Here is a 235,729-nt window from a genome sequence, read left to right on the forward strand (position 1 = left end):
AGAGAGGAGATGTATGTTGGTGCAGCTTTGTTGATGGCCTTGTAGGTTAGTAAAAGTATTTTACATTGGATTCGGTAGAAAATAGGCGGCCAGTGTAGAGACATACAGAGTGATTCAACAGGCATGTGTTTTTATAATGTCAAGTATCCTCACCAGGGATGAAGTTATTAGGTCATTTCATCTTTAATTTACAGCATACTTGACAATGATTGCAATATAATTTCAGGGCAATTGCAAGTAACACATAGGCACTGTGTGCAAAATAATAAAAAATATATATAAAAGAATAATGAAAAATTACTAATACAAGGCTTGCGCCTACTCGCTTGAGTCACAAGGATTCTAATTCTTGCCGTTCCCTAATATATGCCTAGTACATATCGGCTAGTATTGTGCTAATCCAGACTCGCACATGCCCAATGTTGCATTATCATGTCAGTGACACTGTAATGACGTTAGCAAGCCAGCAGTTGGGAGGGGAAGTGGGGATCCTTTAAATCAGCCTACCTTCCCAGTAGTTTCCCAGACATTCCAGGAGAGAATGCAACTATGTCCTTATCAGACTTTCACCAAGCACTGCTGCTTTCTTCAGAACCCATTACCCCATTTCTACCAGATAGCAGCCTCGGACTGGCCTGCCGGCCAGCCGGGCTATAGACCGGTAGGCCCGGGCGCGATTAAGCCCCGCCCCCTCCGACATTGGGGCGGAGCTTGCAGGGAGCACCTCGTAGACGGTCGTCTGCGGTGGCAGTGTAAGAAACACACTACCGCGCAGGCGCAGAGAGCCGTGTCTGGGATCTCTGCCCAGACACGGCTCTCTGCGCCTGCGCGGTAGTGTGTTGTGAACTTCAGCAGGGGAGGAGGAGCTGTCAGTACCTGCGGCCGCACAGACGAGCATCGCCATTATGTAAGTTTTATGATGCCAGCCCATGATTGTTTGCTATCCTTACTGGGGTTTTCTTTTTAAAAAAAAACAAAAAAACTTTAAGTCCTGTCTGTGTTATTTGTGTGTTTTATGTGACTGGTGTTATAGTTAGTTTTATCTTTTTTTTGTGTTGGAATGAGGCTATAGAGAGAGGAAGGAGTGTGGGGGCTAGGACTAGTTGGGGGAGTCAGAGTGCTCCCGGTGAGAGTGTGGAGAACCAAAGAAAGGAAAGTAGAAGAGGATGTCGTAGAGAAGGTGCTGGAGGAAGCAGGGTGATAACAATGGCCAGGTTATAATAAAGTCTGGCTGCGATATTCATTTCTCCCATGATGAGACTTGTGCTCTCATAAATAGTATAGTAGCCTGTTATACACAGATTTTTGGTAGTGACGCAGCAGACACCGCTCAGTCACAAACACCAGTAGTGGAATGGTGTCCGCAATGCTGTAATGCAGTAGGCCCATTATATCAGAATAATGTTTATTGCACTGTGCTTTAAACAGGTGACTGAAAGGAAAATATCTGATGGAAAAAAAGGTTTGCTGCAGCAACAGGAGGGGGCCCTCCCCTGATTTTGGAACTGTTATTGTTTCCATGCATCCTTATTAGCAGTGTCGGACTGGCCCAGCGGACTACCGGTTAAACCACCAAATACCGTACGGCCACACCCCCTTTTACCAGTGGACGGACCCGGCATCCCCGCTGCTCAATTGCGATCGCAGCTGCGATCATGTGACCCGCCCCCTCCCCCTCCCCCTGTCAGCTGATCTTCCCGCTGTATGAAGAAGGGAGAAGGAGCAGAGCCTGCCCTGCAGCAATATCTACATATAGGTAAGTTCAGTATATTTTTTAACCATTTATTCATACTATAGTGCGTGTGTGTGTGTGTGTGTGTGTGTGTGTGTGTGTGTGTATTGTGGTCACTTACGTGGCATAACATTTGGGGCACTACTGGGTGGCATAACTTTGGGGCATTACTGTGTGGCATAACATTGTTTTGGGGGCACTACTATGTGGTATAGGGGGGGCTGCCTATCTATACTAAACTATAGGGGGGCTGACTATACTAAACTATAGTGAGGGGGGCTGCACAGAGAACACTATAGGGAGGGGGTGATGGGACCTTTAATGCTGAGGTGGTTTGGGTCTATAATTGAATGTGGGTGCTGTTGATTTAATGGCAGGGTTGGTTGGCGTTTCTAAATGTACCCATTATTTTTTCCAAGTAGGGCCCTCAACATTCCTGGATCCAGACAAGCCGCAACTAAAGAAACCAGCAGCCACAGGTGGTAAAAGTGACAACAACAGGTAGGACAGTCTGTCAAATGTTCTGAGTCTAGTGCAGGCTTGGCTAACTTGTGGTACTCCAGGTGTTGTGAAACTACAAGTCCCAGCATACCCTTACAGCAATAAGCTGCTATATATTGGCAAAGCATGCTGGGGCTTGTAGTTTCACAACACCTGGAGTACCACAGGTTAGCCAAGCCTGGTCTAGTGGGACAATCCTGCTTTTTGGTGACTGTTCTGCCCAATCTAAGGGGCAGGTCAAGACTATATTCTTTATACACACACTGTATGCTTTATATACTACACTAAGGTGCTAGCTGTCCTTCGTGGACTGACCATTCCCCCTCTAGTGTCAGGTCCCGCCTCTATGATGGCTAACCACACCCCCTCTGGTGGGCCCCTAGTGTTGCAGTCCCCCGGTGGGCCCTTCATGCCCCAGCCCGACACTGCCAGATAGTGTCCGCTTTCAGAATACCTTACCTCACCTCCACTAGACAATCCCCCTTACAGAACTCCCTGGCCACTTTACAGAACTTTCACCAGTTACATTCCTCCTAAAAAAACTCAACTCGATTTTTACCAGTCACAGCTCCCCACCCTTACAAATTATTATTATTATTATTATTATTATTATTACCATTTAATTATATAGCACCACCACTAATTCCACAGCACTGTACAGAGAACTCACATCAGTCCCTGGCCCATTGGGGCTCAATTTGTTAGCAGCCAATTAACCTACCAGTATGTTTTTGGAGTGTGGCAGGAAACCGGAGCACCTGGAGGAAACCCACACAAACACGGGGAGAACATACAAACTCCTCACAGATATGGCCATGGTCAGGAATTGAACTCATGACCCCAGTGCTGTAAAGCAGAAGTGCTAACCACTTAGCCACCGTGCTGCCCCAGATCTCCGCTACAGCACTTCATATCCTCCCTGAACTCCACCTGTCATTTTCTCTTCAGCCCACATACATTACTCATCCAGCCACATACACAATCGGAGGATCCTCTGCCTGTCTTTTTGCCGTTGTCCGGACATTCGCATACCTACCAACATTTAAAATGACCAAAGGAGAGGCACATATCTCAGCTGAGCAGAGGGAACTGTCTCATGCAGCAGATTTCAGAGTGCAGCTAAACTTAGTTCAGAAACTTCAGTGTGAGCATATCATGTACGACTCCCCTATTATGTAATTTATAGTAAATTATAATTTCATTTGAAATACTGTTGTTCAATAAACATTAACATATAAAGCCTAGAGGGTAAAAATAATCATCAGTATTTGACTCTTCCTCTCCCTCGATGCCACCAAAACATTAATTCACTCTCATCACCTTTCACCTTGATTACAACCATCTCCTATCCGCGTCCCCCTCCCCTTGTCAATTTCTGCTTAACCCCCCTGCCAATCCCGCTACTGGCACTCCATTCCCCATAGAACCCTCACCATCACCTACAAAGCTTATAGCCGTTCCTCTCCCCCCCTACATCTCCCTCCACATTCCCTCCTATCCATTTGGCTCAGCCTATAACAATCACCTCTCCCCTCTTCAGATGATCAATCCTCACTCCCACCGCCAAGACTTTCTCCACGCTGCTCCCAATCTCTGGATCATACTTCCTGGCTCTGGCAGACTCTACCCCAAGCCTCCAATGCTTCAAACACTCCCTAAAAACTCAGCTGTTCACCAAAGCCTACCAGACCGCGGCTTAACCCCTCACTACCGCCCCCTCGTCCTTCCACTCCAACCCTTCCCCTTCAGAATGTAAGTTCTCATCACCATGAGCCTGCTTCTTGTTTTCTCCCTTCCCTCTTCTCCACTTGCTTCCTATCCCTCTTGTCACCTTCAGCTACATTGCCATTTCTAATATGACTTGATTTAAGTTACCCGTCTTGTATTACAAATACGCGCTTAAAATTTTTATTGGTGCTATGTACATTTTTGTAAACGTTTGCTTATGTAACCTACATCACCCTTGTTTGTACTACTTTCATGTACGGCTCTGCAGAACATTTGTGGTGCCTTAAAAATAATCGCTAATAATAATAATAGTCATCATCATATAATGGGAGGATTGGGGGCCTTGTCAATTGTTAATTATGTGGGTAACACTTGAAATAGAGGAACTTTGATATTATCTCTGCTTGCCAGGAATTCGTGTATCCAGGTATTAAGCGTGAAGGGAGGCCAGGTGTGCAGCCAACAACTGGCATTGTTGACACTGCCTGCCAGCTGTTTAAGGGCATCATGGTGATGAAGAGATGGGCATTGAACAGGCTGAGGGACTGGTTTAAAGATACATTTGTCTGCAAGAAATAAAAATACCAGAAAACAGTAGAAGACACCAAGCAGAATCCTGCACAACTCTTTCTCTGAGTCAAGTGGCGCTCTTATAATTAACCAGTGCATTTCTTTAGGACTCTGGAGTAGGCATGAGTGCTCCTACTTTTGTACCCGAATACCAAAGGAACATTTTGCTGGGTTAGATTGTTGAAATGAGATAGTGGAAACAGCGTCCCTTTCTCCCCACAAAATGATTTTTTCCACCACCTCTGACATAGTGAAAAGTGGATCTAGTCCTTTACTTTTAATGGGATGCCTTTTGCACCTTCCAATTGCTGAAAAGCGCAATTCTAGGGGCACTAAAACAAATATATTAAAGCAATTGAAACATACAAAACATAGTCATGATTTCCCCTCAATCTCATAATTAATTTAAGACATAAATAAGGCTAAAGCAATATCTTTGGAGAAAAACTTAAATGATTACATTAACAAAGAGGGTGGTCCTAAAGTGTTAGTGAGTTGGTCTTTAATATGTCGTTTCACTCTACCATGCACAGAGCCGTAACAAGGCAGGTGCGCGGCGGTGCCGTCGCCCAGGGCGCAGCAGCTGCCCTCTACCTGACTCTGTATCTACAGCCTTTTACTTTCGCAGTGGAATGCGTTCCACTGACAAGAAGTTCGCATTTGGAACGCAAACTTGCATTCCAAATGCCAAACTTCCTGTTAGTGGAACGCACATGCGTTCCATGCGGAAGTAAAAGGCTGAAGAATCTATCTCTCTCTCTCACTCTCTCTCTGTCTCTCTCTCTCTCTCTCCCCTAATTTGGGACTTATAACACTATTCAGACTCTTATCGATTGGTTGTCATATTTTTCCTGATTGCTCTTCTCTTCCTACTGACAGGCAAATATGTAAGTAATATTTTTACTGAAAGCTGGTACATTTACTGAAGGTTGGCAACTCGGAGTCCCATTTCTTGGGTCATGACCCAGACTGGTTTGAAATATCACCTTGCCTAATCTAGTATAACCCTTAATTTGTGATGAAACTCATAAGTGGATGTTACTGTATTTGCAGGTGAATGACCCACGGCCTGGAGTTTAACCCTCCTGTTACATTCATCCTGACATCTGGGTCTGGCCCAGTGTATATCTCAGGACACCATATAACCTGTCAGTGTTACCTATCTACTTATGTCATAGACACTGCTGCAGACACCATCCATAATTAGGTTGGGGTACCTTTTAATGATTACCGGATCCCTGACAACGGATACCCCGACATACTGGTAATACTGACACGTTCAAACACTGACCTGAAACACTGCCGACAATTGAAGAACCTGGCAGGTAGCGATGACGTTACTTTCAAGCTCCACACTATGTTTGCGGCTGTTAACCTGTTTCTTTAAGGAGGCGCCGCCTGTATAATCTATTAGACTTTGTAAAGAACATTGTACAGGCGGCGCCTCCTTAAAAACCAGGTTAACAGCTGCAAACATAGTGTGGAGCTTGAAAGTGAAACAATCACCTCTCTGCAGCGTCGGCACCTGCTCCGCCCGCACTGAATGTCAGGCATGACGTCAGTGAGGAGCGAAGCAGACAGGAGTTGGCGACAAGAACGGATGAAAAGAGAAGAAAGAACCTGATAGAAAAGGTAAGTGAATTAACGGAGCAAGGGGCAGCAAAGGAGGCAGAATGCCAGAGTGTTCTGAGGGGCTTTACTCTGGCATAATATGAACTGGGGGTATTACTGTGCCATAATATGAATATAATATTAAATAACAGATTTTTGTCAAGTAAGGTATTCTTTAATATGTTTTCTTTAACATTTTAAAACTCTTTCTTACAACAATCTAGTTTTGTGCATCTCTTACTATTCTTATTTGAGTATTAAGTGCATGAAATATTAGAATACCTTTCGGTATATATTTTTGCATACTTTAAATTGTCATTAGGGCAGAGAACCGGTTGTTAATTAATTTGAATCCCACCACTGTATATATATATATATATATATATATATATATATATATATATATATATACATATGTGTGTGAAAGAGATCATGCATTTGCAAATATGTGTAACAGAATTCTTTCAGTAAAGTGCTAGCCACACCCCCACATTCGGTTGGCCACACCCACTTGGCAAATGTCACTCCCACTTAGATGGAGGGCGCCGGTGCCCTGTCTCGCCCAGGGCACTAAAATGTCTAGTTATGGCACTGACCATGCACATTTCTGCAAAATCAGATGCAGATTAAATTGTTCCTAAAGTGTTAGTAGGTGCAAAAGTGCAACATTTCTTTGTTGCACATCAGCCTCCATTCTTGAAAGGTGCGGGCATTTGATTTAACTGCATTTCAGTGTTGTTTAGAGTATAGATATTAGTTTAGTATTGCAAACATGAGGACCATTGGCAATAGGTTTCAAGCTTAAATGATTTGTTCAAACTATTAACTAATACACAATACTTTAATTCTGGCAGATATAGTCACAATCTGGTCTTCCAGAGACTACATCTCATAGGCTGCTCAGTAGGTTAAAGAAAGAAATAGCTTCTAGCGACTAACTCCATGAGCGCACTCAGTAGGGATTCTTGCTTTTTATCTCTCCAACTGCCCCTGACTAGTATTGATCACTACCCTTTAACTAGGGGCCTTTTGCATTGCAGCTTTGTGAGGGCATTTTCTGATCTGATAAAAGCTCTTTTAAGTTCATGCCTAGTCCCAGCTGCTGAAGAATTCAGACCTGTAGGTGGTCATCGTCCCCTCCTTATATAAAAGGAGCGCAATCGTAGATAGAGCTGCAATCGCTGCTTATACTTAGCCAATCCTGAGCATTTCCTGCAGCAGTGCCCATAGCTGAAAACCCAAGGAATCCTGCAGGGGACTCGATAGCCTGTGATTTTCCAGAAAGAAAATTACCCTGGATCCTGCTCCAGAGAGGATTCAGTCTCTCCAATCAGATTTAGAGGCGGTTCCATCTTTTACTCCGGTTCTTGAGAGGGTGCCACAATATACATCTATTCCAGTCTCTGACTCCTGTTTGGAGGCTCCGGTCATTGACTCCAGACGCTCCGGTCGCTGACTCCTGTTCGGAGGTTCCGGTCACTTGCTCCTGTTCAGAGGCTCCTGCAACATATGCAGGATCAAGTCCAACCTTACTCCTATAGAACAAAAAGCTTTGACAGTACCAAAAGCGGCTCTATCTGCATTAGACCTGCAGAGAAGTAAGGTATAATTTTAGTGCAGGTTCCTACAAACATTGTAGATCAAAGCATTGACTTTGCAGTCACTTGTCCCTGAATTTCTGCGACATTGTCAGAATTCATGAAAATCAATTTTCCTGTATATCCAGTGATCTACACACTGCTGAAATTCATAAGATCTTTGAACCACCTCTACGCAGATCAAACATCTCTGCTACAACCACTATCACTGTTTATGAACTTCCACTTACAGACAATATTTCAAACCATACCAAGCTTCACCCAGGGTTCATTCTCACTGCTTAAAGAATTATCTACCCTTAACATAGATTTGGATGAATGCTTATTGTTCATGATGGACGTGAAGAGTCTGTATACAGTCATACCCCATCAGGCAAGGATTGATGTAATTCATAATTCCTTTATAGAACACAAGTGTGTCTAGGATGTCCCTATGGAATATATCATTGACTTGTTACACCTTGTGTAACTTTTTTGTATCTTGTGTGATATCTATGAATATTATTGAAAGAGGACAGAGGGAATTATTTTAAGATACAAACCTAAATTAGAGCAGTATTGTATTTATTGTAAGTGTATAAGAAATAGGATATTAAGGCATTTTGTTGGGGGAACAAGACTGTGCACCATTTTGCACTATTTTGATATACACATTACCAATCTTTAGGTCTGTAAATGCTTTTATAAAGGGTTGAGTGTGTTACCTAGGTGTTGGAATTCTCCACATACCTTTTATTCCCCTGATTGTTTAGTATGTCTCAAAAATAATACAACTTACTCTATTATATTATTTTTCTCTCTGTTTTTTTTATTTTTTCTCCATATGTGGCTTCAATTCCCACTTAGGGATTAATCTAAAGAACAAACACAATCTTTGAGTATTTGAAAAAACTGTATGGTTCAATATATAATTTAACTAAGATCCCCTTTTATTATTCCCATGTGGTTTTGTGATTGTATAGCGCCAGTATTTGCTTACCTATTTTATATTGTTACACAGTGTGCTGGAGTGCAACAATTTTAAATTTGAAAGGCAATATTTTCAAAAAGTGGCTGGTACTGCCATGGGTTTAACCCTTGCAAACATTTTCGTACCACTATGAGCAAGAACATATTCTCAGTAAGTTTGTAAAACGGATTGCCTTCTGTTAGGATACTTGGTTTATCTGGCCAAATTCTACCCACTTCACACTGGCTGGCCACCCAGGGTTGTCTTACTATGTCTGGGAAGCCTACCCAGTACCTTCTAAGGTTCCTGTAGTCACGCAGGCAAACGCAGTTAGAATGTAAAACAATACATTTATTGTAATAAAAACAATCACTATAATATTATATACACACAGTAAATAAATGCTGGGCAGGTTTACCACATCATCTGTCCCTAACCCCAGTAGATTAAGGAGCTACATCACCAGGATATCTTGACTTCAAGACACATGGAGTTCTTCTCAGCTGCAGATGTAGTCCACTGATAGATAACGAAAAATCAACCCTGCACCTTCCAGCAAAATCCCCAGAATCAACCACCCCCCCTTCCCCAGAGGTGCTCCTTATATCTAGGATCAAATTTCCAGTGTTTTCCCCTTCCTGGGTAAACCCTTGGCTCTCTCCTTCTTAAACATTGGTGAGTGCTGGACTGAGGGGTTGAAGGGGGATTGGAGATGAGCTGTCATTCCACAGTGGCTCACCTGCGGTTTCCCAGACAGAAAGTCTCAGGCATTCCTGTGGAAGACAATGGATAATAATTGGCCCTTCCCATCTCCAGAACTAAGATGTCACTCAGCCCCTCCTGAAATTAACCCTTTACACTACTTTGTGATTTCACAGGGTCATCAGTTGTTGCATGCTTCCTGTCGAGATAGGAGGGTGAGAATGAATTTAGCTACAGCCCCCTCTCCTGTATCCTGGAACCTGATCCTTACCCATAACCCACCTGGCTTCACTTTAAGGACAATGAAGAACAGCTTCACTGCAATATCAACAAGATACAATAAACAATAAACACATTTACAATAGGTAACATATAGCGAAAAGGTACAATGTCCCCTTATCCACATGTAATTAGACAAGGAGTTGTGCTGAGCTGGGGAACAAGAAACAGGGCTATAAAAAGTACATGTTTTAATGCTCCACATTTTGTGAGAAACGAGAAATCTATCTCTCTCATTATATATATGTGCCCCCCTCTTTATCTTTCTGTGCCCCCATCCATATCTCTCTCTCTGTGCCTCCTTCATATCGCTCACTCTCTCTTTCTCTCTCTGTGCCCTCCCTCCATCTCTCTCTCTGTGCCCCTCCATCTCTCTCTCTCTATTTCTCTCTGTGCCCCTTCCATATCTCTTTTTGCCCCCCTCCATATCGCACTCTCTCTGTGCCCCCATCCATATCTATCTCTCTCTCTCTGTACCCCCCCTTATTGTCTCTCTCTCCCTCTCTTTCTCTCTCTATGCTCTCCTCCATATCTCTCTCTCTCTATGTGCCCCCCATATCTCTCTCTCTCTCTCTGTGCTCCCCTCCATATCTTTCTCTCTGTGCCCCCTCCATTTTTCTCTCTCTGTGCCCCTCCTTAATATCTCTCTCTCTCTGTCCCCCTCCATATCTCTCTCTTTCTTTCTGTGCCCCCCTCCATATCTCTCTCTCTCTGTGCCCCCCCTCCATATCTCTCTCTCTCTCTCTCTGCCACCCCTCCATAACTCTCTCTCTTTCTCTGTGTGTCCCCCATCCATCTCTCTCTGTCTCTCTGTGCCCCCCTCCATCTCTCTCTCTCTCTCTCTCTTTCTCTCTCTCTCTGTGCCCCCCTCCATATCTCTCTCTGTGCCCCCTCCATATCTCTCTCACTATCTCTCTGCCCTCATTAATCACTCTGTTCCATTCTTACCTTTTTATGACCTTTTTTCTTCTGTCGTCTTCTTCTCCATTTCTTCTCTGCCTTGTGTGTTATTTTCTTCTGTGCTGCATCCGGCTGCTCTTCTTGCTCTACTCTGCTGCCTCGGACTGTTTGGCGTGACGTCATCATGTCACAGCAGTCGAAATAGAGCAGAGACCAGAAGAGCCGCCGGATGCAGCACAAATGAGGAAGACAGGCAGAGCGGAGCGTCTCTCAGACATGGCGCTACCCCCACCTTCCCTACCCTACTTACCACTGGCAAGGCTGAAGAAGTGGGGTGGAGAAGTGCCGCTATGACATATCAGCACATACCGCCCCACTTCGAGCACTGGTATAAACCTATTACTCTTAAAGAAGTCCTGTGAGAGAAATCTACAAACTTAAGTATCTATCTTGAGATATATTTATTAAAAGATGTAGTAGACTTCTCAAGGCAAGAGAAAGTCAAGGAGAGGGTTTAATACTTCTTCCTACACAAATAACAGTCTTTAATAAGCAAGTTAAATATCGCCTGGCCTAGTCTGTTGATATCAATATTTTGCATAGTTGTTGGCAAACACAGTAAGAGACATACTTTCCTCCTACTTCCATAGAGGTCAAGTGTGATTTATATGAAGCAGTAATGAAAGGAATGCTGCTTCAGAGCTTTCCTCTTTATTCACTATATACAGCTTTTTAAGATATGAACTGTATATTGATTCTATTTCTGGACAAAGAGAATGCCTTCAACAGAATTTACTGCAGTCCTAGGCATTGCTCGCTTCATGCCCAGGGCTTACGCACATGTATGCTAAATTGCTTACACGCCTACAATAATATATCTAGCAAAAAGTTAAAATCAATAGCCTACTGTCAGCACCAATGGATGTCAGAAACGGGATAATGCTTTCTTGCCTATAGTCACCCCTATTTTTATCTTGTTCTTGGAAGTCCTGGCTATATGACATCATCACCGGACTGCCCTGCCTATCAATGACCTCACTGAGTATAGTAGCAAGGTGTGTGACACTCTCTTAAAAACTCTGCCACAGAAACTGGTGTAGGAGAAGGGCACTACAAGAGAAGGGCATGGTAGTGTGAACTGGATAACGGGAGGATGGTGGGGGAAAGGAGTTACACTATATATGCGCATGTTATGGTTAATGTCAGAATTTGTCCATGCTCCTCTTACATTAGCCGCATAGTACCATAATATACACACATATATAGGGACGCTTAGCACCTAAAGTTTCACAAACTCTGGCCTAGTATATATCTTTGCTCCTTGCTCAACAGGATTTAATATATTTCCATATTTTTAGATCAATTCAGGAGAGTTTGAGGCATTGAATATATCCCTTCCATCTGCCGAGGCATCATGTCTAGGTGACCTCTATGTCTTTAGATGGAATGCAAAGCACATCAAATACTTATGTACATGCCTCTCCGGAAATACATACTTCCTGAATTTAAATTCTCTACTGTCTAATATTCTAAGCCAAGAATCTGGAGATATGGGACCAAGCTCACTTTCCTGTGCCTAGGCAAGATGCAAGTTTTAAAAGCAGGTTTTAAATTGCTTCAGTAAAAATGTAAAACTCCAGGCCTGAGATCAATCCACAAAGACTTGTGAAAAATGCAAATAGGAACCAATGCAATGGATGGATTCCTTAATTTATATATATATATATATATATATATATATATATATATATATATATATATATATATACACAAGTTAACCCTTGCATGATACTCATGCATTCTAGTCAAATCAAGCTACTTAAGGTGTTAAAAAGGTTCTTGTCATGCATTTAGGGCTAGGCCAGGCCTTCTCAGGGGAAGAGTGTTACTTCCCGACGCAAGCGCCCTTTTTTAACGTGGTTTTGTCCACATGTCACCACCTCATCATTCTTCTCCATCACCTCATCCTTCATCTTTATCGCCACATCTATCCAGATGTCTATCCAGACACAGGGATCTCTCTCAGCGGTCCTGAGTATCACACTCCTCTCGCTCTGTCACCCCCGGCAACCACCAACCACTGCCAACTGCCCCCCCCCGGCAACCACCAACCACTCCCAACTGTCACCCCCGGCAACCACCAACCACTCCCCACTGACACCCCCGGAAACCACCAACCACTCCCCACTGTCACCCCCGGCAACCACCAACCACTCCCAACTGTCACTTCTCCTTCAAGAAATATATATATATTTTTTTAAAATCTTTATAAACACTTTTAACAATTAACAAATTAAATTAACAAATTAAAAACATCTTAGTATACCAAATTTCAGCCCTTTCTGAGTTTTTTTTCCACACACACTAAGAATTTAGTAGGTCAGTGTATAACTCCGCCCAGCAGGTGGCGCTGCAGCTTGATTATTTTTTTTCCCACACACAGACACACGCCACTAGGCTTTTTTTATTATAGATATATATATATACATACACAAGTTAACCCGTGCATGATACTCATGCATTTTTTGGTTAAATAATGTCAGTATACCAAATTTCAGGTCATTCGGATGAGCCCTTTCTGAGAAAATAGTTTTTTCCACAGACACACACACACTAACACACGCCGCTACACATGCAGGGGCGGATCTAGAAAATGTTTGTTCCCCGGGGGGATGTTAGGCCGGGGCGATTTAGGTCCGACTTCTGAGGCTGCCGGGGGCTGCACAGTATGTGCAGGTCCGCTCGGCAGTGACAGGCAGGGACAGTGTGCTGCCCGGCTGCTCTGATTGTGTTTAAAACACAATCAGAGTAGCCGGGCAGCACACTGTCACTGCCAAACGGACCTGCACATACTGTGCAAACCCCTGCTAGGGGGGGGGGGCGATTGCCCCGATCGCACCCCCCTGGATCCGCCACTGTACACATGTGTGTTCATGAGGTAAAATTACCTCACGAAAATTAGTTTGACCCCTCAACTCGTCAATAATGTCAGTATACCAAATTTCAGCCCTTTTTGAGGGTTGTTTTCCACACACACTAAGAATTTAGTAGGTCAGTTAACCCGTGCATGATACTCATGCATTCTAGTCAAATCCAGCTACTTAAGGTGTTAAAAACTCCCCACTGTCACCCCCGCCAACCACCAACCACTCCCAACTGTCACTTCTCCTTCAAGAAATATATAGGTCAGTGTATAACTCTGCCCAGCAGGTGGCGCTGCAGCTTGTTTTTTTTTTTTCACACACAGACAGACTAACACACGCCACTAGACATTTATATTATAGATATATGTTGACAATCTCCTTTCCTGATGGATGTCATGTTTTTTTCCACTAGTCTGCAAAAATGCAAAATAAACCAAATGAAAAGTAAAAAAAACAAACAAATGCAGTGCCTCAGTTACATGACACAGTAGATATAATTTTCCTTTATCCTTTTCATTTCCTGAACACTATATATGTGACTGATTTCTTCCAATTTCAGCCACATCACATTCAGTCATTATGCAAATAACCAAGTACAGCAAATTAGCGACAGTGTAAGAAAATGTGTCTGTTGTAAGACCAGCCTTTCAGACACAGGAGTTCTTTAGTACACACTACAGAATTTTCTACCAACTTTTTATGCCGAGCGATTTTACATGCGATTGATGGTCCGACCGTTCGGTCCATGGACTGCATACACACTAGCCTTTTAGCGTCTTTTTACAGCCATCTTGTCGTGAGCAATAATTTCGTACACACTGAAGCATCATTTGCGGGGGATGTAACGATATACCAAAGACATTAGCCTAAAGGGGCAGAGCTTTCACTATAGTTAACACCCAAAGCCGCATAAAAAGAGAAGGCAACACTGTCTCTTCATTCATTCATATAAAATAGAAGTTTAGTAACATACATAAAATTTAGAAAAACATTTAACTGCTAAAGTGCAATGCAATGAATATTCCCTAATAAAAAAAATCCCTTTGTATGTAATGGAATGCTCCATTCTCAGCGTGCATCATCGCTAATTGTTCCACAGCAGACACTAACGCCCATGTCTGTGTGTATAAAATGACAGAGGAACCTGTTTGGCGCAGAGGAGCGTGAGAAGATGGCGAGTGAGAAAGTGTCAGTGGGTGTTAAGGTTAAGGAGAAGGTGTCAGTGGGGGTTGCGGGTGAGGAGAAGGTGTCAGTGGAGGTTGCAGCTATGGAGACGGAGACAGAGTCAGAGATGGTGCTGGAAGGGCCAAAAAATGTCGAAAAAGTTAAGGTGGGGGATGGAGATACTCAAGAAGAGCAAAGAGCAAATCCAATGAGCCCAAGAGAGGTGGAGATGATGGTCAAAGTACTGGACCAGGATGACAACAACATCAAAAAAAGGTCAGTAGCACATGTAATGTACCTGCTTGAAGGACTTTATTTAATTCTAGTGTCACATAAAGCAATGTAAACTCCTAATTTGTAACATCATTACCGGAATTAACAGTGAGAAGGCCTGTTTAGATACCACTGATACAACTAATGTTACACCTGTTATCAAACAAGAAAAAATTGAAAAAGAAAAATATATAAAAGAAGTGCGACACGAAGGTATTTCAGTGAAGTTGTGTAGACAGCTAAATGCTTTGGGCACATACCTGTACCGTTATAATAACCAAAATGGCGCCTGTTTTCCAGAATATATGGAGGTTAAGCCCGCTATTACTGCAATTGCGCCACAGGGACCAAAACATAAACTGATCTCGAGCAGTGTGCAAGGTGAGAAAATGAGAGTATTTATGTCGTTTAATATAAATTACAGATATGGAAGTTAAATGGTAAACATTTTTTATTTCCTTGTTTCGTAGGTAAAGTAATCAAAGGGAATAGAAACCCAAGCGACATCAAGACCTGTTCTGCCACAAACCAGTAGCACCTTTAAAAATACTATTTTTTTCACTTGTCGTATTGCAAAAGTTTTTGTACTTTTTTTTCCTGCAATAAAAATGTTGTATGAACACTGTGTGGTTTATTCTGGGTATTTCACAAATATTAGTTAATAAATGTTAATATGACTTTATAACTTTAATAGTTTATAAAGGTTATAGTTTATAAAGGGTAAATATGAATACATTGCCAACATAGACGCAAAGGGTAATAACACACGTGCTTTATACAAGTGTAATGGTCTGCAGCCAGACAGGTGCAATATACATCTATACAAAACACAAGCCTGTGATGTGCGGATACTGCACCACGTGGGACTGGGACAGACATCAAAAATTTACATACACTCGCCCCCCAGGTCGAGGAAGTAACGGAGGATTGTCGTCGATCGGACGGAAGTTTATACACACTAGACAACGTAAACGAGATTGGAACGAAAATATTAAACGGTACGACCAACCAAATGAGGCGACAATCGTCCATTTGGGCAGACGAAATTTCGACCATCGTGTCCTACACACACTGACCCGACTTTGGAACAAGCGGTCGTATGTCGGCTGATTGAGCCGATTATTGGACGAAAACCGTGTAGTGTGTACCTAGCTTAAGTAATGTTTTATACTTGTTCAAATGCAATACCCAAAGCTGTGTAGTACTCTGCATACAAGGAAGCATATTATTTGTCATAAAGTAAAAGAAAATCTTGTAAAGACTGTTATAAAATAGTGTGTGCCACTGAGCTGAGTAATATACATTATATAACTGCAGTGCTTATACCAGCATCATTATCATTGTGTGTTTGTAAGGTGCCACAAAACTATGAGTAAAGTACTACATGCCATTGATCAATACACAAAGACTGCTATGAAATGTCCAATTTGGCCACACATGTGTTTAGTCCAATCGGACAGACCACGTCATCCAGCACACGGCATAATGACAGACCCCATGGTGCACAACTAGTGGGGCCATACAGGTAGTCAGATCACAGTAATTCTATTGTATTTTTCACAAGCTTTGAACGACATCTGAATATCCCCGATCAGATGTGGCCAGTTCAGTATTAATAGTCTATCATTTGCCTGATTCGCTTCCTTTCCTCACACAACCTATTGGACCATCTTTAATCAAACTAGTCCTTCAGTATAACTTTCTCTGAATCAACCTTCTCTCCATTTCCTCTATCAGTTGAAGTACCATAAGTTTCAAGCCCTAGGCCCTCTGCTTTTCTATATCTATTTCACCTCTATTGGGGTAGTAATAGGCTCCTTTGGATTTCAGTATCACTTTCTCTTTGGATCTTTCACCATCTGTGTTAGCCTATGTTACTTAATGTCTTTCTGCCATTTACTCTTGGATGTCCTCTTTCACTGAAGCTTTCGAAAACTGAACTTATATAGCTTGATTCATTAAGGGACGTAAATGCCAGTACGTGTCGTATTTTGCATAAAATCAATCTGCACATGCCCACGACTAGACCATACGCCAGTGAACACAGCAATGTCCAAATCATCTTCAAGTGCAAAGAACCCTTACAGCCTACTATGGACGGAACGGTGATGATTCAACGTCCAGTACAACCTTTGGGCACCTCAAAGGTACATGTTTTTCTGTCGTATCAGTGCCCCAGCTACAGGTCTGGGGTAAGTGCCAATTAGTAGTGATGACAGTTGCGTATGCAAGCTAACCCATGTGTTTGCAATCAGGAGAAACGTTAAAAATGCATTTTATGTTCATAACATTATCATAAATGTATTTTATGGAACAAAGTACAATACTATATTATTAACAGGTGACATTATTTGAATAGTTTTTCTTTTGCTTTGTGCACTCTTTTGGAACTTTATATTCCACATATATATATTGGACGTATCCAGAAGTCTTTTGTCTGTTAGAGCAGACAAGTCGTATCTTCAGATCTGCTCCTTATGCCCGATATCTGTGCGTTTAAAAAAAACGCACAATCCGTTCATTTTGCGTTCCTTGATGAATCAGGCCCACTATCTGTATCTAAATCCTGTTATATACATCTAAGAAACATTTTCAGAATATGCACATTTCTCACACAATACACTGCACAAACCTAAGTTCATGCACTTCTGACAGACCATGACTTTGCCTGATGGCAGACTCCATGGTGCAAAGTTAGTTTGGCTAAACATATAGTAATTCTACTTCCATTGAAATTACCCAGTTCTACCCTTTAGCTTGTGTTTAAATGCAATTCTTCAATGATGTTGTTTATGACATCATTGTTTATTTTATGCAAGCACAGGTTTGTAGGATTTCTAAAGGTTCTTTGTGACACCCAAAATTAACATCTGTAAAATGTCTCTGTTGTTGTGAAGGAGCAGATGGTATTCCTTTGTTTGGAAGAATGTTATTTTTGCTTTTCCCAGGCTTACTGTTAGAGTTCTGTTAGTCAGAAAACCTGCCCCAAAGCTTACACATGAGAACAGTAATTCTAACAAAAGGCTATCTGTGTCAAGCTGACCTCAAATATTGTGAAAAGGCATAAAAAGTGAGTTATTTTCAACATTTGCAAAGCAAATTGAGAACAAATGACATGGCAAAATATAGACATGAGTCCAATTATCACATTCTCCTGTATGAAAATAAGGATTGCAATTTAAAAGGAGAAAAACTTTGATATTGCAATGCAGTGAAAAAGTAGACAAAGGTATGATCACTTACTAAAGGCAGAAAAGAACACTTTTATTTATATGGACCTATTTTGACCCACCTACAACTCAAATATGACTTATCATAAAGTTTAGTCATACATATAGCATATAAAAGTAATCTCCCTTTTATCTAAAGCTGTCTCATGCTAAGTAATATTAATTTCATACTTGTCTACTCTCCCAGAATTTCCGGGAGGCTCCCAAATTTCAGGGAGTCCTACCGGACTCCAGGAAGAGAAGGCAAACCTTCCAGACCCTGTAAAATGCAGAATTTCATGGCATTGAATAGTTGGGGAGGGGGCTTTATCGCACCATTAAGCCCCGACGCCCCCCTAAAATTCAATACCTTGAATTTCAGTATTTTATGGTAGGGGCGTGGCTATAGTGACGTGATGACGTCGTCACACCCCCTCCTACCTGCTGTCACATGATCTGTACTTTGATCTCCCAGAGTACAGATTTTAAAAGTAGGAAACTACGATTAATTTATGTTGCTGTAGGGAAAACAAGTGCACTACAAGTTATCCATAGCATGCTCTGTTGAAGCACCATAGAGAGCTTGATCTCAGCTTCAGGTAACAGGTGGATTTTAGTAAAATTGGATTAGTAAAATTGGAAACTCACTTTTTATCCAACTTGCAGTCCCCCCAGATACCTCTTGCCAATGTGAAAACTCAGAACGCTCTAGAAATGAGCCCACCTTTATTAAATATATTTCAGTACCAGTCCACTGCTTATCTTTAATGCAGTGACATCTGCAACACTAGATTTATTATTATTATTATTTTTGATTTATAAGGCGCCACAAAGGGTCCGCAGCGCCGTACATTACATATACAGAAAACAGAACCAAGACACAACATGATACAAAAATAAATACAAACACAGGTGACAGGGTAAAGCAAATCAGATTATATCTGACAGATAGTGAAAGGGATGGTAGAAATCAGCGAGAAGAAGGCCAAAGCTTAAGAAAACACGGCTAGCGAAGCAGGCCGAGAGGTACAGAGAGTGAAGGAACAGTAGAACTAGCACACAAAGAAAGAGGGCCCTGCTCATGAGAGCTTACAACCTAAAGGGAAGGGACACAAAAAGGGTGGTACTAATTGGGGGAGAGATCCAGGACAAGGAAGTTAGGAGGAGATATCTAGTGATTTGGAGCTATCCAAGGAATTTCCTGTCTCCAATGGTCGCTGAAACACAAATTCCAATAGAACCTCTGCTTAAATAAATTTACCCCACATGGGTGGGTGGATTAAACACGTAAGGCACACTTTCATCACACCTTTTCCTAAGGGAATACCTGGTTGTTGGCATCAGCAGACAAGTCAGAACAACGCAGTGTGTGCTTTCTGCAAGCTTGCTGACTGTGCAGAAAAGTCAACACTTGCAAATTTGCACTTTCATTACCTTTGCTTAAACACAAATTGGATTTGCACAGCAAGCATAAAGCTTGACATCAATTATTAAATCAGTTATTTTATTGGAGATTTCTGAGCTGGACCACATATGAAGTTAATGAAGGGTATAGTTCTGATGATGCACTGATATATATTTATCAATAAAACTCACTGCTACAATGGAACAAGAAGTGCAAAAAAATGGACCCAAAACACAACATAAATTAAACACATATAAAAAACTGTAATGGATGTGGTTCCATTGGAAAAAAATGTGTTTTATTTGCACATCTGTTTACATGCTTTTTACTGACATTAAAAATATTGGTAAGACCAGTGGCGCTTAGCAATGCAGGAGCAGTTTATACAGGTAACTCATATGTTTAATGTGTCATGGTTGAGATTTGCATCAATAAAGACCATAAACAGGACAAGAGCTGCTTTGTCTAAGGCTGAAGTAAGTGTGTTGTTGTAGAAAGAGGCAAGACACGGTAGTTATAGGTTATAGAAGTAAATTTAGATGTGTGTGTGTAATTGCAGTGTGTGAGCATGAGATGAAGGGGGTTAAGGTTGCAGAGAGGGAAGGGCAAGTTGGACAGAACAGAGATGGAACTGAATTGGGAGAAAAGAAGATTAAGGGAGTGTCCAATGCAACAAGACAGGGGTTATCAATGGGATTGTTGAAATCATCTAACATGAGATCAGGTAGATCAAAGGATAGTAATTAAGTGAAAGAGGTAAAAAGGTTGTCAAGCACTTGGGAAAGTGGAACTGGGGGTTGTGTGAGTATATAACTTGGAATAGGCATGATGGAGATGCCTACTGGTCTGTTTCCATGTCTGCAAGTATGTGTGTGGGAGAGTGCCCCATAGGAGAGAACTACATGAGACAGTGTCAAGTGACGGAGATGTAGTTGAAAAGTCGCGAGTGAAAATGTCTACACCAAAATGTTTACAGTCATAAGGTTAGCACAGTTATAAGGTTGACAGTCTTAATGTCTATGGGCATGAGTCATTAAAGAGGGCAAGGCAAAAAACGTTTGAAAAAGTGGAGATGTTGCCTATAGCAACCAATCAGATTCTAGCTGTCATTTTGTAGAATGTACTAATGAAATGATAACGATAATCTGATTGGTTGCTGTAATCAACATCTCCACTTTTTCAAACCCGCAGCTTGATACATTTACCCCCTAGTCTCTGTCATGAGACTAATCTGCTCAGTTGTACAGGGGCAGTGAAACAGTGAAGCATTCATTTTAATTTCATGCCAGGCCTCACTTGACGAATACTGGGTCTTACAGCAGGGCTGGGGGCTGTGAGTCCCATCCCACCAAGCCACATTGAGAACTAGTACAATGTGGGACTGATACAGGGTCTCCCAGGATGCTAGGACAAAACTATTGCAGTACTATTTCTGACTCAGCATCATGGTTCTCTCCCAGTATCTGTTCTGCTTTCTGCAGGCTGCAAAACAATTACCTTCTGGCACCACTGATTTATAGCTTGTAGTTCAGGTGTTAGGGAAGAGTTGTGGGACACATATGACTTTAAGGACAGATAAGTTCCACATGGGAATGTCAGATGTGCTGTATATGGGCCATTATGTGGGGGAAGGAGTTTTATGCCAGATCCAGGAACCGTAGAGGCAATCTGAGACGTGCCTCAGTCCATGACCCAGAGATAGCTGCTAGCATTCTTGGGTTCTGCAGGGTATTCCCGATTGTTTGCCCCATCTTTAGCAGCATAGCCAAGCTCCTCACAGACGTCAGTAGAAAACGACTCCCTACTGTGGTGGACTTGACACTCGCTTGTGAGCCATCATTCTTTTCAGTGTAAAAGGCCAAATTATAGCAAGTTTTATTGTACAAACTGATGTAGACTTGAAGCAGTACCCCAATGATACAAGCCAAAGTAAATCAAGCTCCCAGGCAAAAGTTTATCCCAATGTACCAACATATTGGTAAAGACTGTATAATTAGAACACTAAATTAAACACCACCAACTATTCCAGTTTACAAAGCTTCAGCCTATTTGTATGTGTTTTATTGTGGTGACTGACCACAACCTTTTCAAATCGCTGCAACACACTTCGGGGGTTGGTGGGCAGACTGTTGCAGTGGAGCCTAGAGGTTCATATTTATGACTTCCATTATCATCCACCAGCAAGGAACTGATGAAAGGCCCACAAGGCAACACAGTGTCTGATGTCCTGGGTAAACCACGGTAAGCCTAAAGACTGCAGGACCAAGAGCCACATTGTAGGGATATGGCCTGTATGGACAAGGGGGTGAAGGGGGAGTGTGTCAGGCCTCTCCTTCTCCCAACCCGCACATGCGGCAGGAAATGTTTTAGCTACTAGCAAAATATGTTGGCGCAGTTTGCCTGTTTATTAATATACAAATGTATAATATCTTTTTACAGTGTTTTAATGTTCAAAATACAAGAATATATACCCTCACCCTGGTGGCCTAGCATATCGGCAGTTGCTGGCGGTGTTTGGGCTATCTTAATTGATCCCGAGTGCTGGGAATACGAGAGGGCAGCACTGGGACCCAAACAGTGTGTGAGAGATGGCCAGTGTTATTGAGGCTGCTGCAACACATCTTCTCATGCTGGGATCGGAGGGTAGCTCCAAAAGGATTTTAATAATTCCTGATAAGGCCCTAAACCCCAGAAAAAACTCACAGCCGAGGGATCTGGCTTCCAGTTCCTAGAGCCAAATTCAGCTTGAAGGTGGCACTTGGCACTGCTGGCAGAGTCCTGAAGATTTCGTGGGAGATGAAAAAGTTAGTTGAGCGAGTGAGTAGAGGGGGCTGAGCTCTCCCCTGCCCCCACTATGAGAGGACAAAGCGGAGAACACACCTGCCACTGAGAGTAATGTTAAAAGTAAAAGCAAGGTCCAGGCTGATTCCTCATGATAGATAAGGAAATCAACCCTGCAAACAGGCTGTATTAAAGCTGTAAAAAGAAGGGGATTACAGCCCAGAAAGGGTATAATATTGTAACTATCTTTAAGAACTGGTGTGTGCAAATTAGAGATGGGCGGGTCCGGTTCTCCGAGAACCGAACCCACCCGAACTTTGGGTATCCGAGTACCGAGCTGAGCAGCTCGGTACTCTCCCGCCCATTCCGAATCCAAATCGAGGCCGAACGTCATTGTGACGTCGTCGGATCTCGGGGCTCGGTTCTCGCGATACTTCAACTTTATAAATACACGCCTCCACAGCAATCCATCGCCATTTGACAGAGGGAGAGAGCAGGGTGTAGTCATAGGCTAATTAGAGCAGGGACAGAGAATACAATATTGTTCTTGCAATTGCTCTAACCAAAATCGCTAGTGCAGAGAGGAGGATAGAGGTTTATTATTTTTTCTTCATATTTGGCACTCCCCAGCGCTTTTGGGGTGTCCCCCATAATTGTGCATAAATATTTCTGGCTGTCAAAAGTCATATCTGTCAGCAGTATCTACTAAATAATTTTTAGCACTCCTCAGTGCTTTTGGGGTGTCCTCCCTAATTGTGCATTAATATTTCTGGCTGTCAAAAGTCATATCTGTCAGCAGTATCTACTAAATAATTTTTAGCACTCCTCAGTGCTTTTGGGGTGTCCTCCCTAATTGTGCATTAATATTTCTGGCTGTCAAAAGTCATATCTGTCAGCAGTATCTACTAAATAATTTTAAGCACTCCTCAGTGCTTTTGGGGTGTCCTCCCTAATTGTGCATTAATATTTCTGGCTGTCAAAAGTCATATCTGTCAGCAGTATCTACTAAATAATTTTTTGCACTCCTCAGTGCTTTTGGGGTGTCCTCCCTAATTGTGCATTAATATTTCTGGCTGTCAAAAGTCATAACTGTCAGCAGTATCTACTAAATAATTTTTAGCACTCCTTAGTGCTTTTGGGGTGTCCTCCCTAATTGTGCATTAATATTTCTGGCTGTCAAAAGTCATATCTGTCAGCAGTATCTACTAAATAATTTTTAGCACTCCTCAGTGCTTTTGGGGTGTCCTCCCTAATTGTGCATTAATATTTCTGGCTGTCAAAAGTCATAACTGTCAGCAGTATCTACTAAATAATTTTTAGCACTCCTTAGTGCTTTTGGGGTGTCCTCCTAAATTGTGCATTAATATTTCTGGCTGTCAAAAGTCATATCTGTCAGCAGTATCTACTAAATAATTTTTAGCACTCCTCAGTGCTTTTGGGGTGTCCTCCCTAATTGTGCATTAATATTTCTGGCTGTCAAAAGTCATATCTGTCAGCAGTATCTACTAAATAATTTTTAGCACTCCTCAGTGCTTTTGGGGTGTCCTCCCTAATTGTGCATTAATATTTCTGGCTGTCAAAAGTCATATCTGTCAGCAGTATCTACTAAATAATTTTTAGCACTCCCCAGTGGTTTGCGCTCAGAATGGATTCAAAGCAGTCCACATATGATCTGAATGAGCAACCAGGTTCTGTCACCAGTCCTGATGTTAGTGTTCCCAGTACGTCATCTGGCCAAGGCGATGTCAAACAACAGAGTGTTTTCAAATTAGTGCAAAAAACAAAAAACAAAAAAAATTTTACTGTATTGAAGCGAAAAAGAAGTGTAACTGAGCAAAAGTTAAGTGACGATAAAAAAAAAATTGCAAGCATGCCATTCTACACACGCAGTGGCAAAGAGAGAATGAGGCCTTCACCTTTGGCTATTAGTGGCAGATCCCAAAAAGTTACCCAGCCTACAATTGGTGCACAACTACTGTTACGCGTCAAAGCCGAGCTGCAAGATAACAGTGAGGCATTACAGGAGAATATTTGCTCTGATTCACAAATGACAACAATCCCTGTGGAGAGTCCATCCAACAGTGGGATGTCTAATCGTGAGCATTCTGCTGATGTGTGCCTTAATAGCCCGAGTGTAGCCGGTGATACCCAAATTGAGGATGCCACTTTGGAATTAGAAGAGGATGAGGGGGAGATTTGTGTAGGCGACGAGGGCGCTAATGATGATGTTGATGATTATGATGCAGACAGATACCAAATTGCCTTTCTCAATTTCTATTTATATTCTAGATTATATAACGGCTGAATAGTTTTCTATTTTACTCCTAGTGGAGAGAGGATCTGATGCAGACAGATACCAAACTGCCTTTGTCCATGTCAATTAATATTGTACAGTCTATAACGGCTGGATTTTTTTGTATTTTATACAAGTGGAGGGGGGCCTAGAGAGACAGAAACCAAACTGTCTTTCTCCATGTCAATTAATATTGTACAGTCTATAATGGCTGAATTTTTTAGTATTTTATACAAGTGGAGGGGGGCCTAGAGAGACAGAAACCAAACTGGCTTTCTCCATGTCAATTAATATTGTACAGTCTATAATGGCTGAATTTTTTGGTATTTTATACAAGTGGAGGGGGGCCTTGAGAGACAGAAACCAAACTGGCTTTTTCCATTTCTTTACATATTTAACTATAAGTGTAGGGTGTAATATACATTCAAAGACGATGGCTGCATTGCCAATATGCATAGATGGAGAGGAAGACAATCTGTTTTGTGTGTAGAATAGGCCTACCAACGAAGAATTAAACTGTTTTTTTGGATGATTTATTACCTCAACAATTAGATTACTTGTCTCTAAAACAGTTGTAGCACTAAATTGGGTTAATTTAGGCCCAAAAACATGGATTTTCCAAAAAAATAGCAAAACAAAACCAAACAAAACCAAAACCAAAACCAAAACACGCAATGGCAGTTTTGCAAAACCAAAACCAAAACCAAAACACGACGGTAATCCAGATCCAAAACCGAATCCAAAACCAAAACACGGGGGTCAGTGACCATCTCTAGTGCAAATGTAAAAGTTATTCTTAGAAAACATCACTACTATTAAAAATCAACGCTACTACTACCCAACAGTCCTAAAACAAAGTAAATTAAGGATTCATTCAGAGTAGCTAGCAAAGATGGACTGTAGCAGTTACACATCTCACCTAGAAGAAAACTGGTCCAGGTTCTGGTGATGGAGTCTAGTTGTAGTTGCGACTACTCTCATACTACTGGGGGAGGAGGGCTCCATATTGGCCAAATTACAGCAGTGAGAGTGGTCAGTAATGGCACGTTAACAATAGTAAGCGAAACCACAAACAATCTGTAAATCCCTGACAAGGAGGCAAATAAGGCCCCTCCTGTTGCAATCATCAACTAATTGTTGGAAGTATCGTTAAGTACTTTCTCTTCCCATCTTTTTCAGGAGTTCACCTGCTGCCGTCTGTAAAACTCCCCAAGCTTATGATGTAGACATTATGGGGCATATTCAATTAGAATTCCGGTCTTCGGTAACATACACAGTATTGCCGGTAATACGGTACCGCAATAACGCGTATACCCTATGGGGTGCGAAAGAAAATCCACGTTATTGCGGTACCGTGGATTAACTTTGCGGCCCGTTCCGGCGCGATCCCGTGGACCGGAAATGTAATTGAATATGCCCCTATGACTGTCAACCTTATGATGTAGACATTGTGAATGTCGATATGTTAACTGTTGACATGTCATACCCAACCCGCCTTATGTACTATGTAGTTAGCAAAAAAATAAACAGATTTCCCATAACCCCATTCACCTGGTAAATAGCATTTTATTCAGCATGCTATTCTTTCCCTGGGCATGCTTTGTCCATACTGCACCTCAATAGGGCCGTAATTTGTAATGGAAGCTGGCTTTGGAGTGTGCACTCAGTATTTCACTCTCCCACTCTGTTGTTTGGCCTCAAGTAGACAATGTACCCGTGTTTGCGTGGGTTTCCTCCGGGTGCTCCGGTTTCCTCCCACACTCCAAAAACATACTAGTAGGTTAATTGGCTGCTATTAAATTGCCCTTAGTCTCTCTCGGTCTGTGTGTCTTTGTATGTATTTAGATTGTAAGATCCAATGGGGCAGGGACTGATGTGAATGAGTTCTCTGTACAGCACCGCGGAATTAGTGGCGCTATATAAATAAATAGATGATGATGATGATTATGATTGAAATAGTTAGTATCATTGTATTTTGATATTTCTTTTGTCATCCTTTACTTAGATGGCCAATGCCACAACTAAACCATCTAGGTGTAGCTTGTCCCCATAAAATCTTGGAGGAATCCAATTCTTCATAATGAGAATGTGAGGATTATCTTATTGATGATCAGTAGTTCCCTGGAAAGAGAAAGCTACATTAGCATATGAATTATGAACCTTAATATTTTTGAAGCTACAAGACCATAGATGCTCTTCACAAGTTCTCCGAAATATGGTTTATGTTTATAGAGTGGAGACACTTTTGTGTTTTTATTCCAGTAGTATTCCCAATTTTGTGTGTTAGATGATAAAATAGCCTTCATGTAACATGTGTGATTAGCTGCACTAAAGCTAAAACATATTGAGGAAAACTGTTTATCCCAGAGGATTTTGTGTCTAGTCTGATAACTCATAAAACAAAAATCCAAATGATTCCACCAACAGTATCATTAACATTACCTAACTATAAATTTGTTTAACAAGTGCACCTTGCTTGTCATGGTATTTTAACAGATTAAGGGATTTAGATTTCTTTTGTAGATAATGGCTGCTGTGTGGATTTATGTAAGATTATCTTGGTTTGCATAGCAAATATGTAAATGTCATAGATTTAGACAAGGTTAACAAGGAACTTCCACCCTTCCGATATAAAGCCCAATCACTGGATTTCCTTTGGATTGGACTTCAAGAGGCTTGCCATCTTGCAGGGAAGGTTGCACATAAATGGCTAGTCTTTGTTTCATTCATGTGCCACTTAACACCAAGGGCTAGATTTACTAAGCTGCGGGTTTGAAAAAGTGGGGATGTTGCCTATAGCAACCAATCAGATTCTAGCTTTCATGTATTTAGTACTTTCTACAAAATGACAGCTAGAATCTGATTGGCTGCCTTAGGCAACATCCCCACTTTTTCAAACCCGCAGCTTAGTAAATCTAGCCCCAAGACATAACCTGTCTCTTTTAAATCCAGGAGGGAGAAGAGTCTTTGCATCATTTTGATTAAAAGTAAATGTGAATTGAAGACACTATTGACATGTGTTCTTAAGTGAATAATATACATGAACTACATGTGTCCACCATGCATTCTCATGCATCTGCAGCAGGTTAGCATTTTTTTTTAATAAACATTTTTATTGAGTTTTACAAAAGCATATAGAGCATAACAGGATATATAATACGAAAGGTTAAGCAAGCTTACATATAAGAGATACCACTTGAAAAACAGGACATATAAAATATATATTTATATGCAAGGCCTCAAGAGAGACATACCACATAATTGTTAATTAATATTGCAAATTGAAGGAAAGTAAGTTAAGGAGAAAAAAGAGGAAAAAGAAGTAGAGGAAAAGAGAAGGAATGAGGGGGGTAAGACACTGACCATAATAGAATGTAATGGTGTAGGTAAGTATTATGAGATGAAAATTGACTAAGCAAAGGATTAAGAAATTTAAAAATGCCAAGGGTGGGGGAGAGCCATGGTATTCAGTCCATGGGCACCAGACTCCATATGATAGACTTGCCAGATGCATTTGATAATGGAAGGAAGGGCCGGGGGTCTTGATCTTGCCAAAATAATGCAAGCTGACATTTCACGGCACTGAGTAATACGTTTTTGAGTATGTTTAGGAACATCGAGCAAGGGACGAGGCAGTAAGGGGTAGGACAGAGAAACAGGGAGAGAGATTTGAGTAATATTAGAAATGAGGTGGGGTGATGGATCCCAGAAGGGGTTTCATTTTGGACATTGCCACCAAATGTGGGACAGGGTACTCACCTGACCAAACAAGTGCCAGCACATTGGGGAGGCGCCCCGAATAAATAGTGTATAATCTATGGGGGACCAGGTAACATTGATAATATACTTTCCGAGTGTTTGTGCTCATTTTAACACAGATCGAGGTTTTAGCTATATTTATCTGTATTTTGTCACAGTCCTCCTGAGTGAGCATTTCCCCCATGTCCTCCTCCCATTTGAGTTTGAGTGGTTCTTTGAAGAGGTGTTTATGTTGCAAAATAAGGCGATAGAATGTGGCAATGAGCGGAGGGAGCAGAGGGACGCTAGAATAGAAGTCTGGTGGGTATCTGTCACTGGGCATCTCATGGTGTTGAAGCTGTAGATATTGGTAAAAACAGAATGAGGGAATACGGTATTATGTTTGCAGGTCGACAAATGTGGGAAATAGTTGAAAGGGGGCTACGTCCTTAAAATTATTTATGTTGTGCCGAGTCCAGAAAAGGAATGGAGTCGGATGAGTGCCTGGGGGGGAGATAAAGTTATTCCACATAGGAGTCATGTGCCAAGCATTTGGGGCCAGTTCGTAGGACATCACAGTGTGGGACCAGCTTGAAAGCGAGAACGCTAGGGAGGGGGGGAGGTGCTGAAGAGGGGGGGGGGGGGGGGCGGTGTTGATCTTTAAGCCACAGGAGTAAGGCAGGAGAGTAAGTATTAGAAAGAAAGGCTTCAATGTCGACCCAGACTCTGTAGCCAGGATGCAAATAAAGGAGGACGCATTGGGTAAGATGAGTAGCCGATAATATTTGTGAAAATGGGGGACTCCCAGGCCTCCATCCTGTGAAGACTTATGAAGGATGTTCATGCAGATTCGTGGTTTTCTAGCCGACCAGATAAATTTATTAGCTAGATGTTGAAGGAGTTTAAAGGAGCTTACAGGGACTTTAAGAGGAAGAGTTTGGAATAAATACAGTAGCCGCAGGAGGACATTCATTTTAAATGAGTTTATGCGGCCCATCCAGGAGATTGTGAGAATGTCAGCTTTGATTGCCGCTAAGAGAGGTGGAAAATTCTCTGCAAATAGTAGGTCATAAGTATGAGTCAAATAGACCCCTAGGTATTTCAGTTTAGTGTATTGTCAGAAAAAGTCGAAGCTGAACTTAAGGCCTTGGAGTTGCGTCGGGGAATATTGATATCTAAGATTTCGGATTTAGAGGGATTGATCTTATAATTGGAGAAGTTGCTGAAAAGGGTGAGGTTATTAAGTAGGTTAGTGAGAGAGATGAGGGAATTGGTGAGGATGAGAAGTATCTTGTCTGCTTATAGTAGTGAGAGCTTAAATACAGAGGGGCCGATATGTCTGGATTGAGCCTAATTTTGGGGGCAAGATGTTCGATCATAAGGGCAAATATAAGAAGGGAAATGGACATCCCTGGCGAGTGCCTTTATAAGTTACGAAGGAGGAGGATTTGAAGCCATTAGAAAAGACAGAGGCAGTGGGGTTGAAATACAGGGACGCTACAGCTCGCAAGAAGGGACCTTGCATGCCCAGGGCCATCCTACCCTGTCAAATGCCTTTTTCTACTTCCAGAGCTAGAAGCAGGGTGTGAGTGCCGCACTGGTTGTAAACATAAATCAGGTCGATGGCGCAACATGTATTATCCGAAGCCTGACATCCGGGTACAAATCCCACCAGGTCCATCCAGCCCTGGGCCCTGATGGCTTCACTGCAATCTATTATAAAACTTTTGCGAGCCCCCTCCTGCCCATGCTGCTAGAGCTTTTTAAATCTATGCTTGTAGGTTCCAACTTCGACCTGGCTACTACCCGGGCGGATATTGTGGTGATCCCCAAGCCTGGACGAGACCCTCAATCTTGTAGCAATTATAGGCCCATATCACTTTCAAACGTGGATCTTAAAATGTTCGCAAAAATCCTCGCTAACCGCCTGAACTGTGTTATCATCTCACTGATCCATCCAGACTGGGGACATTTCAAGCAGGGACTTTGGATTTACAAATTCTTTTTGGACATTTCAAGCTGGACTTTCGGATACAAATTCTTTTTGGACATTTCAAGTCGGACTTTGGGAATTGCAAATTTATTTTGGACTTGTGCAAGCAAGACTGTTGGATACAAATTTATTTGGGACTTAGTTTACAACCATTTTCGGATTAAAAGCTGCTGACAACAGATGAAAACATCAGTGGTGAGTATATGAGGATTTATTATTTTTAATAAAAATATGTGGTATAAATGAGGGTGTTTAGTGTCTTTATTGGGATTTTATTATTTTTATTAAATGTATGTGGTTTTAATGAGGTTGTAGTGGTTTATTTAACATTTTCTTTTGTGGAACTACAGGTCCCAGTCAGCCGTGGGTGTCAGGGCATGTTGGCACTTGTGGTTCTCCTAGTGCCAACATGCCCTGGTTGCCATAGTTATGCTGGTGCTTGTAGTTATACAAGTATCAGCATGCCCACACTGTTTATGGCACCCTGGCTGGCTGGGACTTGTAGTTCCACAAAACAAAATAGCGTTTGTTTATTTTTTAAAACTTATATCACCGTTTATTATCCTACACCCATCACCCAGGGGTGTAGGAAAAGTCCTAATGCTTTCAGCACTGGGCTGATTGTCCCTAGAGGTTGGGCCCACTCGTTTTTTTCATCTGACCCCACTCCCTAGGGAATCCATCCCAGCGCTGAACAGCCTGGGGTTGGTTTATCATTATGACATGGGAACCCCTGCCGCGTGTCCCTCTGGTTTGCCTAGTGCTGGCTATGTGAAATTCGGGGGGACCCCATGCAAAATATTTCCCCCGATTTTCATGTAACCAGCAGTAGGCTGGCAGCAATAGTGAATAGAGGGAGAACCCCACGCTTTTTTTTTTTTTTTTACTTTTATTTATTTTTATCAGTTTTGACAGCTGCCGAGACCTCCGGCTCTATAGCAGGGCAGTGTAACAGTGATGTGTTTACTGAACACGCTGTTACAATGCAGCGTGTTGTATCTAGCGTATTTTAAAACAAACTCAGGAGAGTTTGCTTAATCGCAGCTTTATACATTTTATACTTGTATAGCTAGAGTCGCAAACAGTCGGGAGTTTGATCTCTATCGATTTGGGAAATAGCGATTTTGACAGAAGCACAACTCTGTCGATTTTACATGAAATCTCAGGTTCATACATCTGCGAGTTTCAACTCTCCCGAGAAAATCACTGGATTTGCAAAATCGCACCTTGATACATTTACACCAGGTCTTAACTAGTAAGTAGTAATTCTGATTTTATTTCCTATTTTCTTTTCTGAAACTTATTTGTGCAAATTTATTGTATGTCTTGTTTTTAACTTTTTGTTGTAATTAATCCTTGGAAACATTTCTCAGATTAAATAAATTTAATATAGCATGTTCTCTGTGATTCTTTGTGATCTTACTAAGCCCAAGGAGGCTCATGCTACATGTGTATGTGATTTAAGTGTGAAACATTAATAAGTGGTTTTGGTGAAAGTAAAGACACCACAACAAATCCTTGTGGTGGCAGAAAAGGTGTATTCATTGCTAAGTGACTAAGGTGATGCCAGTCACGTCCAGCTGTTCAGATTGCTGTATCTGGGACAGGCTGGGCATTCATGACAAACTGGTTGGCAGCGGTAGGATTGATAATAATTAAATTTTTTATCATAAGAACTTAAGTGAATTAGTGGTGTGTGATTCTAGAGAGAGTCAGCATCCTAATTGACCGGAGATTACACTCAAGGCTTACAAAATTTTAAAAGACATACTGCGCAAATAGTTTCTGTTCCCTCCCTTCTTGTTTTATTTCTATTTTTTATTTGGTGGAAGTGTGAGTTCCAGGATGGCCCCTGACTATAAGCAGATGAAAAAGGATGAGCTTTTGTCTTTGTGTGTCGAAAGAGGAATTGCTATCGTTCCCGGCAGGAACCGAGAGCAACTGATTCAAGTGCTTGTGGAGGCTGATTAGGAACCAACAGTCTGAGGAGACAGTGGAGAAAATCTCTCTGCTTCAGGAGAGCAGTCAGCACTGGACAATACCACAAATACCTCTGTTCAATCAAGTGAGGAGTCTATCCTAGACAGTTACCTTCATACTGCTCTCAAACAGCTGAAGGATGCCAACCCTACAACCTAGCTGCAGCTGATCCAGCAACTCCAAGAGGCTGCCGAACGCCGAGCTGCTGCAGCCCGTGGGCAACTGCCAAATGCTGCAAAGACCAGGAAGCTGCAGAGAAACTAGCCGCTGCAGACAGGGAAGCTGCAGAGAGAGAAGCCACTGCAGACTGGGAGGTGGCAGAGCGACAAGCTGAACGTGACCACCAGCTGGAACTCCGTAGCCTCAATAGCCCGTTGTCGGACCAAGGTTCGGGTAGGAAAAAACCCAGGCACGACCAATTCCCTGTGTTGGAAAAAGATGGCGACCTTGATACGTTCCTGAGGGGATATGCAGACAGTTTGAACTGGACCCCAGTGAGTGGACCAGCTATTTAACCCCTGGACTGAGAGGGAAAGCTTTGGAAGCGTTTGCAGACCTTCCCCAGGAACTGGACTGCGATTATGTCTCAATTAAGAAAGCCTTGTTACTTGGTTTCAACATAACACCTGAGGCTTACAGGCGGAAGTTCCGAGACTCAAGGCGCAGTCCCTCTGATAACTATGCCGGACTAGTAGCACAATTATCATCCATGATGCATCAATGGATTGAAGGATTGCAGGTACTGGACTATGATAAGCTAAAGGATCTTATTCTCCAGGAGCAGTTCCTCACACTGTGCCCAGCTGAGGTGAGGGAATGGGTTGTGGATCATGACCCTAAGACAGCGCAAGCGGCTGCAAGACTGGCCAACAAGTACACAGTTACTGGTAAAGAAGAAGAGTTGGGGAGCGCCAGGGAAAACTAAGTGGAAACAGAAGAAACCAGAAGGATCACCCCTGAGTTTACCATCAACCAAAGCAGCTTTTGCTGCCCCTTTTGGTGGGGCGGGGGGAAAACTTGTTTTGGCAACTAGTCACAGGTGATTTACATGTGATGAAGTGGGGCACATCAATGTCATTTGCCCCAAAAAGAAGAAAGCAACTCCTTCTCCTGTGGGGGTCCGGCACTTTCAGTGCCGGCCGTCATGTGTGCAGGAGGAGCCCAAAAACACCCCAGAGATAATCTACAAGCGGTTACGGTAGGACGCCAAGTCGCACTTGGATTGTTAGACTCGGGCACAGACCTGACTCTTGTACATCCAGCTCTAGTGAGCTCAGAGAACATTATTCTCAGGAAGACTATTGCTGTACGAGGAGTGGGGGGCCTACATTCTGCAGTACCCCTAGCCAGGGTGTACCTGGATTGGGGATCTGGCAGAGGAATATGAGACATTGGGGTACTATATAATCTGTCTGCCATGGTACTGTTGGGGTCTGCTTTGGGAAGGATGCACGCTGCTTATATAAATGAAAGTGATGTAATTTCTGATGCACTGGTGCAAACTAACTCTATTCTTCCTCTGGTGAATTCTGCTGAACAGCATAAAATAAGTGCAAAAATATGCAATGAAATGTCATGTGCTGCTGAGAATACTCATGCAGATTTGCAGGTACCTTTGATGCAGTGGGAGGGCTTATGTGCCAATGTGTTTCATAATAATGGTCTTGTTGGAGAGACTAACACTAACATTAATAAGTGGTTTTGGTGAACGTAAGGACACCATATTAAATCCTTTGTGCCGGCAGAAAAGGTGTATTTATTGCTAAGTGATTAAGGTGACGGCAGTCAAGGCCAACTGTTCAGATTGCTGTATCTGGAACAGGCTGGGCGTTTGTGACACCACCGAAGGATTTTTGCTGCCTTTTTGGAAAAGAGTTGTTGGAGTTGTCCATGCAGGGAAATTAATTTTGCGTTTTGGGAACCGTTGATGCAGTGCTGTGAGTAAGAGGATTTGCGTCTCCAATTCAGTAATACGATCAGATTCGGCCTTACGTCTAGCAGGTGACAGGCCAAAGTGTGCCATGTATGGTGGCCTTATGGCCTCCCAAAGGAGGGCAGGGGAGATGTCTGAGGAGGAATTGGTAGAAACGAATTCCTTGATTGAATTTGAGATGGTGGATAGCAGGTTAGCATTTGGGAAGGAAGTGCTCCTCTAATTAAACAAGCACACAGAGTTTGACAGCTTAGTAGATTTGATTTGAAGAAATGTAGTTTGGATTAGTTGTTTCATACACAGGGACAGTGATGTCACAACTTTTCAGTCTCAGCTTTTTGACCTGTATTAATTCTCATCAGGACAATGTCCAAAAATATATGGGCGTAACTCCAGCTGTCTGTAATGGAGTGAGGAGGTTATGTCTCACCTGAAATCAGTGTGCCAGACTTCCCAACAGTCTCGATTTAAGCAAGACATTCCCAATTCTGGGTGGGGGGTCTAACCATTTGTTCCAACTGCTAGTGTGTTTGCCCTGACTGGCAGCAATGAGTCGTGCCACACGCACTACTGCATGGATATTTTTAGGGGAGAGAATGGGGCAGCATAGCACTTCAGAGGCACTAGGCAACCCCTGTCTCAACTACAGGTACAGAAAAGGAACATTTGATGTATTGTAATATTGTAAACATATGAGTTAATTGCTGGAACATTTTGTAGAATGTGACGTCGGAACACTTGTTCCAATACATGTTTCATCAACAGGGTATGGCATTGTAAAAACACAATGCTTAAATAGAAATACCGCCAATGTCCCAAATCAGAACTACTGTATTGTGGCACCTCCTCTCATAACTATTGAGACAGACCTGTCATGTGACAATCAGGGAAGATCTGAAAGTGCAGACTAAAAGTAACAGATCAGAATGTACTAATTGTAGCAGAGGTATGACTACCCAAAAGAAAAAGAACATTGTAATAATACCTGTAATATTTTGCAACAATGTGCCTAAAAAGTCCGTCCTGTGCAAATCAAAGTGCGTGCCTACTCTCTGGAGATGCTGCCGCAAACTAGGGCGCTTTTGTGTGCAGATAAGTGCAAAAATCTAAAGAGGTGTTATATATAAATATCACATCAAACGATCAACTTCTTACCACAATTAATAATCAGGACTCCCTCCAGCCCTAACATTAAAGTAATCATATTCACATTTGATAAACAGATCTATTTCCCTCCAACCAGCCCTCACATTAAATTAATAGTACTCCCATTTAATAAATAAACCTATTTTCCCTTCCTCCAAACAGTACCAGCAATAAATTAAAAACATTTACGTTTAAAAAATATAATCATTTCCCACAACCATCCCTGGAATTAAATAATTCATATTCACATTTAATAAATACATTTGATCTATTGCCGATCGGTCTCTTTTTATATACAGTATGTTCAGAGCCCTCTATGTTTAGTGTATATGTATGCAGCTTACCAGCATCCTGGTGACAAAGATAAGAAAATCATCTGGGGTTCCATCTTTCTTAGAAGTTACTGCGGTTCATTTTTCTGTTGGACTTTCAATCTCATTGTCCTTTTAACACACACACACACACACACACACATATATATATATATATATATATATATATATATATATATTGCTTTTGGTTTTGGTTTGGTGCTGGAGTTCCATTCCATTTTTCTTAGTTCCTCTCTATTCAAGTGTTTGTGAGATGTTTATTTTGTTTTGGAGTTTACTGTAGTTTTGTCCTTATCAGAGGATGCAAACCTTATTCAAGAAATTTGTGGTATTGCCTAACATGTTTCGCTTTCTTAAGATACAGCATTTCAGTTACAGGACTGGTGTTAATTATTTTTTCATTTGTCTACTTTGAAGAGGAGCCATGCATAGCACCTACTGCAATTATTGCCTTAGAGAAAATATCCCTAAATTTAAGAGGTGGTGACATTAAAAAAGAACTTTTTAAAAAAAGAAGAGAGTGAATATATATTCTTACTTAACACAATTAGCTCGCACGGACTGAATGAGAACAATAATTTTATTGTATTCGTATAAAGACTCTTCTTTATGATATAATGCGAAATAATCATTACACTTGGATTCCACTTTTTTATTTTTTATTTTATATTTTGGATTTTAATCACTATTTAAGTATCACCATATTATTAATCACTATTAACTTTGCACCAAGTATTTCTTTTGACACTTCACTCTATCCAACAAATAAAAACACATAAAAATAAAACACATATAACAAGTAATATCAGATGCACTTTTTTACATAAGTAACACTTTAATGATTATACACTATTTATCACAATTAATCACTTTCATAATGATCATTATGATTTAATGAAATCAATTATACCAGTAAAATACAGTTCATGCTAATAAGCTATACAGAAAATATACATATAAGAGCCATTTTGAGGTTTAAAATAAAGTAATTTGAATTGGAATGTTGCATGGAAAGATACAATTTATAAACAGATATTGCTAAGTTAAAAGTATTTATAATATCTCGCTACATCATGGATGTTTTACACAATTCTATTTATTAATATAGGAATGTCTACCCTGACAGATGCAACAACATAGCACATCTAGCCAAATAGAATAATATTAATTTTGTACAACAGAGATATATATGCAAATGGCTGTGTAGAACTAAATATGTGAGTTCATAATATGTTTTATTGGTCATCTACTATATAAATGCCTAGTGGCGTGTGTGAAAAAAAAAAAAACAAGTTGCAGCGCCACCTGCTGGGCAGAGTTATACACTGACCTATATATTTCTTGAAGGAGAAGTGACAGTTGGGAGTGGTTGGTGGTTGCCGGGGGTGACAGTGGGGAGTTCTTAACACCTTAAGTAGCTTGATGAAGGATGTGCCGATGAAGATGAAGGATGAGGTGATGGAGAAAAATGATGAGGTGGTGACATGTGGACAAAACCACGTTAAAAAAGGGCGCTTGCGTCGGGAAGTAACGTTCTTCCCCTGAGATGGCCTGGGCTAGGCCCAAATGCATGACAAGAACCTTTTTAACACCTTAAGTAGCTTGATGAAGGATGTGGGGATAAAGATGAAGGATGAGGTGATGGAGAAAAATGATGAGGTGGTGACATGTGGACAAAACCACGTTAAAAAAGGGCGCTTGCGTCGGGAAGTAACGTTCTTCCCCTGAGATGGCCTGGGCTAGGCCCAAATGCATGACAAGAACCTTTTTAACACTTTAAGTAGCTTGATTTGACTAGAATGCATGAGTATCATGCATGGGTTAACTTGTAAGATATATTTGTCTATGTGAGTTCATAATATGTTTTATTGGTCACTAGATATATTTGTCTATGTGAGTTCATAATATGTTTTATTGGTCACTAGATATATTTGTCTATGCAGTCCTTTTAAAGGAAGGATTAATATTCCATTACAAGTATAAATCTGAATATAATGGTACAGACAGTTGTCATTGTTAAATATATATAAGCAGTTGCTTGTTGGCATTTTCTGCTGTGCAAGACAAATCTTTTACATGGGATAAATTTATGACAAATGATACTGCCCAACCCCAAGTAATAATTATTCATTCATGTGTTTTTAACTAACTAACCTACCAAGAGGTACCTGGAAAGCGTCCAAATGGAAATAGAGGACCAGCACTCCCCATCAGCTGCTCATAGCAGAACGTGCCTCTCAAACAACAATACAGAAATGGATGTTGCTGAAGGCAACTTCCCGCACTTTAACTCTCGCATTTTAACACATATACTATCAATCATGATGGCATCATAGTAAGTTTGGACAAAAGCAAGGGAAGGCAAACAGTGAGTGGTAGTAGAGGAGCAGTCCATTAATGATCCCAAAAATGTTTTAGCATGGTTTTCCAGAGTGCCAGCATTTCACCATCCAATAATTAGTCCTACATGGACACAGTAGATCAAACCGTCAAGAACAAAATCATATCTCTTCAAAAATCTCTCCTTTAACATCTCTGTTTGTCGCACTTCTTCTCCATCCTGGGCTCTGATTGTCTCTGATAACTCCCAGGAACAGAGTGGGGCAGTGGCTGGCGAGGGGTACCCGAAGGGTTAGGTACTTGCTTTTAGGGGTGAGTAGAAGAGAGGTGTTCCCCTGATTTTACAACCCTTTGGTGTTGGCTGTTAACCTGACGCTTCTGCCAGTGTGGCCTTACTGCCACATACTGATCCTCCAGCTGGCCGGCTGCTTCCAGGGTGCCTGGCTTCCTGTCCAACACTGATTCTTTCACATCTGGTGCACGCCGGCGGTGAAACTGTTCTTGGCAGATTAAGTTTATTACCTGCGCCACGGTCTGGGCACCTGCTCCATGCACCCACTTCCTGGCAGGCTCCCACAGCAGGTTGGAAACTTCTCATGGGTGGCGTGGAAGTTCTTGGTAAGTTCCTGGAACTTTAGATGATAGGTCTCTGGGGTAATAGTGTACTGTTTAAGGAGTGCCCTTTTCATTATATCATAGTCCATACAGTCCTCTGAGGATACCACATGGTAGGCCTCCACTACGCATCCTTGCAGTGTGGGCACCAGAGGCTTAACCCACTCCTATCTGGGTACAGCGTGTAGCCTGCAGGTCCTTTCAAATACCTGCAGGTGCTCATCAATATTCACAACACAGTCCTCAAATTTAGGGCAAGGTAGAGATGACAGTCCTGAACCCCTAGGGGGCACCTCCTCCAAGGCTGCATGGCTGGCGCGCTTCCCTCTTGGTGCCATGCCTTGATGACCTGTGCCCACTCAGCTGCAGTTGCATTGTCCCCTAAGGAGTCTTTTACATGTACTAATTTTATTTACGATGTGGTTTCTCATATTAGTGGTTTTTGAAAAATCTTGCCCTCCTTATCCATATATTACTATATATTTGATAGGCATTAATTAATCCAGTGGAATGATTGCTACTATTAATCTTTGAGATTATTCATCTCCTCGAGTTTCGAATACCCCGTTCTTTGTTTATACTTGTTACTATGACAATGCTTCTTATTTCCAAGGCCCAATGAACAGGCTAAAGGAGGAGTCTTAGATACTCACGTCCTCCAGCATTGGCTAACATCCGCGCCTACCTTCGTGCCTCTCTCCCGTTGCTTGTTACTATGACAATGCCTTTCATCTTTGAGGCCCAATGAACAGGTTTGAGGATGAGACCTGGATACGTCATCTCAGTTATCCCACACTGACAGTATTTAAGAGCTGTCAGTACACGGCTTGTCAAGACTAAGCACACTCAGCGAAACGTGCGTCGGCGTCTTGCTGGATGCTTCAGCCACTTTGCTTTCTATAGAAGGGGTTACTTTTGCATGGACAGATTTGCTCAATCAAATCCAGAGTTAGTGGAGCTATATTTAGATAGTTAGCAATACACCTCCCATAATTTGCTTTAGCCTTGGGCTATATCGTGTTGCAGCGATTAGCATGGTTCCTTTCTCCGCTGCTCTACATTAGCTGCTGGCATATAGCAGCTATTATTGAGGCTATTAATTTGGATGAATTTGAGGAGTTTCCTTTACTCCACACTAGTTATTTTGATCCATCTTGTCTATCTATGCTATTTTCCTATTATACATATATATGGCAATGAGTGCATCCAGCTAGTTTTAATTACACACTGTTTTTATAAATGATATTGTAGTATATCTCGCTGCTTTTAGTGACCAATAAAAGTTATATTTTAATTTTATTTGATTCCACATTAATCATTACAAGGTCTTTCAGTGAGCTCCTGTGCAGACATTCTTTCAGGAAACTCACTTAACATATGTAGATCACAGCTATGCATTCCGTCTGATCATTCATACCTTTTTTTTTTTTTTTTTTTTTAAATCCAGTATTTTTATTGAAATTTTTTAAGATATAAACATACTAAACAACAAAAAGAAAAGAAAAACAATCGCATACATATCGGAATTAAATGACAGAATTTACAAGATTACATTAAAGCATAATAATCATAAATGTGCTATATTCATTCAGGATCATACATCGTAAATGCTTATACATAAGTATGTTACACATGCAGGGTTTATTACATGGACTCAGATACTTATTATAAGAACTGCGGTAGCCATACATTTAAGTAGATAGAGTATCTGTACTAGATGACACAGGATAGAATGGAGACTCTAACCATCTGTACCATATATTCTCAAATTTCTTCAGAGCCTGTCTGCTAGTATAAACAAATCTCTCGTGCCTTATGGTGGTATTGACCAGTGCTTTCCAATTTTTAACCATGGGACTCGTCGGGGCCAACCACAGCCTTGCTATACAGACCTTAGCCAACATCAATAACTGTGAAATGTACATTTTTGTCAGTTTATTAACTTTCCCCTTCAAGCGGAGCCCAAAGAGACAAGTGGCCGGTGAACTAAGAGACACTTCAATTCCAGTAACCTGAATACATCTCCTGATCCTTCGCCAGAAGATTTGTATACATGAACACTCCCATAGAAGGTGCCAAAAGTTAGCATTGATCGAATTGCATTTCGGACAGTTAGGGGTAGCATCCGGGCGAAATTTTGCCAATCTAATAGGGGTAAAGTAGGCCCTGTGTAAGATAAACACCTGTATTTGTTGAAATTTTAATGATGAAGTATAACCTTTAGTACTGTCTGTAACCATTTCCCACTCCTTGTCTGATAAAGGGCCAATATCTATTTCCCACTGATTCCTCAAACCATCCAAATCATCTGCAGTGGATTCATACAGAAGACATGAATACATTCGAGAGATCAGACCTCTATAACCCAAGGCCTGTAATTGTTTCCTCAGTGGATCCACCCCAAACACCAAAGTCTCCCCTTTAAATTTTGTGTTTAGGGCGTGTCGTAACTGAAGGTAAGAATAAAACAATGTTCTGGGTACAGAGAATTCCCCAACCAACTGTTCGAAGGATTTAAGTACATTTGTATTTGTATTTGTATACATTCATACCTTTTACTACTTAAAGTAGGCTGTCTAATTAAGGTATTGTAAAACAAGTATACCACTAGGTGTACATTAGAGAGAGCCATATGATAGGCTGCCTGAGAATCTTTTAGGCCAATACAAGATTTATTAACTTCAAAGAATATGTCTTCATATTTCATATTGTGGGAAATCAGTGTGCCACTCTGTGCTTAGGGGCATAAACTGCACAAGGGTTATGAAGTATAGAAATAAAACAAATTTACAGGAAAACCACATTAGTCACATATCTTTCATAATTATATTTGATCCATCATATTTTATAGGTAAATGTGCGGGAGGTTATGTCTAGTTTATTGAGCTATGTCTCTGGGATGTGTTCGAGAAAAGTTATGGAAGTTCAAAACTTATGGACTATTTTTGAACAAACTATAATTGACACCCAGGGGACATTTCCTCCCCCACATTAGCATATACACTGCCCCTCCGAACGCTTCCTGCTAAAACCTGCATTAATACCCTGTGTGTTAGAAGGCAGATGATCAGTTCTTGGGACTCAATCTAATTGAAGTACTGTCCATTTCATTCTGCTGTGTCCAAAGTATACATAATGTGATATGTAAGTTTTATTCTCTGTAATTTCATCCCATTTGTTTTTACAACTGTATTGCATTTTTTTGCTTGTCATTTATTATATGTTCTTTTTTTTATATCCAAATGCACTGTACCTTTGTATGATACATCTAAAATAGAAAGTTTTGTTCTTGGTACACTATTGAATCCATTAGCCTTTTATGAAGAATATTGCTTGACAATGTTAACCCTTTGAATGCTGGTGTGTGAATTGTTAATTCACTTGACTATCAAGCCCAGTGTATGCCAACTTGTACATTTATGTATCACAGTTTAGATGTGCTAAGCCTTTGATTGTGTGTGCATATAGTATTGCTAACCCGTGTGCAGCAAGGAGCATAAGTGTATGCCAGCCAGTACGTTTGTGTGACAGTATCTTGGGTTTCTATTGCCCTAATTCAGTAGGTGGTGGCAGGTCTAAGTGTGTAAGGGTGTAAGAGCACTGTTTAGGGGTGATTCAGCAAATGTATAACCTGTGTCATAGGTGAGTGAAAGACTGAGTGCTGGAATCGTGTGTAACCCCATACAGTAAACATACCAAGTCAGTGACACTGGCAGCACGTTCCTGACAATACTCTTAAAGTATTTTTTTTCTAGAAATTGCTCTTTCATTTATTTTCTCTATTGCATATAATCCTCAATAAGGTTACAATTGCATATGGGTACAAATTCTGAATTTGAATTGTCCTAGAGGGATATTGTTAAGCCAGTTGTGTACATAGTATATTATCTACCAAGCCTCTTCACACAATATTGGAGCAGTTTTGAACACCTCAAATACATCCAGAGTCTTTGAACCAGGATTCATGTACCAATCCATTTCCGCTAGTTGAATTTGTGTGTTACTAAGCCCTATTACACATTATTTATTCCTTGAAGATAATTGACTTCCCAAGGTTGGACCTGGAATAACAGTCACATATCTTTTTGTACTTTGTTTCGAACTGCAATCAAAATCTTGTGCATGAACTAAATCAAGCAGGACCTCACTAAAACTACTACTACGCTCATTGAGGATATTCAGCAATCGATTGAACGTTTACATCTATAAAGTAAGGACATTTTATTCTCAACATCTTTACCCCAACTGACTGTTAATCCAGATTCAAGGTAGAGGAATAACTATACCAATGATTGAACATTTACAGATTTAAAGTACGTCTGATAACACACATTTCTCAATTGCCTGTAAACTTTTGTTTTACATCAGTAGTATTTATAATAATATATATCTTTTAAATTTAATATTTTTTATCTAATGAATCAATTCCTATTGGCGTTTATATAAAGAGACAATGACAGAATGATTATTACTTTTTTTAAAATAGAATTTTATTGCAATGTCACTGAAATTAAGGGTATGAGAGAGGGGTACAAAAAAAGATAAAAAGGGGGAGGGGATCTGGGGTCTGGAATGTTAACATATACATATAAGTACAAGTGTAAATCCACAATACAAATTTGTATTAGGTGAATGAATACATGAGAGTATCTCACTGCAAGACTGCGAATATATGACTCAAAATATTACAGATAGATGTAGAAATCGTAAGAGAAAAAGGGAACAAGAAGAGGGAAGAGGGGGTGGAGTACCGGTAGATGTTAGTAGGGGGAGAAAGAGGCAGGGAAGGACAGGAGGGGTGCAGTGAGAGGGGGCATGGCTGATAAGATGTGTAAAAAACTCTAATCTCAGATGTGATAAAATAAAAGGTCAAGGAGGACCTTGGGTATCGAAGTACTCCGTCCAGGTATGCCATGTCGACAGTAATTGGTTGGGATGGTCTAGTGATGTTTTCCATTTTAGTATATTATCTATATATGAAAAATCACAATATGATAGATTGTATTATTAGAGTGAGTGGATTACTGAAACAGTGAAAAAAGTACATGGAGTGGTAATAATCTTCATATTTGTTTAATTTTGAGATGCACAAAAATAGTGATGATAATCAGATCCTTCTTTTCCCTGATTAAAACAATTTATTTTTGAATACAATAACAATTGCTTTTGATGAAAACATTAAAGGATAACCAACAATTTTATATACTAACTTAGTGTTGAGGAACATAGATGTTGTTATACTAACCTTTTAACCACTTTTTCATTATCTTTGAATTATCAATTTCTATAGTTTTAACAAAATATTTCACTCATAAATATCATGCTTCGGAGTATTTTAATTCATATGAATAAAGTTGAATAGTTTTTAAATACCTGTGTAATCCACATCATTACTATTTTTCTCTTTCGTGAATTGAAATGTGTATTCTGGTCTGGGAGAGCACCCCAAAAAATAAAGATGACTACTCATGGATATGAGGGATAATCCATGCAGATTCCTGTGCGGATGATAAAAAATCTTTTGTTCTGAAATATGGTGCAAATAAAAAGATGACTAGCACCCCGATGCTGGTCTCAGTCCATTGATAGGGTTGCGTGGCCTTTTATGCGCCATACCCTATATGACATGGGTATCAGTGGTCATTTTCTATGGGTGTTGCAGCTCTATACTAGAGATGTTCACTGACCCCCGTGTTTTGGTTTTGGATCTGTATTTTTTTGAAAAATTACTAAAATATGCTAAAATCACATAATTTGACTCTTCTTTTTGTTCCTACATTATTATTAACCTCAGTAACACTAATTTCCAGTAATTTCCAGTCAATTTTGAGCACCTCACATGTCACAATATTATTTTCATCCACCTTAAGCCAAAAACTGCAGCGAGCTGGCTGGATACTAAGTGACAGAGCAATGACACAAACACACGGCAGTTCACAGCACATGTAGGAAACATTGCCACACAGCAGTGGCAGAAAAGAAAAGTGATGCAAGATGGAATTGACCTTGGGCCCTCCCAGCCACCCTTATGTTAGATATTAAAAAGGACATGTACAGTTTATCAAACCAAGCACTCCAGCGACAAGGAGTGCCACTTTTGTGGCTAAAGTGCTTGGATTGTTTGAGCCCCCACAAAACAAGATAACAATGGGCTTAAGGCAGCTAAGTTAACAGTGCTGTCAATGAACTGTAAGACTGTTGCTCTATCGATTAGTAATAACACAAGCACATGGCAGTTCATAGCACATTTAAAGAACATTAGCACACAGCAGTGGCAGAAAAGAAAAATGGTGCAAGATGGAGTTGTCCTTTGGTACTCCCACCCTTATGTTGGATTGACATAATATGATTGATGGGCAGCAGAGTAGACAAGGTTATAAAGTCGACAATATAATGACATTGACAATATTATAAGAACATCATTTGCAATGTATACAGTATTTATTAGGTTGACAATTTAAATGTAGACATTATTATCCCTAACTCTAACCCTGTCCCTATCTTTAAACCTGTCCCTATCACTATCCCTACATCTGTCCCTATCCCTACAGCTGTTCGTATTCCAACACCTGTCCCTATCCCTGTCCTTAGACCTGTCCTTATCCATATCCCTAGCCCTATAATAATACTGTCTACATTTGAATAGTCTGCCTATTCATACTGTCCACCATGTGAATTCCTGAACTAATAATACTGTTGAGACCTGAATTGTCGACTGTTAGCTGATAAAGCAAGGCCAAAGTGTCAAACAGTGCAAGATGGAATTGTCCTTGGAAAAAGGTTTAACAAACTCACACAGAAACAGGAGTTGTAACAGGTACAGTTTAACAAACCAATGAACTCTTAAGAATGATGGCTTTTTCGCTGTTCTTCCATCATCTGAAGCATGTAACGGGTGGAATTCCACCTTGTTACCACCTTTTGCTTTAGTTGGTGGCAGGGCTATTTGTATTCTTTTTGTAGCTGCTGGAATCTAATTGACAGAGCAACGGCACAAACACCCAGCAAATCATAGCACATGTCGGAAACATTGCCACACAGAGGTAACTAAAGGAAAAATGGTGCAAGATGGAATTGTCCTTGTGCCATCCCACCCACACTTATGTTGGATCTGAAAAAGGACATGCACATGTTACCAAATCAAGCACTTCAGTGACAAGGAGTGCAACATTTGTGGCTGAAGTGCTTGGTTTCTTTAGGCCCCCACAAAACAAGCTACCAATGGGCTTAAGGCAGCTAAGCTAACAATGCTGTTAGTGAAGTCTACATTGGCAAGTTGTGCACCAGTGGAAGCAGTTCTTGCCAGTGATAAGAAGAAGGCCATTGCCATGCCTGGGCAGAAGACTAAAAAATACGCGTAGATTTATTTTTACCCAAATCCGGACAACAATTGTCTAGCCATTTACAGCATTTGTAAAGCCACAACCAGTAGAGGTAGGGACCTTAACCATCTAGGAACCTCATCCCTGTTACGCCATTTGAAGAGAGTTCATGGGAAGCTTTTGGGAAAATCAGAAACTTATGCTAAAAAATAACAACAAGCAGTCCAGCATCAGCTAGCTCCCTTCTCTCAGATAGATCCCGGCACCTGCAATCTACACCGACAACACCTTTATCATCAATATCCTCACTAGTGATCGGAGTTACTCTGCATCCAAGTTGCTAAGGCTAGATGAATACTCCCCTATACAGGATTCCTCAGAAGAATCCTTGAGCGTTAGGCTCGCTGCTGCTGGGGGTGGATATTCAAACCACAAGCAGACTGATAAGAAGACTCCTGTAGTTTACAACAATGGACTGTTAAACAATCCTTTGCAAGAGGAAGAAAGTATGACAGCTGTCACCCAGTTGCAAAGCGGAAAACAGACACCATTGCAACTATGCTAGTAATAGATCTGCGTACAATATCCAAAATTAATGCAGCTGGTTTTCACAACACCATTTTACTAGAAAAGCTATTCCTCACCTCTACCAGAAGATTTGAAAAAAAATAATTATTGGGCTACAAAATGCCATTCTACCCACTGTACACTTAACCACAGATATGTGAACAAGTGGAACTGGGCAAACTATAGATTATGTGACTGTGACAACCCACTGGGTTGGGGGTTCACCTTCAGCAACAGGAACAGCTGCAGCATGTATCCAACAATGTCAGATTTTTCAGAGGAAGGCTACTCTGTGTATTACTGGCTTCACTAAGAGGCATACTGCTGACAACCTGCTACAAAAGAGATGTCATTGTAACATGGCTTATCCTGCTTTGACTCTCCTCAGGATATGTGATTTCTGATAATGCCTCCCATATTTTGAGAGCATTACAGCTGGGTGGAATCCATCACCTTCCCTGTTTTGCTCACATAATCAACATGATGGTACAGAGCTTTTTGAAAAATGACAGGGACGTGCAGGAGATGCTGTCTGTGTCCCGAAATATTTTGGGTAATTTTCGACATTCTGCAACAGCATGTAGGAGATTGCAGCAGCTGCAAGAAGAATAGAATTTGAGGGGGAATGTGCTTTAGCTCAGCGCAGTGGAGAATACTTTCCGTGTTGTGCAAGGTGCTGAAACTACTCGAAGTAGTCACCTGGAAAGTGAGTTCAGACACTGTTAGCTTGAGTCAAGTGATTCCCCTAATTTAAAAAGCAGCTATAGAAATTGAAGGAGATGAAACAAAGCAATTACACTAACTGTGTCAGACTTGTAGATCAAGTATTTTATTTGCTTCACCGGGATCCTAGGTCCTAGGTTTAAAAGTTATGTCTTCCCTTTCTTTCCAACTGACTCAGATCTCAAAAGAAGCAATGAGATCCTGGTCAGCAAGCTGACAGCTCAAGTGGTACATGACACAACAACCTCTCCATTTTCAGTTTCTCTGGCAACTGCTGCTAGGAAAAAACTTTCCCCAAGACGTTTTGACATTTGGTCTGGTCTAAAAGAATTGCCCAAAAATTGTGACAGCTCTGCTGTAAAATGAACTACAAATTCCACGAGGAAGGCCATTACAAGCAATTACATTAAAGTACAGAGATTTCTGTAATGGTGGATTCCAGCAGGGATGAATTAGTATTGTGTGAGGATGATGTACACACTGATGACGGTGAGGATGATGACAGTGTAAATTGCAGGTGCTGAGATCTAACTGAGAGAAGGGAGCTAGCTGATGCTGGTATGATTGTTAGGTAGAATGGCATGTTGGCAATTTTATGCTTTTCTACAGTAAACTTTCACCTTTATTAGAGAGGTGTGTTTTTTTTCTACCAATGTAAAAGCTTGTTTATTGGACTACAGTTTCCCTGAAGTAAACCTACTATGCCCTTGAGCATAGGCTTTAGTAGATGATGTAGATGGACAGGTATCATCATGACTGGTGCCAGCAGCAGGTTGCTGTATCGATGGCACTGAGCTATGGCACTAGAGACCGACAAAAACACTGCTACCCATTCTGTTTCTGTGTGAGCAATAGCACTGAGCATTGGCACTGAGACAGTAGAGTGACACGAACAATGCTACCCTTTCTGTTTCTGGGTGAGCAATGGCACTGAGCAATGTCACTGGAGACTGGAGAGTGACAAGAACACTGTCTGCTACCCCTGTTTCTGTGTTAGCAATGGCACTGAGCAATGGCACTGGAGAGTGAAAAGGACAATGCCACCCCTCATTTTTCTGTATGAGCAACAGCACAGAGCAATGTCACTGGAGACTGAAAAGAACACTGCCAACCCTCCTGTTTCTGTATAAGCAGTGGCACAGAGCAATGTCACTGAGACTGGAGAGTGACAAGAACCCTGTCTGCTAACCCTTTTTCCGTGTTAGCAATGGCATGGAGCAATGGCACTGTTGAGTGTCAAGGACATTGCCACCAGTCCTGTTTCTGTATGAGCTATGGCACTCCGCAATGTAACTGGAGTGTGACAAGGACCTGCCACCCATACTGTTTCTGTATGAGTAATGGCACACAGCTATGTCACTGGAGACTGATAAGAACATTGCCACCCCTCCTGTTTTCTGAAAGAACAATGGCACAAAGCAAGGTGACTGGAGAGTGACAAGGACACTGCCACCCCTCCTGTTTCTATATGAGCAATGGCACACAGCAGTGTTACTGGAGAGTGACAAGGACACTGCCACCCCTCCTGTTTCTGTATGAGCAATGGCACACAGCTATGCCACTGGAGACTGATAAGAACACTGCCACCCCTCCTGTTTCTGTATGAGCAATGGCACACAGCTATGCCACTGGAGACTGATAAGAACACTGCCACCCCTCCTGTTTCTGTATGAGCAATGACGTTGAGCACTGAAGACTGCCAAAAATGCTGCTATGCCTTATGTGTCAGTCTGTGAAATGGCGCCGGATCTCCATGGAGGGGGATACTTATGAAATCCAAAACTCGCAACATCCAACGACGCGCCGATGATGTTTTGCCTCGATTTCAGTTTCGAGGATGCGCATAAGTACCAAGTCTGCTTGGATCGGTACTCGGATTGCATATGTTCGGAAGGCTCAGTTTTAAAAAAAATGAGCCTGAGCATCCCTACTCTATACTACTACCCCATGCTATCAGTACTTGCCATCGGCAGTGCTTCCACTAGTTTTTCAATTATAAACAGCACAAAGTGAGGCTGCCCTCTGTCCCCCTTACTTGGCACTTATGTGAAGCCTTTAGCGACAAGGGTTCTTAACATATCAGACATTTATGGGAGTATAAGTGATCAACGTATGTGGACAAAAACAGAGAAGTTTATTACTGCAACTTCAATGTGCATGTTTCCTTTGTCTCTAGAGTGCAGTGAAGGAGAGAACCTAGACAGAAAGTTAAGTATGACTTATTTTTTTAGTTTAATCCATTTAACTCTAATTTTTGAACTTCTTTAAAATAATTACAGATTGAGTACATTCATTTGGAAATAAACAGTAGACTAATAGTCCTGCAAAGACTGTGCTAGGAATAAAGTCCATGTGTTTTATATTGTTGGGGCCGTGGTAAATTTGCAAATAGCAGACATAAGAAAAAGAACTAGCAAGCAGTTAATACATACAAATCTTTATTCATACTCAGTTGGCAATGTTTATTAATATTGACAGTTGTACATATGACTGTGAACTAAAAAAAACTGAAAACTTTATGATAATGTTGTTTCATTTGTAACTATTTAGTACATTGCTTCATGTTCTAAAATGTGTTTGTAAACAAAAAGATCTATCTACAGATTTGTATTTAACAGATATAAAAAGATAAAAATTGAGATAAAATAAACTTAAAACATAATTACATTATAATTAAAATATTTATTTTAAAATATTTAATTAATATATTTATAACGGATACCACCTCTAAAATGTTTAATTCAAAGATAAACATATTTTTATTATGTGTTACATTCCCTATGTGCAGTTACATACCTCCAAATATTGTAGGATTGAAAAGCAGTAGAAATATCTCCATGATCCGGTCCACCCAGACTCACCCCTGATCCAGAGGCAATTTTATGATGTAAGGATGTGGAGGCAAGCAGGGAGTCACACAGTTAAATGGTAAAAAGAGCATGGTCCTCCCAACAGCAAACAGAAGTGATGTGAGCTTCCTATCAAAACTGGTGCAGGAAGATTGAAGTTTCAAACACATATCTTATTTGAAAGAACCAACTTTTTTAATTTGTGTATAATATGCTCAGAGCCCGAGCCCTCAAACGCCCGAGAAGCTGGAGTCACTCTTTTTAGCTGGATGGAATCATTTATTACCCAAGGAAAGTCAGTGTGATTTTTTTTTCTACAGTTAAATATTCTGTCTGTTTGTTTAGCTTTGTTTTCAGTGTTGCAACCTGTTTATTTTGGAAATGCCCCATGAACATGCAAACATTTCATTCCTGCTACTACCATCCCTTTTCTGCATATCCTGTTTGCACTGGTCTTCGCGGCTTTAAAAGCAAACTGTGACTAAGAGCAGCTGGTAAAGCTGTTGACGTGTGCAGGTAAATGATCAATTCTATGAAGGAGGCTGGTGGTTCCACATCAGAATTATTTTCCTTTTTCGTGAATTGAAATGTGTATTCTGGTATGGGAGAGCAGCCCCGGAAAATAAATATTGAATACCCACGGATATGAGGAATGATCCATTCAAATTCCTTTCGTTCCTACTACTACTACTACTACTACTACTACTACTACTACTACTACTACTACTACTACTACCATCTTTTCTCTGCATATCCTGTTTGCACTGGTCTTCACTGCTTTAATTAATTGGGATTAAGAGCAGCTGGTAAAGCTGTTGACATGTGCAGATAAATGATCAATTGTAAACAGTATTCAATTATCATATAACACTCAGAACAAATAGAAAGGGAGTAAAAGAGAAAGGAAGATGGGGAAAGATAAGAGAAAGACACCAGACTCACTGCGCTGAGGTCTGTCTAACCTCAGGGAACTCCTTTATGGGGATGCTTGCTTGCCCAAACAGTACAGGGGAAAGAGATCCTTGTCTCGTATGCCAGGCACTCATGTTGCTATAGGGAAAATGAAGAGGACAGTTGCTTTGGATGACTGAACCACCACAAACAGCCCTTACTGGATTATGAATTTTAAACTTGTGTCCCACCCAGGCTCCTCACCTCCACTAGCAGATCTTATTCACGCATCTGCGACCTCTCTCACTGTGGTCTCCTGTTGGAGTTGCCAGTCCCCCCCTGTGAACAGAACACGGGATATGATTACTATGTACAAATACATTAAGGGTCAATACAGAGAACTTTCATGAGGATTTTTTTTATCCCAAGGACTGTACATGTCACCCCCTGAGGTTCTTTGCAGTAAGGGCAATCAAGGTATGGAATTCACTGCCAGTGAAGGTTGTGATGGCAGATTCAATTGATATGTTTACGAAAGGGCTAAACAATTTTTTAGCAGAAAAGGGTATCCAGGGTTACAACCGTTAATTAAAAGGAAGGACAGTAGTGGATCCAGGGAGAAATGGGACTGAAATATTGGGTCAGGAGGTATTTGTCCCAATTGAAACAGATTGGTGGTTGGTTAATCTGGATCAATTTTCAAATATAAGTGAGGGATTACAGGAGATCCTAAATAGGTTGAACTTGATGGACTGGTGTCTTTTTTCAACCTCAGCAACTATGTTACTATGTAACACAACCTTCCTATTAAGCCTGTACCTATCCTATTTGCATTTGGAATTTTCTGTAGCTGCTTATGCACAGTCTCTGACTGCTACCTTACGTGTGCACTACGCTGATAGTAAACACAATATACATCAGTAATGCATGCATTTCTGGCACACAAAATAGGTACAATAAAATACAGTTCAATATGATACATTCCAATGCAATAATGTATTATGGAATATAAGACTATAAAATGTAATAACACTGGTAACATGGGACTATGGCTGCTATATCAAAGGTATGGCTCCTATTTGTGTGGTCTAGCTAGGAATCTGAGATAAGGGCTGGGTCCTGAGGGATGAGGATTGGGGCCTGTTTTGAAGGCTGGTGATGAACCCAAGGACTGAGGTTGAGACCAAGCTGAGGGCTGGGGTTTGGACTGGTCCTGGGACTGACAAAACTTGACACCTAGGGGCTGGGGAGTCGCGGCTGGCTGAACTTGGTTCTGGCTATTGCCTAGGGCTGGAAAAGAGGCCTGGGGCTATAACTGGTCCTGGGGCTGTCTGCACCTGGGCCCGGGTATGGAGGACAAGCATCCAGGCCCTGATTACATAATGGAGATAGGGCTGAGTTCTGGGCTGGACTTCAGGAGGCTGGTGTTGAGGGTGACCTGGGGCCAGTTAGACCAACAGACAGACCATTTACCTGGTCTTGCCACAGTTTTCCTCCTCCATGTGGTCACTGCCAATGGTGCTCCTCTTCCATGAGCTTTGTCTTCTCAATTCCCCATTCTCCATCCTCTTCTTTCTTTTCTGAATTTTGCTTGAATTAACCACGAAGAGTGGCTTTATCTATAACCGCTCATGGAGGTTAGTCTAGGGCAAGGTGGGCCCTGATTGATGCGCCACCAAATGACATCCCCAACACCCTACACGGCACAGCAAGTTGCTACCAGCACCTGCAATTGCAGACAAAAATGCTTTTTGTGATGTCATGCTCCTATTCTTGCAAAAATGCATGCACTTTTTAGAAAAAGCATATGGACTAGTGAGTAGTGGTAACACTGGAGCGGTGGTAGTCATGTTATCGATGATCCAAATTCCGACACACTACATTCCTACAAAATAATTCCGATTTCAATAATGGTGATAATAAGCAAAGGCAGACTTAACATAACAAAAACTCAGTACATCACCGACACTCAGCCGGCACTTGCATTTGACGTCAGTCATCATGGGGACAGTGATATTTCTGAATTTAAAGTGGCAATTTCCTGTGCACACTGGAAAGTTAGATCTGTCTGCTATAAACTCTCATCCATCCACAACCTATTCTTTTTTTTATTCCCTCAGCCTCTTTATGCAACTCGTTTATGCAACTTGGGTCTTCCTCTGCAGCTCTCTCTCACACCCAGACTCTCTTTACCACCTTCAAGTTACTTCTCTGCCCCCCTCGTCCTCCCTTGCTGCTCATGACTTTGCCACCTACTCTGAAGACAAAAGTAACACTATTCATAATGAAATCCCCCTTCGCAAGATGCAACACATGCACCTACCTTCGCTTTCACTCCAATAGCTACCCTCAGAGCTCTATCCCCCTTACTGAGAACATGGTTTTGCATTCCTCTTCACTTCTTTCCCTTCAACCTGTCTCCTTGACCTAATTATCTCCCAACTCCTCCATGTCCCCCAGACAACATTTGCCCACATTTAGTTTTAATCTCCAACCTTCATCCAATAGCACATGAGCTAACCTCTCCTATGCTCAAGAAACAGTAACTCAATGCTACCTCAACTCTTACCTTTGTTACCAAACTGTTTGAGAGGCATGTGTAGGACCACATAACCCACTTTCTCTCCTCTCTCACCCACTTGCACCACTGCAATCAAGCTTCTGTCTTCTATTAGCTACCAGAATTGCCCTGAGTAAAGTCAACATTGATCTGCTAACAGCTAAGTCAGAGAGTCCCTTCTGCATGCTCATCCTCCTTGAGCTCTACCACTTTTGATAACACCACTTTTGTTCCTTCAAGGTGTCTACTACTGGCAAGTCCTCCCCTCCTCTCCCTCTATCTCTCTGGGTCGCTATTCTTGTTCTTCGCCCTCCACTACTATCTCTATGCAGAATACAACCAAATCTTCCTTTACTCTCCTTCTCTTTTTCCTGTGTGTCCATCTGTCTCTCCAAAATTTCCACTTGTCATCATCTTCCCTTCTAAGCTCATCATCTTCCCTTCACCCAGCGCCTTGACTTTTGCAACCTCTTCCTGTCCTACTTTGCCCTCACCATCCATCTCAGCTTTAATATGTCCTAAATACCACAGACTGATCTTCTTCTACTGCAATTCCTCTCTGCAAATTCCTACATTAGCTCAATGAGTCAACCAGAATGCAAAGCTCTTGCAAACCCCTTCATTTACATTCATCTCTGAGAATGTCATGAAATACCCTCCCTCAATGCCCTCCGAGATCTACCTCTGACATGCATCTCCTCTCTGTATTCTACCTTTCACTCTGCCTCTATGACTTCTGAAGTGCTAATCTCCTTTTATGGAACTACTTACCCCACTTAACCAGACTCTCCTCCAACTTTTAATCTATCAAGCATTTTCACTTTTTTCACCATGCCAATTTTCATTGGTTGTTCCTAAAATCAGAATGTGGTCCTCCACTTATAAATGTACCTGGAAAATCTAAATAGATACATTTGTGTAAACAAATGTTTTGTCCCTTGTAACTGACCATTAATACCCATAATAGATCTCTATATTGACATTACACAACATTATGACATGAGGAGTGCTATACTCCAAGGACATATGCAGGATTTTAGATTGGAACTTATGTGGTCACTGTTCCATCTTTATTTAATGGCAAATTCTTCATTTTCAATATATGTATAACATACATATAATATAAATGTGTTGTATAAGTGAATGTCCTAAAGAATATTATGTGTTAGAGTGGACTTGCGCTATCGAGAAGGAACACAGGAACGATCTTCTTCCAGTAATTTTGTTCCGGGACTGGCACCCCAGTTCCAGAATTCGGTAACACCCCTGGAGGAACCCATGCAAATTGGATGTTCCCGTTTATCACCTGAGAAACGGGAGAGACGATTCAAGCAGCGGCTCTGTCTTTATTGTAGTGATTCCGGTCATCTTCTCAATGCATGTCCTAAGAGACCGAGAAACGCCTTCTCCTAGACGGTAGAGGGGAGGCCGCCTTAGGAGATTCTGTATCTGCTCCCTATTCCAAGAAGACTTCTGAACCTCTTATGGCTGTCACTCTGGATAACCCCAGAGGATATCATCCTACCACGGCTTTTGTGGATTCCAGCTCCTCCGAAACTTCATCTCGACAGCTCTCGCTTCTTGGCTCCAGATTCCTCTACAATAGTTGCCTCAGCCACTCTCTCTTACGGCAGTAGATGTCAATTGTGTAAGCAACAGTTCCATCTAATACATTACTTCACCTGTTAGGCTGACGGTAGGAGCTTTACATAGAGAGACAATCCAGTTTCTGGTGCTGCCCAAGTCCATTAATCTACTTATATTAGGTTTGCCGTGGCTTCGGATGCATTCCCCTCAATTTTACTGGGGTCATGCTGGGGTCGAGAGTGCCCTCTTAGATGTTTGCCCTTGGTTTCTCCTCCAGCTGCTTTGGGCGTCTGCCACTCCATTTCCGCTGACTCTATTTTTCCTTCTGCATACGCTTCCTTTTGAGACGTCTTTAGTAAGACTAAAGCTGAGACCCTTCCTCCTCATCGTCCCTAGGATTGCCCTATCCAGTTAATTCCTGGCAAACAAATTCCTAAAGGTTGGATTTATCCACTCTCTCGGCCTCAGACTCAGGAGATGTCCCTGTACATTGCGGAAAATTTACTCCATGTATTCATCAGAAAATCCTCCTCCCCGACCGGAGCAGGGTTTTTCTTTATCAAGAAGGATGGTTCTTTACGTCCCTGTATCGACTACCGTCCACTCAATCATATTACGGTTGAGAACCGCTATCCATTACCACTTATCTCTGATCTGTTTGACAGAATCAGCGGATCCCAGATTTTTACTAAACTTGACCTTCGAGGAGCTTACAATTTGATTTGCATAAGGAAGGGAGACGAATGGAAGACAGCTTTTATCACTAGAGATGGGCATTTTGAATACCTCATAATGCCCCTTGGCCTTTGTAATGCCCCTGCAGTCTTTCAATCCTTCGTCAACGAGATCTTCGAAGATTTACTGTACACCTCTGTAATGGTCTATCTGGATGATATTCTGGTGTTTTCCAGAGATCTCTCCTCTCATCATGCTCATGTCAAAGAAGTTTTATCCAGATTACGCAACCATTGCTCTACTGTAAACTAGAAAAATGTGTGTTTGAAGTATCTCAAGTTCCTTTTCTCGAATTTATTGTATCTGGCAAGGGGTTACAGATGTACGCTGCTAAAATCTCCGCTATTTTGAATTGGCCTCAGCCCCAGAGTCTTAAGGCGATCCAGAGATTTATCGGTTTTTCCAACTATTACCAACAATTTATTCAGGGCTTGACTATTATCGCACCCATCACGCCATTAACCAGGAAATCTGCTAATCCTAAAGTCTGGTCCCAGGAGGCGATATCAACTTTTCTTACCTTAAAGAAGGCCTTCTCTGCCCCTGTTCTTGGCCAACCTGACTAGGAACGACCTTTTTTCATTGATGTAGACACCTTATCTATTGGTATTGGTGCGGTACTCTTTCAAAATTCCTCCACTGGCATTCACACTCCTTGTGGATTTTTCTCTAGGCAGTTTCTTCCCACTGAAAGCAACTAGGAGATTTGGGACAAAGAGCTCCTAGCTGTTAAAATCTGCACTTGCGTAATTTTTTGGAGGGCGCTCTTCATCCAGTCACCGTTTTCACGGATCCTAGAAATCTTATATTCATCTGTGAGGCCTGCTGTCTTAACCCTCGACAGGCTCATTGGGCATCCTTCTTTGCACGGTTCAACCTGGTCCTTACTTTGTGTCCCAGAGTCAAGAACAGCCGAGCGGATGCCCTTTCACGTTTTTTTTGACGATTCTGACAATCTGACACCTATCATCGATCCCTCCAGTATTATAGCACTTACCAGAGCTAAGACCTGTACTTCCCCTCCTGGTCAATCCTTTTTGAGACTCAAAACTTGGCCCACTATTCTCGCATTGCTGGTCATACGGGAGTAAAGAAGACTACTGCATTACTTTGTTGTCGGTTCTGGTGGCTCTCTATTCACTCAGACATTCACAAATTTATTACTGCCTGTACTACCTGTGTTGAACATAAAACTTCCAGAAGAGTTCCTGACGGTTTTCTCTACTCCCTACCTATTCCTAACTTCCTCTGGGAAAGTATCTCCATGGATTTCAGACCTGCCTTCCAGTGCTGAGTATAATACCATCTGGGTTGTCATCGACAGGTTCTCCAAAATGGCCCACCTTGTTCCGTTATGTGGCTTGTCTTCTGCTAGGCATTTAGCTGTTACCTTCATTAAAGAGATTTTTAGGATTCATGGATGTCCTAAAGAGATCATCTCTGTTTTTGGAGAGCATCTTGTAAAGACCTAGGCATGGACTTAAAGTTCTCATCCGGGTATCATCCCCAAACTAACGGCCAAACAGACCCTTTCCTTTAGTGCTTTTCTTCTGAGAATCAGAACAACTAGTCACAGCTCTTTCCGTGGGCCGAATCTTCTCATAACCAGCATGTCCATGAGTCTACAGGATTTTCTCCCTTCTTCATTGTGTTTGGAACCCATCCTATTTTCTGGATTTTTTTGTTTCCTCAGGTTCCTCTGTTCCGCTGCTGATTCTCTCCTTCGAAAGTGTTCCCTCATTTGGTCTCACACGAGAACAAAATTGCTTAAAGCCACCCAACATCATAAGACATTTGCTGATCGTCGCCGGAGACCTATGCCCATCCTTTCTGTAGGGGATCAGGTGTGGCTATCCACTAGAAATATGAAACTCAAAGTACTCTCTATGAAGCAGGCACCTCGTTTTATTGGCCCTTATCCCATTTCACAGGTTAACAATCCTGTCTGTTACAAGTTGAGATTACCTTCTTCTCTCAAGTGCCATTACACTTTTCACGTCTCTTTGTTGCGACCATTGGAGCTCAATGAATTCTTCCAATCTCCATCTTGCCCTGCACCCATCCAGTCTTCCTCGGGTGATGAATATGAGATTAGTCGGATCTTGGATTCTCGCACAATGTATGGTCTCAGTGGAGGGGTTTCGGTCATGAGCAGAGGTCCTGGTTGGGTCTACATGCCCCTCGGTTACTCAAAGAATTTCGTAAACAATGGACAGAGAGGAGAGGAGGGTATACTGTCAGGCGCCATCTCTCCGCTCCTTTGGGATGGACGCCTGTCAGTTCCTTTGCCGCGTCTGGTTGCTAAACCACATAACAGGGACCCTAATGTTCCCTCAGTTTTCAGACTTAACTGAACGGTGCAGGTTTGCGATGGAACAGTTCCACCAATACTTGCAAATCAGACATTATCACCAACAGGTTAAGGTTCAATTATCTTCTAGACCCACCACTGTGCTTGAGAATTTATGCCTATCAGGACCATCCTCAAAAGGTCTCATCTCAATGCTGTACAATGCCTTACTCCCCACCTCCACAGAGGTCAAGGACCGTTTCCAGACACAGTGGGAGGCAGATTTGGGAACATCTCTAGACCCAGAAGAATGGTCAGACATCTATGAATGGACAGCACGTTGTTCCATAAATGTCCGTATTAAAGAAAACGCCAATAAATTGCTACATAGATGGTACTAAGTTCCTTCTAGGCTCCGTACTATAAATCCACAAACAAGTCCAACATGTTGAAGAGATTGTGGCCACATTGGTACCTTCATGCACACTTGGTGGGACTGCCCCAAATTGCGCCCGTTCTGGACAGAAGTTCTTGCATTAGCAATGGCTATTCTCGACACTCCTGTGCCCTACGATCCTAAGCATGTGTTATTGCCCCTACCTCTCCCAGACCTCCCAACACATACCCATAAGCTTCTTCGGCACATAATCAGTGCAGCTACCTGTCAAATAGCTGCCTACTGGAAGAATCTCATACCTCCAACTCTCCAAATGGTCTGTGGTCGGGTCTGGCACACCTATCAGATGGAACATATCACCAGTGTGCTTAGGGGCTCCTCCGTGTCCTTCAACAAAGTCTGGTCTCCCTGGGCTTCATATTACAATCAACCCCTGCTACAATTCTAGTTGAATCCGATTCGTTACTGGAACTACCAGATTAAACTTTTTTTCTCCTGCTAAAAGCGTGAATTCCTTCTCCCTTCCCCTATGCCTCCCAACCTGTTCTTCCCCCCCCCCCCCCCACCCATCTTGCCTTGTACCATTCCTTTTTCCCCTCTTCTTTATCTTCTCCCCTTTGTACAACTTAAAATAAAACAACATCTTCATGGTACCATATTGACATGAAGCTGAGTTTATATTGTAAAAGCACTGTGAGAGAGTGTCATATATATTGTTCAATTTATATGTGCATATGTTATCTCACTAATGTACCTTTCAAGAATTTTTCTATTCTGTAGTATTGTTCAAGATAAAATGTCTCTAATAAAACGTATTTTCAAAAAAAAAAAGAAAGAAAGATGCATCTGAAATAAAACCAAGAGGCATCTTTAATCTGTCTACTAAACAACTGAAGACATCACTAATTTCCCTATTAAATAAGGGCCTTAAATATACCCCAACATCTAATCCTAACATTTTCAGACTTTTTGTTGAATTAAACAGGTATAAGACTACTTTGTCACAAAATGTACTTTGTGAATAAATTAATGACAAATCCTGTTGTTGATGATAACGATCAATCAATTCTTGATTATGAGGGTGATAATGCATGACCGTTCTAAGCTGGGGGAGCGATTTATCTTGTTAATTCCAATATTGAACAAGACTCCCCCATGCTAACTAGTTACGCAACCCCTGTAATCCGCATCCAAATTTTTAGAGGTACAAGGTTCTGAATTCCCATTTGTGATAGGGATTGGGTATTTCCATTATGAATTATGAATTCCCAGTAAGTGAGAGTCATAAACTCCCATTGATAAAGTCCCTGACCTTTGCATACTTTCAACTTGATGGTTTAGAGAGGTCCTCGGATCAGCCCACCAGGGTAAAGCACCGAAAAGACAATCAAATTTGACTATCTGGAGGAAATAAAAGTCGTAATAAGTTTTCCGTAGGTGAACCTGAGGAAGGATCGATAATATGTGGCCTTTACCCCTGGACGGGAGAGAGATTGAAAGTCTTAGATGCCACTGAGGGAGAGGGGGCACGCCTCCATCCCTAGAAAACCAATACAAGGGGTCAGCCAATAGGCGGACAGGATGCCCGGGCCAGTGGCGGATCCAGGGGGGGCGATCTGGGCGATCGCCCCCCCCCTAGCAGGGGCTTGCTGCCGGCGGCTGCACACTATGTGCAGGTCCGTTCGGCAGTGACAGGCAGGGACAGTGTGCTGCCCGGCTGCTCTGATTGTGTTTTAAACACAATCAGAGCATCCGGGCAGCACACTGTCCCTACCTGCCACTGCTGAACGGACCTGCACATAGTATGCAGCCGCCGGCAGCCTCAGATGTAAAAAAGGGCCCCCCCTAAATCGCCCCGGGTAGAAGAATTCTCTAGATCCGCCCCTGGCCCGGGATGCCCAGGCTGCAGGAGGAGAGATTGAGGGCCTGGCTGTCTCTGCTGTGAGGAACGAATGATACAATCAAGGACAAGCTGACCCCAAATGCCTCACTGACTCTGGTACATTTGGCAGACATCCCAGGGACAGAGACATGGAGCAGGACGAAGCAAAAACATGAAATTGCTAACAATGCTGGGAGGACTGGTGAGCTTTACAAGCCCAGGCTTATCCTCTATTTGCCCCTCACCCTACTATACAGCACCAATGGAGGCTGTGTTTTGCTACACCTAAAGGGTTAATGACTATACCAATGTGGTTAATGCTGCATGTGGGGACAATATATATGGTTGCACATATGGGGTTAGGGCTGCATGTAGGGACACTATAAAGTTAGATTGATACATAAGAGAGACACTATGGAGTAATTGTCTGCAATGGGTTAATTCCACAAAGGAGTTAGATGACTGGATGAGGTTAATTGGCTCCAGTGGGTGCTCTTTGGTTACATGGTGTGTTATAGGAGAAGCAATAATAACAATAATAATACGTTTGTGGAGTATGATTATAGTTGTTGTACGTAAGAATGGGAGTTGTCTTAGGAAAAATGATAGAGTTTATGAGATGCATGTGGTAGTAATGGGGCATACATATAGGGATATTATGGAGAATGTGTGTTTTAACAGTGTTTGTAGTTTAGGTTAATCTGGAAATTATCTTTGTGAGGGATTAATAAGTGTCATAAATAGTTATCAATTGGTCAATAGTATATTTGGCTCACTAATAGTTCATTTAGCATTGGCACCCACACAAACTTTCTTGAATTGTGAACTTCAAAAGGCCAAGGAGAGCCACAATTAATTGCAGTGAACCTACCTCTGAATTATAATTTTCATAATGGTGTGGCAACTGGACATTTAATAACAGGAATAGATTATGTTGCCTGTTGAGCTAACCAGGTGCCTTTAAGTGTAACAAGTTAGTATGAGCAACATTAGAAATTACATCTTATATTAATAAAGTGGTCTCAGTCATGGAACTTGACATGATAAATGTGTCTTATGAGTTAGCTTAGTTAGGGACAAAAACATGTATGAATATTTTTTGTGGTGTATTTTATTCATTATTGGCAAAATTAATTCAAAAGCACACAAACTATGATGCCATTTTGAACCTCATATATGTTTTTGGAATAATCTGGTTTTATTGACTAAAACAAATATAAAACAATCCAACTCAATGCAAGGAAAACCTAAAAAAACATCCAGAAGTATTTGCAGGTTCATGGCACAAGTAAAAAGACAACAAAACAAAAGAAGTGAGTCATTATTAATAGAACCTTAACCTTGCCTTTAAGATAAATATATAGAAAAATAAACATTTAATATAAAGAATACCTAAGAAACATACAATCTCTTAGGTACTTAAGTAATATAAACAGATCGTATATGTTTTATGTTGCACAAATCTGTTCCAAATCTCTTAACTGGTATGATTGGGTTACGTAATGACACCCATCTCTGTTTCTCCTTGTAACATTTTGAATTGGTGTCCTTAAAGATTTGTTACAGTTTTTTTTATTTTTCAAGAAATGTCCACAAAACATATTTTACCTTTAAAATGAAATTATTAATCATCCAGCATGGTACCGTTAAATTGAAGAAAAACCAAACAAAAAACAATCACAATTTTACATAAAAAAACTTAAAAAGGTGGATGTTTAGGACGTGTTTGATGTAAAATTAGTCACCTATTACATAAATGTAACATCTAAGTATCGCTAAACTCTGGTTTATGGGTGCCAGGCAACAGGCTGACAAGTAAGTAACTGTGTGCCACTTACCAGGCTTAAATCAGCATATGTGCGGTAGAGACTCTGATTGGGGTAGTTGTTAAGTGCAGTTTGAGTCTTTCTTGATGTATGGTGTGTGTGCTTGTGCAAGCGTTTCATATTTACTTTGTGGGCAGTATTCTAGCCTGCTATGGGGCAGATTCAATTGGCCGTAATGTTCCTGACAACATTGCGGCTGCACTTTATTACCATTTATACGGTAAAAAGTAACGCTTACTTTTGCTCGCAGTTCTATGGGGCACAAGCAAAAGTAAGCGTTACTTTCACTAAAAAATTGTAGCATAGTGTCTCTCGGCCGTTCCAGGACACTACGCGTGATTTGTTTACTAATTGAATATGCCCCTATATATATATACTGAAGGGTCGGATTGTGGGTAGTCTCTGTCCATCTGTCAACCTCACACTGGGAATGTTATCATTTATTTATCTTTTCTTTCATTTCTTTTATTGGAGTTTTTTGCCACTATTTAATTATGCTAGCGTTCATGAGCAGTTCTCTCCTTGATCACTTTACAGTGGTACTAAGCAATAGGTCTTATGCTTTTCATGCTGATTAGTGGATAGCTTAGGTGTTAATAGGTGATGGACAAGAGACTGGCAAATTTTGGACACTGCGCTGATGTTTTATATGCCGTGTTCAGGTCAGTCTGTAATACCCAGTCAATCAAACAAATGAACAGGAAAGGAGGGAGGGAAGACAACAAACGGTGGTGGTAGGGGGGGGGAGGGTAAGTCACACGTTACAGTACAAGTAAATCAGAGAACATGGATGAAATATACATGGTCTATACAAAAGTCCAATAAAACATTCACAAAGGGGAGGAAGAAGGTGGTAAAGTTAAGTGCTCAGTATCATCATCATCATCATCATCAGTTATTTATATAGCGCCAACATATTCCGTAGCACTTTACAATTGGGGACAAACGTAATAAACTAATAAATAAACTGGGTAAAACAGACAAAGAGGTGAGAAGGCCCTGCTCGCAAGCTTACAATCTATGGGACAATGGGAGATTGACACATGAGGTTAAGTATACATTTTGCATCTTGGCCCAGCCAGACTGCAAAGGTAGGGTGACTCATAAGCTAAATGATCCTGTCACACAATAATGTTGGTAGTTGTCTTGTGTGAAATTGTGTAACAGGCTAAAGGTAGTGAGGTTAAGATGGTGGTTGAGAAATATTATACGCTTGTCTGAATAGGTAGGTTTTCAGAGAACGCTTGAAAGTTTGTAGAACAGAGGAGAGTCTTATTGTGCGAGGGAGAGAGTTCCATAGAGTGGGTGCAGCCCGAAAAAAGTCCTGTAACCGGGAATGGGAGGATGTAATGAGGGTGGATGAGAGACGCAGATCTTTTGCAGAACGGAGTTGCCGAGTTGGGAGATATTTTGAGACAAGAGAGGAGATGTATGTTGGTGCAGCTTTGTTGATGGCCTTGTAGGTTAGTAAAAGTATTTTATATTGGATTCGGTAGAAGACAGGCAGCCAGTGTAGAGACATACAGAGTGATTCAACAGAGGAATAGCTATTTGCAAGGAAAATCAGTCTTGCCGAAGCATGCAAAATAGATTTTAGGGGTTTGAGTCTGTTTTTGGGAAGACCAGTAAGGAGGGAATTGCAATAGTCAATGCGGGAGATGATTAGTGCATGAATTAAGGTTTTAGCAGTGTCTTGTGTGAGATATGTGCGGATTCTGGAAATGTTCTTTAGATGTATGTAACATGATTTAGATATAGAGTCAATGTGGGGAACAAAGGATAGGCGTGAATCAAGGATTACACCTAGGCAGCGAGCTTGTGGGGTGGGATTTATGGTTATGTTATCAACAGAGATAGAAATGTCAGGTATGCTCTTGTTGGCGGGTGGGAATATTATTAACTCTGTTTTAGAAAGATTAAGTTTGAGTTGACGAGAGGACATCCAAGATGAAATGGCAGAAAGACAGTCAGTTACACGGGACAACACAGATGTCGAGATATCAGGAGAGGATAGATAGATTTGGGTATCATCCGCATAGAGATGATACTGAAAGCCAAAGGAACTTATTAGATTTCCAAGAGAAGTGGTATAGATAGAGAACAGCAGAGGACCTAGCACCGAGCCTTGTGGTACTCCAACTGATAGGGGAAGCGGAGCAGATGTGGCTCCAGAGAAATTAACAGTGAAAGAGCGATTAGAGAGGTAAGATGAGAACCAGGATAGAACTGTGTCTTGAAGACCTAGGGATTGCAGCGTTTGTATGAGAAGAGAGTGGTCAACTGTGTCAAATGCAGCCGAGAGATCAAGGAGAATTAGGAGAGAGTAATGGCGTTCAGTCTTAGCAGTGATCAGATCATTAACAACCTTGGTCAGCGCAGTCTCTGTGGAGTGTTGAGAACGAAAGCCTGACTGAAGAGGATCCAACAGGTTGTTTGCGGAAAGAAAGCGTGTGAGGCGAGTGTAGGCAAGTCTCTCTAGAAGCTTGGAGGGGCAAGGGAGCTGAGAGATGGGACGGTAATTTAAGAGAGAGTTTGGGTCGGAGTTTTGTTTTTTTAGAATAGGAGTAATCACTGCATGCTTGTATAGTGATGGAAAGATGCCAGTAGAGAGTGAGAGATTACAGATTTGAGTTAGAGGTGAAATGAGCACAGAAGACAGGGATCTACCAATTTGCGAGGGAATAGGATCAAGAGGACAGGAGGTAGAGTAGGAAGATAAGAAGAGCGTAGAAATTTCCTCTTCATTTGTGGGGTCAAATGAAGAGAGGGTGTCAGAGGGTAGTGGGAAGGAAATGAGCTGATGGCTTGTTGAGGAAGAGGATACCATTTCTAGTCTGATCTTATCAATCTTGTCCTTGAAGTAGGTAGCAAGATCCTGAGCACTGATAGTAGATGGAGGGTTCGGGGTGGGAGGATTGAGAAGATGATTAAATGTATTGAAAAGGCGTTTGGGGTTAGAAGCCTGAGCATAGATAAGAGATTGAAAGTATGTTTGTTTTGCAGTGTCCAGAGCATTTCGATAGGAGTGGTAGACAGAAGTATATGTGAAGAAGTCATTAGAGCTTCGAGATTTACGCCAGTGACGTTCTGCTTTACGGGACAGTTTTTGAAGATTTCGTGTTGCTTTGGTGTGCCACGGTTGACATCGAAGTCGACGTGTAGTATGAAGTGTCGCTGGAGCCACTTGATCAAGGGCCGTTGCTAAGGTTAGGTGAAAATGAGGTACTGCCATCTCAGGGGATGAGAATGTAGAGATAGGGGAGAGAAGGTGTTGGAGAGAGGTGGAAAATTGTTGAAGATTAATAGAATTCAGATTTCTACGAGTATGAGGAGGCTTGGTTGAGTTAGACAGTAGAGAGGTTAAAGCAGTGGGGGTGAGAGTGTAGCTGATAAGGTGATGATCCGAGAGGGGGAAGGGTGTATTAATAAAGTTAGAAACTGAGCATAGTCTAGAGAAAACAAGATCAAGGCAGTGGCCATCCTTATGAGTAGATGATTCAATCCACTGGGAGAGGTCAAGTGAGGATGTTAGAGAGAGTAGTTTGGAAGCAGCTTTGGAAGGTGGGTTATCAATGGGGATGTTGAAGTCACCCATGATGATGGTGGGGATGTCTGAAGATAAGAAATGAGGGAGCCATGCAGAGAAATCCTCAATAAATTGTTGGTGTGCTCCAGGGGGACGATAGATCACCGCAACACGTAGGGAGAATGGATTAAAAATGCGAATAGCATGTACTTCAAAAGATGTGAACGTGAGTGATGGGACATTTGGTAGAACTGTGTATGTGCACTGTGGGGAGAGAAGTAGTCCAACCCCACCTCCTTGTCTGCCTTCAGGTCTGGAGGTGTGGGTGAGATGGAGGCCACCATGTGAAAGTGCTGCAGGTGAGGCAGTGTCTGATTGCATGAGCCATGTTTCTGTTATTGCCAGAAGGTTGAGGTTTTTTGAGAGGAAGAGATCATGAACGGAGGTAAGTTTGTTACAAACAGATCGTGCATTCCAAAGGGCACATTTAAAGGACTTGGGAAGAGAGGGTAGACAGGTGATGTGTTTGAGGTTTGCTATAGAACGGTAGTGTTCTGATGTATGTGTGTGTGAGGAGTGTGGGGGACCTGGATTAGGTGATATATCACCAGCTAATAGAAGCAGAGTGAGCAATTGCTCCAAGACAAGCCATTTAATCAGGGGAGGGAAGCAGAAGATGAATATGGGAAACCTATAGTTTCCATATCATAGCTTTTTTTGAATTGTAGCAATTATTACAGAAAAAGGGATTCTAGTATTTGGCAATTGCAGCTCTAGTAGCAATAAGAATATGACGCACTACATCCCAGTGTTGTTTAATTGCTGTTTGTTCCAAATTGTAAAGTCCTATGGAATATGCTGGTACTATGTAAATAATTGATTAGATCACCAGTATTTGCATTATAATTGTTTTGGCATCCACCTGTCATCCTAATAGCTCCAAAGACTGGATTCAGAAGGCAATTACTAGAGGCCCCTGTATAAAATTGCTTAAATATAAAGTATATCTTATTGCAAACATCTTGAATGTTTCAGCTTTTTATTTTTTTCAAAACCGTGAATTGGCTGCAGACTCAGTTTCCTTTCAAAATATACAGAGCTCTGATGTGTTAGTAATTCACATTCCATAGATTAATGTCATTGGGGTGTATTTCAGAATGGAAGTACATTTTCCTTTTTCTCGCCATCCACCTCCACTTTCCAAATGGAAATTAAAACCATATATATGATATTTGTTACAGAACATCTCTATAACTTATAAAAATGTATATATGTTTCCTACTATATTGTGTGAGGTTTTTGACATTTACAAAGGCTTTGAATTATTTTCTGTCATACAGAGTTTGTCAACAAATCATAGACATATTGTAAAAACTGCTGGCTGCTTAAGTGGAAAAATTGCCTACATAGATGGTACTCAATATACCTTGACAAGTTTTCTGCTGGGTTTTTCTCTCTAAGTAGCCAAAACATGATAATCAGTCTCAGATGGTGCCTAACATAAAATCTTCTTCAATGACTTTGAAGTTTCACTGAATCGAATCCCTGCAGGGATCAGGCTATAGTAATTGGACAACAGCAGACATTTACATTTTACAGTTTTATATGGCATACCATAAAATACCTTGATATTTGAGTATTGTACTCAACAATTATCAACATTAAGAACTTGAAAAGGTACTTTATACCAGGTCACCTTCGCCTAATTTCGGTCCCACCTAAGTAACAAACAATCCACTCATCCATGCCCTGTATGCACACATTCAGATCATAAGGATGCAGGATCTTTGGGTGAGATAACATTTTATATATATATATATATATATATATATATATATATATATATGTCATCATTATCTATTTATATAGCGCCACTAATTCTGCAGCGCTGTACAGAGAACTCACTCACATCAGTCCATGCCCCATTGGAACTTACAGTCTAAATTCCCTAACATACACACACACAGACAGCGAGAGAGAGCAACTAGGGTCAATTTGATAGCAGCCGGTTAACCTACTAGTATGTTTTTGGAGTGTAGGAGGAAACCGGAGCATCCGGAGGAAACCCACGCAAACACAGGAAGAACATACAAGCTCCACACAGATAAGTCTATATAACTCACAACCCCAGTGCTGTGAGGTAGAAGTGCTAACCACTGAGCAACCGTGCTGTCCAAATATATATATATATATATATATATATATATATATATATATATATATATAAAACATGGTCATACATAAAACAGTGAAATACAGGGCAGATAAAATAAAGGCAGACATGAAAATGAAGGGTAAGGAGGACCCTGCTCATTGGAGCGCTTACATTGTAAGTGTAAGAGGGTACAGTTTTTTGAAATGTACACTGCAAAATCATTACAATATATATATATATATATATATATATATATATATATATATATATCTATATCTACTATATAAAAGCCTAGTGGCGTGTGTCTGTGTGTGGAATAAAAAAAACCAAGCTGCAGCGCCACCTGCTGGGCGAAGTTATACACTGACCTACTAAATTCTTAGTGTGTGTGTAAAATAAACTCAGAAAGGGCTGAAATTTGCTTCAACGCCACCTGCTGGGCGGAGTTATACACTGACCTTCTAAATTCTTAGTGTGTGTGGGGAAAAAAACTCAGAAAGGGCTGAAATTTGGTATACTAAGATGTTTTTAATTTGTTAATTTAATTTGTTAATTGTTAAAAGTGTTTATAAAGATTTAAAAAATATATATATATATTTCTTGAAGGAGAAGTGACAGTTGGGAGTGGTTGGTGGTTGCCGGGGGTGACAGAGCGAGAGGAGTGTGATACTCAGGACCACTGAGAGAGATCCCTGTGTCTGGATAGACATCTGGATAGATGTGGCGATAAAGATGAAGGATGAGGGGATGGAGAAAAATGATGAGATGGTGACATGTGGACAAAACCACGTTTAAAAAGGGCGCTTACGTCGGGAAGTAACGCTCTTCCCCTGAGGAGGCCTGGGTTAGGCCCAAATGCATGGCAAGAACCTTTTTAACACCTTAAGTAGCTTGATTTGACTAGAATGCATGAGTATCATGCACGGGTTAACTTGTATATATATATATATATATATATATATATATATATATAGCAGCATGTATATGTTGCTTGCAAGTTTTATGCGTATTTGCATTATTATTATTTATACTTTATACTTTACGTAATGATTTTGTAGTATACATTTTAATTGCTGTTCTAATTTGTCTTTCTCAACAGGTGGTATAGATTGCATAGTGACTAACTAGTCAAATAAAATACATTGTAGAATAATTGTATTAGTATTTTTAAGAAGGGGTAAAGTTTTTCCAGAACAATTATTTCTGGTATGATGGGAATTTCTATGTTCAGCAGGCGGGAAAAGCGATGAGAACCAGGTTTGCCCCTAGTTATGCTAACATCTGTTTGGGGTAGTGGGAAGAAACACACATTTGGAATGATCCCACCATTCGGGCGAACCTGGTTCTATGGCATCACTACATGTCTTCTTTGTGTGGTAAGGTGATGAGTAGACATTAGAAAACTTCTGTTCAAATTTAAATTCTAACTTGTTAACTATAGAATGGACATTTAGAATCAGTATTAAATGGTCCAATTTTTAGACCTTGAAATCTATTTTAAGAATAATCCATTACTAAATAATATTTACAATAAATAAACCAACAGACACTCTAACTCCTACATTGAAGTTAATAGTAATCACAGTTCTAAATGGCTAGAAAATATACCCCTTGGCTAGTTCTAAAGATTGAAAAGCAATTGCAAAAAATGAAAGATTTTAGAAAACAAGCCCAAAATGAAAAGGCAATTTACACCTAAAGTGTATAAAGAAAAAAGTTTTGAACCAAACTATAGAAAAAGTAGAGTGTTTAAATAGAGAGCCCAATGGAAAAAGCAAAAAGGATCACAAATGTCAAATAAAAATATTCAGTGCAACTCTGAATTTAAAAAGATAGAAAAATATATCACTTATAAAATTTCACTGCTTTTTATTTACATATATCTTATTTTTAATAATCAATAAAAGTTATATCTTAATATGAAATCTTTGGTTTACATCTAAAACATGGAACAACATGTTTGAGTACGGACTGTATTGTGCACCAGACTTAGATCGATCTTCATTTGTTCTACTTTTCTTATTAATATCACAAAGTTTCAGGATATAAAAGCCACTTCAACTAATTATGTAAATCAAATAAAGGAATTTATTACATGCAATTCCAAAATTTGTATTTATATTATAGAGTGTAGCTGCAGAAAACAGTATATAGGCAGGACCACTAGAAAGGAGAGGTGGGAGGAACATTTAAGGAACATAACAAAATGAACAGAATTTCATAAACCATCATTGGAAGTCTAATTTGGTATACAAATTACACTATGATATTTTTTGTTTTCTGTTTTTCCTTCACATGATAAACTGGGATAAGAGAAGAAGCATTTCACATATTTCTCAAGAAGAATCACAACAATACAAAGAGACTCACTGTTTTAATTTATTTGTATTAATTGAATGTGCAGATGTCATGTTACATGTTGTTGTTTGTGAAAGAAGTGTTTTTCATATTATCACTTGGTATATGTACATAGGTGTAAGTCTACAAACTTGCTTGTCTTTTCTGTTAGGCCACCCATCCCTATTGATGTGTCTATTCATAGAGTGTTAATTTATTGGAAGCTGATCAGGCATATTAATTCACCATGTGTATATCTTACCTGAATGAGTACCCACATAAAATATAATGTTGATCTTAGTAACATACATTGAATTGTTTACCTTGTGTGTGTGTGTCAACCAATCAGAAAATTGACTAAGACTGGATGTATTATCTCATTGGATATTGCTCATGCCCATCATTAAGAATGGGGAAGTACTCATTGGGCTGAATATCCTTGTAAAAAAACAGGATTAATCGCGGGACTATACAATGAACTGTTCACTTTTAATTGCCAATTTATTTGGTTGAGTAAGATGGTACAGACTCATCACTTTCCTTGTAATTTATCTGATTGGATATCTGACTGAACACCTATACTTAAGATAAGGCTGACCGCCCTATTGTACGTGTTTACTTCTCAAGAGTCAACCTATCAGAAGCGGATTAAGGCGGGACATTTCACTCTATTGGATGACGCTTATGCTCACAACTTAGAGGAAGAGGTTACCAACAAACGTTGCTGAGAATAATGTATTAGAATTAGGCATGAATTAGGCATGTCTCCAGATATAAAAGGCTAATCAAGACATGATCTCGCTAAAGCTCATAGCGAAACTCGTGTCGGGCGACTCCGCAGATGCTGTTAAATGCACTTGAAGTCATTATTTTATTTCATTACATGATGCTTATAGTAATAGTTAGTCAAGGTTAAATCTGAACTAAAGAAATCTCAGATATATGGGCATATAATATTGAGGGGAGTTGAGGATCTATTCATATTATAGAAATTTACATAGAACCGATAGCAAGGAATCCCGTTAAATACTGGGCTGAACTATAATAAGACCCGGGAATCCATAAAGCTACACAATATTTGTTATAGATAGTAACTGAATTATATGTTGATGACAGTGGCATATGTAGACTTAATAGTGAGAGTTTTTACCAAGCTTTAGTGATGCTTCTACAAAAATTAATAAACAGCTTTATTTTTCATTTAATGAGATTGAGTGGAAACTAGAATAATTATATAGGCTATGGAATGCTGACGTATACCCTGCTTAACCTCACAGATTTTGTGGCTTAATTTATATATAACTCATTATTAAGAGATATGTCAAAACAAATACAGCTTCTGTGTTTGGAACCTAACACAATATACAGTCATGGCCAAAAGTTTTGAGAATGACACAAGTATTGGTTTTCACAAAGTCTGCTGCCTCAATTTTTATGATGACAATTTGCATATAATCCAGAATGTCATGAATAGTGATCAGATGAATTGCAACTAATTTCAAAGTCCCTCTTTGCCATGACAATGAACTTTATCCCAAAAACAACATTTCCACTGCATTTCAGCCTTGCCACAAAAGGACCAGCTGACATCAGGTCAGTGATTCTCTCGTTAACACAGGTGATAGTGTTGACGAGGACAAGGCTGGAGATCACTCTGTCATGCTGATTGAGTTAGATTAACAGACTGGAAGCTTTAAAAGGAGGGTGGTGTTTGAACTCATTGTTAGTCCTCTGTTAACCATAGTTATCTGCAAGGAAACATGTGCAGTCATCATTGCTTTGCAGATAAAGGGTTTCACAGGTAAAAATATTGCTGCTAGTAAGATTGCACCTAACTCAACCATTTATTGGATCATCAAAAACTTCAAGGAGAAAGGTTCAATAGTTGTGAAGGAGGCTTCAGGGCGCCCAAGAACATCCAGCAAGTGCCAGAACCGTCTCCTAAAGTTGATTAACCTGCGGGATCGGGGCACCACCAGTGCAGAGCTTGCTCAGGAGTGGCAGCAAGCAGAAAAAACCCACAAGTTCTGACAAACTCCAAGCATTGATTAGGCAAGAATGGGCGTCCATCAGTCAGTATGTGGCCCACATGTTGATTGACAGCATGCAAGGGCGAATTGCAGAGGTCTTCAAAAAGAAGGGTCAACACTGCAAATATTGACTCTTTTGCATAAACGTAATTATCAATAAAAGCCTTTGATATGTATGAAATGCTTGTAATTTTACTTTAGTATACCAAAGCAACATCTGACAAAAAAGGTCTAAAAATACTGAAGCAGCAAACTTTGTGAAAACCAATACTTGTGCCATTCTCAAAACTTTTGGCCATGACTGTAGAGCAAATCCCTCAGAATTGAAATATTGAGTCCATTCTACTATATTATATGCCCAGATTTCAACAATACTAATATAACATGTCAAAAAAACAGAGACAAATTTTCTGTGGATAATATAAAGATCCTTTATTAGTGATCATCATAGGAATGATTTAATTCATATTAATAGATTTATGAGCATGTAACTAAAAGAAGTTAATATATAATACTTATCAATACTTATCAACAGCAACATGGCCAGGTAGCAAATTACTACCATGTTAACAGTTATTTTGTTTAGGTACAAACTTACATATTTTAATATTTTGCTATAAGTTACTATCTCCAATATAGATTATAAAAGACTTTGATCATTGTGGGAGTGAATGTTCACATTTTTAATACATATTAATAAAGATTGATATTTTAATATTTTCTTAAGTCTATGAGTGTCCTATTAAAACACACAATCTCTTCTTGCTGTTTTCTCATTATATATGGTATTAATTGTGTGTGAGAGCACCCTCCCTCCTCCCAATGCAAGCGATTATAATAATTGCTAAACTGATAAAATAGAAATAGAAAATTTATAAATATTAGGATGGACTGTGGCTAAATGAAGTTAGTCTTCCCGCATGTGATTCCTGTTATCTCGCGGCTAAACTGCAGACAGAATATTAGTTATATAACAAACCTTTTATTAAACTGTAATTGAACTAGGTGCATGCAGCTAAATGCTGACACATGTTTGTTTCTTTGCTTCTTCTTAATGAGCATTGGCTAATCTCTTATATTGGAGAATTTTCTATGGTTTTAATTAATTCTTTTAATAACTCTTAGTGATTTCTCTAAATTTAAAAAAAATAATGTCTAACTACGAATAATCTAGCTCAAAAGCCGTATTAATAAAATATTCTAATATTGTATCCTTTTAAACCTTTCCTTAGTAACTTTATTATAACTTTGATTAATATTTTCCTGGAATCAAAATCATATTATAGAAATATTGTTATTAAAAATAGTTCTTTAATTTATCTACTTAATCTTTATTCTTCTTGATAATTTTTTATCCTATTTTAATTCAAAATAATTTATTTGAGTGTTAATGTTAAGTAAAATTAAAAGTTTGATTGAATACTGTTTATAATAGTGTTGTGATTGGTTTACTTATTATATTAAATGATTGAATAGTTATTCTGTTGTGATCTACAGTGTTGTTGTTTTATTTGAATTTGGATCCCATATAAATCAAGTGCTTATTCAAAAATATTGTGACATGGTGAATGTTGCTCTATAGAAGTATTTGTAGTTGTGTAGATCTATGTTGTGTGATATTTCAGTAGTGACTGTGAAGAGCAAATTGTTAATAATTGTAAAGATCGTGATTAGTGAACTTAACCAAAATCATAACCTCAAACAAAGTGTGTGAATAAAAGTGTCAAATAAATTGTGTCTTTATTGTTTAGGAGTGTTGCTAATTTTTACTATTATATTATTTATTTATTATTATATTTCTTCCTTCAGACCATCCCTCCACCCTCACCACTTCCAACAAATGTAGCAGTCACAGGCAATCCATCTTAGCCAACCAAGGTAAGACTTATACTATTATTTATAATTATTAGTTAATTATTTATAATTATTATTTATAAAAAAGACCATAAAGTTATTATTTTCATTAAGTCACTTAGGACTGATTGTGTCAATGAAGAATATTAATTTCGATTATTTTTTTAATAATTTTTTTAATGTCACCTCCTCTTATGCCTAGTAGCACTTTTTTACATGGCATAAGCTGTTAGGGGATTTGGGTTGGTATTATGTTTGTTAAAAAATTAGTTTGGTAACTGTGGTTAGGGATTCATTCCAGTGGTTTCCAGTTCTGCATTGCAGATGTTACCAATATGCTGCACTAGTTTTTTATTAAAAGGTCTATTGGTCATGCCTATGTACCTTGAGCCACAGATACATATTTGGCAGTAAATCATCCCATGTGTATTGCAAGTGATGAATGTTTTTATCCCATGTCTTTTATGAAATCTATCTTCAAAATATTTAGGTTTTTTTAGTATATTTACAGGCTTTACACCTGCCATAGGGGGAAAATCTCACCGTTTTTCAAGACATTTTCCTTTGTTGTTAGGATCTTTATAATGGATCAGTGTAATCCAATCTCAAAACATGTTTATGTTTATGTAATATTTGTTGTATATCTTGCCATTGACCATAAAAGTGCTAATAAATCTCATTTGTTCGTTTTCTGATTTATCATTTTTTGGTAGCTGTTGGTTTAATATGCATGTCTTTTTTAAGTTTGTTATTCTCTGCTATTGAAATAGTCAGATCCAGAAATGTTATGGTTTTGGGATTAATTGCCGATGTTAGTCTTAAATTGATGTTGTTATTCAGGTTCTATTTAACTTCCTTGAAGAGGTTTTAATCTCCTTCCCAAATTATAAATACATCATCAATAAATCTTAACCCAATTGCGACATGTATAGCATATTTTTTGTTTTCTGTGGCGAAAACGATTTCTCGTTCCCACTATCCTAGATAAATATTAGAGTATGTCGGGGCACATGTTGTTCCTATTGCTGAACCCCTTACTAGCAGATAACAAATTTGCATCAAAGGTGAAGTAGTTTTTTGTTAGAACACATTCCAACAGTTCCAACAAGAAGTTGTTGTGGTCACTCTTCGTCCAGGGCCACCTTAACAACAGTATGGGCCCCCGGGCAGCCCCTATATATAAATATATAAAAAAAAAAAAAGGATTTTATATATATATATATATATATATATATATATATATAAATCCAACTTAAACGATCCATACAATTCCAACTGTAAAAGTAAAGTACCAGAACAATATTGTTTAAGTTGTGGTATTTGATTCCCATCCTAACAGGCCAGCTACGTGGAATTTATCTTTATATAACCTTATAAATGATTTTCTGTACCATTAGTGTATGTGTGTGTGTGTGTGTGTGTGAAAAAAAAAAGTGAATATATATATATATTTATATATAAAATTAGTCACTTTTTTTTTTTTTTTAAATCCCCCTCTTAACTTACCTTTCAATCGTGTTGCGTCGAATCCTCTTCTGTACTTCGTCGCTATGCTCCTCCATGCTGTGCTCGCAGTGAATGTCGGGCATGATGACGTCATCATGCCCGACATTCACTGCGAGCGCATCACGGAAGAGGGGACCAGGGAGTGAGCCGGATTGTCACCTGACCTGAACGGTCAGGTGACCGAAAAAGGTAAGTTTTTTTTTTCTTTACAGGATTTTTTACAGCAGACCTGCCAGGGCCCCCTTTCCGCCTGGGCCCCCGGACACCTGCCCATCGTGCCCAATGGGAAAGACGGCCCTGTCTTCGTCTTCATCTCAAGAAAATATTTGACCACATTAAGTCTCTTGTGTGCATGATATATGTGTATATTGACTCTACATCTTGATTTCATAACACAAATATTTAGTAATTTTCCCAGAACATCCAGTGTGTCGCAGATGTATGAGGGAAATGTGAGGTATGTAACTACATAAGAACTTGCTTTTCTCTGTCAAATTCTTCAACCCTGACACAATGAGTCTTCCTCAGGGTTTGCTTTAATTCTTGTGTACCTTCGGTAACACATAAAAGGTTGCAATTTTGGGGTCCTGTTAGTGCTGTCAGATTTTTCTTATATGTACTTAATGTTTTGAAGGAGCTTTTATTAATTAATATATTACTATTTCCATGTTTATTACTTAAGTAACAATTTATTGTTGTGATTTAAATTATAACAATGTAAAAAAGAATAGTAGAAGTAGATGTCATCATATAGTTATAATAAGAATGTATTATAAAAATACTACATTAAGTAATTTATGATTCTTCTTTATTTAATTTCACATTTTACAACAGCCAACTGTTTTATTGGAAGCACGATTCTGTGATGTGGCAGAGCAATATGGGACAATGCCGCATGTCACCCAGCTGACAGAAGACAGCTAGGAACTCACAGACATACCCACTTAGCTTACCACTGACAGACCCACACAGGACACTGTTAAAGCCACCCGTTCACAAGTGAATCAAACTGGCAGCAGGAGGAGAGAAAGGGCACCTGACATTGAACAAAGCGACAAACTTAATAGAAAAATTATAGAGTCTTCGACCCAGTTAATGTCAAAGAAAATTGACAAATGTCACCTGCTTGGGTACAAAAAAATTAGAACATATCCTCTTGAAATGCAAATGGAGATGGAACATTTAGTTAATGATAGGATTTGTAGGGCACAGAGGGGGGATCTCTCACAAGACCCTATTTTGCCAAATTTTCATTTTCAGCCTGGCCAATCTCAAAATTTCAATTCGCTAAACAACTCCACAGGCAACATCCTGTCATGGGACGCCAAACAAGTACCCCTTCTGCCTACAGCACTAATACGCCACAACGCTACTTGGAAAATAGTGAACATTATCATTATGAATAGCTGTGATGGTTTTTTTGAGACTAAAGTTTTGTTTTTAAGTTTACATATGCTTTATGTGTGCCCTAATTTACTTAAAATATTAGTTTTGCTTTTCCCATTTCCAACCCATCTCGTGTTTTTTTAATATGTTGATTGATATGTTCATTTTCTCTTTTAATATGAAAAAAGTAAAAATCAGACTACTTCCACCAACCTTCATATATTGTCCATGAAGAACTTGTACGATAGCCTCACAGGTCTCAGGTTTAATCAAACCCAGAGCTTGCAGTCAAATTGCTGTGCTGTATTTGAGATCAGCCAGTGTCCTTCTTGTAGCCCAAACTCTTAGGGTAGCAACCAGTCTCTGCTCTGCAGACATGGGTCTCCTTAAATGGGTGTCCACCTTCTGGATGAGTAGGGTGACTAGTTGGAGCAGCTCCTGGAATGTGGGCTCATTCATCCACATGAAATTCCTGAAGTCATCTGGGTTGTTGCCCTGTATCTCCTGTAGCAGGGGCATATGAGAAAAGGAGCCTCTCCTCTGGAACCACTCCTTGGTCCAACAGGGCAGATTCTTTCTTTCTTCTTACGAATGGAGTTAACGAACATATACTATGCACAGAGATATCCAATAGAATGAATGGTGATGATGTATTTCCGTTTCCGAAATCCGGAATCTTTGTTTGTGGGTGTTGTGTGTGCTGTAGTTCAGCCTTTTATTTAAATTTGTGTAGCATATTGCTGCTGCACAGTGTGTACGGAGTCACAATCTTTTGACACGAGCCTACGACAGACAAAAATCACAGCCCGGACGCTACATAATGTAAAAATGGTTTAAAACATGTATAGTGTATACGCATGAATTAGCATGCTGATCGGAAATTCAGCGTTGATAAACTCGTTATAGACAACTAATCAGTTGAACATTTCTGTATGGTGTACCCAGCTTAACTCAGGCCCACCTGAAGCTGAAATTACCTGTAATTTGCAATTTTTGTAAAACAAAAATTACATTGGTTGTTTGTAATGATTACAGTCTTTTTTTCTGAACTTGGTATTAGTTAATTAAGAGTCATTTTATTTTTTCACAGACACATGCATCTATTTTTATTGTGCCCTTTGGCTCCAAAAACTACAATCCTATATTTCCAGCTGCTACTTTCATGTTAGATTTCTATTTACTATATACTGTTTACATAATCTTATATCTTTTGTATACATAAAAAGTCCAAAATGGACACCTAAGCTAAATAGACTTTGCATAATTATTGTAAAGCAAGATAAGTGTTGTAGTAATACAATATGTAATTAAATAACAATAAATATTAAGAATCTTACATATCAAAGTCAAAATCTGTAAGTTTGAAACATAATATCTTGTACTCAAAGCATCTTGAAACAAACTTCAAGGTCGATCAGTTAATATAATTAGTCTAAATAGAAGTGTCTAAAAGTTTACTATAAAATCAGTATTTAGGTACCCTATTAAATAAAAGTCACATTATATAACAATGCTGAGTCCTTGTATACAAATTCTACTCTAAAAAAGAAATAGTGACGTTCATTATTCAAATATCATGTAATAAACAATATTTCCAATAATACACTGTACTGTAATTGTGAAATATTGTTTTCAATTTTACAATACTGTTGAATTTTTTTTAAAACGTTTAGATACTGTATTCACAAATCATTAGATAGTAGATTCAGAAATAATCTTTTACTTAATGATACATATTTAAGACCTAATATTAAATAAATCTATTTTATTTTGCTTAAATAACCAATACTTTTTAGGTTTTTATGATAATTTGAGTGTCTTTAACATAGATACTCAAATAATAATATTAAGTGGTACAATCATAAATGTGCTAATATACAGACATGTCAGTTACATTTCAAATACATATCCATTTATTAATGTTAGCAATCAGACATTAAATAAGTTTATGCTGAACATTAACATTAAATTACATATATTTTATAAGGATTAAAAATAGAACTATCGAATTTTGTGAAAGTGCGAGGTTGCTGTAAATCTTTTATATGTCGCACTACATTGCTGAACACTCGATATTGTCACAAATTAGATTATCGCTCTAATGATAAACTTATAATTTATGTCCCTACTAATGCGAAAGATAATACTACACGTACTATACCAATTATTTTTTTTTTTAGATTACATAGATTTTTAAACAGCTATTGCCCATAACATTTGTTAATTTGTTAATTATGGTCACGCTTAATTACGTGACACACGTTAAGCTTGAAAACCACACTTTAAATCGACAATTACTTTAACTGTGACAATAGAACACACCTAAATAATGGTCTTATAAAAAGATTTACATTACATTATGCTTGTGAAACATGTAATGCACTTTTCAGTGTTTTCCACTCAGTTGCCCTAAATAACTTGACACACGTTAGACTTGAAAAACACACTTTAATACAAATGCAACTGAAAATATTGGTTAACACCAGAAATATTATAACAGCACATATCGCCCCAAAATATTAAGGCTACAAATAGGTTAGTAATAACTATTATTAAATGAATTATATATAATTTATAATCATTTATTCAATACAGTAAATGTGTTAAAAATATTAATTAACATTTTTCATACAAAACCAACTGTGAGTACCTGCATATATCAACTGTTATTCAAGTTCAATTACCAGCAACCTGTTTAAATTCAAAAGCTTTGTGGCTTCACATCCACATTAACACCACTGAAACCTCTAATAACAACAGAAGGTATAACCAACATATAGAACTTGATCACCTATTTCATTAAATAGCTAAATACTACAAGAACCCTAATCTTTTATTGAAAAAGTACCTTTACTTTTTATAAAGGTACAAAAAACATGCAATTTATTACATTCAAGTGTACTGCATGCTGTAAACACAATACACCGTGAAACATAATCAGACATACTTTTTAGTACAATACAAGACATAAGGTACAAGATATGACATCCCACACTATACATCAAGTACTGCATTAACCATTTATCATTTTGACAACACAACAGATTCAAATAAGCAATGGATGTGAGCAGGGCCTGATTAAGGGTTCTGGCCGCCCTAGGCTAATACGGCCGCAGCGCCCCCCCCTCCCCCCCCCCCACCTCCCTCCCTCCTCCGAATATATAGGTGTATAGGAACACTCCTGAATATGAATGTTCAGGTGTATTCTCCAGCATTCAAATTTAGACAGATTGTGCCATTGTCTCTTACCTGTTCTTGCTCTGCTCTCTTGCAACTTTGTTATCCTCTCGCTGGCTTCTGGAAAGTTGGCGTCCTGTTTTGAAAATGCAAAAATGTATTATAATTAGAGATGGTCACTGACCCCCGTGTTTTGGTTTTGGTTTTGGTTTTGCAAAACCGCCATTGCGTGTTTTGGTTTTGGTTTTGGTTTTGTTTGGTTTTGTTTTGCTATTTTTTTGGAAAATCCATTTTTTTGGGCCTAAATTAACCCAATTTAGTGCTCCAACTGTTTTAGAGACAAGTAATCTAATTGTTGAGGTAATAAATCATCCAAAAAAACAGTTTAATTCTTCGTTGGTAGGCCTATTCTACACACAAAACAGATTGTCTTCCTCTCCATCTATGCATATTGGCAATGCAGCCATCGTCTTTGAATGTATATTACACCCTACACTTATAGTTAAATATGTAAAGAAATGGAAAAAGCCAGTTTGGTTTCTGTCTCTCAAGGCCCCCCTCCACTTGTATAAAATACCAAAAAATTCAGCCATTATAGACTGTACAATATTAATTGACATGGAGAAAGCCAGTTTGGTTTCTGTCTCTCTAGGCCCCCCTCCACTTGTATAAAATACTAAAAAATTCAGCCATTATAGACTGTACAATATTAATTGACATGGAGAAAGACAGTTTGGGGTCACTCTGTCTCTCTAGGCCCCCCTCCACTTGTATAAAATACCAAAAAATTCAGCCATTATAGACTGTACAATATTAATTGACATGGAAAAAGCCAGTTTGGTTTCTGTCTCTCTAGGCCCCCCTCCACTTGTATAAAATACCCAAAAATTCAGCCATTATAGACTGTACAATATTATGAAAAATGGACAAAGCCAGTTTAGGGTCACTCTGTCTATGACACCCTACCCTTAAGGATAAATTGCCCTAACAGCAGCCTTTCAAGATGGTATGTGATATGGAAATGCCACAAGTCCCTTTCCTCTTTGGGGGTAGATTGCACCCTACACTTACATAGAAAGTTTTAAAAAGATGTTATCGGCATCATCTTCAGCTTAATCCTCACCCTCATCAGTGTGTACGTCATCATCACAGACTATCAATTCATCGCCGCTTAAATCCGCCATTAGAGAACAGTCAGTGCTTGGATGTCTTGGATGGTGAAGGCCTTCCTCGTGGAAGATGTAGTTCATTTTTATAAACATCATTTTCTCCACATTTTTGGGAAGTAACCTTCTACGGCGATCACTGACTAAGTTCCCTGCTGTGCTGAACACTCGTTCAGAGTACACACTGGAGGGTGGGCAGCTTAGGTATTGCAAAGCAAGTTTGTACATGGGTTTCCAAATGGCCTGCTTTTCTTCCCAGTAAGGAAAGGGACTGTCTGACATTTCCATATCAACTACCTCTTGAAAGTAATCCTCCACCATCCTTTGCATGTTTATACTCATATTGGATGGAGTTATGGGCAAAGTGACACATTTTTTTGAAAAATCCTTCAAACCAGCCCAGATGTTAAATTGTTCTGGTCTGCCCCCCTGTGTCTTCCCTGCTTCTTTTTTGGAAATTTAATTTTTTACGAGCAACAGCTTGAGAAAGTGAAGGAGGACACGTCGTCAAGCCGAGGCCCAGTTCAGCGGCCAACTTGCTGAGCAATAGCTCCTTGCAAAAGTTCACATCTCGCTCATTTACAAGTAAAGACTCAATGTAGGTTTTAAACCTTGGATCAAGCACAGTGGCCAAAACGTACTGATCCGAGTTCAAGATCTTAATAACTCGAGGATCATTGTGAAGCGAATTAAGTACTTGATCGACAAGGCCAACATACTTTGCTGAATTGCTTGCTTTCAGCTCCTCCTTCATTTTCTCAAGCAGCTTTTCCAATAGTCTAATTAAAGGAATGACTTGGCTCAAACTAGCAGAGTCTGCACTGACCTCACATGTCACAACTTCAAATGCTTTCAGCACCTTGCACAGCACTGAAAGGATTCCCCACTGTGCAAGAGTGAAATACATCCCCCCTCCTTTCCCAATGTCATGACTTGTGCAATATGCTTGGATGGCTTTGCGCTGTTCCTCCATCCTCTGAAGCATGTACAGGGTGGAATTCCACCGAGTTACCACCTCTTGCTTAAGTTGGTGGCAGGGCAAGTTAAACTGCTCTTGGAGCTGCTGTAATCTCCTACATGCTGTGGCTGAATGCCTGAAATGGCCTGAAATTTTACGGGCCACCGAAAGCATCTCCTGCACCTCACGGTTATTTCGTAGGAAGCTCTGCACCACCAAGTTGATGGTGTGAGCAAAACAGGGAATATGTTGGAAATCACCCAGCTGTAATGCTCGCACTATATTGTTGGCGTTATCTGAAATGACATACCCTGGGGAGAGTCCGAGTGGTATAAGCCATGCATCAATCACATCTCTCAGTTTGCGTAACAAATTGTCAGCCGTATGCCTGTTAGTGAAGCCGGTGATACAAAGAGTGGCCTGCCTGTGACAAATGTTAGGTAGTGGTGTACATGCTGCTGCTGTTCCTGCTGGTGAAGGTGAATGACCAACCCAGTGGGCTGTCACAGTCATATAGTCTTTGGTTTGGCCACTTCCACTTGTCCACATATCTGTGGTTAAGTGAACAGTGGGCAGAATGGCATTTTTCAGCGCAATCTCTACATTTTTACACACTTTTTGGTATAGTTGTGGAATAGCTTTAAGGGAGAAATGGTGTCGCGATGGAATTCTGTAACGCGGACACAAAACCTCAATTAACTGTGAAAAACCAGCTGCGTTTATTGTGGAGATTGGACGCAGATCTAACAATAACATTGCAGCCATGGCGTCTGTGATTCGCTTGGCGACTGGGTGACTGCTGTCATATTTGCTTCCCCTCGCAAATGATTGTTTCACAGTTAATTGCTGAAATGTAGGACTGCTCATTCTATTAACCTGCCTCTGGGATGACGATTCACCCCCAGCAGCAGCAACAGCAGCAGCAGGACTAACGCTTTCTTCAGAGGAATCAATAATAGTGCCGGAGTCATCCAGCCTTAAGTGGGATGCCGGGCTAACTCCGAGCGCTACTGAGGATATTGATGAGGATGGTGTGGTGGGTGTATTTTGTAGCCGTCGGTCTGTCGGTGAGCGGAGGGTCTTAGCTGATGAGGGAGTGCTTGTATTCTTTTGGGAAGAACTTTCAGCTTTTCCCAACACTTTGCCATGAACTCTCGTTAAATGGCGTAACATAGACGAGGTTCCAAGATGGTTAAGGTCCCTCCCTCGACTGACTGTGGCTTCACATACACTACAAATGGCTATACAATTGTTGTCTGGATTTGGGTAGAAATAATTCCACACATAAGAAGTGGATTTTTTTGTTTTATGCCCAGGCATGACAATGGCCTTTTTCTTGTCACGTGCCAGAACTGCTGCCACTGGTGCAGGACTTACACAAACAACCTCATCCTCATCAACATCCTCATTAGCGCCCTCGTCGCCTACACAAATCTCCCCCTCATCCTCTTCTAATTCCAAAGTGGCATCCTCAATTTGGGTATCACCGGCTACACTCGGGCTATTAAGGCACACATCAGCAGAATGCTCACGATTAGACATCCCACTGTTGGATGGACTCTCCACAGGGATTGTTGTCATTTGTGAATCAGAGCAAATATTCTCCTGTAATGCCTCACTGTTATCTTGCAGCTCGGCTTTGACGCGTAACAGTAGTTGTGCACCAATTGTAGGCTGTGTAACTTTTTGGGATCTGCCACTAATAGCCAAAGGTGAAGGCCTCATTCTCTCTTTGCCACTGCGTGTGTAGAATGGCATGCTTGCAATTTTTTTTTTATCGTCACTTAACTTTTGCTCAGTTACACTTCTTTTTCGCTTCAATACAGTAAAAAAATTTTTGGTTTTTGTTTTTTGCACTAATTTGAAAACACTCTGTTGTTTGACATCGCCTTGGCCAGATGACGTACTGGGAACACTAACATCAGGACTGGTGACAGAACCTGGTTGCTCATTCAGATCATATGTGGACTGCTTTGAATCCATTCTGAGCGCAAACCACTGGGGAGTGCTAAAAATTATTTAGTAGATACTGCTGACAGTTATGACTTTTGACAGCCAGAAATATTAATGCACAATTAGGGAGGACACCCCAAAAGCACTGAGGAGTGCTAAAAATTATTTAGTAGATACTGCTGACAGATATGACTTTTGACAGCCAGAAATATTAATGCACAATTAGGGAGGACACCCCAAAAGCACTGAGGAGTGCTAAAAATTATTTAGTAGATACTGCTGACAGATATGACTTTTGACAGCCAGAAATATTAATGCACAATTAGGGAGGACACCCCAAAAGCACTGAGGAGTGCTAAAAATTATTTAGTAGATACTGCTGACAGTTATGACTTTTGACAGCCAGAAATATTAATGCACAATTAGGGAGGACACCCCAAAAGCACTGAGGAGTGCTAAAAATTATTTAGTAGATACTGCTGACAGATATGACTTTTGACAGCCAGAAATATTAATGCACAATTAGGGAGGACACCCCAAAAGCACTGAGGAGTGCTAAAAATTATTTAGTAGATACTGCTGACAGATATGACTTTTGACAGCCAGAAATATTAATGCACAATTAGGGAGGACACCCCAAAAGCACTGAGGAGTGCTAAAAATTATTTAGTAGATACTGCTGACAGATATGACTTTTGACAGCCAGAAATATTAATGCACAATTAGGGAGGACACCCCAAAAGCACTGAGGAGTGCTAAAAATTATTTAGTAGATACTGCTGACAGATATGACTTTTGACAGCCAGAAATATTAATGCACAATTAGTGAGGACACCCCAAAAGCACTGAGGAGTGCTAAAAATTATTTAGTAGATACTGCTGACAGATATGACTTTTGACAGCCATAAATATTAATGCACAATTAGGGAGGACACCCCAAAAGCACTGAGGAGTGCTAAAAATTATTTAGTAGATACTGCTGACAGTTATGACTTTTGACAGCCAGAAATATTAATGCACAATTAGGGAGGACACCCCAAAAGCACTGAGGAGTGCTAAAAATTATTTAGTAGATACTGCTGACAGATATGACTTTTGACAGCCAGAAATATTAATGCACAATTAGGGAGGACACCCCAAAAGCACTGAGGAGTGCTAAAAATTATTTAGTAGATACTGCTGACAGATATGACTTTTGACAGCCAGAAATATTAATGCACAATTAGGGAGGACACCCCAAAAGCACTGAGGAGTGCTAAAAATTATTTAGTAGATACTGCTGACAGATATGACTTTTGACAGCCAGAAATATTAATGCACAATTAGGGAGGACACCCCAAAAGCACTGAGGAGTGCTAAAAATTATTTAGTAGATACTGCTGACAGATATGACTTTTGACAGCCAGAAATATTAATGCACAATTAGGGAGGACACCCCAAAAGCACTGAGGAGTGCTAAAAATTATTTCGTAGATACTGCTGACAGATATGACTTTTGACAGCCAGAAATATTAATGCACAATTAGGGAGGACACCCCAAAAGCACTGAGGAGTGCTAAAAATTATTTAGTAGATACTGCTGACAGATATGACTTTTGACAGCCAGAAATATTAATGCACAATTAGGGAGGACACCCCAAAAGCACTGAGGAGTGCTAAAAATTATTTAGTAGATACTGCTGACAGTTATGACTTTTGACAGCCAGAAATATTAATGCACAATTAGGGAGGACACCCCAAAAGCACTGAGGAGTGCTAAAAATTATTTAGTAGATACTGCTGACAGATATGACTTTTGACAGCCAGAAATATTAATGCAGAATTAGGGAGGACACCCCAAAAGCACTGAGGAGTGCTAAAAATTATTTAGTAGATACTGCTGACAGATATGACTTTTGACAGCCAGAAATATTAATGCACAATTAGGGAGGACACCCCAAAAGCACTGAGGAGTGCTAAAAATTATTTAGTAGATACTGCTGACAGATATGACTTTTGACAGCCAGAAATATTAATGCACAATTAGGGAGGACACCCCAAAAGCACTGAGGAGTGCTAAAAATTATTTAGTAGCTACTGCTGACAGATATGACTTTTGACAGCCAGAAATATTAATGCACAATTAGGGAGGACACCCCAAAAGCACTGAGGAGTGCTAAAAATTATTTAGTAGATACTGCTGACAGATATGACTTTTGACAGCCAGAAATATTAATGCACAATTAGGGAGGACACCCCAAAAGCACTGAGGAGTGCTAAAAATTATTTAGTAGATACTGCTGACAGATATGACTTTTGACAGCCAGAAATATTAATGCACAATTAGGGAGGACACCCCAAAAGCACTGAGGAGTGCTAAAAATTATTTAGTAGATACTGCTGACAGATATGACTTTTGACAGCCAGAAATATTAATGCACAATTAGTGAGGACACCCCAAAAGCACTGAGGAGTGCTAAAAATTATTTAGTAGATACTGCTGACAGATATGACTTTTGACAGCCATAAATATTAATGCACAATTAGGGAGGACACCCCAAAAGCACTGAGGAGTGCTAAAAATTATTTAGTAGATACTGCTGACAGTTATGACTTTTGACAGCCAGAAATATTAATGCACAATTAGGGAGGACACCCCAAAAGCACTGAGGAGTGCTAAAAATTATTTAGTAGATACTGCTGACAGATATGACTTTTGACAGCCAGAAATATTAATGCACAATTAGGGAGGACACCCCAAAAGCACTGAGGAGTGCTAAAAATTATTTAGTAGATACTGCTGACAGATATGACTTTTGACAGCCAGAAATATTAATGCACAATTAGGGAGGACACCCCAAAAGCACTGAGGAGTGCTAAAAATTATTTAGTAGATACTGCTGACAGATATGACTTTTGACAGCCAGAAATATTAATGCACAATTAGGGAGGACACCCCAAAAGCACTGAGGAGTGCTAAAAATTATTTAGTAGATACTGCTGACAGATATGACTTTTGACAGCCAGAAATATTAATGCACAATTAGGGAGGACACCCCAAAAGCACTGAGGAGTGCTAAAAATTATTTAGTAGATACTGCTGACAGATATGACTTTTGACAGCCAGAAATATTAATGCACAATTAGGGAGGACACCCCAAAAGCACTGAGGAGTGCTAAAAATTATTTAGTAGATACTGCTGACAGATATGACTTTTGACAGCCAGAAGTATTAATGCACAATTAGGGAGGACACCCCAAAAGCACTGAGGAGTGCTAAAAATTATTTAGTAGATACTGCTGACAGTTATGACTTTTGACAGCCAGAAATATTAATGCACAATTAGGGAGGACACCCCAAAAGCACTGAGGAGTGCTAAAAATTATTTAGTAGATACTGCTGACAGATATGACTTTTGACAGCCAGAAATATTAATGCACAATTAGGGAGGACACCCCAAAAGCACTGAGGAGTGCTAAAAATTATTTAGTAGATACTGCTGACAGAAATGACTTTTGACAGCCAGAAATATTAATGCACAATTAGGGAGGACACCCCAAATGCACTGAGGAGTGCTAAAAATTATTTGGTAGATACTGCTGACAGATATGACTTTTGACAGCCAGAAATATTAATGCACAATTAGGGAGGACACCCCAAAAGCACTGAGGAGTGCTAAAAATTATTTAGTAGATACTGCTGACAGATATGACTTTTGACAGTCAGAAATATTAATGCACAATTAGGGAGGACACCCCAAAAGCACCGAGGAGTGCTAAAAATTATTTAGTAGCTACTGCTGACAGATATGACTTTTGACAGCCAGAAATATTAATGCACAATTAGGGAGGACACCCCAAAAGCACTGAGGAGTGCTAAAAATTATTTAGTAGATACTGCTGACAGATATGACTTTTGACAGCCAGAAATATTAATGCACAATTAGGGAGGACACCCCAAAAGCACTGAGGAGTGCTAAAAATTATTTAGTAGATACTGCTGACAGATATGACTTTTGACAGCCAGAAATATTAATGCACAATTAGGGAGGACACCCCAAAAGCACTGAGGAGTGCTAAAAATTATTTAGTAGATACTGCTGACAGATATGACTTTTGACAGCCAGAAATATTTATGCACAATTATGGGGGACACCCCAAAAGCGCTGGGGAGTGCCAAATATGAAGAAAAAATAATAAACCTCTATCCTCCTCTCTGCACTAGCGATTTTGGTTAGAGCAATTGCAAGAACAATATTGTATTCTCTGTCCCTGCTCTAATTAGCCTATGACTACACCCTGCTCTCTCCCTCTGTCAAATGGCGATGGATTGCTGTGGAGGCGTGTATTTATAAAGTTGAAGTATCGCGAGAACCGAGCCCCGAGATGCGACGACGTCACAATGACGTTCGGCCTCGATTTGGATTCGGAATGGGCGGGAGAGTACCGAGCTGCTCAGCTCGGTACTCGGATACCCAAAGTTCGGGTGGGTTCGGTTCTCGGAGAACTGGACCCGCCCATCTCTAATTATAATGCAAACCGTGAATGATTAGGCCCTTTAGTTAAAACAAAACACTCCATTATGGCCAGCTAAAAGTACCCCATTGGACAGGCATATATAAGCAATATCTGAATATTTGTTGTCAATCAAATACAAACCTCTACCAGCCCCATCTCACTAATATTTAGTATTCTAGTGATTGCTGAGACCACCCATGTGACCACCACACAATCATGAGATTCTGCCCTCCAAAGCTGCTCTATTTTTTAAATACCCCCTGCAGCCATTTTCCTTAACCACAACCCCCCGCCCCCCACAGCCATTTTCCTTAACCCCTGCTGCAGCAATTTTCTTTACTTCCCACCCTGCATCCATCCCCCTTGCAGCTATTTTTCTTACCTCCACTCTGTAGCTATCCACCCCCCGTCACATCAAAACTCCCCCAGTCACATATATCAGCCCCCCTCCTCTGCCCTCCTTCATACATATCAACCTCTCTCCCTCCCTATAGATTTTCATGGCAGCCCCCCTCTCCCACCCTATATATTTGTATGACAGCCCCCCTCTCCCTCCCTATACATATGCATGACAGTCCCCCCTCTCCCTCCCTATAGATATGCAGGGTAGTCCCCCCCATCCCTATAGATATGCAGGGTAGTTCCCCCCCCCCTCCCTATAGATATGCAGTGTAGTTTCCCACCCTCCCTATAGATATGCAGGGTAGTTTCCCCCCTCCCTATAGATATGCAGGGTAGTTCCCCCCCTTCCTATAGATATGCAGGGCAGTTCCCCCCCTCCCTATAGATATGCAGAGCAGTTCACCCCCCTCCCTATAGATATGCAGAGCAGTTCCCCCCCTCCCTATAGATATGCAGGGCAGTTCCCCCCCCTCCCTATAGATATGCAGGGCAGTTCCCCCCCCCCTCCCTATAGATATGCAGGGCAGTTCCCCCCCCCTCCCTATAGATATGCAGAGCAGTTCCCCCCCTCCCTATAGATATGCAGAGCAGTTCCCCTCCCCTCCCTATAGATATGCAGGGCAGTTCCCCCCCCTCCCTATAGATATGCAGGGCAGTTTCCCCCTCCCTGACATTCCCTCCCTGTAAATTAATTTTATTTTCTGACACGTCTAAAGTCCCAAAGATCAGACCTTAACCCTATAATTATAATGGGACACACTTTGTATCTCCCAGTTGCACTTGTGGGAAATCGTATTTCTATATACACTTCGAACAATGTAATAAAAAAAAATCAAGCACACAAAGCTGACACATAATAGTATCTGTATCTGTTTAATAGGGGTCCCTCTTCTCCTGCATTTGGGGGAAGAGGTCCTGAAAAACTTGGACCTTCAAAAAGGAGAACACAATGTGGATAGCTCAGTGCAATGGATGATTCTATCTGGCCACCCTATCATGTCATATAGTTGCTTCATTTCAATGACATAATGAGATTTCAGAGTGCCAGGGCCAATAGTTATCACCCTGGGACCCTTAACCATATTAAGTTGCATAAAGAAGAGGCATTAAGTGGTAGGCACTTTTTATGCACATTCAAGGCTTTCCCAGTGCAAAAGAATTGGGTCCCAGGAGAGGAAAACCACTATATAGGTTTAATTTCTGTAAGCAATATCTGTTTAAACAGTGAGTTCTGAGTTCAGTGAGATCCGATGTCAACAATTCAGTACTCAAAAAAATGTGCATTTTAAGAAATAAAAAAAACACAGACCCCACTCCCATTGTAAATTATATAAAGGTATGAGGCCACAGGCAACTCCTTGGTCACTAATTTACAGTAGTGGTGAATTATCCCATGTGTTGTATTTGTTTGTAGTTTTACAAGTATCTTAAATGCCTTTCGATAGAAATGTTACTAGTTTTAAATTAAGTACTGTTCTTGAAACGCTATTTTACATTTTCTCTTATAAATTGCATTAGCATGAGGTAAGTGAAGGCCTTTAGAGGTGAAATCACTTAAGTAGTGTCTTATTCTGAGGGGATATTAAATGTTAGCAATTTATGAATGGCGAATAGTTATTTAAAACCACTGCATCACATGGCACTATATAACTCTGCAGCAGCATAATGTAAACGGTCAATCTTTTAAACGGCTGTCTAGTATCTTAAGATATTATCTCTAAAAGCTTAATTCAAAACAGCATTGAAGTTAGTGTGTACAAGCTATGTCATTCTTCCTTTTTATATCACAGAAGTTCTTCATTTCTAATGATCTGAATGGAGGAAATAATGCTTTGCGGTGGTTCAAAGGACATAAATTCAAGAACACAGTTTTATTTTTGGAATTAATCCTACATGTAGAATTTTTTAAACTGCTGCAGATTGACGCTGTCAACATGGATTGTAAGTCTGGGTACTACACTACAGAAAATTTCTCCCAATGCAACATCTTTACAGATTTTACCGACAAAAGAGAAAGAAAAGTCCCGATCAGCATGCCGATTCATATGTACACACTATACATGTTTTACACGATTTGCCATGAGATCTGTGTTCTTCAACTGTTATAACCATCGGCTGAAAAGATTGTGACTCTGCACACTCCATAGAGATCTATGGACACTTCCAGTCCTGAGTGGTGCACACACTGCAGAATTGGAAAGACATCATTCAAGGGTTGAACGAGATTTTTAGTTCAGTTTAAAAACCAAATGAATCTCTCTTCTCTGCTTTTGGTAAAATTGGCTCAACACCTAGACTCTTCAATTTCTATGATAGACGCTTATTGCTTTATTACCTGATTGTTCATATGCCTCATGTTACTCATTATGTCATTGTCTGATGTTTACCGTTGATAAAAAATCAAATCAAATGAAACGATACAATACTCTTTGGAGCGATAATCATTCATTGCCAAGTTACTCGCAAAAGTAACGCAGCGTTAAAAGTATTACCGGTATTACGGTAATTCTAACCCGGATTTCAGCTTGCAGCTCCGAGCAGAAAGCCGGCGTTATAGGTATCGTAATAACGGTAATAGTGCGCAAGCCGCATTACTTTTAACAGTAACACGGCCAATTGAATATGCCCCTTGAAGCATACACACTGATGCGATATCGGGCCGTATGGTCGTTTATCATGTGAATGGCCTGATAGTCTACTGAAAACACTGTAGTGTGTACCCAGCCTATGTTGTCAATGTAACTGATTTTACAATCAGCTGCATTATCAACCTACTCATGCACCATTGTATTGTTAAACTTCTGACAATAAGCTCTGGAAGTTCATTAGAACAGAAGCATCTGCAGAGGATTTTCTCCCGAAGCAGGGTGGCTGTACGAGACCCCATGAGCATAATTATTCCCTCATTGCTTTTTTTCCACATTTATAAATTTCACATGCTACTAAATTAAAGCTTAAAATGTTTAAATACCCATTTTCATACTGGGATAGGGCTTTTCTCTATTTAATAAATAGACTCCTTAGTGTGGTGGCTATAGGAGCTTGGCAAACCACTAGTGGTCTGATTGGACTTGATTGTCTGGCATAAGGAATATAATGAGATAGAAAAGGAATATGTTGAAAGTAAAGGTGTACAATAAATAGTCTGTATTGTTTTTTAAGTATGGAAAAGTGGGGCAAGGGTCGAGGACCATATCATGTATTGAACCTGTGAAAATTTGAGGTTGCAGTTACAAGGGGCTTGAATATGTTTTTACATTTAATTATATTTGACCATTATTTGTAATTAGTGGAAAGATTTTTTTTAAACTGTATTTAATTTATTGAAGCATATAATATTCAATGCATGCATTCATTTAACATTCAGCTTAATGCTCAGCTTGCAATTAAACATTATTTAGTATATCTTACAGGTGTGCTAATGCCAATTTAATTAGTACATGAATCAATAACTGTATAACAGAGATTAAGGAGAAATTTCTCAGTGCCCAATAACTTATAATGTTCAAGGTCCTAGCAAGAGTTATTTGTTTCTTGACATATATAAAATATATTTCATTTAAACATGCAGAGGCCAACCACGGATCTGCAATTCACCATTGCAGAAGGGCCATAAAAACATTGGTGGGTCCTGTGCAAATAAGAGAGTTTCGTACCAGACGTTGTGGTGTAAATAAAACACTTTCAGACGTGTTCCTTCCCAGAGGAATAGAGAATATAGATGAAACTTTCCGAACTTGCAAAAAATGTTTTCATTTGTTTTTCCTTTTTTGCAATGCTGGTTCCATACAATCCATTCTAAAAATATGAAAGACTTTTTCCTGAAATAGCAAGAAAAATGGGGGAGTATTTTGGACGCACACTTTTCCTTGCAGCTGCCGATGCAGCTTGTAGAAGTTTTTAACTGCTTTGAGGTTGAATATCTAGTACTGCCCACTCCAGGGTCAGAGGTAGATAAGTTACTAGATGACCTACAGTATATCTGGGTTCTAAAGATTAGAGCACATTCTTATATGCAATGAGTGAGATCCGCCATAGGGAATTTACATTTTTGGCATGTGTGGTCATCCATCCATTCATGAATCAATCATATTCCTCAACCATCATCTTAATTTGCCTAGATTACCCTATTACCATCCTCTACACTGCTAACGCAAGACAACAACCTTCTGACCAACATTGCAACACACACAGCCCACTCAGTACTTTTACCTTTGCAGTCTGGCTGGTCCATTGTGCAATATGATGTAGCACATGCCCTTGTGTTTCTAACTCCCATTGTCCTATAGATTGTAAGCTTTCGAGCAGGGTTCTCTTACCTCTCTGTCTGTATGTATTACCCAGTATTGTCTTATCAATGTTTGCTCCCAATTGTAAAGCGCTACGGAATTTGCTGGTGCTATATAAATAAATGTTGATGATGATAGGTAAGCCTTATGCTAGATATTCAAAACAATTGTATGTAGCTTCTGGGACAGTTCTGATTGAATCTGAGGGCAAGTGAATTAAAATGTTGATAGGAAGCATATTTCCACTGTGCAATCACCGATTTTGTCTTCTCACGTGCAAAATGATAGCGCAAAAAATTGTTATGTAGTGTATATTACTTTGCATTTTGGGTGTTTATTAGAAACAAAGTGTCAAGGGTTTATTCCAATCAGATTGTGAACGTGCTCTAAATACACCACTGACATGGTGTTGGACCTGCAGGTAGACCAGACCAAAAGGCTGAATAGTTTCATATAATTTCCATGCATGTGCAACTGTTAAAGGTTTCTTGGTTGATCTATCCATAAAATTGCCTAATACATTTGATTCCGCCTTTTGCCATATAGTAAAGAGGCGGCCACCATGCTGTCCTGAAAGTTTGGGTTTCCCAAAAGAGGCAAATATAAAGATGTATAGGAATTATATTCATTGTTATCTTTTTATGTATAACATAACATGACATATTACGCAGTGTTGTACATTAAGGGAATCATGACTTGACACAGGCAAATTACATACAATTACATAAAATAGAAGTTGTCCCTGTCCAAATGAGCTTGCAATCTAAGAGGTGCAGTGAACACATGATACAGAAGTTAGTGGATTAACAAATGGTAGGGAAAGTGTGGGTGGCTATTGTTAGGCAACAGCATTATCAGCCTCATATATTAAAGCAGTAATTGGTAACTAGCATTTGTGTGGAGCTACTAGTGTTTAGTACAATTGCAATGAGGAGAGACAGTGTTAGGTTTGCAGCATAAATTACAAGGTGTGTGACTTAAAATAACAGTCTTTATTTTAGAACTCAATTGATCAGCAACAAACAGTATACGCAAATTATCAGATGCAGACTATCAGGTTCAGAATCATATGCAGATTTATCAGGTTCAGAATCATATGCAGATGGATCTGCTATCAGCAGGCAGAAATGCAGGACCTAAAAAGTCCCAATATCAGCAGTATATTAACCTAAATAAGCAGATGTGGTACAGCGGAATTTCACAGTGTACTTAGCTGTATAGCAAAGTCCAGAGAATCCAAAGTATTCTGAGACAGACCCAGAGTCCATCAGAATAGCCGGCCACAATAGCACTTGAAGCAGTAAAAAATGAGTGCTGAGTATATGGCAAGTAACAGGAATGAAAATTGGTCAGACAAGGCCAGGAATCAGAACCAGAATCATAGTCAGACATAGCCAGAGATCAGAACCAGAAAGCAGTCTCAGGATATTACATTACAGGAACCAGAATGCTAACGCTAACTATCACTGGCAAAAAGTGAGTGTCAGGACATGCCTTAAGTAGTGCAGGCAACCAATTAGGATAATGCTGGCAAGACACCTGTGATTCAGCTCAGCCTAACTCAAAGCAAAATGCTCTCATACACAGGGAAATACAGTAGAATCTGACAACAGAATCCTAACACATACAGATAGCACACCTGCATTGCAGCTCGATCTAATTGACAGCAAGCAACTCTCACACACAGGGAAACAGAAACAGATAGTAGGAGCAGAATCCTAACAGTACCAGCCCTAAAGGGGGGATCCAGACCTCAAAACATTCACTAACCCTAACATTAGCACTATCCCTAAACCTAGCCATAGCTCTCACCCTCACACCAATGCTATCCCTAAATGCAGCCCTAACTCTGACCCAAAATCTGTCTCTTACTAATTCTTACCCTATATCTGACCCTCACACCAACTATATCCCTAATCTAACCATAACTGACTCTAATCTAGTTCTCCCTAAAGCTAACCCTCCTAGAGATCTCTAACATGGTTTGCTGGGAAACTTCTGATGGAAACTAGCCTGAAAGTCTATAAGTGTGTCATCGACCATCGACCTTTCCTCAAGACCATAACCCTGCCAATGTAACAAATTGTAGCAACACTGGTGGTATTATCTGAAGCCAAATAACTGAGTAGATATCCAGTGATTAGTTAGACGTTTGTCGGGTCGGTACACAAGCGGGTAGTCAAACGTTTTCCAGGTCGGTGCACGAGCAGGTAGTCAGACGTTTGCCAGGTTTGTACACAAGTAGGTAGTCAGATGTTTGCCGGGTCGGTACACAAGCGAGTAATCAGATGTTGGCCAGGTCAGTACAAAATCAGGATGTCACAGATGCAATGTAGTGTAGCAAGTAGCAGGAGCTAAGCATGCAGAAAACTCAAAGACATGTCTGATCCAGGAAGTGCCTATTATAGGCCCAAACAGAAAACAGAATCCAAGATGGTATCTCCTTGTTGCATTTCTGGTTATCTTGGATAAGGGCAAGTTTACAAATACAGAGACCTCTAGTGGTCGGAGGTGCAAATATCAGAGTAATTCCTTAAACAAATACTATAATTGTTCTGGGCCTTCCATGAATTAAAAATTCTCTCCACAGTATACTCAGGAGAACCATCGATAATCACTGGGTCAGGAGTCTTGGAACTTGCTCTTATTTTTTTAAACGTTTATTTCTGAAGGCATACAGTGGTTACAAATGTAACATGTCACAAAAGTGTCTTAGAAAATCAACAGGAAAAACAGGACCAACAATGATAGCATGGCACCGATAAATCCATATTGAGCTACCACATTTTTGGGGACTTAGGGGAGAGAAAAAGGGGAAGAAGAGAGAGGGAGAGAAATGGCATGGCTAGACCCATAGAGGAAGAAAGGGATATAGGGGAGAATAGTGTCAGGAGGGACTGTCGTAGAAAGGGAAAAGGAAGACAGAAAAGAAATTGAGAAGGTTAAGGGAATAGAGTGCGTAACTGGGAAAAGGACAACCAAGGGTCCCATATTTTGGTAAAAGATTTAGAGGAGATGTTGAGGATGCTGGTCATAAATTCCATATGATGAATGTACCAGACTCGATTGATAACAGTATGGAGTGTAGAGGGAGAGGGCTTCTTCCATTCCGCTGTGATTTGACAGGTGGATGCCAAGAGAATATGCCTAATTTTTTTATGTGGAGTTGCCGAGGGGATTCCCAAGGGAAGTAATGAAATATTTAGGTTCTAAGGGAACACTAATTTGGATTATTGTAGAGATCTGGATTTTAACCTCTGGACACGATTCAGGCACCCCACCATATGTGAAGGAACATTCCCTTTAAGGAACAGCATCACCAACATCAATCAGATGAATCGGGGAATATCTTTTTAAGTCGGCACATAATATCTACGAAAAAGTACTTTCTATCAGTTTTCTTTGATTTTAACGCATATAGAACTGGAAGTAGCATTCTCATGAATCTCAGTCCAGCCATCCTCAGCCAAAACCTCACCAAGGTCCCTTTCCCAGGCTAATCCCTTTGGGTCCTGTAGACCTGAGAATAAGGTGGAGATTAGTCTTACCGTGGAAGACTGATGGAGGCACAGAGATTCAAAAGTGGTAAACGGACGGGAGGAAAGACGGTGTTTGACTGAGTCGTGGAAGCTGCGAAGTTGTAGATATTGATAGAAAACAGTTTATGGGGATGTTGAGTTTAGATTGAGCATCAGAAAACTGGCAAGGTATCAGAGGCCAAGTCACCTAAATAGCAGACCCCCAGGGAGTGCCAGGGAAGAAACATGGAAGATGTGTTGCCTAGGAGGAAACCCGGGGAGTAAAATAGTGGTATTACAGGGGAGGGTTGAGGAGATAGACAATGTTTTTGAGAGACAGAGTCCCAGATCGCCAGGGAATGGGAGACAATGGGGTGCAGCGGGATACACTTAGGGCATTGAGCTTTTGTGAGCTAGAGGAGAGAAGCGGGTGACAGTAATCCCGGTCCTTCAGCCTCAACACGGACCCACACTATAGAAGTTCTAAAACCACATCACAGGAAACATTAAGTCAGCTGAGCAGAGAGGTAGTAATGCCGTAAGTGAGGGATGTCCAGATCCCTGCCCCAGGAGGTCCTCTGAAGAACATTAAGGCGTACTTGAGGGCTCCTATCTGACCAAATAAAACTGGATGTATAAAATTGAAAAAACTTGAAAACATAAGGGGAAATGTAGATGGGCAGCATCTGGAAATGCTACAGGAGTCTGGGGAGAATATTCATTTTAATGGAATTGATACGGCCTATCCAGGAGATAGGGACCATGTGGTGAAATCCACTTTAATTTGGGAGAGGATGCAAAGGGAATTCACTTGGAAAAGTTGATGGTAGTGTTTAGTGATGTAGATTCCCAGATATTTAATCTTTTGTAATCGCCAATTAACGGGGAAGGACAGCCCCAAGACTGATTTGTCTGAATGGGAAGTATAAAAATCCAACACCTCCGTTTTGTCCGGATTGATCTATTAAGTATAAAAATAGCCATACTAAAGACAAAATGGAGGAATGGAGGCAGTCGAGTTAGTGAGTGTCAGGAGAATATTGCCAGCATATAGCACCAGTTTGTATTCTGTGGAAAACACTGTGAAACCAGAGATCTCCCGGTTAGCCCATATCCTAACTTCCAAGGGTTTAATTATAAGGGCAAACATAAGAGGAGAGAGGGAACTGAACTTGCTCTTTTACAACCCCTAGATTAGAACACAGTTTTCAAAAGGGAACAATTATTATTTTTTTACTATGGACATTGCATAATAACCGGTCTAAAGGCTTGTTCAATAACATTGAGCAAACCAAGGCATTAGCTTTGATCAAGCAAGCACTACTTTGACTAGTAAAGAAACATAGAAACATATAAATATAGAATTTGATGTTAGATAAGAACCACTTGGTCCATCTAGCCTGCCCATCTTTTTAGCCTATGGTAACCTCAAACCTTATTTGACCATTAGTTCTTTGTAAGGAAATCCTTATGTCTATCCCAAGCATGTTTAAATTGCTCTAATGTATTAGCCTCTACCACCTCTGATGGGAGGCTATTCCACTTTTCCACTACTCTTTCTATAATGTAATCTTTTCTTCAAATTTTCTCTGAACCTACTTCCCTCCAGTATCAGTGCATGTCCTCATGCTCTACTACTTCTCTTCCTTTGAAAAATCCCTTAATATATTTGAAAGTTTTGGTCATTTCCCACTTTTCCCTTATTTGCTATACTTATTAAGATCTTTCAATCTTTCCGGTTACTTTTTATGCTGTAGGCCATACATCATTTCAGTTGCCCTTCTTTGTACAGTCTCTAATGTATTTATATCCTTCTGGAGATATTGCCTCCAGAACTGAACACAGTATTCTAGATGAGGCCGTACCAATGACCTATACAGTGGCATTATTACTTCTTTCTAATACTGATTCTTCTCCCTATGCAATCAAGCATCTGGTTGCCTTTCTCGTTGCTTTGTTACATTGTTTACCTCCTCAGTAGTTTCCATATTGTGCTGTTAATACTTTATTTAGCCTTTGGGTTTTTGAGACCCAAGTGCATGATTTTGCATTTTTAGCATTAAACTGTAGTTGCCACACTCTTGACCATTCCTCTAGTCTAATTAGAAAAAAGAAAAAGGCCAGAAATGTGCATATTGGAGCACTCAGTAATTATATCTTATGTTATATGCTGATTTAATTCATTTATACGGTATCATTAATCTTTATTAACATTAAAATCATCATTATTAATGTGTAAGAAATTTATTAGCGAAATAATTAAGAACAATGAAATATGTAATGAAAAATGTTCGATAAACTGCTAACATGTAATGTGACTTTGGTTGCCATGGTAATCTTATGACACTTACAAAAGTGTAAATCATTAACTGTAGGTTGTATCAGAACCACTTAAAAACACGATGTGTCTTCTTACAAGTAACTACAGTGATTTATGTCAATCAGGAATTCTACATTTAAAATGACAGAATTGGATTCTGCGCTCATACTGTGAATCCGTCAAAAATTCAGGAAATGTTCACAGATGTCTTGACCTAAAACTAATGGTATGTAGTTTTTGGAAGGAGCAGTTATATGAAATCATATTCCAGTAATATTAGAAGACATATTGAACATACCATGCAATGCTAAAACTAGTCAATTTACATAAAACATAAAAATGCAATTAATGTAACATGTTTAAATTCATATTAAAAAGAACAGCAATGTAAAAAAAGGAAGAACAAGCTGAATTTGAAGGAAAGCGAATTGTACTGTTTTTTTAACATGCTGAGAAGCAGATAACTTAACTGAAGCCATGCAGTTCAAGTATCAGAGAGAGAAAGGTTGACAGGATGTAGCAGGGAGCCACCTGGGAGCCTTCGGCAATGTACATTTGTATTCCACAAAAGTCATCTCAGGCATTTTGCTTCTTCAATGACCATGGGTCTAAAATGCAAATACACAAGCGAGAGTAAAGTTATTCCAAGACCTTAGAAAATTCTCAACTTAGTTCCCTGATGTTCACAGATGTTTGTAAAATGAGGACATATTTTGAATACAAGAAAAAAAGAATCTTAGGAATGACCAGTTCTGGCAGATAATATATTGTAATATGTATTTAAATATATGGTTAGGGTATAGCACAGAATGATTACTGTCTTCTGAGGAGCAGTCAAACAGAAACATAACTAGTTTTATTATCCTCACAAAATAAAAACATTTAACAAAACCCTATACTTCCTCATTTTGTTGTGCTGTGTACAAACTACAGGTTTTTCATTCAACTATAATGCCGATCACACGATAAACAACCGTTTGGTAAGCTATTGCATTAGTGTGTATGCTCCTACGAACAGGTTTTATCATACCAAAGCACATCATATCGTTTGGTTTTCTAAGTTTCCTAAAAGTCATGATCAATGATGGAATGATGTCTTGCAATTACGGAAGTGTGTATGTACTCACAATCGTCTGTCCTACAATTCTGCCGAAACTTACCCAAACAGCGACGTCTTTGTGGGCATGCATATTTAAATTTATGATGTCTCCTACATGCTGTGTTGTCTAAATGTCAGGCGTGGGCTGACGGATGTCAGCCCGGGGGACACACGCCGCACAGGCGGCCGCATCACATGACACGTGATGCGGCCGCGTCATCAATGACGCGGCCGCATCACATTTATATTACTTCCGGGGGGCGGCCGGCCCTAACAGCCGTGATTCCGAGCGGCCCGGGGGGGCGATGCCCCCCGGCCCAGCCCGCCCCTGCTAAACGTAAAGCACATGGAAATGGAAATCAATAATAAACCTTTGCAAGTGTATACAACATGAATTGTTAACACATGTGCAAATACATATTCTCAATAAAATCTTGTTTATTTGCAAATGTGCCACATGTCATCCATTTCTCATTTCAACCTTAGGGAGTGACCGCGTGTCCTGTGTATGGTCCTTGGAGTAAAAAGTTCCCATGAAAGTTCTCTGTATTCACCCTTAATGTATTTGTACGTAGTAATTATATCTCCCCTTAGACGACTCTTTTCTAAAGTAAACATGCCTAAACTGTCTAACCTTTCCCTTATAACTTAATGACTACATACCGTTTATCAATTTTGTCACCCTTCTCTGAACCCTTTCAGGTTCCAAAATATCTTTGTTATAGAGTGGTGCCCAGAACTGTACTCCATATTCAAGATGAGGTCTTACCAAGGATTTATACAGTGGCAAAATTACACTGTCTTCCCTTGCATCTATGCCCCTCTGTATGCATGCCAATACTTTATTTGCTTTGTAGCTGCTGCTAGTCATTGAGCACAATTGCTAAGTCTACTGTGTACGAGCACTCCCAAATCCTTTTCCATTATAGATTCCCCTAAATTAATCCCATTAAAATTTATAGACTGCGTGCTTGTTTTTGATCCCTAAATGCATAACCTTACACTTATCTATGTTAAACGTCATATTACATTTAGCCGCCCAATCCTCCAGTTTATTTAAGTCCCTCTGTAAAGCTACATCTTGCTCTGATTTTATTACCTTACAGAGTTCAGTGTCATTTGCAAAAATGGAAACTTTACTCTCTATACCATCAGCAAGGTACCTTGAGGTACTCCACTTAAAACTTTCGACCAACTAGAAAATGTTTGATTATCACAACTCTCTTTCCTATTCTCTAACCGGTTTTCAAACCAAGTACAAATGTTTCCTAGACCCAGTTCCCTTATTTTGTAAATCCACCTCTTGTGTGGCACTGTATCAAAGGCCTTTGCAAAATCACATCTACTGTGCAGCCCTGGGGGTAAATGTTTCAAGCTGAGAGTTTTCCGGCGGGTTTGAGAAACCAATCAGATTCTAACTATCATTTATTTAGTACATTCTACAAAATGATAGCTAGAATCTGATTGGTTGCTATAGGCAATATCTCCACTTTTCAAACCCGCCAGAAAACTCTCAGCTTGATACATTTACCCCCTGGTCTAAGTTCCCACGAACTTCCTCATAGAAACTAATTAGATTAGTTTGACATGAATTATCCCTCACAAATCCATGCTGATTCCCACTAATAATCTTATTGCGTACCAAGTTATCCTGAATACTATCCTTTAATATACCTTCCAGTAGTTTCCCCACTATTGATGTCAGGCTTACAGATCTATAATTCCCTGGTTGTGATCTTGTCCCCTTTTTAAACAATAGCACCAGATCTGCTATTCACCAATTCCTTGCTACTGAGCCTGATGAGATTGAATCTATGAAAATTATGAATAGCGGTCTAGCTATTTCTGAGTTTAGCTCCATAAGAATCCTTGGGTGTATGCCTTCTGGCCCTGGAGCTTTATTTATCTATTCTTAATATTCTTCAGTCTCCTTTGGACCTCTTCCTTTGTCAGCCAAGTATTAATTATTGGTACAATTTAATTTTCATTTTTATGTATTATTCCTACCATTTGTTCCTCTTTAGTAAATACTGATGAAAAGAAAGTGTTTAATACCTCTCCTTTTTACTTAGTATTATTTATCAATTTTGCCCATCTCACTTCTTATAGGTCCTATATTATCTATTTTAAACCTTCTGCCATTTATATGCTTAAAAAACCTTTTGGGGTTTGTCTTTCTTTTGCAACTTGTTTTTCATTTTCTAATTTATCCAATCTAATTTCCTTTTTACATGTTTTATTGCATTCCTTGTACCTACAGAAGGACTCCTCAGACCCTTCAGACTTAAACAATTTAAATGCACGCTTCTTCCTTCACTTTTCTTCCCTTACCTTTTTATTTAGCCACATTGGTTTAGACTTAATTTTTTCCCATAGGAATGAACTTATATGTGTATGTTTCCAACAACATTTTAAAGACAGCCCACTTTTCTTCCGTATTTTTTCCTTCAAAAACTTTATCCCAGTCTATGCACTTTATAGACTCCTTAAGTATATTATATTTGCCTTTCTAAAGTTTAAAGTCCTGGTTGATTCCTTATACCATTGCTTCTGGAAACTCATTTCAAATGAGACCATATTATGATCACTGTTTCCCAAGTGTTCCCTTACTTGAATAGTTGATATTACGTCTACATTCTTTGTTATTACTAGGTCCAGTATAGTCCGGTTACTAGTTGGTTCCTCTACTAATTTGGACATGTAATGGTCTTCTAGCGTGCTCAGAAACCTATTTCCCTTGGCTGTACCACAGGTCTCAGTACTTCAATCAATGTCCGGATCATTAAAATCCCCCATAATTAAAACTTGACACAGTTGTGCCAACTGTGTAGGTCTTTATTTCAGGCTTATCAAGCAATTACACCAAAGAAGCCAGCATTTTGTTTCCAAAAATGTAAATTACTATATCTTAAAGGCATACATATAGAACCATTTAAAGTACACCTGCTGTACAAAGGGTACAGCATGGATTCACTACTGTGGTTCAATTTTTATGCCTTTAATATAAAATAATTGTAAACATTATATAAACATATATATATATATATATATATATATATATATATAAAATGGTATATATGATTTAACTATTTATTAACTGCTAATGTTTATTTAACCCTCATTGAATGCTGTACACTATTTTACTGTGATAGAACTATATAGACAATTTAACTTTGAAGCTGGCTAAAGCCTTCCATCAATATTTTTTCATATATATGATATGAATCATTACAACTTTTTGAGCTGGACGAATTTCTTTTTAACATCATTAATGTTTACCCTCAATGCAATTAGATATTCTTGCAGCTTTGATATCTTAGCAGCCGCACCTGTTCCATCACTGGAATACATTCAGGGATGAGGATGTTATTAATGCTGACTGTACATAAAATTAAAGTTTACATTTGCACTTGATTGCAAACACATGTTCTTGAATGCCTACGTGACCGTCATCACTATCACTCGGCACTTACACCTGCCCTGTAGCTGATGCAAGTGATACGACTGAAAATCATGTACCTGAGAGATTCCCAGAGCTTGAATTGGATGGATGTGCATGCGCCCAACCTTAGCACGCCCTTACTGTACATTGTTGATATGCATACTCCCCTTCCAATCCCCATGGCACCATTGAAATCGTAGGCTGTCGAAAGTGTTTTTTTTGCGTTTGAAGATGAATTGCATACACTTGCGTTCACAGACGTATAGTCCATTTCCAGGCATGTGTAGAGCAATTTTATCCAAAATACAACATATATCGGCATTTAAATTTCTTAATGATTCAGGCCCTATGTGCATTTGTTTTCTAGTTAATCCCTGCCCTTCAAACACCTGTTGTTACTTATAAATTGATTGGGCAACCTCAATTTTGTGTACTAATAACATATGGAGCCATACATAACTTATGATTCAAGTATCTCACATTCAATCTCATTTAGGCAGGGTCATCTGTCAGTTTCATACCAGTGTATGCAATTTGTAATGACCTGCCTCATATACAGCTCTTTGTGCTTTATAAATAAAGATAATAATCTGCAATCTGTGTTACTCCGTTATTATTTATTAATGTGTATATCATTGTATCACCATGAACACTACTAATGATTTCTTTTGGTTTGATTACAGCAGTCTGATAGTGTTTGGTCCAGTTTTACATGTTATGTGTTTACTGAGACAATCAGATAACAATGCAGAGCTTTCACACACAAAGAATGGTACAGTGTAATGTGACTGTCATCTTGTAATCATGTACCAGGCACAAATGAGTAATCACTGAAGAAAAACATTTAAGTCTAATGACCAAACCTATATGAGCCTGTAATCTGAAATATTTATCAGTTTCATTTTGAATATTTGTTATGCATATAAACAAACATGAATAATTAAAAAAAAAACATTTTATAATTTATTGTTCTGTCAGATTTAGTTTTTTTTTATTAACAATGACAAGGATTATGCTGATACATGTAATGATGTATGATACACAAAAGTGTAGGTTAAGGCAGTCTGGCTCTCATGCTGTTATGGTACTACAAGTCTCAGAATGCTTAATATCCAAAGGTTGCCCAAGCCCTTGTTACATGAATATTATCAAAATATGCATAACGCCTGAGCAGTTTTGTTTTCACTGATGTGTTTTTGACAAGTGGGTACAAGCTGTAATAGGAACTACTGTAACAAAATAATTATAAAAGCTACCAGCATGACAAGGACATAAACAAGTGACATAACATTACATGAGTGAGACAATATAGGAAAGGGTGTAATTTGTAATATAGGTATCTCTTTATTATAAGCATCGAGTTAGGTAACACCCTTACAGATTAAGAAGTAGCTAGGACACCAGTGTTTTTGATGGATCTACAACATCAGGGAGTTCCCTACACACTATCACTTTGCAATGGGGATATCAATTTGACAGGGAGAGTTATAAAGGGCACATTGATGGCACAAAATGGGAACATGCTGTATTTTCCCTCAAAAACTCCTGGAATTTTAAAGCACCGCAATAGCTCTGTTGGTGGGAAATGTGGGTAAGTCTCTCGGAAGAAGATTGTGTGTTGGATCCGGGCAGAGGGTGGGGATGGTGCTAATCAAGATATTGATTAATTGGCATTAATATTAATCTACTTACGTGACAATCAGTCTCTATAGAGGCTAGTGCTAAATGACAACTCTCCTGTTTAAAACAATCGCACGCACCAAGTTGTCTGTCATGCTCTGAAACTGCTGCAGTCAAGCAGAATTCAGTGTCAGATATGAAATGTCGTTGTTTTCAGCCAATTACAAAAGTGCAGATTGAATGCAGCTCGAGGACCAAGTGGAAGTGATTGCTTTTAAACAGAAGAATGGGAGTACACTTGCTACAATATTGGGGTCTGTAGTGCACAAACATGCCCACCAAACAATGTGGCATCTATATTAAACACTAGCCACAAGAAATGGGATGTCTGCATTGTATACTAGACAACAGTAATATGGATCTGTGCTATTGAGCAGAAAGGGGTCTGTATTGTACACTAGTCACCAGAAATGGGATAACTGAATTGTGCAGTTGTTGCCGGAGGTTGTGGTCTCTATTTCTCAGGAACCACCAGAGAATGGGATTCTGTATTCTACTCTAGCATGCTTGCCACCAAAATGTCATCACAATGTAGTCTATATTAAACGCTAGTCAGTAGATTGGGTTTATTTTGTAAAGTAGTCATATTAAATGGGTCCACTTTGTATGCTTCCTCTTTTGCATGAGAAATGCAAAATTACAGTTGCCTGAGGGATGATTAACCACCTTAAGGGGAATGGGGTGTGATCTAAAAATTGTTGATAGTAGACGAATTGCACATAAAAGCCTCTATATATACAAATGTGAGAAACCACCATACTCACTTGATCCAACCTTTTGCCATTATCCATGTATGTACTCTGGATTTTTACCCTTCAACACAAAGGTTTGAAGAAAATTTCTTAAGAGTTAAGAATGCCATGTGAAAACGAGAGTAAGACAACGTAAAATAAGTTTTGTATTTTTGGCAAGTAAAACTCAACCTACTCATAATAGTTCTTTAGCATACTTCTGAGGTCCATCTATATATCTTTAATGAGAGAGTTAAACTTTTTCTATACAATGGGCCTGATTCATTAAGGAAAGTAAAACAAAAAAAAAAAGGAGTAACTGTGCACTTGGCAAAAAGGCATATTGGAGAGGGTGGTAAATATAAAATGTGAGGACAGATTTATAGTTGGGCTAGGGCATATCCTAGACCAGTGATGGGCAAACTTTTTCAGGAGCGGGCCAATTAAAAAAGAAAAACTTTAGGCGGGCCAATATAATTTATTAAAAAACTCAAATATCGATATATATAATACACATTTTTTGAATGGGACGGGAGGGTGTTATATAGCAGTGTTACCTCTATAAGTGCAGCGATCGTACAGACACAGCACTTATTTCAGCAGGTTATTGCAGATCCGTCTTTCTGGTGAGCCACTAACTGACAACATAGCTGCCAATCGAAATCCGCCTTAGTATATGGCCCAGCCCATCTCTTCTCACATGACTTTAAGCCATTAGGGGGCGGGCAGGTGTTTGAGTGATTGACATACGAAGTGTCCTTTTAGGAAGGAGGATGAAGAATAATGGAGGAAATAGCTGGGAAGGCATAAAAATTAAGGTTCTGACACACAGGGTCGGCCCTAATAATTTTATGCATATTTTAATGAAATTTTTTAAAATATTGGAGGGCCGGATAGAACCTCTAAGTGGGCCAGATCTGGCCCGCAGGCCGTAGTTTGCCATCACTGTCCTAGATCAAGTTTAAATTTCAGTGTAAAAATAAAGGTAAGTATTTGTGTGCTACATGAAAAAACAGCCAGTATTTAACTTATTTGCAAAATAATAAACTAATTTGCACCTCTTGCATTGTAACATGGTTTGTCCAGGAGCAAACTTACTGCCTTTTCCCTTACTTTTACTTAATGAATCAGGCCCAATACCTTCTACAGGAGAAGTAAACTTGGATGCTAAATAGGGAAAATATATGTTTGCCCATTTGAACTCAAATTTATTTTCTAATAGGTTTTGAAGATAGCCATCCACACCTATGTTTAAAATTTGGGGGTATATTTATTACCCAGCATGGTCATTATCAATATGTATCACTGCAAATTGCAGCAAAACATAACTACGTTCCACTGAAATTTATTATGTCAGGGCAGCATTGCATTTTCATCAGAGAGAGATCCAGTGAAGCCGGAGAGGCTTCACCAAGATCCCATTGGAAAAAAGAGAGATAACCATCCTGAAATGGCATTAAGCTTTTTGCAGCTTAATAAATTTCCTAATGCTGCTGTCTCTCTAAAGGTCTATATGGACAGCGGAGTGATGGTAATTAGGTTAATAACAGAGAAATCTCTAATTTCTCCAGTGTTAATCCTTTGTTAAATAAGAAAAGGGTTGAAAGCACACAATGCACAAATGATCAGGGGCAGGGGACACTCCAGTTTAGTTTCATTGGTAATTGGAAAATTATATAACTTGATATAAAATTTTTGCAAAATTAGCTATCTATAAAGCCAGAACGACAAACACCAAATGGCAACCACCAAATTTGTACAGAAGGGCCTCATGTGGGCAGCATGGTGGATAAGTGGTTAGCACTTCTGCCTCACAGCACTGGGGTCATGAGTTCACTTCCTGACCATGGCCTTATCTGTGTGGAGTTTGTATGTTCTCCCCGTGTTTGCGTGGGTTTCCTCTGGATGCTCCGGTTTCCTTCCACACTCCAAAAACATACTGGTAGGTTAATTGGTTGCTATCAAAATTGACCCTAGTCTGTCTCTGTCTGTGTGTATGTATGTTAGGGAATTTAGACTGTAAGCTCCAATGGGGCAGGGACTGATGTGAATGAGTTCTCTGTACAGCGCTGTGGAATCAGTGGCGCTATATAAATAGTTGATGATGATGTACACCTAGTGAAGCCTATCGAATGCTTTCTCTGTATCAAAGGATAACAGCAGAGAAGTTGACCTGGACTGAAAGGCTAACTAAATTATGATTGCCAACCTCCATGTTCAATCAGGAAGCTGTCTGTCTACAAATCCAACTTGTTCTGAGCTAATAAGATATGGATAATATTCTGTCCTCTGAAATCTAGCAATTTAGCAAAGATTTTTAAATTGATATTATATAGTTAGGAAATTAACCTATGCAAGCTAATTGAGACCTACATTGTTTGAAGAATTAGTAAATCCTGGTGATTTTTTAAATTAAGGTATGGTAAGGCATGTCTAAAACCTCTACATTTGATATAGGTAAATTTAACGCGTTCAGTTGAGTCCGTGAATTTAGGAAAATTAAGATTATCTAAAAATGAATTCATTTCAGACACAGAGGACTAATTTGATTCTCAAAGTAGGTTCCATTTTGTTTGCCAAGATGTGGCTTGCTGTGTCGCCAAATTTGTACTTATTTATTTTGCCATTTCTAGAAACAAATTCAAATGTATAGAAGTTTAAGGCATGCAACTCTTATTTTAACACAGATATGTGCATATAAGTCTTGAAGTATAGTTGTATTTATTTGAAAGTTGCTTCCATCTCACTTTCTCTCCTCTTTTTATCATGCGGATATCAATTTTACCAATTGAACCACTATCACTATGTGATTAAGCTATCTCTGAGTATTATTGGCTGAAAACTCACGACATCTAGCTAAGTTTGAAGCCTAGAGGCCCACAAAATTAGAAATATGATGAAATCCTTCTGGAAGCTGACCTAGCACTAAGTCTCTTGTTCATTTGAAAGAAGTGAAATCTAGCCATAACATCCTATGGTAGCACTACTGGAATGGATTTAAGGTTAAAGATTCTGGGCCTGATTCCTTTTCAGATGTAAACCCCGTTGCATGCCTTGTTTTGCATGAAATTGCTCTGCGCATGCTCAGAACTTTACACCAGTGAACGCAAGTGCATGTAATTCAAGTTTTAACGCAACTTCCAACTGCCTACTGGACACACTTTTTGAAATCCTCTTGTACTTGAATACGGGCGTACGTGTATGTAATTGCCGTCCAATTTTTAAAAACGCAAATTGCGTTCAGTCTGTGATCCTTGAAGAATTTGGCCCTCTGTGAATTTTGTCTGTTGTCAGTTCCATTTTGTTGAAGTCAGCCATCATTGCCATGCACCTGAACTTGACATTATTGCGGCAAGACCTGTCTAACAAATCTGCTGCATTTGCTGAGAGCGTAATGGCTAATAGAACACAGACCATTTATCCTATGTTAGTAAATTAATACTTGTGCATGAGTGTACATGACAAAGAAATATATCAGTTTAGCACTTGATCTTGAATCTCATGGAAGTAGATGTTTTCTGTACTAAATGTTCTGCTACGTGTCATTAATATGGTCCTTGCTATCAATATATTATACTTTTTTTTCTCTGTCTTTGGGAATGTTTCTTTATATTTGCTGTGCAAGCTAGCAGTTAATTACATGATGAACAGGTCAAATGTCTCTTGTAAAAATATAATAAACCTTGCATTTATTATACTTTAGAGGCGCTACCGTAAACACATTACTCTCTGATGTTCATCTTTACTTTGTATTTATCAAAGGGAACTATGAACATTTATCATTCTAAAAAAGTCTCATGTGGCCATTTTCCATGATAATTACTTAGTGTGAGAAATGGGATGCAAACTCAGGAGCAACACTAGGTACGTTTAGGAACTTTTTTTCTGAGTTTTACCTCAAGTGACTGCCCCTCTCTCGCTCTGCCAGACCTTACTGTATCTGCCTGGTAAAGTTCTGACTAGCCAGATCGTCCCTTGTAATGCGGTGTGAGGATTCATAATACTAGATCCAGATGACAGCTGTCAGAAAACAATTACTGAGAGGATTCACACACTAGCTCCAGATGACAGCTGTCAGATAACTATTCCCAATGACAGCTACAATCCCCTTTTATCAATTCCTGTAATCAGCAATCTGGCTAGTCTCCCCTGGACTACTGCACAGTTTTCTTTACTCTGCAATCAGTTCTTCAGTCAAAAGATCATGTCAATCAGAACAATTCATCAAACTTGCTAATAGCCTTTATAAAGTCCCTGAGTTCTATCAATACTTTGCAGTAGCGAAATATTGTTTCGGATATAACTGCTTCTACTTTGAAGAAGGCTTGTTTTTTTTGGACAGTACGTCAAGATTGTACCTTCTCCAATCCTTCGACCTCTGCTTCATCCCCTACTATTCTATCTTCTCCAATCCTTCGACCTCTGCTTCATCCCTTACTATTCTATCTTCTCCAATCCCTTGACTTTGGGTTCTTCCATCATTATTCTACTCTCTACAATCTTTTACTGCAGCTTGAACCTCACTACCACTCCTTTCAAGGCTAAGTGCTTTACCAGATGTGATATTTTTCTGATGTCTTCCCCAGCCAAATGGTTATTTTTGTGGGAGATGCCAACACCATGACATGTGGTTTCAAAACCCATGACTATACAGAGTTTTAATTTGCTTTTCTTCAGTAATCTTTATTTTAGTAATATCAGGAATAATTACATCTTCTTGAAAAGTAGTGCTGCATGCAGGATACACTGGTATACTGGTAAGATGAATGCCCTTTGTATAAATTGTTGAGAGAGTGAATGAGGTGACCAGGTCTGGGACAATATGTGGGCTAGTCCCCATATTACCTCATGCACCGAAAGTGAGTGGTACCCTAAACTTTATCGTTGAGCTTGTGTGAGTCAGCCCATAGTGGATATACAATATATTTCAGGTGATGTTTAGAAGATCTATCATGGAGTGAGTAGTGCACACTGTAAAGCATATGCTAAGAGAAAGGAAGAGTATAGATATAGCAGATATAACAGAGAAAAAAAATAACTCTACAAACAGATGAAATATCATAAATAGAAACAAGCTCTATCATAATCTCTACAATCTATGTGCCTTCTCTCCCTTATACATAATATATGCAACAAATATAATACAGTAAATATGAATCAATGAAATAACATTAAATTAAATATAAAATAATAAAAACATAGAACTCAGACTTGTACACACAAACACTAGAATGTATAAGCAATTAATAACAGTAATAATAATACTGGCAAGTCTAAAAGTTCACAGATAATAAGGGATTTGAATTTCCTAGGGAATACAAATCATCTACTTTCTGGAAATACAAAACAGAAACATCCCTCTTAGTGTAGACAGATTACCCCATTCTGATTGCTCAACTTATCAGCTGGACCTCTGTTTTCAATCATGAAGCAGCTGATTGGCAGCATATGAAGTAACACAACAAATAAGTTTGAAGTTTTAACATATACTTTTTTGTATTGTAATTGTGGCGATATTGGAACTCACTGATTGCACATTGCTCCTCTGATGAAAACTTTCTGAAAACTAGAGTAGGACTTGTTATGAGATCATTAATGAGTTGGTGGGAATTATCTACAATAAGTTTATTTTCTTTATTCAGTAACTGGCAACATTCTGTCTTCATGAGAGTGCTGCATATAAGCCATTAATCAAAGGATTAACTTCAATTCCATATATCTGTATCACAGTACAGACATCTGAATTGTGTGTAAGTTTCTAGATATTGGCTTTAGAATATTTTTCTGGATTTCACTGGTTTATCGCACTGGTTGAAACATTATCTGCATTTGTTTGGATACATTATTGTTAAACAACCATCCAGTGTCCACATTGATATTATCATCAGCAGCAGCTATTTATATAGCGCCACTAATTCTGCAGCGCTGTACAGAGAACTCACTCGCATCAGTCCCATTGGTGCTTACAGTCTAAATTCCCTAACATACACACACAGATAGAGAGAGAGAGACTAGGGTCAATTTGTTAGCAGCCAATTAACCTACCAGTATGTTTTTGGAGTGTGGGAGGAAACTGGAGCACCTGGAGGAAACCCACGCAAATATAGAGAGAACATACAAACTCCACACAGCTAAGGCACCGATATTATTGTTGAACACAGAAGTCCAGCAGACAAGTTGAGCAATCTGTATGGGGTAATCTGTTTACACTAAGTGTGATGTTTGGTATTCTCCAGGAAATTAAAATCTGTTATTCTCTGTGGGACCACAACACATCCCATGGGTTCTTTCCTGGGCATGGCAGACTATTGTCACCAGTGGATAATGGGCTATGTCTCTTTAATTATACACTTTCAATATGTGACTCTTGCATTGGGATGAGGGATCTAAAAAACTCATTTTGCACCTTTAAATGGGAGCTTTCTAGTGCTTCAGCTTTAGGATTGCAAATTTCACTAATCCGTTTACACTTCTCTGTTATGAAAGGAATAATTTTCATTTGGAGTTCCTTGACACAGAAATATGGGGATCAACACCTGTAGATTACTACTGCACACTGTTTGATACTGTAGCACAAGCCTTGTATAAAAGCTGTAACAGCTGCCACAATGTCAGCAGAAGCCTCTGATAATATTGTTTTATGATCTACTCTCACTGTAGGTCCCCTAATGCCTTATGTGGGACAAACTCCTTTGGTAAAATCAAGTGGTGTCACATATTGGCAAGCCAAGAAACTGAAGTTTTTGGTAAACAAAACATTTGTTCTAGTGTGCTTCCTTATATTTGTGCAATATTCCAATACAGACAGTGTAGGATGTCAGTAGAAATATTTACTTATGTGTTGTTCATTAACACACATTATTATTTAATTGGTAAATTAATGGTGACACATTCATGAGAATTTACTTTTGTTGATTTTCAGAACATCTGTCAGTAATATTTATAAACCTGTTACGTATATGGTGACTAGCAAACAATAGGAAACAAATCACATTATTTAATCCCGGTATCTCCTGAGGCATTAACCAAAATAAACATGTGCTTGCTGATTAATTGCCAAGGAGTCAGTCTTAATCTGTGTGAAGAACTTTAATTATGAGAAAATTAATTCTGAGAAGACAAACGTGTTGCAAGCCACTGATACCAAAACATTTCTAATTGTATTTTTTCCTATTACAATTTAGAAATAAATTTAAACATCTGATTGGTCATTACTGGTTACAACATATTTTTACTGTGTACCAGTTTTCATAAATGTCCCAAAATAACATTACAAATATGCGAAAGACGGGTGTGCTCTCATTATAGAATTAAGTAAGTTGGGGTACAGGACGGGTGTACCCAGGTCAGTTCACCCCTGAAGCAAGATGAGAGCTGTTTCACAACATCTGAAGTGTTAATAGTTACACAAAACTGATTACTGCAGAGAAAGGTAATAGTTGCTAGTTCAGGTTGTTAGTTGAGATCAGGGCCGCCATCAGGGGCGTACAGGGGGTACTCTTGTAGCGGGCCCGGGATCACCAGGGGGCTCAGCAACCAGAGCCCTAACGAGGCCGGTGCGGGCGGTGCCGCCGCCCCGGGCGCAGTCCCAAGGGGGCGCAGTGGCCGCCCGCACCGACTTCTGTGTGAGGAGTGAAAAGAAAAAAAATAAAATTAAACAGACCTCAGATTCAGACTGCCGGCCGCCCGGCGCATCCAAGATGGCGGCCGGCACCCGGCTCCACCCCCTTCTGAACTCTGCCCTCTGCCTCAGCGTCTGATGTCATGACGTTGCTAGGCAGCAGAGGAGCAGAGAAGCAGAGAGGAGCCAGGCAGCGACGGCTGGACAGGAGGTAAGTTTCAAAGCAGGGGAAGGGGGATGTAATCTTCAATTATGGAGGGGATGTAAGCTGCAATTATGGAGGAGATGTAAGCTGCAATTATGGAGGGGAGGGGGGGATGTAAGCTGCAATTATGGATGGAGGCAAGGGGGGGGGGAATGTAAGCTGCAATTATGGATGGAGGCAAGGGGAGGGGGGAATGTAAGCTGCAATTATGGATGGAGGCAAGGGGGGGGGAATGTAAGCTGCAATTATGGATGGAGGCAAGGGGGGGGAATGTAAGCTGAAATTATGGAGGGAGGCAGGGGGGGAATGTAAGCTGCAATTATGGAGGGGGGAGGGGATGTATGCTGCTATTAGGGAGGGGGGAATGTGTGCTGCTATTAGGGAGGGGAGGAATGTGTGCTGCATCTTGCTATTATGGAGGGGGGGGATGCTGCTATGCTTTATGAGGGATGGGGGGGTATGCTGCCATAATGTGTGAGGGAAGGGGGGTATGTATTAATATAATGTGTGATATGAGGGTAGGGAGATTGGGTGTCTTAGTACATGGGTGGGAGGTAGGCTATTAATTTAATGGTGACGTTTAGGCGGGGCTAATTATTTAATGGGTACTAGTTTATTTGTGGGGTGCTGGTGGGTCAATTTAATTTATCGATGGGGCTTTTTAATTTAATGGTGGGGTCTATTAATTTTAGGTGAGGTATTTATCTGTATTGCATTTACAAGAATGCTCTCTGTATAGTATGGTGGTCATAGGAATGCTCTCTGTATTGTATGGTGATCATAGGAATCCTCTCTGTATAGTATGGTGGTCATAGGAATGCTCTCTGTATTGTATGGTGATCATAGGAATCCTCTCTGTATAGTATGGCGGTCACAGGAATGCTCTCTGTAAGGTATGGCGGTCACAGGAATGCTCTCTGTAAGGTATGGCGGTCACAGGAATGCTCTCTGTAAGGTATGGCGGACACTAGGAGGCTCTTTATATTGTGTGTGTGTGTGTGTGTATATATATATATATATATATATATATAATAATTTTGTGTGATGGTGATAAGGGTGCACAATGTGATAAAGATGGCTCCATGGCACGGTGTGATAAAGGAGAAACTGTGATGGAGGGCACAGTGGGATGAAGTAGCAGTGTGATACAGATGGTACCATTACATTTATGTTTTAATTTGTTTCAGTGAGTTTTATTTCAATAACCAATTAATTTTTTTATACAGCTAGCATGTGATAGCTGCATTTAAAGTACTTTGATTCTATGGAGGCTTATTACATAAAGATCCTTACAAAGCCAGACCAAGAATAATGGAGAGGGAGGGGGTTTCAGTGCGGTCTAGAACTTGTAAAGTGCTAGCCACGCCCCCACAGTAGGTTGACCACACCCACCCGACAATTGACACTCCCACTTAGATGGGGGGGCGCCGGTTCCCTGTCTCGCCCAGGGCACTAAAATGGCTAGTTACGGCACTGTCAGCAACACACACTTACCAGGAGGCCCGTTGCCCTCCAGTCCTGCCGTCTCCGCTGCTGTCTTCATGGTGACAACCAGGCTGAAGACAGCACCGGAGACACCAGGACTGGAGGACAACGGGCCCGCTGGTAAGGAAGAATGCAGAATGTGATCTCAGGGGCGGAGCAATCATTCCCCTGCGATCATGTGATCTTCCTGTGACAGCCAGGCAGCTGTCATTCGTGATCGCAGGGGAATCATTGCTCCTTCCCTGCGATCATGTGATCCTCCCTTCTTCCTGTCAGTGAGTGATGGTATGGTGTGACCTGACGTCACACTGATGTTCCCGCCACTGAAGAAGAACAACAACATCTTGGTAAGTATATTTTAAAGAAATGTTATTATTACCTTTTTTTCAGATTTTTCTGTTTATTTCAACTAATAATTAAAAAACTTTTTGAATGCTACTGGAGTTGGTGGGGGCATCCTGCCTGCTTCATTTGTATTGGGCCCCACAATTTCTGATGGTGGCCCTAGTTAATATGCTGTGTTTTCTCTGTTCTGTTGTTGTTCCTCTGTTCAGGTAGGTTACAGATACATATCCTCCAACATGAGGCCTTTCCTCAGTACAAAATACTCAGTTCCTGAACTTCCTACTTAATTTTTATTGTAGTTACCTGTGATTAAATAAATTAAATGATAAGATAAGCATTTCATCATCATCATTTATTTATCTAGCGCCACTAATTCCGCAGCGCTGTACAGAGAACTCACTCACATCAGTCCCTGCCCCATAGGAGCTTACAGTCTAAATTCCTTAACACACACACAGACTAGGGTCAATTTGAGAGCAGCCAATTAACCTATTAGTATGTTTTTGGATTGTGGGAGGAAACTGAAGCACCCGGAGGAAACCCATGCAAACAACATACAAACTCCACACAGATAAGGCCATGGTCAGGAATTGAACTCATGACCTCAGTGCTGTGTGGCAGAAGTGCTAACCACTACGCCACCGTGCTGCCCACTAGTTAATTCTGCTAGTAAATCATATGGGAAGATCAGGAGCATTTTGTACCAAATGGAAGACCTGCAATCATGTGGTAAGTAATTTGCAAAGAACTTCAATTTACAGATCAGTATTCTAACAGTTTATGGGACGATTTCCCTATATTACTGTAATCAAATTCTAGCTATTTGGTAACATGGAACAGTCTTGGCTTTGAAGAAATATCAAAGATGAACAACAGTAATTACCAGTTATGGAAGTGTAAAGTGGAGTAAGTAGAAGTGTAAATGTACAATAACCTGTGGGAAGTACTCAGCACAAGGAGCCTGATAAGCAAACCTGGGGTGTGGTATACAAGAAACAGGCAGGCTAAAGCAATAATCACCTGACGGGGCTGGGGGTATGATACAGCAAAAGGTATATGAAAAGCATTCCAGCTCTGAATTAAACAACAAAAATAAAAAGTAAACTGATTGCTGCACCTAACCTAACTATTTCCACTTCCCCCATGCTCTGGTCAATGGTTAAGCTCTGCAATAACTGATAGCAATAAGGAGCTCCATCCTGCAATCAGTGTAGTGTGATAACTGACAGCAAAGTAGAGACAAGAAAGGCAGAGGAAGCCTTCTCTACCTATCGTCCTTACTCTACTCATCTTTACTAGTTCCTACACTAATCAGAATGCTATCAGAAATTCAATATGCTTTATACTATACAGTCCCCCAGGACCGCTGCCTTGCTAGTAGCCTTAAAGGGGAGAGGGTCTGCGTACCAGGAGAAGTTTGGATAAACGGCACCCCCGGAGATTGGCTAGGATACAGGTGAGGTGTTTCTATTATTATTTATCCTCTGTATGTTGTCTGTGCAAGACTGCAGTGCTATTTGTTGCAGGTTATTATTTAAATATTATTATTGCTGTTTGGTGCTACCATTTTGTTAAATAAACCTATTTTCATTATTTTGGATATTTGCCTTGGTGTTTTGAACCTTGGATGGGTACCGAGTATGCTAGCTGTGCAGTACACAACAATATGCTAAACCTGTTATCATCACAATTTATAAGAAGAAATCTGTGCTCTCAAGTAACATTAAAAATACAATTCGTTGAAGAATGCTACATAACTTAAATGTGTAATACATACATTGTTGAGCTTTTTTTTATTGCATAAAAGATAGTCACTGTTACTGCTGAGTGATAACTCATTCGTTAATAATTGCTTAAAAAAAAGCAAGGACATTATGGATGACATCTTTAAACGCTTCTGCTATATTTAATGACTTCTAGGTGCTACTCACACACATGTATACACTAACATATTATGGGTAAGTATATACTTTATTTATTGTTTATTTGTATAGTGCTACTACAATACACAGTAATTTCCAGAGCATATTGAATCATGTACAACAGTCCCTGACCCATTGGCGCTTACAGTTTAAATTCTTTGCCGCACAGACATACACAGGCTAATTTTGGCAAAAGCAAATTAATGTACCAGTATGATTTTGGGCTGTGGGAGGAAACCAGAGCACCTGACGGAAACCCACGGAAACACGTGGAGAATATACAAACTCCACACACATAGCACCCAGGTTGAAATTTAACCTATAGCCCCAGCTCTATGAGGTAGCAATGAAATGACTGAAAAAATAAAACAGTAAATGTATCAAAAGTTTGTGCACCATGTCAGCTAGTATTTAGCAATACCAACTTTTCAAAAATTCACACTTTACAAATGTTTATTGTGTCCATCTGTAATATAATTATCACATTCTCCTTGGACACTACCCCATAAATGATGATGATGATGATGATGACGACGATGGTAATGATGAAACACAAGTGCCCAGAACTAGTGTCCTTTATCTATAGCAGCCCTCTCTCCCTTAACTCTAGACATGGTTATTGGTACTTGATTGACCCCCGGGACTTGGACACAAATCAAATTAGGAGACAACACTACTGGGAAGTGACAGTACATGGATGGAAGGATCCTAATGGCTAGGCACCATAGGATGTGACAAAGAAGTAGTCAGGGACAAAAAGCCAAAAGTTCAGTTCCAGAGGTGGTTATTAGACAAGCCAAATTAATTTATAGATAGGAAATCAAGCAGGAAAAGTGCTGAATTATAAGCCTAGGGAGTATAATAAGCAAGCAAGAATACCAGCTACTGGACTACTTTATACAGAGAAGGAGATTAGACTTGTGCAGGATATTCATGTGCCGTTTCTGATGCAGGAACCTTTCTGGTTTCTTGAATTCATCCCACTGCTGGACATATACACATCTTCCGCAATTGTTTGAGTTCCATGACTGGACGCATTTACATCCACCAGTAGCAACATTGCCATAAATGGATGTAAATCCGGATGCAGCCATCTTGCCTACATCTCAAAACTTACTCCAGTTTGGCAAAACGATAAGATCTCAACAACTCGCACAATTTTTTAGATAGGACTAGATAGTTTACAGTGATACTAACCCATAGGGGACTCTTCTATATGGAGTACAACCTTCTATTTTAAAAGAGATGTCTCTGAATGTACTGTACACTAAATTTATTAATGTCTCCACACTATGGGTTCTATTTTATTAGTGGGAGTTTTCGCAAGATTTATGGTTTCTCTGTATTTATTAAAACCCCCAAGCCAGTGGAGAATGTCAGTAGTGAAAGCCTTCACCTTGGGCCTTTGGCGAATCTTTCCCATCATGTATATCGACAGTACATGAACCGGCCATGTACTCCTTATCACTATCACCATCTCAGGATGGCGATAGCAGATGCTGGGGACAAGAAAATATGACTTATTATTAAAATAATGCTTTGTTGTTTTCATTTTTATTTTTTTACATTTATGTAAACAACTTTATTATTTTTTTTTTTTTATTGATTCTGGAACTGGAAGCCCAGGTCCGGTGCACATGCACAAGCCTGCAAAGAGCAAAGTTTTGGATTTAGACAGTCTCGTCTTCATCCTCCTTCTTTTTGCAAAGCCATGCTGTCTTCAGAGTTCTAACATAATTGGAATAGGTTTACATAGTTGTAAATTTATTTCATTATTACATATAAACACTCTGAATAAAAATAAAAAAAGTTTGGTTTTCAGGCCTGTTAGATTCCAAACTTCTGTCTTGTCTTGCCTAGTTACAGAATGTCGTGAATAACAATCTAAGCTAACAGCTGCATTGTCTGGCTCCATTTGTGCAGATCATCATTAATAAGCAAGTACGACAACCTGATAAAATAATTTCATTAGAAAAGTGTCAGGTTTAATTACCAACTGTAAGAGCTCAAGTATCCATAGATTGCTGCTGGCTTAGGCTCCCAATAGTTTCTGTAAGTCAATGTAAAAAGTGTGGTATAAGAAATTTATTAAACTCCTAAAGGTTAGACTCATATGTCTTCCCCATTACCAGTTATTCTGCCATCGGCAGTATGCTAATAATAGATACTTTCTATTTAAAATCTTCCTGATTTATCTTTACATAATTAATGGAAACTATAGGATGTGCTAAGAAAAAAAGAGTGTGCGTTGACTGTAGAAATATATATATATATATATATATATATATATATATATATGCAGGTGCAGGTGCAATTAGTGTCAGATATATGTTAAAGTCGCCAGTAATGCAAACTCTATAATAGAACTAGAGTAAGCCTGAGGTTCTCAGTGTACATTTTGATAAAATTGTGAATGCCTATCTACCACGTCAAGGTGCCATCTTTCAGATGGGTACCTACACTAACAATCAATTTAAAATATGGGACTTACCACATTTAGTGCCTCTACACTGCAAGGAGTATTGATTGCTATAAACAAAACTGCTATGTCTAGGTGAGTGGAGTGCTGGGTCAAAAAGAAGACAGTCACCACCTACAAAATTTCAAGGGAGGATGGTCTGCACTCTAATTTCCAAATATATTAAAGACGCTACACTACTGTGATATTGCTTCAGATGAAGTGCATTGCCGCTTTTCACCCTGCTTCTGTGTTAAATATTATGGTGATCACCGGGGCACGCCAGATCAGTTGCCTTGCAACAGTAGTTCGTGTCCTCTCCCTATAAGACAGCAGCGGATTGCGCCGTGAAGTGGTAAAAAATATGGTGATCACCTCCGCATGTTGGATCAGTTGCTGGCACCCACTACCTGTCAGGCGGTAGCGGATTGCACCCTGGTGTCTGTCAGGTTCCATATATGGTTGCAAGATGCTCGCTGCTATAAGCCGGACTGGTTGCCTAGAAACAGTACCAGCATTCTTTCCTTTTGATGCAGCCAGCACTACTTCAGTTCCAGACGGTTGCTATGTAAATAACAACCAGCGTCATCTCAACTCTCAGCTATTCGCTAGGCAGTATCAGCTATCTACTTGCTCCTAAACACTTGCTGCACTTGTGCTAATCACCTTGCAAACTGTCATTGGTTCCTCTGACTTTATAAACCCCTTCCTGTTGTTCTCCAATGCTGGTATTAAATTCTGCTTGGTGTGGTACTTTATTCCGATGTTGCTTATTCCAAAACCTAATATAGCGACATAAGAATTGCGAACAGCATGAGTCCAGCATGAATCAAATGTAGACTTACTATAAAACAGACACAGAAGATCTCCGACCTGCCTGCTATAAATGCCATTCAACATAATATAGCAAGATTGGGATTTCCCTATTTAAAGCAGCAATGCAAGGTCTTGGAGCCTAACCCTAACCCTAATCCAAACCGTAATCCTTACGCTAACCCTAACCCTAACCTTAACCCTAATCCTAACATAACTCTTACACTAATCCTAATCCTAACCCTAACCCTACTCCTAAATATAACCCTTAGATTAGATTGTACAGTTGCTGGGACCTGGCATTGCACCTTTAAATACGAACATCCCAATCTCGCTGTATTATGTGACGTAAATGTGAAGTGCCGACATTTACTGTATTCGGAATCTATAGCAGGGAGGTCGGAAATCTTGTTTGTCAGTTTTATAGTAAGTCTACATTTGATTCATGCCAGACTCGTACTGTTCTGAATTATTTTGTTGCTATATTAGGTGTCGGAACAACTAGCATCGTTATAGCGAGTACCACCATTCTGCTTGACCTAATGTGCCTTTGCATCCTGACCTGTCTTTCAGTGTTTGACCGGGATTGTATAAACAGAATTGCTGTCTTCTCCTGCCCCTGACCTTGGTTTGTTAAATGGATCTGCATTTATCTCTACCTGCCTTGATCTCTGACTTGCAAAACAGAATTGCTGTCTTCTCCTGCCCCTAACATTGGCATGTTAAATTAATTTATATTTGTCTCTACCTGCCCTGACCTCTACTTGCAAAACAGAATTGCTGTATTCTCCTGCTCCTGACCTTGGCTTGTTTTATGAATCTGCATTAACCCTCGACTGTCCGTTTCTTTGTTATTGACTCTTCTGTTACCATCTAGGTTGCTCACTTCCTCCTTCCATGTTCTCTGCACTCCATTGGCAAAAGTGTGATCAACAGCTACTACTACTCGAGCATAATTCCTGGGGGCAACTGAATACTGTAAAACACATCTAGTTCTTTGGAAAGGGGGCTGCCATATGTGAATATCTCGTGAAGCAGTTCAGGTAGTTGAGGATCACATGACATATTGCCTTTAACATTCCGTTGGCTTCTTGTAGCAGTATTTAGCTAAACAACTTGCAGATACTGACAGGAAATACTGTCTGTCTATTGTACTGACCTAAAAAAGAAAGAAAAAGGTATGTAAATCATTCAAATTACAAATATAAATATCTTGCTTAGAAGGAGAAGGTTCTGACTGAACTAATTGTCTATAAACATATACCAAGAGACGATTCATCAATGGAGTGACTCAAAAAATAAATAGTTCTCAAAATACATAAGTCAGCATTATTTAAAGCTGCCTGCAATGTTATGCAAACATGATGGGTGTTTATTTACATATATCATTGTGGTTTACATGTTGGTGTTCTTTTTTTCCTTTGTTAATAAATGCTATTAATAGCAAAATCCCCCCTTGCTTCTTATTTTATCATGATGAACATAGGTGGAGGACTCTGACTCAGGCAGTCCACTCCTTGGGAATGAGCTTGAGTGCTGAAACACAAATGCATTTCATGTAAGTCTTCCCCACAGAGGGGATTTTCAAACTGAAGTCTGAGTTGTAGAAGAATATCCTAGAACAAAAAAAAAAGAAAATCAGACTTATGTTACAAAGAAACAATACTAGCTATTTAAAAAAAATCCATAAAAATACATCAAAAACATTTTGATATAATGCAACAAAATTTATAATTATGATCCAATATTGTATAGTAATTCCTTATCTAGATAGTAAGACAATTGGTTTTCTATAAATTGTTACTTTCACATACTGGATATCTTTTTGAGATGGGGCTATCACTTTTATTTCTTATACTGTGCTCTCAATTGCTTGGAACATTTTCTTCTAACAGGAAAGAATGAAAAAAGAAAAAAGAAAAACTACTATTACATAATCATTTCTGTTTTATTTGGGCTCCTGCTCTAGCTAACAGACCACTTTAAGCAAACAGTAACCAGCACAGATGAACTTCGCCATTTAATCATGATGTATAACTAATCAGGGTACAGGTATCCACGGCAAATACACTCCCAATTTTGAAAACCACCGAAGGTTGTGATTATTTTATCTGGTTATTAAAAATATCGCTGGTAATATCACAGTTTGAGAGACCAGAATTTGATTTGAATGCCGGTATTAAAGCCAAGCCCCTTTTTGTGACATCACAGAATTTGCTCTCTGGCTAGCAAACACTAAACAACTATGATAGGATTGCACTTATTTTAAAGAAGCATTACCACTGAGAATTACTTATTTTTATTTAAACAAGGTTTCCCCCTTAATACATGATGTAGAATAATAACCCTGTTGTAGAACTTTAACTACCGTTGATAAAGATATTAATGAGTCTTGTAGTGATTTTAATATACTTGCTTTTCTGTTTCACATAAACCCCTAACTTCTCATAAAGTCATCTGTGAATATTAATAACGTGATAATTGTCTGGCAATGCAACAATTTGGGTTAACAAGAGTTTTGAGGTCATTTGGGCATGGGCAGACCCAAACCATATGAAAATTATATAGAGATGGCATAGAGAAGCTCGACACAACACTTTATATGCTCTCAGCCCGCACAGAAAATTAAGATAAAGCTACATCTGGCATGTTCTTTTCAATGTACCAAGCACCATTAAGATAAGAAAATGTTTGAGATTAGAATGCCTTTAAATCAAAGCACATTTCATTAGCCTATTTGAGAATTAGGGAGTCTGTTTTGAGTTACCTCATTAAAATAAGCAATTTTTACTTCTATTAATAGACACAGAAATGCAGAGAAAAAAAGTTTTGTGCACATAAAACATCTTGATAGATTAATTTTAACATCTAGAAAACAATACATTGACAGCAAACCTCCTTAGGAATGTGTGATATGTCTCCCTTTAACAGCAAATGTCATAGTACAGAAATCATGTCATCCTAGGGGTGCATTGGCAACTTCCCACAAGGCTGAGTCAGTATTGCTCTATGACATAGACCCTGCTTCCTTGGCAGGATTCCTTCTCTCCAGCAGACATTCCTCGGAATAACTGGAGATAGACCAATAATAATAACAGTCAGTTGGCAAGCCTGGTAAACTTGATTCAGACCAGGTAAGGATGTGGTACGCGCAAACCATTAGACAGTCTCAGCAAATGAATGCTGAATTTAGTCTTGAGGGGAAAATACAGAACATGTCAGGAATGCAAAATATATGGTAGTGAAAAGACCTTTGTACCTTGACTTCCAAAGCAATAAAATAATCAAATGATTATTTAAACATGAGACTTGACTAGGCATAACTATTCATTAAAAAATGTGCATTTTAAAATAGTTTTCATAGTTCCCAAAATCCACAGATACAAGATGAAATTTTTTCAACTTTTTCATGGCCATGTTTTACCTTTTTTTTTTTAGTTTTCTTTTCTCACAATTTTGGACCCTTCTGCTATACTCATTTAGTGATTCCCCTTTATTTGTTTCCCCCCCCCCCCCTCCCATTTAAGAGACTACATTCTAGAATTTATTATATCTGAACAGGTTGATCCATCATTTTGTTCACATCTACTGTGTGGTCACCATTTGGTCTTTTCCCCCCCTTATTATTTATAAAGGACCTTCATTCATTCAACTGCAATTATACTTATACCTATTGTATGCATATAACTCTGCACTCTTATATGATTTATTACATAATTGTTTTCTGGCCAGAATCTGCATATTATCTATGCTTTTGCTATAATAAATTGTACAATTAGATATCATTTACTATTACCCTTATCACTTTACACAATTACCCATCATCTATGCACCTTGGAGTCTCTCTATCATACCTTCATACCTTATAGAAACACGAGTCTTCTCTTACATCTCACGTTGGCAGAACTTACACTCTTTCTTTCCATAGGGAGCGCAGATAAAGTAACCTTACCTTTTCACCAATTCTACAAGTCTACCTTTACCTGGAATTGCAGAATTACCTTGTGTAGTTTATTGGGCAAGATTATCTATCCTCATGCATACTTCATACTCTTAACTTATTGTAATCTCAGATTTTATTTGTGATTTTTGCCCCTCACATTCATTCTCTTGCCAAATCCTGCCGATTCCAGCTACGCAGCATTGCCCGCATTCGACCCTTCCTCTCCCAGGATGCCACCAAATCTCTCATCTCCTCTCTGATTATCTCCCGCTTGGACTACTGCAACCTTCTTCTTATTGGCCTCCCCCTCTCTCATCTCGCTCCTCTTAGATCTGTACTCAATGCTGCTAGGCTTATCTTCCTCTCTCACCATTCCACTTCTATCTCCCCAATCTTCCAAGCCCTTCACCGGCTCCCCTACCCCTACAGAATCCTTTTCAAGCTCCTCACTCTGACTTACAAGGCCTTTGCCAACTCCACTGCTCCCTATATCTCCAACCTTATCTCTATTCACACTCCATCCCGCCCACTTCGATCATCCAATGATCGTCGCCTCTCTTCCCACACAAGTATCCAAGACTTCTCCCTCACTGCTCCCCTCCATTGGAACAAGCTCCCTCGCTCCATCAGAACTTCCCCTAATCTGTCCTATTTCAAATGAACATTAAAAGCCCACCTTTTCTTAAAAGCCTTCAAGTCACATGCCTAACCTCTCATCTGTCGGCTACCTCTCCCTCTCATCCCTTCTTCCCTTCTCTCCCCCTCCTCGACTCCGTCTCCTTTTCACCCGTCTCTCCGTTTCATCCTTGTGTCTCTGTCTGTCTTCCCCTCCCTTTAGATTGTACGCTCCTTTGAACAGGGCTCTCCTACCTCCTGTTTCCATCACTTTTACCTTCGCTCTCCAGCTACTCAGCTCACCTCCTCTCAGTCCCTCTGCCCTCTGTCTCCTCTCGCTTCTCTCTGCTCCTTTCAGTGGCTCTTAACCGGTCATTTGCGCCCACCCTCTTGGGCTCAAGTTACCAGCCTGCACTGACTATCCCCCACCCTCTCTTTCTAGCTGTGATTTGAGCTCCCAATGTTATAGTGCTTACTGTTACTTGTACAGTGCTGTTTCACCTTGTACTGTGCCATTGTTTGGGCAGCACGGTGGCTAAGTGGTTAGCACAATCTGCCTCACAGCACTGTGGTCATGAGTTCAATTCCCGACCATGGCCTTATACGTGTGGAGTTTGTATGTTCTCCCCGTGTTTGCGTCGGTTTCCTCCGGGTGCTCCGGTTTCCTCCCACACTCCAAAAAAACATACTAGTAGGTTAATTGGCTGCTATCAAAAATTGACCCTAGTCTCTCTCTCTCTGTGTCTCTGTGTGTGTATGTTAGGGAATTTAGACTGTAAGCTCCAATGGGGCAGGGACTGATGGGAGTGAGTTCTCTGTACAGCGCTGCGGAATCCGTGGCGCTATATAAATAAATGGTGATGATGATGATGGTGATGATTGTTTGTCCTTGTACGGCGCTACGGATACTTTGTGGCGCCCTATAAATAAAAATTAATAATATTTTTTTTTATGTGTGTGTCTATGATGGCAATAAATGTAGAGAAATAAACAGTCAAACCAATTAAATAAAAAAGTCCCAGCAAGCCAGTCCTAGTGGTAACCATCTTACATTCAGCCAGATGGTGTAAAAAAAAACTTCCTAAAATGTTAATTGTTGTAATTTATCCAAGAATGTCTGTATTATTCTTACAACAGATTGAATATGTCATTATTACTGCAACAGACTGAGACTTAGGGCTAGATTTACTAAGCTGCGGGTTTGAAAAAGTGGGGATGTTGCCTATAGCAACCAATCAGATTCTAGCTATCATTTTGTAGAAGGCACTAAATAAATGAAAACTAGAATCTGATTGGTTGCTATAGGCAACATCCCCACTTTTTCAAACCCGCAGCTTAGTAAATCTAGCCCTTAATGTTCATGAGTGATTACACTCAAGGTACTGAAGGTGGAGCTGTTCCTTAATGTAGTATTATGTTGTTAATCTGTATTATACTAATATACTCTGCTGAAGAATGTTGGTGTTACACTGCACGGTTTAATATATAGTTATTATTCTTCCCAGGGTGTGCCTATGGACAGTGTGTGAAAGAAGCGCAATCTGCAACAATTACTATGTTTTTGACATTATCCATGACAGCTATATATGTTTTTGTGTGGGCAGCCAATTTGGGAGTTCTGACAGTGTATTTGCAGTGACATAAATGAGGGTGAATGTTCCAGTTGATAGCAGCTGTGTAGTGCAAACAGATAAAAATAAATCATCCTTACAGAAACGGAGAAATGTAGCAATATGTTACTGGTTACTGGAGTTTAGAGAGAGATCTGCATGTTGTTAAAGCAATTTAACAAGAAAAAAAATCCCACTCACATTTTGTTATAATGTAAATAGCATGTATTTTTGGTACATCAAATATTTACTTAGAAGGTGGTAAAAGAAACCTTTTTGCACCCAGAATCCAGCTCACTTTAAAAAGAATGTAATATTTACATTTAAACTTTTTTGACTAAACCAATTGATTCTAATGGACTGTCCTGCCATAGGAGAGGACCGGTAAATGGTTCCTGCACATACCTGCCATGTATGTGAATGCAGGGGCATTTAAAAGAAAGGGGAGTTGCGGGCGGTGTAGCATTCAGAAGTGCTAAACACGTACACCTTCAGGGGGTATGGAACTAGAGATGTGCATAGACCCTGTGTTTAGTTTTAGTTCTAAAATCATCTTCATCTGGATTTCATAAAAAAATGTGAAAGCAGGTAAAATCATGTGATTTTTGAGCTGGTTTTGTTCATACATTAGTATTTATAACTGTTGGACGCCGTCCCTGCTTACCTGCCTCGTCACAGGGACAGATGTCTTCCTTCCATTGTGGGCAAGACATGCACGTTGCCTGCCAACAGGACACAATGTCCGGCTTCCATTCTGCCAGCCAGCACATGTGCACCCGTTGCCGGCAGCCGGACGTGCTTTCCACCTCTCCTGTCGGCGGTCAGTCGCAGATGACATCATTGACTACCAAATCTATTTGAACTGCCTATATAAGGCAGAACCTGACACACACTGGCTACCAGAGTATTGGGTCACTCCAGCATTCTTCTGTTCCTGCTATTTACTGTTGATTACTCAGATGTTCCTGACTACCTCTTTGGCATCTGATTTGGCTCCATTATTTATCCTGCTTGCACTTCTGCCATTTCTGATTACTCCTTTAGTATTTGATTTGGCTCCATTGATTATCCGGCTTATACCTCTGCTGTTCCTGACTACTCCTTTGGAATCTGAATTGGTACCATTGATTATCTGGTATTAACCTCAGCTTGATTGACTATTCTGTTCTTCCCCTGCAGCCTCGCCAATGACTGACATCGAGGGTTGCAACCTGCATGTCCCTCCAGGAAAGGCCAAACCTCCTTGCGGGGATTCCCGGTGAATACAGAGGGCGCGTTAAACTCTGCGCCTCTTTGCTCAGTTGCACCAACTGCTGGTAGGCAGTCATCATCAAATTCCTAGTGTGGTTGTGACAATAGCATTTACATTTATTTACAGTCTATTTTCTAATAATCTCTTCACAACTGAAATGGTTTGAGAAAATCGCTGAAGCATTTAAAGTTTAGAATTCCACCCCGTTACTATCTCTTGCTGGGTGTGATACATATGTTTGACAGTTACATTTATGTGGTCGACACTATAATATAGACAGGATTGGAAAATCGACAATAATGACATCAACAGTATTATTAGATTGACAATTGAAATGTAGACAGTAGTATTAGGTCAACAATTCAAATGTAGACAGTATTTTTAGGTCGACAATAAGTTCCTTATCCCTATGCCTAACTCTAACCATATAATACTGTCTACATTTGAACTGTCGACCTAATAATACTGTCGACCATATGAATAGTCGACCTAACAGTACTGTTGACACTTGAGTTGTTAACTTAATATTGCCGACATTCTAAATGTCGACCAAATGAATACCGCATACACTCTTGCCTCAGTTGGTGGATAGACAGGTCATTTTAGTAGCCATGATCTACATGCAGTTTCTGAATGTTGAAAATGCCCAGAAATTGTATGGGCCACAGACAACATCTTCTGCACTGACCTCTCATTTTTTAAGAAATTCTGAACAACCAAGTTTTGTGTGCAAAGGATTTCACCCAGTTGTGATGTACACACTGTTCGCTCCTTTATCGGCAATGAGGAATCATGGGGAATACCCTAACGGGGTGAGACATTTTGCTATGACATTACTGAGTTTTTCCAACAGATTGACACTGGTATGCTTCTTAGTGAAACAGAGAGTAACTTGCCTATGAATGACTTGACTTTGAGTGGTAGCTCTACTATGCTGAAAGGATGAGAAGGATGATAGTGAAACTTCCGCAGTTGCTGCTACTAATGGTGATACACCTACCCATTGAGCTGTCATATAGTCTTTGAATCGACCACTACCGCTTGTCCACATATGCATAGGTAAGTGGACAGTTGGTACAATGGCATTTTATAGGGACTGAATGAATTTTTGCTTAACCTCCCGGTACAGCTGATGTTTGGGAGAAATGGAATCGAGATGGAATTTAGCATGGAGAAATGATCTCATCTAATCAGTTAAAACCTAATGCATTGATGGCGGAAATTGGACGCCGATCCAATGCTAACATAGCTGTCATGGTTTAGTGATCCACTGTGCAGCAGGATGCTGGTTGTCATACTTGCTTCACAGACAATTATTGTTTAAAACTATGCTTACTCTTCTCGGTCCCCTTCTGTATAGAGGTTTCACCCACAGCAGCAGATGTAGTATGTAAGGATGCCTCTTGGGACTCATGGACTGGATTAGAAGAGTCAGTTTGCATTTGAAAATTGGAAGCTGGACTACTTACTATTAATGAGAAGGTTGATGATGACAGTGTTGACGGTGAAGATTGCAGAGGTCAGTGCAGAAGATGGTGTTCGGGGCATTTTTCGACATTCAGTGACCACATGTAGAACATTGCAGTGTCTGCAAAAAAATATCATCTGCCCTGCTGCAAACTGAAGCAAGAGACAGAGCCGTAACTTAGAATTCTAGCGCCCTGGGCGGGAAAGACAGATGCGGCCCCCCTAGCCCTCAATTTTAACCAAATTAACCTAAAATATTCCTAAATTGCGCCCCCCTTCAGCGTTGCGCCCTGGGCGGTCGCCCCTGTCGCACAGCCCTAGTAACGGCCCTGGCTAGAGGTAGTAACAAGTTGGAATTCCACACTTTATATGCTTCAGCAACTAGAGGACCAGCAACAAACCATCATGACCTACACATCAATCCATGAAATAGGGAGAGGAGGAACATGTTACCTTACAGCATACATTTTATGCAAGCTACTGAAACCATTTAAAATTGTAACAAAGGAAGAGAGATAAAACACTGCTAGCCTGAGTCAAATAATACCCCTAATGAAACTACTGGAAAAACAGATGGAGAAGCTGAAGGAGGAGCGTTTCTGCTAAGATCTCAGCCTTGCAGATCAAATTCTTTATTCCCTTCACCAGGGTTTGCAGCATCTTGAAATTGAATCACTACATTTTGGCAACCCTACTTGATCCTGGGTTTAAGAATGTCTTTCCTTCCAACTGACACAAATCTTTACACATGTAAAAATCTCATTCTGACCAAACTGTCGGATTAATTTGCACATGAAATGTGTCCTGCTTCAACTTCTCCTAAAAATGGTAGTGCTAGAAAAAAACTGATGATGAGTCAACAACTCAGCAGCACACTAATGTGAATGGTTATGGCATTTGAAGGCTTAAAAGAAATAGCCAAATATATTGACACCTCTACAATGTCTTAATCGGATACACTTTGTCTTAGAAAGATGAAGGATTACTTTAAAGATAAAGTAGAACATAGCATCTCAGAAAGTCCTTTTGAATTCCAGGAGGGATAAAAATGCACTTTGGAGCCCATTGTACCAACTTGCTATGGTGTACTTCAGCTGTCCACCCTCCAGTGTGTATTTGGAAAGAGTGCTTAGCGCGGCCGGGACCATTGTGAGTGATTGTCAGAGGAAACTACTTCCCAAAAATGTAGAAAAACGGGTGTTCATCAAAATGAACTATAAATTGTATGACGAATGAGGAATACCGTTCTTGCTGTCAATTACAGTGTCAATATAGTGTGATGATGATCATGACATCAGTAATGAGGATGGTGATGAGGGTGGTGACATTGTCAACAGCATAGAGGAAGATTTAGCCAAATGGGGAGGCCAAACAAATCAAGCACTTTAGCCACAAAAGTGGCAGTTCCTGTTGCTGAAGCACTTGGTTTGTTAAACTATGAACATGTTCTTTTTAACATATGGGTGGGTGTGTGGACCCAAGAACAACTCTTGCACCTTTTTACATTATAGCCTTGGTCTACCATCACCTGTTAAATGTCTACTGATCATCATCATCACCATTTATTTATATAGCGCCACTGATTCCGCAGCGTTGTACAGAGAACTCACTCACATGAGTCCCTGCCCCATTGGAGCTTACAGTCTAAATTCCCTAACATACATACACACAGACAGAGACAGACTAGGGTCAATTTTGATAACATTCAATTAACCTACTAGTATGTTTTTTGGAGTGTGGGAGAAAACCAGAGCACCCGGGGGAAACCCACGCAAACACGGGGAGAACATACAAACGCCACACAGATAAGACCATGGTCGGGAATTGAACTCATGACCATAGCGCTGTGAGACAGAAGTGCTAACCACTTAGCCACCATGCTGTCCACTGTCCATCTAATGTCCTCTTCTGCTTACTACCAGTGTCAATCTGTTTGAAATCTCAGGAATGTCATTAGGGCATTGCTTAGGTTCATCAAGCAAAAGCTTTTGAACAAAGAGTCTCAGATATGGGAGTCCTCTGTCCAAATTAAAAGAGTTCAAAAACATAAAGTGGCTTACTCAACAACACAACCAGGGGTGTAGCAATCATGGGTATAGGGGCTGCAGTGGCTACAGGGCCCATAGGTGAGGGGTCCTGCTATGCCAGGTCGCACCCACCTCCAAAGCCACCCACTCCCCCCTGGCATCCATGTTGATGCCCCCACTTTGCTCTGAAAAGAGCAGTGCAGAGGCCACTTCTGATGATTCACCAGTCCAGAATATGTGCACTGGGGGCGTTTAGTCCTGCGCATGCTCAGGAGGGCCTAACGCTGTGCTCTATTAAGAGCAGAGAGGGTGGCCCAGGAGGAGAGAACAGCATGGATTGGCCCCTACCCAGGCATGCACTGTTCCCTCCTGACTATAACCCATAGTAACTGGCAGATATCAGTTTTTAGCAGTATAGTGTAGTAAGACTAATGCAAATTGATATCTGATTTCTTGTAATGGGTTAAAGAATGTGCTCTACTTGCACTATTATATCTATTATATATATCTTCTACATTGGTTTTAAAATATAGAAGTTTTAGTCCATTTTAAGCAACAATATTCCAAAAAATAGCTGCAGGAAACATTCAGAAATACAATTTCAAAGAACATCCGTAAGTTATCTAGCTGTACAGGAATAAGGAAGTCTGTAACTCAGCTAAAACATGAATTTATGTCTTCTGCAGCTTATCAAGGGAGTGCTGACAATGGAACAGAAGGGCAATTACCCCCAGGATGCTCTTGTTGTTACAGATAAGGGCTGTAATTAGTGCAATAAACATTGCACAACCACTGTATATATCACAGTTATTGTGCTTCAATGAGCTATAACCAGGGACAGAACTACTAGGCAAGGATTTAGGAGGTTTAGGAGGTTTAGGAGGCGCTGAAACCACTGAATGACTGACATAATATCACCCATTCAGTGTTTCCAAACGGCACACCCACCCCCTTCCTCATTGGCTGACAGTCGGGAAGAGGGTTTTGGTTAAGTATGTAAACGCTTTCTGTCCATCCCTCTGCCTTCCCTCCCTTGCTGCTTCTTACGTTGTAGTGCATGGGGACAGAGGAGGGAGATATCAGTCACTATGATCACATGATGATACACATTTCGCTGCTTGTAGCCGCTCCTCTGTGTCAGTTGTAGACTGGGAGAATGGAGCTGTATTGTGAGTTTGCCACGGATCACTATGCTTTCAGTCAGGAGTAGTATCAACAGAGTGATCTTTATGATCACATAAGGCGGTGCACTCTACTAATTCTGGTATGCATGGAATTTCCAGACAGATTCCAGGTGTCATTTATTTAGTACATTCTTAAAAATGCTAGCTAGAATCTGATTGGTTGCTATAGGCAACATCTCCCCTTCTCAAACCCACCAGAAACTCACAGCTTGATACATTTACCCCTATGTGGATGGGAAGCGACTTGGACAGCAGGGCCATGATACCCCTCCATTACCCTCTGGCAACAGTGTGAGGGGGCATGGGCTGACGTTTCACCTGGTACTCTAGCAAGGTTTTAGAAGAGGAAGTAAATGCTGTTATGCGAATCCTGAAGGCCACCAGCTCATCATGAGTTCCTACTTCTGTATTTCTTCATATGATAGCCTAATATAAATAGATTGACAGGTAATTTTGCACAGTTAATTGATAGATGACCAGCGCCACTCAACATGAGTAAGCATTACAAATTATTTAAAGCAAACAGTGGATCAGACCAAATAAGAGTTCACATATGGCAGCCTGTATGTGGTAGAAATCCAAGAATTGTTCCTACAGAATGTAGGATGCTAAGAAGTTTCCAACTGTCCCTAATGCGAGGGACAGTTCAAGGTTTCAAAGATTAGTCCCCAGAAATGTCCCTACATTTTAGGATTAACTAACTGGATAGTACAACTACATTTTTTTCTACACAATGAATGCAATTTTCACTATTCTTATTCCTTGAGCTCTATACATACTTATAAAGACATAATAATCAATTTCATTAAACATATCATTATTGGTAGTGCACCAAGGATCAGGTAACCTAGATAGTACCACCCATATCATGGTTAAATGTTCCTGCTCAGCAGCAGATGTCATTGGTTGTATCTCTCGAATAAATAGTAAAATATTATTTATTAAATATAATAATGACCACTTACTTGCTAATCTGCATCCCTAAACACATTACTAGCTCTACTCTGTAGCTCATACAGCATCCGTCATACTCATACAGATATTTGTGCTGGAATAGTGAATAAAAGAAGTGGAAAATTGGCAGATACCTCATGTACTCTTACTTAATTTGCAAACATTCATAACTGATTTTGTAGAGGTCATGCAGGTTTGGCAACCCAGCACCAGTTTGCAGCAATGCAATGCAATGTGAGATTTTATAGGTAATGAAGAAACTTGTTCCACTTCATGTTAGAAATTCAGTAAAGTCATTAATCATTTTTAGGGTGCATTTGACTTGGGCCAAAACATATTTTCGTTATAATTCTTTATGTCCCACTCATTTGTGTGTCCCAAGTATTGAAGTTGGATGTGTGTCCCCCACCCTTTTCACACACAATTTCAAAACTGGGAACATACAGTTAAGTGGGACATGAAGAATAGAGGGAAATAGAACACCCAATCAGGTAATCACAATGGTCATAGCAGCACAGATATATTTCAGAGAAGTGTGCTAATCATGCGAGAGGCAGTGACCAGTCCACTAGTGTGATTATGTTATTGAGGGCATGGCTGAACCTCACAGGGGTATTGTCATGATATAAGGAGGGGAAGTCACAAACTGACAGATAATGGAGCAGGGTCCCCAATGGTACTTAGTAGTGTTGTGCACCTCCTGTCATATTGATGCAGAAAGATTGTGGTGTGACATGTCTTTCTCCATGGAACAAACATTATACATCCAACTATTAATTTTTTAATGTATAGCAGATAATTATTTTTCTCATATATTTTAAGATACATGAACCAGTTAATGTCGGGGATTTCCCAGCACTAATATTTTACCCTACTCAGTAATGTAATCTTGTATGTTTCGTGTTCTTTTGCCAGCCTCAGACACAGAAAAGAGCAACATTCCATTTCTTCAGACCACACAGGACGACTGCACTTATGTTTTCCCTGGCTCCCAGCCTATTACACACAGTGTCTTTTTTCAGGAATTACAGACAGCTTCATATATTTTTTTTATGATAATTATAATTTGCCTGTAAACGTGTTCTTTAGACTGTATAAAATACCATGACAAAACTTAACTAGCTATTCAATCAAAAGTATGAGGAAAAAAAGGTTAAGGTTTTGGGGGCTGAAAAGAAATGCACTACAACAATGTGAATCGGGCTCTAGAATCCCATTTTAAAAAGTCCTGTGGGGCAAACCCTGGAATATAGTCAGTATTATCCTGAATTGGAAGGAGGAAGGTTACATTTTTATTTAATGTTTTTTGTGTCCTGAATTCCAAGTGGTCCACATGTCCTGAAAAAGGGTACATGTTTTGGATAAATATCTAGGTCTTTCCAATTTTTGTGAAGAATAGGAACACTTTTTGGTAATGTTGACCTTTCCACATGGTGGGAGGATACATTGTTTTGACCCATGGACCACAATTTTCTCAATACACAGTATAAGTTGATTAGTCTTATATGAGGGAGAGCCAAGCTTCTCAGCGTTGGAGATAGTGTGCTATATGCAATTTTTGTTTTTTTGTCTTTAAATATGTGAATATAATTTTAAAGTTTTGACATTCTTATATTTTGCTAGTAATGGAAGTTTTACAGAGCAGGACTATGTTTGGTATAATTCTCATCTTTAAAAGTGCTGTTCTGCCCTACAGATTAATGGGAATGTTTTTCCATATATGTATGTAATATCCCATACATTATTTGTAGAACAGGTTTAATATTATAGTAGTATAGTTGTGTAAGCTCTGTCTATTTTTTATTATTATTATTACTGTCTTCTTATATATAAAATTCATTGGTCTGTTCGTTTGTTAGTTTGCTGGTTGGTGGACAGTGGGGTTAGGGTTCCGGTTGGATCTCCCATTGGTGTATGCTGGGCAGAACTTTGACCTGGGAAGCCTGTTCTGAGCTTGTATTCGGACACCACTGCACCAGTTGAGATGAAACCAATACAAAGTAGTCCAGTTAGATCCTGGCCAGGTATTAAGGGGGTTAGGGCCCAGTCAGACCTCCTGGTGTATGCTGGGCAGAACATTGACCCAATCAGCCAGTTCTGATGCTTCCACTGGATGGATTTGGATGAAAACTTCACAAACTAATAACATTGGATACCAGAAGACATACTAGGGGGTTGAGGTCCTGGTTAGACCTCCCATTGGTGTACGCTGGGCAGAACTTTTACCGGGGAGCCTGTTCTGGACATTTCACAGACTACTGTCTGTGTAGTGGGAGGAGTCACCTTCCGTGTCTATGGAAGGGGTCCTAGGAAACTGCTGTACCAGAACCCAAAATTTCTCTGGCAGCTCTGCAACAGACGGCTGTAGCCAAGCGTAAACCTGCAGCCCCCCAGCTCCAACCTGCTTTGTTGCCAGATTTGTTTGTTTTAGCTTGTAACAATTGTTTAAAATGCCTGTTGATATGTTATAACAGATAGGTGTCTCTTTCATTGATTAAATGTTTTGTTTAGCTTCTCTTTAAGATTAAGGGTAATGTGCATTTTTGAATGTTAGAGGGCCATCCCATGCAGACTCTGAAGTGCATCAGGTTGCCCATTACTGGTCCATATGGATATCCATAATATTAATCATATCATTCCCTAAAAGTATAGTTCTCTGTGAAAGGGTTGAATGTTTTCAGTACTAAAAGAGAAAACCTTATGGAGAAACTTATGTCCAAGTTTGGATTGTTACTAGAATAAAGATGTCTCATGCACAAACACTGCATCTGCTTTCAGTGATTGGAGATGCTGCAGGATACGTGTGCATTTACATGGTGTATTTATCTCATTATCAATCACTATGCAGACTGTTATGAGTAAACATATGCAACATATATTAACAGGGACACATCTCCATACTTATATATTTATAGACCTACAAATTTACATGTGAAGACTGGAACATGAGAGCGGGGAGCATGGTGGGAGGAAATCAAAGGGGACATTGAGATTATGACAAATGCACAGTGAATATATTTTGAGAAACTTTCTATTTTTCCCAAGGATTGTGTCCAAACCCAGACAAAACTGTGAAGTTGCATCAAATGTGTCTGGAACACTCTGAAACTCTCTGCTATTCAGGAGTTTGAAGAACATGAAACATATAGCAAGTAATGCCACCTATCCATCAGCTCCTCCTTGTAGACAATGCAAACTTGGCTTGCAATTCCACGGACTTCAGCATAAAATCAGGTGCAGTTTTGCAAAAGTAGGTGTAGAACACCACAAAAGTTCTTTACACTTTTGCCTCCTCCATTGAAATAAATATGAAAAGATACATCTCTAACAGGGGCGTTTTAATAAATCAGCCAAATACATTTTTCCCTTGAGACAACCAGAGCTTCCACCACTGTCGATAAAGGATCTATAGGAAAGGAATTTATGTGTATACCTCTGATAAAACTATGCTCATCCTGTGGAGAACCACAACAGGTGGCATTGATATTTAATGACCACATGTTACAAGTATACTTGCATCAATTTTGCTTTATTAAATTTTAGGAATGAAGTTTCTTTTATAACACATCTGATGAAGCCACACTCATGGTGTGGAGAAATGTGTCAAGTGAGATTGATAGTAAAAGGTTTAGACTTCTTGGCAAAATGGGCATAAATTATTCTTAAAAAAGAGAATAGAAAAATAATGTGTTTCCATCCATATGCAGAACTGAATACATCTTGAGATGTGTCCACCTCCATATCTGCAGCATATTAATAGGGTTTATGCCACGTCTGTTAGGGCTCACGCCCCCAGGCATCAACTCCTAGAACCGCTTCAGAGGTCTTTGCCTATAGGAACCGCTTTTCCCGTAGAGCTAGATGTGCTCACAGGTACTCTGATGCCCCCAGGTCTTGTACTCTAGTAGTAGGAGCTGATACCTGAGAACGTAGCGCAGGTGTTCACACAGAGGTGGAGTGAAGATCCCGGCAAGCGGTATAAGGTGGCTGGCGAACAGCAGCGTCAGGTCCAGGCAGAGGTCTGAACAGTCACAGGCAGTACGGCAGTGTTCAAGTTCAGGCAAAAGGGTACAGGGTCACAAGAAAATCAGCAGCATCTAAAACAAGGAGAGGGTCACAGGCAATCAATCAAAGTCAGAATCCAGGCAAAAGTCGGCAACAGAAGGGAGAATGTATATATATATATATATATATATATATATATATAGCAATACAGCAGCACAGCAGGGAAAGTATGCAGGAGCACGGACTATAACCAGCAGGGAGGGCTTGCCCCTTCCTGCCTTATATACTGACGTGGGCCAATGGAAAATATCAGCCCATCTGGGCTATAAGCTAATTTAGTTGCGCGTGCACCCGGCTGCCCTAGATGCCGGGACGCGGCGCTGAGGTCTGAGAGTGTCCCGACCATTGCAGAAGTGACGTCCCGGTCGTCATGACGACGCCCAGGACGCGGGGGCAACAGAGGAAGCGAGGTACTGTCATGAGCTGCGGCGGTTCTAGGCACCGCCGTGGCTCATGACAGTACCCCCCCTTGAGGAGGGGTCAAGGAACAACCCAGTTTTCCAGGGAATTTTTTAAAGAATTCAATAAGTAGCTTGTCAGAATGTAGATTCCTTTGTGGTAGCCAGGACCGTTCCTCAGGGTTGTACCCCGTCCAATGAACAAGAAAATGGGTTTGGCCCTGAACTTTCTTTGAGTCCAAGATTTTCTCGACCTCAAACTCTTGATGTCCATTGATAGACAGAGGCTGAGGTCTAGAAGGCCGTCGGTGACCGAACTTCTTGGAGGAAAGAACGGGTTTCAACAGGGAGCAGTGGAACGTATTGGGAATTCTTAACGATTCTGGAAGCTTCAGCCTGAAAGACACTGGGTTAATTTGTTTTAAGATAAGAAAAGGTCCAATAAACTTGGGTCCTAACTTCTTGCACGGTTGCACGAAATCCCCAACCTTAAAGGAACAGGCGGAACAGTGGAGGTCAGCAAAGACTTTGCACTTAAAAGAGGCTCGGAGTAAGGACTGATGTACCAACTTCCATATTTTCCTAAGCCGGGTGGCCGTAGACCTAGGTTCAGATGATTTATTGGCAGACAAAGAGGACAATGAGTTGGCTCTGGGATGATACCCAAAATTGCAGTAGAAAGGGGAGTGCTGGGATGAAGAATGGCATGCGTTGTTGTAGGCAAATTCGGCCCATGGAAGAAGGTCCACCCAGTTGTCGTGGCTTTTAGAAATATATAATCGCAGGTATTGCTCAAGAGACTGATTTACCCTTTCAGTTTGTCCGTTTGACTGCAGATGGTAGGCAGATGACAGCCTTAGACTAATACCCAGCAGGGAGCAAAATGATTTCCAGAAGGCTGCTATGAACTGGGAGACTCGATCGGATACAATATTTTCAGGGAGGCCATGGATGCGAAACACATGTTTAATGAATAATGAAGCTAGGGAGCGTGCTGAAGGTCGTTTGGTCAACGGGATAAAGTGAGCCATTTTACTAAACCTATCCACGGTAACCCAGATGGTGTTGCACCCAGAAGATGGAGGTAAATCAACAATGAAGTCCATGGACAAGTGGGTCCAAGGTCTGACTGAGACTGGTAGGGGCAACAATAGACCAGTAGGCGATTTCTGAGGAACCTTGTTTTTAGAGCACAGATCGCAAGACAATATATATTCTCTAACATCCGCAGGCATAGATGGCCACCAGACAACTCGGGAGATGATTTCAATGGTCTTGGCAATACCAGGATGTCCAGAAGTCTGGTTGTCATGACATTCTGAAAGAACTGCTTTCCTAAGGTGGATAGGCACAAACAGTTTGTCTGCAGGGGTTTCAGGAGGTGCCTGTGGTTGAACTTGTACGAGAGTTTTTCCCAGTTCTTGTGTGAAGGCAATAGGCACAGACGAGGCCGGGACAATAGGACACGGCTCTGAGGTAGGAGTCTGACAAGAGACAAAACTACAGGATAGGACATCCGCCCTAAGGTTCTTCGAGCCAGGCCGGAAGGTGATAATAAAATGGAAACGGTAGTAGAAGAGGGACCATCGTGCTTGCCTGGAGTTCAACATTTTAGCTGATTGGATATAAGACAGGTTCTTATGATCAGTTTAAATTGTGATAACTTGTCTTGCTCCTTCAAGCCAGTGGCGCCATTCTTCCAACAACCACTTGACAGCCAGTAACTCTCGATTGCCCACGTCGTAATGTTCTTCAGCGGAAGAAAATCTTCGGGATAATTACGCACAAGGATGAAAGCAATGGTCTTCAAGTTTTTTTGAGAAAGCACGGCTCCTACTCCTACCTCTGAAGCATCGACTTCGACAATAAATGGAAGGTCTGGGTTAGGATGTCTCAGAACAGGGGCAGACACAAAAGCTTGTTTCAAGGCTTCGAAAGCAGATACTACGGCAGATGGCCAGATTTTCGGATCAGCTCCCTTGCGAGCTGTGATGGGAGCAACAAAAATAGAAAAAGAACTAATAAATTTCCTGTAGCAAATCCCAGGAATCTTTGGATGGCCTTAAGATTTGAGGGTTGCACCCAGTCAAGGATAGCCTGTACTTTCGCCGGATCCATAGCGAAGTCTTCAGGGGAAATAACATATCCCAGAAAAGTGACTTTGGAGACTTTGAATTCACATTTTTCTAATTTGGCGTATAGATGATGATGACGGAGTTTCAGAAGTACTTGTCGAACATGTTCACGATGCTGTTTTAATGAGCGGGAGTGAATCAGTATGTCATCCAAATAGACCACTACGAAGGAGCCCAAGAATTTGCGAAGGACATCATGGATCAAATCTTGGAAGACAGCTGGAGTGTTGCTGAGGCCGAAGGGCATGACAAGATATTCATAGTGCCAGTTTGAGTATTAAAGGCCGTTTTCCATTCGTCACCACTCCGGATTCGTATCAGATTATATGCTCTGCGCAGATCTATTTTAGAGTAGTTTTTTTGCTCCTTTAACTTGGTCAAAGATGACTGAGATAAGTGGCAAGGGATAAGTGTTTTTGATGGTTATTTTATTCAACCCACTGTAATCAATACAAGGCCTCAACAAGCCATCCTTTTTGGCTACAAAGAATAAGCCTGCTCCAGCAGGTGACTTGGAATGCCTAATAAAGCCTTTCCGTAGGTTTTCTTCTCCATATGACTCCATGGCTTGGGTCACTGGAATAGATAATGCGTACAATCTTCCCTTGGGCAATCTCGAACCAGGGATGATGTCAATAGCACAATCATACTCCCGGTGGAGAGGAAGAGTATCTGCTTCTTTTTTTGAGAAACTCACGGTAAGGAAAAGGTAGTTGCTCGGGACCAGTATGAGTGATCCTAATTGGCAGAGACAAACAAGAAGATGAGCATTTAGGATCCCATTGAGTTATCTCACCCCTAGTCCAGTTGATATAAGGATTATGAAGGGCTAGCCAGGGATGACCCAAGATCAGCGGTACTGAGGGACAATGAATCAAGTATAGTGAGATAATCTCGGAATGAAGAGCGCGAATCTTCAGCTGCAGAGGAGGAGAACGATGATGAATTTCACCATGGTTCAGGCGATTTCCATCCAGCCTACAGCGATTATGGAGTCTAGAGGAATGACTGAAAAACCCAAGGACTGAGCGAAGGTTAAATCTAGAAAATTTCCGGCAGCTCCACTGTCCACAAATGCAGAAACAGAAATGACTTGTCCACCATATGTGAGTTGGGCAGGTATTTGTAAGGATTTTTTTGGAGAGATGGCTTGTAGGCCTACGTGTATTCCCTCCATGTTCACTTGGCCTGGTCTTTTCCCGGTTTGACGAGGTAGATACGAAGCAGATGGCCCTTCTCTCAACAATATAAGCAGAGACCCAAGGTATGCCTCCGGGTACGTTCCTCAGACGATAGCCGATATGCTCCCAGTTGCATTGGTTCAACTTGATCAATGGGGGCAGTTTGAGGAAGCACAGAAGAATAGGACGAAGAATTTTCCTTCTCAGCTTTCCTTTCTCTGTGTCTTCTGTCAATCAGAATAGCTAACTACATGAGCTCCTGGAGAGATCCCGCAGTAGGATACTGGACAAGGGAGTCCTTAATTTGTTGGGAGAGACCCAACCGGAACTGACTACGAAGAGCTGGGTCATTCCGTTCACAGTCCGAGGACCAACATCTGAAGTTGGAGCAATACTCTTCAGCGGAACGTCGTCCTTGCGTTAAAGATCGCAGCAGTGCTTTAGCAGAAGCCACTCGGTCCGGGTCATCATAAATCAAACCAAAAGCTTCAAAAAAGGTGTCCACGGATTGCAACTGAGGGCTATATGAAAAAACAGTCAGTATTTAACTTATGTGCAAAACAGAAAACTAGTTTGCACCCCTTGCATTGTAACATGGTTTTGTCCAAGAGACTAAAATAAGATACCTCTTCATTTAAGATCCTTAATGAATCTGGCCTGGATTTGTCCTGCCAATATTTGAGCTGGACTTGGTTCCATTGGACCGAATATCAGACAACTCACTCACTCCTAGTGTATATTTCTTTTTTTTTTTGGGCCGGTTATAATGTTAGGGCTCACGCCCCCAGGCAGAGGTCTTTGCCTATAGGAACCGCTTTCCCGTAGAGCTAGATGCGCTCACAGGTACTCTGATGCCCCCAGGTCTTGTACTCTAGTAGTAGAAGCTAATACCTGAGAACGTAGCGCAGGTGTTCACACAGAGGTGGAGTGAAGATCCCAGCAAGGGGTATAAGGTGGCTGGCGAACAGCAGCGTCAGGTCCAGGCAGAGGTCTGAAAGGTCACAGGCAGTACGGCAGTGTTCAAGTCCAGGCAAAAGGGTACAGGGTCACAAGAAAATCAGCAGCGTCTAATACAAGCAGAGGGTTGAGGTCACAGGCAATCAATCAAAGTCAGAATCCAGGCAAAAGTCGGCAACAGAAGGGAGAATGTATGTACATATATATATATATATATATATATATATATATATATATATATATATATATATATATATATATAGCAAAACACAGCAGCACAGCAGGGAAAGTATGCAGGAGCAGGGACTATAACCGACAGGGGGGCTTGCCCCTTCCTGCCTTATATACTGATGTGGGCCAATGGAAAATTTCCTGCACAGGAGAATATCAGCCCAGCTGGGCTATAAGCTAATTTAGTTTGCGTGCGCGCCCGGCTGCCTTAGATGCCGGGACACGGCGCTGAGGTCTGAGAGCGTCCGGACCGTTGCCTTGGCAATGGCCGGGACAATGCGGAAGTGACGTCCCAGTCTTCATGACGACGGCCAGGATGCGTGGGCAACAGAGGAAGCGAGTCGCAGCGGTGCCTGGAGCCGCCGCGGCTTGTGACAACGTCATGATTATCAAAGTGTATTTGCACTTGCACTGTAGCATGTGTACTGATAAGGATATTCCATTTTCTAATATAATCAGAATTCTCCCCCACTACAGACATGAGGTTTGTGAATGCTTGTGCAAGTCTGTTTAGCTGCTCAGGATTAGCAAATGAAATGCTGTGATCTATTTCCTGTGGAAATGTAAACTCCACCCAGAAGAAAGGTTTTTGATATCCTGTAACACAAGGCAGAAAGGTCCTTTTTCCTACCCTGCTCCCAAGGTGAGAGGACTGAGCTAATGGAGACTGCAAGTTTAATGCCATGGAGGTTTGTATATGTGGCCAAGAAGGCAATTTATATAGAGCTGGTTAGTATGTAAAAATGAATGCTATAATGAATATTTCAATGGATTGAATGGAATATAGTTAAAATGTAAAGATGTGCAAGTGTATGGGAGTAATTGTGTTAAGTGTATTTGAATGGAACTGTAGTGGTTACACTGTTTGTGAGCTGTTTCAGTTAAGGGAAAATGCTTGTGATAGTTATAATGTCTAACTGCTTGTTTGTTAGGTTATTTGAATGGAATTGTCTCAGTTCAGATAAAAAGGAATTAGTGAAGTTTTGGTCCGTATATGTGGATTTTTGATGGTAGCATTTGTGTTTGTTGCAAAAGTTATTTAGAATAGATGTCTTTTGTGTAATATGCATTGCTAGCTCTCACTAAATAGATGTCTTTTGTGTAAAATAAATGTTTGTGGTGGACTTACAAGGATATTACTAGAGGTTTAAGAACTGAGTCCTGTTCATTGTTCAGGAAGTGGTCAGATTGTTAAAAGGTAGTTTGTAATGGAAAACTTAATGCGGTTTATTTCTGGAGAAATTGAAGTAGTTAATATGGCAGCAAGGCAAAATACAATGTGTTTAAAACAGTCTGAATTTATAGACAATAGAGGAAATTGGGGTGATCTTGAGGCTACCATGCTTGTAAGATGGCTGCCATCTTGTAACTTCCATGTGAATGGAATTTGGATAGTGAATAATGGCTGTTGTAAAGCATGAAGAACTTTACACTACATATTTTGGACTTTGTCTGAGATAAGTGAAATGAAATAATAGAAGAATAAATGATAGATGTTTATATGTGAGATTAATGGAGTTTATAGTGTGAGAAGATTTGTTTGTGGAATGTATGTTTGAAAAGTAGGTTTTAAAATGGAGACTAGCCTGTGTGTTCCCCCCACAGGTCCCCCCTCCCATCCTTCCCCACACACACACACAATAGTCGCGCACCTTTAGACAATAGGTGAAGCTCATACACCGATAGCTATACACTATCTGATACACTACACAATAGTTAGTCAAAGCACACACACAATGACTTGTATATTTATAAAACAGGCAATGAATGTAATGTATTGTACGAAAATCCTTGCTATACCCCCTATGTTAGAAAAGTAAACACTTTTATTCTGTTTTATAATATGCATAAGTTTTACAATTAGAATGTTAATTAATTATACAACACATTTGGAGTAAATCTTTAGCAGAGGGTTCTCTTTCAGGATCTGTCATGGCTGGTTCTTACTGTCAGGTTTGTACACAAATTATGAGTGAGATCCTGCTGTCTCCACTGGTATTGGCTAGACTTCCCTAGAGGTGCGGAGTCTAACAGAATGGAAGGTATTCACCAGGGATTCCCGCAAGGGAATTTGGGCTTCAGCTAGCATCCACCCTACAGGTCGTGGCCCTCCACAGAAGTTCCCAATGAGACAGATAATTAGTTTAAGAAGCATTCAGAGAGATACAGTTCATAGCAATTACCACTGAAGGGTGGAACATAAATACAAAGTTCAATGGAGTACAGATTATACTGCAGATGATGGACCATGGCTGTTATACTGGAGAGTAGAAACAGTCAGCGGAGTTCAGCGGTGCAGGCAGAATACATAGTGAGCGATGATCCCAGCAAATACCACTAGAGAGTGGAACATCTTATGCAGCATTCAATGAAGCATGAAGCATAAAGCATACAGCAGACGATGAGTCACAACTATCACCACATGGCTGAGGAAGGAATTAACGGAGGGCAGCGATGTAGGCAGAGTAGATAGTGAGAGATAATCACAGCAGTTACCAGTAACGAGTGGACCAGATGAACAGAGATCAGTGGTATCCAGGTATGAGCAGCTGATGATGCATAGCTTACCACAGGGATGTGGAACGAATCAGCACTAGTCAGCGGTGCGTGCAGAGTAAGGAGCGGGCATTGATCACAATGATTACCACGAATGAGTGGAACAGATGAGCAGAGATCAGAGGTATCCAGGTATGCAGCAAATGATGAGCCACAATTTACCACAGGCATGTGGAACGAATCAGCAGAGTAAATGGCGGGCGTTGATCACAACGGAGAGAGGAAGCTGAAACAGGCCAGGTGTAGACTTGAAGAACCAGCAATGAAAAGGTGAAAGGAGGAGCCTTATAAAGGAGGACTGACCAATGGCTGCACAGGCCAAACACAGGTGAAGTAAGCACAGGTGCAAACCGTAGATGACAGCCTGCACAATGAATGGAATTAAAGTGAGAGTCAGTATATTGAGGCTCGGGTGGAGATACCCGGAGAGCGGTGTATCACACTTTGGTCCTGTGGACATAAGGGAAAATAAGAATTATATTTCTTAGGTTAAATTAGAATTACCTTTGCGAGGAGAGGGTTGACGGTAATAGTCATAAGCAATGTTATTAAATGGTCATCCATTCATTTGCCAGACTATTAGGGAGATTAGAACCCCATACCCCTAGGATCACCCTTTTACACGTACACATGCCTTCACTGTACGTCAGAACTCCGCTTCCCTCCCCTTCCTGCCTGTCCTGGCACAGGCAGGCATCAGTGGCAGAATTGCACAAGTCTGTATAAGTGTATGTGCTTGTGCCCACTTTTTGGGCATACACCGAGCATTTCACATGCAACATGTTACACAAACTAGTATATGTTCCACTCTGCATCAGCCCCTTAATCGCTACATGTTACAGGTATACTTGTTACTCTTTTTCAATTTTTATGACTTAATGTTTTTTTAGTACACTTTTTATGTACAGCCATTGCTTTACTCGTGTATCCATCTCTGCCCATTTGCAACAGTTTGCTTCATTGTGCTGAGGAAATTGAACGTGAACTTGGTATAGTCAATCAATTGATCTCGTGTGAGAATGTGTATATGTAAAACAGTGTGATTAGATCTCTGTTTTGATCATCAGTCAGTGCTTGATTATAACTATTGAAGCACTGGCTAATTGAGCGCAACCCAGTTCCTATTGACTGAATATACTTTGTATGAGCCTATTCTTCAGTGTGTCATTGAGACATTTATAATGGATACTCTCAGTTAACCCTGGAATTGGCCGTCAATGACCTAAGACACAGAGTTTCCAATGTTGTTTCATAACTTCTGACTTAAAAGGAGCATACCATCTGGGATTCTATATATGTTCCTTTACATCTAAAATTTAAGCAATTTCATACTATTTGAGCTAGTGTTACATAAGTCTGTTGATATACTGTGTAATATGGTGATGCTTTTTAAATAAACAATAATAATTTACCTTTATTTATGATTGTATTTTAAATAACATGATATAATGTGTGCACACAGATAGGTTATATTAATTTATGTTTTTAAATCATGTTTGTTGTTTTGTAAGTGAGCCAGTTTATATTCAATGCAATTATTTCTCTCCTTCTGTTGCACATTCTATAATTTAGGTTTGCAGTACCATCTACTTGCTAAACCATTTACTTACCATTACTAGCTGTGCTCATATTATTTTAGCTGTATCCTTAATTTACAAACATTTTTATTATCAGTTTTATTTTATTCTTGTGTGTCTGATTAACTTTTTACATTCATTGTTCCTTTTGAACTATATAAAATGTTAAAATAAATGCAAGGAAATTTCATGCCACCGCAAGCAAAAATGCTGTTATAGATCAACTTTCCCTTCAAATGGCAGGTCAGTAAGATTGAGTACCTAAGAATTTTCTTAACTAGGAGAGTGGACATTCTCTGCCAAGCAAACAATCCCCCATTGCTAGCCTGCATTAAGAAAGATTTGACTGCCTGGAATAATATTATCATCTCCTGGATTGTTTGTTTCCCCTCCATTATGATGTATATATTACCAAGCCTGCTGTATCCCTTTAAAACATTACCTATCATAGTCCCCAACACAGTCTTCTCCTCCCATCAAAAACAGGTAATGCAATTTATTTGGTCCAGCAGAAAAGCTTAGTACCCAAGAGGGCCAGACCGGGACTAAATTGGCCGCGTTACTGTAAAAATGCGGCCTGTGCACTATTATCATTATTATGGTAATAGTGCACTTAAATACCGTTATTATGGTATTTTCAATGCTGGCTCCCTGAGCAGAAAGCCGGGCTTATTTTACCATAATAACGTGTTATGTTCGCTACCAATAAACATTGTCGAATGCGATTATTGTGGTTCCAACACACAAAGAGATTTAATTGAAAAATATAGTAGGATTTACAGCAAGCAATGCTGGAGCATAAATGATGTAACAATAAACAGGAAAGTAAAAGAACCAAATACATTACATACAGTTTCACTAGCGCGTCCTGGGCCCAGGTCCATGTAGTTTGTCGTCAGGAAGATAGACATTTTAACAATGGCCCAGGAGCTTGCTTATATGCAGTTTCAGTTAACAAAATAACAGTAATGATGAGACAATGTACACAAAGATAAACTAAGGTCTTTCTTCAGGGGTCAGGTCAGTCCAGTATATTGCAAATCATATGTCAGTTCAATGGATTCCTCTGATAAGGTGGGGCCAGCTCACTCCAACAGCTGAGGACATGTTGTGCCAAAGGGAACTGACCTAATCCAGTTTAAACCAACCTATTTGCATTCCAAACACAATATCATTTTGAGCATTAATCCTTTATCTTCCATAACTAGCGATCACAGGAAGGAATCGCTTCGCCGATAGTGATAGTAGTGGATTCCTGATGGTAATGTGCAGATCAAAATGACACTAAACATGATACATTTCCTATATCCTGAGTCTATACCTTCAATATAATACCATTTATGTATAAATAATCTTTACCAATAAATAAATGTGGATTGGAACCTTAATATGTGCTATTTACAAGTGTAAGCGCGAATGTAAATGTGTGTTATTAATCCATGCGATTGCGTCACTACACGTGGCGTACTAATTGTAATCGCATGGTAAAACAATATTAATCTATTTAGTTTACTTCATTCAATTATTTGACTCACAAATGGTAATAAGAGTTATTGTGGGGCTAATCTGGGGGTAATTAAATTTCCCCCCCAAGAGTCTTATATCACTGCACTAAATTGCACTCCAGCCTACTTCAATTGCTGCTCAAAATTCAGATCGAGCTAAGTGGGACTCAGACTAAGGCGAGATGCTAGATTCAAAGGAATGTCTGATATTTGTGGTTTGTGATAGTCTCCAATTCTTCTATCCCAATCACATACAATTTTCTACTATTTACTAGCTCTCATATGATATTATTGTTATCATAACTTGAATTTTAGCAATATCAGCAGGTCACAATGTAATTTTAATCTTATTTTATTTTTACTTTTTATCTTATTTCTTTATACCTTTTTTCATGTCATTAAATCATATTTATTGTTACTCCTGCAGCTTGTCGTTAATTGCTCTCCCTTTGTGTATGACTCATTTTCTTATAGAGAGGGTTTTAAAACACTGATTAAAACCTAGTGGTATTTTAGTTTCTTCTAAGAGGTCTGGCAATCCTGTTTTGGCAGCAGCCTAGCCCACTATCTCTGGTTTTGTCTAACGTTGTGGGTGTTTTTTATGTTTTTAAATCCCCGTCTTTATTAAGGTTTTTTTCCCTTTTGTAATTAATTATTAATTTTGAGTTATTTTGTAATACTTTATCATTATTTCCTACCCTCTGGGCCTGTTTTTTGCCCTTTTTTTCCACTTTCAGTCTTAACCTTTAAATAGCACTAACAGTATCCCAAATGTTAGATATAAATTACTCCAAACTTGAATCCTAACCTCAAAAGATAAAACATTTTGAGGTCCTTGTTTAGACACTCACACATGGAGGTTAGTGTTGATCGTTATCATCTCTATGGGATAACTCTGGAATATACTTATTGTACATATATGATACTACTGCATATACTATCACCGCTGATCTGTTACAGTGAGATTTCCATAGAAAAATGTAAGTATACAAACATAGACATTCAAGTATTTTGCAGATTCATTTTATTGCAACAGTGATAAGGCTGAATCTCATTTTTACACATCTATATTTGTGTGTTTGGAAATTTTTGTGCCTCTTGTACCTCCCCCCACAAACATAGCAATATGCGCAAAGAAACATTGCTAACATCTAAATATATTAATTAATAATTAATTAATGGCTCACTAACCTGATCTTATGCCATTGTATTTGTGTAAAGATAGCATTAAGAAAATATTGTATAATAATGGTATTGCTGTAAGAATTTTCCTAACTTCTATAAAGGTGTTACCAAGTCTCTTAAAACTTGTACAATTAAGAAAAATAAATTTTGGACAACTTCTCCTTAATAAAATTTACCACCCACAGGGAAATCACCCTGTTATCTAGGTACAGTGCTTGGAGAACTCTATTGGGCATATTCAATTAGGTTCGGTGATGACGATTACGTGCGGCTGCGCATGTAAAGTGACAATACGGTACCACAATATTGTGGATTTCCCTTCGCAACCCTATGGGCCACGCACAGATATAAGCGATGTTGTTGTAACGTGTTGTCAGTGGGAGCGCGTCTCTGCGATCTTTAGACCTAATGGAATATGCCCCTATGTAGCTAATTGAATTAGCCGAGACGTGCCATAGAAGCATCATGCATTGTGTTTATGCGCACAAAAAAGTCAATTACGGTAATTAAAACTTTACTCATTTTTCAGAGTTGCGAGCGATAAAAGAGCAAACTTTATGTGAATACACAACGCATGATGCTACTATAGCACCTCGTGGCTAATTGAATCAGCCCCTATATGTCCATACAGCTACGGACATTTTGTAGAATTCACAATTGAGCAGGCTGTAGCAGTATTCAGCTTCCAGATTCAGGTGGGAGGGTTTTCCTGGGGGAATCTCTATTTGCTAAATGGTGATGGGAGCATTTTATGTTAAGGAGGGATTGTCCAAAATTGGAAAACCTCATCATTTTTTATTATCCTTTTAACCCATTCCAAAAAGCCTAAAATAAATGATATCTCATGAACTGTGTTTTACCTTAAACAGTGTATAAGATGATCAAATAGAATACAAAATTTCCTAAAATTAGAATTTATTGCACAGTGAAAATGTGGCATACATTCATGTATCAAGAAGCTCCAATTAATGTACTGCAGTTTTAAAATTGTTAAAGCAGTTTCTTTTCTATGCTAGAGTTTCAACTTTGAACATCTGGCTCACATTAGAAAGCATCAGACACGTATGGTATGTTGACTCTGTTTTTTTTTTTGTTTTGTTTTTTTTTTACTCTTTCCTCGGACGATCATACATTTGTTAAAAATATATCCATGGTACATTTCCTCTATAACTCTGGAAGCACTTTGCAGTGTATGGAAAGTGAGCCGTTACCGCAAATTGCTGAGAAGACTGCTGCTAAAATGTTTCCTTTAAATTCTTAGTAGATAATCTCTTCTTTAAAGGGATGGAACATCTGCCATATGTACGTTCAATGCTCATTTTTGCATATGCGCTGGGAAAATGGGTAAAAATGCATGAAAACTAAGGCATGCTTTAGATGCATTTTAATGTTGCATTTTTAATTGTTCTTTCCACTGCATACATAGAATAATCTACACCTAGCAAAGAACGCCTTTGATCCTCCAAACTTTACACATTGGCTGATTGAACGCTGCATCTACGCAGACACTGGCATTTTTCCCTGCAAATCTATGAAATTCTCTGTGTAGTGCACCGCAGTTTTACGCTTGCAGTTCAGAAATTAGATTTTTTTATTTTTTTTAACCTTCCGTACCTGATTACATATAACGCTTTCAGAACAATTGTCATCACACACTTTTTTTTAGCTATCAGCATATACCGCACTCAGTCCTGTTATAGCAGCAAAGAGTTGAATTTTTGGGAAGATGCGGTTTATGTTTAACCAACCGAGAAACCACTGTGCCTTCTCTACACATAAACTCACAATTGTGATTGGATGGAAGGCCTATAATTTTATTGGCTACTGTTGCCAAGATTCCTCTCTATGGTTTTTCCTTACATCACAAAATGCCCCTACAGTCAATAAGATACAGAGCTTGTGGCTGAAGCGGCATGCACTTGTGATCAGGGAATGTGGAGATACCACTGATCACGCATGAAGGGAAGAAAAAAAAAAGCTACGTGAAGGAGAAAATTAAATTTGCTTTAATTGGGCTGGAAGACGGGATGAATGATGTCTGGGCATGGTTCTGTAGTGACATGGAAGGACTATACCTGCCTTTGGTAACCTGTGGCTGGCACTCTATTTGCTGTGGAATAACAAGCCCTTGCATACCCTGGACAGAAACTAGCATTTGTATAAATAAATAAATATATATAAATAAATATATATATATATATATATATATATATATATATATATATATATATATATATATATATATACACACATACACACACACACACAAGTTAACCTGTGCATGATACTCATGCATTCTAGTCAAATCAAGCTACTTAAGGTGTTAAAAAGGTTCTTGTCATGCATTTGGGGCTAGGCCAGGCCTCCTCAGGGGAAGAGCGTTACTTCCCGATGCAAGCACCCTTTTTTAACGTGGTTTTGTCCACATGTCACCACCTCATCATTTTTCTCCATCACCTCATCCTTCATCTTTATCGCCACATCTATCCAGATGTCTATCCAGACACAGGGATCTCTCTCAGCGGTCCCGAGTATCACCCTCCTCTCGCTCTGTCACCCCCGGCAACCACCAACCACTCCCAACTGTCACTTCTCCTTCAAGAAATATATATATATTTTTTTAAAATCTTTATAAACACTTTTAACAATTAACAAATTAAATTAACAAATTAAAAACATCTTAGTATACCAAATTTCAGCCCTTTCTGATTTTTTTTTTCCACACACACTAAGAATTTAGTAGGTCAGTGTATAACTCCGCCCAGCAGGTGGCGCTGCAGCTTGGTTTTTTTTTTCACACACACACAGACTAACACACATCACTAGGCTTATATATATTATATATATATACACACACATACATATAATCTGTTCATTGATTGTATAGAACTGTAAGCAATTAGAATAAAACCTGGTGTCTACCCTATATCACAGCTTTGCTGGAACTGTCCATTGGAAACAAGAGGTATAGATAGTATGAACTAAAACCCTGTAGTTCAGACTGTCTACACCAGAATTGTGTAAGTCCCAGAACATTGAACCTAGTGACACTCCCTTGTAGATCAACAATAACATGATAGCCACATCTTGTCTTTGCTGTAGACAACTTATTTTCTTTAAAAATGATATCATGTGATTGAGGGAGAGAGGAGTGTGTGTATTTTAATTAATGTTAGCCACACATACTGCAATATGACAATGTCTGTGGTTCCAAAACAACCTCTATGGCACTGGAGTTCTAACTGCTTGGTCCAAGCACCGAGATTACTGATCTACTCCAGTTTGGCCACTTGCATATGTGTTCAAGTTCAACTCTGATTCTATTACTCGGCTTACAGAATCTTGCCTTGCGTGACTGGCTTAAGATGTATGGGTTTATTTATAATGCGCTTTAACAGTATAATGGAGAGAAGTCTTACGGATCCTTGTTCCTCATGAAGACCTCAGAGCTGGAACAGCTGCTACTTCATGGGTCGCAGTGATTTATTACCTAGACACTCACAATCAATCCATGGGCATCTGGAAGAGCCCAATCAGTTTTCACAGCAGGAATGAAAACCTTGAACAAAGACACCAGCCCTGCACTGACCACCCTGGGAGCAGTTTATCAGCATAATATCAGACCACACAATGCTGGCTAGTGCTGGTTATACTCTCCTCCCCTTATAAGGGGGCTATAACCAGCCTAGGCTAATTATCACTACAACAGCAGAAATCAGCATGGTGCCTCCTCATATGTTAACCAGATCACAAGCTACTCAGCACAGGACTGGTATATTTATTATCAGTTATCCTGCATTAAAAAACACCTATTACTGTACAACTAGGTGCTAATAAAATGTAATACCTTAGAATAATAACTCATTTTTCAATTAAAACCTCTTAATTGCTTTATTTGTAATTTCTGGTGTAATTGTCATCAGTGATGTGCGCTGTTAGTGATCAGTAATGTATAGAAATAAATGTTAAAACCTTTCCATCAAGTATTGTACCTCAAATACTAAGTCTAAGTTACACACAACCCTAAAAAACGAATTTCCCATTAAATTACTAATGATTAACAGGTGCACTATATATTACATATATTCATTCATTTTGGTCAGCGTCACTGTCACTCAGTAGTATTGCATTTCACCTCCAGGGTCCTCCTTGTATACAAGTCTTAGTTAGTATTAATCTAGCTTTGATCCTTACCACAGCATGAAGACACAGAAAGATCTCAAAGAACTAGGCTGTGGTCCAAAAAGATTTGCTCTAGAGACGGTCAAAGGCTAACTGATCATGCTTTCACACACCCTGCTTGGCTTTATGAAACAAGGTCTAGGCTAAGAGCTAGTGCCACCCACCACTGCACTAAGAAGCAGCTAAGCACATCTCTGGGAGTAGGAACACCCAGCACTAGAGTGGTAAATTTACAAGGCGCCAGCTCACCTCTCTTATAACTTAGGCACCTGATTCTGCCATTGAAAATATGTCACTACGTTGAAGTTTCTTCTAATTGTTTCTTGATTGCCGTTTCTTTCATTTTTAAACCTCTGGCTTGAAGAAGGATGGAAGCAAAGAACTAAGGGCGTCTTCTACAGGAATTGAATTTGCGGATTCTTTTCTATAGAAATGATACTTTATATTTAATGGGATAGCTTCAAGGTATTCTGGCTGATCTATTACTTTTTACTACAGGGTATTTGTATTGCTTAACTTTTAATTCTTATGGTTTTGATCAAGAAACTTTAACCTGTCCTTCAACACTTGGAAGCGAGCATAGTACGGTCTAATGTAAGCAAATATGTCCGTGTAGAGAGCTCGCTCCCAGGTCAACTTCCTCTATAACTCGCAGCCGAACCAGAGTGATCTAAACAAGGCCATGCAAGAGAATGTAATGCTCTCTCCTGGGCAAAAGGGTTACTGGGGAACAGTTTCTTTTCTTTAATTTCTACTAATTTATCACAAGGTAAAGCAGTATTTTCAAAACAAATTCATACAATTTAGAAACTAGTGTATATATTTATATTAATATATACAAGGAAGAAAATTTATTTAGCTGAAAAAATGCTTCAAATGAAAAAATATTTTGAAAACATCAGCATAAACTTTTTACGAAAAGATTAAAGAAAATATGTAATCTTTAGAAGTAATTTTTGATTTTTTTTTCATCTTTACAAAACATATACGAGTAAACTTATATAATGGTAATCCTCTAAGACACAAAGTTAAGATCACATGTAAAGATGCAGCTGCTCTGGTCAAGATGGCGGACTTCGGAAGTGCAATTATTGCTTCTTGATGTCATCATCTCACTCCGTTTAACTGCTCTTAAAGAGGTCAATGCAGCTTTGTAATAAGGAGATGTTATTCTGTAAGAACAGAGAGAGAATAGCCTTAATTACATGTAGAAAGTTTGTACACACTTTAACAATATCAACTGATACTAGTAAAATATTTTCACAATACAGTGGTGGCAAAAATAAAAGTGAAAAAAAGGTTATAGAGGGGAGGTTATGAAATCTATACGTTGCTGTGATGGTGTCCGATTAATTCTTTAGAGAGAGAAACAGAAAAGAGACTGAGAGCCTAAGGGTGAGCAAACTTGCAGGGATTGCAGAAAAATATAGTATTATTTGCAATGAGGATAGACAGCTGAGGCTTTTGAAAAAGAAAATTTGGGACAACAACTGGGGATGTGTGGGGATGAACAGTAATACCATATGTGTTTTTGCTTTTTCCAATGACAACCCCAGTTCTTTTGCAAATTATGAAAATGGATTGTGCAAAAGTACACAACCCGTTTAAGGATTTCAATTCCTTAATTTAACATGCTGCCAGTGTAGGAAATATAAAGGGTCATCTCTGAAGCCACCACATTAGGTGGAACTAGGGCATCAAATTGCTCTTCATACTGTTTACTTCACTACAGCAACACTGCAGTTCACCACTGGTAAACTTACCTTATCTTGCTATATCACTATCGATATAGCAAAGCCTATGTTTTAATGGACTAACTAGTCACATGCAGTACACACAGGGTAGGCAGTTATTTTGTGGGCTGTACAACTATTCATGAGATGGCAGATAACCAATACACTACAAATCAGTGACATGAAACACACACAGTACCTCTGATACCAGGCTCAGATTTAATTTTTTGCTCCCCCTACAAGCATCCACCCTTCATCACTGCAAAGCTGAATGACAGCAAAAGCTACCAAGTCCCATTCACCACAAATTAAATAATAAATGCATAGCACAATAATGAAAATGATAACAAATATTTTTACATTGACTTATACATATATACAGAAGTTGAATGCATGAACTTAAATTTATGAAATATAGGGGGGTATTCAATTGTTAGCGGTAACGCTGAAAAACGAGCGCTCAAAAAAATATTACCGTTTAGACGGTAATATTGCATGCGAAAAGGGTAAATACGGTAGTTTACTCGCGGAATTCCAGCTCGCCGCTCGCGGCGAGCTGAAATTCCGCGAGTAATTACCGTATTAACGGTAAGATTTTTTGAGCGCTTGTTTGTTAGCGTTACCGCTAACAATTGAATACCCCCCATAGCCTCATAAATATTGGTTCAGTACAGAGTGGACGTCTACACTGTATGCTGCAAAACTTGAGATATTTGACACTTCATTAAACATACAAATATCACAAGGTGCAAACTGTGGATCTATTTAGGGTGAAAGCAAATTCCCTGCAGTGTCTCTCAACAGGCTTACAGACAGGTAGCCTGGTATGTGCAAGAAAAATGCTTCCCTCAATCACCACTTTATCTAAAATATATTCAGTTCTGACAAGATCTTCTAGATTCATTTGATTGAAGTGCCGTGATCTCGCATATACAGCTGTATGATGAGTCTCTTACAGAGCGAGACTAAACATTTAGCGGCTTCCATCCGGATGCAACTGTATTCATTGACTGGATAGACAAGTTTCAGAGAAAGGAGGAACAGGATGGTCTATTCATTCAATTCTGTTGTATGCACTGAAGTCTTATGAGTTACTTAGACTTTCTTTGCAACGTAAAGTACAGAATTACTATGCAGAGAGTAAAAAACAATATTTTCCCATTTTTATAGCTGTAGTTTACCAACTTAATGCATACAGTCAAGTCTTGGGGCATCAATACTTAATCTGGTCCTCAACCTTTATATTTGAAAATAGAAGTACTAGACAGGGCACAAAGTACAGTTTATGGTCATCGAGGCCGTATCTGGAGTGGTAGTGGCACAAACCTTGGCATGCTTGATTTCCAATTCGGTCATCTCCACAAGGTTTTTTCGAAAGGCAGATACTCTCCTTCGTTTGAAGCTAGTCAGTTCTGCAAAACAAACAATATTAATGCAAGGCTTTAATGAAATTTACATATGGCATAAATGTAGCTTTTGTGTAAATTGCAAGGATAAAAGACACACAGAGAAGGGAGCCTGGAAGTAGGTAGCTGCTTTGAGGACAACCGCTTAGGATTCCTTTGCATGGAAGCAATTACTGAACAATCCACCTAACTCGTCCCTACCCATTACAGATCCCCCTCAAGTCAAGGTTTCCATCCTACTATTGCACCTCTAGGCCTGTCTGCCCAGCCCTGTTTCTCGAGCCCATTTTCACCAACCTAATTCACACAGGTGCTACTTATCACTTATGCTCAATGTCTTGTCAGTAGCTGGATCCACAGTCCTATGTATTCTGATTGTGCTCTGTTAATTTGTTGTCGAGTGGTCATTGCATTATGTAATTCTCAATTATTCATAGCTGTCTGTGCATTGTGTCATACTCTTAAATGCATACACTGTTCATCCCCAATGTATGGTACTGCAGACAAATATAACAATAATTGGGTATTCACACAATTGTTAATATATTGTTTTAAAAGGAATTCCCAGTCAAAATAATAATTCATATTCTCCTTGTTTCTGACTCCTCCCCCATAATTTATACATATCCAACAGGAAATTCCAGCACTGTGCAGACACATCCTATCTTCTTGCTCTCAACCTTCATGGAAACAATTTGGCAGATCTGAAGACCTGTTTTTCTATGTAACTTTTCTACCTCCCGTAGACACTAAGGAGATCACTCTATAATGTTAGGTTCCACAATAACATGCTATCCCCAAGAGAACATTAGTGAGGTTTAATGCAGATTATCAGCTTGGCTTACCTATGCGCAAAAGGTGTTTAACATAAGCACCATACAAGAAAGTAATGTGAATTTGTGAATCAGCAAACTCAACTATAGTAAAAGCACACTGATCTCTTTAAGATCTTGAAAACAGAAACACAGAATTTCATAGCAGAGAAGAACCATTCAGACTGTTCTTTCTTCTTTTAATTTGTTAGTTTTGTTTCCCTACCTTGTTTCCCGGATTCCGAGAGCTTCTCAAACCTCTGGCAGCACTCTTGCTGATGCAACTCCGCCTGTTTCACATCTTTGCTTTTCAACCTCGCTTTGTCAAGAGCTTTGTTTGAATTCTCATATTCGCCCAGGCTCTTTGTCCTTCTGTGTAACAGGTCCTGTATTTGGGGTGAAACATAATAGATATTCAAATAATTTACTGAGGATATGTTTTTTCCCCACTTGTGGGATACAAATAAAAAAAAAATGTATTTACCTTGGCCGCCTCGATGTTAAGCATGTAGTATCTTAACAGCTCCGAAAGTTTTAAGTCTTCATCTGAGGCAACTCTGGCTTCTACTTTCTGAAGAGAGGTTATGCCAAGAACATAAAAGCCAATGAATAAAACACATTTCAATAAACCAAAAGAAAAAAAGATAAAAAGAAAAACAAAGACAGCTTACCCGGAGTTTTTCAAATAACTCTGCTAGTTTTAGTAAGTATCTGGAAAAAAAAAAAAAACAACCAAAGCAAAAGCACACTTAACAGATGTTTAAATGGAAAAAAAGAAGAAGGATTAATTGCATTAATGTAAGTTAACCAAAAACTGATTTTCTGAATTGGATTTATGGAATGTGTGCATTGTTCAATGTCACATAATCCTGTCTTTACAATCTACATCTTTGTGATGCTGCTCAATTTAAATTGGAGACTAGAACATATTTATCTCAACAGTTTACCTGTTAAGAATTTCTTTTGAAAGGACTCTAATCAAAAAATTGGAAGAAATGAATATGAGAGCAGCCAGCAAATGTTATTTTTGTGATTTTTATGGCATTGCTATTTGGTATACACAGGATCATTTATATTTCAGTCTACTGAGTTACACTTTTACAGGAACTGTGCAGATATGGACATTTCTGCACTAGTCTATTTGCTCTGCACTGGACTTTGTATTTTCATATTGCTGATCAAACAGGATTCAGTATTTCTTTTAAATTTACACACAAAGTGTATTTACATGTGTCTAAAACAAACTGTTAACTTTTCCAATATACTCATTCAGAAATCAATATGGTAAATGGAAGAGACTCTGATTGTTCTATCTGTGTTTGTGGTTCTTTTCCAACATACAAGTAACCTATATGTGTGGCCAGCTTAACTGGTAAAGGCAGAAACACTTTGGCTAAGGATATGAAAAAGGATGTTGATCATGATAATAGAAATGTTTGTTAAAAGACGACATATAAATGGAGTAAAAACTAATGGTGTAATAAAGCAGGAATATTACTTTCATGTAGGGGATGAGGCGATACGTTATTTTCAATTATAAAGATATTAACTTTGCTAATGTTAAACAAGTCGAGGGATGTATTTTAGACTTCAATGTCCAGTAACCGGGCAGAGCCCAGACACAAAGGTTATATGGGGCAAATGACACTCGGGACAAACAGAAAAGTTCAGAGATTAGAAAGATCAACACAGTGAAATTATCCCATACAGTGTACAAGTCCTTTACCGCAAGTGCCAAACATGTGCATGCTGTGTGCGCCAAGCGTGAGCATGCTGTGTGCGCCAATCACGTGCAAGATGTGAAAAATATGCTACATCATCTAAAAGCATCAACATGTTTGGGGAATTAAGGGATAAACAAATATATTTAAGGAACAATTAAGGAATAAATAATATAATAATCAAACACTGATATAATGATGTGGACCAAGCATTAAGGCAGACACTGAAAATAAATAAATATATATATATCGAATATATAAATGTCTAGTGGCGTGTGTTAGTCTATCTGTCTGCTTGTGGAAAAAATAAAAGCAAGCTGCAGCGCCACCTGCTGGGCGGAGTTATACACCGACCTACTAAATTTAGTGTGTGTGGGAAAAAAAAAAATTCAGAAAGGGCTGAAATTTGGTATACTAAGATGTTTTTAATTTGTTAATTTAACTTGTTAATTGTTAAAAGTGTTTATAAAGATTTAAAAAAAAAATATATATATTTCTTGAAGGAGAAGTGACAGTTGGGAGTGGTTGGTGGTTGCCGGGGGTGACAGTTGGGAGTGGTTGGTGGTTGCCGGGGGTGACAGTGGGGAGTGGTTGGTGGTTGCCGGGGGTGACAGTGGGGAGTGGTTGAGGCCTGGGCTATGGCCCAAATGCATGACAAGAACCTTTTTAACACCTTAAGTAGCTTGATTTGACTAGACTGCATGAGTATCATGCACGGGTTAACATTATATATCTATATATATATATATATATGTTCAACACTAATAATGCATAGTCATTACAAATAAATGTATTGTAATAATACCCATCTAGCTGTTATCATAGGGCTTAAGTGTGTGTACAAATGGCAGCCAGCAGTCCAGATACAGCCCTCAAAAGTACTTTTATGTGGAGCTCACCCTTGATTGTCTAATAAGTATGACATCTGTTTTAATTATGATAGCACTGAGTATTTATATACAACACATATGGTTCCACCCCCCTGAAAAAATGTGGACAGCAGTGATTTGAACTGGACTACCATCTTTTCTTTATCACGTACACATTTACCAGTATGATTTCTGACTGAATTTCTTTCCATCTCTTCAATAATATTGTTAATTGTCATTAATGCACTTTAATGTAAAACAGTATTTGTTCTGACACAAAGGCGACTGGAAAGTGTGTTCTATATAACTTCAAAGATGCATAAACATACCCACACAAGAGATGTAGATAAGTATTTAAATTTAAAAGGAAAAAAAAACTAAAGCAATGTCGCCCTCCTGTGGTGTATCTAAGATGATACAAATACCTTCCTGTTCTCTGCTTAATATTGTGCACATGCAGTTTGCAAGTAGTGTGGTATTGTGAGAATGTAAGGGCCTCTGCTGAATGGAATGCGTTTACTCAACAACAGGGAAGTCATAAAAATGACTTCCTACTCCAAATTCTTTATCGCCTACAGCTGACAATAACACTTACTTTCTAACTGGAGTGTTCTCCTCATCAGCTAGAGAAGTCAGTGCAGCAGAAATATGAATGTAATCATCAGCAACATCTGCAAAGACCACAGAAAGCAGCAACTGTAATATATGTAGTAATACAAAAGTCTGCAAGTTCATAAGAGCTTAAGGGGGGTATTTAATTGTCAGCGAATTTGTTTTTTTTCCCCGCAGCGTTCAAACAGAAAAAAATAAATAAAAATAAAATCTCCTGCTGGTTTTTGACGGCAATAGCGACCATTTTGTGCTAGCGCAGTAGGAAAACTTGTGCCATTCAATTAAAAAAGAGGGACCGCTGCCCCCGCGCGTTAAACATTATGTTTGTGAGTTTTTAGGGGAGTGAAGGGGAGTTTTAAACACAAAAAAAAGTTTTGCATACACTAGATTGCATTACACATGTATAATATCTACATTACAGTACTTTCTTTAGCATATTTTTTAATTGAAATATTTTTTACCACATAAATCATCTATACCATGTCAAAACACATTACTACGTTCATATTTTTACCAAAAACATACATAAGTATAATTAGTGATTTATTTATTAACTTTTTTTTCCACATTATTACATGCTTTCAAATACTTTTCAGTTTTTTTATTTTTTAACACACCCCCAAAGAGGTGCGAGATAAAACAGCATATTTTCCTGCATAACGCGCCGCATTAAACAATTGAATAGCTTTTAATGCGACTGCCGCTCGCACACCCTATACTTTCAATAGACCTTCTACTGGAGCGTGAGAGGACCGTTTTATGAAAAAAAACTGAGTGTTAAAAATGGAATTGAATTGCGGGTAAAGTTAACCTGCTCGAAAATGATAAAAAAACAGCATATAATACTTGTTTAAAATGTCTGCTAATATGATATTACAGATAGGGATCCTTTTTATTTGATTACAGTCATGGCCAAAAGTTTTGAAAAGGACACAAGTATTTGTTTTCACAAAGTTTGCTGCTTCAGTGTTTTTAGACCTTTTTGCCAGATGTTGCTATAGTATACTAAAGTAAAATTACAAGTATTTCATAAGTGTCAAAGACTTTTATTGACAATTACATTACGTTTATGCAAAGATTCAATATTTGCAGTGTTGACCCTTCTTTTTGAAGACCTCTGCAATTCGCCCTGTCATGTTATCAATCAACTTCTGGGCCACATACTGACTTGATGGATGCCCATTCTTGTCTAATCAATGCTTGGAGTTTGTCAGAATTTGTGAATTTTTGCTTGTCCACTCTCCTCTTGAGGACTGACCACAAGTTCTCAATGGGATTAAGGTCTGGGGAGTTTCCTGGCCATTTGCCTGTCCAGTTTCCATGGACCCAACATTTCGATGCTTTGATCCACAAGTCACTTCGTTATCACTTTTTCCTTATGACAAGGTGCTCCATCATGCTGGAAAAGGCATTGTTCGGCACCAAACTGTTCTTGGATGATTGGGAGAAGTTGCTCTTGGAGGATGTTTTGGTATCATTCTTTATTCATGGCTGTGTTCTTAGGCAAAATTGTGAGTGAGCCTACTCTCTTAGCTGAGAAGCAAACCTATACATGAATGGTCTCTAGATGCTTTACTGTTGGCATGACGCAGGACTGATGGTAGCACTCACCTTTCCTTCTCTGGACAAGCGTTTTTCCAGACGCCCCAAACAATCTAAAAGGGGATTCATCAGAGAAAATGGCTTTAACCCAGTCCTCAGCAGTCCAATCCCTGTACTTTTTGCAGAATATCAGTCTGTCATTGATGTTTTTCCTGGAGAGAAGTTACTTCTTTGCTGGCCCTTCTTGACATCAGGCTATCCTACAAAGGTCTTCACCTCACTGTGCGTGCAGAGGCACTCACACCTGCCTGCTGCGATTCCTGAGAAAGCTCTGCACTGGTGATGCCCTGTTCCCGCAGCTGAATCAACTTTAGGAGATGGTCCTGGTGCTTGCTGTAAGCTCTTGGGCACCCTAAAGCCTTCTTCACAATTATTGAATCTCTCTCCTTGAAGTTCTTGATGACCGGATAAATGGTTGATTTAGGTGCAATATTACTAGCAGCAATACTGTTGCCTGTGAAGCCCTTTATGTGCAAAGCAATGATGACTGCGCGTTTTTCCTTGCGTGTTTCCCGTTAACCATGCTTAACAGAGGAAGAACAATGATTTCAAGCATCCCCCTTCTGTTAAAGCTTCCAGTCTGTTATTCTAACTCAATCAGCATGACAGAGTGGTCTCCAGCCTTGTCCTCATCAACACTCTCACCAGTGTTAACGAGAGAATCAATGACCTGATGTCAGCTGGTCCTTTTGTGGCAGGGCTGAAATACAGTGGAAATGTTTTTTGGATAAAGTTCATTGTCATGACAAATAGAGACTTTGAAATTAATTGCAATTCATCTGATCACTCTTCATGACATTCTGGAGTATGTGCAAATTGCCATCATAAAAACTGAGACAGCAGACTGAAAAATAATATTTGTGTCATTCTCAAAACTTTTGGCCATGACTGTATATGTATTGTTTAACGTATTACTGAGATGGATGGTAATGTGCAGCCCTTTGAAGGTTAGAGGGATGTCCCCGCAGCCCTTAGGCAAATCAGGGTGCCTATGACTGGGCTCTAAACACTAGAAAATTATTATTATTATCGTAGACAATGCCTGAGAGGAGTACAGAATGAGGAGTACATGAAGACTTGCTCATACAGCATTATTTATCAAACAGTTCATCTTTTGAATCATACATGTCTCGCCCGCTGTTTAAAACCAAGCATCCTACATTATGTATCTGACCTTCTGTTTCATTGTTTGTTATTGTATTTGTTAATCATTAAATGTTCAATTTGCTCCCACCCCCACTATAAAAAGGCCAATAATAACCAGACATGAAAATTACTTTTTTTCCTCTTTCTTAAATATACTAAACTTTTCTACCAGTAAATTTATATCACACAGAACCATATAAGAGCATCGCCTTCATTTGTCCAAATAACTTGCAGATTATAACTCCATTAATCTCTGTAGCGATCAGATTTTTGCCCTGTTCCAACAACCTCTCAGTAGACACATATTGATCAGAGTTGATCCATTATAGGAACCAGGAATAGAGAAACATATAAGGACTCCTTAAGCCCAAGCCATCTGAAAAGTCTTTTACTGCAAATACTGAACAAAATCATTAAACGCAGATTCCTACTTTTAAGAGCAGATTTTCAGCTACTTGTAATTCATTAAATGAACGATAGATGTAAAATAGACCAATTCAGCAAACAATACATACTTTTGTGGGATCTTGTCATTTTGTCAGCCTTGGTACAGGAGTCCTTGATCCTAGTGTGGTAATTGACAAGAAACATTTTTTCTTGCTCAAAGAATTCATCAACTTCCTATGCACAGGAAAAGATAAGAGATTACATAATTAGTGGGCACTGAAAATCTGTTACTATAAATCTAAATTACAATGAAACATATTTTGAGAGGCGTCACAAAATCTAACCAAGAATGTAATTGGCCTATAGTCACTTTGGGTAACATTTGCAGTGTTTCCTCCTCTATCTACCCTCTATTTGTTATTTGAAATGCAGACAATGGGCTACCTACCCAAATCACAGCTCCTCTATCTATCAGCATACGTTATACAGCAGACATGCACTGTATAAACAAAACCTGAAGTGCACCCCGCTGTATAGAGCCATGACTCATGCGAGCATTAAGCAACAGGGTCCATTATATCCACACAGTAAGGCCGTCACACCTGATCACGTGGGTATTACTGTGGCTCATTATTGTAGTCCGAAGATGCCAAACAAGCTGACAGCCATGATCTTCTGACCACATTTACCACCATGCCCGATAATGACCCAGTCCACTGCATTATTAAATCAGCGATTGTGGTTATTTTCATTTCACACAAACTGCAATATTGGGCCAATTGTCCGATATCGTAGCATATAAGGCCAGCACAACTCATGTTTGGATAGAATTCATTCTGCAACAGGACTCCATAACACATCACCAGTTCATAAACTGTGTGAAAACAAGCAAAAAGAAAAATCTCCTAAAAGTAAATGGGAGAGGGGGAGCTGGGGAAATAATAATAATAATAATAATAATAATAATAATAATAAATATTATTATTATTAGCACAAAAGGAATGTTTTATTTTATACAGTTACGGTTAGGAGATTCATTATCCAGTTTAGAAAGGTATGAGGTATGAAAAGGACTCATCTTACCTTAACTCCAGAAAGGAGAACTTCATCTGCACTTTTCACCATGCTACGGAAAAACCCGCCAAACATCTCTTTGGTATTTTTCCTTCTTACGCTTAACTAAATAAAGATTATACAAAGAAATTAACAGTTAGACCTGAAGTAGTTTATCCCTGTTGATACTAACATATTTTAGGAGATATGGTATAATGCATTCCCAACATTTTAAGGATAAACTGGATAGGTTGCTTCCCATGAATATTTGTTAAACCCACAGAATGGCAGTCCCCACTGTGTGTAAGTGACTGGTGCCCTTTAACAATTAAGTGTTAACAAAACAAAGCACAATGTTTACAATTATTTACATATATTCGCATATTCAAATGTAACCTGTATATTGTGTTTATTTTTATTTTTTTTAAGCAAAAAGTACAAATGTGCAAGTAATTCCATAGCATCCAAAGACCTGTAATTGATCTAATAAATTAATCTAGAAAGCAAACGTCAGGTTGGATACTATGGGTCTTTTTCACATTTTCAATTTGTTAGTAAATTAGTCCCATCTGTACTATTACCCTCCACATAAATACAAAACTTACAAAAGGACAGAGATACTAGAGATTGCATTGGTTCAAACTAAGCCTAGGGGAAAATAATTGCAATATTACTTTGTGCAAACTAAATTTGTAATCTAAATATAACAACAACATTTGGCTTTTCTTTCAGCAATTTATCGGATACGTTAAAGAAAAGAAACAGGACATTTTGGAACCACTTGTGAAAAATCGAGTATAGTTGAAGTGTGCCTACACATTCAAAACTCCCAGGGGTGTATGAAAAGCATAATGAATCCAATGTACTAGAGGTCTCATTTTTTGGTTAGCCAGAAAAGAGAGCCCTCAAAACCTCTATTTAATGCTGTTGCGGAATTATAATCCCAGTGATATGCAAGTGTAATATTTTAGAAATGCAGGAACATTTTACAAGCTGTATTACAACAGACTTGTTTTCTTCTTTTAAAAATTTAGCATTTTCAGTGAAAGAATGTAACTCATTTCTTTGACTTGCATAAATATTTAAGTTGCAGCATTACATGTAATCGTTTATTTATATGGCACCACAGATTCTGTAGCACTTGATATGTGACATACATGAAAACAAAAAGCATATAACAGGTATGTATGTATGTATGTATGTATGTATGTGGGCATAACTGAGCAGAATAATAAATATAAGGATGCAAATAACAGAACAAATCACATGGCATGCATATAATATGCAACAACAGACATAACAGGGAACATACAAGGTAGACGGATAAAGAACACACGAAACACAGTAGAAAGGAACCTGTCAGTCAGACTTATTCTACAGGTGGAGAATAGAGACAGTGTGATTCAGTGGGAACGTTTAGTTTGGGAAATATGGACAGGGTATGGGGTAATGTGGAGAGAGAAGTGGGGAATAATCAGCTAGTTGGAAGTACATAGTGTTGGAGGAGTTTCATAAGGCACAAAGGAAATTGTCCATGACGGCATGGCAGTGGGCAATTCTGAGGGAAACAACGCAGACAGAAAGTGGGATAGGACAGAGTAAAGGATGAGACAGAGAATGGAGAGGGATAGGGATAGAGCCAGGGTAAGGTAGAATGAGAAGAAGGGGAAGATAGGGAGGAGGTTCAGTAAGGGTTGTAGAAGAAGTAGGGGAGACTTGTCAACCCAGATAACTAGTCAGCACGACGCTGAATTACGAGCAACCTGGTAGTCAATCCTGGGATCAATATGCTCGCGGGGACGTCCTGGACAATCCTGTGAGCTACGACTTGAGGTGGGGGTGGGGACCACAATGTTGGGGGATTTTGCAATCCAGAGCAGGATCTCTAGAGAAGTACACATGAACTGATCTCCAACACCCTCCACAAATGCATAGGATGTATGTAAATGTGGTTGAAAAGTGTTATGGGCCACTAGATTGTAATATGTAAGTCAGGTATCTAGGGAGTGAAACACAACCATGAAAAAAGTTTTATGTGAGCTTGAGGAAGTTCTGGGTTCCCTGGCCATCCAATTAGTGACCCCAGCCTTCAAGCCATTTTAAAAATCGTTGGACCAAAAAAGGTGCCTGAAATACATATACAGCAAACTGCATCTTGTCCAAGAATCCCACTGTATTGCTTGTCTAAGGAAGGTAAAGTTAGTTTGTTTGTAGGTTATATGTTCAAAGATATGTGGCTAAAATCCCTAAAACTTAAAATGTATGACCAATCGTACTCCGATTGCTCAATTACGGTGACACTGTAGCTTTGGTACATTCATAAAACACCCACTAGAGCAGACATTGTTGCTTATATAGTACAGCATTACTGTTTTATTTGTAGTTAATATTTTTATGAAACGGAACCTATTTATTTTTTAATGAAGAAATTGAGGGTATTTTTTCTCCTTTGTAAGAACCTCCAATGGTAGAACATTCCTGGATTACTTCTGATCATAGAAGTAATGTGGAAGTTTCCAAAAACACCGGTTTTTACGAGCAAGTTTACCGTACAAACGGTAATAGTTTTAACGTGCTCGTTTTTTTGCGGTCCGGAGCAACAATTGAATACCCCCCCTAAAGTACTTTCTTTGTAACTTTGCAGATAAAAACCATTAAAACCAATGACTGAGGTAATTTTGAACAATATGGGAGCACATTCAGGTCAAATATAATCACATCCATCATCACACACATTAATTTGTGGTGAATTAGGTGAATCGCTGGATAAACAAACAACACATTATGTTCAAATGACAAAAGCATTTTGTTTTTCTTATAGCAAATTATATCTCAGGTAAGATTCAAAGCTAAAGTAAAAAAAAAAAAATACAATACCATGAAATAATAAATCAAAGGATTTCTACTAAATAAACAGATAAAAGCAGCAAGATTGTTACTAATCCTGATCCCATGATTTTGCTATGCAAGAATTTAGCAAGAACTGTAAATGAAGATGTCAGCAAATAAAACAGCTGTCACAACATCCCAGGCCTCACTTTCTACACAGGAAGGAAGGGTGCTTACATCTTGGTCGTATTCCAGGAATATATGGAAGTTGTGGTCTTTGCTCAAGATAGGGTGAGAGGAAAGTCTCTGGAGAAAGACTTCATGGACCGATACAGTCTTCTTAAACACTGCCAGATATTCCCTGTCAAGAAAAGTAAAAGAAAGTCAGACAACAGAGTGTCAATTACAATGTGCACAATACATTTTGGCAGCTGATTATACCAATCAAACTTTTTAGTCTATGTCTGTTATTTATACAGCAAATAACATTTTTTTTACTGCATTGTCATGCTGAACACATCTGGTGCGCCAGCCATGAAAGCCACACTGCATGCCCAAGAAACCTCAATCCCAAGTGATTAACTTTATGCAACAGAAAACCTGGATACAGTTCTAAAAGTAGGAGGATTAAAAATGAAATTCAGCAAACTAATGTAAAGCTGTACAAAAAAACAAAACATAACACTCCTTGTTCCTGCCAATAAATCACAGCTGCTGTCTTACATTAGCCAAACAGTCTTTTGCTCGATAAACACACACACACACACACACACACATATATACACACATATATATATACATATACACACACACACATATACATACACACACACGTCGTTTAGCTGGTAATTAAGGTCTATTACTCATTTAAGCATTACATGTGGGTTTGCACAAACTCGTTTGCTTGTAGGTCATCTAAACCTGACATAATAACCCTTTATCTCACACAAAAGCATGACAGCTACTAAATACTAAAAATATTTAGCACATTGGCTAAAAGTTTGCAACTTCTGGGCCAAAACACCGGTCACCTATATTTCTAGAAGGAAAACTATTTTATACCTTTGAAAATGTATCTTTGTATTACAGGCATAACAGGTTATTTAAAATTCTGATAGAAAAAACCCTTATAAGTTATTGTAAGTATAGCTTAATTATCCCTCATATAAAATGGGTTTGATGACATATAATCTGTATCTCTGATATAGACTTATTCTAATATAGTCGAAATCTGAGTCAGAAATAAAACACTAAAGCGCTTAGAAAGAATATGGCTCAGAACTGCTGCTGATAAACTGTCCTTTAAAACAAAGATAATATTATTCCTCTTGCTCAATGAGGGAGACTGGACAGTATATCAGAGGAGGGCTAGATGGATTCACTATATTGCCTATAATTTAACATTATCAAAAGAAGATAGCAGTGTTTATGAGGATGGCATTGCTAGCATAATGTTATAGGAAACACATCACTTTTTTGCAAACTCCTTGATATATCTTACCTGGTCCAGTGAATTAATTTGATTTAAGTACCATAGTCCCAAGTTCCTGTATGAATTAATAATCGTGTCACAACTTAGAACCTCTAATTTAGAGGTCACGAAAGCAGGAAAGAGGTCATAAAAATCCCTAAAATTCATTTCAATGCACTAGCTGGAAGAATGTCACTTATAGTCACTGACCCAGCCACTACTCATGACTATAAGATAGAACATATTATAAATTGGGTCCATGGTGACTCATTGCCGGTATCTTCAAACACATCATGTGCTTGCCAATTTTTGTTGGACAAGATGCTCAGTTTTTACAAGTAGGCTGGTGTGAGAGAACATTTTCCTAATCCTTTTTTGGAATCATAAAACAAATATTTTAAATTAACCAGCCAACAAAGATAGATGTAAGTCAGTAAAAGAATGGGATTTCAAAAACACTTAAAATGATGGCACAGTTCTAAGCTACATATTTCTGTTTTCTGCAAGCAGCAAGAGCCACAATTTGAAATTAGAGGTTGCCTAGAAATGTAGCATCTGGCAAATTGTTTTTTAGTGGCAGGAAATGTTTCTGCATGCTGCTTTAATGGCAGCACATTGCATCATGTGCATTTCGCAAAGTGTATTATTGAAATACCCTGCAACACATCTGACACCAGATTGTACTGTAGAGAATCATACAATGTATGTTAGATGAATGAAATGTACGCAGCACATGCATACTGTGGTTTGTGAACCAAATTGCTATGTTCAGGTTCCAGCTTAAATTAATGAATCGGCAGGAAAAAACAAACAACACACTCATGAATAGTGGAGAACTGCAAATGATTGACACTTACCACATATCAAACAACAGATGTTGCACTTTGCAATAAAAAACCAAACTACTACAAAATAACCCATAACTGGGATTCCTTGGGACACCCCTTAATCGCGAGCCTACCATATAGCTGCTATCATGGGAAATTGCTTGTGGTCCGCTGGCGGTCTTTCCATTTGGACAATGACTGACCAAGACAGAAAGAAGAAATAAAATGGAGAATTTTTTTATATTTAAGTGGCGCGTTTTAGGAGAGTAACTTAATCAACTTTGATTCACCCAAATTGAACTCTTCCACCCAGGCAGCTTAGCCAGGAATTCATGCACTGAGCTGCTTGCTCTGGGGAACTCAGATCCACTTGTTAATCTCTGGGGCCACACGATTCAGCAATTCTTCTAGTACGAACAGGTCTTTTATCTGCAAGACTGTGATACCTTGTTGGCCTGCCAGCCATTGATTGCAGTTCCTCCACAATCCTCTTGCGGGCGAAGAGTCCTCTCTGTGCATCATTCATCTGACCTTAACACGAAAGAATGGTACGCTGTTACCCCGGAGTCCTAACGCATGCATTTAATAGCACCATAATGAGATCCTTCTTCAGGTCTCAGCATCTAGTACTTTTCCTGTGAGGATGGGTAATGTTCCTACTTTTCTTCCTTAACTTGATGAAGCACCATCATTGACTAAAACACGAGTAAATGTGCATCTATGTCCATGGTAGTTTCTATGAAAGTTGGCACATCCAGATATCCCAGTCTCTGTATGGATGACACTAGGGCTACTGATGATGGAAGGTACACCGGCACTCAACACAGACTTCAGTACTGCGGCTCTCATGCATTGGTGCTCCCTACCCCAGTTCCACCAGAAACTCAAGTAGCTGTGCCAGCTACCAGCGGCCGACGTAGCGACTGGTCTCCTTTTCTCAGTTGTTACCTGGCTGGGCCCTTCTTCATCCTACCCATACTTGGGAGTCCTAATCCTCCTTCCGCCAGTTCTCTAGGTGCCATTGGACCAGTATCCAGAATAATATTACATGGGTCTCTGCTGCTTGCGGGGGGGCAACCGACACATCTTCTTAATGTTAGCCTTTTTAAACTGCTTTATACGCCATTTCTGGCTTTTTGGCTCCATCTCTGGACTCTCTCTATTCAGTCGTCGCTGCAACCAAATGTGAGGACATGTGGGTATATTTCAATCACTCATCCAACCTCGGAGGCAGATACAAACTTTATTTTATTGCCAATGCAACAGTGGCAAGAGATTAACAGACAAACCAATGGTTTTTACTTCCCTTACCTGTCCAATATAGCTCTGCCCCGGATAGAACACTGAAGCTACTAACTACTCAGCTGGACATGTCCACGTGGCTCTCATGGAATTCTTCTAACTCCCCAATAATATACTATACTTAACTATATTCATTAACACACACACCTGGCGCTATTTAAACACTTTTGCCAACTGGGCACAACAGCAACAAAGAAACACTTACATATAACCTATGATGGACATATTTACAAGTCTAACTTTAACCTAATAGGATGGGCACAATAACCAAGCAGTGCGCTAATTATAAACAATACACAATGCAGATGGGACTACCAATTACCCAGCAAAGTAGCCTTTATTATGTGTGCTAGGAATCTTGCTTTCCTCGCATTGACACTATGATAATTAAACAATGGCTAACTAGCTAGTAAAGAAAAAGAAACAAAAAAGTATATTTCAAATACTACAGCAAGTGCCACACTGGAATACAAAGGGCATCTAGCTATAACTAGTTGCTGCTTTGTATATCAAGGGCTCACTTAGATTGGGGTCTGCTTTAATATTACTAACATCAAAGACACTAGTTAAGGGATAAAATGGTTATCTAATCCATGCCTACTGTAGACCTTCTGGGCTGAAAATCAGCATAACAATCTTCTCAGATAGAAAACAAAGAAGTTATCTCAGATACGCACGCTTCTAACTCCTGTTTCATTTTGGCAAATTCATCCTTTGTCATGGAGCCCTCTCCGTCACCCAACTTCTGCATTTTGTCTCTGGGTCCATCGAAGTCAGGTTTTGCAGGTGCTGGCGGAATCTACAATTAAAAAAATATAAATAAAAATAATCATAAAGAAAATATATAAAAGTAAATACATACTATGAAAGCAAAAAGGAATTGAATCAGAAAAGCAAATAGAAAAACCCATATAAAAGTGCAGGCAAAAATAAATTATAAAACCAAATAAAACAAAACAATATAAAAAAAAAAGGAATCCAAACCCCTTTTCAAGGTGATAACCAGACCCCAGAAAAGACCAACCCGGAAGATATAATAAAAGAACAATGCATTAAAGAGACTGTTTAACCAAGGGAAAGCAAAAAATACCCTTAAACCAACTATACATGAGGACAGAAGGCACTTCCAAAAATGCCAGGACACAGGGGACACCTGTCTGTGTGTGTATGAATTATCTGTTTTAAATAAAGGGTTGTCCTTTGTTCTCACTTTTTAGAAATGTTTTATGAGGAAGGGATACAGAAAAAGAAATAGGGAAGGAGAGGGGGGGGGGGGGGGGATAGTGGGGAGCAGACAATACAGAGTATACCAAAGATGTAATTTGACATCACAGATATCATCACATGAGCACATCAAAACTAATAGCGTTGCAAAATATACAGGGAGGAGTAATAAAACCATTCAGTTAAGCTAGAAATAGAAGGGTCCAAAGAATCTGGTGGACGTAGGAGCAGAGAACCATCGCCGTTAGCAAACCATTTAACTATAGGGCAAGGGGCTGCCATAACATAGGGGGCATCAGATGTCTATTTCAAAACTAAAATGTATTTTATTAATAATCTTGTGGATAGTAGGGGGGAGGGGTGTGTCCCACTTTGTCAGCACCATTTTTACTGGCATTTAGACCAAAATATTAATTTTCTTATTATACTAGATATTTTTATATTGGCTACATAAAGGCAGTGAGTGTTTTTATACCACAATACAGTTGATAGGTTCATTTCCTTTAGCCTAGTACTACTTTGTATGTCTAATATTGATTTGATCTAATTAGTATTATATTTGTCGTTAGCTCTAAGATTAGTCTAGCTTATAGTTATCCCCCCCGCTATTACTATTATTGTCATGTTGTTAGTCGCTAGCACGATAACAGATACCAGTGTACACTGCAGCATTGTGACATTAGATTGGTGGATAATAACTATGGTTACTATGTCCAGCGTGCACTGCGTCTTGACGCGCACGCATAGTTTGGCGTCACCTGGTTACAGCTGCACAGTACCTCCCCACGTCACAGCAGATTGATACGGCTGCTGCGGTGTCTGGAATTAAAGAGATGGTTGTCGGAAAATGTTAGATGTTTTCTGCCGTCTATGGATCTAGTTTGAATAAAGGATAGCTTTTTTCAATTCTTTGTTGTGCGCTGGCCTCTTGCTTTTAGGAGTGATTTTGGAATATAATATAATTATTTATATACCTCTATATCTCTATCTATATACATATATATCTATATATATATATAGATATATCTATATAGATATACATATATATATATATAATCTATATCTATATATCTCCATCTCTCTCTATGTATAGATATATACACACACATACATATATATACATACATACATACATACATACATACACACACACAGGAAATCGCATAAAGGGGGAAATCAAAGGAAACAGATGCAAGTATGATGAAATGGAACCTGCAAGTGATGAGAGAGGAGAATATTAGGACTGGAGGTGGTGAGGATGGATTAAAGAGGAGAGAGGTCAGAGAGAGGGAAGCCAGTAAGGAGGAGGATGCAACAGTTGAGGCAAGAAATAACAAGAGAGTGGATGAGAGTTCTGGTAGCATCCTTAGTGAGGAAAGGGTCTGATGCTGGAGATGCTGGGGAGAGGACTCTATTTTGGAGGTGAAGTGGGTGGCGATGTCAATGGCAGAGAGGAAGGAAGTGAGGGGAAGGCAGAGGGGGAGTTGAAGGTGGAAAAGAGGCAATGGGATCTGGAGGAGTGGGAGGAAATGAGAGATTTGAAATAGAACTGATCAGAGAGAAATGGAAGAATTGCAGGAATGAATTGGAGAAAGCCAGTGAGAGTGAGAGATTTCCTCCAGTGATGCTTGGCTGTGCGAGATCATTTTCGTAGGTAGCAGCTCAGTTTCAAATGCCTGTGGGAGGTAGAAGACATCCATGGGCAGCACGGTGGCTAAGTGGTTAGCACTTCTGCCTCACAGCGCCGGGGTCATGAGTTAAATTCCCGACCATGGCCTTATCTGTGTGGAGTTTGTATGTTCTCCCTGTGTTTGCGTGGGTTACCTCCGGGTGCTCCGGTTTCCTCCCACACTCCAAAAACATACTGGTAGGTTAATTGGCTGCTATCAAAATTTACCCTAGTCTCTCTCTGTCTGTGTGTGTATGTTAGGGAATTTAGACTGTAAGCTCCAATGGGGCAGGGACTGATGTGAGCGAGTTCTCTGTACAGCGCTGCGGAATCAGTGGCGCTATATAAATAAATGGTGATGATGATGATGATTGTGAGAGACGGAATGAGGACAAGAGGAAAAGTTTGGAAGCTGCAGCATAAGTGGGATAGTCAATTGGGCTGTTAAATTCACCCAGGATGAGGAAGGAAGGGAAAGTGGAGAGAAAGTGGGTGAACCAGGCGGCAAACATATCAAGGGATTAAAACATGTGGATAGGGGGATGGTAGATGACTGATTTGAAGGTGAGCTTGGTGGAAGAGGCGAATGGAGTGAATCTTAAAAGGCGAAGGAAAGAGAGCCCAGGAGGAATAACCTGGAAGGTGCATCCGGCGTAGAGAAGGACACCCACACTGCAGCCAGGTCTCGGGCTGTGGGAGAATCAAAGCCCCTGAAACAGTGAGCTAAGAACAAAGCTCACCAAACTCCTTAGATGAAGCTGAACCCCATACCAAATCCTGGTTTTGATGCATCCTTAGCAAGTATATTTAAAGCAACGCTCAATCCTCTAGCACCAAAACTAGCTACACCTGTAAAAGTCAATTTATAAAATGAAGTGCTACTGGATTAAACACCAACAACCATTAATGATGCTGGTTGTGTGCCCAGTACTAAATGTGTGATTTTACAGGATAGAAAATTACACTCAACAGGTCAACCTGCACTGCAGCTTTAACTATATCCTGTACAATGTGCAACAATAATGTTTTCTGTATTTACTGAACACGTTGTTCTACTGAGTTTTTTATGACTATTAAAAGTCAGAGATCATTTGATAGTGGTAGCAGTTTGGGAAACGTATATCCTGCTTATGTAGAGGACTCACAATGATACCCGCATACTCCTCAGTCTCGGCAAGAGCATCATGTAACCAGATGAAGTCTTCATGCTGACGTGTCACTGAGAACTCTGGGCTCTGAAACGTGCTCAGTGTGGTCTGAAAAACAGTTATAAACACATTGTAATAACCTTTAAATATGGAACCCCATAAAAAACTCGGACTGACGATTAATTTACTCACTCTATAAAGCCCTACCTGCAGCATAACCCAGAACTTTAATATACACAATTAAGCAATCTCAAGATCATAATTTACAGCTATATAATGACAAGCACTTGATAATTGCTGCACCCAAAGACCATTTTGCAGGTCACAACCATCTCACCTTTGTATGTACAGTGAATTTGACTTTGTCTCTCTCACTTAGGGCATCTGGAATATCAATCTGCAGAGATGGGTCAGTGTTCAGATCGACAGATACCGATCGCACCTGAGAGTAGAAAAGCAGTGGATTATAACATAGACACAATATCAGTAACAGAGTGTAACAGAGGCGTGACAGAAAGCCAGTATTCCACCCTAAAGATCTCAAGTCAATACTTGCTTATATTTAAACCTTGTTGAATAAGGTTGTGAACTAATTAACATTGCTGGAGAATTACAGTAACTCTTAAGTGTTTTAATAGCGAGGCACCAAATTCAAATTTTAGGATTCAGATGAATACAAATAAATTCAAATTCTAATTTTATATTCAAACTAAGCAGGAGGGGGCACAAATATAAAATCACATCGATAAAATAAATCACCTGAAAGTGATACCCGTTTGTACTGTACACATTTCTCCAGCTAAAGAAGCATGGAGAAGATTGCAGCACATATTTCTACATATGACAAAGGATGAAATGACCTTCCAGCTTTTGCCCCCACATACTGTAGTCTTCATCTCAGTCAGCAGTATGCAAGAATTTCATAGTGATACTTGTGTGCTCACACAAAATAATAGTGGGCAGCAGCTCGAGAGAAATATTATACAAGCAGCTTTACATTGTGCAACTGCTACTAGGTTGATTACAGCCACTCTTCCATGAAGAATAAGAACATACAGTGGCGGACTGGTCAGGGTGTCAGCTTGCCCGATGGCAAGTGGGCCTTGTGGGCCCCTGATGCAGTGGGCCCCCTTAAACATTAGACAATATGTTAAAAATGTTAATGACCTTTTAGTAGCTTGAAAATATAATAGAACTTCCAATATTATTACTGTATGCAGCTAAAATTTATGTTGGATTACTATTTTAAATAAAGTCATTTTTTGAGGATATTTACTATATTCTTAAATATAAAGTAACTCTAAAAAAAATAATTCTGATTCATGTTATGTGAGGCCGACGCATACGTTGGATAGGCTTGGATCTTTACTATTGCGACTGCGCAATGCAGCTTAGCTGGAAATCCCAGCCTGGGATCATGACGTGCACACGGATTAAACTTTATAACGAGCTACTGCAAAGACAGCAAATATTTTGCATTGCGTCGGCCTCAGTTTGAGTGCATTTCGTCAGCGATTCACCCCGTGCTTGCTGTATTTGATGTGTTTTATAAAAGATATGTATTTAATTAATATATTTTAAATATACTGTGGCCATATGCCCTTTAAATTAAATATAATGTATTTTCTTTCATAGTATAAAATTAGTGCAAAAAAATACTAGGTAGTATATATAATTAAGCTGCAGTCTCAAATAATAATATATACACATAATGCAAGTTCAATAAATAAGGGTGCCTTGTATTTACTCTGTAGTTAAAATTACTGCGATTGTTAAAATTGTTGTTAAATAATAAATGCCCATCGACGTGTTCTTCCAGCGAGGTCAATTATGTATTTCTAGCAGAAATACATAATGGACCATGCTACTGTACTTTAGAAATTTGTTACAATACGCGACAACAGTTTTACAAACAAAATGCAGAATACAGCAACACAATAACTACATTTATTATCAAATGCAAAAACTACAAATAGCCAACTTATGGCAAAAACTGGATTCAACATTTAACTGTAGATGTTAATTAGAAATACTCCACGCTGGGAAAAATTAAGTTTTAATTTCAGGAATATTACCCCTACCATCATGGAAAAGAAAAAAAAAGCATAAATCAGGATAGCATTATTATTCAGTATGTGCTTAAAAGGTGTTATTTGTGAGCGACTACTTTCAGTTGTGCCAAGTAACGATGGTACAGGACAGGGACTTCTTGATATATTGGGGGATATTCAATTATACGTGATTATGCTGCACGAGTCTCGATACCGCAACATCGCAGATTTCTGTGTGCACTCCATAGGGATGTGAAGGGAAAACTGCGATGTTGCGGTACCGTATTGTCACTTTACACGCACAATCATGGACCTAAAAGCTAAAACCCCATTGACTGAAACATTACAGCATCTTAAAATTGACCCCAAAAAATGTTTATCTGATAGTACATACAGAGCTTCAAGCTACCATGGCCAGTATAATGGTTTACAAAATAAAATGGATGATGTGGCTGATCAGAATGTTCATATATGATGCTATGCCCATGTCTTCAATTTGTTGATAACTCAAAAAAAAAAAAAAAAAATGTTGTGTGTCTGCAATTTCTTTTTTCAAGTTTCTCCAGAATTAAGCAACGTTTGTGAAAACATCATACAAGAAAATGGGTGTATGGATAGAAGTTGTTGGAAAACATCTAGGGCAAGAATCACTGTATCAGTGATACAAGATTCAGAAAAGTTTGATGCAAAATAAAAATAAGAAAATGCTTTTCTTCAAAGTCTTGAAGAAAGCATTTAGTTACTTGTAAATATTTGAAACTACAGCACCGTTATCAAGATGTTTACAGACAAGTGGTGTAGATATGTTTACTGCTTGGAGTTTAGTAGATTCAGCTACAATAAAGTTGAAGGAACAGATAAGAACATTTGATAACGTTCACATAAAAGGCATTGGGTTTTGTAAATAAATGTGATGTCAAAACTTCACAGTTGAATATGGATGAAAAACGAACATTGGAAATTGACTCTTTTTAAACAACATTGCCAGTTAAGAGGCAGAGGAAGAAGAATAGACTGGCAGATGAGCTTATAGATGAAGGAAATTCCTCAGATTCTCTAGCTGATTTTCAAGTAAATGTGTTTTAACCTAATAATGGACCTCATTGTTCAGTCACTAGATTCACACTTTGTACAATGCAATAAGTTGTATAAAGATTTATCCTGCTTGGACCCAGCAAAGTTTAAAACTATTGCAGAGAAGGGCTTTGAAGATGAAGCATTGGAAGGTATTATGAAGCTGTCCCCACTAATCAGCAAAGATCAAGTAATATTGGAATTGATTTCTTTAGTTTTGAACTTTGATATATTAAAGCCATTGTTTAATGATGGTGAGGATATGGATTCCAGTTGCAACAAGTGTAAAAAATTGTAGCACTTGCCCATCGTGTGTACTTAAAATTCTGGCATCCAATAGACTTTATGACAAGGCATGTGATAACCTTTATGAATTTAATAGTCATCTGCACACTATCAGTTACTCAAGTCCAATGTGAGAAGACATTTTCAAAGCAAAAGATCATAAAGACAAGGCTAAGAAATCCACTGTCTGAGGAGAATTGTTAGAAGAATTGGATGCAGAAGCAATTATTGACAGATTCGCACAATCTAGTGAATTCAAACAATTGCTCTTAATATAACGGATTGCATGAAACATGCTTTTAAAATGTTCAGTACAAGCAAACTATTTAAAAATATCCATTTCTTTAACATAAAAATAAAAAAATCTATTTTAACAATCTGAATTTACATTTAGTATCTACTGTATATTGCAAGAAATATATACAATATAGGTACACTTATTACTAAAAAATATATTTAAATATATTTATTTTGCAAACAAAATTGTACCCCTTTTCCATTTATGCATTTTTTGAAAATAGTATTTATTTCTTATAAAAAAAAAAATATATAAATGATAGCCTTATAGTTGTGGATGGGCCCCCTTTGTCTTGTGGCAAACAATATTTTTAGACCCAGTCCGCAACTGAGAACATATACAGTGGCTTTTAGGTTAAGAGGAATTATAAGTTACTGGGCCCACAGAAAATTTTTAAAAGTAGTCTTCTTCTGCAAGCCTGAAAAAGATGCCTAAAAAGATATATTGCCATACTGAAATAACCTGTATAAGTACGGTTTCCTCAGAATCCCATATGCAGTTGCACAAAACAATGTGGCTAAGGCTACAAGGTTTACTTACAATAGATAGTTCTGATCAAGTCTAGGAATCGCTGAAACTGCTGTGAGTGTATACAGCCACTATGCTAGGCGAGTGGAGTGAGGAACAAGTGAGAAGAAATCTACCATCAGCAGGCAAATGCTAGAGAAATGCCCATAAAAATTCTAAAAATTTGAGCCTGTTGAAAAATTCAAATAGCGTGCAAAGGATACCACGTACAGGTAAGCTTACAAGACAAACAATGGTTATGTTTTAGTCTGAACAACCCTTTAACATAGCATTAAGTTACTATCATAACAGGAGGACCAACCATTCTGAAAAATAGGTCATCGTATTTAAATACTTTTATGGACATTTCTTCCAGTCTTTAATCAGATTAGAGTGAATGCTTAATTATAGTTACACCCTAGTCTCAAGTGCAGTGACTTACAATCAGCAGGCTGGATGTGTCACAATAACTTAGAGAGGCTATAAAAAGTAAAAAAGGAAAATTTGAGGGATGATAAACTACATTTTAATTACTAAATAACTTTACTATTGAAACCACTGTATCATACCCAGAGTTTTCATGCGGTATTACAATGTCCCTGAATTCCTAACCAGCGAATTCAGCAAAACACATAATAAACTTATTCCATAGCATGTTCAGTCTTGATTTTCTACAAATGACTGCATGTGTTGTGGCTGCAGACTTTGCCTTTATATCTTTGAATGTAGAGTATAGCAGAAGTTATGTGGAACAAATCATCAAGGGCTAAGATAATCTACTACATAAATTATTAACAGTGCTAGGGATACTTGACAGCATTTCCTGCAGACTGGGTTGTAGATGCATGAATCTGCGTTCAGTAGGCACAGGAAACATTATATACCAACATCGCATCAAAGCAGAAAACCACGGACTCACTGCCAGCTTAAATAATATAATATCGAGCTGTCATGGAATTCATTGATTTATATAGGTGTACTTGGGTCACAATAACTGAGGTTTAACAATGAACTTTATTCCTTATTGTTACACAACACAGTATCAATTATATTATATCTCGTACATGTCTAAATTGGTTTTATCCAGAAAACATTCAGCAGTTTATTAAGCTTAATGTGCATTTCAAAAATTTTACACAAACTTCAGTTTCATAGGCCTCCCAAACCCAGAGATTCAATAAGATATGGAATAAAATATCCTTTAATGGTTTCCCTGGTAAACTATAATGTAATTTAGGTAAGGATTATAGGTACCCAATAAAAGATCTAGGAGTTATCTCTGTAAAGTAAATTGTCTCCTATGTTTGTCTATGTGATTCTGATAACAGAGAAAGGAGTGTTTTCTCTATAATTTATAACTATGAGATACTTGAGCAGTATAGAACTTGGTCAAACAAAGGAGTTGTGCCAGTAGCTCTCACGGATTCTGAGTTTACAAGCTTTAGCATCACAGCTGGGACTTTGTCTATGGTTGTAGTGGTAGAAAGTGAATGTTTCGAAACGCTGTATAACAAAAAAGGTGTCTCTTGAGAACATCTGAGAGGGCACGGGTTTTGTAGGTAATTTTGAAGTGACAAAATTAGTGGATAAGTCGCAAATATCATTATGTTTGATTAATTAATGAGATTTGTTATTAGTAAAATATAAGGCATTTGTCTTGCTATTATTAGGATTGAGAACATCCAAGATACAGATTTCCTAGACACAGATTTCCTACTACAGTATCTACAATAAACACTAAGAGAAAAAAAACGTTTCAAAGAACTAATTAAACCCTTTCTAATATGTGGGAACTTTACACATTAAAAATGCTCAGTAGGTGTTCATTCAGTCCAACGGGTAGCTACTTTTCAAATGCTCTCCCTGCTTGCTTTGGACAGCACCAGGAAGTTTAAACATCCACTGATGTACATCATAGCATTTGTTAAAAGCCCAGCTAGTTAAAGGCAATAGCAGTCAATTTGGCATTACAATGCTGTTGTTGTTAGTGGAATAGTTGAGGAGCCCAAGGATGTGCATTTAAATTTTATAGTGTCATATATGGATGCCCCTGAACCAAAGATAGTAAAAGAGCAGACAGACACAATTATCACCATAATCATAAGCACAGATTTGTAAGAAGCTACAGTGCTCCACAGCGCAGGACAGGGGGGAAAACAAAACATAGAAGTTAGACCATAGTTGCCTACTCTCCCGGAATGTACGGGAGACTCCCGAATTTTTGGGACTCCCGAGAGAGCAGGCAAAAATCCCGGAATCAGTTGCCGCCACTGTTTTAGAGGGCCACGATGCCGCGGTTTAGCCCCGCCCCCTGCTGCGATTGGCTAGAATGGCCTAAGATTGCCAGGGGGCAAAGCCTAACGGCACACCACAACTGGCCACGCCCCCGCGATGGACCCCCTCCCGGACAGCTGAAACTAAAAGTAGGTAAGTATGAGGTAGACAAAATAAATGCAGACATGAAAACAAAGAGTAGGGAGGGACATGCTAATGAGTGAGTTTACAAAATAATTAGATTATTTTGATATGAGATTTGCAATGTCCATGTCCAAGAAAGGAAGATCAGTCTTGCTGTGGCATTTAAGATAGATTAAAGTGGGATAGATGGGTAAGGGGAATGTCAGATAGCAGGAGGTTGCAGTAATCAAGATAGAGATAAGAGAGTCGCTAAGCATTTTGGTAGCACCATGGATAGGAAAAAAGCACATTCTGGCAATATCTCTAAGGTGGAGGTAACCAGGTGGGAGTGAGATTGAATGTGAGGAATAAAACAGCAGGTAGTGTCAAGTGTGACACCAAGGCAGCAGGCTTGGGAGACTGAGAAAACTGTGGCGTTACTGATGGTGAGGGAGATTTTAAGAGGGGCTGGTGACTCTGGGAGGAGGGAAGATGATGAGCTCTGTTTTGAACAATTAGAGCATTTGATAGCATTGGGGGATCCATGTGGAGATAGCAGACACACCGCTGGTTACATAAGATAGTACAGAAGGGGAGAGGTAGATTTGGGTGTGTTCAGCATACTTGGGGAACTAATTTCTTAATTCTGCCTCAAGAGAAGAAGTGTACAATGAGAAAAGCAGAGGCCAAGAACAGAGTCTTGTGGGAACCCAACAGATGATAAAAGTGAAGGGGGATGTACCAGTGGTAGACACTGAAAGGAGCTGTATGTAGGAAGCGAACTAGGAAAAAATGATGTCACAAAGGCCAATGGCATGTAGGGTGTGCAGGAGCAGAGGATGATAAACAGTGTTGGAAGCAGCAGAGAGGTTCATGAGGAAGAGCATGGAGAAATGATCCTTAGCATTTGCTCATTTATTCAGCAAGAAGACTTTTTGTAACATGGCTTCATCCAGCACAGGTCCCTGCAATAGGAACAGAAGTGGAGAAAACAGTACTTTGTACTTGGCGGATTATGTCCTTGTTATAGAATCGGTTAATATTAACATTCTGTGTATAGTTTTGACAATGGAATCACTATAGTGTGACAGGGGAATAATGTCCCTCATTAACTTTCATAATACACAGTCTAAAATACAATGTCCTAGTCAGAAAAGAGCAGCACCATATAAAGTGCTTACTACCCTTTGGTTAAAGAGTTTATTGATTTACTACACAGCTAAAAGTTCTTCATCACACACAGTGTGGGCTCCAGTATGGATCAGCAGATATCAGTAGCATAAAAGTCTTAAGTGGAGAAATTAAAAGAAAACAAGCAAAATACATATTTCTTGTTTAACACAGTGGATATTGTAAAGGCTGCAGAACTGATCAGCTCACATTAGGTTCATTGAATATCACTTTCCTATTTCAACAATGACTGGATGTAAAACAAACAAACTAGGAACTGCTGAATATGGGGAATAAGGAGATAAGTTGAGAACATCAACATCCTATTAGATAAATGTCAGGAAACAGACTGAAATGAGAGCAATCCATGGATTTACTTAAAGGTACAGTATACTACTAGTCGAAAGTCAAGTTCTCATGTTATACTTTGGGTTAGTTGGGTAGCAAGATAATAAAAGATTGCTTCCAAAACACAATGTTTAGTTACAGAGCAGTGTATACTATGAAATAGCTAAAGTGGCTATAAAACACATGAGCACCACTGGATATATGAGCGTGACAGTAGGAGATTGTGACTTGTAATTAATTGGTCCACACCCCGTCCAGCACATTTAAAGATGATGCATTTGATAGTTCAGTTACAGAAACAGCAGAACCTCAGGAATAAAAGCTGCATGTAGTAGCCCCCAAATCACTGGCTAAGCTGTGGACACGCGTAGTGAGGCTTCAAACTGCACTACCACCGAGGAAAATATTTTACGAACAAAATTGTCCTCCTTCATAAATCACTGCTCCCTACCTTATCAACAGTGAAGCCCTTCACTACATTAGAATAGTACACCCGTGATGTAAAAATATTGTTACCCCAATACATTTAACAGCTCCTCTGAAGATACGTGTGCAGTGTAATCATACTGCTTAATGAAATGAAAACAAATTAACGCGCAGCACGCTAAAACAGATATTGAATATCATTGTCCTATGTGTGCTGTATCCCATAACAAGACTTCAAGGAGCACATTCAATTAGCCGCAAGGTGACAAAATGTGTTACTGGAACAGTCTGCGGAGATACATCGCATCAGAGTTTTTACTAAAATCTCTGCTCATTTTCCCTCATGTCCCATAGAAATCCAAGGGAAAATGAGCAGAGATTTCTGTACTGTATTAGCTGGCGATGTGTGGCGGCACCATGCGACTAATTGAATCCCCTAAATGTCAGCTTTCAACAGCACTTTAGAAAATGAAAGCAAGTATTTAACTGGTTGCAATGAGTTACAACATTTAGATACACATAACATGATTTTATTGAATAAGCCCCTGAAAGTCCGAAATTCTTTTCACTTAGTGAAAATATAATAAAAGAACATCCTTACATACATATGAGCTTATTTAATAATATAATACAGACATATTTCTACAACCGTTTATAGGACTGATCTGATTGCTATGCACAGATTACACCATATTTAACAAGTCCCAGTGTTTGGCCAGATACACACTGAAGAATTTTGCAAGCGACGTGTTATTTCAAACGATTGTACCTGCGACTGAAAGTCCGATCAGTCTGACGATTCATGCGTACACACTGACACGATTTACCTTTAGATCTGTGCTCTTCATCTGGTCCTCTAGTCTTCAGAGAGTGACAGCACAATATTCATTCATTCATTCATGTCACATTGTCACACTGATTAAACTGCCTTGTTATAGCTATCCACATGTCCTAACGAATTTCATTAGCTTTTGTGGCTCTGAAACAAAATATTCATTCTCAGAACGAACAAATGAATTATTTCTTCTACAGCACTCTACATTTATTCACAGGGACATTCATTGCGAACCATGGCTGAAAAGCGCCCGACTCTGTAAACTCTATGGAGATCGTGAGCATGAGTGCATCACACTACATGATCGGTTGGCGATTGGTTGGTCGTACTGATTAATATTTTCCGACCAAACGAGCTGACAAGCGACACTTTGGAATGACTTTTGATCACTATACATACTAACCCGACTTCCGACCGAACGGTCATATGTCAGCTGATGTGCCCGATTATTGGACTAAAACGCTCCAGTGTGTACCTACCTTACTTATACATACACACACAAAAACAGAATCCTATCAACTAATCTGCATATTTACAGGAATACTAGAAATGTTCTTTATTTTTGTCACGAGCCGCGGCGGTACTCACAGCCGCCGCGGCTCGCTTCCTATGCTCCCCGGCGTCCCGGCCGTCACCATGATGACCGGGACATCACTTCCGCCCAACTCCCGACCGTTGCCAAGGCAACGGCCGGACGCCTCTGCAGCGTGGCGCATTTGGGAGGCCAGCAATTAGCTGCAGCTGATATTGAATTACAGGCATTAGCCTGCAACTGTATACCTCAGGGATAAGCCCTGATTGGCCTGTTGGTATAGCAGGCAATTAGCCTGCAGGTGTGTATTTCCCAGGGGCAAGCCCTGATTGGTCTATGTCTGTATTTAAGGCAGTGAGGTCTGCAGCCTCACTGCCGGTTATAGTTCCTGTTGCCAGTGTGCTGACCTGCTCCCTGCCTTGCTCTGTCCTTTGGATATCGTGTTGGATTGCTCGTGTATGACCCCTTGCCTGGATTTGGACCTTGCTCGTGTTTCTCGTGACCCTGACCTTCTTGCCTGAACTGGACCTAGCTACCGTGCCTGTGACCCTTGACCCCGGCTTGTGTATTGGATTCCCTGCCTGCTGCCGGCCCTCGACCCCTGCCTGGACTTTACTCCGCTTTCCTGGGTTCTCCCTAGTCGGTACGCACTTCGCGACCCTCTGCTAGTCTGCGGCCAAGTCTGTCCCCACCACTAGGGGCTCCAGTGAACACCTGACTGGCAGAGCAGACTCCGGGTTGTGCTGTACCAGCTAGAGGGGTTCCTAACAATTTTATGCCAATATGGAAGATATCTAACTACTTTGCTACAAGACATATTCTATCCTCTGGTAGGATGAAGGAGGTTACCTCTTATAATACTCCAGATTAAGTAGAGGCACATTATTAAATAAAAAAAATCCCTGTATGCAAAAAGACATTTAAAATTTGCAACACTAAGTAAATTAGAAAAAAAAAAAAAAGATTGCTACTTTTGCACAGTGCGTCTCTTTGGACTCTTCCAACTCCCTGCAAATGTAGAGGCACGTCTAGTTTGCAGAGGTGCCTCCCAAGAGGTCAAAGTAGGTGTGCACCATACAGTGTGCTGTGTGGACCATACAGTCACAACACTGCAAAACAAAGACGTTTTGCAGTGCACTTCATAAATTTTGTTCGTAAAGATTGTTATGTGAATATATGGTCATTTAATCAGTTGACTTTGAAGAAAGTTTTTTGCTTCTTTTCACAGAGTATTAGTAAAGTTTGTAGAGCTTCTTCATCAATATCAATAATGGAAGAGACTCATTTACTGCCTCAAAGATGCTCAAATACAGTCTGTGCAACACAGACAAAAATATTATAGTATATTCTACACTAGACCATTTGTTTTAAAACGTGTTCCTATTCAAGGTGTTTCTCAGTTGGGCAGAGTGTGAAACAGAACCAGAGTTTGCAAAGCTCAGTGGATATGATGTACCCATTTACAAGGAAGTGGCATCTTTGAGAGGGACAGCGGACAGAAATACACACCTACATTGCTTAACTTTCCTTTGCGTATCCCCTGTATAATATTAGTTCCTCCACCCCAGCCAGCAGCAAACTCAGAAACAAGGTGCAGATGCAATGTGCGATAAAAATTCCTTACATCTCTGGTGCTTTTCATATCATTCAATTTACAGTTTATCTGCCAGAACCAGGAGCTGCTCAATGTGCCTATATAGCTTTTTTTTGCTTAATAACAAGATACATTGAAAGTTTTTGAGTGTTGAAACATGGTCATTCATTTTCTTTAAACATTTCTTAAATAGGGCAGCTTCTATTGTTTTAAGTGCCTGTTGGGATGCCACCCTTATTATGCTGGAAAAATAGGTTGTGTTTTCTGCAAGTTTCCAATTTTAACGGGCAGTTTACATCAGCTACAGAAGAGAAAATATGTATTGTAATGAACAAGCCTAGACATATTTCACATTTACATACATTTTGATTATAAAGTAAAATGTAGTCAGAAAACAATTGATATTTTGGTCAAATGTAAATTTGAGCGAAATGTTGATAGAACGAAACGCTTGATAGTTCTGTAAATAATTTTCACAAGTCCTGTGATTGCTGTACATTCGGCAGCCAGTCAAGTGTCTATAGATACCATTGTGCTATGGCCTCACTAACAGTAGCAAACTTTCAGCCTCTCCGGTAATACACACAGATACGTACATATTATACAGATATTTTATATACATACACACAGTTGACACCCTTGCACTGGTTCTAAAATGCACCATTTATTCCACAAATTTGTTGCAATTAAAAAAAAAAAATTTAGAATACAGTCCTGTCGCTTGCTGGACGTTCTTGGGTACCCTGAAGCCTTCTTCACAACTATTGAACCTCTCTCCTTGAAGTTCTTGATGATCAGAAAAATGGTTGATTTAGGTGCAATATTACTAGCACAGTGGCCTAGTGGTTAGCACTTCTGCCGCACAGCACTGGGGTCATGAGTTTGATTCCCGACCATGGCCTTATCTGTGTGGAGTTTGTATGTTCTCCCTGTGTTTTTTCGTAGGTTTCCTCCCACACTCCAAAAACATACTGGTAGGTCAATTGGCCGCTATCAAAATTGACCCTAGTCTCTGTCTGTCTCCCGCTTTGTCTGTCTGTGTGTGAGTTTGTGTCTATATTTGGGAATTTAGATTGTAAGCTCCAATGGGGCAGGGACTGATGTGAATGAGTTCTCTGTACAGCTCTGCAGAATTAATGGTGCTATATAAATAAATGATGATGATGATCCTTGCCTGTGAAGTCCTTTTTGTGCAAAGCAATGATAACTGCACGTGTTTCCTTGCAGGTAATCATGGTTAACAGAGGAATAACAATGATTTCAAGCACCACCCCCCTTTTAAAGCTTCCAGTCTGTTGTGCCAAATCAATCAGAATGACAGAGTGATCTCCAGCCTTGTCCTTGTCAACACTCTCACCTGTTTTAAGGGGAGAATCACTGATCTGATGTCAGCAGGTCCTTTTGTGGTAGGGCTGAAATGCAGTGAAATGGTTTTTGAGATAACACTTCAATGCCATGGCAGAGAGGGACTTTGGAATTAATTGCAATTCATGTGATCGCTCTTCATGACATTCTGGAGAATATGCAAATTGGCATCATAAAACCTGAGGCAGCAGACTTTGTGAAAAATATTATTTGTGTCATTCTCAAAACTTTTGGCCATGACTGTACTGCAAGGAGCATGGAGAAAAGAAATAAAGTCAGAGAATTGTCAGACAGCAGATTGTCCATGACTGGCTGCAATCTCAAGGCTATGAATCAATCTCCAGAAACCTTGATGTTACCGTTTCTAACATATGTAATGTTATTAGGAAGTTTAAAGGTCAAAAGGTACTGTAAACTGATCTCGATCTAAGATTACAGAGTAGAACTGTTCGAGTGGTGGAGAAAGCACCTCAATCAACTGCCAAATATTTCACCTGACCTTCAAACAACAAGGTACGACACTTTCAACTCACACCACCCATCACCAATTCAATGAAAAGGGGTTATGTGGTAGGAGGCCTAGGAGGGCCCCATTGTTGAAAGAGACATAATAAAGCTAACTGGAAATTGCCACAATACATTTGAACAAGCCAAATTTCTTCTGGGAGAATGTCCTGTGTTATTAGAGCTTTCTGGTAAAGCACATCATCCCTATGTTTACAGAATGCAAAACAAAAATTAACACCTTCACTACAGTCAAACATGGAGAAGGTTTAGTGATATTTTGGGGTTGTTGTGCTGCATCTGGCACTGAATGTCTTGAACGTGTGCATGGCATCATGAAATCTGGAGATTACCAGACCATTTTGGAGTACAATGTTGAATCCTGTGTCAAAATGCTGGGTCTTCAAAGGTGATGGGCCTTCCAGCAGGACAATGACCTCAAATACACTTCCAAAAGAACACAGTAATAGTGGACGACAATATTCTGGACTGTTCTGAAGTGGCCAGCAATGAGTCCAGATCTAAATCCCATAGAACACCTGTGAACAGATCTGAATACTGCAGTTGGGAGATGTACCATTCTAATCTGGGAGAAATGGAGCAGTTTGCAGAAGACAATTAGACCAAACTGCCACTAGAGAGGTGCAGGAAGCTCCTCCTTGGCTACAGGAAACAGGTGATTGGTGCAACAGCCTTTGGTCAAATATCTGCAAATATTAAGCCTAGGTTGTCAATTCTGACAATTTCTGACAATAAATTACAAAGGTTCTGTATAGTAACAGAGAAAGAACTGTGGAGACCAAATAATGATGTTAAGGTTAAATTATGTTTATAGGAAAATTGGAATTATTTGAAAAAAAAGTGTAAATATAAAATTATATATATATATATATATATATATATATATTTAGTGTAGTCACAAGATAGTGGTGCAGACGCCGTCTCCTGGGGTAGACATGGTGTTTATCACACAGGAGTTAAGAAAAGCCACAGCAGTCTAATGTTCTGATTCAACTATCTTCAGCTGAAAAATAAAACATGTCCAGCTCCAACTAATACATAAGAGAATCCCTCTCTAATGGGAAAATTTAATTCCATGCGTTGTTCTTTAGAACAACGCAGGGAGCGCATCGCTACTGTTACTATGGTAATTGACGCACATTATTACCGTTAGTACAGTAATTTCAACGCCGATTTTTGCTCGCAGGTCCCCAAGTTATGATCAGAAATCTGTGTTAAAATTACCGTACCAACGGTAATATTGCGCACCCCATGTTGTTCTAAAGAACAATTCCCCTTTAAGTGTGGAAGGACATAATGTCCAACTCACAAACAACCAGATGATTCACTTACAAACAAATAGAAGTTTTCTCCCTCCCTAATGAGGAACTCAGTCTCTTTCCACAGGTAATAAGAGAATATGACTGAGCAAACGGACAGCATTTTAAGCTACACCTTGCAAGTGCAACCAAGAAATCGCCTACCGATTGGCAGGTCAGAAGACCTGAAATGGGCCTAATAGATGGAGACCATACCTCTCTCCATTCACTCCAGGAAACCCTTAATCCAGATCTTGCTTAAGCCAAAAGAGGAGGTGTAGATCAGTGGTCAGGGAACAGAGGTAAATTACCACAAATGGGGTAAAAATTAAATTCCTGGGGTATTGCTGCCGATTCACATGCTGTCAGTTGGATTGTAGACCCCTTTAAAAGTGAAATTGCTGTTGTACCAGAAAAGCCTCAAGGCTTGGCAGAGGCATTTCTTGAGCTTCGATGCAATAATGAAGCATGTATTGCATTTGAAAACATAGCAGATCTGTCATATTTTTGGATGTCAACAGCTGTAAAGGCATTCAAAATTGCATATGAGGAGGCAGTCAAAAAGTTGCTGCCTTTTGCAACAACCTACATTTGCGAACAAGGATTTTCCACTCTAACAAATATAAAAACAAAGCAGAGAAATCGATTGGACGCTGAAGACTGTATCCAAATTGCTCTGACATCAAAATGCCCCAATATTGATGCTCTCGTAACAAAAATGAAGCAACATCATTTCTCCAAAACCTGAAGTTTTGAAGTTGAAGCTTTCAAAGAAATTTTGAATAGATTCAATAAAATTTTGAATTCCAATAATTAATAATATATGATTTCCTTCCTTTCAAATCAAGGGGGTAACGTCGGTGTATCTAAATATATTTGGGGGTAAAAGGTAAGAAAAATTTTCCTGACCCCTGGTGTAGATAGTAGAAAGTTATAAGACCAAGAAGAACAGAACAGAGCTCAGAAAAGTCCTTCAATGTTCTGTTTTGACACTGCTATAACACTAGTAGAATGCAGAGTACGGGGAGGTGGAGGGTATTTTACATCTTTTGAACACATACATATTCTGAACATAATACAACAGTCCCAACACATATTAAATTGCACCAGTCACCTGTAATATATGGATTAAAATAGGGTTATAACATATATCCTTATTGTCTGGAAAGAGGTAGCCAATGCATGCGCAGTGGTGAAAAAGTAAATATAGAAAGTTTATGGTTTCAAACTTCTTTACATATTAGGCATGTTCCTGTTTAAAAATGAAAAAAGGTAGTTGGTTTTTTTCAACTGCACAGTAGTGTTGTCGATGCTCCTTCCCCTTTACTTCCCTTGTGCATGAACAGGGGCGGGCTGGACCGGGGGGCAGCGGGCACCCGCGCCGCTCAGTCTAGCGGCTGTTCGGCCCGGCCGCCTCCCCCCGTTTCCCCGCCGTGGATGTAATAATTTGACTTAAGTTACCGGCTGCCGCATCCGATGCGGCCACATCGCGTGTCACGTGATGCGGCCGCCTGTGCAGCCCCCGGGCTGGTACCTCCCAGCCCGCGCCTGTGCATGAATGAACACAGGTGCCTGGTTGAATCAGGCAAATGGTAGTTAAAGAAAGGAGTGCATCACTGGATCCTTGTTGCCTTTATATGGATGGACCCCACCAGATCAGGGTACCGCTGCACTGAGGGGCAGTATTTGTATTTTTGTTATATAATCGTGAACACCACTAAATTGTAGGGATGTGCACCGGCGACTTTTGAGGTCTCGTGTTTTGGATCCGGATTTTCGTTATTTTTGAGGTTCGGATTTGTCTCGCAAAACACTTGACGAAAGGTCTCGGTTCGGATTTAAGGTATTGGATTCGGATTTTTTTTGAAAAAAACATAAAAAGTTTAAAAATCAAGTTTTTGGGCTTATTTTCACTCCTAGGCTATTATTAACCTCAATAACATTCAATAACAAGCATTTCCACTAATTTACAGTGTATTCTGAATCTGAACACCTCACAATATAGTTATTAGTCCAAAACGTTGCAACAAGGTATCTTTCTGGACTGCGTAGAGGAGTGGGTCACCACAATATATATTAAAAACCCTGAACTTTTATGAATCGCACCAATAAATGTACCTGGACTGCGTAGAGGAGTGGGTCACCACAATATATATAATAAGAAAACCATCAACTTGTTTGATTCGCACCAATAAATGTACCTGGACTGCGTAGAGGAGTGGGTCACCACAATATATTAAAAACCCTGAACTTTTATGAATCGCACCAATAAATGTACCTGGACTGCGTAGAGGAGTGGGTCACCACAATATATTAAAAACCCTGAACTTTTATGAATCGCACCAATAAATGTACCTGGACTGCGTAGAGGAGTGGGTCACCACAATATATATAATAAGAAAACCATCAACTTGTTTGATTCGCACCAATAAATGTACCTGGACTGCGTAGAGGAGTGGGTCACCACAATATATTAAAAACCCTGAACTTTTATGAATCGCACCAATAAATGTACCTGGACTGCGTAGAGGAGTGGGTCACCACAATATCTTAAAAACCCTGAACTTTTATGAATCGCACCAATAAATGTACCTGGACTGCGTAGAGGAGTGGGTCACCACAATATATATAATAAGAAAACCATCAACTTGTTTGATTCGCACCAATAAATGTACCTGGACTGCGTAGAGGAGTGGGTCACCACAATATATATAATAAGAAAACCATCAACTTGTTTGATTCGCACCAATAAATGTACCTGGACTGCGTAGAGGAGTGGGCACTGGGCACCACAATAAAATATATAAAAAACCTTCAACAGGTCTGCATTACACTACACATACGGCTGCTCCTCCATCCTCTCCATCATATACATGTTGGAGTTTTAGCGTGTGACAACCTCTTGTTTTTGATAATGTCAGTGCATTTTGAATATTTTTCAATTTGCCCCACACCACTGAATGTACTTTATCTATGATACGCATCTATCTATCTTGACTGCGTAGTGTGGTGGCCCCGGTACACAATTTGGTACCGGGGCCACAATAAAATAAATACACCCTCCACGTGTCAGAATTCCACCAAACAAGTATCTGGACTGCGTAGTGGGGTGGCCCCGGTACCCAACTTGATACCGGGGCCACAATAAAATAAATACACCCTCCACGTGTCAGAATTCCACCAAACAAGTATCTGGACTGCGTAGTGGGGTGGCCCCGGTACCCAACTTGATACCGGGGCCACAATAAAATAAATACACCCTCCACGTGTCAGAATTCCACCAAACAAGTATCTGGACTGCGTAGTGGGGTGGCCCCGGTACCCAACTTGATACCGGGGCCACAATACCTCCTCCAAACATGCTACAGACAATTCGTCATTGAGATCCCATTAAGTATGTTAAAGACAGACAGGGTCCAAGTGTTATTAGTTGACTTTGTAAAGAAAAAAACTGTCCCTGTTGCACATAGTCGTGCAATGAAGACTTACTTTTTCATTTAAAGGCACGATCTTTCAAGTGTAGTGTTTGTAAGTCTAAGTCATATTATACTTTTGGTAAAATTGGTTTTTTTTGTTCCTCTTTATGTTAATTAATTAGTAATAGAATTAAAGTAGGAAATAGAATTAAATAGAATTAAAGTAGGAAATAGAGTGGTATAGAGTTGTAGTGTGGTATAGATAGAGTGGTCCACACAATATAATAATAAAACCCTCAACTGGTCTGAATTCCACCAAACAAGTATCTTGACTGCGTAGTGTGGTGGCCCCGGTACACAATTTGGTACCGAGGCCACAATATAATTTAAAAACCCTCCACGTGTCGGAATTCCACCAAACAAGTATCTGGACTGCATAGTGGGGTGGCCCCGGTACCCAATTTGATACCGGGGCCACAATACCTCCTCAAAACATGCTCCAGACAATTCGTCATTGACAGACCCCAGACAGACAGGGTCGTAGTGTTATTGTTTGACTTTGTAAACCCAAAAAAATGTCCCTGTTGCACTTGCACATAGTCGTGCAATGAAGACTGACTTTTTCATTTAAAGGCACGATCTTTCAAGTGTAGTGTTTGTAAGTCTAAGTCATATTATACTTTTGGTAAAATTGTTTTTTTTTGTTCCTCTTTATGGTAATTAATTAGTAATAGAATTAAAGTAGGAAATAGAATTAAATAGAATTAAAGTAGGAAATAGAGTGGTATAGAGTTGTAGTGTGGTATAGATAGAGTGGTCCACACAATATAATAATAAAACCCTCAACTGGTCTGAATTCCACCAAACAAGTATCTTGACTGCGTAGTGTGGTGGCCCCGGTACACAATTTGGTACCGAGGCCACAATATAATTTAAAAACCCTCCACGTGTCGGAATTCCACCAAACAAGTATCTGGACTGCATAGTGGGGTGGCCCCGGTACCCAATTTGATACCGGGGCCACATTACCTCCTCCAATTTCCAAGTGTAGTGTTTATAACATCTTAACACTACACTAATTCTAGCACGTCAAAACCTCTTGTTTTAAATAATGACAGGGCATTTAACTTTTGATTTAATTTATTGAATTTGTTGGCATTTTCTTTTACTTTTTGAACATGGCAAACGACTGTTGAATGGTCACATAATGCCAAAAAAAAAGGTGCAAGATGGAATTGTCCTTGGGCCCTCCCACCCACCCTTATGTTGTTGAAATAGGACATGCACACTTTAACAAACCAATCATTTCAGCGACAGGGCCTACCAAACAACTGTGGCTGAAATGATTGGTTTGTTTGGGCCCCCACACCAATAAAACAATTCATCTCTCCCTGTACAAACTAAACAGGCTCTACTGAGGAAAGATGTCGTCCTTATCCTCAACCTCTGATTCCTCTCCCCCTACAGTGTGTACTTCCTCCTCCTCACACATTATCAATTCGTCCCCGCTGGACTCCACAACCACAGTCCCTCTGTACTGTCTGGAGGGCAGTGCTGTACTTCATTGAGGAATTGATTATTCATTTTTATAAACATCATTTTTTCAACGTTGTGAGGAAGCAACCTCCTTCGCCGCTCACTGACCAGGTTCCCCGCTGCACTAAAAACTCTTTCCGAGTACACACTGGAGGGGGGACAACTCAGTTAAAAAATAGATCCAGTTTGTACAGGGGCTTCCAAACTGCCTTTTGGAGTTCTACCACGTCACTACCTCTAGTTAATTTAGATTGCAAGGCTTGTAAATATAAATACTTTGAAGATAAAAAAAAGCAGGCTGCACAGACTGTGGAGCTAGAAAGTGAAATTAAATGGACCACGTTACTTTGGTGGCTATCTATGCCCCCCCCCCCGGCCCTACACTTGTAGTTGAATATAAATAAAGCAGCCTGCATAGACTGTAGAACTAGCAATTCAAATATACAAAGAAATGGACAAAGGCAGTTTGGTATCTGTCTGCATCAGATCCCCTCTCCACTAGGAGTAAAACAGAAAACTTTTCAGCCGTTATATAATCTAGAATATAAATAGAAATTGAGAAATGCAATTTGGTATCTGTCTGCATCATAATCATCAACATCCTCCTCAGCGCCAGCTACATCAATATCCTCCTCCCAGTGCACAACATTCACACCTTCATTAGCCAAATCTGTAACTGGACTGTGGGTGATCCTTCCAGCATATGCAGAGGGCGTGCTGCAAATGCTGGATGGAGTCACCTCTTCCCGTACAGTGATGGGAAGGTCAGGGTTCACAACCAACAACACCCTTGGACTCGCCTTGGGGATTTGTGATGTCATCTGTTTAGAAGGCAGAGTTCTTTGCTGTTTTGTTGTTGTTGCTGACAGCATAACTCTCTTAAATTTTTTGTAGGGGGGGGAGGAGGGCTTTGATCCTTGGGTGAAGTTGGACCACTAGTCATGAACAAGGGACAGGGCCTAAGCCGTTCCTTGCCACTACTTGTCGTAATTGGCATATTGCCAACTTTACGTTTCTCCTCAGATGATTTTAAGTTTCTTTTTTTGCTGTTTTTTGAGAACTTGGGCTTTTTGGATTTTACATGCCCTGTACTAGGAGATTGGGCATCGTGCTTGCCAGACGACGTTGATGGCATTTCATCGTCTATGTCATGACTAGTGGCAGCAGCTTCAGCATTAGGAGGAAGTGGGTCTTGATCTTTCCCTACTTTATCCTCCAAATTTTTGCTCTCCATTATATGTAGCACAAGATACTGCAGAATGTGTGAACTTGGTAATATTGCAGTACCAATGGACTTATAATGCTGGATTGGTTTTGCAAATTTGGTTATAATTATTATATATTTTTTTTTTTTTTTAATTTTTTATTTTTTTTTACTTTTTTTTTATTTTTTACAAACTTGGGAATAATGGGGAAATAACTATGCCCTTAGAAGCACAGAGCACAGGACACAGCACCACTGGACTGAACAGGACACGGCACAGGACCCAGCAGCACTACGGAACTCAGCAGGACAGAGCACAGGACACAGCACCACTGGACTGATACTGCAGAATGTGTAAACTTTGTAATATTGCAGTACCACTGGACTTTTACTGCTGAATGTGTGAACTTGGTAATATTGCAGTACCAATGGGCTTATACTGCAGGATTGGTTGTGAAAATTTTGTGGTAATTAAAAAATATTAAAGTAGTTTTTGGTATTTTATAAAAAAAACTTTTTTTTATTTTTTTAAACACAGGGGAATATTGGGGAAATAACTATGCCCTTAGAAGCACAGAGCACAGGACACAGCACCACTGGACTGAACAGGACACAGCACAGGACCCAGCAGCACCACTGACCTCAGAAGGACAGAGCACAGCACACAGCACCACTGGACTGATACTGCAGAACACAGCACAGCACAGCACTAAACAGCACAGCACTAAACAGCACAGAACTAAACAGCACAGAGGACCACCTAACACACCCTCCCTCTACCCTGATCAATGCCCGAGTGAAGATGGCGGCGACTAGCGGGGAATTTATAGGATCCGAGTATCGCGAGATCCGACAACGGGATTATGAGTCAGAGCCTCAGTTTCACTTTTGAATTTGGCGCCAATACCCGGATCTGTCTCGGATCCGACTCGGATCCGCAACGTTCGGGTGGGCTCGGATTTCAGAAATCCGAGCGCGCTCATCCCTACTAAATTGTTAACTTTGAGTTTCCCGACAGTCTTAAGGTTATTGTTAGGGCTACTGTTCCTGTTTAGTTTTTTTTTTTAAACTTGTGCAATCAGTCCTTTAGTTGCATATCTAGCTGTCCAATCACTGTTCATGTATATTTTGCTTATACATAATTACATTTTCCAAAAAAATCATGCAGTGAAAGTTCTATCCATGAAGGACTAAAGTGATGACATAACAAAGGGTATGTATGAGATCAGAAATTGACTACTCTGAGAATAAGTTGGTAGATGCAGTTCAATGTTTCATATGAAAAGATAAATAAAAGTAAATAAAAATAAAGTTTGTAAGTGATCCAATATACAAACAAAATGATGAATTACGCCCCCATCAGCAGGTTCCTCTATATTCTGTTTTGGTTTGTATTTTGCATGTAATTCAGTGAAGCCACTGTGTAAATAAGAGCTAGTCATATTTGCAAAGTGGGTTAAGTTAATTTTATATGTACACATGCATTTCCTTAAAACATTGCATTGAGACCAGTCAGTTACAGACATGTTATACGTTTAAAAGAACTTGGGCAGCAGCACAGATTTTCGCAGAGACAAGAAAAAGGTTTATAGGGGTTGAGAGCAGTGGTGCACGGCAGCAACACAAGTGAAATAACAAGATCAACACGTATATGAACATGGAGGGTCAGGCCTTGTAGATCCAAGACAAATCAGCTTTCTCTGCAGAATACCGTACTTGTTCATTTACAATCAATTTTCGTAATGGGTCCAACAATTTGAAACAAATATGCTTTCATCACCAATAACAAATCAATGCATATGTTAGAGGAATTGCTCTATTTAATCTTTACGCAGGACAAAAAAAAAATAATAAAAAAAAAATCTAAACTAAAATAAAGATTTTGTATGTGTGCTGCGGACAGAAGGTGCACTCTTGGATGTATAAGCATAATTATGCATGATATGAATAGAAAAAGACATTTGCTATAGCCAGTATCACTTCCAAGTAGCAATGTTACCCGTTTAATACATCAGTATGCCCATTGTATTACCACTAATATTTTCTTTGTGACTTCTCTCTTTAGTGCAAGATTCAACCCAATATCATAGGACTCCCCTGGGACGAAACTTCCACATTGACCTATTCCTTGGTACACACGCACACACAGTACTTTGCAAAAGTTTTAGGCAGATATGGAAAAAATGCTGCAAAGAATGCTTTCAAAAATAGAAGTGTTAATAGTTTATTTTTATCAATTAACAAACGCAAAGTGCATGAACAGAAGAGAAATCTAAATCAAATTAATATTTGGTGTGACCACCCTTTGCCTTCAAAACAGCATCAATTTTTCCAGGTACACTTGCACACAGTTTTTGAAGGAACTCGGCAGGGAGGTTGTTCCAAACATATTGGAGAACCAATCACAGATCTTCTGTGGATGTAGGCTTGCTCAAATCCTTCTATCTCCTTCTGTAATCCCAGACAGACTCCATAATGTTGAGATCAAGGCACTGTGGGGGGCCATATCACCACTTCCAGGGGGTAAATTTATCAAGCTGCGAGTTTCAGTCGGGTTTGAAAAGTGGAGATGTTGCCTATAGTAAGCAATCAATATTCTAGCTATTATTTATTTAGTACATTCTAAAAAATGATAGCTAGAATCTGATTGGTTACTATAGGCAACATCTCCACTTTTCAAACCCACCGTAAACTCGCAGTTTGATATATTTACCCCCAGAATGTGTCTTTATTTACGATGAAGATAGTTCTTTGTGACATTGGCCATATGTTTGTGGTCCTTGTCCTGCTCCAGAATAAATCAAACGCCTACCTGATGGTATTGCATAATAGATAAGTACCTGTCTGTATTTCTCAGCATTGAGGACACTATTAATCCCTAACTCCATTTGCTGAAATGCAGCCCCAAACTTGCAAGAAACCTCCACCATGCTTCACGGTTGCCTGCAGACACTCATTATTGTACCGCTCTCCAGGCCTTCGGGGAACAAACTGCCTTCTGTGACAGCCAAATATTTAAAATGTTGGCTCATCAGTCCAGAGCACCTGCTGCCATTTTTCTTCACTCCAGTTCCTATGTTTCGTGCATAGTTGAGTCAAGTGGCCTAGTTCCCACACCCAAGGTTGGCTTTTTGGCCACCACTGTTCCATGAAGACCACTTCTGGACAGACTTCTCCTAGCAGTAGATGGGTGTACCTGGGTCTCACTGGTTTTTTTTTCCAGTCCTGAGCAAATTAGCTTAGTGATGTCAACCACACTAAAAAGCAACAATGATCCCTCAAAGCCAAGCAACCTGCAAAGTATCAAATTAAAAATGCACTCATATGAGAACTCAACCCTGAAGAGCTACAGTGAGGATCTACTGTTCAGTGAAACATTGCAGTTAGCTACTTCTTACTAGGAAGTTATTTGATTTTAAACATCCCCAAACTTTAACCACCCCAACTCAAGATTGCCATCCATGATGCAGAGTGCCAAGCATCTAATGTATGTTCAATATGGTCGAAGTAGAATGAGCGTATGCACGTAGTCAATGTACAGTATGAGCGTGCCAACCAGTCGAGAGCACGCAGTAGTGTCCAATTCAAGCTTTGGGCATCTCAAGAGGTACGTGTTTTTCTATCATATCACTTGCACCAGCTACAGGTCAGGTGTAAGCGCTCATTGATAGTTATGACAGATGTGTATGCATGTTTTTAAGGCAGTAATGGGTGGACCCGGAGCTAGAATACATTAGAGGCGTCGGGTCCACCTATTGCCGGTGATCACTGTAAATGACGAGCTTAGCAGTCGCTGGATTTTCTATATTCGCAATTTACAGGTGGTGGGTATAACTGGTGCCGGAGATACAGTACATCTAAATAATGGTACGTAGATATTTATTCACTGTCATCGTGATTTGTATGTCGTGTCATTCTTGTCGTTATTACCATCATTGGCAATACGTACCAAACCCCATGCTAGAACATGCATTTTCAATCAGGAGCAACTGTAAAAATGCATTTTATTATGTACAGTAGACATTAACATGATGTACACATTTCATGGGGGTGGGAAACTAAAAATTATTTTTTAATGTTTTATCATTAATGACTTTTATTAACTAGTGACAATGATTGAATACTTTTTTTCTGTGCATTCTTTTGGAACTTTACATTCCACAAATGTATTGGTCGTATCCTGCAGTGTATTGTGTCTGTCAGAGCAGAGCGCACCTAGATCCTGTATACTTTCACATAAGCAGTGACATACCTGAGGAAGACCCATCATGCTACAACTAAACAGTATTTTTAAAAATATAATCTATTTGATAATGTGTCAAATATATCAAAGTTGATATTCCATCAGAAGACCAGAGCTGAAAACATTAGCACTTCTGTGTCACAAACAGGTACAGTATAGTTTTCTCTCTTGCAAGAGAATATACCAACCCGCTAGGTAATGAGAGCCATTTCCCAATATGCACCTAACCTAAACCACTTTAATTTAGTTTAGCTGTTGACCTTTGCCCACTGAGGCTTTAGGAAAAAAAACAAACCAACAACTCGACTTTCAAATTTTCTATTGTAATACAAATAATGAAAATAAAGAAAGAAAGGAAGCATGAAGGTTTTAGATTTCTAATTCTGTGTCACAATTTCAAGACAAACTGCAACTTTCTGTACAAGAACTTGGAACTTAGCTTGGAATTTAGCTAAAACAAAATTAATGTGCAAGCATATGCTACTATTTCTGTATTGCCTGTTAAATGTATTTTCATGTCTGAATAACACACACGATCATATGGAATATATTGGTGCCTTATATACAGGGACTTTATCAACTCTTTAGGTATACAGTGCTCTGCTAGACATAGGACTTATCTGAAACTCCAGTGCAGGTCAGAAAATGCAGAAGCTAAGTTTTCCATTTTACTTCTGAAGCAGAAGCAAAGCTTTGCCTTTAAACAAATGTACTAACATATCAAATTATATAAACAGCATAGAACACTCATTGTTCATGGGAATTCAATTGTAATTATAAACTTAAAAGTAAAACAATCCTGTAGCAAATAAAGACAAAATATACTTTTCAATAACATCCTGCAGCAACACACAGCACCATATAAATATAGCTGAATAACAAATACTGGACCTTCCTATGTGAGTGACCAAACTCCAGAACATAAATAAGAAGATGTATTATTATCACACTGGAATTGCCTAGGGCTTGAACCAGGAAGTGTACAATATCCAGCACCCCATTGCTCATTGGGAAGGTGTGTGAGCCTATAATGTGCAGCAGGGTGTCTGTACCTTGTAGGTGCCGCTCTCCTCTGCTGTCAGAGAGGCCATGCTGTCCTTGCACTGCTGGATGTAAGACCCCGGGAGAGTTCGCTGAAACCTGGAACGTTTGCTGACAAGCTGCGGCTGAACTTCACCGGCTCACAACAGCGCGAAAACCCCGCCCACAATTCCTCAGAGCCACGCCCGGATTCTATGTGACCACGCCCCCAACAGAAGCCATTGCAGGCACTTCGCTGGCGTACAGCCACGCCTCCAAGTGGCAGTTCTGTCAAACGCTTCGCTACCGCGTAGTCACGTGTTATTAAGCTCGTAGTCAGTCACTCGTGGAGGCTTCTCCACCCTGCTCGCTGGCAGCTCAGCTCCAGCCACGCCTGCTGCGATATAGTTTTACCTAACAACTTTATTGGCAACACCACAGCCAAGGTGCGAGGCTGAGGCTGTTCTGTCTTCTTTAGCCGGTTCCTTCATCGATTCGGAATTGAAGTTGGTATTTTGTTACTGAATAGGTAACTGGAGAAACCATTCATCATCATCAACATTTATTTATATAGCGCCAGCAAATTCCGTAGCGCTTTACAATTTACATTCTGACCCTTAGTGGTCCTGGGTTTGAAAACAGCAGTGACCATTTTGCCTATTTTAATAAACAACTTGTGTTTATATTGGTGTTTAAGTTGGGAGTTGGATTGCCCTCCATAGAATGCAATTTAATCCAGTCTGTCCCAAAGTTTGTCAAGGTATGTACACTGGTACAAATATGGGTAAAGTAGGCAAGTTGCCTATCAGCAAGCTGTCGGAGAATGTCAGGTTCACCGGCGACTTTTGGTGTCTCGTGTTTTGTGTTTTGGATTCGGATTTGCTTGAGGTTTTGGGTTCGGATTTGTTTTGCAAAACACCTGCCGAAAGGTTTTGGATTCAATTTTTTTTTTTAAAAAAGCATAAAAAGTTCAAAAATCAAGTTTTTGGGCTTATTTTCACTCCTACGCTATTATTAACCTCAATAACATTCAATAACAATCATTTCCACTAATTTACAGTGTATTCTGAACACCTCACAATATTGTTATTAGTCCAAAATGTTGCAACGAGGTATATTTCTGGACTGCGTAGTGGAGTGGTCCCCACAATATAATAAGAAAACCATCAACTGGTCTTAATTACGCCAAAAACTACCTGGACTGCGTAGAGGAGTGGTCACCACAATATAATTTAAAAGCCCTCAAATGGTCTGAATCCCACCAAAAATTGTACCTGGACTGCGTAGAGGAGTGGTCCCCACAATATAATAAGAAAACTGGTATCAACTGGTCTTAATTACACCAAAAATTGTACCTGGACTGCGTAGAGGAGTGGTCCCCACAATATAATAAGAAAACCGGCATCAACTGGTCTTAATTACACCAAAAATTGTATCTGGACTGCGTAGAGGAGTGGTCCCTACAATATAATAAGAAAACCATCAACTGGTCTTAATTACACCAAAAATTGTACCTGGACTGCGTAGAGGAGTGGTCACCACAATATAATTAAAAAACCCTCCACGGGTCTGAATTCCACCAAAAAAGTTTATGAACTGCATAGTGGGGTGGCCCTGGTACACAATTTTTTACCGGGGCCACAATATAATTAAAAAACCCTCCACGAGTCTGAATTCAACCAAAAAAGTTTATGGACTGCGTAGTTGAGTGGCCCCGGTACACAATTTTTTACCGGGGCCACAGTATAATTAAAAAACCCTCCACGGGTCTGAATTCAACCAAAAAAGTTTATGGACTGCGTAGTGGGGTGGCCCCGGTACACAATTTTTTACCGGGGCCACAATATAATTAAAAAACCCTCCACGGGTCTGAATTCAACCAAAAAAGTTTATGGACTGCGTAGTGGAGTGGCCCCGGTACTAAATTTGGTACCGGGGCCACAATACCTCCTCCAACTTCCAAGTGTAGTGTTTATAACATATAAACACTACAGTAGTTCTAGCACGTCAATACCTCTTGTTTTAAATTATGACAGGGCATTTTACTTTTGGTTTAATTTTTTGAATTTGTTCACATTTTGTTTTACTTTTTGAACATGGCAAACGACTGTTGAATGGTCACATAATGCCAAAAAAAGAGTTGCAAGATGGAATTGTCCTTGGGCCCTCCCACCCACCCTTATGTTGTTGAAATAGGACATGCACACTTTAACAAACCAATCATCTCAGCGACAGGGCCTACCAAACAACTGTGGCTGAAATGATTGGTTTGTTTGGGCCCCCACACCAAAAAAACAATTCATCTCTCCCTGTACTAACTAAACAGGCTCTACTGAGGAAAGATGTCGTCCTCATCCTCAACCTCTGATTCCTCTCCCCCTACAGTGTGTACTTCCTCCTCCTCACACATTATCAATTCGTCCCCGCTGGACTCCACAACCACAGGTCACTCTGTACTATCTGGAGGGCAGTGCTGTACTTCATTGAGGAATTGATTATTCATTTTTATAAACATCATTTTTTCAATGTTGTGAGGAAGCAACCTCCTTCGCCGCTCACTGACCAGGTTCCCCGCTGCACTAAAAACTCTTTCCGAGTACACACTGGAGGGGGGACAACTCAGGTAAAATAGAGCCAGTTTGTACAGGAGCTTCCAAATTGCCTTTTTTTCCTGCCAGTAACAATATGGACTGTCTGACATGTCTATTTGGATGGTGTCAGCAAAATAATCCTCCACCATTTTTTCAATTGTGACAGCACCCAATGCAGCGACAGTAGACATGTCTGCAATGGTTGGCAGGTCCTTCAGTCCGGACCAGATGTTATCAGCATCCCCACCAGCGGGTCTTTTAGGAAAACTGAGCTTTTTCCTCGCAGCCATAGATGTGGAAGTAAATGAGGGTGGAGCTGTTGGCATTTCACCGTCCTCTTCAGAGGACAATCTCCTGACCAGCAGGTCTTTGCACCGCAGTAGACTTGTGTCAAATGGCTGGAGAACCTTGCACAACACGGAAATCAGTCTCCACTGCGCTTGACTCAGGCGCATCCCCACTCCTTTGCCTATGTCGTAGGTGGCTGTGTAGGCCTGAATGGCCTTTTGCTGCTCCTCCATCCTCTGCAGCATATAGAGGGTGGAGTCCCAGCGCGTCACAACCTCTTGTTTGAGGTGATGGCAGGGCAGGTTTATGGTTTTTGATGTGCCTCTAGTCTGTGGTAGGCACTGGCTGAATGCCGAAAGTGTCCAGCAATTTTGCGCGCCACCGCAAGCATCTCCTGCACACCCCTGTCACTCTTGAGGTAATGCTGCACCACCAAATTAACGGTGTGGGCAAAACATGGGACGTGCTGGAAATTGCCCATATTTAATGCCCGCACAATGTTACTGACATTGTCTGACACCACAAATCCCCATGAGAGTCTAAGTGGGGTAAGCCACTGGGAGATAATTTCCCTCAGTTTCTCTAATATGTTGTCAGCGCTGTGCCTTTTATTAAAGCCTGTAATACACAATGTTGCCTGCCTTTGCACTAGGAGCCGTTTTGTAGATGCTGCTACTGATGTTGCTGTTGCTGCGGAAGGGGATGCATCTACCCAGTGGGCTGTCACAGTCATATAGTCCTTCGTTTGCCCAGAACCACTTGTCCACATGTCCTTGGTTAAGTGGACAGTGGGTACAACCGCATTTTTTAGAGCACTGAGGACACTTGATCGTACTTCTCTGTACATTTTTGGTATAGCCTGCCTAGTGAAGTGGAATCTCGACGGGATTTGGTACCGGGGACACAATACCTCCATCAACCCTCTAAATCCCACTCCACTGATGGCCTACACCGGGAGCACGTCTAACACCAACATAGCAGTTACAGCCGCAGTTATACGCTTTGCAATAGGGTGACTACTATCGTATTTTGTGGTCATGGCAAACGACTGTTGGGTGGTCAATTGTTTTGTGAAAGACTTAGCGGTCTTACGACTTCCCCTCTGGGAAGATGACCGACTAACAACAGCAGCAGTGGCAGTAGTAGGCGTACCGCTGCAGGATTCCTCGGATGAATCCCGTATTGAAGAGGACTCAGTCTGGCTGCTGACTTGGGCTGCAGGACTGAATCTGATGGAGATCGTGGAGGAAGTTGACGATAAGGGTGTTGCTGGTGTGTATCCAACTGGACCACAGGATTTAGGTGTCCCTGTACCGATGACGGTCCTAGCCCCAGTTCCTGAACTAACCACAGAACTATGAAGGTTATTCAGGTGACGTATAAGGGAGGATGTCCCTAGGTGGGCAAGATCCTTACCCCTGCTTATTTGAGCTTTACATAAGCTACATATGGCAATACAATTGTTGTCCGGATTGGGATAGAAATAACTCCAGACCGAAGAGGTGCATTTTTTGGTCTTCTGACCCGGCATGACAATGGGCTTTTTAATTCCATGGACATCAGCTGTTTCCCCCACTGCTGCCTCATTTACAATAACCACATCAGCATCATCAAGTTCCTCCACACCGCCAGCTACATCAATAGCCTCCTCCTGAGCCACCTCTCCCGTACAGTGATGGGAAGGTCAGGCTTGACAACCACCAACACCCTTGGACTCGCCTTGGGGATTTGTGATAATGTCTCTTTAGAAGGCAGAGTTGTTTGCTGTGTTGTTGCTGACAGCATAACTCTCTTAAATTTTTTGTAGGGGGCGGAGGAGGAGGGCTTAGTTCCTTGGGTGAAGCTGAACCACTAGTCATGAACACGGGCCAGGGGCTAATCCGTTCCTTGCCACTGCGTGTCTTAAATGGCATATTGGCAACTTTACGGTTCTCCGCAGATGATTTTAAGTTTCTCTTTTTGCTACTTTTACTTAACTTGGGCTTTTTGGATTTTACATGCCCTGTACTAGGAGATTGGGCATCGGGCTTGGAAGACGACGTTGATGGCATTTCATCGTCTATGTCATGACTAGTGGCAGCAGCTTCAGCATTAGGAGGAAGTGGGTCTTGATCTTTCCCTACTTTATCCTCCAAATTTTTGGTCTCCATTATATGTAGCACAAGATACTGCAGAATGTGTGAACTTGGTAATATTGCAGTACCACTGGACTTTTACTGCTGAATGTGTGAACTTGGTAATATTGCAGTACCAATGGACTTATACTGCAGGATTGGTTTTGCAAATTTTGTTGTAATTAATTTTTTTTTTAATTACTTTTTTGCATATTTTTTTATAACTTTTTTTTTATTTTTTGAAAAATGGGGAATAATGGGGAATTAACTATGCCCTTAGAAGGACAGAGCACAGGACACAGCACCACTGGACTGAACAGGACACAGCACAGGACCCAGCAGCACCACTGAACTCAAAATTGACAGAGCACAGCACACAGCACAGCACAGAACTAAACAGCACAGCACGACATCTACCAGGACAGAGGACCACCTAACACACCCTACCTCTACCCTGATCAATGCCAGAGTGAAGATGGCGGCGACTAGCGGGGAATTTATAGGATCCGAGTATCGCGAGATCTGACAGCGGGATTATGACTCCGAGCCTCGGTTTCAGGTTTTCATTTGGCGCCAATACCCGGATCTGTCTCGGATCCGGCTCGGATCGGAAACGTTCGGGTGGGCTCGGATTCACGAAATCCGAGTGCGCTCATCTCTACTAAAAACACCTCCTCACGTTTACAAAACGGCGCCTGTATCAGTCACAGAAAAACTGGTTGTATCTGTATGCCCAGAGCTCCCTGCCAGTGAACTCCCCACAACTTGGTACCTGGCATCCCCTGCTGTCTGTCCTCAACATTGCTGTGGTGCGCAGGTGTAGGCAGAGTCTGCCGTCAGCTCCATCTCATCCCACCTGGAAATGGGATACTGGAGCTGCTGCCGAGGCTCCTGGTGCGGTCTGACATGCTGTCCTGGTCCAGCGTTTGTGTCCCTGGTCACTGTCTAAGTGACAGAGTAATCACTTCTGCCCGGCAGCCTATTTTAGTGTTCAGCGTAAGTTGGAGGGGAAACTATGGCTTTAAGCTCTGTCTGCGCTCTCCCTCCCTGCTGCAGTGTTCACGAACACTGCAGTCAGAAAGAAAAAAAAATTAAATAAAATAAAATCTAAGTGAAAGCAATACGTGCCTACTCCAGTGGCACTAAAATAAAAACGGATATCTCTGGTGAGAGGGGGCATAAAGGGGAAAGGAGCAGGCCAAAGAGGTCTTTTTAGTGCCTAACTCCACACAGCTCTCTCTATAACCCATGGTGAGCAGTGTCCCCTAACTGTATGTGCAAAAGAAATATTGTGTATTTCACCATATTCCGGGCTTCTTAGCTGTGATTTTCTGCATTGAAATGTGACAATAGGATGAGGAAGGGCATACCATACGTAATAATGCTATGTCTTGCAGGGAATGACAGAAAATGAGTATCAACTCAAATAATACACTTAACCTTTGTTTGGTATCCGTAGATTAATAAATCCAATACAAATTTACAAATCATAAGAATGGGTCTGTGTGACAGTCCCCAGGAAAGTGTTACATTTTAGCATTGGAGATTAAACAGGGAAGATATAAATTGTGGTTGTAAAACTCACAGGCCTCCCCTAGAGACAACATCCCAGTAGAAGGGAAAAGGTGGAAAGTGTCTTTAAAAAAGGAAACCACACCACCTATGAGTCCCTCTACCAGGAGAATTACCCGGCTCTATTCCTCAAACTTAAATCTGACATCTTCTCCTGGAGACCCCTAATTATCTCGTGGCTGGGCAGGATCATCGCCGTTAAAATGTCTGTTCTCCCCCCACTCCTCTATCTATTCCAGACACTCCCCGTTAGGGTCCCCATCTCTGAATTAATTGCTATGCAGCGACACTTAGTTAAATTTGTCTGGCGGGGTAGGGCTCCCAGGGTCCGACTAACCCAGCTTAAGAAACCTACAAAATGCGGAGGTAGGGGCTTTCCGGATCTGAAAGCATATTGCTGGGCAGCCCACCTTAGTTCCATTGTCACCTCCTTTGCTCCTCCGGCCTCTCACGCATGGGCGGATATAGAAGCAGCTTACCTCTCCCTACCAAACCTATCTAGTATCTGGGGCCTGCCTAAGCAGTCTAGGCTTGCACGGATCAAGAGATTCCCTACCCTTCTATTTGCTGCCCGGCTCTGGGAGACCTGTAAAAGCCATCTCTCTGTGTCCTCAACTTCATTGAATATCATGCCCCAGGTGGAATTCGGTCCTTCTTTCTATCATGGACCGGCGCGGGTATTCGATTTGCCGGGGACCTCCTAGATCAAGGAGGTATTATAACCTTTGATGCCCTCCGCTCCAAATTTCCCACACTAAACCCGCCATTCTACCAATACTTTCAAATCAGGCATTTCGTTCTCTCTCTCCTGTCGGGCAACTCACCTCCATTGATATCATCCTTTGAGTCCCTCTGTCTCTCCTCACCGCTTCGGAGAGGCATGATCTCCTCAATCTATAATCTGCTTCTAGACAAATTGTTGGTCTCCGGGAGTAGTCACGAGAGGAAGTGGGAGAGAGATTTGGGTCCCTTCCCGGAGGAGGACTGCTGGGAGACCATCAGATCGAATGTAGCCTCTAGTTCCATCTCCAGTCTAGTTAAGGAGAATGCATACAAGATTCTCTACAGATGGTACCTTACGCCCGACAGACTAGTTAAAATGTACCCAACTACCTCCCCGGCCTGTTGGCGGGATTGCAGCCATAGAGGTACCTTCTTTCACATCTGGTGGTCTTGCCTTGTCATCTCCTCCTTCTGGGATAGAGTAGCTTCTCTCCTTTCCTCCCTTCTTCAATTCCCTATCCAGAAGGATCCTTGGTCCTTCCTCCTTTGCTACCCTATACAAGATGCTGATGTCCCCTCTGCAAAATTGGCTTTGCACGTTTTGGCGGCCGCTAGGTGCCTGATAGCCAAATCCTGGAAAAGTGCAGCACCTCCCCGCGTCTCTTCTCTAAAGTCTTATGTCTAGTTCATTGCTAGCATGGAAAAAATCACTTTTCCACCTCCGCAATAAAGACGATAAGTTTTATCAAATCTGGGCCCCTTGGTTACACCATTGATGTCCCCAATACTACCCCCTCCTGTAGGTTGACTCGTTCGTATCAAATACTTCTGTTTATGATAATCCCTTTGATAAAGCTACTCCTCCTGAGGTCTGAGAAACCGTCCTGTTTTTTCTTACCGGCACAAAAAAAGGAAACCACTTAGAAGATATGGTCAAACTTTTGGGAAATCAACATTGACAAGCTGTCCATTTTCCAAGCCAATTTCCCTTGGGGCAGATTATACAACTCGTATGCAAGTTTATACTCAAACTATCCTTTTATTTTACATGTTTTGCTTATGTTATATAATCTTTTATTAATTGTTTTTATAACCTGTAAGCATTGTACCTATTTTATATGTTAAATTTAAGTACTATCCTTATTGCTCTAAACAAATTCCCTGCCTGTTTAGAAGAGGTTGACTGCATGGCTGTGTTAACCCTTTAAATTCCAATGTGGGGAATGTAAACTCTTACCTATCAGAGCGCAGAGTGTGTGCAATTGGGTAATTATGTCAGAGGTTTGTTATGAGCCTTATACATACATGGTGGCAGTTGGGAAGAGGTGTGGAAGTGTGTGCCTGTTTTGGGGAAGGCACGAGTTGATTTTAAACTAAGGGATCGGTGAGCGCAAGATTTAGGCTGGAATCCTGGGTGTCCATTACAGTAAACTACTGTTTGCCGGTTTGATTATTTGATAAGTTGTCAGATCTGGAAGATAGCAGAGGCTGCTCTCCGACACATAACATAATACCATTTGCAGCCTATTTTATGTATCATAAAGTAGGTGTCCTTCCTGCGCTCATATAGGATGGGGGAAAGGGTGGGGAATGCAGCCCGATTCTCTTGGAAATACCCACTAGAATTCCCAAAATTATAGATAAAAAAACAGAGATTTGGAATAAGGCGCAGCTAGAAGGGTAATGAAATGAGTGGGTTTTCTGAATATCACAACATGAATGGATTATATGGTATGTATCACTCTGAGAACATGGAAAGTCATTACCAGACAAACATTTAAAGGAGGTGAATGAAAAGTTTATTAAAAAAAAATAAAAAAAAATAAATAATTAAGAGCATAAAAAGAACTTTTATTTGTTCCTTATCTAATACGTTCAATGACGTCTATTGAACATTCTCCTGATGAGGACAAGGCAGCGTTGCATCCAGGAGTTACTTACTCTCTCATTTGCGGGCGCCCGGTAAAGTTTTTTAATGTCAAAATCCTCCAGGTTCAGCTCCAGCTTCTCCTTACACAATTCGCATGTAGTTATAGTTTCTAGACTAGAACCTGAAATAGATCAAACAAAAACCAGAAAGTCACTCACACGTTATTTGTCAGTAATAACCTGGGCTAAAGAGCATACTGCTCATTAGTCAAGCCATTTTGACCAGGCTAATTTCCTCCTTCCAATTTTCTATACTAAATTGGCAATTTCAGTGAATGCAGAGAAATGAACCAGATTTACACTTTACATCCAAGCAGGAAACATTTGTAAGAAAAACAGGACTTCTAGCAAACCTAGTCCACAGCCACCAAGTCCTTCAACTCCCACACTCTCAGCCCTGGACTGGCTTGTGTTAGGAACTGGCCATGTCTAACATTTGTGACAGACCCAACATTGGGGCTTAAGCTTTTATCATTTAAGATAAATAGATGTCATCTGGAGTCTGGATCTTGAAGGCAGCTTGGCTGAGAAGTCGGCCCTGACAGTTTTACATTAGATAGAACATATGGTATAGTATGGCACATGCTAATCTGAATGATTTATTGCTCAGAAGTAGACATTTAGATTAAATCAGAAGAAACAGTTTAGTTTTTCCAAGCCATTTAGAAACCACATCTGACAATTGTTCAGTGTCTTACTTAAGAAAGGGGCATATGGGTAGAATATATTTTGGACGATACAGAAGACTTAAAACTATCAATATCTTTATTCTGGGGGGGATCAATTCCAGATTTTAGTGTATGCAAGCAAGTCAGAGGCAACAATCCAGCACTTACCAGAACTGATCTTAGTATGTAACCATTTCTTCATACAGTCTTGGTGTATATATTGCAGACTCCCAGAGCATTTACATGGCTCAAGAAAGGGATCTGTTGGAGTGGACATTCCAGTCAGGCAGAATTTACACAAGTCACCTTCCTCCTCTTCCCAGTCCTTCAGATGGAGGCTAAAAAAAAAAATCAAATCTATCTATGTTGTAATACACAACTTGCCAATATTTATGCAAACACATACATAAACCACCCCACCACCAGGACCTAATCAGAGAAATACATTAAGCTCTCAAATAGTGTTTTTGACATTTTACACTAGTGTGTTAGGCTCTTGCTTTTAGTCTGGTAGTGTACGAGTCTCCTGGTTTTTGAGCAGCACATGGACAAAGGACCATACAGAGTTGGGAACAAATGTCTAAAAAGGGCAACAGAGGCATGCAACATTTTTATAGGAAACAAAGCTCAAATATCCTCTTAGATCAGTATATAGTCAAGGTTTAACATGTGAGGCTTTTGGGAATTTAAGAGTAAACATTAGTCTAATTGCTTGCAGTCTCCTAGATCATCATTACTGGAGAACATGGCCAGGCATCATAAAGACTAAATGACAAGTGTGGGCAAAGAGGTAGACAACTGTGCTTATAGCCACCACATGCAGATAGCATAAAACTGACTAAGATACATTCCCCTGTGCAAGAACACAGATAAGAACATTTAAGGTTATAGGGCCTGATTCATTAAGGATCTTAAATGAAGAGGATTCTTATTTCAGTCTCCTGGACAAAATCATGTTACATTGCAAGGGGTGCAAATTAGAATTCTGTTTTGCACATAAGTTAAATACTGACTGTTTTTTCATGTAGCACACACATATCAACTTTAAATTTCAGTGTACAAATAAGCTATCAAGTATTTGTGTGCTACATGAAAAAACAGTCAGTATTTAACTTATGTGCAAAACAGAACACTCATTTGCACCCCTTGCAATGTAACATGGTTTTGTCCAGGAGACTGAAATAAGAATCCTCTTCATTTAAGATCCTTAATGAATCAGGCCCATAGTCAATGGCCTGGAGAAACTTTTCTTAAACTGTATGGTGCTGGCCAGGACCTATTCGTCCTGTCTGGCTTAAGAGAAAGTCCTTTAATCACCGCAACCACAAATAAAAACTTGCCTTTCTTGAGCTTTCTTAAGTTTTTCAGGGTCCCTTGAGTTTTCAGACTTTTCACTTTCTTGTCCATCACTTGTCCTACCTGAGGGAACAAGGTCTACAGTTATCATGACATTATCCGATAAGGAGTTCCCTAGAGCAGCCGGCACTGAGAAGTGTAAGAAGGAGCTGGGAAGCATGTCTGAAATTCCTGAATTTCTCCTGCTGAAGATGGCATCTGCTATAGAAGCAGTATTTGCAGCGCCACTAGGGGAGTCTGCAGACAATGGTGTAAAGTTGGCATAAGCTGCAGCTAGTTGAGGAACAGTTTGTGCTTCACCTAATGTTGAGGTTTGAGTTGTCCTCCTTAAAGGACTGTGTATCCTACCTGAGTCAGAGGTAGATGATGCTCTGGCAGTTTCATGTCTTCCCTCCCGTCTTCTCCTAGAAATGAGACGTGTCCACCTATTCCTAAGAGATGAAGGCAACCATGATGCCGGAGTCCTCATTTCAGAGTCTTCTGACCTGTAGCTTTCAGCTTCTGATTCAGAACTTTGATTTGGAGACACCGTTGACAGACCCCTTCTCCGCCTCCTAAGAAATGTAAATCCCCGAGATCGTTCAGAAGGCCTATTTTCTGGTGTATCCATGTTACCAGGTGTGGCAGGGCTTGGCTGAGGAGAAGCTTTACATAGACTTGAGTGTGCTACTTCTGCATCTGGTGACCTTCTGTTTATGGAATCCTGGCTGGATCGCCTGGAGAAAAAGGTGGAAGACATGCTAGATGCAAGGCGAGACAGTAAATGCCTTGTTGTACGTCTGCCTTCAGTATTGGTTGTATTGTCACTAGCAGGTCTTTGCTGAACAGACGATATTCTTCCTGATGTAATCCTTGTAGCTGCTTCATTTCTACTTGTAGCACTGCGAAAGTCTAATGAGTTGTCCCTTTGTGGAGAACGCAAATCTGTAGAAGCTACTGGTCTTAAACTCCTGCTTGAATCTCTGAATGAGGAACCCTGAGAAGGCAACTGGTGGTTGATAGATGTGTTAAGTTGAACTGTGCTTAGACAGTTTTCTTTTGGTCGTGCGCCCTGTGCACATGAAGAAACTCTGTCCTGAAGATCTGCATTTTCAAAAAATATTTTACAGTTAAGTATATTAAGTTACAAGCAGAACTTTAGCATACAAATTTGAAACAAATGCTAACAACAGGAAGGTTTAAGATTGTTCAGGTCCAGATGACCAGGTAAACTAGAAACTTAAATGCTAAACACATACAAAATGTATATGGTAAACAGGTAATGAAGCCTACGACCATGCTTGTTGTGCTGGCCAAGTGGTGAACATAGCACAAAACATATTGGGGTACAGACCGTTTGCCAGCTCAAAAACATTGCTAAACACTGACAGTTCCTACAACTCAACACAAACAACAGGACCCATCAAGTTTAGCCTCAAATGTAGGTGGCCACAACTGATATCAACATTTCATCATCATTTATATAGCGACACCAATTCCACAGCGCTATACAGAAAATATTTGTCCCACATCAGTCTCCGCCTCATTGGGTTAATTTTGTCAGCAGCCAATTAGCCTACTAGTATGTTTTTGGAAGTGGGAAGAAACAGAGCACCCAGTGTAAATAAGCCCTGGATCATCCACATCGCATATGACAAAAATGATTTGGTTAAACTCAAAACAAGTGGCAGGCACATTGGATTACACTTTTTGGGCAACGACTCATTAAGGTTACCCAGATGCACAAAAAAACACAAAGCTCTCGAATCCTGTGTGTCTGGGATACGGACACAGAAGGAAACAGTTTCTGATTAATGTACAGGCCAAAAATACCTTAGACAAAAGGAATTGCAGAGGGCATTCTTATTGGCAACCGAGTCTACCCATGAGAACAAAGGGTTTAGCCTAACCACCTTCATTCCCGACTACATAAGAGGGTTGTGTTTTAGGGTAAAGGAGAACCTCAAAGAATTGCTGCAATGATAACCTAGTAAAATATGTACCAGCTTCTCATCTGATCCCTGGCAAGTAATAAACAAGGCAAGCCAGAGGACACACTTGTTTGGGTCAAAAAGGAGTAGTGTGAGCAATATACTGGGGTGTATTTTGACTCAACTCCTTTTCACCTAGGCTACAGCATTAAATGCTTGCAGTTCTACATGTCATTTATGGAACGAAAGGGCAACTATATTAAATATCTCTGGCAAACAGGAGGTATAAACCTGCACAGAAAGTGATACATACAATGGGTGTGTCACAATAGGTGCAAATTCACAGCTTGTATAAAGAGGGAGCATGTTACTTATTGCACCTTATGTACTTCACATAAAGTTGAGCAGTAAAATAGATTTGGGAACATTAGCATGTAATCAGATACAGGACATACATGCAGTGAATTTATATTATGTGCAGAAGGTTATTACAAGATTTCTGAGGATCTATTCATACACATCCATTCCCTGACCTTACACTGAAAAAGAAACCCTGAAATAAGCCGACCACAGAGGCATGAGATACTGTTCTAGTGGAAGCCACAGGCTCCCATTAGGCAGTTGCATAGGGCGCCGGGCTCTGGAGGGCGCCTTAGAAATAAAATAACTTTAAAACTGTGCGGCGACCGCTGACCATACCTTCCACGGCCGTCGCACAGCGTTCAGATAAATCCACGGGGAGGGGGGGAAGGGGTTATTGATCAACACTGCTGCCTCTCAGCTCCTTCTCCTCTCCTCCACTCACTGACTGTCAGGCGTGACATCATCATCACGGCCTGACAGTGTCACGGCACCGATTTTGACAGTGCGCCTAGGGCGCCAATGACCCTAGCACCGGCCCTGGGAAGCCAGCTAGCTATAGTAAGACTCCGTGGCCACAAATGCATTGCTGTCCTAGGACAAGAATAACTTCTATTTTAACACTTTTTAGAGTAAGGGAAATTTATATAAAGCAGAGTCAGGATGTGAAATGTGCAATGTCACCACAATTCTGTTACAATCGCAAAATCCCAAGAGATAATATGTATAGTAACCAGTTACCAATGGGACTGCTACAAAAGGAAGGTTTCTCTGACTGGGAAAGTTGAACCAACATGCACTACTCAGAGACCTTTAAGACAGAATATCCCAATGGCTTCCTTCATTAAGTCATCATGTTAAACACAAGTTGTTACTGCAGTTATGCTGTGTTACTCCACAGAACAAGTGTTGTTCATAGTCCCCATAGTTTACCAGCAGCATGGCAAGGATAAAAAAAATATATATATATATATTCAGTGAATTAATGTTTGTTTAATAGATTTAAACTGATTATGCTGTGCTTTTTGTACTACATGTCACCACTTTAAGCACAGCTAATAGCTGAATTTTCTATAGAAGATAATTTTCCAGGAAAGATGCATCAATGACTTATGACTTAGAAAACTGATCCCATAAACCTCTACACTTGTCCTGGGCCTCCGTGATGACTTAGCCCTTTTAATAATCTAGCCATGCAAGTCCAGGAGCTTGACTGTCAACTGGAGACAAGTGGATATTGCTTAGACAACCAAAAGCCAACACAGAACAGCTGCCATGACTTATGAAGACCTGAAGAGTAGCCAAAACTGCCAAGCTTCCTGGAAAGAAAAGCTGAGAACTGCACATGGACTCCCAATATGGGGATGTTAGGATCCTGACAGAGCAGACTGCCGTAGCTTCAGGCAGCCATTGAATGTTCAAGACCAAAGTATTTTTGTGCTTAAGAGATGAAAAATCTTTCAGAAGTAGCACCACAAAGGATTAGGCAGCCTTGATTTAGGAAGATAAACATGAAGGGGGTCAGACAGTGTAACTCAATCCTCCCTGCTTAGGACACTAGTGACTGACAGGAGGATCAGTGATGGGGCACAGCAGTGTGAAGCCCCTCCTCACCCTAGATAGCCAAAAGGTCCACTTGACCCACAGTCAAGAGCCTGGTGAAAGACTTCTGCAATGGAAGCAGACAGACTGAAGATGTGTGATGGTGGGGGTAAGATACAGAAATCTGTGCACACATTCTGTGGACTGAATATTCATGTCATTACACCCCATCAATTGACCAGGAGTCACCGCTGCCTGGCTCACAGCTATGGTGATGTGGGATCTATTTTTTTTTTTTTTTATAGATTTTATTTTTGCAAAGGTCAACAATAAGCATCAGTCCAAGACATGTTATGATACAGTCAAGTTATGCGTATTCAGGGACTAATACATTCAGTATATATCATAAAGAGACGAATCAAGGCATTGACCAAATTTTACTTTGAAGATAGAAAGAAGAAGAAACAGAAAAGAGAAGTTAGTCCGCAGAAGGTGGACAGGATAGAATAGGGGGCGGTGCGGGAAGCCATCAATAGAAGAAAAGAAGGAAAAAGCAGGATAAAAGATCGAAGAGGGAAGGGTGAGGTAGGGATGAAAGAGGTAAAGGGTTAAGAAGGGGTATCAAGTGGATTGTTGTAGAGAAATCATAGGACAAAAGGAGTTTGAATTTGAAAAAATTATATCCACGGCAACCAGACTTTATTAAATGAATTAGAAGTATTACGGAATATGCATGTCATACACTCCATTTTGTATAAGTGCCAAACCCTATTAATAATTGTCTGCATAGTAGGCGCGGGGGGGTTGTTTCCAATTAGTGGCAATTTGACACAATGCAGCAGAAACTATGTGACGGGACATTTTTGTTTGGTAGCGGATGAATTCCAAGTGGGAGAAGGAAAAATCTGGGAGAGACCGGGATGTCAACCTGTAGAATCTGAGACGCAAAGTTCCGTAGTTCCAACCAAAATGGGACAAGCTTGGGGCATTGCCACCAGATATGGAGGAAGGACCCTTTCAATGAACATCCTCTCCAACATGAGTTGGATGAGTCCGGATATATTTTTTGTAATTTGGTTGGGACCAAGTACCATCGATAAAGAAGCTTATAGGCATTTTCTTTCAGTTTCACACAGACTGAGCTAGAGGCAGTGTTTGATTTTATTTCATCCCAATCCTCTCTATCTAAGGGATCTCCAAGATCCTCCGCCCAGGCTCGCTCATGGGAATCTTGGGTGTCTGAGTCAGGGACCCTCATCTCCCCGTATAGCAAAGATATAAGGCCATTGGTAGAAAATCGCCGGAGGAAAAGTGACTCAACGGCCTGATTGTTAAAGATAATTTAGTGGTGGAGTGAAAATTTCTTAGTTGTAAATATTGGGGAAAAAAAGTGTTGGGGATATTGAACTTAGTTTTTAGGTCTTCGAATGAGGGAAAAGAAGTATCTTTTGTGACATCATTAAGATAATAAACATCGTTCTTTTTCAAATAATCAAAGAACGAGATTATACGACCTGGTGGAAAATCAGGGTTATCAAAGAGAGGAACGATTAGACTAGGAGCTGGGGCGAGATTAAATTTTGTGTTTGCTCAATCCCAGAGAGAGAGCGAATGTGACACAACTGGGTGACAAAGAGCGGACTGAGGGCGTTTAGTGCGAGGGAGCCACAAGAGAGAGGAAGCGGAACAAATACCCAAGCTTTCGGCTTCAATAGAGACCCAAACTCTGGAGGAACCCAAAGAATTCCAAAAAAATACATTGGGCAAGTTGCGCTGCCAAGAAATAGTTTTTAAAATTGGGGACCCCCAAAACCCCCATCCCGCGTTGATCTCTGTAGGACGAGGAGCCGGACTCTTGGACGCTTTCTGCCCCATATAAATTGTGAGGTATAATGTTGCAAAAATTTGAAAACATAAGGGGGGATGCATATGGGAAGGGCTTGAAAACGATATAGTAATCTGGGCAAAATGTTCATTTTAACTGAATTAATACGTCCTATCCAGGAGATGAGATTTTTACTCCAGGTCTCTAAATCAGATTTAATTTCAGATAGTAGTATTGGGTAGTTAGCTTGGAAAAGCTGACTATATTGTTTAGATATGTAAATACCTAAATATTTTGTCTTATTTTGGTGCCATTTGAAGGGGAATTGTTAAGTGAAAGAAAATCTAATATTATCTGTGAGATAGAAATCAAGAATGATGTGGGATCTATTTTTATTACAACAATTTAAAACAAAAACATAAATGTACGTGTACACAAACTTTGCAAGAATATATAACATATCATTCAAAATACTTACATGAAGGTGTATTATCACTATTTCCATGTTCATGATCTAGAATTCCATGTATAGAGGAGTCAGTTCTCCTCTCTCTCTCATGCTCCATTGTCAGATCAGAATGAAACACCACTGAAGAGGTCCTAGGAAACCGCCCATACCTGCTTGATGCATCTGGAGACAACAATTAAGTGTTAGCAGATTATGGAGATCAGGCTTTTCCATGTCAATATGTAAAGTACACACTAGATCTCCAGAATGTTAGAAACCTGTAAAAGTTCCATTAACATATTAGTTCTCCAGTTATGCCCCTGCCGAGTAGCTTAAACTGAAAACTATCGCTATCTTTGACTAGTAATGTTAGTGAAAGGAAAATAAAAAATTTCCCTGCAGTATCCACTTTAGGACATACCTCAGCCATCCTAGAAACTGAATTGTGCATTTCACAGTTCATAAAATCACACCTCCATCTTAGCCAAATATTATACTCTAGCTGCTCTATCAATCCTTATGGGCCTAGAGTTATTAATTGTGTTGATCAAGAGAAATCCAACAGTTAACAATTAACCACTTCATGAAAATATATAATAAACTTACTTCCTGACCCTAGAGTCATTGTTTAACAATGCAGATAAAAATGGAAGTTAAAACATGTTATACTTAAGATACATAAGGGTTAATAGTATATTAGTTAATAAATCAAATTTTTTATTTGGCAGAAGTTACTCAATACTTAATATGCTGACATATGATATGGTATTATATCTCCACTTATCTAATAAAATGTATCCCCTCATGATGGGAGAAAAGTAAGGTTGTGGTAAGGCCTATTTTGCTACAGGCGATGGGGTGATATTATTGGTAAAAAAAAAAAAGCCTATATGACGTAGTTATCAACATAATTATATTGTAGTTTTAGGCTATAAAAGGTGTATAATTAATAGCCATTGCTCATTTTTATTTTAATGGTCTGTACTGTGTGTATAAAATAAATCAGTATATTCTGATATGACTTTGTCCTTGTATTTTTCCATAACAGAAGTGGAAGAGAAATCCTTGAACAAGTTCCCCACATTTCACTGGAACATATAGAAAAAAAAGGATTGGAGCTTTGGGCTGACCCACATACTTCCAGGCCCCTTGTCAAGATACATAAAACTCTCATTAACATATATTATCGTAGTCTCGTCAAGCACAGTAATATCTACACATACCTAACCAGGGACTTTCCAAACAGTGGCATAATTTGGTAGGGTCATCTTAGGTTCTACCGCATGATCCGGAACATGGCGTTTATTCTTATTTAAAGGCTACACAAACATCTTCTGCACATTGGGGTTAGGGGTAGTAGTCAAGTAATAGGGAGTTCTAGCCAAACATTAGTCAATGGACTAATGTTTGGCTAGGGAAGATGTACCTTCCATCACAACCAAGTCCAAAGGACTCTACACCAGACCAGAAGTGAATTTTAGATCTAGGGAGGAACAAGCGGGAAGGGGTCAGCATACCTGTAGTAGCACTGCAGCTGGAACTGGTACTTTTTACACCAGGCAGAGGAGTACAACCAAAATAAGACAGCTCTGGCCTCTTGGAATCCCAAACTTGTTGCTGACTCTGCAATCCAGAATAAGTGCTTTGAGATCTCTCCAATGGATCTTACCAAGATGGTTAAGACGATGATGTGGTGGACTGGAGAAGATAGATAAACTGTGAATAAGTGTCTTTAGAAAAAGTTAAATTTTAGACAGAAAATAAATGGCTGCTGCATGAACACCTCTAGCTGTGTAAACTATGACCGAGCAGCTAGCCCAGCCAGCATTGTTGTAGTCAGTGCATTGTGACATCATCCAGTGTGCTCCTGAATGTAAGGTTACATCAGTTCACTTGCAGGGCCAGGACACAGGACAAGAGACAACAAATAGACGATAAATGGGTATATAAAACACACTAGAGAAAACACATTAGACAGCCAGTAAGCGCTGCACTATTTTTTATATAAACATTTCACAGTGATTATTAAACTATTTTATAATGTTACGTTTGTTTTTAATCCATGTTTAGCATTTACTGGATTAGAATTGAAGTGATCCTAGTAGAATCCTTACAATCCTACTCCTGTTTGCCAAGCTCCCAGATATAGGGCGCTCATATGTTCCTGAGCTGCGCTGATAAGTGGGTGAAGGCGTCTTCCAGGAATGCTCAAGGCCATCTCTGTCTCTAAGAGTCCAATCTCTTCTTGAAGGCCGCAATGGGCTGGAGTCCTAGGTAACAAAAACCACAACTTATACAGTGAAACAGAAGCTGGTAACTTGTGCCACTCCCCAAAGGTGTACAAGCCTGGACACAGAAGGGAAAGACCTGGAAAATTTTATTGAAGGTACAAAGGTAAACTTGATCTACAGAACTATTCATTGCATGATTTCAGCTATTTGTAGACCTGATAAAAATAAAATGTTCTTGTCAGGAATTCTAAGCAGGATGCTTAGCTCCTGTCCCTATGGGTGGTTATGCAACTATTTAGACTAGAGATGGTCACTGACCCCCGTGTTTTGGTTTTGTATGCGGTTTTGGATCTGGATTACCGTCGTGTTTTGGTTTTGGTTTTGCAAAACCGCCATTGCGTGTTTTGGGTTTGGTTTTGTTTGGTTGTTGCAAAATCAATGTTTTTGGGGCTAAAATAACAAAATTTAGTGCTCCACCTGTTTCTTGGATAAGTAATCTAATTGTAAAGCTATTAAATTATCAAAAAAACAGTTTAATTCCTGGTAGGTAGGCCTTCATTAATTCTACACACAAAACAAATTGTCTTCCTTTCTATTTATGCATATTGGCAATGCAGCCATCGTCTTTGGATGTATATTACACCCTACACTTATAGTTAAATATGTAAAGAAATGGAAAAAGGCAGTATGCTTTCTGTCTCTATAGGCCCCCCTCCACTTGTCGAAAATACCAAAAAATTCAGCCGTTATAGACTGTACAATATTAATTGAAATGGAGAAAGCCATTTTGGGGTCACTGTGTGTATGACACCCTACCCTTAAGGATAAATTGGCCAAACAGCAGCCTTTCAAGACGGTACCTGATATGGAAATGCCTCAAGTCCCTTTCCTCTTTGGGGGTAGATTGCACCCTAGACTTAAATAGAAAGTTTTAAAAGGATGTTATCGTCATCATCTGGATCTTCTTCCTCACCCTCATTAGTGTGTACGTCACCATCACAGACTATCAATTCATCGCCGCTTAAATCCGCTATTAGAGAACAGTCAGTGCTTGGATGTTTTGGATGGTGAAGGCCTTCCTCGTGGAAGATGTAGTTCATTTTTCTAAACATCATTTTCTCCACATTTTTGGGAAGTAACCTTCTATGGCGATTACTGACTAAGTTCCCTGCTGTGCTGAACACTCGTTCAGAGTACACACTGGAGGGTGGGCAGCTTAGGTGTCACGGGCACTAGGAGTCTTTGCCCAGGATATCACCAGATGTAGTCTTACCAGAGTCATGTATACACACAGTGGTCCTCTGATAGCAGGGTGACTAGCGGAACAGGAGAATCAGCAGATGGTGAGAGGATGCTAAAGGAAAGTCTATGACTAGCAGCAACTGGTTATGGATTAGACAATATGAACACGAGAATCTTGATGGACGTGAAGACGTGAGGAAAGTCAGTGGTCTGCGTACAGCAAGTTGTACCACTGCTATAGTGAGAGGAATTGTCCAGGAGTAGATAGGAGGTAGTGAAGTCAGTGGTCTGCGTACAGCAAGTTGTACCACTGCTTGTAGTGATGGGACTGGTTCCAGGTGCAAGTAGGTAACGGGGAAGTCAGTGGTCTGTGTACAGCAAGTTGTACCACTGCTTATAGTGAGGAAACTTGTAACTGGTGCCAATAGGAAACTGGGAGTCAGTGGTCTGCGTTTAGCAAGTTATACCACTGCTATAGGTGAGGATAGGCACTAGTGTAGATGAGTGGAACATAGAAGGTAACACGGAGAGCACAAGGAACTTGATCCCAAATGGTATACACGATACAATAGCAAATGACAAGTGCTGCTTGAGAGATACAAAGTCACTAGTGGGATCCAGGTCAAATGAGACAAAGTCAATAGCATCTATATCTTCTGAAGATAGAGGACTCCGTAGATGAGCAGGACACAGTCCAAGCGGATATGCATTAAACTAGTAAAGACAATAGAAGGTAAGCATACCACGATTCAGTTGAGCAGGCTGTCACGAGAGAAACACAGGGATAGCTGAGCGGCTGAACGCCGACACGAGTAGAGGCCACAGGAGAGTGGTAGCGGTAATCCGTGTCTGTGTAGCACACAGGCAGAGAACTTGACACGAGTGGAGCAATGATAATTTATGCAGAAATCTGCAGGAACTGTAGACACGATGAAACACAGGAGAGTTGAGGCGGTCTGGAAACCGGCAATGCAAAAGTCAAGAATCAGCTGGGACTGAAGACACAATGAAACACAGGAGAGTTGAAGCGGTCTGGAAACCGGCAATGCAAAAGTCAAGAATCAGCTGGGACTGAAGACACGATGAAACACAGGAGAGTTGAAGCGGTCTGGAAACCGGCAATGCAATAGTCAAGAATCAGCTGGGACTGAAGACATGATTAAACACAGGAGAGTTGAGGCGGTCTGGAAACCGGCAATGCAGTAGTCAGGAATCAGCTGGAACTGAAGACACAATGAAACACAGGAGAGTTGAAGCGGTCTGGAAACCGGCAATGCAATAGTCAGGAATCAGCTGGGACTGAAGACACGATGAAACACAGGAGAGTTGAGGCGGTCTGGAAACCGGCAATGCAAAAGTCAAGAATCAGCTGGGACTGAAGACACGATGAAACACAGGAGAGTTGAGGCGGTCTGGAAACCGGCAATGCAAAAGTCAAGAATCAGCTGGGACTGAAGACACGATGAAACACAGGTGAGTTGAAGCGGTCTGGAAACCGGCAATGCAATAGTCAAGAATCAGCTGGGACTGAAGACACGAGGAGAAACACAGGAACACCTTCAGAGACTCACAGGGCATGAGACTCCAAGATCAGGCAACGAGGTAATGACCACAGGTGCTTTAAATAGGGAGTGTTACCTAATCAGCCAATTAACTAAAAGCAACAGGTCTGAAGGGTTCATAGAGGCTGCGCATGCGCAGACCATCAGGATGGCGGACGGCCACGGTTCCTAATAACAGGAGAAGAGGCACTCACGGTCCGGTGAGTGACATTACGTATTGCAAAGCAAGTTTGTACATGTGTTTCCAAATGGCCTGCTTTTCCTCCCAGTAAGGAAAGGGACCGTCTCACATTTCCATATCAATTACCTCTTGAAAATAATCCTCCACCATCCTTTGCATGTTTATACTCGTATTGGATGGAGTTATGGGCAAGGTGACACATTTTTTTGAAAAATCCTTCAAACCAGCCCAGATGTTAAATTGTTCTGGTCTGCCCCCTGCGTCTTCCCTGCTTCTTTTTGGGAAATTTAATTTATTACAAGCAGCAGCAGCTTGAGAAAGTGAAGGAGGACACGTCGTCAAGCCGAGGCCCAGTTCAGCGGCCAACTTGCTGAGCAATAGCTCCTTGCAAAAGTTAACATCTCGCTCATTTACAAGTAAAGACTCAATGTAGGTCTTAAACCTTGGATCAAGCACAGTGTCTGAGAGGCATGTTGGTGTCAGTAGCTGAGGGGGAGTGCTGACATTGGATTGCTATTTGGAGGCTTAAGTAAGGTTTTGGGATTTTTTTTTGTTTTTGCAGGATTTCTTTATTTTCATTGTGTCCTGCCTTGGGTCCCCTTTCCCCTGGGCCCCTGCCCATCGTACCCAGTCAGAAAGACAGCCCTGCTCAAAGCTCTCAGAAAGCACTTGTTAAATTTGTTAAATCTGAAAGCAGTAAGTAAATTTGCCTCCCTCCATTGCTGGGACAGTACCTACTCTGGAACTCACTATGGGAGTCATAAAAAGGAATACAGCAAAAGCCAAAGCACAATTCGGATCAATCACTCTCCATTACTAAGTATATCTGATTTAATGTTAGCACTGAAAACATAGAACGTGCAATGCAACTTTCGAAATACTCATTCACAATATTGGAAATTTACAATTACTGACATGTAAACCAGCTAATGACCTTCAAGGTGTCCTGTTTTTAAAACTCTTCTCTGGGATGAATGCCTGAAAAGCGCCTCACATCTGAATAAACCTGACAGGTAAAACTAGTTTCCCATCTGCATTCAGTAGAACTATTGCTGCTGCTACAACACTGCTCTACCTGATTCATTATCACTTTCAGAAGCTGCACAAGAACACAGACAGAAGACGCCTCCCCCGTGTGTCATGTGACTGCTGAAGTCACATGACCCGGTGACGTCAGAAGGTCCTTTAGATGATGGGGATCCAGCCATTGCCGTAAGTTGGTGCCATCTGCCATGTGTGTTATAGCTGAACCTTAGCATCACAGCGAGGGGATAACGGGGTAGGTGGCAGAGTTTTACGAGGTTCACCAACAAATGTGGGATTAAAATATCAGCAGGCTGAGCTGACAGGACTTGCTGGAGTCCCAGTTCCTCCACAGATGGAGAGCATTAGGGTGCTTATAGCTGGCTCAGTGCCTCTCTGGACTATAATGTGTATTATTATAATGTGTATTATGGGTAGTAATGTATATCTACTCCCTAGATAGTTCGCAATCTGAACTAAATTACCTGTTCAGAGTCATTCTACCACGCTGATATTTATTTGAAATAATGAATCATAATATACGACTCAGTTTATCGGTTTTCTTCATTTCTGTATTGTATTAATTTTGTATACGTGTATTTATCAACTGCACGCATAAAAAATAAAAGTAAATAGTTCCAACTTTACAAAAGAAAAAATGCATGAACAAAATATTCTGCATAAAGTATTTTTTTTTTTTCAAAAGACATTTACAAAGATGATAGGAATTAGCACAAATAAAATGCAGAAGAAAAGGGAAGTGGAGGAAATGCAGGATTAGCACAGTTGTGTGTAAATTTAATTATTCATATTTATGTATATAACTCCAGCACTTTACAAATGGGAACCTAGACAGATAGACATATGGGTAGGAGGGCCTTCTTAGCAAGCTTACAATCTATAGGAAATTAGGAGTTTGACACATAAGGTTATGTTCCTCATGTTGCATATTGGCTAAGACAGATTGCAAGGGAGAAAATTATTTTGTGGGGTTATGCTTTACTTTGTTTTTTGTTTGTTTGCTTTTTCTCTTTTGTGAGTCAAAGGTGTGGTGCTCATCATGCCAAATTTGTGACTTGTGGCCAAACTACTCTACAAAAAGTGCAGTACTATAGGGGTCAGCAGGTCATCTGGTCCTCTCCAAAAGGAGAAAAGCCTGTTTAATCCCTGACCCCAAGACCAGAAGGTTCCTTAGTGGGCAAGGATCTTCGGGACTCTCTTTGCCGTACGTCTAGGAAAGGCCCCTTTATCTATGGGTTCCACATAATTTTTTCTTAGGGATCTGAAACGCATCAGAGACAAAAAACCTTCGGGAGGAGGGAAGGAGGGAACACACTCCTCCCTCGGACAAGGTTGAGGGGTCCATAACGGTTCAGCCTGCTACCAAACACCAAAACGTGTCACACTAAAACAAGTGGGGTGAAAAAAAAGGGGGATAAATAGGTAATCAGGTAGAATAGTCTAGGACAATTAAGTTTGGGAATTTGATACATTTGAATGAAGATGTTAATTTTCAGAGAACAGTTGAAAGTTTAGAAGTTTATGTGACCGGGAAAATTCCACAGACTGTAGTCAAGCGTGCAAGCGGATAATGCGTGGTGCGGAGGTGATGAGTAACACTAAACGTTAATGTGTCTCGAAAGATTTACACTAAGGCCACTCTTTTTTTCGAAAAATATGAATTTGAAACTTTAGCTTTGTGTATTTTCCAATGGCCTTTTTTTTCTTTTTTTTTTTTAGAGCTCTTCAAATGCCCCTCCACTTTTTTTTTTTTTTTTTTTTATTATTATCAAAAAATGTTCATTTAACATCAGGTTTTGTTTTGTTTTTTTAGAATACGTCAGGTACAAATGAGGACTGCCTGATTTTCCGTGATCCTGAATGTGATTTAAGGGTAATATCCTACCTGTGTGCATTTAAATGAAAGCAATTGCTTGGATGTCCCCTTGAATAATTCCATTCACTTACAACATGTTTTCCCTCAAGTGCACTACCTGAATACCTGTGTTCTCAGAGATTTGAATTATTTTGTAGTATTAACGGAGGCGGAGCGATCAATAGAAAAAGCCTCCCAGATCAAGCGATGTTGGGGTTTATTAGTATACAATTAGTATGATGATGAGGAATGACCAGTTTGGAAGAGGACAGCATGCACAGTCTGATAGGGGTCATTTGCGATCATCTTCCAAACGCATTCACAAATATACCTGATAATGATCCTTCTGAATTTCGATAGGAGCATTAACAGATATTGCGGTTGTTTTCAAATCATACATGCTGTGATATCACAGTGTTTGGCCAATGTTAATTTTGATCTTTCATTCTGCTCACGCACATAACTATACAACTGCTTTAAAGTACTGGACAATCAAAATGTTCTAACGTCTGCAAACTTTTCAGTTAAAGTGATTTGTATATTACACATGTACTGACAATAATGTGAGTGCATTGTGAGAAAAAAAAATAGTTGAGTGTGTAGAATCTACATGTGATAGATATCTCTTTTGTCATATCTTTCCAAAGATGTGGGCTAGTCTTATGTCCCGTTAGCATGATTATCCAGTTTGAGCTTTGAGCTAGATTAACCTTATTGTTATTACCTTCATTTCAATTGTACTTATATCTACATGTAATATGCTTGCCAGTAGTATCAGCAAGTAGTAAATGGTGTTCTACAATATTATTTTTATTTTTTTTCAAAAGGTGATTGTCTTGTCTCGGTGTGGACATCTTTTTTTATTGATGTTGTCAGCAATGAAACCTCTTCAGCTAATAAACAGAAACTTCAAAAGACTAGGAAATATCCTATTCCAACAAGGGCACATTCCAGTTTTCTTGTCTACATCCTGCCGCACTCTCAGCAGGAAGAAAAAACTAAATGGTTATGGAGATGTTGACCAGGAGAAGTATGCAAATTTGGTGAGGATGGTTACAACTTCCAAGACCAGTTCTCAGACACCTGATAGGTTATTTGAAGAAGACCATTTCTTGTATGGCAAAGTGGTGAAGTCAAACCTTCCATCTCAGGAAACCGAACCCAAGATCCCCCAGAATCGTGTCTCACTGAGCAACCCCAACAAAGTTCTATTGTCTGTCGAGAACACAGATCCCAGCATTCCAGTGCAAATTAGCTTGCCGGCCAGAAGTCAAATGACGAACGACAGACTGCCAAGTGTCACTCGAATCCTCCAGAAGACCATGCCTATGGAGCAGGCGTTTTACTTGGAAAGGTGGAAACAGAGAATGATAATGGAACTGGGGGAAGAAGGGTTTATAGCGTACACAGCAGGTATGTTAATATATTTTAATTTATCAAAATCCATTCCCTTCCCTTGTGGTCTGAAGACTACTGCTTAATTTGTTAAGCGGGAAATAATCACCTTTCTGGAAGAAAATAAATCTCTTGAATATAGTATAGTTAGGTATTGTAAGGCTCTTTCTGCTGATTAACTATAAACATTTTTATGCTTTTGGTGCTTGGAATATTTATAATTCAAAACTTTTTTTGTTTTTTTTGTCCAAAAGGTTTTTTATTTTACCAGTACATATAGTAAAGTAGCTTTCTTCTTGTAGTGTTTTCTTTTAAAAATAAACATATTTGCTTCTTTTTTGCTATTTTCCATATGGAAATTTTGCCGTAGGTTAATTTAAGTTGTAGTAGAAAGCATAGCTTGCTCCAAGGCAGAAGGAGAGATAGCATGATAGAGAGACTACAATAAAATATCATCCCTACAGGATATAGTAACAAAAACCCCAGGTATAGAAATACCTGTTGACGTAAACTGCAGGCAGTCGGCAAACTTCTGATAACAGTTGAAATATGTGAAATCTAGCATTCCCTGCTAGGCATTGCATATTACTCTACTTTTAATGAATAATATTTTGGAGGTGATGTAATAAATCCTCCCACCAATAAACTATTTTGTGTAATATATCTATGTATAATGCATATGCACACATTGAGCGATAATATTTGTAACATCTGTCCACTTCTTTTCAAGCTATTTTCTCTCAGGGAAAACGGTTTCATGCAAGGCTGGAGGATCTTCTTTTGTCTGGAGACGATTTTACCCCGAAGCAAGAAAAGACTGAAGAGCTATCTGGATATCTGGCCAGTGTGGAACATGTCCTGTCCGATGTTGCAGGAATAAAGACTCTCGAAAGTGCTGTTGTTCACTCTGAGTTGAATTACTTGGGCTTTGTAGATTGCGTAGCTCAATATCGGTAAGAAATAAGAACTCATTTTTATATATAATCCAAAGAACCTGATGTGTGGGAGACAGCGAAATGTAACTCTTTGAACATAATTTTTATGTAGAGGTCTGCTTGACATCACAGTCTTTTCAATGTTCCTCATCCATTTTATAGTATCCTCTCATTACTACTGTGTGCTGTTGGGTACCCTGTTGCTTTCTTTAGATTTAATAATTAGGGGTATATTTATTAAACTGCGGTTTTGAAAAAGTGGAGATGTTGCCTATAGCAACCAATCAGATTCTAGTTATTTATTTAGCATATTCTACAAAATGACAGCTACAATCTGATTGGTTGCTATAGGCAACATCCCCACTTTTTCAAACCCGCAGTTTAGTAAATCTAGCCCTTAGTCTGTGACTTCCTGCTTGCCTCCACATATTATGACACTACCCCTGGCACATGCAGTCTTGTCCTCGCTATCATAATCACACAAGTGGACAGGTCCCTGCCTCCCTCCCTCATCTCCTGAAATACCATGTACTGCTGTGAGAATTCTGATGATCTGATTACCTTCAGGATGAAAAACCCTGCAATAGATGAAGAATGATGACAAAAAGTTGCTCTGACCCTAATCAAAGGCAGCTAAAATACATGGAACATTTATGAATCCTTTAGAATTTTCTGTATAGTTGTATTAATTTTCCTTAAAATCGGATCTTATCCAGGGCTGTCTTAATGGATGGGCATGCTGGGCAGTTGCCTGGGGGCCCCACGAGCATAGGGGCCGCATAGGCTTGCCAACTTTTCAGCATATTATTCCGGGAAATTTATTCAGAACTTTCAAACCCTCTTTATTAAAATGTTTAGGTGTTCTAATCCTAATCGCCTTAGTATCAGCTGTTATCTGTACATGTGATCTTACTGTTGCGAATACATATCTTAACCTTGATGAAAACAACGTACATATACTAATTGTACATCAGTGGGTGACTGGTTGTGTAGTTAGGGCCCCAGTGCGCAGTGCACTACTTTGCCCGGGGGCCTATAATGTTGTTAAGACGGCCTTGATCTTATCTTAGTCCTAACAATAGTTAGAGAATCTGAACACATTCAAACATAAACTGCCTTTTTTACAAAACGTATGTTAACCTTTTAGATGTCCTACCTACTGGCACATCTTTAACAGCACCAACCCAAATCTTTGTAGAATTAGCAAACATCTTATTGGTTGCTATGGATGTTGTACAGATTTGCACCTTTGAGCAATGTTGGTTACAATTTTTTTTTTTTAAAAAAACCCTTAATGACATCAAACACGTTTCTTCCACCTGTCTCTAAATCATAAAAGTATTTATTTTATTATGCCCTACCAGAATATGGTATGCCAAGCTTGGAGAGATTTATTTTTGTTGGCTGACCACTACTGGGAAGAGTAACAATTGTTTACTTTCTGTAAAAGTGACTAAGTGGAGTAAAACATTGAAAATTATGTAATTAAAACGGTCTAATGTTTTATAGTTTGTGACTTATGGCTAAAATATGTTATGAAATTTAAAATGTATGTTGATGAGCTAAAATCTTTATGGTAATACTAAAAACTCATCAGTCATTTTGAAAAGAAGTGGGGGAGAAGAACGAGATCTAAAATGATAATCCCTAAAAAAAAAAATCACAGTTGAAAGTGTTTAAAAAATGTTTTAAGGTTGTTTGGTTTTTTTTGTAGTAAAAAACATATTGCATAGTATAATTTTGGAAAACTACTTAAAGCAGATAAAAAAAAATATGAGCAGTTTTTTTTGTTTATGTAAGTCATTTATCTGTCATCCTATCATTTTAGAACATTCCACCAATATATCTTGGTACTAAAATAACAGAAAAAAAATGCGTATAGCAAAAGTTGATTGTAGGGATTGTTATATCTTTGGTGAACCACAGCACCTTTATTCTGCTTTGGTTTAGCAAACATATACCTACTTGTGTCTTAGCAGAAGTGCTAACCCCTAAGCCACACATGTGAGAGTAGTGCCATGATTATTATGATTGTCTTTACTTATTAGAATATATAACACCACAATTTTATTGTCTTGACAAGGGTCCATTAGTGGATCAAAATGTTGAAGTAGTGATCAAACACGTTTGAATTTTCACTAAATCTGAAATGACTTGAGAGTTCCATTTTGGGGGGTCCTGTGTGTTTAATCAGGAATATAGTTGGTAAACAGATCAGGAAGCTTATATGATGTGAAGGACCACTAAGGAGGATGATGTGTGTATTAAAGACAGTTATACAGGAGACATGTATAAAAAAAGGTAGTTGTCAAGTTACTGTTCAGCTAAAGATATGTGATCAGAAATGGCTGTTGCTTGTCACAGTCTTGATTAATTTATTTTCATATAATAAAATGTCTTGACATTCCTTTCAGGGATAAGCTCTGTGTGATAGACTGGAAAACCTCTGAAAAACAGAAACCACATTTGCAGAACACATTTGACAACCCACTACAGGTTGCAGCATATATAGGAGCAATAAATCATGACTGTAATTATAACTTTCAGGTGAGTGAAGACTGCAGAAAATGTGAGTTCATAGACAAAACCTGCACATTGTTTAATTTTGGTATTAAGAATAGAAAGGGACAGTTGCTGGACAAATGCCAGGAAGGGGAATTAAACCTCTAGAAGGACATGGGTTTAATATTAAGGACTCACAGATAGATAATGCTGGTAACGCACATTAAGATCTGGATGTTCATCTCATGATTCCATGGGATCCCATTAGTGGTGTTGGCCACTGACGGAACATATATAATGATTACAGTCACCAGCTGACTGGGAATACTTAAAATCAAGATGGGTTTTACTCGTTCCTGGACATTTTTGGTGGTCAGTGGAACCGCACGTTAATTTTTGTTTCTGATTTGGTTTAAATTGGCCAGTGAAATGTCACATGTATTTATTCCTGGTTTCTTGTGTAAATAAGCCTGTGGGGCACTGTAGAGGACTTTGTGGGAAGTGGTTGTAAAAATGAATCGATTTGATTTGGGCAGAGAATGACAAACCACTCTTAAACTGCCAGTCATATTTCAACTATTTCTAATAATGCATGGAGGAATGCTTCTGATCGGCTTGACTTCTATTGATCTCACAAGGAAAACTTGTTTTGTTGGGATTCTTGAGATGGTAGAGAAATTAATCTGAGGGATCCTGTAGGTCTTGTGTAAAGATGGCAGGACATAAAAAGAAGTTGATAAGTATTATGCTTGGCGTGTTGGGATAGTGCTAGTGGAAAGGATGGAGTGCTAAGCATAGTGTGGGCTGCTAGGTTTGCTAGATAATTATCTTATGCATTATCTGGCCTACAGACAGCGGTTAGAGATGGTCGGTGTCCTACCACCCCCTAATCATCTTTTCAAAAAGGTTAAACCTTTAAAAATGTGTGTAGGCCGTGGTAGATTACAGAATAGTACTGAGGAGTGTCATCACATTAACGAGGGTTGTTTCTAAGAACCTCTGGATACTTCTCAGTTCAGCTGCTGGACCCAGTGAGTTCAACTGTTGCTGTTACAGTCTCTGTTCCTCCTGTGGTTGTCTCAGCAGTCTCCTTGGGCGCAGCAGCTGCCGCCACTACGTCTATATGAACGAGGTAAACAAGTGTCCAGGAGCAAGCATGATGCCAAAGAAAAATACTGGGCACACAGCCCTAACCACGAGAGTGCTCAAGCAGCACAAAAGAGAAAGCCTTCTCCAGAACCAGAATAGGAATGAGTTTCATTTAAGATGCATGATGATGGGCAGTCATGGTTGCCCGCAGCTGATTCTTAATCCGCTGCAGGCTCCCAGCCCGCCCATCTGTCTTAAGATTTCTACAGATAAGATTGTAGTTTTATATATAAAGGATAATAATACTGTAGCGGAAAACATCATCATCATCAGTTATTTATATAGCGCCACTAATTCCACAGCACTGTACAGAGATCTCATTCACATCAGTCCCTGCCCCATTGGAGCTTACAGTCTAAATTCCCTAACATACACACACGGAGAGAGAGACTATTTTTGATAGCAGCCAGTTAACCTACCAGTATGTTTTTGGAGTGTGGAAAGAAACCGGAGCACCCGGAGGAAACCCACGCAAACACAGGGAGAACATACAAACTCCACACAGATAAGGCCATGGTCAGGAATCGAACTCATGACCCCAGTGCTTTGAGGCAGAAGTGCTAACCACTAGGCCACTGTGCTGCCCCATAACCATGATTAACTATAAATGTGGGGTCTATAGCGTAGGAGAATGAACACAGGGGGAGTGAGGCAAGGATTACTCTGGAGTTGGCCGTTATTTGAATGAGTGGGGAGAACTGTAATATATGGGCTTTGGGGTATGGGGAGTGTTGGGGCACTGTTGCAGCTTGGTGGGGCAGGCATTTGGCTATAGCAGAATTGTGCCTACATGAATGGTTCCAGTTTGCAGTTCTGATAGGTTTGACAATTTCAGTTTAATGTAGCTGTTGTAGCCAGAATGAATTAAAGTTAACCTCTCTATCTTTCAGGTTGATTGTGGACTCATAGTGGTGGTCTATAAAGATGGGACCCCAGCACATGCACATGTTATGGACTCCAAATTGTGTTTACATTACTGGGACAAGTGGCTGCTACGTCTGGAAGAATATAAAGAGAAAAAGGAGGAAAAACAATAGTGATAACATGGCTACATGCAACATATCCATATGGAAAAATTATTTGTCACATTCACATATGTGGATGAAACGGTCTCAAGATCAGGCCCTTTGAAATGTAATCTGCTCTGTTATGGAGAGAGAGAGTGGGACCTTTCCAATCCACCTCTTACTTCCTCTAGAAAAGGGATTCCCAGTGGAATATTGGAGGAGACCACAAGATATAATTAAAATGATAAAGTTGTCAGTACAGAGGAAAAATTTATTTAAAATATCTTAAATGTTCCCAAGTCACAGCAAGTGTTACTTCTGTATTTATTAGGTATGGTTTTGAAAACGTTTCTCTTAAATATTTTCTGAATTGTTATTGACCTGATTGTATAAGAAGCCTGCTTCTTTCTAGAACATCACCCACACCAATTATATTCTTCATGGTTCAAGCTAGTATCGTCTTGATCTGTTTCCATGGCATCACTTGACCTGTCCTATAGATGGTGCCCCATCACACAAACACACAGCTGAGACATTGACTGACAGGGTGTAGTGTATGTGTACATTCATGGAAGTGCAAGGATCACCTCCAAGAAACCTTGAGTGATACTGTACATGAAGAAATCAGGAGGTGGGAGTAGAGAAATTGGTAAACTTCATTAGAGTGTGTCCAATCCAGGAGGATAAGACATTAAATTTTGGGGTTGGCCTGACTCCCTCTTCAGGTGTTACCAATTGCAAGTTAGAGATGTCTTTTTAACCAGCGGTAAATTGATAAAAAATTAAATCCAGCATGATTACCACTCAATGTTGCAATACTTGTGTGGAGTGCAAACACTTGCTGAAATAAATATTACTAAATAATTTTATTGTACAGACTAAAAACATTGTCATAATCACAGATTTTATAATTGTTCCAGAATACACACAAATATTAAAATGGTGTTAATAAAAATGAACTGAGATCTAGATTTCTGTTTCATCCCTTTGAAAAAGGCATTCCTAATTTCTCAACACATTTGTTGCTCCACAGTGAAGAAGCAATTTATTTAAATGACTACCTCTTGGAGGAAGGAAAACTGATTGTAATATATGCCATTGTAATTGTTTTATATTGTGTATGGCTTTAATAAAAAAAATG

At 39.9% G+C, this 235,729-nt stretch overlaps 3 protein-coding genes and 1 long non-coding RNA gene across 7 annotated transcripts; 2 read left to right on the forward strand and 2 right to left on the reverse strand.

The window, feature by feature from the left end:
* The first annotated feature begins 115,887 nt into the window (after nucleotides 1–115,887).
* LOC142144680 (uncharacterized) lies at nucleotides 115,888–166,551 on the forward strand. Its single transcript, XR_012689773.1, has 3 exons — nucleotides 115,888–116,009; nucleotides 117,361–117,463; nucleotides 166,298–166,551. It is a non-coding gene; the product is annotated as an uncharacterized LOC142144680 (long non-coding RNA).
* SNX5 (sorting nexin 5) lies at nucleotides 155,027–202,349 on the reverse strand. The gene is made up of 13 exons (XM_075203802.1): nucleotides 202,192–202,349; nucleotides 176,373–176,477; nucleotides 176,033–176,143; nucleotides 172,672–172,793; nucleotides 168,632–168,755; nucleotides 165,596–165,691; nucleotides 164,641–164,746; nucleotides 161,361–161,436; nucleotides 158,847–158,886; nucleotides 158,660–158,746; nucleotides 158,402–158,561; nucleotides 157,284–157,369; nucleotides 155,027–155,396 (listed from the first exon to the last, which is right to left on the reverse strand). Exons 1-13 carry the CDS (start codon nucleotides 202,228–202,230, stop codon nucleotides 155,346–155,348), a joined length of 1,203 nt encoding a protein of 400 aa, XP_075059903.1. The 5' UTR covers nucleotides 202,231–202,349; the 3' UTR covers nucleotides 155,027–155,345.
* Nucleotides 202,350–211,277: 8,928 nt separating this feature from the next.
* Nucleotides 211,278–221,087, reverse strand: LOC142144681 (E3 ubiquitin-protein ligase MARCHF7-like). The gene is made up of 6 exons (XM_075203803.1): nucleotides 221,003–221,087; nucleotides 219,516–219,668; nucleotides 213,749–214,483; nucleotides 213,385–213,463; nucleotides 212,213–212,382; nucleotides 211,278–211,498 (listed from the first exon to the last, which is right to left on the reverse strand). Exons 2-6 carry the CDS (start codon nucleotides 219,601–219,603, stop codon nucleotides 211,323–211,325), a joined length of 1,248 nt encoding a protein of 415 aa, XP_075059904.1. The 5' UTR covers nucleotides 219,604–219,668; nucleotides 221,003–221,087; the 3' UTR covers nucleotides 211,278–211,322.
* Nucleotides 221,088–225,839: 4,752 nt separating this feature from the next.
* Nucleotides 225,840–235,491, forward strand: MGME1 (mitochondrial genome maintenance exonuclease 1). 4 transcript variants are annotated; one of them, XM_075203804.1, is made up of 6 exons: nucleotides 225,840–225,913; nucleotides 227,559–227,618; nucleotides 228,428–229,013; nucleotides 229,726–229,948; nucleotides 232,345–232,477; nucleotides 234,472–235,491. In XM_075203804.1, the coding sequence occupies exons 3-6, from the start codon at nucleotides 228,467–228,469 to the stop codon at nucleotides 234,616–234,618; spliced, it is 1,050 nt and encodes a 349-aa protein (XP_075059905.1). In that variant the 5' UTR covers nucleotides 225,840–225,913; nucleotides 227,559–227,618; nucleotides 228,428–228,466; the 3' UTR covers nucleotides 234,619–235,491. The 4 variants fall into 4 exon arrangements, with proteins under 4 accessions (XP_075059905.1, XP_075059907.1, XP_075059908.1 ...); XM_075203806.1 differs by having other exon boundaries at nucleotides 227,559–227,612; XM_075203805.1 differs by lacking the exon at nucleotides 225,840–225,913 and adding an exon at nucleotides 225,963–225,980.
* The last annotated feature ends 238 nt before the right edge of the window (nucleotides 235,492–235,729 follow it).

The sequence above is a fragment of the Mixophyes fleayi genome, chromosome 3, assembly GCF_038048845.1.
Source record: "Mixophyes fleayi isolate aMixFle1 chromosome 3, aMixFle1.hap1, whole genome shotgun sequence".
Taxonomy (NCBI): Eukaryota; Metazoa; Chordata; class Amphibia; order Anura; family Limnodynastidae; genus Mixophyes; species Mixophyes fleayi.

Coding starts and splice junctions, on each gene's coding strand:
- SNX5 (XM_075203802.1), bottom strand. CDS start 202,230: ATGGCCTCTCTGACAGCAGAGGAGAGCGGCACCTACAAG. Junction 164,747..165,595: donor TTCTCCTTTCTGGAGTTAAG/GTAAGATGAGTC, acceptor TCCTGTGCATAG/GAAGTTGATGAATTCTTTGA. Junction 155,397..157,283: donor TGGAAATCAAGCATGCCAAG/GTTTGTGCCACT, acceptor CTGTTCTTACAG/AATAACATCTCCTTATTACA.
- LOC142144681 (XM_075203803.1), bottom strand. CDS start 219,603: ATGGAGCATGAGAGAGAGAGGAGAACTGACTCCTCTATACATGGAATT. Junction 212,383..213,384: donor CTTAAGAAAGCTCAAGAAAG/GCAAGTTTTTAT, acceptor TTTTTTTTTTAG/CCTCCATCTGAAGGACTGGG. Junction 211,499..212,212: donor ACATACTAAGATCAGTTCTG/GTAAGTGCTGGA, acceptor GATCTATTTCAG/GTTCTAGTCTAGAAACTATA.
- MGME1 (XM_075203804.1), top strand. CDS start 228,467: ATGTTGTCAGCAATGAAACCTCTTCAGCTAATAAACAGAAACTTCAAA. Junction 229,949..232,344: donor GATTGCGTAGCTCAATATCG/GTAAGAAATAAG, acceptor CATTCCTTTCAG/GGATAAGCTCTGTGTGATAG. Junction 232,478..234,471: donor ACTGTAATTATAACTTTCAG/GTGAGTGAAGAC, acceptor TCTATCTTTCAG/GTTGATTGTGGACTCATAGT.